This window comes from Myotis myotis, unplaced genomic scaffold, assembly GCF_014108235.1.
Source record: "Myotis myotis isolate mMyoMyo1 unplaced genomic scaffold, mMyoMyo1.p scaffold_m19_p_3, whole genome shotgun sequence".
Classification (NCBI taxonomy): domain Eukaryota; kingdom Metazoa; phylum Chordata; class Mammalia; order Chiroptera; family Vespertilionidae; genus Myotis; species Myotis myotis.
This window is the reverse complement of record NW_023416335.1, coordinates 174,934,973-175,183,829: the sequence shown is the minus strand read 5'-3', so window position 1 is coordinate 175,183,829 and position 248,857 is coordinate 174,934,973. Positions and strand designations below refer to the sequence as shown.

Sequence of the window (248,857 nt, the reverse complement as noted above, 5' to 3'; positions counted from 1 at the left end):
TGGCGGGGTGGGAAAGGCGGAAAGGTTAGCCACCCGGGCGAACGCCAGCCTGCGGGACGTGCTGGCCACCCCGAAGTTCCCAGGTCGCGCGCAAAGAGAGTTCGCGTTGAAACGTCGTGTTGAAAGCTGTTTTGCAAACTGTTCAGTTCACACCTGTGCCCAGGTTCCGGCCTGAGGTGACAGGGGAGGGTGGTCTTGCAAGCTCCCAGACTGCATTGATAGGTCTCCTACGTTTCCTAAATTTTTTTTGAAGTTGGCTTTTTGAAGCTTCTTTTTTAATCCTCTGGCGTCAGCAGAGGTTTATTTTTTCGTGCAGTTTTAATGAGTCGTTTAATAAAGCCCCATTTGATAGTCTATCCATTCACTAACTCCCACCTGCCCTCCTCAAACAGTAACCCAACCCATGAGAATCCAATTTTTCATCTCCATTTCGGCCAGAAGATGCCAAGCCTGTCCGAGTTAATGGGTTGTTAATCTCCGTGGGACCCGTGTCACTTTCCTAAAAGACTAGTCGGTGGAAAGCCAGTGACCTGGGGCTGTGCACTCCTCCCCCAGCTCCTTGTTAAGGGCGTTTCACTCATCCAGAAATAATACCACTAACTGGTGGTCTTGGGAATTGCAAAAGTAGCCAGTGGAGTGCAGACTTTCCCGTATGGAATATATAAATAAACCAGCAATCTAAACGCCTCTTGCCCCGGGAGGGGAAAAAAAGAAAAAAGAAAAATGGAAGTAACTACTCTTCTCAGATTGATAAAAGTGAAAAATGGAATTATTGTGAAATACCTTTATACTGAGAACACAACGCCAACAGGCTGGGGAGCTGGTTTAATGATAAATGGAGGGTGGGGAGAGAGGAAGGATGATTTGCCCAGAAACTTGATATTGGTCCCAAGCTACAAAAGTGTGCACATCAACCATAAAACTTAATCATCTGCTGACAAGTTTCACTGCTTTCACTGTAGTGTCAACAATATGGATTTAAATAGACACTTCTGAAAACGCCACTTTAATTCAACAGCCAATCCTTAGTATATACAACGCAAACCCACTTCTGAAACCTTCAGTTAATACTTCTTTTCTTTAGGTTCTGTAAGCTATTTTTATAACTGTATATGAAAACTGTATTTAATACCTTCAAAGGAGAAAAAACCGGACACCTCTCACTAAAATGCCAGCTCCCGAAGGGCAAAAATTTTATATTGTATTCCTTTTTGTGCATTCTAGTGCCTAACAGAGTGCACATCAAGTAATAAACTCTAAGTAATTGCTTGTAAAATAATAATTAAATGGACATTTTCAAATTTATTATAGATTTATCTCAGTTCAAAACAACTTTAGAATTTTTGCACTTAACCTAAAATGAGTTTGGAAGTTACAGTGGTCATCTCGACTGATATAAATCCTGTCCTTATAATAAATAAAACAGAATAGGCTTAACAACTTTCTGGGCTTTCGTTGGTGGCCAACTGGCCCCTGAGCATAAACTCCTAATTTCTTTTTGAAGAGAATTTTTTAAAGTTTCCTGGATTGTCTTAAGTATTTATTTGGTTTATGACAGATTCTCCAAAAGTAGTTTGAAATTAGTATATATTTTTGAAAGTATGAAAACGACAAGTACTATAATTTTTTAAAACTACAATTATTGCTTACAGGATATGCCTATATATTTTATATAAATAAAAATACATACATTTACTAGTATATACATATTAAAATGTACCTCGAATGCCTTTTCTCTTTAAAGTTTATGTAGAGAATATATATTTTGTAATCCAGGGATGGAATAGGTTCAAATGTGCAAGCAATTACAGTATTTAGAATATATCATTCAGGTAAGAAAGTACCTGAAGGCTTCAGAGCTAGCTACTGAGCAACACATCACACAAGACTTCCTCTGCTCTCAAAGTAGAGGTCAAGAAGTAATCTGGATAATATTGTAGGAAAGGTAGCAACAAAATCCCTGAAGAGAAATTTGAGTTCCTTAGCCTTTTTTTTTTCTTTTTAAACCACCTGTTATTTTCTTAACATCCAGGTGCGTTCCAAAGTTTCTTTTGTTCATTTTGTTGCTTGGACACATGGCTGGCTCTACCCAGGGCCAATAGCTCATTTATAGGCTATTTTAAAATAGTACTTAAATAGCCCAAGTGAATTTTTCATTAGAAAGGAGGAAAGGAAGTAAGGGAGGGAGAGAGAGAAGGAGGGAAAGAAAGAGGAAGGAATTTATCATATAAATTTGGATTATAGGAGATTGAATTACATCATGTTCGGGAAATATTTGAGTGTTTTTAGTGATTACAGTTTAACTCATACAGAGTTCTCAAAAATATTGAAATTGAAAATATAGTAAAAATTGAAATTGAAAATAAATTGCCAGATATTCTGGTTAAGCCAATTACTTTGCTTATAACATGTCATCCCTGCTATGGAATTATCCCTAATGTTTGAATGTTCTCATTCATTTAACAAATATTTAATGATCATAACTATGTGCCAGATAGTAAAACCATTTCAGAAGTGGAGAGGCTCAAGTCCCACCTCCCCCTTCTAATTTATTTCTATGTTATTTTATTTTATTGGCTACTTTTTCTTCTTGCAGCATTTGTTGCCTTTTGAGACGTGTTGACAGCAACTTTACAATATATTATAATATTTTTGAAACAGAGGATAAATTACATATAAAGGACTGAAAAGGACAATTCTTGCTTTGTAATGAATGTTATTATCAGCAATTTAGTAATGTTGGTAATGACAACTCAAACTAATGGTTGTTTTTTAAATGAAGGCTGATACCCTCATCAGAGGCTGGTACCAACCACATCAAAACATTTTTTGCTGAGCCCAGGAAAGAGCTGATTATTATTATTAAACATTGGGTTTGGTTTCTTAGCAGGTAATAGCTGTAAGAGTAAACCTTTCGGACCAAAACAAGAACAGTATTTTGTTACTTATTTGTTTAAATCCCTTTGAAGTTCACCTAGCAAGTGGTCAGAGCAAGTGAGATCATTTTAAACTGTAAGTTATAAAATTGGTTATGTGATCTATGCAATCCTCCAACAACCGTTAACAGCTGCGAGAAAATGGTATCTATTACTTAATCAAAATAATATTTTCAAATTTCTGAATTTAAAGACTTAAAGAACCATCACAAATTTATTCTTAGAAAAAGTAACCTCTGAATTTTAGAAATTTTAAGTCTTTTATTACTATTTTATGACATTTGAATAGCATACTTAGAAAAAAATAAAATTACTGATAACAAAAGTAATTTTATTTTAAGAAGGACCTTGACAAACTAAACTGATATCACAGGAGAGTAAACCAGAATGATGAAAGAAGTTGGAAACCACAATATAAAAGCAATAATTAAAGGAGGGCTGTGTTTTGATTGAGCAGGAGAGCAGCCTTTGACTATCTGAGGGACCATCATTAGAAGAACAAATGGGCTTATTCTTTTTTATGCTAAGGAACCAAATTAGTCTTGAAAATCACAAGAAAGTAGATACTTGCTAAATATCAGAAAAACTAAAACTATGAATAGTCCAAGGATGATGGTTCAGGAGGCAACTTCCAATCACTAATGATGATATTCACAAAACTAAAACCAAGAATTGTATTTCAATGAATTGCATCATTTACAATATAAAACTTGCTACCTCTAAACTCCTATTAAGTTCTATGAATCTATGATTCCATAGGATAAATGAATGGTACCAACAACAAACGCCTCAAATTCAAGAGAGGGATTTATCACAATGGCTGGAGAAGTTAGAAATGTTTTTTGTAAAGAAGGTGGGATTTGAGCATGGACATGAATTCATTCATTCATTCAAGAAATACTTAGTATGAACGAATTGCCAGGCTCTGATAATAAAATGATAAGAAATGCAGAAACAGTCTTTCACTAAATGTGCAAGGCAGGCAACCCAAATAATCATACAAATATCATTACAAACAGTAAGAAATAAAAGGGGGGAAAAAGGAATGTGAATCTAAACAGGTATGGCAGGGGGTCTGATCTAATCTGGAGGTAAGAGAGAGCACCTTTGAGGAAATGAAGTTAAATTATCGATTAGATGGAGATTTGGAGAGTGGAAGGAGTATTGAACCAGTGGCAACTTCAGAAACAAGTTTTTTGAGACAGCCAACTGCTTGGGGTGGTGGGAAAGGACAGAACTAGAAGAATCCCTGTTCTAATATTCTAATCATTAGTGAAGACAAGCATGCCACAGCATCAACATACTGGATTGCTATTTCTAAGAACCTTGGGTATAAAATACCCAGGAATCTAAAAGAATTTAATATTTTGCTTACAGTTAACTTTTAAAACTTTTTAATATATTTTTTTAATTTGAATTCTTTACACGAATTTTTTAAAAAATAGAATGAATTCTCACAGCTCAGATCAGCAAGTAAGAGTTATTCGTTTTGATGTGTCAGACGATATAACCATTAATAGTTTATCTAGATATACTGTTAATATAGCAGTGCTTTAGTGTTTCGGAAATGGAAATACAAAGTAAAAAGATGAAATAGAGGTAATGAATGTACCATACTGCATTTGTGGCAATGGTTAGAAAAGATAGTACTAACAGAAAATAGAACATATTGCATGCTATCTTCCTAACAGGCAAGGTTTAGTATATTAACATAATTTAAATTTCTTTGTAGGATTGAATTAAGAAACATATCCTCAGGTTTGCTGAAATTAGGGAGGGAAGGATGTTAGTACTCAATTTATTGACAACTAAAACACTACTTTAATGGAAACAATATAATCTATACTTAAACTAATAATCTACAAAATAAGATTTTGTGGAAGAGAATAGAGGGCTCTAAGACTATTTCGGGAAAAAATGCATTTTTTAAAATTTTACCTTCCATCATTTTTTTCAATTGCCCCCTGTGTTAGAGTGAATTTCATATACTAAATCATTATTTTTTTGCCCAAATTCTTGATTTGGAGAACTATAATATACCAAACATAAACATATTCCTATTAACATTTATGATAATGGATGTAAGTAATATGATCAAAAGTGAATATTATTTTTAAAGAATGTTGTAATTAAAGGATAGAATTAAAAATGTATATAAATAATTTTTTAATCCTCGAGTGAGGGAACTCAAAAGACTTAAAAGAGTAACAAACTTAACTACATAACATTTAAAAATTCATACATAGGGAAAATTACCACATAGCCAAAGGAAAAAAACTCAAACTGAAAAAAAAACCTTGCAAAATAAAGGAATAATTTCTTAATATGAGTAAAAGTATGAAAAGCTAACGCATCTAAAAGTATGTAAAGTATAGATATCTAACATAAAATATAAAAATATCTAAAAGTATAGAGGCAAAATTTATGCATCTATAAAAGCATACAGAAAGATGCTGAACTACGATTACTTATTTATAAATTTTATAATAACTATATTAGTAATTTTAATTTAAATAGAATCAACCCTACTTATCTATATTTGATTGTAAATAAATTTATTTGATAATATCCAGGTTTGATGACCATGTAGGGAAAGAAAAACTCTCATACTCTATTTGGGGAGTATAAATTATTTGTTCCATTAAGACACCAATTTAGCATTATCTATTGAAATGTAAAACTTTTTTTTGTTCCATTTCTGGGAATTTCCCCTAAGAAACATTCACACAGGTAATACATTCCAGCACTATTTGTATTGGAAACAACCCAAATGCCCATCAACAGGGAACTGGTTAAATAAATGGTGGAGCATCCATAAAATGGAATTCTATACTGCTATCACAAAGAATGAGGTTGTGAGTTGTACACTTGAAACCTGTATGGTTTTATGAACCAATGTCACCCCAATAAATTCAGTTAAAAAAAAATGAATGAGGTTGCTTTATGCATACTGACATAGGAGGATATTAACACCCTAATTGGTGGTTGAAAAGCAATTTCCAGAACAGAGGTTAAAATATTATTGCATTTGAGGCGTAAAAAGGAGTAAGTATATGTATATGTGTGTGTGTGTGTGTGTGTATATATATATATATGGAATATACCTATTTACATATATGTATGAATACATATCTATATATGTAAAAGCCAAGCGACGATGGAGCGACTGGAACAACTTCCCACGGCCCCTCCCCACCATTGGGGCAGGCCAGCTGGACCCCACCTGTGTATGAATTCGTGTACCAGGCCTCTAGTATATGCACTTGTACATGCATCAAAAGTGATTGCAAGCCATATCCCAATATTAATCACCTTTACTTCTGATGATAGAAGTGAGAAAGAAACTGGGAGAGGTGATTTTTATTTTATAAAATATTTTTCTCTGAACTTTTATGATCATCAATTACCTTTATAATACGAAATATATTAAAGTAGAAAACAGCTATTAAAACACATTAAGTACATTAGGAATACAAGCAACATTACTAAAAGAAAAAGTGTCTGTATTAGTTTCACAAATGAATTACTAAAGTTAGCTTCATGAATTCAAGATCTATACTTGTATTGGCTTTAAAGCTTCCAAAACACTATGTATGGTGCATGCATATAAATAACTATAAAACCATGCAGTCCTTAAAAGCTCTTCTTTTTTCTGCCCAGAATTCCCTTCCCTCCTTATCTCCCAATGTTTAAATCCTACCCATCCTTCAAGTCATCCTTCAAATGCCAGCTTAGGTTCAGACATAATTGTCATATATTGATTGCCAGCTCTGGATCTAGGTAGCATCACTCTATGTGCTTCCAGGTTTTATCTCTCTTCATTATTTAAAATCTTCACAATAATCCCAGTGACATAGAAGTGAGTCTTTCTCATTTACATATGAAAAAATGGGCCTTAGCAGTTATGAGGCTTATTTAGTGTCATATGTGTCATAGTAAGTGGTGGAGGTGAGAGAGGAAAGCAGGTCCCTTGAGTCCAAATTCCAGATTCATTCCACTTTACTCCTCCAAGAGCTTTTCCCTGATTTCTCAAACAGGAAGTAATATTTTCCTCCTCTTCATTCTACTGACACTTTGTCAGTGCATCTTAAGGAGCACATCAATTTCTGCTTTAAAAAAAAAAATTCTGCTTTTATTTAAGTTATTCATGTACAACCTTGTGTTTCTGAATGATAAGGAGACCTAAATCTAACAGTGTCAATTGTTGGAGGGCATGAAAATCACCCATGAATTTTTTTCCAATTTTCTCTTATTGTGGTAAAACACATAAAATGTATTATTTTAACCATTTTAAATGTACAATTCAGTGGTTTTAAGTACATTTAGAAGGTTGTGCAACCATAACCACCATCCATCTCCATAACTATTTTCACATTTTTAAATTGAAACTCTATACCCATTAAACAACAACCCCCATTCTCCCTCCCCCCAGCAACCACCCTTCTACTAGATGTCTCTATGATTTTAACTACTCTAAGTATCTCATAAAAATAGAATGGTACAGTATTTGTCATTTTGTGATTGGCTTTATTTTATTTAGCATATCCTCAAGGTTTATTCACATTGTAGCATATGTCAGAATTTTTTTCCTTTTTATGGCTAAACTATAGGCCCGGTGCACAAAAATTTGTGCACTCGGGGGGGGTCCCTAAGCCCGGCCTATGCCTTCTTGCAGTCTGGGACCCCTCAGAGGATGTCCACCTGCTGGCTTAGGCCCGCTCCCTGGGGGATCGGGCCCAAGCTGGCAGTCAGACATCCCTCTGGCAGCCCGGCAGCCCTTGGGGGATGTCCACTTACCAGCAGGGAGCAGACCTAAGCTACAATCAGACATCCTTAGTGCTGCTGAGGAGGCGGGAGAGGCTCCCACCACCACCGCTGTGCTGGCAGCCATCAGCCTGGCTTGTGGCTGAGCAGAGCTCCCCCTGTGGGAGCGCACTGACCACCAGGGGACAGCTCCTGCATTGAGCATCTGCCCCCTGGTGGTCAGTATGTGTCATAGTGACCAGTCATTCCTAGTCATTCTGCTGTTAGGGTCAATTTGCATATTACCCTTTTATTATGTAGGATAATATTCCATTATATCACATTTTGCTTCTCCATTCATCCATTGCTTTCACATTTTTGCAACTGTGAATAATGCTACTATGAACATAACTGTACAAATATCTCTTTAAGAGTTCCTTTTTCCTATTCTTTTGCATATATACCCAGAAGTAGAATTGCTTAATGATATGGTAATTATATTTTTAATTTTTTGAGGAACTACCATACTGTTTTCCACAGGAGCTATACCATTTTACCTTCCCACTCACAGTATGCAGGGTTCCAATTTCTCTACATCCTTGCCAACATTTGTTTCTTTCTGTGTTTCTTATATTAACCATTCTAATGGGTGTGAGGTGGTATCTCATTGGAGCTTTGAATTGCTTTTTGCTGAAGATTAGTGATGCTAAGCATCTTTTCATGTGCTTATTAGTATACTTGTATATCTTTGTTAGAGAAATGTCTATTCAAGTCCTTTGCCCATTTTTGAATCAGGTGTGTGTTGTTGTTTTTTTGTGGCTGAGTTTTAGGAGTTCTAAATATATCCTGGATATTAATCCCCTATCAGATATGTAATTTGCAAATATTTTCTCCCATTTTTGGTTGCCTTTTTATTCTGTTGATACTGTCTTTTGATGCAGAATATGATTTAATTTTTATGAAGTCCAATTTGCCTATTGTTCTTTTGTTTCCTGTGCCTTGCATGTTGCATCCATGATCATTGCTACACCCAATGTCATGAAGCTTTTGCCCTATGTTATCTTCTAAGAGGTTTACAGTTTTAGATCTTAAATTTCAGTCTTTGATCCATTTTGAGTTAATTTTTGTGTATGTTGTTAGGTAAGAGTCCAAAGTCATTCTTTTGTATATGGATATCCAGTTTCCCCAGTACCATTTGTGGCAAAGATTATCCTTTCCCCATTGAATGGTCTTGGCACTCTTGTCAAAATTCACTTGATCATATATGCAAGGGTTTATTTCTGCACTTTCAATTCTATTTCATTGGTCTATGTGACTGTCTTAATACCTATACCACGCTGTTTTGATTATGGTAGCTTTGTAGTAAGTTATGAAACCAGGAAGTGTAAGTCCTCCAGCTTTGTTCTTTTTGAAGTCTTTTGGTTATTTAGGATCCTTTATGATCCCATATGAATTTTAGGATGAGTTTTTCTATTTCTGTAAGAAAAAGCATCATTGGGATTTTTATGTAGATTTCACTGAAGGCCCTCGCCAGGTAGTTGAGTTGGTTAGAGCATTGTCCCGATATGCCAAGGTTGCAGGTTCAATCCCCAGTCAGGGCACATACAAGAATCAACCAATGATGACTTGAAATGACCTCTTGTGCTTTGGTGCAGGTTGATGCTGAAAAAAAAACTCAAAATAAAACAAAACACAGAGTTTGCCACACCAGTGTCTGCATTATAGGCTGCTAGATATTAGACTACAGGAAGTTACATAGATTTCCTCCGGTCAGCTGCTGTACCCCTGTGCTTTACTGGCCGTGGTCCTTTGTAGACTTGCCTTAATGATTTGTACAAAAGACTGGGAGGAGGGGAAGCCGCCATGTCTTGGTGAAACTAATGAAAATGCCTTCTGAGGCACAATGCAAAGCAAGCATTTGTTCTGTACTGTCAGAGCCCAGTTCTGCACTACGAGGAGTTTTCATAATTGTCCAGTTCATGTCATCTTTCAGATTTTATAATCTCCTCTAGATACTTACTTTGAACCACTAGGTTGTGAAATGTATTGGTTTCCTGCCATTACTGGTATTACTGTAAAATCTTGTTCATGAACAATGGATTTCTCCTTTAATTTTTTTTAATTGTTGAAGATTGTCTTTGAGTGTAAGATCTACCTTATCAGAAAAGGAGAGTTTGTAATGTTAAAAAAAATAAAGTCCTCATTCATTTTTTTTAAAAAAATCAACCAATGAATGCATAAGTAAGTGGAACAATGAATTGATCTCTCTCTCTCTCTTGATCTCTCTCTCTCTCTCTCTCTCTCTCTCTCTCTCTCTCTCTCTCTCTCTCTCAAAAGCAATTTTAAAAAATAAATACATTGCATTGAATTTGTAGATCACTTTGGGTAGTACTGACATCTTAACAACATTAAGTCTTCCAATTCATGAACATAAGACATATTTCCATTTATTTATATCTTCTTTAAATTTTTTCAGCAATATTTATTGTACAAGTAATTCACTTCATTGGTTAATTCCTAAGTATTTAATTCTTTGTGATATTATTATACATGGAATTATTTCATAATTTCTTTTTCAGTCTGTTTATTATTAGTGTGTAGAAATGCAACTAGTTCTGTGGTTTGATTTTTTTATCCTGCTACTTTGCTGAATTTATTTATTAGTTCTAATAGTTCTTTTTGTGGAATACCATCTGTGATGAGGTTCAGGACATGCTCCCCAAAATATGACACCATGGCATATTGAATATTTTAAGCTGGGGAAGGGACTTCAGGAGACCACATCAGGAATGTGGTTGAACAGGACTGATGACATATGCACCATAAAATGTGGTATTTCTTACCAGAGGAAGTGCCTTTTAAGAGAGCCCATTTTTGTTACTATCTCTGCCTGTTAGCCTGATACTTTTACAATAACAACAACAAAAATTTGTGTGTGTATTTGTATGTGTGTATGATTAGCTGATTCCTCACTCTTCTCAATTCTTTATATTAATTATCAGCATAAGAATTTCAAAATATTGTTGGGATTAGATAGGGCCTGAAATAGGCCGCTTCTATTACATAGGGATGATAGAGCTGACCCAGAGTTAGTAGAGAATACACTTAAGTGGCTTTTAATACAGCTTACAATAGTAACTATTAATAAATATCCTTATGCACATAATCCGCTCTGCGATAAGGATACACAATGTTATAAAATATACTTCCTTGCCCTTAATGGGCTTCCAGCCCCATGAGGGAGACACAACAGTTACATAAAAAGTGAATACCCAAATACTCAAAACAAAGTTATATGAGGTCTGTATTAAATGAAATATACTCACCACGATTGCTATATGAGTTCAGATGGTCTGTACCCTTCAAGAGTTTATAAGGAAACCAGATAGGTAAATAGATAATTTCAGTATAATATGATAAAATATGCAGAAGGTACTAAGGGAGCACAGAGTTGGATTATTTAGCAGCCTGATGTCCAGAGAAAGCTTGGAGAAAATGCTGCCTGAGTGGGTCTGGAAGGATGGATATGAGGTGGCAGGTGAATAAACATGGGCAGGGCTTTCCAAGCTGCAGAGCAGAGCCCTTAAGTGTACGAGTACAATAGCATGCCAGGTTGAAGTAACGTGCAGACTTATGACAGTGGCAAGTGCATGATTGGGATTTGGGGGCATAAGTCTGGTCAGGTCATGGAAGTCTGTGAGTCATGCTAATAGAGAGCTTGGACTTAGGCCGTAGGCAATGGGAGTCACTAAAAGCATGTCAGCGTGGGAGTGGCACGATCGAATTCATCTTTTTAAGTATCTAATTCTAGGTGCAGTGTGGAGGATGGATTACAAGGAAGTAAGACTTGCCCTAACTGGTTTGGCTCAGTGGATAGAGCGTCGGCCTGCGGACTGAAAGGTCCCGGGTTCGATTTCGGTGAAGGGCATGTACCTGGGTTGCGGGCACATCCCCAGTAGGAGGTGTGCAGGAGGCAGCTGATCGATGTTTCTCTCTCATCAATGTTTCTAACTATCCCTCTCCTTCCTCTCTGTAAAAAATCAATAAAATATATATTTTTTTAAAAAAAGGAAGTAAGACTGGAGGCAGGCTTATCACTTAACATTATAATGCTGTCTAGTTTAGGCAAAATATTGTGAAGGACCATAACTGGATAAGAATGAACAAGAAGAGGACAGATTTGGGAGATTTCAAGGAGAGAAGACAAGTGCCTAGTTACTGATTGAATATATAAGAAGGAGAGCACGAAGTCTAGATAAGTCCCATGTTTCTAATTTGGATGGTGATCACATGAACTGAGATTGAGAAAACTGGGAAATGAACAAGCTTAGAGAGGAAGAGGATCAGATCTAAATTGAGGAAGGGAAGGAGAAAGAGGAGAAGCTAGAGAAGGGTGAAAGATCAAGAAGTTTGAAGAAGAAATTCTTATCATTTGCAACAGCATGGATGGAACTGGAGAGCATTATGCTAAGTGAAATAAGCCAGTCGATGAAAGAAAAATACCACATGATCTCACTCATTTATGGATAATAAAGACCATTATAAACTGATGAACAAAAATAGATACAGAGGTAGAGCAACATCGAACAGACTGTCAAACTACAGCGGGAAGGCTGGGGAGGGTTGGTGGTGGTGGTGGTGGGGGGGGGGTGGTAAGAGATCAACCAAAGCGCCCTAACCGGTTTAGCTCAGTAGATAGAGTGTCAGCCTGCAGGCTGAAGGGTCCCAGGTTCGATTCCAGTCAAGGGCATGTACCTTGGTTGCAGGCACATCCCCAGTAGGGGATGTGCAAGAGGCAGCTGATCGATGTTTCTAACTCCCTATCCCTCTTCCTTCCTCTCTGTAAAAACTCAATAGAATATATTTTTAAAAAATAAAATAAAATAAAGAGATCACCCGAAGGACTTGTATGCATGCATGTAAGCATAACCAATGGACACAAGACACTGGGGAGGTGGGGGGGGGGGCGGAGTAGGGGAAGCCGCGGGAAGGTCAGGGAGGGGGGAAAAGAAAGGAGACATATGTAATACTCTTTGTAATACTTTAAGCAATAAAACAAAATTTTAAAAAAAAGTATAAAGAAAAAAAAAGTTCAAGAAGTTTGCTGTTTATATGTTCTATTACATTTTAGTGTGTGAAGAACTTGATCATACTCATAGGCTGAGACCCAGGGTTGCATTTTATGCTACATCGTAGGCACTCAATAAATATTTGTTGAGAGAATAGAAACAGTGAATTGAGGAAGCAATTGGAATAGAGAGAGCATGTCTGATAGAGTAAGGTCCTGGGGAAACAGCGAGGAGCAGAATCAGGGGCACAGGAGATGAGTTGGTCTTAAGCAGTAAGATAGCTCATCCTCTGAGACTCACGGTGAAAAATGAAGCCACATTTTCAGAAGTGGGAGAAGCTCAGATTATCTGTTGCTAGATGACCCCCCGACCCCACCCCACTGTGCACGAATTTTGTGCACTGGGGCTCAAGTAAAATATAAAACCTACCCCAGATCCATTCTACAGGGGAGGTTCTTTATGGCCCTGAGGGAGATGGGAAAATTACTCAGACCCATATAGACTAATATTATCACAAACATGCTTATCTCCTGTTTATTCTTTGAAAAATTCATTTATCTTTCCAAAAGGTCATTTGTTTTTCCATAAGTGCCTTTCCCATCCCCCCACCCAACCTATTAAGATAGTATATAAGCCCCAAATTCTAACCACTTGTTCAAGTTACTCATGACTGAGTTCTCCTGCTATATATCCAGTATGCAGGCAAATAAACTCTTTTTTCCCTCCTGTTAATCTGACTTTGTCAGTTTAATTTGCAGCTCTCATTCACACAACCTAAGAGGGTAGAGAAAAGTTTTCCTCCCCTCCCCTTTCAATGAATTGAATGAGGCCCACCCACATTATCAAAGATGGTCTCCTTTTCTTAGTCAATTAGTTATAGATGTTAACCACATCTACAAAATACCATAACAGCAACACACACTTAGATTAGTAAATCTAAGGGTACTATAGCCTAGTCAAATTGACATGTAAGACTAGCCATCACATAAGTTTAAGGAAAAATGGATAATGTAAAAAAAAAAAAATTTAAGAAAACATTATCAGGATTTGGTGATTGACTGTGTCAATGTAAAAACATCAAAACTGCCGAAACTGGTTTGGCTCAGTGGATAGAGCGTCGGCCTGCGGACTGAAGGGTCCCAGGTTCGATTCCGGTCAGGGGCATGTACCTGGGTTGCGGGCACATCCCCAGTGGGAAGTGTGCAGGAGGCAGCTGATCGATGTTTCTCTCTCATCGATGTTTCTAACTCTCTATCTCTCCCTTCCTCTCTGTAAAAAATCAATAAAATATATTTAAAAAAAGAAACAAAAACATCAAAACCTGTAAATAATTTCTATAAGATTTTATTTGAACCAAACTGACGATAATTGCTTGGCAGCAAGATCTCAAATGCTCCAGAGAATAACAGTTTTGTGTGTGTGTGTGTGTGTGTTTTAAATATTTTATTGGTTTTCTACAGAGAGGAAGGGAGAGGGATAGAGAGTCAGAAATATCGATCTGCTACCTCCTGCACACCCCCCACCGGGGTCGTGCCCACAACCAAGGCACATGCCCCTGAGCAGAATCGAACCTGGGACACCCCAGTCCGCAGGCCGACGCTCTATCCACTGAGCCAAACCGGTTAGGGCGAGAATAACAGTTTTGCAGCTTCTTTTATGCATTTGAAAATAAGGAGGGAACATGAGATTACACAAAGGTGGGAGGAAAGCAGGAGGGGGTTGGGTTACCGGAGAGTTAACAAAATCCTGTGCTCTCTGGAGAATGGGTACTTCAAAGATTTGTTAACTTAGATGAACAAAAACAACGGACAGGTCTTGCTTAAGGCAACGATAAACCCTTTACTAAAAAAGTCATGTGTCTGGGGTGTGACTATGCACCATGACCTGCCCAGTTAGGAATTTATGATCAGATCACCCTTTGAAGTTACTTTCATTGGAACCTATTTATTGTCTACAATTGTGATATGGGCGGGGGGGGGGGGGGGGGGGGATGAGAAAGAGGTTCAAGGTTTTAGGATTGGAGGCAATGGTTTGCAACTATGCATCTCACCCTTGTCCTGCCCCTAACAATGGCACACATGTTTCTAACAACTGATTGCGTTTATAGATGCAACGTGTCACAATGTAACAAAGGTCCGCATGGGCATAATCAATGACCTAAGCCCTTAGGAAAAAGTAATCCCGTTGGAAGTATTACCCTGGCTCTTATAGAAAGAGCAGTCTGTTACCCAAGATGTGAACAATCATCAGACAGGATAAGAGAAAAGAGCAAGACCTGATGTGAGAAAATTTTCCGAAACATGAGAGAATTGTCCCTTTCCGCTGGGCAGTGGCAGGCTGACTGGTTCACACGCTTACTTTAATCAGTTGGAATGTAGGCAATTAGTGTAACCGTGATCACTGGTTTACAAGCGTTCTACATGAGACATAAGATTTCTTTATCTGGGTTGGTGTTTTCCTGAGTTTCATTTCTATTTTTAGGTGTGGGTTTCTTTTAAAGTGACACATGCGGACTACTTGTAAATTACAAGCCTGGCCGTTTTGGCAACTGTCATAACGAAAACCTGAAGCCTGAAGATTAAAAACCCTGCCTGGCCAGGTTTTAAATTGAGTCTGGATGCACTTCACTTACTCTGTTAGACTGGTAACCTGTTGCCAACAGAAACTTAAAGAAGCACTCTCTGCAATTAATATGTTAACTATCATGAATGGCTTTGTTTTCTCCAGACAAGCCAACGGCACAGGCATCAGTCTTTCCTCTTGATGGACTGGTTCTGAGAAATGAAAAGCACGAGTTCATGACCAGCAAGCAGTGAAACTCGCTGCAAAATGCTTCTGGCCCCTCCAAGGTGAATTAAAACCTTGGACCTAGAAGCCGATATGGCAGACTTTATCTCATGTGTCAGCGGTAACGGGCGACACAAGCTTTGTAGCCTGTAGTCCAATCTCACTGAGCAAGCACCCCACTCTTCACAGCCCTCAGGGCCCTGGGCCTCGGGGACACCCACAGCTCCCCAGTCGTCCAGATGAGAGCTTTGTTCACTCTGGAAAAAACGTTTTCAAACCCCCACTGATTCCTCCTCATTTTCTCAGTGTGTCTATGTTCCCGCTTCCCAATGGCTAAGGTAGAGGTTGGGGAGGAAGGGAATTATTGTTTCATTCTGGTCCCTATTACACAAAGCACCAGGCACTTTATCTACTAGTACTTTCTCTCTGTACTTCCCGCTATCCCTGTGAGCTAAGCATTATTGCTTTCATTCCCGCTTTATCACTGAGCAAAGGAGCCTGAGAGAAATGACGATAGGTCTCACCGTGAGTGAGTGATGCAAATGGGACTACCCCCTGGTCCTTTGGAATCCAAATATTGCACCTTTAATGAGGCTGCATTACAAACGATTCTTTTACATGCTGAGCTGACACAGGATCATTTCCCGAGGAAGGGATGCCTCTTCTCAGTTTGTCTCACAAAGTGTGTGTGGAGTTCTGTAGCTCACCGACACAGCGGGCGTTTCTCACATTTGTTTACTTGCTACACGCAAGCGGGAATCAAGTTGGGCTTCTGAATTGTCCTTACAGTTTCCAAACGATACGACTCACCTTCCATTTTGATCTCCTTGCTGTCATGAAAGAGGGATGGGCCAGTCAGTTGGGGGATGCAGGGAGCCACAGCAGCCTGTATCACCTCCTTGTTGAAGGCGGGCTCACTGGCTCACAGGTCCTGAGCTCTAGGCTAATTCAATGGACTGCTAGTTCCCTGCCAACATCACCAAAAATGCATCCAACAGCAGCATGACTATACTGTTCTCAAAGGGATTTTATATCCATTATCTCATCCCAACTTCAAACACCGTTCTCAGAAAATTAAGTTGTGGGAAACTTTTATTTTCCCTGTCTCTCCGTGAGCTGGAACCAGGAGAGTAGTAATATAAGCCTGCTCCTGGTTAATTGCAGTTAATAAATGCGTAATTCCAGTCTGATTGTCACAGGATCCAGATTGTTTCTCAGTCTCATTTTAACATGTGAGAACATGAGCTGAAATTTATGGAATGACGGTTAATCTGTGAGAGACTCCCAAACGATGAATTCAAGGCACTTCCTAGGGCAGTGATGGCGAACCTTTTGAGCTTGGCGTGTCAGCATTTTGAAAAACCCTAACTTGACTCTGGTGCCGTGTCACATATAGAAATTTTTTGATATTTGCAACCATAGTAAAACAAAGACTTATATTTTTGATATTTATTTTATATATTTAAATGCCATTTAACAAAGAAAAATCAACCAAAAAAATGAGTTCGCGTGTCATAGGTTCGCCATCACTGTCCTAGGGTTTTTCAGAGCCCAACTTTACATTTGTGCCCACAAACAAGCTGCTTCCATCCCTCCTCCCTACTTCTGCCTAAAGGCTAAGGAGAGCTCAGAATATCTGTGATTCTCTCGTCCTCTACATCAACCCCAAGGGCCATGAAACTACATGTGTAAACACCCAGCTAGAGCTCTTTGTGAAATTTGGGGTTTCGACGACCCAGGATCTGCCATTTCTTGACTATGCAATCTTGCAAATCGCTTCACGTCTCCTGGTCACAGTTAAATGGAGATAATAACAAATCCTACCTCACAGAACTCTTATGAAGATTAAATGAGGTAATATCTGTGAAATTAAGATGCTTATTAAAGGTAACTCCTATACTTAAGTTAATTATTATTAGTTCTTTCTAAGTGATACTTTGGGGCAAGGATAAATTTTACTAGGCTGTTCCAATCACACCACTTAGGCAATCGCCTACAAACTAGAGTTGGTACATGGAGACAGAAAATTTCTCATCTGTATAGTACCTAAGAAAGACGGCAATACTTCCCAAAGGACTAAGCTATAAAATTAAAGTGCAATGGAACGAGCACAAAGATATGCTGTCACCTTTTGACAAAATTTGTTTTTATTTTTAGAGAATCAAACCCGTGACCTTTCAGTGCATGGGATGGCACTCAACCAACTGAGCCACACTAGCCAGGGCTGCTGTCACCTTTAAAGATTCTGGCTCACAGTTTAAATAAAGAAAGTAAAAAATATTAATGAAAATGAAGCATTTTTATGTCAATCAGAGGCGTGGGGTAAGGAGGGAAGACTGTTGGTCAGCAACAAAAGCACAGAGAAGAGAGAGGCAGATGTTGAGGTTGCCCACCTCAGCGCTGTCCAGAGGCGAGTGTGTCCTCTCGAGCCTTCTCTAGGGTCCTGTCTTGTACTCCCCACGCATTTTTATCCTCTTGCTCAGTTGGAATTATTCCCATTTGCATTCAAATATGCTCTAGTAACTCCCATAGTTGAATCCTCCCCTTCTTGACCTCACATTCTCTTTTGAGGTACCATCTCATTTCCCTGCCATAAACAGAGGTTTTGAAAGCACTGTCTGCATTTCCCTGACTCCACTGCCCACCTCCCATTCACTCCTGAACCCATTCCAGTCTAGCTTGCAGCCCCACCGCTCCACTGAGAGCACTCCTGATGAGGTCATCAAAGCCCTTCTGTTTGCCAAAGCCAATAAACACTTTTCAATCCTTATCCTACTGACTTCTAGGCAACTGAGACATGTGACCGGTGGCTCCTTATAACACTCTCTTTTGGAGTCTGTGACACGACACTCTCCTGGTTTTTCTGCCACTGCCTGGTGTTACCTTTGTTTCCTTCACTAACAACACATGAGCTTGTGTTCTGAGCACAGTCCCTAGTCCCTCTTCCTAGGCAGGGTCATCCATTCCTACTGCTTTCCCCCCCAGGGGATTCACAGATTTATACCACCAGCCTGGATCTTTCATATATCATATGAGACTCACATATCCAACTAGTACTGAATATCTCTACTTGGAAGTCCTACCGGCCTAACATGTTAAAAACCAACATAACTCTTTGATCTTCCGTGCCCTTTGCCTTGCAACATCTTTCTTCATTATTTCTCAGTTCAATTAATGGCACCACCAACTACCAGCAGCTCAAGCCAATAACCTGAAAGTCATTCTTAATGCCTCCCACTCTGTCACCTACCATAGCCACACCAGGCCTAGTGCCATTGTTCTTCAGGTGCCGCAGGGAAAAGAATTTCCTGAGACGCCCACGGGAGGATGGGATTTTGTGGAAAGCTTTGTTGAAGATGTGAAATTAAGGGGGTTCCCCTCTAAGGTCCCATTTCCACCTGTCTTGCCACGGAGGAAGTCCAATCTTGTCTTCAGCAGGGCTAGAATGAAGGCCCCTGCCCAGAATTACTGTTGCATATTGAAGTCCAGTCCAGCATCTGGATAGCTTAGCCTGTGTTCCCAGCTGCAGGCCATTGCGTGTAGGGTTTGCACAGCCATGGGCCATGCTACTGCTACGGCCAAACGGCTACGGTGAAATGACAGGTGAGTGCACAGTGAGTGTGGGTCACAGAGCAAGGGAAGGGAATAAGGAGAACAAGAGAGAGGGAACTCCTGTCTGGGGATTCACATAACCTTCCAAGATTTCGTACCCTTGCAGTGGTTCCACCCTTCTCATCACTCTATTGTTCCCCAGGCAAGCACCTTCCCTACATCACCCCAATTTCACTGCACATGCGCCCATCTTTGCTCAATCCCTTCTGCAGTGATCTGCAGGGAATGGACAGGTGGTTCCCTGGGGAGCGTGAAGCTGTAGCTTCCTGGTGAAGCTGTCCAGATGACCATGCCTACCATGTCTGGCCTCCCCTTTGCTCTCTCCCTATTATTAATATTAATAAATTAGCTAATTATGACGATAACACCATCAGTTCTACCTGCAACATGTATCTCACATCCAGAGTCTCCCAAGCTGTCGTCGTCTCTCCTCTGAACTACTGCATACAGCCTCCTGACTGGTCTCTCTTAGCTCTCGCGTCCTTCTTCAATTTATTCTCCTTTTTAAAAAGGTAGTTTGGAACACTAACTATGATTCTTCAGTGGCTCTCCATTGCAGTTAGGACAGACTCAAGAATCCTTATCTAGAGCCTTTGCCTATCTCTCCAGGCTGTTCTCAAGCCATTCTCTTCCCTCCTTATTATACTTCAGCCATGCTTCTCTTTTGTTTCTAGGCAACCTCCTTCTGGCTGCAGGCCCTTTGCATACACCATTTTCTTTGCATGGAATTCCCTTCCCTTCTCTTGCCTTATCATTCCTCTCCCCAATACACTTGTTTCCTGGCTGACTTGTGCTCACCTTCAGGTCTCAATTTTCTCTCCTCAAAGAGACCTTTCTTAACCTTCCCATCTAAAATCTAAAATAGGTTCCTTCATTACACCTGAAACTAATACAAAATAATATTGAATGTAAACCATAATTGAAAAAATTAACAAATAAAAAATGTTGCCCTGGCCAGTTTGGCTCAGTGGATAGAGCATTGACCTGAGGACTGAAGGGTCCCGGGTTCGATTCCGGTCAAGGGCATGTACCTTGTTTGCAGTCTTAATCCCAGGCCCTGGTCGGGGCACATGCAGGAGGCAACCAGTCGATGTGTCTCTGTCACATCAATGTCTCCCCCCCCCCCCCCCCCCCCCCCCCCCGCCAAAGTCAATGGAAAAATATCCTCAGGTGAAGATGAACAAAAAAAAAGTTAAAAAATAAATTAATAAAATAGGTTCCTCATAATTATTTCTCATAACCTTTCCTTTGTGCTATTTACTCCAATTCGCAATTATACCCTTACCAGTATATTTGTTAAATATCTTTTTTTACCGTAGACTGAAGAGCTTCGTGGAGCAGAAATCACCTGTCTTTTGTGTACACTAAATACTCATCCTTACGAAAGTGCCTGAGACATAATAGATGCTTATAAATATTTGCTGAATGATGAATAAATTAATGTCTTCCTAATAGCATATTCTACCATGGAAACAGACATCAGAGCCTGAAGCCAGTAAATATTTAAGTGTAGCTTGTGTAGATCCCCCTTGCGCGAATTCTAGATTCACCAACTACTGTTTTGATAATTTGCCTTCTCAATTCTCATTCAAGTGTCTTTAGGTCCCACAAGGGCACAATCAAGTCCAGTTGAACTTTAACACCAAAATTCCTACCTCGGTCCTGAAAGTGTCCCCCAAGTATTTCTCACTGTCCACTCTGCACCCAGTTCCCTTGCTCCTCTGGGCAGATATTATCCTTCCCAAATGGTGAAGCCCTCCAGGATCCACTTAAAGCTCCGTCTTTTCCGTCTTCACTGCGCTGCATGTATCCCTTAGGACCCTTCCTTCCCAGTGATAAAACCCAACTCAAGCCCTGGCCGGTTTGGCTCAGTGGATAGAGCGTCAGCCTGCTGACTCAAGGGTCCCAGGTTCGATTCCAGTCAAGGGCATGCGCCTTGGTTGCGGGCACATCCCCAGTGGGGAGTGTGCAGGAGGCAGCTGATTGATGTTTCTGACTCTCTATCCCTCTCCCTTCCTCTCTGTAAAAAGTCAATAAAATATATTAAAAAAAAAATAAAACCCAACTCAAACCAGTTTGAGTACAGAGGAGACCTGATTGGTGCTTGTGACCCCTGAAGGACCAGCAGTGAGCCCTGGGGGGATCTAGAAGCAGGAACCAGCCTGGCTGGCGTGGCTCAGTGGTTGAGCATGGACCATTGAAACAGGAGGTCACAGTTCAATTCCCAGTCTGGGCACATGCCTAAATTGCAGGCTCGATCCCCAGTAGGAGACATGATGGAGGCAGCGGATCAATGATTCTCTCATCATCGATGTTTCTCTCTTTCTCCCTCTCTCTTCCTCTCTGAAATCAGTAAAAATATATATTTTTAAAAATAGAAGCAGGAACCTGCAAGCTCCCTGGCTCTCACTCTCTGCACTTCATCTAGCGCCTCTCCTCCTGTACCATAATAGTCATTTCTCTACCTGCAGACTTCTTCCCATGCAGCAGGGCCAAGATTTCTTTTTTTTTTTTAATATATTTTATTGATTTTTTACAGAGAGGAAGGGAGAGGGATAGAGAGTTTGAAACATCGATGAGAGAGAAACATTGATCAGCTGCCTCCTGCACACCTCCCACTGGGGATGTGCCTGCAACCAAGGCACATGCCCTTGACTGGAATCGAACCCGGGACCCCTCAGTCCGCAGGCCAACGCTCTATCCACTGAGCCAAGCGGATCAGGGCAGGGCCAAGATTTCATGCCCGAGTTCCACATCCCAGAGAGGAAGAGCCTTCCCCTACCAGCTCTACTTAGAACCATCCAAGAGTAGAGCAGCCACATGCCCTGCGTGGGTGACATCCAGTCTTATGTAGCCAGGGGTGTGGATTCCCAGGCTTGGCGTGGTGGCGTAGACAGTCACGTGCACACAGCAGCAATGAGAAATATGTCGTTAGGTGATTCTGTTGTTGTGCGAACATCACAGAGTGCATTTATACAAACCTAGATGGCCTAGCCCAGTGGTCGGCAAACTCACTAGTCAACAGAGCCAAATATCAACAGTACTTCTTCAAAATAGACTCGCCCAGGCCGAAAACCAACTTCTGCGCACGGGCCACGAAGTTTCAATCGCACTGTACGCGCGCCCACACGTGGTATTTTGTGGAAGAGCCACACGCAAGGGGCCAAAGAGCCGCATGTGGCTCGTGAGCCACGGTTTGCCGACCACGGGCCTAGCCTACTGCACACCTAGGCTATATGGCACAGCCTATTGCTCCCAGGCTGTGAGCCTGTACAGCATGTTACTGTATAAAACAACAGGAGAGTAAATCCAGCATGAAAGAAATTATGTGGTAAATATGGAGTGTATGAGGCTGCTGCCTGTGGCATAACACAGCATGCATACTGTTTTACAGAAAACTTATTTATTTATTTTTTATTGCTTAAAGTATTACAAAGAGTATTACATATGTCTTTTTTCTCCCCCCGCCTTTGACAATCCCCTGGCCTCCCCTACCCCCCAGTGTCTTATGTCCATTGGTTATGCTTATATGCATGCATACAAGTCCTTTGGTTGATCTCTTACCCACCCCCCAGAAAACTTATTTTTTAGAGGACATTTAATTTATTAAAGCTGGGGACAATGAAGCAAGGAAGGGCCTAGGATAACAGGAGAGGGACTAGGTGGGGAAATGAGCCTCGGCTGGGCTGCTTTGGCGCAGTAAGAAGTCAGAGAAAGGGGGACCTTGGGGACAGTTCAGGGGGGTTCCCAGGATGAGCTGCTGATGCCCATTGCTGCCCTGGTTGCAAGCCTCTGGGGTCCCTTAGAGTTTAGGAGATGCCTGCCTGTCAGGGAAGAACAGTGGGAGCAGTGCTCCCAGGAGGGAGAGCACCCAAACTTTTTATAGTTAGAAAGAGTACCCTTTATATTTTAAAATACATTTTTAGTGATTTCAGAGAGGAAGGGAGAGGGAGAGATATAAACATCAATGATGAGAGAGAATCATTGATTGGAGCCTCCTGCACACCCTTCACTGGGGATCGAACCTGCAACCCAGGCCTGTGCCCTGACCAGGAATCGAACTGTGACCTCCTGGTTCATAGGTCAATACTCAACCACTGAGCCATACCAGCTGGGCAGAAAGAGTACCCTTAAAAATAACCAGAAAAGTATAGTGTAATGAATACATTTCATTCAGGGTCACTGTTGAGATAGGTATAGGGGCCGCAACAGTGGGGTTTTGCAATAGGAGAGAGAGATTGAGCTCAACTTTTGAGTCCAACCAGGAAAAGTGGGAATTTATAGCCCAACAACAGGATGAGGGCCAGTGGATAGAAAATTCCTCAGAGGACACAGCAGGGTAAGGAGGGATTTATTGGTAAACTCACCTAACAGGATTCTTGCTGAAGGCAGGCCAGGGTGATCAGACGCTCTCTGAGGGATGGTGGGGGAAGCTGAGCCCCATCAGACATTGAGGGTGGTAATCAGATACTGAGGGTAGGGGATTCTGGATAAACCTGAGTGAATCAAAGAAGGACACGGAACTCCAAAAGTCAAGGCCTTGTTTGAGAATAGAGGTCACAGGGACCCGACGCCAAGAACAGAGTCCTTACAGGAAGAACACCTTGTGAAGATGGAGGCAGAGATGGCAATGATGCATCTACCGCCAAAGAACTCGAGGGTTTCCAGTCGTCACCAGCTCAGGGGCAGGTTCATCCTCAGCACTCTCACAGGAACCAGCCCTGCTGATGCCTTGATTTCTAACTCCTCACCTCCAGAACGTGAGAAAAACAAAATTCTATTGTTTCAAGCCACCCAGTGTGTGGAACTCTGTTACAGCAGCTGAGGAAACGAATACATGACCCCTTCCCCAGCTCCAATGGCCCCTGGTCTCCTGGGCTCAGAACCAAATATAGTCCCTCAGGAAACCTCCCTATATCTTCTGACCAGTTTCTGACCGAAGCCCCCTCTCTATGAGGGTTCAAAACCTCGTCTGTGAGTCTGGAAGGACAACACCACGCCATCAGCAATGCATCTGGTCCCCTGTGCCCGTTTCTCTCCTCCCTACACAGCAACCATTGCCCCCCAAGGCACATGCCCAGGGAGAGCTCTGGCTACCACAGAACGCCTTGCCATGGGCCTCTCTGACTGGTGGGGAGAGAATTCTTTGTCTACACTGACTCAACACCTGTTAAGTTGGGCAGTGATATTTCTCATTGCAAGTCAATAATTTCGCATTCTATTTTATAGATTCCTACCTTTCAGCTTTGTTAGGGGGTTAGTATTTGTTAAGGGGGGAATGCTAATTCATATGAGATTCTGTATCTGCAAAGGTGAGAGCCAAACCTCCCGGGCCTATCTGGAGAGGGGCCGTCAGAAGGCCCGGCGACACCTGCCTCCAGGACATCACATGGTTCCTTTCCACTGCAGCGTCTTCATGGGTAAAGGGGACCCCGGTCACAGCATTCTCCCCTGCCCCTGGGCCGCACCCACGGTCCTCACTGAGAGCTAAAACTAAATGTGGCTATTTTTCTACTTTATCTCTCAAAGCTGCTCTGATTTTATTTTCTCTCTAATTACTTTTTATTCTATGGAAAGTAAAATACTCCCAGCAGATTAATGCTACTGTAACTCAGTGGTTGCTTCAAATTCCCGAGAATACATAATGTTTTTATACCACGAAGTAGTTAAGAGTGTCCGCATGCGTGCATGGATGCTTGGCTGGCTTCAAATGAGTTGCTTTTACAACGTGATAACCTTGTGCCATATGTTGGGCAAATATCTCGGCCATCACTCACAGGCAACTGACACATTAATAGATCCTCGGCCGTTCTCGCTGCGGAGACTCTGTGTTAGTGGCCTTTGTCTACCAGGGATCTGACAGAGGGGCCGGATTAGCTCACTGACACTGGGAACACGGTTGACAAGGGATTTTGTGAAAACAAAGCCAAACAAACGAGGCTGCTTCCACAGGCACCTGGCTGAATAAATTAAACTTGATTGAAGCCTCTATTATAAAGATGACAGAAAAGGAGGTAAACTATGCCTTTCCTAACGAGTTTCTTCACGACCATTTACTATTGAAAACTTGTTATTCCAGGAGAACAGCAACTTTGCGAGGCACTTTCGACTGGGTCTTTAAGGCCCTTTGCCGGGGTCTGGGTCCCCAGAGGAGCTGTGCATACTCCCTGCAGGCGTAGCCACTGGACAGCGTTGCTTCAGAGCCAGGGCTAGCAAATGAAGCCAACACTCTTTCCCCTTGGCCTGCCGTAGCCTCCGAGTGGCCACATGGGGAAGGGAAATTAAGTGTGCCCAGAAGTGCCCAGCTGGCGTGGCTCAGTGGTTCAGCATCGACCTATGAACCAGGAGGTCACAGATCTGATTCTGGTCAAGGGCACATGCCAGGGGTTGCGGGCTCAATCCCCAGTAGGGGACATGTAGGAGGCAGCCGGTCGATGATTCTCTTGCATCACTGATGTTTTTATCTCTCTCTCTCCCCCACCCCTTCCTCTCTGAAGTCAATAAAAATATAAAATAAATAAATAAATGTGCCCAGAAGAGAAAAGACTAACTCGAAGTAACAGTCTGGAAAGGACTGTGAGAAGAGAGATGACAAAATAAGTCCAGATTCTACATGAAAGAAGAAAAATATAGCAACAAGCTTGGTGTAACGAAACACTGTATCACTGAATGTAACACTATCTCTGGGTCTTTCATTTGCTCACAAGTTGGCATTACCAGCCAGCACGAGGCACTCAAACACAAAAGTACAAAGGAGAAAGGTTCCTCACTTTGTAAAGGTGACCAAGTCCAGGCTCCCATAAGCGCCCTGCGGAAAGGCGAACGTCTGCAGAGCGTGATTTTAATGGAGTCACACCTTCCAAATGGAAATTCCCACCCACCTGCCACTGTGCTCTCTTCCCACCGAGAATGCCCACCAACAGAGTCCCTCCATAAAGACAGCGATGGAGGTGAAATGTAGCTCAAACACACTGAGACTGAAGAATAGAGTTAAAATACACTGAGATCAAATTGTTACTGGGAGTGGGAGGAGTAACTGAGGTTCGCTTTCACCCGTTAGCGAATTGTAGTTGGTGAGATGTGAGATTGGCGTTTGGTTTCTGCGTGGGACCGGGGTGCCCACCCCAAATAGGAAGTGACCCATGGTCATACAAAGGAGAATAAACAAAACAAGACGAGTGCGTGGAGGCGGTGTGTGTGTCGAGAATACTTACTGAACCCTCTCCAGAAAACTATTATTCCTGCCACTTCCTAAACGGTGCAATGTTTCACCACATTATCTAAGTTTTATGGGCCCCTGTTTGCTCATTTGTAAAACTAGGGTCATAATACCAGTGTCACAAGACTTGTAATAATTAAATAAGATACACATGCAAGTGCAAACATAGGAGACACAGTATGCATTTGAAATGGAAACTTCCGCCAGGCCAGTGTTGCTCAGTGAGCACTGACCTGTGAACCAGGAGGTCGTGGTTCCATTCCTGGGCAGGGCACATGCCCAGGTTGCGAGCTCAGTCCTCAGTAGGGGGTGTGCAGGAGGCAGCCAATCAATGATTCTCTCTCATCACTGATGTTCCTATCGCTCTCTCTTCCTCTCTCTTCCTCTCCGAAATCAATAAAAATATTAAAAAGAAGAAAATGTAGCCCTAGCCAGTTTGGGTCAGTGGATCGAGCATCGGCCTGCAGACTGATAAGTGGCAGGTTCAGTTCTGGTCAAGGGCACATGCCTGAGTTGCAGGTTCAAACCCCTGTGGGGTTGTGCAGGAGGCAGCCAATCGATAATTCTCTCTCATCATTGATGGTTCTATCTCTCTCCCTCTCCCTTCCTCTCTGAAATCAATAAAAATATTTTTTTTTAAAAGAGAAGAAAATGTAAACTTCCTACCTACACTTTCCTTCAGGATAAGCTGCAATTGTGAAGCAGAACAGTTTGGGGCGGGCAATGGGGCACAGAAGGAAGGTTCTAAAGTGTGGCCAAAGCTGGAAACTGCTACCTTAGTTGATTCATAAAAGCCTTTCTTCTTATGACTTAAAATCAGTGCTGGGCCTAAATGGGGGGTTGGCAAACTTTTGTAAAAGGCCAGAGAATAAATAAATATTTATGTATTCATTTTTATTGATTTCAGAGAGGAAGGGAGAGGAGGAGAGAGATAGAAACATCGATGATGAAAGAGAATCACTGATCAGCTGCCTCCTGCATGCCCCCTACTGGGGATGGAGCCCGCAACCCAGGCATGTGCCCTGACCAGCAATCACACTGTGACCTCCCAGTTCATGGGTTGATGATGCTCAACCACTGAGCCACACCAGCCAGGCCACAGAATAAATATTTTAAGATTTGAAGTTCATACACCACTGCAACTACTCATTCCAGGAAAGCAGAAAAGCATCCACAGAAAATACATAAATGAAAGGCAGGGTTCCAATAAAACTTGTTGTTTGAACACATTTCAATTTCATACAATTTTCTTTTATTAAAAATTTTTAAAATTTATTAGAGAGAGAGAAAGAGAAGAAGCGGGAGAGAAATGTTGATCTGCTGGGGATTGAGCCTGCAACTGAGGTATGTGCCCTTGACCAGAATCGAACCCAGGACCCTTCAGTCCGTGGGCCAATGCTCTATCCACTGAGCTCAACCAGCTAGGGCAGTGGTTCTCAACCTGTGGGTCGCGACCCCTTTGGCAGTCGAACGACCCTTTCACAGGGGTCGCCTAAGACCATCCTGCATATCAGATATTTACATTATGATTCATAATAGTAGCAACATTACAGTTATGAAGTAGCAACGAAAATAATTTCATGATTGGGTCACAACATGAGGAACTGTATTTAAAGGGCCAGAAGGTTGAGAACCACTGAGCTAGGGCAAAGGAAAATTTTAAAGTGAAGATAAGAGCCATGGCCAGGTAGCTCAGTTGGCTAGAGCATCATCCCAATACACCAAATGTTGTAGGATCGACCCCTGGTAAGGGCACATACAAGAAGCAACCAATGAATGCATAAGTAAGTGGAATAACAAGTCAGTGTTTCTTTTTCTCTCACACACACACATATAAATAAAAATAATAACAATAAAAAGTGAGATAAGAAAAAAATAAATGAAAATTGCTCATAATGCTGTTGTCCAGATTATAACCACTGACATTATTATGTTTTCCAGGTTTATTCTTATCCTTTTTTAAAATATATATTTTTTAATTGATTTCAGAGAGGAAGGGAGAGGGAGAGAGAGATAGAAACATCAATGATGAGAGAGAATCATTGATCAGCTGCCTCCTGCACACCCCCTATTGGGGATGGAGCCCGCAACCCATGCATGTGCCTTGACTGGGAATCGAACAGGGGACCCTTCATTCCATAGGCCAATGCTCTATCCACTGAACCGACTAGGGTGCAGGTTTATTTTTATCTTTAAACAAAGTTAGGGTTACATTGTACATACTGTTCTGTAACCTGAATCTTCACTTATTAAAGTAATACAGGGTTTCTTGACTGACCTCTGAGATCCGGATCTTGAACTCAGGTCTCTGACTTCTATGATCCCAGGTTACCTGTCTCACACCTCATCCATAAGGGAGACTGGGCTGGCCATCTGGTCCTCTTGGCAGTGTGTTTCTTCCTGTAAAACTACAAATTGGCAGCTGGCTTGCACCTCGGTCTCTTAGGAGTTTGTTTACTATTAGCTCTCACGGTGAGCCCGAGCGATTACCTCCAAAACAGCAAAAAGGGGGTTTGGGGATCTGCAAAGCTGAGAACCTTGGACTTTATGACCTAAATAAAGCAACACAGTCCTGTTCGCGCTACCAAACACTGTCAGCCTCCTCCTCTGACATCTCTGCTTTGTTTTCTGTCAGTGCCTTACCAATTACTATACATGATGACTGGCATCTGTCAGTTTAAATGGCAAACTCTTCTGAGTGACCCTGGTGGGAGGGCAAGTTCAGACATCATGGATGGAGACTGGCTGGAAATAGATGCCCCTTTGGAGAAGTATTTGAATGGCTGACTTTTGTTTACAAAGTGCCACCTAGCCCACCATCCAAATGTTGTTTTTTATGCTTCTCCTCCCTGTTTATGCTGAGGGAGGTGGTGTGTAGACTTCAGAACCCACATTTTGATGTGCTCTTGATTCAACTGTTGTTTATAGAACGAGGGTGATTTTTTTTACACTGAGAGTTGAAGTGTTGCAATAATGGATGTTCCGCGGGTACAGAAACTTCTTTCATTGATTTCATTATCTAAAAGTGTCAACACAATGTGTTTGGCTCCTCTTCTGGTTATGTTTAACGTCAGGCACTAACACACACACACACCCTAGACCAGTGGTTCTCAACCTGTGGGTCGCGACCCCTTTGGCAGTCGAATGACCCTTTCACAGGGGTCGCCTAAGACCATCCTGCATATCAGATATTTACATTACGATTCATAACAGTAGCAACATTACAGTTACGAAGTGGCAATGAAAATAATTTTATGGTGGGTCACACATGAGAAACTGTATTTAAAGGGCCAGAAGGTTGAGAACCACTGCCCTAGAGAGGGCCTAGACCCGTGGTCGGCAAACTGTGGCTCACGAGCCACATGCGGCTCTTTGGCCCCTTGAGTGTGGCTCTTCCTAAGCCTTAGGAGTACCCTAATTAAGTTAATAACAATGTCCCTACCTATATAGTTTCAGTTTTAAAAATTTGGCTCTCAAAAGAAATTTCAATCGTTGTACTGTTGATATTTGGCTTGGTTGACTAATGAGTTTGCCAACCACTGGCGCTAGACCAACATCTGGACTGATTTGAAGAGACTACTGAAATCCATGACTTGCTATCCTACCCTCTATGGCTACTCTGGACAATGAAAACAAAGTTGGATACACTTTGCTTTTATTTTTTTTAATCTTTATTGTTGAAAGTATTACATATGTTCCCTTCTTCTCCGCATTGACCTCACCTAGCCCACCCGACAATTAATTTTTAAAGACAAGTGTTTGCTGATCTGGAAATTGAGTGATAGACGCAGGCTCTCTGAGCCTGCCTACCTGCCGGCAATGACGGTTTGTGCTGCATGTTGGCCACTGAATTTCCCTTTTATCTGTGCAGAGGCCCAGAGACCGGAATACAAACGGGAAAAACACCTTCCCACCTGGGAGTCGTGGCAGGTTCCGGCACACCCACTCCTCAGGCATGTGAGCAGCTGTTTCCAGATCATTACCCCAGAGCTGCCGAGGCTAACGATGAAAAGCCCAGGCAGCACCGCACCCTAACAGCACCCCCGACCTCCTCCTGCTCCGCCCCTGCCAAAAGCAAGCGAACAAACAAGCTAACTGGCACTTTGCCAACATTGTGGACATCAAAAATCTTCTTTTGGTTTCTATATTCCCACGGAAAAATCATAAGGATTGTTAAGGTCCCTTTTTTTATTAAGAAATTTTTTAAACTTTAAAAAAAAATTAATTGATTTTAAAGAGGAAGAGAGAAGGAGGGAGAGGGGGGGAGAGAGAGAGAGAGAGAGAGAGAGAGAGAGAGAGATCTATGTGAGAGAGAAATAGTGATTGGCTGCCTCCCATATGCACCCTGACCAGCGAGGGAACCCGAAACCTGGGTATGTGCCCTGAGCAGGAATCAAACCACGACCTTTCAGTGCATAGGATGACATGCCAATCAACTGGGCCACACCAGCCAGGGCATTCAGGTCCTTTTAGAACACATGACAAGAAGCATTTATTGGACACTTTACTACTTCTATATGCCATGCATTTTCCTATTTGTGGTTTTTTAATTTTAATCTCAGAACCACTGGGAAAACAGCTTCTAGCAGACCCAATCCAAGGTGAGGCCTGGGATGGCCAGGTAACAGGGTCAAAAATCATCAATGGGAAGACTCAAACCTGAAAGCAGATCGCTGGCCCTCACTACAGGTCTCGAGCGCAGCTGATGGGCATAACCTTCTTGGCAACAGTGAGCAGCTGAGCAGAAAGCAATTGCAGGAGGAAGGGCGGGGGGGGAAATGCTGAGAGCGCTGGAGCAAGGCAGGAGGACAGAAGCGCGCACCGTAGGGTGCAATGTGATTTGGAAGCTTTTTTTCTTAAATAGACAGAGGTGTGTTCATACCCGGGCATGTCTTTCAACCATTCATTCATCCTACTTGGGCACAATAGACAGGCTGGCAGATTGTGGCCTGGGGGTGGGGGCGGGGCGGGTGAGGGAGTAGGAGGGGAGACGGGGAAGTTGCCACCGTGGCAGTGTACAGCCGGCACAGGGAACAGAAGGGCCACCAGGAGGACACAGCTTCCCTCCCTCTAGCAAAGCCCAGGAGAGTGACCCGAGGCCGCCGGACAGTGCTGGTAACCGGTCCAGAGAGAGGTGCCGCCCAGTACCCCGGCACCCTGCTCCGGTGTCAGGGTTAGGTCAGAGAGAGCGACTGGCCTACAGGTTGAGTCATCAGAAAATGAAAGCAGCAAGACGTTCTAACACTCTGCTCTTTTTTTCTTTTTTCCAGGAACTCACAACAGTTCTGTTAGCAGGAAACAGGGTGGAGAAACACGGCAGCGGCAGTTCAAAGGCTCAAAGGTGGAAGGCTCAGTCCTGGGTGGCTCTGCCTCCACCTTTCATTCAGAAAAGCCACAGAAGTGTAGCCTGCGGGGGTGTACGGTGGGGGCGAGGAGCGGCTGCACCCACCCTCCTCCTGAGCAAAGGGCAGTGGGCCCAGTGTCTGTGTGTGGTGCGTGCCTGTGTGCACATGTGCAAGTGTGTGTGTGTGTGTGTGTGTGTGTGTGTGTGTGTGTGTGTGTGTCGGTGGAGGTGGGGGCGGGAGGCTTGCTCACGCTGGCCTGAGCCTCTTCCTGGGGTCCCAGCGTCACTAGGGACATCCCCTGTGGACACTGTGGGTGGGTCAAGGTGAGGCCAGAAGCACAGCAGGCCTTCAGTCTTGAGAAGGAACATGGTGACTTTCTTTCCTCCCTTCCCTCCTTTCCCTACAGAGCCTACCGTCTGGGGGCCGAGCTATGGACAAACTCCTAATTACAACACTCGGCAAGTGCGGGGAGGACAGGGGGGAAGACCACTGGTTCCGCAACGCAGGAGGGCGCTGAATTTGGCGTGGAGGACGGGCAGGGGGCCAGAGTGCTCCTGGTTACCTATTTCCTTGTAACAAACGACCAAGAACATAGCTGCTTCAAATAACACGTGTTTATTATCTCACGGGGGTTGGCCTAGCGTAGTGATGGCGAACCTATGACACGCGAACTCATTTTTTTGGTTGATTTTTCTTTGTTAAATGGCATTTAAATATATAAAATAAATATCAAAAATATAAGTCTTTGTTTTACTATGGTTGCAAATATCAAAAAATTTCTATATGTGACACAGCACCAGAGTTAAGTTAGGGTTTTTCAAAATGCTGACACGCCGAGCTCAAAAGGTTCGCCATCACTGGCCTAGTGGGCACCTCACTGGCCAAATGTCTTGCAACTCAGCCACAGGCTCAACTGGCGGAGGACTGATTTCAGGCCCTCAGAGGGAAGCTGACAGGATTCAGTTCGCACAGCGGTGGGCTGCAGGCCTGGCTCTGCTGCTCCCACACGGCCCGGCACAGGGCAGTTCACAGCATGGCAGCCGGCTCACCACAGAGCAAGGGAGTAAGAGAGCCCCAAGAAATAACTGTGGATGAACAGGAGCCACATGCTAACCTGACAAGCTCAGGGGAGGCCTTCGTGGCAGCCTTGCAAACTCAAGAGACCTAAAGTCACCACAAAGGATGGCCTGACATGAAAACTTTAATTAAAAAGCAGCCTATGGTGGGTAGTCATGTCCTGGGCCAGTATCTTCCCTGACAAAGATCAACTTCCATCTTTACTGAGCCTATTGTCTTTTTGCATCTAAGATAACATTCCTGTGGAATGTCTGGGTAATCTGTAACTTCCCTTTTTCCGGTCCCCTCAGGGTGCAAGCAGGGTGCCAGGGTACAGACCACAAATTCCCTCATTGTTATTGTTTTCCTGTTAATTGTTGACTGCTAACTATCCTATGCCCACCTATGTAAAAGAACCATGTGTCTATCATTTTACTTTAAAACAAATTTTTTTAAATTGATTTCAGAGAGGAAGGAAGAGGGAGAGGGAAATAGAAACATCAATGTTGAGAGAGAATCATTGATCAGGTGCCTCCTGCACACCCCACACTGGGGATCGAGCCAGCAACCTGGGCATGTGCCCTGATGGGGAATCAAACTGTGACCTCCTGGTTCATAAGTCGGCACTCAGCCACTGAGCCTTGCTGGGTGGACTATCATTTTACTTTTTATCCAATCCCAGAGGTTTCCCCACTTTGCTTTCTCCCACCTCCCTAATCTATCACCAATGGATTTCATGTAACCCACTTACTAGGTGTACCGGTTAATAATGCGGATTTTTTTCAATAGATGGAGTTATACATATCTATACTAATAAAAGGGTAATATGCTAATTAGACCGGGTCAACTGGACATCTTCCAGTCATCCGGTCCTCCTTCCGGACAAAACCATGGTGGTGGGAGCCAAGGCAGAGGTGGTTAGGGGAAATCAGGCTGGCAGGGGAGGGCGGTTAGGGGTGATCAGGAAGGCAGGCAGAGGGGTTAGGGGTGATCAGGCAGGCAGGCAGGCAGGTGAGTGGTTAGGAGCCAGTGGTCCACAGGGATCGGGCCTAAACCAGCAGTCAGACATCCCCCAAGGGGTCCCAGATCGGAGAGGGTGCAGGCTGGGCTGAGGGATACCCCCCTCCCATGCACAGATTTCATGCACTGGACCTCTAGTGTTGATATATATGCGATTTGATATGTATGCTACTTTGTTGTATTGACAACAAGCTTCAAAACTTCATATGTCAACTTTGCTGAAGGTGTTAACATCATAGATATTTTTATGCTTAAAAATGTCGAATTTCATGCCAAAAAAAGAGCATTTGCAGGAAGTTTTAATTCATTATTTTGAAGAAAAAGTTATCATATACTTCGGGAAGCTTATGATGAACATGCTCCATCTCAAGATACTTGTGAACACTGGTTTAAATGCTTTAAAAGTGATGACTTCGATGTGAAAGACAAAGAACATCCAGGTCAACTGAAGAAGTTTGAAGACCAACAATTACAAGCATTATTAGATGAATATGTGTATCAAACTCAAAAACAACTTGCAGAAAGATTAAACGTTGCTCAGCAAACAATTTCCGATCATTTACAAGCAATGGGAAAGATTTTAAAGGAAGGAAAATGGGTGCCACATCAACTGAACTTAAGACAAATGGAAACCGAAAAGTCATCAGTAAAATGTTGCTTCAACAGCATGAAAGAAAGTCTTTTTTGCATCGAATTGTGACTGGTGGTGGAAAGTGGATTTGAGAATCCCAAAGGCACAAAATCATGGTTGATCCAGGTCAACCATCAACATCGATTGCAAGGCCAAATAGCTTTGGAAAGAAGACAATGCTCTGTGTTTGGTGGGATCAGGAAGGTGTGGTGTATTATGAACTCCAAAACCAGGTGAAACCATTAATACTGATTGATACCGACAACAAATAATCAATTCGAACCACACTTTGATCATGAAACGACCAGAATGTTCCAGAAGACATGGCAAAGTAATTTTGCTTCGTGATAACACACCATCACACACTTCAAAGCCAGTTAAAGACACATTAAAAGATCTTGCCTGGGAAGTATTAACCCACCTGCTGTATTCACCAGACCTTGCTCCTTCAGATTACCACTTGTTCCGATCGATGGCACAGGCACTTTCTGAGCAGTACGTACTTCAAAACGTATGAAGAAGTGGAAAATTGGGTCTCTGAATGGTTTGCCTCAAAACAAGAAAAATTCTACTGGGATGGTATCCACAAATTACCTAAAAGATGGGGAAAATGTGTAGCTAGTGATGGACATTACTTTGAATAAAGCACTTTTGATGTTTCTCTTGAAATTATTGTGTTTTCTTTGATTACAAAATCCGCATTATTAATTGGTACACCTAGTCCATCTCCTACTTGGGTGGTAATTTATAAAAATAGGTGAAAAACCACCATTCTCTGGAGCACTGTCTCAATGCATTGAGCTTCTGCTTCCCTGCCATTGTCGACAGTTTGGCTCAAATAAACTCACAAAAATTCTTTACAGGTTTGAATGTTACTTATGTTAACAGGAGCCATAGTCTTTATGGGACCTAATGTCAGGGGCCCATCACTGCTGCCATAATCTCCCCTTCAGAGCAACATCAGGAAATCCAGCGCACACACCAGGGCATGAACACTCGGAGGCAGAAATCAATGGGGCCACCTTGGAGGCTGATGGGAGAGTGAGCAGGAGGGAGGGGAGGGGCGAGGAGGCAGGGGGGGAGGTGGAAGGGGGGGGCAGCAGTGCAGCGAGGTGTGGCTGTAATCCAGAGACTTCGCAGAGAGTGCTTCAGTGGGTGGAGATGTGCTGTGAGAGGCCAGCAGGGCCTAGTAGGTGTAAAACATTTTATTTTAAAAAATATATTTTTATTGATTTCAGAGAGGAAGGGAGAAAAGGAGAGATAGAAACAGCAATGATGAGAATCATTGATCACCTGCCTCCTGCACACTCCTCCCCACCCCCACCCCCCACTAGGGATGGAGCCTGCAACCCAGGAATCGAACCTGAGATCCATCAGTCTGCAGGCCAACACTCTATCCACTGAGCCAAACCGGCTAGGGTGCAGGTGTAAAACCTTTTAGCCCAGATTTGTGAAGGTGGGCTTTATCTGAAGGGAGAGTGAAAACTGGAGGCTAAAATTTAAGATTTGGGTTTAGAAAGATTATACTAAACCCAGGGGGGTTTGAACTATGGCAGTGACTGAAGAGGCAAAGTTATGTCTAGAGAAACAAAGAACTAGAATCCATGAGATTTAAAGACTAATTGCTCATCCCCCTCTAGAATACATGTTCAGTGAGGGCAGAGGTTGGGGGTGGGGGTGTCTCTGGCTTTAAAAGAATGAAGTGTTGTCCCCAGGTTTCTGGCTTGAGTCACTTGGCAGAGCCATTCTCTGAGATATCACACACAGAGGACCAAGGTGCCAGCGAAGGGAACCAAGGCTGGGCCCCCCAAAGCCACTTTTTGGGTTATCAATTCTAAGCTGTTCACTAAGAAACAAGACTCAGAGGGAGCCTTTGACCCTCCCCCCTTTCCTGCCCAAGAGATTTGGAGAAACCGGCTTCAGGAAGGGAATCTGAGGAAGTGGCTTCAGGGGGTAAACAGGAGGGCTTCAGGGGGTGCCATTAGCTAGGTACACACCCTCCCCCCTTGTTCCTAAGTTGCCCAGCAAGGACTTTCCTGCCCTGTGTTCTCTTCCTCAACCACCTGTGACTCACCCATTCTCACTTCTGAAATCTAACACCCCCCTTCCTTTGTCCCCCAAATGCCTTATATCCCCAGTGTCACCTCATGGTCTTTGGAATTTTCATGCTTATGTGAACTTATATGTATTAAACGTTTACTTTCTCCTGTCAATCCGTCTGTTAATTTGATCGTTAACCCAGCCAGAAGAACTTGGAAAGTGGGAGGGGGGAAAAAAGAAAACTGGAAGGAAAGTATTATTTTTTTAAAAAAAGATACTAGAAATATTTGACCTTGAGATGCTTTATGGGACATGCAAGAGTAAATACGTAGCAGGCAGTTAAAAGGTGGGGGCCTGGGGAGCTCCCCAGGGAAGCAGTGAGCGAGGCAGATTTGAGAATCAGAAGCGCCCAGGCGCCCACTGGGGACGTGGATCCTATGGCCCAGGGTCAGGACACCCTGAGCGGCAGCAGGGCTTTCAAAGACAATAAGAAGAAAGGCCAATTGTCATTCACAAAAGAAAGCCCGAAACATGCTGCCAGAGAGGAAAGCCAGGAATCATGGGAACCCAGAGGCACACGGGGAGTGAGAGCGAGGGGCTCGGACTGTCAGGTCAGGACTGGGGAGCCCAGGCAGGGGAAGCACAGGGTGGGTGGGGAGGGAGGTGGGAGAGGAATGTGTTCCAGAAATGCAAAACACCACTTCATATCTTAGCAGGCACCACTGCCACCCCCAAACTCCGTTTAAAAACAAACAGAAACACATAGACATTTAGACATCAGTTCCCCAAAGTTGGTCTTTGTAGCAGCAACTTGAGAATCACCTGGGAGGCTTTTTAAAATGCCAGTTCCAGGGTTTGTCTCAGCCCCAGTGAATCAGTCCCCTAAGAGGGAGGCAGGGAAACGGTCATGTTTCAAAAAGTCACCAAATGATTTTTTAAGGGTGATGAGGTTTTGAGTTCATTCATTGAAACCTCTAAGACCCATGGTTGCATATTTGACTTAAGTCCTTTTAGAAGAATTAAAGGGGCAGAGAACGCATAGGTTGCTGTGAGAGGCTGACTGTTCAACTTCAGACTTTAATAGGAAATGCTAAAGCAATCAAGAAAATAAACTCGCCCCACAAAGTTTAAAAACAACATCCGTAAAACACATTCTGTGTGTTTATTATGGAGGAACTGCTGTTGGCCGCAATGAGGACTATACATTTAGGTGAGAGGAAGGGGGAGTTAGCTTCGTAACTACAGCTGTCTGTCCACATCGGTGCATCAGTCACACACACACACACACACACACACACACACACACACACACACACACACCCGCACGGTCCGTGAGAGCCCAGCGCACACCTGGGAGCCGGCGCAGTTCCGGCGGGCTGGGTGAGAGTCCTCTTTGTTTCATGGCCAAGAAGAGGTCGGCCTCCCAGTCTCCTGGGGAAAGGCCCCCTCGCCCTCCCGCCTCCCCTGGCTCACGCCCCCTCGGCCTCCGCTCCCTCACCACTTCCCTTTGTCCCTGTACTTTCACTTTGATCCCCCAGCGGCCGGGAGAAGGCCCTCGGCGTCCTCAGGGACCCCTGGCCCTGTGAGCGGCACACTGCACGCAGCCTCTCCAGGACAATCCCCTGGGCTCAGGGCTCCCCCACACCCACGCTGGCAGCGACCCCCAGGGACTTACCTCTCATCTTCTGGAAATATCCTTCCAAGTTCACCCCTCACTCCTCCTGCTCCTCCAAGACTTGAAGCTGAAGTCAGCCGTTACCCCATTTCTGCCTTTTCTTGCTGTCCTTAGAGACGGGTATGCAGGTGTGTCACGTGTTGGAGAGCATTTAGTTGGCATCAGGAGATGAAAATAGGCTTAGGAAAGCCAGGGCAGCCCGCTCTCCTCCCTGCCGGGGAGGCCTCTCAGGCCGGGCTCAGGTGTTTACAACCTAGAGGCCAACTCGCCCCGCACAGGTGCTCTGGGCCCACTCCGGGGCAGAAGGGCGAGCTCCGCTGGTCTCCTGCCCGCCCTCTGGGTTCCATAGAGTGTTTCTTAAACATTAGTTCAATCTCTACCACAAAGAGAGGCCAATAAAATATCATTTTTATTCTGCCGAGATGGTAAGAAAAATAAAAAGGAAGCCTGATAATACCCAGTTGGGGCCAGTTTGCTGGGACGCAGATTCCTTTGTGAACTGCGGGGGGGGGGAGGGGGGGTTCTGAACCAAAAGCCTTACGCATGTGCCCAGCCTTCAATCCAGTAATCCCACTTCTAGGAAAACATCCTAAGGAAATGATCAGGAGATGCAGCCAGGGATTTCTGAACAAAGGGCATGCGTGGCAAAGGCAGAACTGAGACACACTGGAAGGCACTTCGCACGTGTCCCTGCCGGGGCTCGGCTCCCAGGCCGCCTGCACCTCCGTGGCAAACGGGGCAGCCAGCCACGCAGGCCTCCAGGTGGCACAGTCATTAAGCACCTACTAGGCATTGGGCACTTGGCCAGGTAAACAAGACAGGTGAGTTCCCAGCCCCGCTGGAGGAGGTACTCAGTAAAATGCAAAGCAATTTAAAAATTGTCCGCATGATGTTTTCGGGGGGGGAAGCAGGTTATACACGGTATCACACCCCCATTCTCTCATCCCCTGCCATAAGCCTTTACTAAACCTGAGTAAATTTCCCTTCCCTGGCTCTCGGGTCGACCTCTTCTTTCCTTTTCAAAAGCAGAGCCTGAGGCTCTAAGGTAACCTGATAACAGTGGAAAGAACGGGAACATGGAAATCTTCCGATTGGTTTATAGTTCCAGGAAGTCGCAGGACTTGGGGCAAATCACTTCACCTCTGGGGCTGTTTCTAATCAGAATAATGCAAGTAGGGGCTGGACCAATCCTTCCGGCCCTCTGAGCCCAACGATGACAACCATCCATAGACACCGGGGTCATAACCTGAGGCTCCAGGGAGGGGAGACTGAGCCCCTCGAGGACCTGTGTGTTACAGGACAGAACCAGGCAGGGGACGTCTGGATAGGCCTGCAGTCGTGGGGAGGGTGGGAGGCCCGCAGGCTCAGTCCCAGGCCCGCAGCTGACTTTGGGAAGCAGGCAACATTCTTCCTTCGAATTATTATTTCATATTAATCAGAACAGCTAACCATCATTGGGTGCTTCTAGGTGCAAAATATTGTGTAAGCGATTTACAGTTACCTGACTTTCTCATAGCAAAAGTATGAGCTCCATTCTGCTCTTCCCATTCTCCCTCACAGGCTTTGGGAGGCCCCTGAGGTTATGGGAAGTCACGGCCACAGGCTGTGGGACAGTCTTGATTTTACCCTTTCCCGCTGCGGGAGACAGGAAGTCACCTGAGTTCATCGAGGGTAGTCAAGGTGGTCAGGGTTTGTTGGTTACCAGCTGGGAGGCCGAGGTAACTCACCAGAGTGCAGGTGAGCAGGGTTGCAGAAGTTTATAAATGGCCTTAGAATCTCCCCGAGGCCCCAGCTTCCATTTAGAGGCCCCCTGCCCCTTGGCCTGGTTCCTGAGGTGCCCTTCCCCTTTGGGTAGGTTCTGAAAACGCCCTCTGCCCCCGCCCCTTCGTGGAGAGAGCAGTTTGCATCTCAGAGGAGCTTGGCCCTCACAGCGATTTCTGTAGGGATTTCCTGTGACCCCTTGAGATTTGTTGGTCCAAAACAATAAGGAGCCTTTGACATTAAAGCCCATTTAACTCAGGAATCTGAAAAGTCAGTTTAGTGTCAGGGTGTGTGAGCTCCCTAAAATGGGACATGAGAGTTGGTGCGTTTTTCTGGGGAGAGTGTTCATAGCTTTTCTCGGATTCTCAAAGTGGCTGACAGCTGCCCACAGGTGCAGAACATCAAGGGACCAGTCCTACTAAGGGCGAACAATGGTGCAAATCCCGTGGCAGGGGGAGGGAGGAGGAAAGAAGTGATTTCACTAACAGGAAGGGGGAGGGGAAGACTTCACAAAGAGGCCTGATTCTGAGGAAGGTGAAGAGAGGGAGCTAACATTTCTTGTGCTCTTACTCTGTGCCATCTAGACCAGCGGTTCTCAACCTGTGGGTCGTGACCCCTTTGGGGGTCGAACGACCCTTTCACAGGGGTTGCCTAAGACCATCGGAAAACACATATATAATTACATATTGTTTACAGTAGCAAAATTACAGTTATGAAGTAGCAACGAAAATAATTTTATGGTTGGGGGTCACCACAACATGAGGAACTGTATTAAAGGGTCGCGGCATTAGGAAGGTTGAGAACCACTGTTAGACAATATTTCTGAGGATTAGTTAATTCTTATAACAACCCTATTAGGTAAATAAGATTATTATTCTGGCTTTGTAGATTCATTCATTTAGTAAATATGTATTGATACATATTACTATGTATCAAGCACTGTTTCCAGAGCTGGGGATACAGTCGTTAACAAAGTAAAAAATTCGTCCTTTCCTGGAGCTTACATGCCCATGGGGAGTCAGATGAGCAGCCGGGTTCACAGAGTTAAGTGATAAGCAAGGGTCCTCAGCCAGCAAGCACGAGAGATTTGAACCCAGGCACTATAGCATCAGAAACTGTTTTTTTTTTTCTTTTTTTAAAGGAATGGATAATGACTCTAAACAATTGAAAACTAAAAATTTCTGGCCGAAGCCGGTTTGGCTCAGTGGATGGAGCGTCGGCCTGCGGACTGAAAGGTCCCGGGTTTGATTCCGGTCGGGGGCATGTACATGGGTTGCGGGCACATCCCTGGTGGGGAGTGTGCAGGAGGCAGCTGGTCGATGTTTCTCTCTCATCGATGTTTCTAACTCCCTATCTCTCTCCTTTCCTCTCTGTAAAAACTCAATAAAATATATTTAAAAAAAAAAAATTTCTGTTCAACAGCAAAAAAAAAAAAAAAAAAAAAACACCACCAAAAATTAACAGGAAAGTGAGAAAATATTTGCGTTGTATAGAGCAGACAGAAAAGCTTAAAGCATGTTTTCAAACTTCAAATATGCACATTATACTGGAGAAATGGACAAAGATTACGAAAACAATTCAGAAGAGAAAATATGAATGATCCATAAATGTTGCCAGTGGCTTCCTGAATTATCATCAAAGCATTCTGTTTATTGCTAGCACATTAAGAAGGATCATTACCTTGATGGAACTTATCAGAGGGCAAAGGGCAAAGCCTGGCTATTTACTGAGGTTTTGAAGACAAGTCTGAGGCAGGCTTTTCTAGGGGGGAGGGAGAGTTGGGTAGGATTGGGTAGGACCATAATGTAACAGTTTAGGAATAATGGACACCGCCGGGAAAGGATTTTTAAAAAGGGAGGAGTTATTATGATAATAGCATGCCATGTGGAAACCTAGAAGCTAAAAAGAAAGCTGGCTTTCTTGGAAGGAGTGTGTAACTGTGGCTGTAGTCATGTGTTTTGAAGGGATTCAGAACAAGTCTCCCCAGAAAAATGCCACTTTGGCTTGTGGACTGTTTTGAGCTAAAAAGACAATCAAAGCCCAAAAAGACTGAGGGAGAGCTTATTACCTCTCCTTTAACTACCTAAAAGAATTTGGAGAGCTGGCCTAGCCCAGATGTGGTGGGTGGGCTGGGGAAAGACCTGGAGATCAAAGTCCTCCCTCCCTCCCATCTCTCTGTCCCACTGTTCTCTCTGCACAGCATGGCAAACATTTGTTTACCAAACACTTGCTCTTCCCATCTCCCTGTGAATGGTCTTCCTTCCCTTTGAAGCCCTAGACACCTACCCCCTTCTTAGCCAGAAGGGCATATAAGCTTTTTTTGCCAGGTTGATTTAATGTGGGTCTCATATTCTTATAATTAAATTTGTTTTTCTCCTGTTAATCTGTGTTATGTTAATTTGATTATTAGACCAGTCAAAGAACGTAGAAGAGCAGAAGAAATATTTTTTCTCCCCAACAGTTTCTTCATACTAGGCATTTCATCATTGACCCGTGAACACTGTATACCTGACATAAGGAAATTTCCTGTGTGTGTGTGTGTGTGTGTGTGTAAGACAAGATTAAATGTTAGAATTTGTCAAAAAAATTTTTGCATCTATTGAGATGAACATCTGATTTGCTTTCATTTTTTTCAGTCTGCAAAATTATTGCTTGCTTTTTGAATATTAAACTAATTTTGCACCCCTTGATAAACCCAAATTAGTCATGCCATCATTTTTATCACTGAATTTGAATTGATAACATTTTGTTAAGAATTTTTGTATCTATGTTCATGAGAGTTGTTGGTCTGTATTTTTCTTTTGTTGTTGTTGCTGGTATCAGGGTAATGCTGGCTCAATGAGTTGTGAAGTATTACTTTGGTAAGGGCTGAATTGTGTCCCCTCAAAATTCATATGTTGAAGTTCTAATCTGCTAGAACCTCAGAATGCGACTGTATTTGAAGACAAGGTCTTCAAAGAAATAAGGTAGAATGAGGTCATTAGGGTGGGCCCTAATGTAATATGACTGGGGTCCTTATAAAAAGAGAAAATGAGGACACAGACAGGTACAGAGGGAAGGTCACATGAAAACAGAGAAGACGGCCACCTATAAGCCAGGAGAGAGGCCTCAGAAAAAACCAACCCCGTTGACACCTTGATCTGAGACTTCCAGCTTCCAAAATAGTGAGAACATAAATTTCTGTTGTTTAAGCCTTCAAGTGTGTGGTACTTTGTTACGGCAGCCCTAGAAAACTAACATGTACTTCATCAAAGTTTTGAGGTTGTGTAGAATTTTCATTATTTCTCCCTTAGATTTTTTTTTTTTTACGCCCTCACCCAAGGATATGTTTTTATTGATTTTAGAGAGAGAGGAAGGGTGAGGGAGGGAGAGAGAAGGAAAGAGAAACATCAATGTGAGAGAGAAACATTGATCTGTTGCCTCCCATACATGCCCTGGCCGGGGACCAACCCCACAAACTGGGTATGTGCCCTGACCAGGAACTGAACCCAAGTGCCTTCAGTGCACAGGATGACACTCCAACCAACTGAGTCACATTGGCCAGGGAGCTTCCTTAAATGTTTGATAAGATTCACCAGTAAAGATATCTGGGCCTGAAGGTTTCTTTGTGAGAAGGTTAACTACGAGATCAATTTCTTTAATAGACATAGGCTATTCAGGTTATGCATTTCTTCTTGAGTGAGCTTTGATGGTTTATATCTTTAAGAAACATCTGTCATCTAAATTGTGAAATTTATTGCCAAAAAGTTGTTCATGATATCCTCTTATTATCCTTTTAATTTTTGTAGGATCTGTATTTATGTCACCTCTGTTATTCTGGATAATTGGCAATTTGTATCTTGTTTCTTTTTTCTCTAGTTGACCTAGCTACATGTTTATCAATTTTATTGATTTTTCAGAGAACCTGGTTCACTAATTTTCTTTTTGTTTTGTTTTCTATTCCATTGATTTCTGCTCTAATCTTTATTTTTTTGTGTCTTCCTTTTTTTAGTTTCTTAAGGTAGAAGCACGGGTCATTGACTTAAGGCTTTTTTCTATCATGTGTATTCATTGTTATTAATTTCTCATTAAGAGCTCTTTTATATGCATCTCACAAATTTGGATATGCTTTGTTTTCACTCAGTTCAAAATACTTTCTGCTTTCACTTTTGATTCATTTTTTGACCCATGTGCATCGCTAATTTCCAAACATTGGAGTTTTTTCAGATATATTTTCATTGATTTCTAATTTAATTCACTTGTGTCCAGACAACATCCTGTGCATGATTTGAGTCTTTTAAAATCTACTGAGGCTTGTTTAGTGGCCCCAAATATAGCTGATCTTGGCAAACTATTCTTTGTCTACTTGGAAAAAATTGTACTCTGCTATTGTTGAGTAGAGTATCAATTAGGTCAAGTTGGTTGATTGGGTTGTTCAAGTCCTCTGTGTCGACTGGTTGCCTGTAGAGAAAGGGACGCTGAAATATCCTACTTTGAGAATCTATCTATTTCTCATTTATTCCATTGATTTTTGTTTCACGTACTTTGAAACTGCTATTTTGAATAGGATGTGAGAAATCGAGAGAAAGTTTGGAGGCCTTTAAGAACCCAAAGTGTGGCCAAAACCGGTTTGGCTCAGTGGATGGAGCGTCGGTCTGCGGACTGAAAGGTCCCAGGTTCGATTCCGGTCAAGGGCATGTACCTGGGTTGCGGGCACTTCCCCAGTAGGAGATGTGCAGGAGGCAGCTGATTGATGTTTCTCTCTCATCGATGTTTCTAACTCTATCTCTCTCCCTTTCTCTCTGTAAAAAATCAATAAAATATATTTAAAAAAAAAAAAAAAAGAACCCAAAGTGTGTGGGGGGAGGAATCCAAGTTACACAAGTTATAGATAGGTAAACAGTAGACCTCAAGATTATGTTATAGAGCAGCGGTTCTCAACCTGTGGGTCACGACCCCTTTGGCAGTCGAACGATCCTTTCACAGGGGTCGCCTAAGACCATCCTGCATATCACATATTTACATTACGATTCATAACAGTAGCAACATTACAGTTATGAAGTAGCAATGAAAATAATTTTATGGTTGGGTCACACATGAAGAACTGTATTTAAAGGGCCAGAAGGTTGAGAACCACTGTTACAGAGGCGTATAGGGCACACCTGGCCCACATGCTCGCTCTAACTGGAGTGATTTATTTTGAGGTATTGCTGCCCAGAGGTTAATAGCTCCATCTAGGTTGTGATATCTATTTCAATCAAAGTATAGTGCATCCAGGATAAAGAATCAAAGGAGTTATCAAATACATTAGGGTGAATCATTCAGACTGTTGACATTAGCCTTTGACTTACAAAAATGGCAAGGATGTTTGTTTATTATAATGTTGTTCAGAGTAGTGAGACCCTGGGAGCTATCTACATGTTTTTCATCATAGCATTGTTCAGAACAGTGAAAAATCTAAATGTCAAACAATAAATCATGCCACACCCATATGTAGAATTAAAATTGTTTTGGGAGGTTTCTTCATAACTCTCTCCCTTTGTGTCCTCATCCAGTTTTATGACAATAAATTCCATCTACAAATACTGGCAATGCCCAAATTTATATCTGAAGTCCAATTACTCACAATATCCAGATTCAGACATTCAATTTCCTGTTCACTAGTTCCACCTGGATATCTAATCAATATGTGAAATTTACAGTATCCAAACCTGAACTCCTGATCTATCTCCAAAGCCTTTTCTCCCCACATTCTTACTCATCTTGGTTCACGGAAATTCTAGCTTCAGCCTTCCAGTCGTTCAGGTCAAAACCCTCGGAGTCATTCTTTTTTAAAATTTTTAAAATTTTTTTAAAAATATATTTTTTATTGATTAAGATATTACATATGTGTCCTTATCCCCACATTATCCCCTACCCCCCGTCAGAGTCATTCTTGATTCTTCTTCCCTCATCTCTCACCTTCAATCCATCAGGAAATTTCTGGCTTTAGAATCAAAATATACTCAGAACCCGGCACCTTCCACCACCTTTATTGCTACCACTGTGGTGTTCTTTCCCTGAGGTGGCAAAAGCCTCCTGACCTTAACTGCAGTTAATCAAGATTTTCAATTAGTCAGTATTATATTTTCTTAAAATATATTTTTATAGAAAGGAAGAGGAACATAGAAACATCAATGATGAGAAAGAATCATTGATTGACTGCCTCCTGCACACCCCACACTGGGGATTGAGCCTGCAACCTGGGCATGTGCCCTGACTGGGAATTGAACCGTGACCTCCTGGTTCACAGGTCAATGCTCAACCACTGAAGCATGCCGGCTGGGCTAAAGTCAGTATTTTAAAAGGCATTGATGAAAAATTTATACATCTGGAACACATTCAAATGAACATGGCAGACAGTCTGCTCTAAACTACTGCTTCACAAAGTATGGACACATTTGCTCTATCTTATCATCTTTTCCACCTGCATTTTCTCACTCATCTCCTCTGTTTCCTCCTTAACTGAATATAAGGAACTAAACAGTTGGGCAGTTATAAATGTACTAGAGGCTTGGTGCACGAATTTGTACGGGGGTGGGGGGGGTGGTGGTGGTGGTGGTGGTGGTGGTGTCCCTTGGCTTGGCTGGTAATCAGGGTCAATCAGGGCCGAGGGAGGTTGGCCAGCGAGGGAGGGGACATGGGAAGTTGGCTGTGGGAATGCACTGACCACCAAGGGGAGTCTCCTGTGTTGAGCGTCTGCCCCCTGGTGGTCAGTGTTCATCATAGCAACCATTCGACTGGTCATTTGTCGTGTAGGCTTTCATTTTTAAAATTTTTTTAAAAAATTAAATCTTTATTGTTCAGATTATTACAGTTGTTCCTCTTTTCCCCCCTCATAGTTCCCCTCCACCCAGTTCCCACCCCCCCTCCGCCCTCACCCCCCACCCACTGTCCTCATCCATAGGTGCATGATTTTTGTCCAGTCTCTTCCCGCATCCCCCACACCCCTTTCCCCTCCAAGAATAGTCAGTCCACTCCCTTTCTATGCCCCTGATTCTATTATACTCACCAGTTTATTCTGTTCATCAAATTATTTATTCACTTGATTTTTAGATTCACTTGTTGATAGATGTATATTTGTTGTTCATAATTTGTATCTTTACCTTTTTCTTCTTCTTCCTCTTCTTAAAGGATACCTTTCAGCATTTCATATAATACTGGTTTGGTGGTGATGAACTCCTTTAGCTTTTCCTTATCTGTGAAGCTCTTTATCTGACCTTCAATTCTGAATGATACCTTTGCTGGGTAAAGTAATCTTGGTTGGAGGTTCTTGGCATTCATCACTTTGAATATTTCTTGCCACTCCCTTCTGGCCTGAAAAGTTTCTGTTGAGAAATCAGCTGACAGTTGTATGGGTACTCCCTTGTAGGTAACTGACTTTCTTTCTCTTGCTGCTTTTAAGATTCTCTCTTTGTCTTTTGCTCTTGGCATTTTAATTATGATGTGTCTTGGTGTGGTCCTCTTTGGATTCCTTTTGTTTGGGGTTCTCTGCGCTTCCTGGACTTGTAAGTCTATTTCTTTCACCAGGTAGGGGAAGTTTTCTGTCATTATTTCTTCAAATAGGTTTTCAATATTTTGCCCTCTCTCTTCTTCTGGCACCCCTAAAATTAGGATGTTGGTACACTTGAAGCTGTCCCAGAGGCTCCTTACACTATCTTCGTATTTTTGGATTCTTTATTCGTTTTGCTTTTCTGGCTGGGTGTTTTTTGCTTCTTCGTATTTCAAATCTTTGACTTGATTCTTGCGATCCTCTAGTCTGCTGTTGGAACTCTGCATAATATCCTTTATTTCAGTCAGTGTATGTTTAATTTCTAGTTGGTCCTTTTTCATAACCTCGAGGGTCTCACTAGATTTCTTGAGGGCCTTACTAAATTTATCGGTGGTTTCTAGAAAGTTCTTGAAAAACCTTAGAAGTGTGGTTTTGAACTCTATATCCAGTAGTTTGCTTTCCTCCATTTCTGTCATTTGTGACCTGTTTCTTTGTCTCCACATTTTTATGCTTCCCTGTGTTGGTAGAGTGGCTTTGTGAGCTAGGTGTCCTATAGGGCCCAGTGGCTCAGCCTCCCCAATTACCTGAGGTGGACACTCTTGGTGAACCCCCTTGTGGGCTTTGTGCACAGTCTTGTTGTAGTTAAGCCTTGATTGTTGTAGGTATCACTGGGAGGAATTGACCTCCAGGCCAATTGGCTGTGAGAATCAGCTGTGTCAACAGTGGGAGAACTTCTGTGCTGAAGACACCCTTCTGGGGCAAGACTTGCTTCAGTGGGGCTTTGGTGCTCACTGAGTCTGCCCCCTGAGTGTGTCCCTTATGGATCTGAGGAGTTGTAATTGGATGGTCCCACTCTGACCACTGGGTACACTGGCTCTTGGATCTAAGGAGGTGCTAATTTACCCAGCCGGAGCTACAAGGAGATCTGCAGGTTCCTCTTCCTTGTTTGGGGTTTGGAGGTGCCCAAATGAGGCCCAGCTGTGAAGCAATGCAAGCTGCTGTGGGGCCTTGGGACTTCTCTTGGAAGTTCTGGGTCTGTCTGGCCCAGCTGCAGTTTGTTGGGTAATTTTCAGATTGCAAAGGGCCAGGGCATTCATATGCAAAAGCCTCTGCTGCAGCCTGGGTGGGCAGGGGTCTCAGGGAATCAACAGGGCAGAGCAAGCAGCTATGGCTGATCTTCAGCCCTGCCCTAAGGGGCCCCGGGTCTCAGTGTCCCGGTAATCACTGCAAGCACCTCTGAGAGAAAGCCGCCCTCAAATTCTGAGTTCTGCCCGCTGCCAGACAGTCCAGTTTCTCCCCGTATGAGTCTTCCCAGAGACTCACTGGGAACTGGAGTTCAGAGCATTTGGGGGCTTGTGACTCCCTCCTGATTCAAAATGACAGCCGAGTCCTCAGTTGCCAGCCCTTTCCACGTGCACGCCTCTGTACCTCTGCACTTTACTTCCGCACCTCCTCTGAGTCTCAGTGTGCTTTTCTCTGTCCTTCTAGTTGTAGAAATTCCACTCAGCCAGCCTTCCTGTGGTTCTGGATGATGTCCGTTTTGTCTTTTCGTTGTATTTTTTGTGGGAGGCAGCAATTTCCGGTGTTTACCTATGCCGCCATCTTGGTTTCTCCTAATTGCATAGGCTTTAATATATATATATATATTGCCTCTCAGCTCCAAATCTATCCTTGATTGCGTGCTCTGCAACATGGAGTGAGACCCTTTTGAGGACATTTCTCCTTTTCCAGCTGGCACAACTGTGAGTGAACTGCACTGGAGAGACACTGGAGGAGGGTTTCTTTTCCTGGTTCAGCTCTGCTCCCCTCTGCAGGCTCCTGCAATGTGTAGGGCCTCACTCTGATGCTACTCAGCAGCTAACCTCATGCTGCACACCTTGGGTGGCTCTGGAGTGGGTTTTACTGGTACAGCACTTCTCCATGGACATCTTCCCTAGCACCTCCCTCCCACCCCCCAAGTGGCTTCCCAGCAAGTCCTGGGATGTGGCACCTCCCCTTGGATGCTCCTCTAGCACTTGGAGGCAGATTCCAAACAAGTGCCAGCAGTGCAGCATCTTGTAACTTCTTTGCCATCCAGTGGACCAGCATGGTAACTGCTTTAATAAAGCTGGCTCTTGGCCCGAGGGCAAGGCAACTCTTTGTTTGTCTCCCTCAGGCCTTGTGTTAGTGGCTGCTTCCCATATATGCAGTTCTTGTATTTTAAGCATCAATTTAAAAAAATTTTTTTAAAATTTATTTCAGAGAGAGGAAGGGAGAAGACAGAGATAGAAACATCAATGAGAGAGAATCATTGATCGGCTGCCCCCTGCATGCCCTAGATCGAGCCCGCAACCCGAGCATGTGCCCTTGACTGGAATCGAACCTGGGACCCTTCAGTCCACAGGCTGACACTCTATCCATACAGCCAAACCAGCTAGGGGTCAGCATTCTTTTTTATCACTTATTAGCAAGTCACTCATTATTACAATCTCATTATAATTTTGATGGTTAATTTTATGTGTCAACTTGGCTGGGCCATGGTGCCAGATATTTGGTCAAACATTATTCTGAATGTTTTTTTTTTTTTTAATATATTTTATTGATTTTTTACAGAGAGGAAGGGAGAGAGATAGAGAGTTAGAAACATCGATGAGAGAGAAACATCGATCAGCTGCCTCCTGCACACCTCCTACTGGGGATGTGCCTGCAACCCAGGTACATGCCCTTGACCGGAATCGAACCTGGGACCTTTCAGTCCGCAGGCCGACGCTCTATCCACTGAGCCAAACCGGTTTCGGCTATTCTGAATGTTTTTATAGTGTTTTCTTTTTTAATGAGGTTAATATTTATATTGGTGGACTTAGAGTACAGCAGATTACTCTCCATAATGTGTGTGGGCCTCATCCAATCCGTTGAAGGCCTTCATAAAGCAAAGACTGAGCTTCTCTGAGCAAAAAGAAATTCTGCCACCAGATTGCCTTTGGACTTGAACTGCATCTCTTCCGAGGGGTCTCCAACCTGCCTACCATGTAGATTTTGGATTCCTAAGCCTCCACAATCGCTTGAGTGATTTCCTTCAAATTAATCTCTTTATGTTTACATACATATCCTACTGGTTCTGTTTCTCTGAAGAACTCTAATACACTTGCTCTGTTAAAGTCAGTTTAAAGACTCTATAATAACGAAACAGAACAAATATCAATCCCACAGTTTTATTTGTAAAGAACAAAGCATGAAAAGTCATATTTAAATGTACTCCAAAACCTGAAAAACCCACGTCAGTTTCTCTGATATGTATGCTAAAGTGCTTGATATCACAATACTGGTCAAATTTTATATTATGTTCAGGTGGGGAGGGGGGAGTCCAGTTCTGATGCATTTTGTTAACAATACAAGGAAAAACAATATAACTTAAATGCAGAAAGGCTCATTTGTTAAAAACATACACAGGTACATTTATACAAGGTTCCAGTGTAACATAGAGGACTTTTTCCATGTGTTAAACAACTTCCGTTGATTGACAACAGGAACTGCTTACCATGCCTCTCTGTCAAGATGTGGTGTTTGGAATAAAGACTGGAGCCATACATAATACATTCAGGTAACTGAATCAAGCATTATTCCCTCCCATATAACCCAAGGATACCCTGGATTCCTTCAAATGAGGGGATTTTTTTCTTCTTCCCCAAAAGAGGGGAAATCTTTTGATGATATTTCACTCTGGTATTAGCTGCTCAATGTGGTATTTTTCTGGAGCCAGTCTCTATTTTGCCCTTGAGAGGACAGTCGGTATCTAGTAAGATTTGAAGGGATGAGGTTCTCCTTGGATTCCTCCGATCACAGTCCAACACCCTCTTCAAAAAGCTTGGAAATCAGTTTGATTCAAGAAACTTACATATAGGAATAAGGAGCCAAATAGCTTATTATTTGTTTCTGTCTTCTTTTAAGCTAAATGGAAATGTAATAAATACTTACATAAGAAATGAGGATTTCGAAAGACGCAGATGACCTGGAAACAGGATTCACTTTATAGAAAGTACAGAGGAGCTGAAGACTCTATTCTCATCCGCGAAGGTGCTAATACTGAAATCTAAACAGCGAAGGTTCAGACTGTCCTTCCAGCATGGTGAGAAGGAGCGACTGGTTTCTGTAAACCTCACAGAGAAAATACTCACAGTTCCCAAAATAAAAACCTTCTGAAAAGCCACAATGCTCGGCCGAAGGAGATTCTGTTACTAAGAGCAACACTCGCAGTGCCGTCAAATAAATATTTCCCTGGGGATCGGAGGTCCTGGTCTATTGCCTCATGTTTCGAAATAGCTTAGAGGTGTCAACATACGCTACACACCAACTGTTATGCATAGTCTCTACCCCTTTCACTGACATCTATATACAACAGGGATTTATTGCCAAAAAAGGAAATAGAAGCAATTCAGTATTTCCCTTATGTCATTCATAGAGGGTGACAGAGTTCATTAAAGTGATTTTTGAAAAAGCCATGTGAAAGTAAACACCACAGGGTTACAAAAACTTCTGAAACATGGAAAGTAAATTTTAGAGGGAAATCACAAACTTCTACAAGTTTTAGGTTTCTTAGATCCAAGCCTTGCCCCCAGTGGAAAGAGGAGGGGGAGGGCTGGGAGACCCTCTTTTCTTCTTGGTGGCCTGTTTTCCACCACCTAGACCCCACTTTAACTCATGGACACTGTACCTCAGTCACTTTTAAGGTGCTACTGAGCCTGGAGCGGGCACAGCTGTAGGGCCTCACACTGGTGTAATGCTACTGGGTCACAAAGGTTGAAGTTAGGAGTTGCAGGACACTTGAAAAAAAATGTTTTAAGAGGTGATATTTTTGGCAATTTAATTTTAAAACAATATATTTTTAAGCTACTATGCAAAAATACTAATTATGGTTCCAGACATTAATTATAACTTATTTTGAAGGAGAAAAGTCAATTACAAAACTGATTTTTATTTACTTTAACTTTGAGGTGTGATTATAAAGCAATATACTGATTTTAAAAATAAACAGAAAGGATAGCTTTAAATGGATATGGTCCTTGCAAGTCAGCTTGTGAGGCTATGTACATTTATTCTCAAGATTCTGCCATTGTCCTGCTCAAAATAACTTGGTATTGGCTCAAAGACAATTATAAGCCACATAAGAACTAAACTGTATTTCTTTAGAGTTTTGTTTCTTTTTCTTTAGTTTTCAAAATTGATTTCAAAGAGAAAGGGAGAGAGGGAGAGCGAGCGAGAGAGAAACATCAATGATGAATCATTGATTGGCTGCCTCCTGCATGCCCCACACTTGGGATCAAGCCCAAAACCTGGGCATGTGCCCTGCCCGGAATCAAACCATGATCTCATGGTTCATAGGTCTACACTCAACCCTGAGCCACGCCGACTGGGCTAGAGGTGTGTTTCTTATGTGACAAACTCTGCTCGCATCCTTTTTATTCATCAACTTGGATCCTATGGGCTGCAGGCCTTTCAAGCAGCTCTCCAGGGGCCCCCCCGTGTCTGGAGAACTGGCTGTCTCCCTGAATTCAGACAGATGGGCTCCCAAGATGACCACTTTCAAGGGCCTAGTATTGTAGGGGCCCGTCCCTCTTTTTTGACATGCGTCATTGCACTGCTCTAGTCCTACTTCACAGAGCAGGACAGAACTTTAGGTAGAACTCCTTTGGGGCGTCCCCTTTTGAAGTAATGGTTTTATTCACAGACCCCAAATCCAATGTTCTCCCCATTTTCACAACAACTTGTGAACAATTTAAAATGAATATTAATCCCTATAAATGAGTATCAGACATGAATATGAATCCTAGTTCCTATCTGTGTGAGTGCATAAAGGTCCAAGGGTGGAGAGACTACTCAGATGAACGCCCCGAGGTCAGTCTCATGCAGCCTGGTGTAATTAAAAATCGTGAATCCTGGACCCTGGGTCGTTGCTGACCAGCTGTGGGAGTATGTAATCTCTTTAATCCCTAAGTGTTCCCATCTATAAAATGAGACGGCTGTACTAGATGACTCAATCAGCTATGACGCCTCCCTGGTTGCCCCAAGTGCGTGAGAAGCATGACCTCATGGGAAAGGGAGGGGGAACAGCCCCCGGCCCCCCCCTCCCCCCCCATCAGCGTATGGCTTCTGATCCCAGAAACGCAGTCTGAGCCTGGTGTCAGCAGGTTAAGGATGTCTCCCATTGAAGAATTTCCTTGTCCCTGAACAGCCACGCCACCAGACACGTTAGCCTCAGGCAAGCGAATCTCTGGGCCCCAAGTCACACAGAACCATCTCCTTAACCCCTTTCCATGAGTTTCTAGATGCTTCAACCCCCCTTTCCTCCCCGAGACCTGAGCCACATATCACAGGGGGTGGGCCTCGCTGCCTGGCCGCACACACACCGTGTTTATAAAGGGAGGGAGGCGCTTGTTTCATTGGCTTCTTCCTCCAGGAAGTAAGGGAGACAACACTGTAGGCTCCAGCCCGGGACCCTCAGATCAAAGGGTCCTGCGGGCCACGGCTTCGCGTTTCAGCCACAACTGGGAATACAACCCCCAGCTCTGCTGAGCACGTTCACAGCCAGCAACGTGCAGGCGCTCGTTAGAGCAACAGGACCTGCTGAGGGAGACCGAAGGTGCCGAGCTCACACCACGCTTATTTGACTGCCTGATAGAATCCCCAACTGGAAAGTGACGCACAACATTCGGTCTTTCAACACGGCTGCCTCTGGTGTTGTGAGCGTTTTGCCCCTCTGTGCTGCACCGGCTTTCTACCTGCTCTGGGCCAGTTGTTTCATGTTATCACCCCTCTTACAAAGGAACAGAAAACTTGCCCTGAAACACCCAGAAAGGGACCATTCTTTCTCCTTCTGTTATTTGCATTATCTTGGTCAACAAATACTTTCACAAAAACATTCCAAGCCACACCGAGCCCTCCTCCTTTTCAGACATTCCTTCCATTTCCTGAGAGGGGGCTGGGCACGCGGGAGGGGAGGGGGCGACGGGAGCCAAACAAAGACGGGCGGACGGGGTCCCTCCCTCCGAGGTGAGGGGCCACTGCCGGCTCCGAGGGCCCAATAAAAAGCACAGGATCAACCGCCTGCTCGCAGTTGTTATGACTGTGACATCTGCCCAAAGTACCTCCAATAACATGAATAAAAATGCTAGGAATGAAGTCAGTCTAGGCTAATCTTTCCACAGAGCAAAGAAGTCATAATCCCACCATTTAACACACTTCTTAGGGCTTTGTGTGCTGACTACCCAGTTAAGCCAAGCTCCTAGGGTTCAGTATTTAAAGTATTTGAATTATATCTCCATCTTGTGCCTAAGGGGGAAAAAATAACCTGCCCAAAAGAATGGGAAAGTGACTCAATTCATATGTATGAAACCATTTGCAACTTAAAAGATACAAGTGCAGCCTGGCTGGTGTGGCTCAGTGGTTGAGCATCGACCCATGAACCAGAAGGTTGCCGGTTTGACTCCCAGGCAGGGGGCTGGATCCCCAGTGTGTGTGTGGGTGTGTGTGTAGTGGGGGGGGGGGGGAGGGGGAGGTGTCAGGACGACCCATACAGTAGGCAGAGCTGTTTACATTCATTATACAAAGAGTCAGACCCCAGGATGGATGGCCACACCCTGCAATGCCTCTGGGCTCCACTGTGATACCTGGAGGCAAGGAAGCCGACTGGCTGCACTGTACGTACACACGTACTGGCTTCTTCCTGACTAGCACCGCTCTTCCCCAAAGCTCTCAATGTTTTTAAGCTACTTATTTTAAATCACAGGAATATTCAATCTAGGAAAAGTATCTTATTAGAGTAATATAATTTCTTAAAGAAGATAGCATATTTACACACATCTAACACATGAAAATACTCTATTTTATACTAAATTCCTGGTTCAAATGAACTACAATACAGCATTTTGCCTTGTCTGCAGCGTGAGGATTTTCAAGTCGGGGCATTCGGTGCACGGCCCCTGCAGTGACTCACGACCGCGCCAGACAAGTCCAAATCGGTCCCGTAGACGGGGGAGGTGAGGGAGCCAGGGGTCTGGACTGAGCGTTTCTACCAGGGGTTACACGTCCACGCCTTTGATGAGAGATCCCTCCAAGACGATGGTGAAGTCCTGAATGGTCTGCAGAATGCGGATGAGGGAGTTGACGGTCATGCGGTCCCGCAGGAGGGCGCTCTCTTCGTACATTCGGGTGATGGCAGGACACTCGGCTAACAGCGGGATCCACTGCGGGAGCAGGCGATCCCTGCAGGCCCAAACAGAAACAGGCCCTGAGTGTGGCTGGCCTTGTGGCAGAACGCAGCACAGGCTGGAGCTCTCACCGGGAGGGTGTGGCCCGTGGGGCATATCCAGCCAAGCCCCGAGGTCAGCTGAGAGGAAACTCAAGCCAAGAAGCTGGATCTGTTCTGGTGAAAGAGCCGCAGGAGCGAGACAGTGTAGGCTGACGGGAAGACCCATCAGAGTTTAAGAGGAGGCCATTTTGGCCATGAGGGTTTCCACACATTAAGGAAATCCTCCATTCCGATTCTGCCACTTTTAGAAAGAGGCAGAATGTAATTTTATGTTTTCTTTTTTATAGCGGTGTTAGACATCCGTGGCAAGGCATGCCAAAGTAGATGGACCTTTTGGGAGGAAAGACTACATTAAATAGTAGGGATTTGCTTGTTTTTGTTTTGTTTTATAACTTATACAACATAATAAGGTAAGGAACAAAATCAAAGCAGAGCATTAAGTAGATTTTTATAAACCAAAGGAGAGGTTGCATTGGCCTAATAAATGAGAATAGTGAAGAGATAAAAGGAGATAAAGATCGTGTTCAAAAGGAACTTTAAAAGCTCAGCTGAACATGGGCCCCTTTTGTTAAGAAGAAATTCAGAACTTAGTTCTATAAGCCAGTTGAAGTCTCAGGCTACAGTGTTTCCTGATTAAACTCGACACTAATCACCTGTCACTAGGTACCAACGACATCCTTACTAAGCACCTCCCAAGGCCTTTCATGACAAGGACAGCCCTAACTAGACCATCCTGCACCTCTCCTTGGGCCTCCAGGTGTTTATGTTTTAAACTATGTTTTATTGATTTTTAGAGAGAGAGGAAGGGAGAGGTATAGAGAGATACAAACAGCGACGAAAGAAAAACATCGTCCATCAGCTGGCTCCTGCACCCTCCTACTGGGGATAGAGCCCGAAACCTGGCAAGTGCCCCAACTGGGAATGGAACCAGGAACCTCTTGGTTAATGGTGCAATGCTCAACCACTGAGTCACACCAGCCGAGCAGGACTCCAGGGGTTTAGAAGAAAGCACACACTGCACACACAAAGCTTCTAAAGGTCTCTGTGTTTCATTTCTTACAATTACATGTTTTAAAATGTATAACTCTATACAGCTCATATGTGCCATTTTCAAGAAATAAAGGGGTAGGAAACTGTCTTAAAGAGAAGACTATATAGCAGTGATGGCGAACCTCTGACACGCATGTCAGAGGTGACACGCGAACTCATTTTTTGGTTGATTTTTCTTTGTTAAATGGCATTTAAATATATAAAATAAATATCAAAAATATAAGTCTTTGTTTTACTATGGTTGCAAATATCAAAATATTTCTATATGTGACACGGCACCAGAGTTAAGTTAGGGTTTTTCAAAATGCTGACACGCTGAGCTCAAAAGGTTTGCCATCACTGCTATATAGTAAGAATTTGCAATGTTATTAAATTTAATATGGTGGTGTATATACACTATACAAGCTCTAGACAGTACATGTATATGTGTGTGTCAGTGTGTCTATCTACCAACCTACCTGTAACTATTTACCTATCTTTGGATACTATTCACCTGTAACTATTTACCTATCTTTGGATACTCGCTACCTGTAACTATTGACCTATCTTTGTAATGTGTAATGTTGAGAGCCTGGGCTCTGGAGTGAGATGACGTGAATCTTGGCTTCACCTCTTTCTAACTGTGTGAACTTGGGAAAGTCTGCTATCTGTGTTTCATCTATTTTCTCATCTACACAATGGGATACTGGCTGCTACTTCAAGTACTGGTGGTGGTGAACAGCAGGAGGATTCAATGAGATAATGTATGTAAAGTATACTTAGCACAGTGCTTTACCTAACACATGGCAAGTACCCAAGAAACAGTACTCTCATCATGAACCTTGGAATGAAAGAGACTCACGGGAGAGCTTTGGAAGGGGCATGGCCTGGTTTAACCCTTCCTGGACCCTTGTTCGACATGTAACAGAGACAGGGAAAGTCAAGAACTGGCTTCATACCGTGTTCCAAGGCAAACTAGAATCTGGAACTTGCCGTCCTTCCCGATGCTCCTGGGTGCAGTGTTAATAGCATTGACGTAATGGCAGAAGGTTTTGCAGGAGGGTTTCTGAATAAGGACATCATCTTCGTTGTCTAGAATCTGGTCAGTGGTTTCAAAATAAGCGACGGCTTTCTCTGGGGAAGGAAGTCAGAATCACATCACAATACACATCAGCACTTTGTCATAGAAAGACGAATCCACTAGGTTTACCTGGAAACACTAATGGTGCTTTGCATTAGAGCCAGTCCTGGAACCCAAATCATCATTTTACCATTGGTTTCACAATGAAGTCTAGAGGTCCATGTTTCAGGAATGTGCTCCCGGGAGTTTATTTTCTAATCTAGACTGCATTCTGGAAGGCTGGGAAAAGCTACTCTCTTTGGAAGAGCTGCTTGAAATGGAAATTGGCAAGAAGAAAAATAAAAACAGACTCCTCTATTGACTGGAACCTTCCAGGAGTAAGCAGCAAAGACATGGTAGCCGCTGGGATGGGGGCCCCGGTTCCAGCTGTAGAATGCCAGGCTTACACTGCAACACAATTCTGAAATGGAACTGAGCCAGTGAACTGGAGAAAGAGGCATGTGTACACATAGCAGAAGCAGGAGCCATATTCCAGGCATTCTAGAAGGGAAAGAAAAAAATCACTCCTAAGGGCCTAATCTGTCAACTTTCCTTTCTTTGTCCAAAAATTCTAAATTAGATGAAATCAACTAGGCCTTATGTACAAAACACGAATGATTAATCACCCTTTTAAAGAAACTGGGAATTCTAGAAGAGCTGCATACCAAAATAAAGACGACCAAGCTCAGCAAGCTGGAGCAGACACTGCAGGGGACTGTGCCCGAGAAAGGTTCCCCTCTGTAAGGTCCCGCTGATAGCTACAGGAGGGCTGGGTGACTAAGGGGGTGCATTTTAAATGTAAATGAGGTCAATTTGAATTTAAATGGGCACCTGTGTCGAGTGGCTACCATATTGGACAGCCCAGAGCTAGTATCATCCTTTTCAAACACGTCACTCCTTATATCCAAACCTTCCAAATAACTTCCATTTCATTCAGGATAAAGACCAAGGTCCTTCCAAAGGCCTGGAAGCCCTTCACAACCTGTCTCTTGTAGTAAATACCTCTTCCCCCCAAATCCTTTCTTTCCCCTCACTGCTCAGCCCGATCCCCCTACAATTCCACAGGATGGCCAGGCGCACCCCTGCCTCGCACCCCTGCCTCGGGGCGCCTGCCCGGGCCCTTCCCTCAGCTGAGTGCCCCCCTCCCAGGATGCACAGGGCTCACTTCCGCACTCCCTGAAAGTCTTTGTTCAAATGTCACCTTGTCAGCAAAGCCTATAACCGCCCATTTACACTCCATTTCCTCTTACTTTGTTCTATTTTTTCCAGACAACGATCACCAAACATAACAGATGAATTGCATATTTATTATGTTGCTTTGTATTATTTGTCCTCCCTGCCCCCACCAGAATGTAAGTTTATCAACCACAGGAATTTTCATGTTTTGTTAGTTATATCTTTTGGTTGTTAATCCTCACCTGAGGATATTTTTTCCATTGATTTTTAGAGAGTGGAAGGGAGGGGGAGAGACAGTGAGAGAGAGAGGAACATCATGTGAGAGAGACATACTGATTGGTTGCCTCCCGCAGGCACCCTGACCCAGGCCCCGATTGAGTCTGCAATCAATGTGCGGCAATCGAACCCAAGACCCTTCAGTCCACGGGCCGGTGCTCTAACCACTAAGCAAGACTGGCTAGGGCTAGTTATATCTTGACATATATATATATATATCTTGAGCATCTAGAATAGCGTCTGGAATATGGTGGGCACTATAAATATTTGTTGACTGAATGAAAAGAAAGGACAGTGCTTATTTGATATATTTTTTTTAAAAAAATATACTCCCTTAAAATGAGCCCTTATTACGCCCAATTCCTGGATCTTTGCGTTTTCTAAGAAGCATCTCAATGACCTTACACTGGCATCCACCTGCTTGAATTTACCTATGAAGTCCCAGATGAAGACGTTCTTGTGAAAGATGCGGGCAGACTTGAAGCCGTGGTGGAAAACCTGTTCCAGCGCTGCCACCAGGCCGCTCTCTCCGCACAGCAGCACCGTGAGGCTTCCTCTCTGCGGACACAACACAGTGCCAAACAGTGACCTGCTGTGCCTACACTTAGGAACCACGCCAGGGAGACAGGAGCCGAGGCGTGGGGCACGTTGCTGCAGCCATCAGAAAGCCGACGAATGAAAATTAAAGCACTTGGTATCGCCTTATGGATCGTGCATAAAAGCGGCTTTAAAATCCTCCTGTACTAAGTTTCATAGCTCATCATACCTCTTTTTCAGGTTTGTGGAAATGCTTCACAATGTTGTTCACAGCCTCTCCAATTCCTTCCTGGATCTGTCCGGCATTGGGCTCTGAAAAACAATAAACAGTGGCCGAATTCTCAGGCAAGGGGAATACACCGAAGCGCTATGGGATAGCAACTGCGACCACCTATGCAGGAAGCACTTCGCCAGCGCAGGCTGGCTTTGCCGGGGGCTCCACCGGACCTGCCCCGGGCCAGTGAGAGGCATCTTGGCACAATGGAAAAGAATCCAAGAGACCCTTACATTCAAATCCCAGCCTTACCGCGTGTCATCTAAAACCTTGGTCAAATGTCTTCAATCTAACAGGGAAAGTACACAACATACACTTATCGCATGCATGGGTCACTGGGAATGAGCTGTTAGGTGTAAATCGCCTGGCACAGTGATTTACTCTGAGGAGTGGAACAGGGGAGACCCACAGCTCATCCCTCAGGAACCCCACCCCGTACCCCACCTTCCTCCACGCTCCTTCGTGGGCACAGACCGAGGCTTCTGAGGTTCTTAAGGCTAACTTGGAATTTGTGTTTTTTTGCTGTTGTGTTTAAAGGAAAGGGGAGATGCCAGGTATACTGGGCGCCCTGCCAGAACTCCTTCCCTTCCTGGCTACTCACTCTACCCGGGCACCGCTTCATCCCTGGGCCAGCACTTGCTCTTCAGGCCCCGAGGGAGGGGGAGGGCGAGCTTGGTGGGCTGTGTGAGTGGCATCTAAACTGCCTTTGCCTCTCAAACCCCAGGAATGGAAAAAATAAAGAAGTGATAAACAGGTTTCATCCAGGGATAGAAGTCAGTAACAAGAGAAAAATGATGGATTTGGTATTTTCTTGTGGTAAATTAACTACTATATTGATTTTACATGTCACACCATAAAGGACAAACCATTCATTCTAGTTTTTAAGAATCTCTAAATTCATTTTGTAGGTAACAACAAGTAAGTTTTTTCTACACCAATGAATAAAAATGGTTAAAATGGGAACTTCTTATGACGGAAGCACTGATGTTGTGGCTTCTTCAGCTCTTAGGAGTCTTTTCACTTTTACCATTCTCTGAATATTTTTTCTTCTAAACATGAAGGTCTATTTTGAAAGCTTTTATCCATTCCAAAAGAGCCCTGCACTGACCAGCAGTATAGTAAAACTGATTTAAAACTTGGAGTTCTGCCTGGCCAGTGTGGGTTAGTAGGTTGAGCACCGTCCCAAGCATTAAGAGGTCACAAGTTCGATTTCCGGTCAGGGCACATGCCCAGGTTGCAGCCTTGATCTCCAGTAGGGGGTGTGCAGGAGTGAAACAATCCATGTTTCGCTCTCATCGATATTTTTCTCTCTCTCTCTCTTCCTCTCCCTTCCTCCCTCTCTCTCTAAAAAACCAAAAATCATTAAGAAAATATTTAAAAAAAATATTATTCTCCATTAAAAAACAAAACAAAACAAAATACTTTGAGTCCGCTAAACATCACCTTGCACACACAGTGAGAAAATACTAAGTGACCCATCTCTGGGTTTCAGGTTATTTAAGATTTTATGCTCACTGAGTAAGAAAAGAAAATATAACCAAAAGTGGGGGACAAGGCTTCTCACAGCAGTACTACCCCTGGAACTGCACTCATTCAGAAGCTGTAATAATTTGGATAGACTGAGGCAAAATCTATTTTAAAATTTTAAATCGCATAATTAAGGTGTTGCATATAACAAATTCAGCAAATTTAAGTGTGCTACTTGGCAAGCTTTGATAGGTGTATAGTCATGTAACCACCACCATTATCATAATATAGAAAATTTCTGTCAACCCAGAAAGTTCCCCTGTGCCCCCATTGAGTCAATCCTGTTCCCCAGCTCTCAACCCCTGGCAACTGCCGACCTGCCTTCTATCATTCTTACATTGCCTTTTCCAAAATTTAATGAAAATGGAATCATATACTAGTAGTACCTAGTCCTCTATGTCTGGTTTCTTCCACTCCACAGAATATTTTGGAGATTCATCCATGCTGTTAGATGTATCAATAGTTTGTTTACTTTAACATATTGCCGAAAAGTATTCCCCTGAATAGATATACCACAACCTGCTTATCCATTATCCAACTACAGATATTGGGGTTGTTTCCATTTTGGCTACTGTGAATAAAGCTGCTATGAACATCTGACTGCAAGTCTTAGTGTCAATATATATATATACTCATTTCTCTTGGTTAAATATCTAGGAGGTTTTGGGGGCAAGCATATGGTAAGTGTATGAATCTATTAGTATGTATATAAAAGGCTAAGTGATCATCGACCGCCTGACTGTCTGACCAGTAGCTATGATGTGCAATGACCACCAGGGGGCAGATGCTCAACACTGGAGCTGCCGAGAACCCGAGAACCACCCTCTTGCAATCCGGGACCCCTCAGGGGATGTTGGAGAGCCAGTTTCGGCCCGATCCCCGCAGGCCAGGCTGAGGGACCCCCACCTGCTGGAGGGACCCCGCTCACTCCGCAGACACCCTTCAAGCTGCAGTGCTGCCCCAGGTGCAGCCGGCCAGGGAGGGACTGCGGGAGGTTGGCTCCAGGGAATGTCCAGCCTATCTTGCTCAGTCTGGCCCCTCTGGCCACCTTCTAATTAATTTCCTTTCAATGTGCATGAATCTGTGCACCAGGCCACTAGTATCTTTATAAGAAACTGAACTGTTTTTCCTTCTACATTCCCACAAGCAGTGTATGAGCACTGCACTGTTCTCCATCTTTAGCAATATTTGCTATTATCAGTCTTTTAAATTTTATTGATTCTGGTGGGTGCATGGTGTAAATTTTACTTCTGACTACAGAAAGCATTTATGAGTCAGGGAAGTAATTTAAGAAATAAGGAGGGGGGGTCTTTAGAAATCATTCTAATCATGAATACTATCTAAGGCAGCGGTTCTCAACCTGTGGGTCGCGACCCCTGAAAATACATCCTGCATATCAGATATTTACGATTCATAACAGTAGCAAAATTACAGTTATGAGGTAGCGACGAAAATAATTTTATGGTTGGGGGTCACCACAACATGAGGAACTATATTAAAGGGTCGCGGCATTAGGAAGGTTGAGAACCACTGATAAGGAAACTGCTTTGTTAGTAAACTAAGGGCTTCTCAGTTACTTTTGTTATTCTACTATGGTTATTGTCTGTAACTAAAATGAAACTACCTCACTGATAAACTTCTGTAATTTTTTCACTAAGTCACACTGCCTTAGTTTTCTGTGGCTCCAGTGATAGATAACCACAAGCTGGGTGGCTTACAACAATAGAAATGTATTCTCTCACAGTCTTGGAGGCCAAGGTGCCCGCAGTGTATGTTGCCTTCCAGGCTCTGTGGAAGAAGGTGCCCTTGCCCCGCCAAGCCTCTGGTGGCTGCTGGCAGTCCATGGCTGTGGCTGCATCACTCCAGTTTCTGCTTCCATCTTTACACCGTCGTCTTCTCTGTGTGTGTGATTTCCCTCTGCCTCCCACTTGTAAGAATACATGTGATAGCTTTTAGGGCCCCCCTCGATAAATCCAGGATAATCTCTCTATCTCAAAATCCTTAACTTAATTACATCTTTTCCCAAAGAAAGCAACATTTACAGATTCTAGGCATTAGATCTGATATCCTGGGAGACGTTATTCAGCCTACTAAAGACCACATTAGTATAAATTAGGAGTTTACTGTACTAGTAAAAATGACAGGTGAACACAGTATGCCACCCACAAAACTCACTCCTTTACAGTATCTTGTTTCATCACTTATATGAAGCTGGAGGGTAGGGACAGGGGTTTTTAGAATTTCTCTTAGAATAAAGGGCTCTATGTAACTAAATGTGGCTATGTCGGAGTATTGTAATACCAAACAATTTTGTATTCCTCTTTTAGGTTTCAGGCAAAATATTACTTATTCATTTTTCCATAGCTTAATTGAAACAGAGAATGCATTTTTACTGAGTTTTAACATCCGAATTCTCCAGGCTTTTAATTATTTGTAATGTCTTGCCTTATTTTTTCTTCCTTTTTTTCTCTCCCCACTTTTCTGAAGCCCCTTCTCCCAAGTTAATTTTCCTCAGCATTCTTCTTTGTAACCTCCCTGCCACGATTCATTAATGTGAGAGTTTTCTGTGAAATGGCTACATGACGCCTGCACCATCTGCGACAGACTGAGAAATACAAGACCAACTTACTGGTGGCTTTTCCCGTCAGTGAAGTGATGCTCAGCCTCCTGGCCGTGGTGGGCGACTTCTGCTGGGGGGGCGTCCGGCACTGCTTCGCCAGGTCCTCATCTGCCACGGGCGCCATCAGCTCTCCAATGAGGATCCGCTCCAGGCTCCCGTCATCAACGCCTTTCCCCAGCCACCGCCCGCACGGGAACCTAGCCGGACGAAAACCAACCAACCACAGAACACCACCTTCTGCATCACCAGTATTTCATTTACTCGTTTTAATCAGAATTTAAAAAATAGCACCATGAGTAAAGCCCACCATTTTAGTGCCTGTGGGTTGTTTAATTATGAAAAATTTCAAACACAGAAAAATAGAGAAAATAACAGTATAACAAACACCTGTATTTTTATCACCTAGACTTATCATTTTTTGTTGAAGCATTTTAAAAGTAAGTTACATACACTAGGACATGTAAAACACTTCAGTATAAATCTCTAAATAATAAAGACGTTTTCTCTCTCATATAGCCATAGGTTATTATCACACCCAACTGAATTAAAATAATTCTTTTTTTAAAATTTGAGATTTAAAAAAATTCATTTCAGAGAAAGAGGAGGGAAGAGAGAGAAACATCAATTTTGATCAACTGCCTGCTGCATGCTCCCTACTGGGGATTAAGCCCACAACCCAGGCATGTGCCCTGACTGGAAATCAAACCAGCGATCTCTTGGTGCATGGGTCAATGCTCAACTATTGAGCCATACAGGCCAGGCTAAAATAACTCTTAGAATAGTCTCAAACTATGAGTATCGGAGATAAGTTACAGAAGAAAAGAGAATGTTCACAGAAAGGGGTGCTGGCTGGAACTAGCGGAGTCCGAGAGATCCTGTCCTCACACTGAAATTATTTTAAGCTTGTTTCTTTCTTCCTTTCTTATCAGAGTTACAGCAATCGTTTTCAACACAACAATCAACACTTGTGAACTAAGCATTAGCAGTGAACAAAATGTGTTTTTGTAAAGTATTTTTTGGGGGCAAGTTTGTATCAAACCAAACCAAAACAACCCCAAATAACTAAACTAAGATACAGGGGGCAGAGGGAAAGCTTTAGAAAGAAACAGTTCTTAAACCTTTTCTTGTCTAGCAAGTCTCGCAACAGGAACTCTGAGTTCCTAAGGACGTGTACTCACCGGTATGTGTGTCCCGTGATTTCATTTCTGACCATGACACAATCCACTAGCCACTTGGCTAACAGTCCCGAGTTGTCGTGACCAATCTGCACAGTGGTCAGCTTCCCCAGGTTCTGGCACTGTGGGGACAGGAGCACAGGTTACTCAGCGCCCGTCCCATCCCACTTCCTCTGGGCTTTCGCTGTGGTGCTGTGGTTCCACCTCCCTCCGCTGCACAGGGCCCACCCTGCCAGTGTGCTCTGCTCTGCACTGGAGAAGCACAGTCACCGCCAATACATCCCCTCTCATGATACAGGAGACGGGTGGACTTTGCCTAATGAAGGGACTGCACAGGGTGCTAGACTCGCGACGTAAGCAGTGGAAGCAGACACTGGAGAAGGAAATTTATTTCTAACCGGGGAACCTAGAAACACCACACAGACAGTGATGTGTGCCTTAAAGGATGAGAAGAGTTTCAAGAAGTGGAAAAAGGGTGCTATTAGGTTCAGTTACAGAGAGGTCAGAAACACACCTATAGATAGAAAAAGAAAGAAATCACTGACCCAGCTATTTTTGTTCCAAATAAAATACTCAGGCAGAACTGACCTTAAACCTCATCTACTAGAGATCTTCAAAGCTATTGTTAAAAAACAACAACAAGACAGCATAGCTATCAACATCTTTCCTGGCCCTTTGTGGACAAGTACAAAAGAAAGTGATCATAACAGGAATGGTAAAAATACATGTCACTTAAATGCTGACTTTTAAATTCTGATAAGAGATCACAGACCCCACTGCCAATGTGCAGTTGGGACTATCAGGGCTGAGTTCTTAGGCCCCTGACTTTGTATTGCAGTGAGAAGGCAACACAGTGACTCAGGTGAGGGGGATGGCACCTTAAATTAGCTGTGGCTGCTGAGATGGAAGGAACCAGACAGACGTGAGAGTGTTTGGAAGCAGCATTGATGGGACGTACGGTGTAGTTATGTTCCATTCTTGGTAGTCAAAGAAAAGCTAAGGGTTTTAATCTTTTATATACAGACTAGTGGCCTGGTGCACGGATTCATGCACTGGTGGGGTCCCTCTGCCTGGCCTGTACCCTCTCGCAATCTGGGACCCCTCAGGGGATGTTGGACTGCTTGTTTCTGCCCGATCCCCACATGCCAGGCTGAGGGACCCCACCAGTGCAAGAATCTGTGCACTGGGCCAGTTTTGGCTCGATCCCCAAAGGCCACGAATCCATGCCACCAGACCTCTAGTATGCATGTAAGATCTTTGGTTAATCTCTTCCTGCCCTCTCCCTCACCATTCCCTTTGAGCTTCATCATTCTGTTCCATGTTTCCATGCCTGTGTTGAGCATCTGCCCCCTGGTGGTCAGTGCGCATCATAGTTATCAGTCGAATGGTTGCTTAGGCTTTTATATATATATAGATGGCTGTGAGTTCACTGGGTAGATAGGGCCCAAATGGGATTCTGTGTGGAGAGAGCTATTCCTGGGCCGCAAGGAACATGAGAACAGGGCGCTCAGTTAGTACCACTTCCTTTCAGAGCAGGCACTGGCTTCCTCCAGCATGCCGGGCCCTACCTGCCTGTGAGCTCACACACGCGGGAATACTTCCCCAAGCCAGACCTGAATGAGGACACTGAAAGGTATTTTCACAAAATCACTTTATAAATGTCACCACGTAGTCTGCAAGCCATGAACAGGGACGCAGTTCTCCTGTCCCTGTGGCCAGGGTCAGGTGGGAGCGTCTGCCGTGAGGACGAGGACTGCTGTGGGGAAAGCACTGAGTGCTAAGGCTCAGGGTCCTGAAGCAGGACTGGAAAAGGCCCCAGTGCACCGTCACAGGTAGGAAAGCAGAGCTTAACAATGAAACTTACAACCAAGATCCAAAAGAAATTAGCATGTTTCCGACAACTTGCCCACAGCTACATGACCACAGAAGTGATCCTGCATGCCTGACTGCGCCTGTGTATTATCTGACTCCAGGAAAATGAAAAGGCGAAACTGAAATCCTTGTGTGGAATCACATATGACGCTTTCTGCTGGGACCGACCTCAAAGGTCATTTCGAGGAGGTTTTTGGGGATCTGCATCACTCCCGTGTCTCCCAGCTCTCCCGACACACAGATCCAGGGGTTCGAGGTGATGATCGCGTTGCTCAGCTTCTTGATGGGGATGATCACCGACCTATACGGAATCACTGGAGGAAAATGCTGAAATTAGTTAAAAATTACAATACAACTCTCCTGATAACAAAACAAACATGCATTAAGAACGCTGTTGGCTTTCACAGATAAGTCACTTAAATATGTGTTTAAAAATATGTTTTATTCATTTTTAGAGAGAGAAAGGGAGAGAGAAACATTGATTGGCTGCCTCCTGAACACCTCACACTGGGGATCGAGCCCGCAACCCAGGCACGTGCCCTGATGGGAGTCGATCTGCCGACCTATTGGTGCATGGGAGGACGCTCAACCAACTGAGCCGCACCGGCCAGGGCCACAGATAATTCACTTTTTATGATCTATCAAGATGTACTTAGACAAAAAGATGAGATCATAACCCCTCCTAGTTTAGAAAAATGAGGTCTAGTTTGTAAGACCTAAGTCCTGATACCTGAGGTGGTTTCCCCAGCATATACACCACCATGTGCGCATGGCATGCATATCACCTTGGCGATATACATCCCCGTGCATTTATAAACAATCTCAGGCATTAGCACCAGAATACTTGAGGACATGAACACTAACAGTGCTGTAAAGTGTTTTCATTGCTTTAACGCTTTTATTAATTTTGTTTCAAAACCGAGTACACATGAGCACGGCTCCTGTCTGGTTTCATATGAAAAAGGGGCTGGATGACTTCTTGGCTAGCATCCCTGTTGCTGACCGTCTTGGGCAGTGCTTTAAGGCATGGCACTTCCGAACGTCCCCATCCCAATTTTACAGCTCAATATGCAAAGCCGAGAAAAATGAACAACGGCACCGCCACTCTGGACACAGCGTAAGGTCTTTAAACGACAACTTGGAAAGCTATGAAGGTGACTCACGACTCACGGAGGGGCCTCAGGAAAAGAATCAAGACGTGGAAACAGCTGGGAAACCTTGTCTTCTGAAGGCTCTTCAAAGGCACACCACTAGGTGTCACTGTCCCACCACTGTCTTTTGCTCAAATGTGGGAACACAATAAGTCAAACATTACCACGCCCCCTCCATTTTCCTTTAAAAAATGGGGGCGGCTCAAACAGTAGCACATCCTTATCCTTCAGAGCCATACGTTGTTGTTGTCCCCCCCCCACCCGCTCCTAAAGCAGGGTAGAATCCATATCTTTTGTTGTAATTCTTGGGATTTCTGCTCACTCGGTTACCAGAGGGCGTATGAGAAGCCCTCCCTGAAAGATGTACCGGGAAGGAGAGAAACACTGACTGGGCCAGATGCCCAGGTGCCGCCTCCCCATACGGGCTCAGGGTTCAGTGCATTCTGAGGGGAGGAACATGAATGGGACAAACGGTTCGTTTCCCTGATTTTACACAGACCACGTTCTTCACGTGGAGCGGATCACCTCCCCGTCTGTCTGCCTATTTTGGCCGAAGGAGAGGAAATGCTAGGGGAAAGGCCCTACTTGCATGTTTTAGTCATCACAAGAATCAAGTCGTTTTTGGAACTGAAAGCAGAAGAGGTTAGCGCGAGACTATTTTGGGCGCCAGAGGTTTCTCTAATTTCTTTCACTGACAGGATTAGAAGAGCTGCAGAAAAGGGCCTGCAGAGGGCCCGCAGATGCACCACAGTGATTTCATCAAGTGTAAAAAGTAACATTATTTAAACTCAGAATATTTCTTTCATGAAGTATCTCAGTTCCTCAAATTGAAAGACTTTCTTAGCTAAAGAGGAATCTGCAGATATAAGGAGGACTCTAGGAGTCCTATTTCTTCTCTTTCAAAATTGTATATAACATTTTAGCTTTTCATTCCTGCAACAACCTAATAACCCAATGAATGAATAGCAGCTTCCCAGATAGGTTGGCTCAATAACCATTTCAACTCCAGTGCTCCTTGTCTGCCTCTACCAGAGACTAGAAAAACCAAAAACCTACAGGATTCTGGCCAGTGGAATGCTAGTGATGTTTATGGTGACTGCTTGGAAAATTATGTTTTCCGAGCACAGATTCTGACGCTTTTTCCTTGGCATTTCTTCCTTCTTCCTGCTGGAAGGTGGACTGAGAATAGCCATCCTGTGACCAGGAGATGATGAGCACACACTGAGGATTGTCTAAGAGGAGAGGGACCAAGAGCCCATGTCCACGCCCTGGCCGGTGGTGCCAAGTGGTTAGAGCTTTGGCCTGAGGACCAAGGGGTCGCGGGTTTGATTCCTCGTCAAGGGGACGTACCTCGGTTGAAGGTTTGCTCCTGGCTCCAGACAGGGCATGTGCAGGAGGCAACCAATCGATGTGTCTCTCTCACATCAATGTTTCTCTCTTTTCCTTCCTTTCTATCTCCCTCCCCTCTTCTCCCCTTCCACTCTTTCTAAAAATCAATGGAAAAAATATTCTCAGGTGAGGATTGGGAAAAAAAAAAAGAGCCATGTCCATGATGGCACTATGGACTGCCTACTACAAGACTTCTTGTTATGCAAGAAAAATAAAACTACTAATTTGTTTAAACCACTGTTTTGCAAGTTTCTGAAACTTGCAGCTGAACCTAACTCCAAACTGATACAAGTAAAAAGTCTATAAACTAGGAAAGGGGACCCACAGCTCGTAAGAATCGGCAATGGTGAAGAGAATATACGCTTTAATTCAGCTTATCCAAACCCATCAGCATCTCCTCCCTCCACAACCTACACTCCCAAGCAAGATCCTGAAGTCTTTCGGAATCACCACAGAGTAACGATGTTCAGGTAGAAAAGTTTATTTTTATCACCTACTGATTCTTTGAGTTTATGGGTTTTGGATAAGATCTAGAAATATATCCCTTTTCATGTCCATCCCACTCCTGTTGCAGACTGAGTTTCCTGGGAGGCAGACCCTGAGTCGGAAATCAGCACCAGAATGTTGCTTCTGGGATCAACGTGAGAGAAGAAAGCAGGCCTGGTGGAGGGAGAGCTGAGCTGTGAGCTGTCGTGATGACGCCAGATGGCCAGATGGCTAGTTCTGGAACAGCCTCTGACCATCAGAGCAGGCTGGCCCTGGCAGGAGGTGCGGCCCTCCCTCCCCACAGGGCCGAGAGCTGAGAACCCTTCATTCCTAAAGGAGAGGGGTGCGGGAGGGGGCGTCACAGTGCCCACCTCGGTGTACTAGGGTATGTCTCACTTTAAAAAATATGAACCCTATTCCATTCATCGCCCGAGCAACTCTTCACTGAACAGCGGCTCCCCAGACTTACTGATGGTGGTGAAGACACTGGTGAAACAGAAGTAGTCCACAGCGTTGAGGGAGAGGAGATGGTAGAGAAACTGTTCTCTTTCTTCTTCGCAACACAGAAAGGCATAGCGCTTATAGAGCTTCCTAGGAAAGAGCAGGACAAGCACCCAATAGTGTAGGCTATTTCTCATCATGTCCTCCATGAGGAGTAAACACCTCTGCTTAGACAAACCGGGTAGAAATTCTACTCTGGAAAGAACAGACAATTCTCAAAAATGAACATGTAGACAGTTAACATTTTTAACCTAATCAGTAATTCAATGCGGGGGGGGGGGGGGGGGGGGGACAAACCACAAATCCATTTTGTCTACGAAACTAATAGAGATCAGAACGTGCTGACCAGTGCTAACGAGGTGGGGGGCAATGAATAGCTAGCTATTCCGACAGACAGTGGGACTGAGAGTTTCAGGAAAGCAGTTTGTTGGTAACACTTCTTTTAAACCAGTCAAACCCTCTGACTCATTAATTTTACAAGAGGAGCCGTCCTGTAACCATAGGTGATCGGCATATACTGTAGGCTGTCCAGGAGGAGGGGCAAAGAGCCTGCGTCCAGGATGGCACGGGGGACCGCCTAGCCCTGGACTCCTCGTTACGTAAGAAAAACAAAACTACAGTTTGTCAACTTTTGCACTGTGCTTTGTAAGCACACAGGTCCTAGACACCGAAAGACCTCAATCTGTCTCACCTGGTAAGTGGCTGGTTAGACAGCAACTGCTTGAGATGCTGGGACAGGAGCTTCTTCTCTAGAGACAGCCTTATCCACGCCCGAGCTCGTCCGACATCAGTCTTGATCTCACTCATGTTCTGAATGTGCCTAGGGAACAGCAGCAACAGAAAAGATGTAGATCCTAAGAACTGGAGAAGAACCCAGGGTTGCAGCACTCTGCACAGGAAAGTTCATGTATACTTAAATGAAGCAACAGGTAAGACACAGTTTATGTTGATTAAACCTTCAAAGGTTCTATCTTAGTTATGAATCTAGCCCCACATCAGGATTACCCTTAAAACACAAGCAAACAGGCTACATCTTAAGACAAACAAAGCATTTGAAACCCATTCACCCTTTAATGTTTCATTATGTTCTTTCAGCTTCACAGATAAACTGGCACTTGGTTATTCCTGACTCTCAGGAAAATAAACTAAACAGGCTGACATTCAGGTTTTTATCCAAAATAATTATTCTATAGCTTAACAAAGTATCTGCCGCAAATTTAATCCACTGAATTATTTGCAGCAGCCCTAGACAACACATGGGAAAGATGAAACCTTACTTCCTATGGCATCAGCAGACACGCTGTACTGCATTGATAAATTCAACATTTAAAAAATTTGCAAGACTTGAAAAGCTGTGTGGCTACAAAGAAACACTGTGTGGTCACACGCCAGTTGAATGTAACATACATGTGGAAATTGGTATTCATGTAGAAGTCAACGCTAACCCCATAGGGCTGTGTTTATCTTCCTAAATGATTTTCCTCCTAAGGGGACAAAGGACAGGGAGGATGGACAAGCCTATGGGAGGGGCGATTGTAAAACCACCACAGTGAGTCACTGAGGTCTTTGTGCTTCTGATCCGCCTTTGATTTTTTTTTTTAATCTAGAATGACTCATCCTAGCTGTAATAAATATTGCAACGAAACCTTTTGTCTGATGATTCTAAGCTTTCAGAATAAGGACTAAAGCCTTATCTTGCCACGCACACACATTTCTCTGTTTTCCTCCCTCTCGCTCAGTCCTTGGATCTGAACATTTAGGCCCTCGATCCTAAGTGCTGACTGATAATCAAACACTCTTGATAAACAAGACGTAAAGCATTACATGACAGCACACAGACACACTAACCAGGTGGCATGCAGACAGTGTGAATGAGATTTATGACGCACTTATTTTTAAAGGGCTAATACCATGATGTCTGGTCATGAGGGAGAAAGCTGGGGACAAGCAGCCCCCCCTGGAGCCTGGTTCTTATTGGTGGTGGCGGCGGCAGTGCTGAGCCCTGACAGCCCCGGGGTGAGCTCCTGAAACAGCACGGGCTGTCCCTCAACCCTACCGACATGCCCCAAAGGATGGCACGGCTGACCTGGGGAGATGCTCAGGCGTTTACCACTTAACTTTCGACAGTATTTACATGGAACCCCGGGAGTGCCGAGCGGGCTCTGAGCTCCCATGATCCAAGAATACCAAGTTAATTCAAAATGAATTCACTGAAAATGAATCTATATGGAGGTTGATAAGTACTTAATGTTTCCCTACATACCCTTCCTACTCTAAAACAGTAAACTCTACTGAAATTAGTGTTACGCTGGCCTTAAACAGGTACCTGCCGACATGGTGAAGAATGACAAAGTGGAAAATAATTATAATTTGAAAAACAATCTGTGCTTAAGGAAAATGGGGAGAACTGCAGCACATAAAACGAAGCGCATTTTATTTAGGTGGCAATCAGCATTCCCATCATAAAAGCATTTGTGCTGGTGTTTTTGGTGGGAGGGATTTGTCACAGCAGTGGCTCCTGCGATGCCGCATTCCATTACTTGCTTCCCTCTGTGATTCTATTCATGTCTGAATCCCAGCTTCTGGAGCGCTTCCCTTGACCGTGACAGCCTCCAACGACCTCTCTAATTTATGAAATTCTGTAGTCTAAGCTACATGTATCGTGCACTGCCTACTACTTTGATCATCTTCTCTTGGCTTATGTTTTTCTCATCTTGCCAAGTTCCCTGAGGACAAGCAAGGAGCCCAATACCTCTGAGTAGCTTTGCATCCTTCTTTGTACCCTATAAGGCCCAGCACATATTAGGAGCTGAAAAAAAAATACCACAAGACAGCTCTGTTGCTTTGTATATCACTATCTAATTGTATGCTTAGACATGTATATGTGTTGTGTTATTCAACTTTAATCCAAATCTATTCAATGTTTTTCTGTGTGGCTATACCTTTTTTATTAAATCTTCCACTGAGGATATGTGGTATGTGATTTTTTTAAAAATTGATTTTATAGAGAGGAAGGGAGGAAAAGACACACACACACACACACACACACACACACACACACACACAGCGCGAGAGCGAGAACGAGAGCGAGTGCAAGAGATCTGTTGCCTCCCATACTCACCCCCAACTGGGGATGCAAACCTGCAACCTGGGTATGTGCCCTGACCGGGAATGGAACCCACAACCTGCAACCTGGGTATGTGCCCTGAACGGGAATGGAACCCACAACCTGCAACCTGGGTATGTGCCCTGACCGGGAATGGAACCCACAACCTGCAACCTGGGTATGTGCCCTGACTGGGAATGGAACCCACAACCTTTCAGGATACGAAATGACTCTCAAACCAACTAAGCCACACTGGCCGGGGCATGTAGTCATACCATTTTAATGTCTTTTTAGTTGGAATAATTTATTATAGATAGTTATAATGGCATTCAGCATAATATCATACAAGTATTATTTCTAAAACAGAGCCATTACTTCACAGAAAAGCATACATGGTGTGGTTTAAATAACTTATCTACTTGATTTAGTTTTTAACCTTGATACAAAGCTTTCTAACTTAAAGAAGTTGTTATGTACTTTGTCTTATCTGATCATCACAATAACCAGCGAGAGGGAGAACATCATTATTTCACTGTAAAGATGAGAAAACTGAGTGACCCACCCAAGGTCACAGAGACCACAAGTGTTATTCTAGAGGCGCCACCCGTTTTCATCCAATCACTTCTTTCGGGCAGCCTCATTCCTGGAGAAGCTTCCCTTCCACAGACCCAGGAGGCACAACTCCGGGGGCCACCATGACCCACGGCACCACGCTCCTAACCCCTCAGCCACAACTGACTGGATCAGAGGCACATGCCTGACCTAAGCTGAGCCAATCAGATTTCCTCTCAGCAACTGAGAATTAGTACCAAGTGAGTTCTCACTGAATGCCAAAAATAAGACAGGATGTTAAAGCCAGGGCTTGGGCGAGCATGTGCACCATACAGCCGGAAGGGAAGGGAGAGAACGGGAGAAGCAGAGAGGATCTGCGTCCTGTGAGACAGAGAGTGACCTATAACAAGACTGCTTCCATTCCAGCTGCAATTCTTGCTCTTGGATTCTGGAAGATACCAGTTCGAATGAGCTTCTTATTGTGCGTCCTGGGCTCCTTACAGCTGCTAAGTAATCTGGTGCCAAGACTCTGTTTCCCCAAACTGAATGATTTCTAAGATTGACAGCACCTAAATAAATGTCATCTACATTTCCTGGTGCTTATTTTACTGCATGAATAGCGAACCCCAGTAATGTTTATTAGAGAAATAAAAGAATCAGCCAATTTTAGAATAAGCTCATATCCTGTACAGTCATAAAAATTCCTCAAAATAGTCCTTCCCAGGGGTAACAAAATCAATCATGACTACTCAGTTTTAGTGCTGAATAAAACCAGATGCTCATTAGCACACGTGTACACATTATTTATAAAAAGATAAAGTCACTTGCCAATTTACCCTTAAGTAACTTATCCCCGTCTTTATATGTAAAATAGATTATTTCTAGGATTTACTCACATCCTGTTCATTTGTTTACCTATTCAGAATATCTATATTTGGATTATAGTATTCACAATCTCCTAGATCATACAATGTTCTACTATGCCCAGCATCATTAATTATATTTTGTCATTAAGAACATAAGGCCCAACAGCTAGATGATATGCACAGAGCTATTTTGGGAAAAAACTGGTAATAATGGTAACACCACGATAATCCTCCTCTTCTCCATGTAGATAATCAGTCCAGTTATTTGCTCTCCCCAGCCTTTCTCATTCAAACAAAAAGTCTTTCTACAAGTGACAATTGGTGATATTTGGCAACTCTGAAAGTCTTGGGAAGTGGTCTGAGATACTAAGACAAAGGGGCTCCTTACAGCTGCTAAGCAGTCCAGTGCCAAGACTCTCGACATCTGTGAGAACCCAAAGTCCCTAAACTACCAATGTATTTGCCTCAAGAGAGAAACTTGAGAAGATGAGGTAAGGACAGAGGCATGTGCCCAACAGAGAGCATGGGCTCAGAGAGATATACTACCCACGGCTTAGATAATACACTTTTCCTTCAATTGTCCAGATTTAAAGAAATCAGAATTTAGAATATTACTTGGATGTTCTTCTTGGATCTATTACAGCAACTACTTAGGTAGCAATTATGGACTTACATGAAGTACTAACCCAGAATTTGAAAATAGGGAAATAAGCTGGTCCACTGAGAGCTAAATTCTAAAGTAAACATATCACGAATAAGAACAACAATAAATAAAAAGGCAGAATGGAGCAGAGAAACGAGAGACACACGGGCAGTGCTTCTGCAGGGCTTTTCTGAGATGACATCGGTTCCATGAGCACCAGGATCACTATTTTGAAGAGGGAAGATCAGGCTTCCACATCTCTGCTCCTGAGCACAATGCCTTCTGACTTTAATCTAGATTCCCCCCCGAGCCTACCCATATCAGTGAAAGAATATCAAGTCATCGGTTAAGGAAATAATAAATTGGCTTCATAGACAACTGGACAGGAGTGGATCCCGCCCATTATTTCGCCGTATCTCTTAGATGTCTGAAGTAAGCCTGTTGGGTTACCCAGAGTCAGTGCCTGAGAGTCTAATTACATTTTGGTTTACTAATGAGTTGGTATCCGAGCTTATAAAGCTGAAGACTCTAGCTCAGCCGCGGGCAAACTACGGCCTGTTTGAAATGAATAAAACTAAAAAAAAAAAGACCGTACCCTTTTATGTAATGATGTTTACTTTGAATTTATATTAGTTCACACAAACACTCCATCCATGCTTTTGTTCCGGCCCTCCGGTCCAGTTTAAGAACCCATTGTGGCCCTCGAGTCAAAAAGTTTGCCCACCCCTGCTCTAGCTTAACATTTAAAGACCTATGGCTATGTATGGCATAAGAAACCGGGAAGTCATACCCATTAGGACAGCTATTGTCCAAACAAACAAACAAACAAACAAACAAACAAAACAGAAAATAACTAGTGCTGGTGAGGATGTGGAGAAACTTAACACTTGCGCATTGCATGTGGGAATGTAAATGGTGCAGTCACTGTGGAAAAGAGTACGATGGTTCCTTAAAAAATTAAACATAGAGTTACTATATGACCAAGCAATTCCACTTCTGGGTATATACAGAAAAGAACTGAGAGCAGGGACTCAAATACACATGTTCATAGCAGCATTATTCACAACAGCCAAAAGGTGGAAACAACTCAAATGTCTATTGATGAATAAATAAATGGATAACAAAATGTGGTTTGCACATACAATGGAATATTATTCAGCCTTAAAAAAGGAAGAAAATTCTGATATATGCTATAGATGAACCGCAATAACATTATGCTAAGTGAAATTAAACAAATGCAAAAGGTATGACTCTACTTACATGAGGTACCTAGAAGAGTCAAATTCATAGACACATAAAATAGAGTAGTGGCTTGTGGGGGAGGGAGAATACTGTTTACATGAGTACAGAGTTTCAGTCTGGGCTGACAAAAAAGTTCTGGAGATGGTCAGTGGTGATGGTTGCACAACAATGCAAATGTATTCAGTGCTACCGACTGACAAGTAAAAACTAGAGGCCCAGTGCATGAAATTCGTGCATGGGAAGGGGGTCCCTCAGCCTGGCCTGCAACCTCTCCAATCTGGGACCCCTCAGGGGATGTCTGACTGCCTCTCGCAACCCAGGACCGCTGGCTCCTAACTGCTTGCCTGCCTGCCTCCCTGATTGCCCCTAACCGCTCTGCCTGCCTGCCTGATCGCCCCTAACTGCTCCCTTACTGCCCTGATTGTCCCTAACTGCTCCCCTGCTGGCCTGATCGCCCCTAATCGCCTCTGCCTCACCCCGCACCTGAGCCCCAGGCTTCCCTCCTTCTGGCCAGCCGCAGGCACCCAGGACCCGGGCTGGCTACACCTGGGCTGGCCGCAGCTGTAAGGGACCATGGGCCCGTGACTTTGCCTGGGCTGCAGCGGCAGGCACCCAGGACCGCAGGGCAGGCGGCTTGTCCCTCTCCCAGGCCACAGGCATAGGCGCAGCACTGGTGCCCGGGACCACGGGGCGGGCGGCTTGTCCCTCTCCCAGGCCACAGGCATAGGCGCAGCGCTGGCACCCGGGACCGCGGGGTGGGCGGCTTGTCCCTCTCCCAGGCCACAGGCATAGGCGCAGCGCTGGCACCCAGGACCACAAGGCAGGCGGCTTGTCCCTCTCCCAGGCCACAGGCATAGGTGCAGCGCTGGTGCCTGGGACCACAGGGTGGGCGGCTTTTCCCTCTCCCGGGCCGCAGCCTGACTGGTCCCCATTCCTCTCTCCTCAGTGTTGAGTATCTGAGCCATTATGGCATGATGACAATTTGCATATTAGCTCTTTATTATATAGGATGGTTAAAATGGTAAATTTTATGATGTGTGTGTGTGTGTATTAAAACTTTTTAAAAAGCCATAGAAAAACATAAACGGTAGAATCTAGGTGATGGGTATATGGATGTGTTTACTATAAAATCTTTTGACTTTGCTGTATTTAAAATTTTCTGTAATAAAACGTTAGGGAAGTCAGCTTGTCTTTTCTGGGCAACGCCTTTCCACCTTACTAAGCACCTTTTGGAAGTAATCAATCAATCAAGGTTTTATTAAAAGCATCTATCATTTGCCCAAAACATCACTTTAGGATACTTAGGGGGGAAGTCTCTCAGATATTTTTATATGACAAAGTCTGAAAATTAAAAGCCAAAGTACCCTTAAGTGGGAAGTCACAGGACATCAATAACCAATATTGATTATCCAAGGTTATACTGGAGTGGGTGGGGGTGGGGGGGCCTCAACCCAGCCTGTGCCCTCTCGCAATCTGGGGCCCCTCGAGGGACATCCCTCTCACAATCTGGGAGGCTGCATGTACCAGTGACCATACTTTTCATACAGATGAAAGGCATCTTGCTGTTGTATGGGCAGCTACATTTTTTTGCCCTGATTATAAAAAGTAGTAGATAACATGATCCTTCTGAGGCAGTAGTACCATTTTCCCCATCTTATGGGTGGAAAAACTGAAGCAGAGAGAAGTTAAATAAATGGCTTTGTCACACAGTTATGTCAGAATCAGGGCTCACCACAAAATGTGCAAGCCAGAGTCCATGCATGTCATCGCTGCATCATCCTGTTTTTTCAGTGTTAGAGTAGCCTTGCCGGGTTTTAATTTTTAAATCTAAGAGACTGTTCCCAATATATAGGGTAGGGTCCTGAGGCCTGGCCAGTGATCAAGGCCAATCTGTGGGGTGACTGGCGGGGCAATTGGGGGTGGGGAGGACCCCCTGCTGGCACCCGTCTTGGCTGGTGGCCTAGCACCACCCACTTGCTGGCCCTGACTGGGGACAACTCCTGCGTTAAGCATCTGCCCCATGGTGGTCAGTGTGCATCATAGCAACCAGGCATTCCACTGATCAGTCGCTTTGCATATTAGGGTTTTGTTATATAGGATTATATTTAGCCTGATGTACACCCATAGACTATTGCTAGCCAGGGCAAGTGATCTAGACGTTATTGTAAGATCACCATATATCCAGGGGGAGGATAGAGTAGGGCAAGCACAGAAATATGGGCACCATGATGTAATCCAGGTGAGAAATTTTAGGGGCTTAGACTAGAGAGGTCACTGTTCATTGATCTAACAGTCAATGGAATAAGTGAGCAGTAGTTACAACTACTCCTCTTATGCTGGCCATCAAAAGGAATCATAAGCCACACGAGGACAACTACATGTCATCTACCAAGGAATATAACAGTTAAGTTATAAGTACATGAACTTACTCAGATTACAAAAACCAACATTTACTGAGCTCTTACTATGAGCCAAGTACTTCTTGAAACTTTTTACAGTAATAGACTATAGACCAGTGATGGCGAAACTATGACACGCATGTCAGAGGTGACACGCCAACTTATTTTTTTGGTTGATTTTTCTTTGTTAAATGGCATTTAAATATATAAAATAAATATCAAAAATATAAATCTTTGTTCTACTATGGTTGCAAATACCAAAAATTTCTATATGTGGCATAGCACCAGAGTTAAGTCAGGGTTTTTCAAAATGCTGACACGCCGAGCTCAAAAGGTTTGCCATCACTGCTATAGACTAATTCACTTACAATGCTATAAGATAGATAACTTTTTGAATCTCTATTTGAGGGATGGGAAATTGAGGCACAGAGAAGTTACAAAAATTGCTTGGGGTCACACAGCTAGTAAGTGGTGAAGCCAGGATGTTTTACCACTCTACTATGCTGCCACTCATTACAGTTATGCTTTTCAGTCACAAGTATCTGACAAACCAAATAAACATCCTATTAATATTACTAAAGCAATAAAGTTACAAGTGTTATAAATGTTATAATATTCACTTTAAGCCCACATATTTTTAAGAGTTGAGTAAGTATTGTACCTAAAATGTTTAAAAGAAAAAAACCTCTGCCTCCCTCATTCAATACATCTTCTTAGACACACTGATGCCTTCTAATGATTTCTAAGGCCAGTAACTGCAAGTGGTAACTCTCAGATTTGCATTTGCTTCAAATTAAATCTGCTTGGCAACATTTTTTCTGCCAAGTAACTTGTCCTTATTTGCAGATTTTTTTTTTTTGAACTTTACTTGTGGGTAGCAAGTATTTAAGGAGGTTTAAAAAAGCTGAACAAAAGAAATTGTAAAATAATTTACGGCTACTTTAAAACTCTTTTCAGTTGTGTTTCCCCTTCGAATTTAATGTCAGGAAAATACAATAGTGTGAAGGTAAAATAAACAAGGTTATAAAAATGTGTTTTTTGAGAATACATAAGCCAAAAATAAACACAGCCAAAATCATTTGAGCAATTTAAGTGAAAGCCATAATATTTCAAAGCTACCACCACTTGCTAGCACATCCAACACATACCTCATGTCTTGGATAAGGGAGACCCTGAGAGTTGGCAACATAACTCCTGAGTCAGATTTTCTTCTTTCTGGTCCCAGGGCAACTACGTAGAAAAATATCAGCAAAGGATTAGAAACGTAACAGTAAGAAAAAAAATCTATATGATTCACATTCTATAAATAAATACTTTAAAATTACTTTTGAAGAACAAATTTTGAAGACAAATGATCAAATTGTTGTCCCTTTATTAATACAGTAAACTGGCTGTATTCTTTCCAGTTCATCTGGGGCTGCGTTTGTAAATTTAAAATGAATTATAAAAGCCCACTTAGCAAATAATGTAATGTGTGCAAATTCTGGCCATAATGGCCAGTCATTTTCTAAAGTTATTCATTCTAATTGAACTGGATAATTACATGAAAGCAATATCTATAAATTAAGCTACTGAGCATGTGAATTATCTCTGGGCTCATGCATTGCAATCACACAATCTCCCTATATACCAGGATTTCAGATTGCATTGTTGCTTTATAACAGTGATGGCGAACCTATGACACCTCTGACACGCAAACTCATTTTTTTGGTTGATTTTTCTTTGTTAAATGGCATTTAAATAGATAAAATAAATATCAAAAATATAAGTCTTTGTTTTACTATGGTTGCAAATATCAAAATATTTCTATATGTGACATGGCACCAGAGTTAAGTTAGGGTTTTTCAAAATGCTGACACGCTGAGCTCAAAAGGTTCGCCATCACTGCTTTATAACGTTGATGAGATGCCATAGGAACCTAGCTCTTGTTTATATCAATTAGCCTGTGGTAAAACGGGGTTCATTATGTGTCATTTCACTTCAAGATGCAGAACCTACCAATGACATTAAGTGAGGACTTACTGTACTCTGAAAGAGTGTTTAAAAGGAAAATCTGAGAGTTTGGGCTCTCGAGGATGGTAAATTTCTACTTTCAAGTTCAGAATCCAAACTACAGTATGCATACTATGCAAAATCTTAATGAACATAGAAGTAAAATGGTCATGAGTCTCTTCTGAAACCTGAACAGCTTACATTGATAAAAGAAGGGAAAATTATTCTATTATACAGCAATGTCTAAAGCAATCAATTATTTGCTAATGTATTATAGCGGGAGGGCTCAGTCTCACTGTAAGTGAGATGCTGTTGAGTTTTGTACTCTTCCTTTATTTCTATTTCCCATCTGCAAGTGAAAACAAAATTGCAACACCACATTTAGCAAATACCATGACCAAACATGGGTTTGAACTGCATAGGTCCACTTATACATGTAGTTTTTCCAATAAATATATTGGAAACATTTTTGGAGTTTTTCTTATTCCTTTTTAAAATTTTTTATTTTATTTTATTTATATATTTGTATTGATTTCAGAGGGGAAGAGAGAGGGAGAGATAGAAACATCAATGATGAGAGAGAATCAGGGATTGGCTGCCTCCTGCATGCCCCCTACTGGGGATCGAGCCCACAACCTGAGCATGTGCTCTTGACCAGAATTAAACCCAGGACCCTTCAGTCCCCAGGCCGACATTCTATCCATACTGAGCAAGGTGGCTGGAGGGAGACACGACAACAAAGGCATCATGCCTGTGCAGCAGAGGACACACGGCAGACTTAAAGAGGAGCCTGACATTTCAAACAGCATCCACAGTAAGAGCAGCCACAGGCCTGGCGTGTTCTGGGAATCCCACTCTGGGACCCTATATTCCAGGCACCCCTCTCTGACCAATGTTCCCTAAACATGCGATGTGCTCTTCACACTTCCCTGCAGTCTGTTCAAGTCTTTGGCTTATCCTCTAGCATTCTGTATCTCTGTATCTTGCTGCTTGTTTACAGCCTATTTGTTACTTGAGAACAGTACAGATTAATGGTTAAGAACAAGGCTTTTTCAAACCCTACAGAAAACGTAACAGCTCACTGACTTTGGGTAAGTGTTTAAACTCTCTATGGTCTGTCTCCTCATCTGCAAATTAGGAACAGCAACAGTATCTACCTTATTCAAATAGATGTACAGCACTTAGAATAGTGCCTGTCACAAACTAAGTCCTCCATAAATAAACTTCAGCTTAATTCTGCCTCTGTGTGAAAGCCTTCCTGAATATTCTCTCTCCCCTAGGTACACTCTTAGATATCATTCCCTCTCTTCAACAGGACCTGTGAAACTGAACATCTACCATAAACAAACCACAATTTAACATTTCTGCTACTCCCATGAAACTATATGCTTCTTAAGGCTTGGTCAGATCCTATTCTTAGAATAGCCAGAGGGCCTAGCAGAGGTCCTGCACAACATACACACTCAACAAATACTCACTGAGGAAGAGGAGATTATTTAGGGCCAGATGGCAGAACCTTAAAAAACAAGTTAGAAATTTACAGAAATCCTAGGAAGGGAGGAGGGGTTTTGAAAAGACATGCTATGCTCCTGAGTACCTTTTTGTTATTAGCTAGAGTGATTGTGTAAAAGAAACGAGAGAGATGAGGTAGGAGTGATGCCAAAGGCCAATGCGTAGCAACCAGGGAGAATAAAGAGGAGAAAGGTGCAGTCGTAAAACACAGGACTTAATAATGATCAGATGTAAAGGGCAAGGAAGACTCAAGAGTCAAAAACAATATTAAATATGGATATAAAATACATATTATCCTAATTATAGCTTTCCTTTGAATTTTTTAATTGTAATTTTGCAGATGAAGAAACTGAGGCTCAACTAAGAAACCTACCCAATCATACACATTCATTAAAAGGGGAAGAGTGTTCTAGGGCATGTCCGGTGGGCTTCTGTTACATTGTAGACCAGGGGTCCTCAAACTTTTTAAACAGGGGGCCAGCTCACTGTCCCTCAGACCGTTGCAGGGCCGGACTACAGTTTAAAAAAAAAAACTATGAACAAATTCCTATGCACACTGCACATATATTATTTTGAAGTAAAAAAACAAAACGGGAACAAATACAATATTTGTATTTGCATGTGGCCCGCGGGCCGTAGTTTGAGGACCCCTGTTGTAGACTTTCCAGCTTCTAAGCTTGACTGTAAGCTGATGCCATTAAGTAAATTGGAGAGCGAGCCTGGTAGGGACTGGAGGGAGAGGTGCTGAAATAATGAGTTTGGTTTAGGACACCTTGGTCTGAGGTTCCAAGGGGCCATAAAAAATGGATGTCTAGGTGGCACAGACTGAAAGGTGTCAGAGGGAAGGTGGGTGGGGTGGGCCAGATGGAAAAAGGTGAAGAGCCAAAGAGCATATATGCCTAAGCCATGGACACAGACAATGTGGTGAGGGCCAGAGGGAAGGAAGGGCAGGGTCTGGGCGGAGGGGGGCAAAGGGAGGAAAATGGGGGGCCTCTGTAACAAAATGTCAACAGTAACATCCTCCAGATGTGTAGGAACTAGGGCTGGAGAAAGAGATCTGTGAATAATCTGCTAATGGGGTAGCTGGATGATGACACTGCAGTAGGCAATGGTAGTTGTTATGGTTTGAATGATGTCTCCTGAGAAAATACTGAAATCTAACTGCCAATACCTACGAATCTGACATTACTTGGCAACAGGGTCTTTGTAGAGGACCCAGTTAAGATGAGGTCATCAGGATGGGCCCTAATCCAATGTGACTAGTGTCCTTATAAAGAGGGGAAATTCAGATGCAGACAGAGTCATGTGTGGAGAAGAGGTGTGAAGACACAGGGAGAATACCGTCTACTGCCATGCAGTTCGTCTAAAGTTTAGACCAGTGGTCGGCAAACTCATTAGTCAACAGAGCCAAATATCAACAGTACAACGATTGAAATTTCTCTTGAGAGCCAAATTTTTTAAACTTAAACTATATAGGTAGGTACATTGTTATTAACTTAACTAGGGGCCCGGTGCACGAAATTCGTGCACTGGGTGTGTGTGTGTGTGGGGGGGGGGGGTGTCCCTCAGCCCAGCCTGCCCCCTCTCACATACTGGGAGCCCTCAGGCGTTGACCTCCATCACCCTCCAATCGCAGGATCGGCCCCTTGCCCAGGCCTGACACCTCTGACAGAGGCATCAGGCCTGGGCAGGGGACCCTCATTTCCCCCCATCACTGGTTCTGCCCCCAGACCCCCAGACCCCTCCGATTGCTGGCTCTGCCCCTTGCCCAGGCCTGATGCCTCGGCCAGAGGCGTAGACCCCCATCACCCTCCGATCGCCTGATCGGCCCCTTGCCCAGGCCTGACGCCTCTGCCAGAGGTGTCAGGCTTGGACAGGGGACCCCCATCTCCCCCCGATCACTGGCTCTGACCCCTGCCCAGGCCTGAGGCCTCTGGCCCAGGAATCATGCCTGGGCAGGGGACCCCCATCTCCCTCTGATCGCTTACTCCACCCCCCGCCCAAGCCTGACGCCTCTGACCCAGGCTTCAGGCCTGGGCAAGGGGACCATTATATCCCCCCAATCCCCGGCTCCGCCCCCCACCCAGGCCTGATGCCTCGGCCAGAGGAGTTGACCCTCATCACCCTCCGATCACCAATCACTGGATCGGCCCCTTGACCAGGCCTGAGGCCTCCGGCAGAGGTGTCAGGCCTGGGCAGGGGACCCCCAGCTCCCCGCGGTTGCAGGCTCCACCCTTGCCCAGGCCTAACGCCTCTGGCCTAGGGGTCCGGCCCGGGCAGCGGGGACCCGCAGCTGCAGTGGCCCCGCGATCATGGGCTTCGCTTTAGGCCCAGGCAAGGGACCCCTAGCTCCTGGGACTGCCAGCTTCCACCGTGCCCAGCTCCCATCCCTGGCTCCACCCCTACTTCCTGCTATCACTGGCCAGGGCGGAAAAGGCACCTGATTCTCCGATCATGGCTGGGGGGCAGGGCAAAGGCGGCCCCAGGGCCGCCTTTGCCCTGCCCCCCCAGCTCTTAGCTCCCCTCTGGGTTTCCGATCACTGTCAGTGGCAGGGGGCTTCTTCCTGCTTTCCCTTTCGCCTCCCTGCATTGTGCCTACATATGCAAATTAACCACCATCTTGTTGGCAGTTAATTTGCATATAGCCCTGATTAGCCAATGAAAAGGGTAGCGCCGTACGCCAATTACCATTTTTCTCTTTTATTAGTGTAGATTAGAGTACTCCTAAGCTGGCCTTTGCTAAAAACGTCCTCAGTCTGATTGAGGTACATTCGCTGAGGTCGACCCCTTCCAACTCGCCCATCCACACTCGTCTTGTATTCTTGTTTCGTCTATCTCCTTTCCAAAAACCGACTTCTGCGCATGGGCCACGAAGTTTCAATCGCACTGTACGTGCGAGCCCGCACGTGGTATTTTGTGGAAGAGCCACACTCAAGGGGCCAAAGAGCCGCATGTGGCTCACGAGCCGCGGTTTGCCGACCACTGGTTTAGACCATCAGAAGCTAGGAGCGAGGTGTGGGCCAGAGTCTCCTTCAGAACCCTCAGAAGGACCGCCCTCCCGCCGGCACCTGGAGTTTGGATTTCTAGCCTTAGAATTGTGACACAATAAATTTCTGTTGTGTGAGCGGACTAGCTTGTGGTACTTTATTACAGCAGCCCCAGGAAACCAATACAATAGCTTATTCGGGACTTTGGAGGAAACAGTTTAGAAGCCTGTGAGTAGAAGGCAGATGGGAGTTAACCCTTTGTATGCCATAAGCGTCTATAGACGCAAGCGGCGGACCTTCCCCACACGCCACGCACGTCTACAGCGGCAAAAAAAAGAGAAAGCAATATTACACTTGGTGATTTCCAGTTACAGGTAATCAGGCAATTAATTCAAAAACGTAAATTAGCACGACCTGAGAAAAGAAAACGTTATGCCACTGACTTGCCATCCAGATTATATGAACGACATTTTGGGGGGAATATCCACTGATTGGGAAAACAAAAACAAAAACTTATGTGGAAAAGGTGTTTTTGGTATGCTCGTCTACTAGTATTGGTACAAAACAGCGAAAAGAAACCAAACACTTTTGTAAACAATGTAATGTTCTGTTACGTGTTGTACCGTGTTTCGAACTTTATCATACACTGAGGCAATTTTAATTTTTTAAATAATAACTAAGTGTAAATAATATTTTTTTTCAACTATGTATGTGCTATGTAAAAATAATTAAAAATGTTCTTTGGAAGAATTTAAAAAAAAGTTTTTCCTAAGTGGCAGCCCTGACCAACTTTAAAATCATTTTTTTTCATGAGAATTTTCAACGGAAAATATTTAAGAACACCTGAATTGTAATATATTTATTTTTTTATAATATTCATTGCAAATTGATTTTTTAAATTAAATTCAAAATATTGTGGCGTGTGGGGATGGTTTCCATTTTGGACGTGTGGCAGTTAACTAGTTAAGAAGTGAAGCCACACTTTAAATCTAGAGACCTAAAATCTAAGGTTTCCATGGAGTCTACTCCAGAAGAGAAATGTATAAACTACTTAAATGTATACCTCTATACTATTTCTTACTTCAATATACTTAAATGCAGTAGGCTACCCTCTCCTTCAGGAAAACCCTCGCGGGTTAATACTTAGCCACAGGAACTCCCTTTGTGTATCTGCCTGAATCAGTGCTACTGCACAGGCAGCACCTTTGCAGAGACTATGCATTATTTTTACAGAACCATCTACAGTTTACCAGGAGGCAAGTAATTAACAGAAAACTTTTGATGAAGATGGGCTAGATCTAGAATAACCACTTAAAAGGAGTATCTCTACCCCTTTCTGCATCCTACCCTACCCCTTGTCAATTCACTGAAAAATCCATGTAAAACCCTGTCCGGGCATGCAACAGACTGACGTATTTCAGAGGAATGGGGGTCAGGAAGAGATTACTCAAAGAACTTATATGCATATATGCATAGCCCATGGACAGATAATAATACTGGGAAGACCTGGGGAGGGGGCAGGAGTGGAGTAGAGTGGGTCAATGTGGGAGGGAAAGGAAGATACCTGTAATACTTTCAACAATAAAGATAAATAAATAAATAAATAAATAAATAAATAAATAAATAAAAACCCTGGCTGGTGTGCTCAGTGGTTAAAACATCGATCAGCCTGTGCAACCACAGGGTCATGCGTTTGATTCCCAGTCAAGGGCATGTACCTGGGTTGGAGGCTCAATCCCGGACTCAGTTGGGGCACATGCAGGAGGCAACCAATCAATGTGTCTTTCTCACACTGATGGTTCTCTCCCCTCCATCCCGCCCTCCTTTCCACTCTCTAAAAATCAATGGAAAAAATACCCTGTGAAGATGAACAAAAAATAAAATAAATATAAAATAAAAATCATTTACAGTTTAGTGCAACCTTGTTTGAAGATGCAAGCCTGCGTCTAAGCTGGCCAACATTTTTAAAAGTAGAAACTTTTGGGCGATGTGTCAAGAATAGTCCCCTTTCTTAGGACCAGCTGCATTCTGAGATCCTTTATCCGTAAAATGACTTCAAACTACTCTGTACAGGGACACAGACAAAACCTAACTAGGTCAAAATCAAGACTGTATGAAAGACATGGAGGAAACTCAAATGGACATTACTAAGTGCAAGAAGTCAATGTGAAAAGGCTATATATGGTGACATTATATTATATACTAATGACATTCTGGACAAGATAAAACTATGGAAACAGTAAAAAGGTCCGTTGCCAGGGGTTGAGTGAAACTACTCTGAGTGACAGTATAAGGGCGGCTACATGTCATTATGTATTTGTTTAAACTCATAGTTCAATGCCAAGAGTGAAATCTAATGTAAGCTACGAACTTTGGGTGATGATGTATAGGTTCACCAATTGTAAGAAATGTACCAATTTGGTGGGAGATGCTGATAATGGGAGAGGCTATTTATTTTGTGTGTGTGTGTGTGGGGGGGGGCCTGTGGGGAGGACAGAGGGTAGATGGGAAATCTCTGTACTATCTGCTCAATGTTGCTGTGAACCAAAAGCTGCTCGAAAATATAGTCTACTAAAAAATATTACGAAAGTCAACCCTGCTATGGTCCTCTTGTTAAGACAAACCTTTTCCATTCTTCTGCAGCTCTTAAAATGTCTCTGACTCCTGTATAGTGCTGCTTTTGAAGGAGTAATGATCTATCATCTAGGCTCATCCTGGCTGAATGTTAAGAGCAGTGTTTAGCCCTGGCCAGGTAGCTCAGTTGGTTAGAGCATTGTCCCAATACGCTAAGGTTTTGGGTTCGATCCCTGATCAGGGCACATACAAGAATCAACCAATGAATGCATAAATAAGTGGAACAACAAATCAATGTCTCTCTCTTTCTCTTTCTCCCTTTCCTCTCTCAAATCAACCAATAAATAAGATTTTAAAAAGAAACCTGTAGAGAATAAAAAAAAAAAATAAGAGCAGTGTTTAAACCCATTGTGACTCTATAAGGAGTTGGAGGATCTTTCCTTAATCTGAAAATGCATTAATTACGAAGCTTAATAGTTGTCAAACAAAAAGTATTTTTTGAAAAACCAAACCAAACCAAATAAAACACCCGGATTTAAAAGCAGACAAGTCAATGAACTGCTCATTTCTGTACAATCAGGACACACTGTTTCTCAATAATGTAATATTTCATTTTTAAACTGATGTGTTTATATCTATTTCACACTGTCATATTTTTAAATCCTAACTTCATGGGCTGAATCATCAAAAGTGTTAGAACAATATTTATAAAATCCATTCCTCCAAACAGACAATAATTTGATTTCAAAAGCTGCATGGCTCATATTTATCTTCTTAAGGGTCTGTAACATTTTTAGCTGATGTTCATCTGTGCTTCATTAGCCCTTCAGCACCTGACAGTGCAGCACAGTGACTGCACGGGGCTCTGACACTTGGCATTTCTTAGCGTTGACTTCAGAGTTTTGCTGGTCCCACGACTGACTGACTGAAGGCCACTAGAAACAGCTGGGTCTCTGGTCTCCAGCTCAACCGCCCAACATTTGACCCGCCAACACCACGAAGCTACCAGTGTTGCCCAGCAGCTGTTGTCTAACAGCTGGACAGTCTCACATGCCTCACTTGGCACAAGAGGCAAAGGCTTCTATCTCCCAGACTTAACTGAGCTTGGCTTTCCAGCATTTCATCCTAAAAATGGCTATTTTGGCCCTAGACGGCTTGGCTCAGTGGATAGAACGTCAGCCTGCGGACTGAGGGGTCCCAGGTTCGATTCTGGCCAAGGGCACATGCCTGGGTTGCGGACTCGATCCCTAGTAGGGGGCGTCAGGAGGCAGCCGATCAATGATTCTCTCTCATCATTGATGTTTCTATCTCTCTCTCCTTCTCCCTTCCTCTCTGAAATCAATAAAAAGAAATATATTTAAAAAATATATATTTTGCCCCCTAGGAATTTATTTTTTCTAATTAGGGTAAGCTACTTTAATTATGATCTTATGGGCTGAAAAGCTACATTTTCTATGAACAGAGGTAAGTGTTACAGAGTATATGCCAATGCATTTTTACTTTTGCAACAGAAAAAAGGGGCAAAGGGAGATGGACACTAGAGAATGCTCTTAAAGTGGACCCCAGTCTTTATAAATATAGTTACATTTGGGTCTTTAGAATCATAACATTCTTTTTAAAGAGGCTCCAGGGGAATGCAGTATCAAAATCATATTCCTAGCCGGGCCAATGTGGCTCAGTGGCTGAGCGTTGACCCATGAACCAAGAGGTCATATTTCAATTCCCCATCAGGGCACGTGTCCATGTTTTCGGACACAATCCCCAGTAAGGGGTGTGTAGGAGGCAGCCGATGATTCTCTCTCATCATTGATTTGTACTTCTTTCTCCCTCTCCCTTCCTCTCTCTGAAATCAATAAAAACATATTACTAAAATTTTAAAAAATCATGTATCTATCTGTTTCATTGGCTACATTTAAAAACTACGTTTCCAACAATAAGCACCACATTTAGGGTAGTACTGTGCTCTCGCAGCAGCGAGGGGAATAAAAATAGAGCGCTTCAATCGTATTTGCAAGGCTTTATTTCTTTTTTATTTTTCTTTTCTTTCTTTTTCTTTTTCTTTTTTCTTTCCTTTCTTTCTTTTCTTTTCTTTTCTTTTTTTTTTTTTAGCATTGTACACAAGGCTTTATTTCTTAAGCTGGAGGTTGGCTCATGAATTAAAAAAATTTTTTATACTTCTGAATGTCTAAAAAAATCTGTAATTTTAGAAAAGTTTTCCAAATTCAGTATAAAACATTCTATCTCTACTAGGCTTTCCACTGTTCTACATTTTGTGAAACAGATGGCTATTTTACATAAAGAAAAGCAAGTGCCTTGTTGTGAAAAATAACCCAGTTATCTAGGAATCCTACATAACTCTAATTAGCTAAAGAAGTATGACACGTCTAACAATGATGTTCTGTTATAAACTGACGAAGAAATATCACTCCTGAAGATTTTGGAGATATATGTGCACATTGTTTCCCCTGAAAAACGAATGATGGTTATAAAACTTTTCTTTCAGAAAAAAATCACCCTAATACTGTTGAGAGTAAGGTATTCAGTAAATCTTCACTTAACATTGGTAAATTCTTAGAAACTGTGACTTGAAGCAAAATGATGTCTGACAAAACCCATGTTACCATTAAGAAAACAAGTAAGATGGTTTTCCAATCTGCTTATTCTAGTTCAGGGTCACAGGTGGCTGAAGCCTAGCCTGGCAGAACAGGGGTACGGTGGGAGCCCACCTTAAACAGGATGCCTCGCTGTCGCAGGGCACACTCACACCCACACTGACGCACACTGGGACAACTTAGATGCAACAATTCACCTCACGCACACACCTTTGGGATGTGGGAGGAAACCAGTCCTGGAGACTACTCCACAGAGACAATGGCCAAGGCCAGGAACTGATGTTTTCTTCATCAACATTGTAACGAAACAACTTTGAAAAAATGACATTATTTGAGAACACTGCTGCACTTGTGTGATCCTTTACATGTGTTATCTTATTTGATCAACATTACAGTCTTGGCATAGATACTATTATTTTTTCTGTCTTGTGAATGAGGAAGCTGAGGATCAGAAAGGCTTCATAGCTAGTAAACAATACTGCTCCTTCTACTTCACCCCACTACTGACAAGATGGGGCTAGTTTTGGTGGAGAGAGAGGTAGAGACAAAGCTACATGGTCCTGATTCTTCATGTGGTCCCATGCTGCCTCTTCTGTAGAAACAACCAATGAACTCTCACCTGGTGATTCTGCAAGGTGCTCTTGTTTCTCTTCTCTGTCCTGAAACTGAATTAAATGCGACCACAAAGCCGACTTCCCCTGAAAGTACAAAGGATATAAAATTTTTCATTTTGTAAGAAATAACTCATAAAATAATTTCTCATCAAAACCATTCACGTTGAAACAACCATTGTGAAGTATGGCGCCCCAAGTTCATCCATTCCTTGTCACGTGTAACGAGGGTCATTCTTTGCCTCACTGAGAACACTGGCAACAGCTGGGAACGGCAGCTACTACGCAAGAGGCCAGAAGTGGAGGCACACAGATCGCTGACCCCGGCTTGGCTGTTCCTTAGTTGTATGTGTTTAGGACTGTCTATACTAGCCACACCAGAAACCAGGGAATTAAGAGGCTCTAAGCAGCACCTGGTTTTTTTGCACATCCATATGCAAAATATGTTTCAACATATGGAATGGCAACCAGGGAAGAAAGTTGGGACAAGAGGAGAAAGAGAAAGGGGGAAGAAGAAAAGAAATATGCACCCAACAGAAACAAAACAGCACAAAACCAGAAAGGGACAGGAGAGAGACAAAAGCAAAGAAACCATCTTAATCTTTTTTTTAAATTTTCCATCCTGAATAACTAGATAACTTAACATGGAAAGAAGTGCTAATTCTGGCTGACTGACGTCTTTGCTGGACAGTGACAGCGGCCCTGAGTGGAATCCACGGGGGTAGAGCCTCTGCAGAGAGTGGGCTGCTTCATCCTTTCCTGTTTACCAGGAAAGAGCCCGACCGCCTCCTAATCACGGGTTACGTTTTCTTTTTCTGGAATCGAAACGCCCGTGGTGCGTTTCTAGTCATCCTGTGACAAGGAGACAGACCCTTTCATTATGATGGTGTCCTTTTCTCCTTGCTCCGTTTCCTCACAGGGCTTCTAACGGCCATGTCACCGGGGCACGGACGCAGTTACCTGCTTGACCAGCAAGCCGTGGCTCCATATCCTCTCCAGAAGGTCACAGAGGCTGGCGATCAAGGTGTTCTCCTCCAAGCCGGTGATGTTCGCTTCTCCGTGGCCCAGCTCCACTGCTTCGTGGCCCATCTTCTCCACCAGCATGCGTTTGGTCTGAAAACATCACGTGTGGCCACAAGTGTTATTCCAGCAGCGAGGCCAGAGCCCAACCAGTCCGCCACCGGATCAGGAGACCTGGGTCCCTGCGTTATACTTCTAATTGCAGATTTTTAGTCACCTTGGGAAAAGTGTCTTAATCTCTGTGGTCAACTCACTGGAGTAATATTATGCATACTTTTACTATTTTGTCAGAGAAACAGAGGGTCACTAAAGGGATATTTTGAAATGATTTCAAAGTACCCCCATGCAAACATGTTAATGTTTATGCATAACACTCTTCAGATTACTAACTTAACACTGAGGAATTACAACAGACTTAGAAAATGCCCTATCAGAAGCTAAAACCCCATCCTGCCACCACAGCTCACCCACTGCCCCACACCTTAGCAAACGAACAGTGTCTGCACATAGTTCTGATTGCACTGAGGCAGAAGCCACAAGACAAACCGTAACTCTCTAATTATGAGTGCACTAGGTCTCTTTTTCTCCTTCCTCCTTTTCTGTTTCATTTCTTGCGTGCTCATGAGCATGCACCAGAAAACGGAAAGGAAATGGAAATCAGGTTCAGGTACGTTGATTTACAGCAGTATTAGCTGCTCTTATAAAATGGAAAGTGAGGGGGAATCCAGTTCCTTTAGGCAGGGACCTTGTCTGATTCAGCACTGACTGCGGATGCTAAAAATAGGGCATTTATTGCATACACACAGAGAAGGTCCTGGAGAAATGACTGACAGATGAATGAATAAAATTACTGGTTAAAATGTTCTGAGGTTTGCCAATCTGTATTGCTACCTCTGGTAAACACAGATATCAGAGAGGAGACTGGTGTGTAATATACACAAGCCCACAACACAGCTAGCATCTTCTAATGGGTCTACTCACACATGAATGGACACAGATAAGGTTCCAACAGACGCACATACAGACACACACACATAAATGTGCAGTCTTTTGCATAAAATGACAACATCCCTGACACAACTTCTGACTGGCTTAATATCCATTCATGTCAGAGAGGAAGACAGCCATGGCTGGAAAGGTGACAAAACTGTGCAGGGCTCCCAAGTCACTGGTTCTATGGGCCATGGAGGCTCATGACCTCACGAGAAAGCACACGAGGTCTAGGCCCCAGGACAAGTTTTCTTCTAGGGAAGCTACGGGCTCAAACGGGGTGACCGCTGCTCATCATAGCCCCACACGTCGAGCAACCGCGAAAGCACACCGTGTCCTCGCATCTGTAATACGTACCTTCATTCTACATTCCTTTAATAAGCCTTCCACAAATTTCCAGTTGGTCTGTGCAATCACGGCAGGAGAGAGGTCTGACAATTTGGGTTGCCTCAGGTTTTTTCCTAAACTTCGTGCCTCTTGCATATATTTCTAAAAATTAAAGAGCATTTTTAACGCATAAACATCAGATATTCTTCTGACCTATTTAACCTTGAATAAAAGCAAGCGTGGGAACAACGGAAGTGTACACGTGCAACAGCAATTCAAGTTTCAGTGTGCCAAAAGGTAGACCTCTGTGCTCCCACCAACCATTAGCCCCTGTGAAAACAGGGGGACAGAAACCCCATCAGGTTAAAATGCATTCAAATGGGATGGAATTTCATCTAGTTCGGTCGCTTCATTGGAAAGACCCGAGGTTGTGATTAGTCAGGAGCACGGCTGGAATGGAAAAACTGGGTGTCTGGGTTACAGTCCAGGTTCTGCAGGAACCCAGTGATTCTCCGGTCACTGGTTTCCCACACCTGTCCCCGCAGATCACGTGGCTCTCGGGCACTGCTCCCAGCCAACCCTTTCCTCCAATCAAGTCACAGCAGGAGCTCTAGAATCTGGGGGCAACTGATTTTATGACCTCAGGCGTTCTGTTTATTCATAAGATGGGCCTAAAACAGGCCCACCTCCCTCACAAGAAAGGCTCGGAGACACTGAAATGTGGTCCACATGCAGGAGGCCGCTCGTTTCTGTGACAGGCTTGTCCTGTGCCTTCTTCCATCATCAAGAGAAAGCGGAAACGTCGCAATACTTGTGATGGCTCAGAGAGTAGCTGAGAACCCCAGGCCACTGAGCTTGAGCTTTGGTTAGTAAATTCCCAGAAAAAAATAAAATAAAATCACTACATGTGATGTGTGCGGGACGCCTGCTGGCTCTTTCTATGCCACCTGCAAAAGCTCACTCAGGTACCTTATGTTTGCTTCAGGACCACAGGACAGAATCCCCCAAACTCCAAGTATCGTAGGACCGTATTTAGAGAATAACTACTCTAAATTATATAGTAAAACTAGCAGTTTGTTGGAGAAGGAGAGAGATTGCTAGCCAGCGCATCCTCCCACAGACACATATGTGAAATCTATCTTACTATCTTAAGGGCAGAATTTGAAATTGTAAGCGAAGATGTGTAAAATCCTTTGCATTCTTTAAATGAAAGGGAGTTTGTACATTTAATGTATTTCTCCTCCAGAAGAAAAATAATCTGATAAATCTGTTATAAATTGTTTTAAAAAATCCCACTGATTAGGGATTCAACGGACTAGTTTACCTGCTATTTCCCGACTCTCCTGATGAAATGCCACATTAATGAAATGACCTGCTTCTTTTCCAGTGCAACCATTTTAAGTACAGGTTTAAAAATCAAATGAACTCCACAAGCATTAAGTTCCCGTAAACTTGTGTATACCTCTTTCTGCTTCAAACCATTTTTAGAGGGAAAGCTGAGAATGAGAGACAACTATCACCACTAGGGAACTAAGTGTTAACAGGTCTATTGAAATATTCTGAAGGTCAGTTTTCAAAGAAATAAAAGCAGAAAATAAAGTGTTAGAAAAACTAACCTGAGATAGAGGCAGGGATCCCATGTGAGAATTTTATCTGCAATTCCTATTATTTCAGGTTGCACTAATGTTATTTGGAATATTACAAATCAGAGATAGGAGACTAGTAAAAATAAATGTTATCTGGTGAGGTTCTGCTTCTCCCCCATCCTCAGTTCCTCTGCCTGTAGGGCTTGTGCAAATGCAGAGAGAACCACTACAAGACTCAATTCTCAAGAAGAGTTAAATATCAAACTTGGCTTAGGAAGAAACACTGCCTGCAAGAAAAGGAGTGAGGAGCATGGTCAGGCAAGAGGGTAGGAAGAAAAAATAATTGGATTAATAATTAAGCACCGTTTAAAATTTGTGTTCTCTTATATAAATGAAAAGTTAGAATAGGGCTGTCCTTTGAGTGGCCATAAATTCTGAGCACCCAGCACTGTACCCATGGGGTGGGGACAGTTATCAGCCAGCAGGGAGCCCCACGAGGCTACGTGTAAAGTCTCCTGAGGATCTCTGTTGGAGGCACAGGGCCAGCGACATCCCATGGGCATGCACAGAAAGGAGGCTAACGGTGGCACAGGTCCTTCCTCACAGCAAGAAGAGAGGTGGCCTCTGTATACTGTACAAATCAAGTGATGAGAAAAATGTGATTTGCTTTTGGAAGACAAGGTGTATTTTAAGATGAAAATGGAGGAAAAAGACAAACTTTTACAAGGAATGTTTTTATACTACTACTAGAAGCCCGGTGCACGAAATTTGTGCATGGGTGTGTGTGTGTGTGTGTGTGTGTGTGTGTGTCCCTCAGCCCAGCCTGCACCTTCTCCAATCTGGGACCCCTCGAGGGATGTCTGACTGCCCGTTTAGTCGGACATCCTTCTCACAATCCAGGACTGTTGGCTCCCAACCACTCGCCTGCCTGCCTGATTGCCCCAACCGCTTCTGCCTCCCAGACTGATTACCCCCTAACCACTCCTTGCCAGCATGATCGACACCTAACTGCTCCCCTGCTGGCCCGATTGCCCCTAACTTCCCTCCCCTGCTGGCCTGGTCACCCCTAACTGCCCTCCCCTGCCGACCTGGTCACCTCTAACTGACCTCCCCTGCAGGCCTGATCACCCACAACTGCCCTCCCCTGCTGGCCATCTTGTGGTGGCCATCTTTGACCACATGGCGGGGCATCTTGTGTGTTGGAGTGACGGCCAATTTGCATATTACCTCTTTATTATATGGGATAGCCTATTTCACTGCGGTGGGAAGTCACCTCAGATTTCTTCTGAGAGTTCTAAGATGCCCTTCTTCATTTCTGCCAAAAGCAACGGACCACTAGGAACTACCTATGAACATACATCCTGCTCATTAGTAACCATCGAACCAACCACTCTTCAGTACAGGCTCTCCCCGAGTGTTCTAATAAACAGCCTGGCACTGAGCTTGTGAAGAGAAGAACACTGTAAAGTTGGGTAAATTTATGCTAATGTCATAATAGGACAAAATACAACTAAGAGTCCTCTTGCCCTGAGGGCGGCTGTTTCGTGCCACCTGGCATGCAGGGTTACGGTAAGAGGACCTGCCTGGAAGTCAGGAGTCCTGGGCTGCAGGCCCGGCGCTGCCTTTGTGCATCCATCTAACTTTGGACAAGTCGCTTGGACTTCAGTTACATCCTGTCAAGTTAGACAAGATGACCTCAAAGGTTTCTCTTAGTACTAAGATTCTATCTTGATGACCAGATTTTATGACCACATTAAATATAGACCAGAAAGGGTAAATTAAAATGCTGTGGAGATTAAACCTAACCAAAAAGCTGATTAAAAATAAATCACTTGTGCAAAATGCTTAAATAAAAGGGAGTCTAAATATTTAATATAGTTCCCTTTGGAAGAAAAATAATTTGCTAAATCTGTTCTCCATCCTCCCTCCCAATCACACTGATTAGGGACTTGAAGAATCAGTTTTACCTGCCAACAGTACGGAATACTCGTGTTAGCACACACCACCACGAAAAGGTGCCAAACACAAGAGGCAGTGAAATGCAGAATGGAGAGGCTGCGCGTTCATGTCTCGGGGTGATGTGGGGCATGCTAGAGCTCTGTGCACTCACGCAGTGGGTCATTCAAGGAACACCAAAGACAAGAGTTGGGAACATCTGCAAAGTACTTTCAGGTTAAGGACATACCAGGCAGCACTCAGAGAAGGATTTTTTGGGAAGTCGTGCAGGAGGAGGTGGGCCCTGATCCCACTCCCAGAATGCCATGGAGTTCTGACAGACCAAAAGTTCCCCGGAAGGCTAAGAGGATGGAGAATGCCAAAGACAAAAAAAAAAAGGATATGGGAGAAAGAGACAAGCAAAACAAGCATGCATACGATAAAGTCAGAGCAAAAGAAAAAGGAGAGAGAAAGTACAGTAGCACAAAGAAAAGCACTAGATAAATTCAGTTCTTAAGAAAATGTTTAAAATCATATAGGCATGAACAAAAAAACAATATATATTTAAAATGATGTTTTCTGCTTTATTTTTACACATTTGAGTTTAGACTATAGTTAACAGATTTTCTGATTGCATTTTTTTCTTTTGATCTCAAGAAATAATCAACTTATTTAAAATTACTCAAACATAGAATTATGGTTTTATTTTCAAGTAGTACAAATAAAGCATAGGATCTTAATTTTAAAATAACTTAAAAAAACTTTTAAAATGGTGTCAGCAACACAAAGACAAAGAACAGGCAGATACATCTTTACTTACTATATTTAAATTATGCTTAAAATAATATCTATGCTTCTTATAAATTTTTTTCCCTACAAGAGATATACTGACGGGGGGCGGGGGAGGTTGGGGTTAATGGGGGGATGAGGACACATTTGTAATACCTTAACTAATAATAATAAAAAATAAAAATAAATAAAATAAAAACAACAACAACAAAAAGAGATATACTGACCAAAAATTTATCTTAAACTTGGCCTTGTAATTGTGATACACAAGGAGTCTTGTATTCGAGCCTTTTTTAAATGTACTAAAATTACAAAAATGGGAAAAAAAGGTGTTGTCTGCTCTAAGTCAGTACAAAAGGATTACTATTTAAAATATAACTGAACTGGTTTTTGTGTGTTTTTTTTAAAGAATGGGAAAGACCCTATACAATGACACCTGCTGGGCTGAGTGAGCCTCGCTGGTGGCTCTGCATCAAGCATCCCAGGAAGGCAGCCCACATACCTCCTTCAAGTCGTTGTCCAGGCCCATGTGCTCGGAATGCTGGCGGAGGCGGTCTTTCCTGCGCTGCGTGGTGGCGCTCCGACTTACCCAGCGACTGAGAAATAGAATCCACAGGTGAAAACAAACCCAAGCAATGCAGTCACTTCACTTTAAAAACAGAAAGAATGAACTGTCCAAAACAAAAGACCGACAATACTTACTTTTCTTTTTAAAATACACGACAGCTTTACTGAGATATAACTTAAATACCATACAATCACCCATTTAAAGCATGTAGTTAAGTGGTGTTTAGTATATGCAAAGAGATATGTAATCATCACCACAATCAAGACTTTTGTAAAAAATGTGTAGTTATCTCCTCTGTAATGACCTTCTCCTTTCCATCTTGCCCACCCAACACAACTCCAAACCCTGAGTGAATAATATTACCCTCTCACTTCCTTATTCTCATACTCATGTAGGTTAGTTTTTTATTTCATTCATGGCTACCCACGAATCACTTTACCTGCCCTTTGCCAAGACTCCCAAACCCCCTCAAAAGACTATTTCCACACCTTTCACTTTATTCTCAAGTACCTCCACACAACTGAAGACCCACCTTGCCTCCTTCCCCACGCACTCTATTTAGTGATGCACGCACAGACACCTCATCTTTCTTCTAATCCCGAAGTATGAAACATACTGGCCATGCCTCACAACTATTTGTTCCACCTATATCCCTGACCAGTTCTCTCTTGCCTTCTTCAGCCTGCTCTATGAATCACTGCCTTTGCTGCCAACCCTATTTTTCTCCCCCACCTGAATATTTCCTTGCAGCTTACAAGCATGCTGATCCTCTATAGTTATGTTGAAGTCTCTTTCTTCACTCTTCTTATGTAAAAACACTTTATAAGTTTAGATGTGAGGCCTTTATTTACCTCTGGCTCTTCAGTTCATCTCAAATCAGCTTCTTCCCATGAAAATGCTCCTGATGGAGCCAGATACCCCCACCTGCCATATGCAATGGCTATTATTCATTCCATTCTTAGCTTACTCAAACTCTCTGCTACATTTACTACTGCTGATCACTCCTTTTACCTTAAAACCCCAGCTATTTTCAACTGCCCCAGTGTTTCCAATGGAAAGCTCTCTCACATCTGAGCCTTTGTCCATGCGGTGTTCTCCCAACGTCTATTCATCTTCCAGATAGCTTAGAAGGCACACGGAAAGTGTTCTATGATTCTTCCAAATCTAAATTCTACCCCTCTTATATTCCCCAATTGTAGTTCCTACCAGTGTGTTATTCTTACTTATCTTTCCTCTCTACTATAAACTCTTGAAGGGCTTGTATCATGTCTATCAGCCATTTTACTGGCAGATCTACTATGTCACCTGCCCCTTCTATAAATACACCTTAAATAAATAATCACAGATGCAACCTAACATTTAGTTTTACAGATGTTCATCATAGTACATATGCAGTGTGTTTCCTTTATTCCGAGACACATTTTGGCTTTTACATGTTCCTGAAACTAGGATATACCTTTCTCTCCAAAAGCATGCTGAATGCATACTTTTTGAAAAAGCTTTTGAGTTAATCGCAGATCTTACACCCAACAGTTAGAATTAATTAAATGTGTTCAAAACACCCTAACATTCAACAATAGGAGGTACTATGGAAGAGTGTCCCTGATACAATAATGAATTAAAAAAGCAAGGCACAACATTCTACAAACAATATTCTAATTTTGTAAAAAAGAAAAAAGTGTGAACATGCACATATGTGTGCACACACACCAGGATCCATGCAATGGAAAAACACCACCAAATGTTAACATATCATGATGATGGCGTTATGGGTGGTTTTAAAATTTACCCTATTGCTTTCCAGTAAAATTTTGAATGAATGTGTATCATTTTATATTAAACTATTTTTAAAAATTTCCCAGGTTTGACTATGTACTCATCAAACCATTCTAAGAATATTTACTCTTGAGTATATCCTTGACAGCAGAGATACCCACAATTTAAACTGAACTTATAGCCCTGGCCGGTTTGGCTCAGTGGATAGAGCATTGGCCTGTAGACTGAAGAGTCCCAGGTTCAATTCCAGTCAAGGGCATATGCCCGGGTTGTGGGCTCAATCCCCAGGAGGGGGAGTGCAGGAGGCAGCTAATCAATGATTCTCTCTCATCATTAATGTTCCTATCTCTCCCTTACCTTTCCTCTCTGAAATAAATAAAAATATATTAAAATGAACTTATATTTTAGCCATTCAGGAAAAGTCATATTGCATTTCTGACAACTTATTACTTTTAATTATTTTATTAATAAAGTATCCAATTTACAAAAAAACTTAAAATGAGAAAGCTGCTTCTTTTGTTTCTTTTAAAATACTTTATGCATGCCTTTGGTTTCAAGCTTCTCAATCATCTCATTTCAGTATGCTAGAGGAACACTAAATAATTATAAGAAAAATGGTAGCAAGAAAGGTAGCTTCTCTTAATATATATATATTTTTTAAAAAAATATAGGTAGGTTTATATCAGGGGAAAAAATGTGCAAAGATCTAGTGATAGATCTCTGAAGGGGAATCCTTGGAAATCTCCCCAAGCAAAGGATCAATGTAAGACTGTAAAAAGAATACAAAGAAAATTGAGGAACCCTAGCTGGTTTGGCTCAGTGGATAGAGCATAGGCCTACAGACTGAAAGGTCCCAGGTTTGATTCCGGTCAAGGGCACATACTGGGGTTATGGGCTCGATCCCCAGTGGGAGGCATGCAGGAGGCAGCCGATCAATGATTCTCTCCCTTTCTCTCTGAAATCAATAAAAAAACATATTATACTAAAAAAAGAAAGAAAATTGAGGAAACTGAAAAGATCCAGAAAAAACATAGTAAGACTCTGACAAAGATTTTTTGCTTGACCAAACGACAATCCGTGCACTTCCCTGTAAAATCCAGTTTTAGTAAGAACCCTGCCGAGTCAGCTGAGGAGGAGCTCCCACCCTCAGGGTACAGGAGCTCTTTTCTGATTGTGTTCCTCATCCTTCACATTCCCTGGGTGATGCCCAATCACCTGGCCAGCCTTCAGCAGGAATCCGGTTAGGACAACTGAGTCTGAATCCCTCCTTACCCCTAATGTTTCCTCTTAGTAACTGTCCATCTCTGCTCCTTGGCTATAAATCCCTCCTTGCCCATCACGTGTCTGGAGCTGAGGCCAATCTCTCTTCCCCACTGCGATACCCCACTGTGGTGGTCCCTACACCTTCCACCATGGTCTCTTGAATAAAGTCTGTCTTACCATCTTCAAAAAGTGTCATGAATATTTTTCTTTAACAACTCTGGAGCGGAGTATAAACATCAGCTGATAAAAACTTTATACAATAAAGGGAAAGAGTAAAATATAAGTAACAAAAAAATGTGTAGCCCTAGTCAGTTGCTCAGGGGTTAGAGCGAAGGCCCTGAGGACGGAAGGGCCCGAGGCTTTGATTCCAGGCCAAGGGGACATACCTCGGTAGCAGGCTCAATCAAGGTGCACGCGGGAGGCAACCAATCCATGTCTCTCTCAGATCAATGTTTCTCTCTCTCTCTCTCTCTCTCTCTCTCTCTCTGTGTGTCCCTCCTCCCTCCCTTTCATCTCTCACTAAAAAAAAATCAATGGAAAAATATCCTCGGGTGAGGATTAAAAAAAAAAAAAAGACGGGTATAGATTTTTGACCTGGAGGCCCTGAAAACAGCCCTGTAGAAAAAAAAAATAACAGTGTAAGATCGTAAAATCTGTTCAGTGTTTTAAGAAATTAAGGCTACTAGGTAGGGTGGTTTCAGTAAAAATCTAAAATGGAATCATGACAGCTAAATAAACCTATATAATAAAAGCCTAATATGCAAACTGTCCCCTTGGGTGGTCTTTCGACCGGGAGACCAGGAGTTTGACCACTTGCTATAACGTATGTTGACTACCAGGGGGTGGTGTGGAACATGGCGGGCGTCGGCGACACGCTGCAACCTCACCAGCTACCTGAGGGCAGGAATGATGGGGACGGAGGTGCAGTGAGAATGCAGGGTGTCTGCCGAGCTTGCTCTCACTCCCCCTGCTACCCTCCTGCAGGACACCAGCGCTTCCATGCTGGGGAAGCCCCCATGCTGAGGTGCCGGGGCGCCTGCAAGGAGCCCGCCCCACACCCATGCGGCCTCTTCTGGGTGAGTCGAGCTGCAGCCGCCAGGATCGCAGGGGCCAGTAGGGCTTCCCGTGGGTTTACACAGGAGCCGGTCTGTGAGGCTGGCCAGGAGAGAATGCGCTGCCCGCCTGGCTTCTGTGCAGCGACACTGGGTGGCCCAGAGGCCCACGCTGCGTCCCAGCTCACAGCGTCCGGCTGCACTCACCGCATCGCTGCGTGGCATCGCGGGCGCTGTGACTCAGGTGGAGGGGGGCACGCAGGGGCCCGGGGGCCCAGGGCCTGGGACCTGCCCTTCCATGCCAGACACTTGTGCTTCGATCACCGGCCAGGCCTAAGGCCTGCACTCATGCACAAATTTCGTGCACCAAGCCTCTAGTTAATATAATAAAAAGAGGGGTAGAATATAAAGAGCAGAACGTTCCCCTTGGCAGACAAAGTAGAAAAGACTTTAGGTAAAGAAAAGGATAAATATTAACTTACATAATATAACTAGCATCTTATTATACACTCTATGGGACAAAAATGCCCTATTTAATTTTATTTTCAAAACAGGTAAATGAACACCTGCTTTAAAAAATTACTATAAAATCCACACATTCCTGATCTGGTTAAGTAATTAATTTATTCTTTGCATTATTAAACCTTATTTACTAAGCATAATTTTACCAAAGATAATATTTGCTGAATCACTAAGGATTGCTTATTTGCTTTTGCCTTGTAAGCAGCATATTAAATTCTCGCTAACAGTTGATCAACCATTTACATGGGCATGGTTATAAATCCCTTTACCCTGAAATTAGTTCTGAGATATTTTTTCTTTCAGACTACAGTCTCTTTGAAAAGACAATGCTTGGGCTCTGTGTGGAAATGGGAAACCTTGAGATTATATATAAGATTATAAGCAAAAAATATGGCAGTAAGGTTTAAAAACTGAAATCTTTCCTCCTGAGAGCTCCCTCCTTCCCTTCCCTGCTTTATTTTTTCATCATAAGTCTTATCACTGCCTGGCAGGTTATTTGTTTTACATATTAAGTTTCTTTGTTTCTTTTCTCCTACTTGAAAGCAGGGATTTGGGTTGTTTTGCTTATTGCTAGGCGTTCAGTATACAAGACAGTGCCTTACATTTAGGAGGGGTTCCATAAATATTTGCCAAATGAATGAATGAGCAATCTAATGCTATCAAAAGGAAATAAAACTATTAAAATTAAAAGTCTCCCTGTATCAAAGTGATTTAAACAGGATATTTTATAAATAAGAACAGTGAATAAATTGATGACTCATCTGTTCTGGATGGAAAATTCTCACCCATTTCTGAAAAATAGAACATTATATCTAATACCCTGACCTGGAAAGTTTGAACTCCCAATAGTCAGCATCTCTGAGAACATGCATTTCAAGTTCAGTGTTTATGAAAGTAGGGGCAGCTCTAATGGAGGGTAAAACCCTGTCAATTAACTGAACACATTGCAGCTTCTTTTCCTTTAAGAGTCTAATATTTATCATTATAAATCTCTACCCCTTACAAATCTGTCAAAAAATTTGGAAATGCTCATCACTACTTTATTAAAAGCATCCTGGGAAATAAAGAGTTAAGTACCAAAAATTCTGCAACATATAGAGTGCAGCAGATCATCTGAAAGGTAGAAACGTCATACTGTTATCACAATTAGCTGGTATATTAATATTAATAATAGAAAAAGAGCAAAAGGGAGGCAAGGCATTATAAGCACGGTCAGCTGGGCAGCTTCACCAGGAAGCTACACTTCACGCCTGGTCCATTCCCTGCAAACCACCGGGGGGGAGGGGTCCAACAAAGGGGGAAATGGGCACATGCACAGTGAAGTCAGTGTGACGCAGGGAAAGTGCTACCCTGTCATCCCAATGCAAGCCCACAAAAACTTGGGAATACAGAATCCCTAGACCAGTGATGGCGAACCTTTTGATCTCGGCGTGTCAGCATTTTGAAAAACCCTAACTTAACTCTGGTGCCGTGTCACATATAGAAATTTTTTGATATTTGCAACCATTGTAAAACAAAGACTTATATTTTTGATAGCTATTTTATATATTTAAATGCCATTTAACAAAGAAAAATCAACCAAAAAAATGAGTTTGCGTGTCATAGGTTCGCCATCACTGCCCTAGACAAAGAGGTCTCTCTCTGTTGTTCTGCTCTTGCTCTGCTCCTGCTCCCTTGCATTCTCTTGCTCCGTGACTCACCCGCTATGTGGTCTTAAGTAGCTGCATGGCCCCTGGCCATGTGGACCCCCCATGCAATAGACTGCAGCTGGGAACACAAGTCAAGCTAACCAGATGCTGGACTGGACTTAAATATGGAACAGAAACTCTGGGCAGTGGCCTTCATTCTTGCTCTAAAGACAAGGCTGGACTTTTTCCATGGCAAGATGGAGGGAGAAGGGACCTTAGAAGGGAACCTCCTTAATTTTACATCAATAAAGCTTTTCACAATACCTCATCCTCCTGTGCAAGAATCCCACTTCCACCAGACACAAAGGGCACCCCACTGATAATACTCTTAGGCCATCTCTTAAGAACCTTCATATTACTTATTTCAAGTAGGCCACTTAGGCCAAAAGGCCTAATTCCACCTCTTTTGTATGGCCCTCACTGATTCTACACTTGCCTTCTGAAAACTTAGGCAGCTCAATGCCACGCCCACGTTGTGTTTACTTCAGTCTTCTAGCCCATTTCTTTGCCACAGCCTGGCTTCTTTCCCCCTTTTCTCTGACTCTCTTTAATTAGATCACAGGTGTAAAATGGTATTTTCAGATGAGAAGAGAGGAAAGTGATTCCAATTTGTCCAAAGTTCCTAAGCTGGTTAGTGGTAAAGAATGAAGTAAGTTCCAGAACTGCTGATTTCCCAAAGTTCTTTCAAACTTACTGTATTCCCCATTAATAACCTTCTTTGCATCTTTTCTTGTAAAACCCTTCTTTATCATGCACTTGCTAAAACACTTGTATTCACCTAAAACCAAGGACTCCCCTAAACCCAAGTAACTGAGCCCATTTTTAACCATATTCAGATACTTTCTGGGAAAAAAATCATCTTTCATAAAGAATGACAGGATTTATCTTTCTTTTTGCTTGTTTTGCAATTTTTGCACTCAACACTTAAAAAATATAAAGATGACGGTATGGGTTGAATTGTGTCCCCCAAACAGATATGTTGAAGTTTTAGCTCCAATACCTGTGAATGTGACCTTATTTAAAAATAGGGTCTCTGCAGATGTAATCAAGTTAAAGTCATTAGAGCAAGCCCTAAACCAACAAGACCAATGTGCTTATACAAAGAGGAAAGTTTGGACACATACACAGAGAGATGACAGTCATGTAAACAGGAAGACAGAGACTGGAGTTTTGCTACTAGAAGCCAAGGAGTGGGGCCACCAGAATTTGGAAGAGGCAAAGGAGGATCCTCCCCTAAAAGCCTTGCCAATACCTTGATTTTGGATTTCCCTCTTCCAGAACTGTAAAAGAATCAATTTCTGTTGTTGTTAATTAAAAAAAAAATTATTATTGATTTCAGAGAGGAAGGGAGAGGGAGAGAGAGATAGAAACATCAATGATGAGAGAGAATCATTGATCAGCTGCCTCCTCCACGCCCTCTACTGGAGATCGAGCCTGCAACCCAGGCATGTGCCCTACCCAGGCATCGAACTGCGATCTCCTGGTTCAGAGATTGATGCTCAACCACTGAGCCATGCCGGCTGGGCAAGTTTCTGTTGTTTTAAGTCACCAAGTTTGTAGTATTTTGTGACAGCAATCCTAGGAAACTAATACAGATAGTAAAATGACACAGATAACGAAAGTACAACTTTTGTAATTCCATTAGACAGATTAGCATTATCGTTAAACACAGTCAGTTAAAGAAAAGCTATTCCCAAGTGCACATTACCTAAAAAAGAAAAATCTCTAGTCTTTGGATTCTTTTACATGAGCAAATTAAAAGTCAAACCCTATCTCAAATGAATTAATTTGTTCTTTGAAAAGGGTAATCAGATTGGTAAAATGTTTAATGGCTAAGCGTTACTCCATTAGAGTTGCAGAGCACACACCCTTCATTCATTCCTCAACCAACTACTCAAGTAAAGAATGTGCTTACTTGTTATTAGTTGGCCCTGTTGCCAAGACATCGGACTGTAACTTTGGAAAGAACCCTTGCTCATATTTGCCTTGACCAATTTTCATATCAAGTAGATGTGGATGGATTGCAGTGTGATCCATTTTCATCAGCCGCTGCTCAACTGACTGGGCTACAAAAGAAATTTGTAACAAATTAGAGACATTGGCTAAGCTGTAAAAAATAATTCTTCCTCCATTCATGCACCTACAAGGAACTCATTCTTTCTGACATTCTAAAACAGATTTTTACTAAAGCTTTTCAATATCAGTATAAGTACAAAAAGGATAATCTTAAGTAAATGCTGGATAATTAATTTCCACAATATTTCTACCTTTGTCAAAAGTAGGGCAGTGGGGATGAAACATCATTACAAGTTTCCCGTAAGTGGGAAATTCAACATTCTTAATGGATGGCAAATATTTCCCTTGAGCTGAAAGACAAGTAAAGAGAAGGGAACAGCAAGCACAGAAGCCTTATATTAACTGTATTTCTTTGTACAAAGACCCATTAAATAGTCGTGGTTCTTTTTGTAAAAGCAAGGAATTTGTAAAACAAGGAGCTATGTGAAGTTTATTATTTTTAGTAACAGTCACATTCTCATTAGTAGGAGTCTTAGGAGTGTTTATTAGATCAAGGGGGTAATGCAGAGACAAATAAAACAAGCAGGCATTTAGAAAATGTCCAGAGGATAAAAAACCTGACCTTTTAAAGAATGGGACAGAGTTAAAAGGCAGGAATTACTCAATGTTCCTATTTTAAAACCATTGAAAGTTAGAGACCCAAGAAAAAATGAATTATGTCTTTGGTTAAAAAAAAAAAAAGAAAAAATCTGGCCCTGGCCGGTTTGGCTCAGAGGATTGAACGTCAGCCTGCAGACCTAAGGGTCCCGAGTTCGATTCGGATCAAGGGCACATGCCTGGGTTGGGGGCTCGATCCCCAGTTGGGAGCGTGCAGGAGGCAGTCAATCAATGAGTCTCTCTCATTGATGTTTCTACCTTTCCCTCTCCCTCTCCCTTCTTCTCTGAAATCAATAGAAAGATATTTTTAAAAAATCACAGTCTTTAAAAAAATATCTGGTCTTAAATGTTGTCATTAACTGAATTTTCAAGAGGAAATGTAGAAAATCAAGGCTATGTCTCCAATCCTCTGCCTAGAAATTACTAAAACAGGAGAACGAGCGGGGACTGTGGTTGTGTGATAAATAACAGAAAACACTGCGGAACTGCTAACATTGGGATTATTCTGCTTCTTTGAATACCACAGATTTCGTACTGCCAGTTATTGCCCAAACAGTCTAAAAAAATTCTTTTTTGGGTGGGAAGGGGTCTGCCCATGACGCGCTGCTCTTGTGAGAAGAACACGCTTAACACCATCTTATGTGAGATCAGTGCTTCACCCAGACCAGATGTTTGTGTCTGACGATAATAGTGTTAAGGTAAGCTCTGAGGAAGCTACTATTACCTTCTATGACATAAACTTCAAAATGTTAAGCTTCCCTAATTTTTCTCCATAGAAATTTATCCAAAATTTTTTTGAACTTCATTTTATTTTTAATGTATAACTTGTAACTTATCTTGAAACATAGTCCCTATGTTCTATGCTGGGCAAAAAGGATGCCAGGTTTCGTTAAAAAATATTTTTTTATCATTGATTTCAGAGATGAAGGGAGAGGGGGAGAGAGAGAGATAGAAACATCAATGATGAGAATCATCGATTGGCTGCCTCCTGCATGCTCCCTGCATGTGCCCATGACTGGAATTGAACCTGGGACTCCTCAGTCTGCAGGCCGAGGCTCTATCCACTGAGCCAAACCAGCGGATGCCATGTTTTAATGTGAAATGATATTTAATTATCAACAATGACCCCTGGCACTCCACAGCCCTATTTATGCTCCCAATACTTCCTAATATTTATAAAGCACAATTAACAGATGGTTTAGGCAAAATAATGCTTAGATTCATGGCATGAAGTTCCTGCCAATTTTATGTTCCATGAAATACTACAAAATTCCATCTCTGCCAACTAGTGCCTCTGTCCTCGTGAAAGGAAAATGAGCTTCCGTTTTTTTCCATTGGATTTAAATGACAGAGAAATCCATCTGATACTGAGTTATTCTCCTTTAGCTAGGAATCTTTTTGAAACATAAAAATCGTAATTCACAATGAACTATTCTCAGGTTTACATGTAAGGATGCCATAGGGAACATAATGCAAAGCTACTTTTCAGTGATTATGCCACCAGTGAATACTGAACATTCAGAGATGATTAAATGCCTGCTTTAAGAGATCAGGGCTGTTATAATTTCAAGGGTTTGTGCCAATATCCAGTTTCTGTGATTGGTAAGGGAAAAGAAAACTGCATTACGATCAACTTGTTGCCTTTCTGCACAGAAATCATGAGGTTCTGGTGCCACAATGTCAACAGCGGAAAACCTCTGCCTAAATAATTCACCTGCAAATCAAAATCCTTTTTAGTTAAGAGGCAAAAGAGAGACAACAAAAGGCAAAAACAGTACACAATAAAAATCCAATGTTGACAACAAAATCCCAACCTTCACAGCTCATGCTGGAGGAGGGGGAGACAATTTCATCTGTAAAAGAAACAACCGCGCCCTCTTTGAGGAATGGCCAGTCACAGCCAGCTGCCTCCTTCTACTTTTTAAAAAAGTCTTTGATAAATTAAATTCCTGGGAGACTACTGACTGCGTTAGCTGAATCTCATTTTCATATGTGTTAAATCTATCATGGTACATTTTCAAGAGTATTATATAATTTCTGTCATGATAGTGGGAGTATCAAATTCTCTGAGAGGCTGAAAGAAAATCTATGTTAATTGAAAAGATTCCTGGAAGGACACAAAGGAATCGGTGCTGAGCTCCATTAAAAAAATTCTGTCAGAAAGGGAAGAGTGAAGTTGGCTCAAAAAGGCAGTATCCTCTTCGGATGGCCTTTAAAGCACTGGAAGTCAGACTAGACTGCGAAAAGGCGGAGACCATTCGTTCATTCTGCCCCTCATTTTCTAGAGACACAGCAGTGCTGCTGCTTCCTGAAGGCTCCAAGGGTCAGCCCTCAAGGACAATGTTGCAGCCAGTTCTACAGAGACCCATACGGTCACATGAGACAGTATTTACATCCTTCTCTCCTCTACGGTCACATGAGACAGTATTTACATCCTTCTCTCCTCTACGGTCACATGAGACAGTATTTACATCCTTCTCTCCTCTACGGTCACATGAGACATTATTTACATCCTTCTCTCCTCTACGGTCACATGAGACATTATTTACATCCTTCTCTCTGTAAATATGCAACGACAGCCTCACAACTCCTTGACTCTGATCTACTTACATAAAGTGAGAAAGGCAAGTAACAGAAGCAGAGCAAAGACACTGCACATTTGCTACCTCCTTTTCCTCCAGACGAAAAACTGCTTTCAAATAGCTCCTACATTTGCAGAAATATTAAATCAAAGGAGGGGGCACTCAGGTGATAAATATGTTTACTTGGCAAACATATTTACAGAGTTAGGAACCAGGGATGAATGCATAAAATTGGGTGGATCGGTACATTTTACGTGTTTCTTTATTAAATGTGTAGCTCACATCATAGTGAGGCTTCAGGGGCTAGAAGAGCCGTGGGCAAACTACGGCCCGCGGGCCGAATCCGGCCCGTTTGAAATGAACAAAACTATTGAAAAAAAAGACCGTACCCTTTTATGTAATGATGTTTACTTTGAATTTATATTAGTTCACACAAACACTCCATCCATACTTTTGTTCCGGCCCTCCGGTCCAGTTTAAGTACCCATTGTGGCCCTCCAGTCAAAAAGTTTGCCCACCCCTGGGCTAGAATCACTCTCACTTGGGTTCAAATCACGACTCCACCAATCACAAACTACACAATCACAAGCAAGTGGCTTGACTGCTCAGTTTTCTCAACTGTGTAATAAGGGTAGTTATAAAACAAAAGTAAATGTGCCTACAACCCCCCCTCATCATTAAGATCATATGCAAAAGGGCATGTAAAACACACTATAAAATGTTCAGCACATAGTCAGTAGTCAGTAAACACTATTAATATGACTGTTTATTCTGTAGACTACTATATTACACTGGCCCCAAACTCATAATTCTTGGAGGGGGAAACTGGTGTCAGGGTTAGGAAACCGCTAATTTGAATATAAGAATCCAGAGATGTAATTTCTATTAAAAAAAGCCATTGTAATTAATGGCACCACGAAACTAAATATACAGTCATAGTTATGTAAATTAGGCAACATCTCAGATTTACTATTTTAAATGAGTACTTATCTTTTCCTGGATAAAGAGAAAAGAGGCCAGAAGTAAAAAAAACAACATAAACAGCAAGACAGAAATTAACATTTTTTTCCATTAAGGTGATAAAGAAAACACGATAAAAAGCATAGCAACCTTGTAATCATACACCATTCAATTTACTGTTTTTCCTCTTCTAAGAGAAATGGAATGTCAAGTAGGAATGGGATGGACATAAACTCACAGAAACAGAAGGGAACAAAACTAAAGAAAGTACCTCTTACAAGGACGAGCCATAAAGTCTAAAACTGACAATATTTTGGCTTATAAGGCCAACAATGTATACAAAATAACCATGGATTTTAAGTTAATTTTAAAAGGCATGGCAAACGTACCTGCTTCTTTTAAAGTGCTGCATTTCTGATATATGGATGTCCTCAAGGTGGGTGCCCTTACATTATACAGTCCTATCTTCTCAATCCGAGAGTCAAAGACCCTAAGCAAAGGATCTTTCTCCTCCCACTGAGACATAATTTTGTTATCAATAAAGGTGGCAAACATCTGTGTTTCAATGAAGCGTGAAAGAAATGGCAGGTGTGGCTCAGGCTGGTCACACAGAAAGGAAGCCTGTAATGAGATAATTAAAAAATTATTAGGGCAAAGAGACCCACCTCAATACAACAAAAATATCTGTTGCTAAGGTCATTCTTTTTTTTTTTTTTTAAATATATTTTTTTATTGACTTTCCACAGAGAGGAAGGGAGAGAGACAGAGAGCTAGAAACATTGATGAGAGAGAAACATCGATCAGCTGCCTCCTGCACATCTCCCACTGGGGATATGCCCACAACCAAGGTACATGCCCTTGACCGGAATCGAACCTGGGACCTTTCAGTCCGCAGGCCAACGCTCTACCCACTGAGCCAAACCGGTTTCGGCAAAGGGCTTCTTTTTTTAAAAAATCTTTATTGTTGATAGTATTACAGATGTCCCCCTTTTTTCCACCATTGCCCCCCTACCTGGTTCCTGCCCCGCCCCAGGCCTTCACCACCCTACTGTCTGTGTCCATAGGTAATTCATAGATGCATATGTTCTTTGGTTAATCTCTTCCCGGCCCCTCTTCTTCCCTCAGATTCATAAGTCTGTTCCATGTTTCTGTGCCTGTGGTTCTGTTTTACTCATCAGTTTATTTTGTCCATTAGGTTCCTTATTTGTTTATTTTGATTTCTTTTCAAATCTTGTAACACACAAAACTGACAAAATTAAAAATTCACTTTGCCTTCCTTTCTTTCTAATTTCATGGAATTTCAGTCACTTAGGTCTTTATCTCTGATCCTACCTTTCAAACCTGATTTACATTCTGATCCTCATGACCATCATGTAGGAAATAAGAGCATCATTAGTAAAAGATGATAGCTCAGTTGCTACAGGATCATCCATCTTCCTCTTCACTGACCATCAAATTTGACCCCTTCCCCCAGTGAGCTATAATGTCTTCTGCTATTTCTAGCCTACGCAATATACCTTCAAGTCATAAGGCATTGAAGTGATTAACTGATACCATAATGATATATACACAATAACCTTAACTAAAAACAACATGGAGTTTGTCTTTATGGGTGAAATCTTTTTGTTCTTCTTCAAGTGGATGTTTTTCTAGGCCCCAACTCTGTCAGAGACTGATGGGTGAGTATTAATCAAGATCAGACTCCTCCTGGACCTGTGCTGACCGAATAGTCTGGGCCTTAACAACTGAAAAAAGCATTCTCTAAAAAACCATCCGAAACCCACCAAGCCTTCGGGAAACGTGCACAACACGCTCCTGTTACCGGTTTGTCTGCTGCACAGAATGGCCAGTACATTGTAATCAGCTTTTAATTCACAGTGTTCATTTTTTTTTTCCCTGTGGTTCTTCAGGTCTGTGTGTCTAGAAATCCTAGCTGCAGTTTGGTACCAGCTGAAATTTGAGGATGAATGACTACTTCAGCTGCTGGGTTGGTTTGACTTCTCGCTCTTCAGAGCAGATTCAAACAGATTCGAGGATGGGAGGGTAAGTTCCGATGTAAGAGTACTCTCCTGAATACTCATCGGCTTCTTTCTAACACGTTTCTCATTCTGAAACTTAGGGAGCCTTTTAAAAACTTCCTTACAGAAACCCACTTACTTAACTTAAGTACTTCCATAGTTCAGTTATATTTACACATCCAAATAGCCAGAAAAGGGTTCACAGTAGTCTCTAGAAATCAGTTCATCTTCTTAAAACAGTGGTTCTCAACCTTCTGGCCCTTTAAATACAGTTCCTCATGTTGTGACCCAACCATAAAATTATTTTCGTTGCTACTTCATAATTGTAATGTTGCTACTGTTATGAATCGTAATGTAAATATCTGATATGCAGGATGGTCTTAGGCAACCCCTGTGAAAGGGTCGTTCGACCGCCAAAGGGGTCGCGACCCACAGGTTGAGAACCGCTACCTTAAAAAGTTATTTCACAGATAAACAGCAAGATTACGTTTTATAGAGCAAAAAGCCTCCCCCCACCCCCCAAATAGGCCAAATGTCTGGCTTTGATATTCAGACCCTCAAGGACCACAACATTTAAGGTCCACAAAGACTTATCTTGCACCACTAGTATGTGACAGTCCTGTAAATTCTCCTACTGGAAAATTAGATGATTACAAGCCTTCAGGAATCCAACATGAAACTTTCATTTCTCTAGGGGTTATATAAAAAGAATTCCATTTATAGTTTCAAGCTACATAAAGATTAAGGAGGAAGAAAGTACCAGTGCCCGATTTAGATAAGAATTTGAATTACCCCAAGCATCATGACTGTACACAGCAGTTCCAAGCTGAATAGGAAAAAAATGTGGAAAAATGGTTAAGCTTAATGAGAAAGGAACCTAAGAGCACAGATACATTTGAAGAAGTGAAGGCTTCTTAAATTATTTAAGAAGTTTTCTCAAACATAAAGGGCACCAGAACTTAGCTGTTCATCATAGTTTATATCCTCCACCTGAAAAAAAAATCTGATGAAATCAGAAAATAATCTTTTATACTACCCACTCTTACAGAATTTTAAAATTAACATTTATCTGTCAGATGCTCCAAGATTGTAGATTAGGCTCTTAGAATGGGTTAGCCCCTTTAAGGGGTCTTTCACAACAAAAGGATACCATTTAGCGAAAAGCCATAATTCATTCTAATAGCAATATCATGCCCCAGCTACCACAGAGGCAGGAGACGGAACTACACCCTGGTGACCTGAAAGAGTTAATGCCCCTCCCTTAAGTGCTTTTGTCCTGGGGGAGAGGGGGGGGGCGGGGAGTGCCCGATGGATATGTCAAAAAAAACCTGGCAGAATAATCTGGAGTAAACCTTAGCAAGACTTCAACGCCAGCAGGACAATCAAAAGCTGGTGGTACTTTCTGTTTTCCTTTCTCCAAAACTGAAACAGAACCTTAGGCTTATAGTCATAAAACCTAATTCATTTCTCTTTCTCTCTTTTGATCCTCGAATGAGATAAAAATTAGGCCTCTGAAACTAAACTGTTTGTTACCTTTAACATGGACAAATCATAACTTCATTATATTGGAGACAAAATATAAAAACAGGGTTTATTAGAAAAGGAATAGGCCTTATTTAACTACACCTGATCCTAACTAAAATAAGAGTCAATGAAACTCTTACAAGATCAGATAGTGTTAACAGATTTCAAAAACCTGTGAAATCTGAGTTTCTATAATTCAAAAATTTCAAGTACAGAACATTTAAAAATGAAATGAAAGGCAATTTAATACAAAATTCAATAGCCGGCTTAATGAGCTACTTGATTTGCTTTCCTGTGTAATTGTTTTATCTAGTGTAAAATACTGGTAAAGAAAAGTTCTTAAGGACAGGGAGAGAGGAAAATAAAAAAATCTGTGTTTAAAATAAGTTAGCAAAATCAAGTAAGATAGCCCACTAAGAACCATAAAAGGAAACGATGGCTCTTTTTACTTTGTCAAAGTTCTGCATCTGTTCCCGGTTGGTGAGCCAGGATTCCATGTCCTGGGCACTCTGAATCACAAACGACTCGTAGTCGGCAAACATCTGGGTAAAGCGGTTAGCAAACACCTCTCGGAGCTGTACGTTGAGCTGGTAGTCCCTTAGCTCTGCCTCTTCACACTGCAGCTTCGAATCTTTTTCTTTTTCACCCAGAGAGGCAGAGAGGTCCATTTTTTCCACGGTCACACCGGTCCGCGTGGCCAGAGCCTGGAGCCGGGCTATGGTTTCGTTGCCCTTCAGGAACTCATACATGCTGATGCTATTCGTGGAGATGTTGCCATTCTTTTTGTCATTGACCAAGTCTTTCAGAACCAGATTCTTCAATTTGGTGGCACTCTCACTGCAGGGCAGGCTGCCCTCAGGAGGGATCCCAAACTGAAGAAGAACTTCTGAGAGTTCCTGGATAAAATCCACTTTATTGGGGAACTGTGGAAATTCTTCAGGCAACTCGATAAAATGGTTGTCAATATCCACAAAACACAAGTTAGCCTAAAAGAAGGGGGGAAAATGGTTTTAGAATAAAGGAATTTTAAGTTCTAAAATAGCCTTGCCAATTATTAGAAACAAAATCACAAATTACACAGCCTTTTATGTTAACCTTCTCATGGTTAAGGACTTTTAATTCTTTAAAAGGAAATCTGTGTTGCCAGCAGTTTACCTTTATGTGAGTGTTCTATACCATATGTAATAGAAACACATAATTTTCCTGGGTCTCATCAATTTATTATAATCAAGACATGCTTCTGTAATACACGGCATCCATTAGGTATTCACAAGTGAGTAAAGGTGCACAGACTGATAGTAAGTACTTTACAAATCGAAGGCACTGGGTGTGCTCACTGAATGAGCTTGAACTTTCTATGCCATTCCACTGCTCTAACACCATTTGTAATTTAGAAATAACAACAACTGCTAAAATTTAGCAGCTACAGTACTCCCTCCCGCCCTGAAAAAAATGGGATAAAATTGGCAATCCAAATTCACAGCAAACCCACACATTTTTACTTTATCCCAAATTAGCTTCAACCTCTTGGACAACAAAACCATTTCAGAAGTTATTAGATAAGAACAGGAGGCAGAGGGAGGTGGCAGAAGCAGTTCTTAAGAGAACAATAAACGATTAACCTTTGGATAATTAAGAGCTGACTCAGGATCCTGACATTTCTGAGTTGGGGAAAAGAGGAGATAGTAATCAGAGGAAATGTTTTTATGAGTTTGCTTCTACTCTAGGTTCTCAATAAAAAAACTTTTAAATATTTTTCAAGTACACATGGAACATTCAAGGAGCCAAGCACTGCATAAAATTTTGATTATCTCTCAGGTACTTGATTATAAGTAGACTCCAAAATGGAATTTTACTTTTACTCTTCAGACCCTCTTAATCTGAACAAGGTTGTGAGTATAAAGGAAGACCGAAACCCTAGTCTGGGGAGGGAAGGGGCACATAAAACTGATTCTGACTGCATTAGGGGCTGAACACAGGGCATAGGGTGCAAGTCAACAAACAGAAGAGGAAGCTTCATCTGTGTTTCCCCATCTCCCTCCCCAGACCCCCCCTCACCCCGCCCCAGGTCGGCCAGGGGAGAATTCACATGGTCCTCTGGTCCTGAATGCCGAGGAAAGGTGAAATGAGGAGAGCCAACAGTTGGATCTCTGTTTTTCTCTTCGTGTTAGATATTGATGAGCAAGAAGTATAGCAAAGTTCCAAATCAAGCTCAATACAAACTCAAGATATCCCCCACCTAAAAACAGAGAACCAACAGTAACTTCTTCAAGTGTGGTGTAACCTTCGAATCTAACCCATTAGTTCTGCAGATGAGGAAACTGAGGCCCAAAAAGGTGGTTGACTTCCTGACACCTGTCTCAGATATGCATTCTCTAAGGGCCTGGTGGTTTAAGGGATTTTTCCCTACATCTTTCCTCTTCTCCAATGTCAACAGTTTTCTCTAAATGAAGTAGAGCTTGAGTCACACATCTTGCTGAAGACAGTAGTGCTGTTGACAGCTTTCTTTAAAACCACATCTTTACATGTATTTTAGTCTCTAGAAAGCAGGCTATATTGAAAAGCTTACAGGGAGAAAGTAGGTCACCCTAATTCAAATGGATGATTCAATATCTTTAAAATGGAAGAAAAAATCCACTAACTTGCTAATCTAAATGTTAACCAGCAACCTCGCACCACTTACATCTTGTACTGCTTCCATTTAATGCCTTCCTGCTATCCTTTTTTATCCCTCACCTTCTCCTAGGAAAAGAAAAAGTGATGCATTTTGGGAAATTTTAAAGCTTGTAATGCTCATGTCATCACTGCTGAGCTGAAAGTGTGTGGCAAGGTGGGTGTTCCAGCACCACGGCTACTGGCCTGGCTCTGTGTTCCCATGAGACTCTCTGTGAATGGAGAGAAGAGCCCAAGCTGGGGCTTTGATTATCACAGAGCAGAGATGGGAAATGGGAACTTTTGTTATAAAAATGTATTGAAGCGCCCTGGCTGGTTTGGCTCAGTGGACAGAGTGTCAGCCTGCGGACTGAAGGGTCCCGGGTTCGATTCCGGTCAAGGGCACATGCCTGGGTTGCAGGCTTGATCCCCAGTAGGGGGCATACAGGGGGCAGGAGATTGGTGATTTTCATCATTGATGTTTCTATCTTTCTCTCCTCCCTTCCTCTCTGAATCAATAAATATATATATTTTTAAAAAGTGAGGTGTCATCCTATGCAATTATTCCTCAGTGCTATATCCTTCCACCATCATCCCCACCCCAGAAAAACACAATACAACAAATGGCTCCCTGTACCCATCATTTGGAATCATGGGGAAAGTGAGTGGGTGGTTAATTCTAAGGCTATGTAGTTACATCAGTCAACTAACAACTAAAGTCATACGTTCTTAAAATAACCATTTCGTAAACATTTTCACAACTATTCTAAGAAGCCTTGTTATTTTTAGTTATTATTTTATTTTACAGTTTTCAGAAAAAGGTGGGGGGTGGTTAGTGTATTAACCAGTAAGTACTTTTTTAAATGGCTATTTTTATACCTATTTCCTCCCGAAATTATGTGAAGTACATTATTTCATCTCATTGTAAAATGATACCAGAGCAAAGTGATATACTTTCTTCTGAAAGCCATGTACTAATTTATACTTTCTATACAGAAGCACTGCTATTGTCACAGCTGATGCAAGTAATTTCATATTATTCTACTCTATGAATAGATAGGCATGTATATTTATTGAATAGTGTTGATTTAATGAATAAAAAAATTAGAAAATCACAGATATTACTGTAAAACTTACAAAATTTTTTAAGTTTATCTTTAGAGTGAAAGGATACACACAGAGACAGAAAGATTTCCCAACTACATCAAGGCAGTATTTTTTTAAAAATATATCTTTATTGACTTCAAAGAGGAAGGGAGAGGGAGACAGAAACATCAATGATGAGAGAGAATCACTGATTGGCTGCCTCCTGCACGCCCGTTACTGGGGATCGAGCCTACAACCTGGCATGTGCCCTTAACCAGAATCGAACCCGGGATCCTTCAGCCCACAGGCCGACACTCTATCCACTAAGCCAAACCAACTAAGGGGGTAGTATCTTAAAATCCTCAACAATTATTACTCATGCAAAAAATGGAATGATAATATTTACATATAAACAAAGGATCTCATAAAATATCATCTGAGTAACATACAAATAGACCAGATACTCAAGAAACTAAAACAGGTCACTGTTTAAGACTTTAAAACAAAATTCACTTGGCCAATCTATTTCTCTTTCCTTGAAAATTTAAAGGAGTTACGTCTTTAAGCCATCACGGTACTGAGATCAGCTTAATAAAGGAGAAGACAAGAGCATTCAGGTAACAAAAAAAAGAGGCATGATAAGGAGGAAAAGCAGAAAGCATACACGGAAGCTTAAAAGACCAACTGCGTGTTTTATATGATCTGAATCATGCTTACTTTCCCAGGAACAGAAATGCTAATTTTGGTAGGAAAATGTTCATTATAATAAAGTAAGCAATGGATGATTACAGGAATCAATACTGAGTATGATGGCTGCAGCTTAGTGTGTTATTTTTAAATTCACTTATTAAAATGAGACATTCTATGGGAAATAAGAAAAAAAAGTGAAGCACAGCACGAAAGATTCATTAAGAAAGGTGCTAATTAAATAGATAATAACGTAATTAACCATTTTATGTTTTTTAATAGGCCATGGCATTCATATCGATATTTCATTTCAAAGGCTTAACACTGTAATTCTGAGGACCCTAAACAACAGCTAAAAACCAGATTTAAAATGCTTTCAAAAGTTCCTGTTTACTTTCTCCTTAAACAACATTTGAAAATATAACCCACAGAAAGCACAGTAACCTCAAGGGGCCTAAAAACTAGGGGTTAGAATTCTTATCTCTACCACCTAGCTAAGCTGACATTTAGAAAAAGTTGATAACTAGCCTTAGGCCAGAAAACAACGAATACTAAAGTATTTGATATTCCCATTATCCCCAGCTTGCTGAAAGATGTTACTTTTCATTTGATGGAGGTCAAGAATCAAATTCGCCTCGTTTAATACAATGATTTCAAAGGATGTTAAAATTGGGCTGCATTGTTTTAGAAACAAAATGTATAATGTGAATGGGGAAAAGGGAAGAAAATGTCATTAGAATAATATAGCAATTAAGTAACATTACTATTGTTCCATCTTCACAAATTTATATGCCATCGTCCTGCTTTGCACCAGGTTCAATTAACTACTGTCACAGTAACCACCAGGAGTCAGGACCTGCAGTCACTAGCTCTGCCCGAAACCTACTTGGGAGATTCAGAACAGAGACAGGGTTTGGACAATGGCAATACTATCTAAGGGAAGTATCCCTGACCTAAATCAACAAACAGCAAATGCTTCATCATTCATGGTAACTTTTACCTCTTGAGGAAGTTCTAATTTAGAACGGTCAGTTCCTTCTTTTGACTGAAGACCCATCAGATAAGGGACAGGAGCATCAAGAAAATGTAGCAGAGAAGCAGGGAGGATGGGCACATACACATGCTGCCACTGAAATGGGAACAAGAGTGTGGTGATGCCTTCCGCCACCGTCATCAGGCGTTGGTAATCTGCACAGAACAAGGAAAAACGGAGGGGAAGATTCCAAGTAAAAACACAGTCACGGCATTGAGCTCGAAAATACCAATTTCCAAAAAAATTCTTGTGCTAATAAATAAAAGCTTTCTTTATGACCAGACAGAAAATAGGTCATTTCTACCCCACCGTCATTAAAGAGTTAAATGGTTTCATTTGAATGGTTGTAAGAGAGGATGGGTAGGTGGGAAACATCATCATACTCTTTGCTTCTGAAATCACCGGTATGTGAATTTACTTAAAATGTGGAGGAAACAAGAACTAAGTAAACTGCTCTTGGCACTTCTCCCATTAAAATTGTACCAGAATATAGCTATTGATCACTTCTTGTATACATGTACATCTATACAATCGCCAAATTCAGAGGCTTTTATTTCTTGTATATATAATTATCCAGATTACATTTTTATTAAACTTCATTTTGTAAGTACAAGAAATCAACAGATATATGCATTCATAGTCACACTTTCTATATTTCACCCCCAACTATAGAACTATCAAATCTGGGGACAAAGTGAAAAGTTATCAGAAAATTAAAGGTTGGTTTTTTATTTTATTTTATTGTGTTTTGTTTACATGAACTAATTTATCAAAACTAAAAACTGTCTACAATATTAAAGGATCCTTTCTCCCTAGTTCTGAGATATAGCTGACATATAACTCTATTAGTTTTATAAGTACATGGTGATTTGATGTGAGTATATATTGCAAAATGATTATCATAAGTTTAGTTAATATCACCTCACATAATTACAAATAAACTATCCTTTTAAACCACTCTGTCATCGATGCTTTATAAAGCTTTATTAAAATGCAAGGTTAAAGACAAAGAGAATCCTAAAAACAGCAAGAGAAAAGCAGTTACCTACAAGGGAGTTCCCATAAGACTGTTACCTGATTTCTCAACAGAAACTATGCAGGCCAGAAGGAAGTGGCACGAAATATTCAAAGTGATGAGAAGCAAAGACCTATAACCAAGATTACTCTATCCAACAAAGCTATCATTTTGAATTGAAGGATAGATAAAGAGCTTCCCAGATAAGAAAAAGGTAAAGGAGTTCATCATCACCAACCCAGTATTATATGAAATATTAAAAGGTCTTCTTTAAGAAGAAGAAGAAAAAAGAACAGTAAAATGGCAACAGATATCTACCTATCAACAATTGAACCTGAAACACAACATAAATGAACAAGCAGACTAGAAACAGACTCACAGAGAGAAAACTGACAGTTGCCAGATGGGATGGGGGTGGGAGGGATGGGTAAAAGGGGTGAAGGGATAAGAACTACAAATCTGTAGTTACAGAATGGTCATGGTGAAATAAAGTATAGGGAATATAGTCAATAATATTGTAGTAAATGTGTATGGTGTTAGATGGGTATGAGATTTATTGGGATGATCATTTAATAAGTTATACAATGTCTAATCACTGGGGTGTACACCTGAAACTAATATAATATTGTATGTCAACTGCAATTGAAAAATAAAAAAATGATTTAAAAAAAGATATACTTAGTAATCATTTATTCTGTCAATGCTCTTCAGTCAAAAACCCCAAGAACACCTCTGTGTTTGAGTAGTTGGATTTATGTATTACTCATTGCAGAGCGGAAGGACTCACACCCTGGAGAACTGCAGGATGTCTTAGTAAGAGGTGTAGAGACACCTCTTATAGGATCTGGGCTTTGCTGGGTAATTTTGGCCTGGGTCTAGGAAGTAGTAGAGACTTGCTTTGACTTGGATGCTGTCAGAAGTCAGGACAATTCTATCACTGGGCATCTAGTAACTCTGATCTATGGGAAGGGAGACTGAAGTGGGGGACAGAGCTGTGACTGGTAAGGAAATGAAGGAGCAGTTACTAATTTAGCAAGAGAGGAGGGTGCTTGGTATTTTGTGGGTTTTTTGCACAGTGGCCTTGTTTAAAGTGGATGTTCTTATGGGACCATTCATGTTCCGTAGGAGCACATGGCTTAGTTGTGAGCATCTGATCAGTTTGCAGTAACAGTGAGGCCTACCGTGAGAGCTACATCAGTTCCTGGATGTCAGGCACTGCTTTTTTATTTCTTTCTTGATTCTATGTCAGACACAGTGAAAGGCTCTGGGTTTAAAACAGTCAGCTCCTGTACCAGTGACCTATTTATTGCCTCTCAGCTCCAAGTTCACTCAGTACACGGCCTATGACAATGGGCCTGTACGCATTTCTTCTACAGTGAGCACATGCTGCGTCTCAGCAGTAGAGGGCACTGCAGGAGGAAGGGGTTTCTTCTCGGTTCAGAGTGCAGTGTTGTGTTTGTTCTTGCTCCTGTTGCATGTTGATCAGTAGTGCCGACATGTGAGGTACACAGCTGGTGGCACACTTCCCCAGCCACATGCCCGAAGTAGGCTGTCTCAGAGATGGGCCAGTGGTCACCTTCACATGACTCTCCGTACACGAATACTGCACACTCAGCTCTCACATCCACAGTGGCGCCCTGACACCACTGTATGCCTGCCTGTTCCCCACCCACAGCTCACTGGTACCTGGGAGATGGTTTTCTACTTGCTCGACGTTTGAGGACCAGCTCAGGCCTAGGCAACCCACTGACCTTCTCCACCATCTAACGACCTGCAACCACTCCTTCTTCAACGAGGAATGAACCTCAGTCTTGGGAAGTGGAGCCTCCCCTTCCAACTTTGTCATTCCTAAGGTACCCACCGTTTAGTGTTTCCTTCAAGTCTTTATAGTTGCTTTCCTAGTTAGTATAGCTTAATAATTCTTCATACTACACTCCTTTGTTTAAATTATTGTGTGGTTTAATCTGTCTACTGATTGGACTTAGGCTGAAAGGCAGAGGATTTTAAGCAGTTGAATCAAACCCCTAACAGCGTGGCAGCTACTTTATTTACGGCTGATGGAAAAAATGTTCAATGTCATAGAAAACACAAATTTTTAAATAATGGAAACTAGCACCCGGGGCTATTTTCTTGCTTTGACTATGAAAAATTTACACATGGGAAGTGAAAATCAATTTTCCCCTCTTGTACTAGACACTGAGAGACTGGTATACAGTATATGATTTATTGTTCCTTCACCAGACAGTAGATCCTCTTGCATAAAGCTAGGACCCAAAGAGAATAAAAACCTCAGGGAAAAGAGATCAAGACAGGAAAAACAAACAAACAAAATGATACGACACATACACAAAAGACCCTGTACCGCCCAGGAAAGCTGTCTGCCCTGCCTTGGCTCTGGGAGGAAAAGAAAAAGAGTCTGCCTGAGAATTCCTCCTATCTCCTGGCCAGCTTTCAAGCATGTTTGGAACCCAAACTTATGCTACCGGCATATCCCAAAGAAACACTAAGCTGAAATTTTTAATTTCAAGGAAACTCGCGTTGCCAGTGAACTCAGCTGCCCGGTGAGAGAAAAAACTGAAAGCCTCCATGGAGGAATGTATCCTCGATACACAACCCGTCAAATACTGGAACTTATCTGAGCAAGAATATAACATATGCATGCTTTACGCATAAGAAAATTAAAGGAAGCACTAAGGACTAAAGGCTGTTTATAGGGCCGCGGAGATTAAAATGTCAAAGGAAGGGTTAAGTGCAAATTAGATCCAGGCAACAAAGAGAATCACCTGGGAGACAGATATGGGGAAATCACCCAGGATGCAGCACAGAGACAGAGGCAGAAAAAGAGGCTGAGAGATATGGGAGGCGGAGCAAGACAGATTTCCATGTTTTATTCGTGTTTTAAAAGATTTCTTTTTAAAAGAGGAATGGAAGCAATGTTTAGAAAAATGGTTGAGAATTTTCCAAAACTTGAGTTGATGCAGTACCCACCGCTAACTCTGGGACGGTCACAGACGGCTCGCTCCGATCCAGACACACAGCAGGTGATCCCTGAGGGAACAGCCAGCCTGGTGGACGGGATGAAAGCTACTGCAAAGTCTGTTTATCCTGAGAAGGGGGACTGCCAACTTCCCCTACAAATGCCAAGTGCAACACCCTGGAGGAAGCAGTTGATATGATTCATACGTAAGCTGTATGGAATTGGCTTTATGATAATTAGGATATTCACCCACTGAATATGCTCATTATTCGGGTCATGATAAATAGTGCAACGGCACCCGTGTAACTTTACTGCCACAAAATAGGTCAGATTTGCTGTCTCAGCTTCCCCTCATGAATCTTACCGATGCTAATAAAAACATTAGATTATTTAACAAGAAAATGCCAAGAGGCAGGGGAGAGAGTTCAGGGACCCATCCCCAGCAGAGTGGAAATGTTTAAACAGTTATTAAGAAATCAGGTGAATAAAGCAAACATTGATAGGAGCAAATCAAAGAGGAAAAAGTGAAGCGTCAAGAAACTCATCCCAGCAGGGTGGAAATCTTTAGAGGGTTAAGAAATTGGATGAGCCGTGGCCGGATGGCTCAGTTGGTTGGAGCGTCGTCCTGTACACCACATGGTTCTTGTTTCAACTCCAGTCAGGGCACATACCTAGGTTGCAGGTTTGATCCATGGTTGGGGCATATATGGGAGGTAATTGATCATTGTTTCTCTCTCACATCAATGTTTCTCTCTCTCTCCCTTCCTTTCTCTCTAAAATCAATAAACATCCTTGGGTGAGGATTAAAAAATAAAAATAAAAAAAGAAATGGGATGAATAAAACAAACACTGATGTGGTTGAAACAAAGGTCTTAATAGACTCATAGAGCACTACTATAGGGTGTCCCAAAATTCACGCAAGAAGTAATTTTGATAGAAAACACAGGTTTATAATTAAAAATTGTAAATTTTTTATTGATTCATAAAGCATACAGTATAGGGTTATGTATGGAATAGCACATCGGGTAAATGGCCTCCACAGCTTTGCTGGCACATACGCAAAGCCGTGGTCTTCATTGGTCTTCATTGTCCCTGCTCCTGGGCCATAATTGGTACTTGGTAATGCTTATCAAATTGAAGGGATTGAAATCAAAGGGCAACAGATATTAGAATCTGATTCAATAAACCAAGTAAAATTAGGCTTTTATTTTTGTTGTTGTTGTTGTTAATGCTCACGCAAAATTCAAATCTTGCGTGAATTTTGGGACACCCTATATATAAGATTGGGTAGACCAATGGGAACCCTACAGATCCCCCTGCATTAAAGGTCCCAAGCAAGTTTAGTCTAAATTTGGAGAAATTTTAAACATAGGGAAGGCAAAGATTCTAACGAGAAACCAGACCTGGAATGGCCTGGGGCAACAACCAGAGAGAGTAATCAAAATAGTGACTGACAAAAGGATCAGGGTCTCTTAGCTCAACCCCCTGCTGGGAACTTAAAAGCCAAATGCATAAAGCGGGTAAAATAGTGGGAGGGGGTGGGGGGCGAGGAGAACAATAGTGGGTAAAATAGTGGGAGGCAGGGAGCTTTGAGATATTTCTGGGACTCCCCGCATGCACTACGCTACCAAATCCTTTGGTGAAGTAACGCAGGCTACAATTACTTTACTAGAATATAAAAATGTTAAGGTTGATAGGATTAAGGTGGAAGTTTAGGTGAAAACTGGAATGTTTAAACAGCGTCTATGGGAATGTTTTATGGGAATGGATATTATGTCTAAATGGGAACGCTTCCCCCGGAGGTAGAACAGAGGCATGTAAATCACCCTTCGAGCAACGTTCATTGGACATGCTAAATGGAAATAAGACTGCCTGGGCTGCAGATATAGGAAAGAAGCTGGGGTGTTGGTACAAACTGTTCAGTAGCCCCATGCGGAGCACACACTGGGACGTATGGCAACAGCCTGTGAGCACCTCCCAGTGACAACTTTAGGGATGTTGGACGAAAGATTTGTCATTTGAGAGGCAATTACTAGCTTGCTATTGAACATTAATCTAAACTATCCCTATGACTGAGAGACATAACATAATCTTGGAACCTGAATAACCATGATGTCAAGAAAAACACTTCAATGAGGGAAGGCAATGCTCAGAAGAGTTCCATAATAAAATGGAAATGGTTTATATTGGAATCCTGTCACAAGAAGCATGCGAGGAGCTACAACCAGGAGCCGCCTTCCCCACAGGACTAACTCTGGACCTGAGTGACGAGCTGCTAGATTCCATCATCACGTGGACAGTGCCTTATAAACACCTCTCAAATGACCAACAGAGAGCTGCTTGGTTGATGAATGACAGTTCCAAGCTGAATGAACAACACCCTGGTTGGAAGGCCACCACTGTGATCAAGGAAGGTAAAATCACATCAGCTCAGTGGGCTGACGTGCATGCTGTTTTCCTAGAAGTGATGGAAGAACTCAGCAATGGTAAAAGCACATATGTTTGGGGTTTTGGTTTTTTTTTTACTGACTCATGGGCAATGGAAAACTGGACTTTAAAAGGATGCCTTATAAGGCACAGCCATATGGGAATCATCCTGGCACGTTACAGTTGGACATGTTGATGCCCCTCCCAGGTTCTGGAGGTGACTGGAACTACCAAGTGCACCTTCTGAAGTGGCCACCTGGATCCATGAAATGAGTAGACATGGGGGGCTACAGCAATGCAGAGATGAGTTGAATCTGGACATATTCCTCTTACACCCTCTGAGGCACAAAATGCCAAAACAGGAACTGTTTTGTCTACCAACAAGAGACGGAGACTACAGATGGCTCCGAGGAAGATTCCTGGGGGTGGGGGAGACCCCCCCCCCCCCATGACTGACAAGAGTATTATATTGGATGGATGGCGGCAGCCCTGGGGGTGGTGGGGGCTATAAATGAGTCCTAACAGGAATAGACACTCATTCTGGATTTAGCTTTGCATTCTCGGTGGTAGATGCAAATGCTCAAAATACTGTGAGAGGATTGAAACAGAAGATACTCTACCAATTTAGGCTGGTGAGTTACATTTCTTCAGAGCAAGAGACAGACTGCACTTCACAGCACATAGCATTCAACAGCAGGCAAAGAGGTATCACATCAAATGGACATGCCATGTTGCTCATCATCCTCAGAGCCAGGTTTAATAGAGAACTGGACCAGCCAACTGAAACCCACTGTCTTAAAAGGGTGGAGATAAAGGCATGAAGAGCTGACTCACACGCTTTCGTGTGTATGCTCATACTCAACATAAAGGGGCTTAATGGCGGGTCCCCACTAGATAGATTCCTCTGTTTTTCTGGTGCATCTGGGGAAGGGGGATAGAGGGATGCTGGTATAATGACTATGGTTTTTGTCTTCCTCCCTATATTGCCTCAACTTTCTTTTTCCTACCTGATGCAGGCCCAGGACTACAAGTGTCAGAAGCAAAGATGATTCCAAAGCAAGAACTACTTTCTTTTTTTAAAAATTGATTTCAGAGAGGAAGGGAGAGGGAGAGAGAGAAACATCAATGATGAGAGAGAATCATTGATCGGCTGCCTCCTGCACACCCCACACTGGGGATCAAGCCCGCAACCTGGGCATGTGCCCTTGGCTGGACTTGAACCTGGGACCCTTCAGTCCGCAGGTTGACGCTCTATCCACTGAGCCAAACCAGCGAGGGCAAGAAGTACTTTTGTAACTCTACTTTTAAACCTTTATGTCAGAATTCCTCAGAGCCTGCCTGACTGGTCCTGACTTCACCTCATCTGGCAAAACGGGGGTTAACATTGAATGCAGCTGTATGGCCTAGTGGTAAAAACAGCCCACTAATTCTGTACCCATGTAACTTTACCCTATATGAACGGTAGTAAACCATACAGACACTGAATTGGTACTTAACATCTTCCAAAAAGACCAGTTTACAGACAAGTTTTCTCAAGTAGTCATGGGACAAATAATTCTAACCTTACATAAACTCTTCTCTATTTTACCTTCCAGAGAAAAATAAACACTTTCCAACTCTTTCTATGAAGTCAGAATCACCTTAATACCAAAAACAAGACAAGATAGTACAAGCAATGAAAATTATAAACCAAATCATTAAAAAACACAGATGCAAAAATTCTAATAAAATATTATCCAATTAAATCAAGCATATATTAAAAAGGTAATAATATATCATGACAAAGTCAGATTTATTATAGGAATGTAAGGATGGAATATAGATTTTTCACCTTACTAAATGATTAAAAAGAGAAAAAAATGATCATCTTGATACACAAAGAGTATTCAATAAAATATAACACATGTCACAATATTTAAAAACTTTGAAGAAACTAGAAATACAAGGAATTTCTTTAACCTGTTATGAGGTTATTTACTAAAAACATTACAGCAAATGTTACACTTCATAGTGAAACATTAGAAGCATCCTTTTTAAAATCAGGAAAAGACAAAAATGTCTGCTGCTATCAATTCCATTCTATACTGTACTGGAGGGCCTAGTTAGTACTGTAAGGCAAGAAAAAGAAATAAATGTGACAAAGATTGGAATAGAAGCAACAAAGCTGTCATTATTTGCACATTATAATCTACTTTACTTTATAAAACTTTACTGACAGACTTTAAAGAAGATCCTTATAAATGGAGGCATATAACATTTTCATGGAAGGGGAGACTCAATACTGTAAATGTTAACTGTCCCCAAACTGAATTCAATGCATTCAATAAAAAGATGGTGGTGAAGAGAATTGTCCTATCAGATGCCAAGACTTACTGTAAAGCTATGGTCATTTAGCACTGAGAGAGAAAGACTAGCAGAATAAACGTCAAGGCTAGAAATACGCTCTCATGTACAGGAACTTCCACGTCTGATGGAAGATCGGAGGGAGGAAGAATGTCTGCTCGCCCATAACTAGTTATGGATATTTCTAAAGTATTAAAATTGATCTTTTCCTCACTAAACAAAAATCAACTTCTTATACAGAGATTAAGGCCTTAAATACTAAGTGTAACTTTAAAACATTTTTTTAAAAAATAGACTATTTTTATGATCTCAAAATTAGAGGACTTCTTAAATAAGGCAAAGTTAAGTCATGAGCTCAAAAAATCGATAAATTTGAACTCATAAATATTAAGAGCATCTTAATTCATGAAACAGCCCCTAAAGGAAAATTAAGAGCCACAAATTGGAAAAAAATATAATGTGTTACACATAAATTGACAAAGGATTAGTTTCTTGAATATGTACAAAAAATTATTTAAAAATGTCTTAATATTAAGATCCCTTTATCATCACAGAATAAAGCTAATAGTATAAAAATATTGGCCAAAGCTGATCATACTCTGCTGCTTTTAAAATACAGATCATAGGAACCCACTTTCTGCCATCAAAATATCAATTGTGGCCCTGGCCGGTTTGGCTCAGTGGATAGAGCGTCAGCCTGCGGACTCAAGGGTCCCGGGTTCGGTTCCGGTCAGGGGCATGTACCTTGGTTGCAGGCACATCCCCGGTGGGGGGGTGTGCAGGGGACAGCTGATAGATGTTTCTCTCTCATTGATGTTTCTGGCTCTCTATTCCTTTCCCTTCCTCTCTGTAAAAAATCAATAAAATATATTTTTTAAAAAATTAAAATATCAATTGTGCCCTGGCCAGTGTGGCTCAGTTGGTTGAACAACATCCTATGCACAAGAAGGTCACCAGTTCAATTCTTGGTCAGGGCACATATCCAGGTTGTGGGTTCGATTACTGGTCCAGGTGCATGCAGTAGGCAACCAGTCGATGTTTCTCTTTCACATCAATGTTTCTCTCTCTTCCTCTCCCTTCTTCTCTTTCTAAAAATCAATAAGAACTTATTTTTGCCCTAGCTGGTTTAGCTCAGTGGGTAGAGCGTCAACCTGTGGACTGAAAGTTCCTGGATTCAATTCTGGTCAAGGGTATATGCCCAGGTTGCAGGCTCTGTCCCCAGTAGGTGGCGTGCAGAAGGCAGCCAATCAATGATTCTCATCATTGATGTTGCCATCTCTCTCTCCCTCTCCCTTCCTCTCTGAAATCAATAAAAATATATATTAAAAAACAAACAAACAAACCTATTTTTAAAAATGTATCAATTGTGCTTTTATGATTTATAAACTCCATAACCAATAAGCTATGGTGTTCAGTTCAGTATGGTCAGCAACTTGTGATTAGAAAACTCTCCCCTTTTTCTAGAAACCTCAAGTAGCTTCTACTTCCTGACAAGGTTAAATTCACGCCCAACTTACAGGAGGGAGGGGAGTGGAAAAGAGGGCTGTGTAGGCACCCAGGCAGGCAGTGCAGTACGGGCTGTGGGTAACTGCTTCTTTCCATTGTGAAGAGTCAAAGGAGGGAAGCAAGGCCCAAAGATGTTCCTGAGACTTTAATTACTGGTATCAAAAGTTAGACCCTGGTGTTTAGATTCCCCTACCTTTTATTCCCCCACTGTTCCTTTGAAAAGAGAACCATACTCCAGTCTTCCCTGTCTTGCTCCAGGTACTTCCAGGTTGCAGAAGAAAGTGCTCTCTTCTGATCGGGGGTCCCAGAAAAGAGCTTTAACCTCCTGGGTGCGTGCTTTCTCCACCTAAAATCTCCAGCTAGTTACCACAGCAAAGTGACTGTGATGCACACGCTCTCTAAGTAACAGTCTGAATCTTTGAAATGGGCTGTGACCAGAATTTCAAATCAGTCTAGAAAGACAATTTCATCACTGAAATGCATCTACTTTGATTCCCTTTGCAGTTTCGTGGTAATATTTCAGCACCTGCAATGTTTTAAAATTTCATGGCACAGCTTTATCCGCGAAGAAGAAATGAAGTATCAGATGTTATTAAAACCCCCTTAACACAGTCAGGAAGAATGAAGGAGGGCACCAGAGCACAAATCAACATAATGACTCTTTTATTTCATTCGTTTAAATGAAATGTCTTTCTCTAATGGGAGAGACATTGTCAATATTAAAATGAGCATTTACACGGAGCTTTCATTTTATACTCTGTAATTACTTAGCATGCTATCTACACTACAGACCTGCAGAATGTGTTTATAATTTAAAAATAACTTATTGAGACAGAGAAGGCAAGGTTAGGTGCAGTGCCCAACACAGTGAACATGGTGGTTAAGTGCCCTGCAGAAAGGCTGGTCCGAGACCCATTTCTAGCTGCACCACATTATGTAACAGCTTGGATCCCTGAGCCTCCTCCTTGATAAAAGATGGATAACAGTACTAATTCACTGTTGAGAGGATTAAAGGTAGAGAATAAAACCAAAACGAACAAGGCATCTTTATAGTACAATTCCTAACATACAGTGATTGCAGCGAATGATTATAAAATTATTGTATGAGACTTTTTTTGTATGACACTCTTAAAAAAATATATATGTATATTTCTACAATCTCAAGAGTCACTCTTGTTCTAAACATAAGATCAAGTTACCAAAAAATATTCATTTGAGTACAAAAACATGCTCATAAGTAATCATTCTTCATCTGAAACTGAAATAAATAGGTGGACATTAGTCAACTATAACTTTTCAACAGACTCCATAAATCAGATGGGATAAGGTAGTCAGAGCAGAAAGAAGAGCACTCCGGACAGACCACAAGCAATGAGAGATACAGTGCTACTAAAAACAGGAGCTGTGATAACGGAAGGTTTTTTTCTTTAAAAAAAAAGCATGACAGCCCTGCCGGCATGGCTCAGTGATTGAGCATTGACCTATGAGCCAGGAAGTCATGGGGTTTGATTCCCAGTTAGGGTATATGCCTGGGTTTCGGGTTCAATCCCCAGTGAGGGGCGTGCAAGAGGCACTCAATCAATGATTCTCATCATTGATGTTTCTATCTCTCTCTCTCCCTCTTCCTTCCTCTCTGAAATCAACAAAAATATATTTTAAAGAAAAAAGCATGACATTTAGTATAAGAGAACATTTATTAGGTTCTCAACCCTGAAATAAAGGCCTTAACTTTTTAACAAAGTTATACCAGGTACTTTAAATGCAGTAATATATTAGACCCTCACAATTTAAGATATGCATAATTCAGAAAGGATTAGGTAGGACTAATAAAACTAATAATGACAACAGCATTGACTGTCATAGAGTGAGCCAATTATGCTCAAACTATTTTGTACAGGTTTTCTTATTTAGCCTTCACAATAAATCAGTGAGGAGAAGAAAAAACAAATAGTCACCCCCCATAAAAGTAAACTTAACACTCAGGAAGATTACGTAACTTGTCCATGGTTACAGTAAGTGACAGAGCAGAGATTTGAACCCAGGGCTGTTATGACTTCAAAAACCAATATTCTTTCTAACCAGAACATTAGGACACTGAACTATATGACCTTGAAAATGACCTGTATACCTAGGACCTAAAATTCTCTTTTCTAATGGGTTACGACTACACTTGAGCATATTAAGCTCCAAGCCCCTGCCCCTCCAGCAACTCTCTAATCCTTAGTCCCTTCAGGGAATAAAGCAAGAAAGGAAGAAACAGAAAGGAAGGGAGAATCACTTCAGGTTAAATCTTTCAGACACAAAGGGGTGATCCTAGGTTATGGTGAGCACGAAGAAGGCGAGAGCGCGAGGAAAGGGAAGAGCGCGGACTGGCTATTGGAGAAGAGCTCCCTGACAACAGCACTGAGACGCTGGGACACATTATCGAAGAACATTACGTAGGATAAGCTGAAGAAATACAACCCCGAGGAAGGCTGTCAACACGAAAATCGTGTCAACAGACACACAAGATGGGGAAGGACCAAGATAGCCTGCTTGGCTCCGCCTCTCACTTATCATCTGAAACAGAAAAGAAAAACCGGAACGCGGCAAAACGAGCCTGACAGCAGCAGTCAGGAGGCTGCACTTCCGTTCTGCCTGAACACAAGTTAGCAAAACGCAAACCCAAATATCGGGGCCACATTCCTCAGAGGGCTCATCAGTGCACAGGTCCCATTTTACGCTCTCCTTCCATTCATTCCCCATTAAGACACAGCATCTCCGTTTCCTCTGCAAATCCCTATGCATACCGGCAAAAGAAAATGAAACCCACGTTGTGTTAGTTTCTTAAGTGTGTGTTGGGAGAACTCTGAGTGAAAAACATCACCCAGGTACCAGTAACTTCGTTCTGGGATCAAGAACAAAACAAAAAGCCCCCACATAACTCTGGTGGAATTGTCAGACCCAGGAAAGTACAGAGTTTCACAGCCGTACCCCTTCTCTCACCACATGGAATCACCCACAGGCAAAGACCCACAGCTGACTGCCTTAGGACAGCCACCCTCAACCCGGTGCCGAAAGAGTATTTAACAGATGCAATACCTGACTCTTTGGTCAGGAGCAATGACCTCTTTCCCTGACCAGTGGTTCTCAGCCTTCTGGCCCTTTAAGTACAGTTCCTCATGTTGTGACCCAACCATAAAATTATTTTCGTTGCTACTTCATAACTGTCATGTTGCTACTGTTATGAATCGTCATGTAAATATCTGCTATGCAGGATGGTCTTAGGTGACCCCTGTGAAAGGGTCGTTCGACCGCCAAAGGGGTTGCAACCCACAGGTTGAGAACCGCTGCCTTAGACTGTCAAATAAAAAACAATAGTAACAACAGCCAATACAACAATAACTGTCCTGTGTGAATAAATCAAAATTATACCTATTTTTTTGTCAGATCGGCAAAAAAAAAATTTTTTTGTTGTGCCACACAATTTTAATAAATATTTTATGTGCCACGAGGTGAAAAGGCTGAAAACCGCTGCCCTCGGGAGCTGCAGAGTCCTAACAATTTCGTTTCTCCCTTTCTACTGTCAGCTGAGTTGTGACGTGAGCCTTTACTAATCTGTAAAAAATGAAAAGTCTACATGTTCCTGGTAGTAACAGGACTCTCTGACTTTCATTATGAAAAGGAATGTTTCTTTTAGGATAATTATGTATTATCAGGACAGAGGGGGAGAGGGGGGACTTCCCATGAAAAAATAGGCTCAAGTCAGCCAAGTTACTGCTTTTGTATTCTTTCCTGCTATTCTCTACAGCACTGCCACCCTAAAGAGATGGAAAGTCTTGGCCTCTGGTCCCACCGACACCTGTTCCTTTTACACAAAACAGAAAAGACTTCTGACCATGTGTTATTCGGTTCTAACAATACAACCCCATGGAAACACAGCAATTGGGAGCATGAGTACTTGTTTCCGGGAGACTCAGAGTCTAGGCAAGACCTACCTTGTGAGTAGAGAAGGATCTGCATCTCTAGAAGGACGCAGGTGAACAGCTGCACCAGGTTCTCCAACCCCAGGAGCTCGAAGGCCTCTCGCAGAGGGTAATCGGAGAGGGGGAGTTCATTGGGCCCAGGCCTCTGGCATATGACAGGTTCATAAACACCATAAAATTTCAGCGATCTCCCTGGCGGTGGGAGGGGTACCTCATAGAGAATATTATGGATGTAGCTCTCCAGCGGCAAGGGTGGTGGCTGCTGCGAGGTAACTGCTCTGTAGAGCTGGAGGAGGAAGTTCTTGCAGGCCTGCATGAAAGGCAGTGGTGTGATCAAACATATGCTTTTGGAAACATACAGGGTGTCTCTGCTGATGTCATAGGAGTTGTATCGCTGGAGTTTCAAAAGAGAAGTTGTGTCCCCCTCGTCAATGCTGCTGGCCAGCGAGTCCATGCTGCAGGAGGAGGAGGCGTAGACGCTGCTGTAATGCTCGGCGTTGTGCATCTGGTAGAGCGTCTGCATAGCTGTGCAGATCTGCTTACTTGTAACTTCTTCATAAAAAGTGAGAACAAAACCGTAGGTGCGAGAACCATCTTCCCGCGTGATTATAAACGAGTGGAACTGAGGGTCTCTGTTGTCAGTCTGTGTTCTGAAAGACAGCCCTTTCGGCATGCACAACTGTGGAGGAAGAGGGGAAGCATCAGAATGCAGTGCGCGAATAACTTCAAACCAGAAAAAGACAATGTTCGAGAACCCCTATCCCATCTTGTGACCTTCAGCAAATCATGTAACTTGGTGGTTCTCAACCTTGGCTGAACATTAGAATCACCTGGGAATCTTTTTTAAATCCTGATTTCTGGGCCTCGTCCTCCGGAAATTCTGTTTCTTTGTTATGGAGTGGGGCCACAACATTAGTAACAAAGAAACAGAATTTCTGGAGGATGAGGCCCAGAAATCAGGATTTAAAAAAGATTCCCAGGTGATTCTAATGTGCAGCCAAGGCTGAGAACCACTGATGTAACTTCTCTGAGCCAGTTTCTTTATCTAGAACATTTGCTACATCTGTGACTTGAAGACAAAATACTCAAGGGCACTTTACAGATATTTAATATTTAAGTACTATTTTTAGAGTAGTGATGATAAGGTTTCAAAGAAATAAGGAAATAGATGAAGGCTCACTTGATAAATATGGAATAATAAGTTATTTTATCTATTTTGAACAATATGACACTTCATCCTTGAAAAATACACTTTGAAAGTGGAATGATTTTTGATTTACTGAAGCTGAAGGGGAGAAACCAGACATTTCAGATTATTTCCAGTAGAGATTGTGCTCTGGGTCTTGGGAACTACTCAGGATTCAGTCAAATTTGGGAATAAATTACCTGAGGAGTTAAAGATGTTATATTTAAGATACTTAAAATGCACAAGAAATTAGAACTGAGTCTTTAAAATTCTTCTAAAAATATTTTAAGTAAAAGAAATGAAACAAATTATAGAAAATTTGAAATACACTAAGAAAAACAGAACTTATAATTCAACTACCCAAATAGAATCATTAATTTTTATATATTCCTTTTTACTTTTATATTTCAATATGCTTTCTGCATAGAAATAATTTTATCATACATTTTTACATTATATTTTTCTTTCCTTTTTTCAGGCTTGATCACTGATGTGGGTAAAAGTGAGAAGTTCCCCCAAAGCCATCCCCACATTACCAAGAAAACACAATTTGCCTGAAAAGTTACCTGTACTTTGGTCAAACTGTCAACAAACACTTGCTAACTGCCTTTATGAGCGAGGCCCTAGATGGTGACAGGATGGTGAGAGAGACAGACACAAGTCAGTACCTGCTCCTGTGGAGCTTCTAGTCCAGTAAGAATGACAGATGATTTAAAAAAACATAAACAATAAAGTATGAAAAGTACTATAACAGGGTCAACACAGGCTGTTATGAAAAAAAAAAAAACAGCAGAAGGACATAAATGAGAAAAGGGGTAGAGGAGGAAGAAAGAAGAAAAAGGAAGAAGAAGAAGAAGGAGGAGGAAGAGGAGAAGGGGCGGAGGGGGAAGGGGAGGGGGAGGGGGAGGAGAAGAAGAAAAACCAGGCAGAAACCTAAGCATAAGTACAGGTGTTAGTGAGATAAGGAGGCAGAAAGGACAACAGGTGCAAAAGCTCGGAAGACAGAAGACAAGACAGAAGACGGGGGTCTGAGGAACGGAAAGTCATTGTGGGTGGGGAACAGGATGCAAGGTGAGGGGAGGGGAGAGAGGACGCAGGAGAAATAATTAGGGGCTGGGCCATGAAGGGCTTTGGTGAGTCACATTAGAAGTCTGGAGAGGGCAACGGAAGCCTCTGAAGGTTTATAGCAGGAGGGGGACAGAATTAGATGTGCCTCTGGGCTCATCAACCTTCCTGCTCGGAAAGGCAGCGGTTTTCAAAGGGGTCCCAAGGAGGCGGCAAGAACGCCTCAGAACCTTGGGGTCATCTCTGACTTCTCTCTCGCTCACACCATTATCCAGTCCATTAACAAGGACCACTAATGCTACCTTCAAAAATATATTCAGAAACGAACTAGCTCGTTCTATCTTCACTCTTACTACTCTAAGTCACATCTTCTCTTGCCTGGTGACTATTTAACATTCTGCTAACCTGTCTCCTGCTTTTGCCTTTGTCCCCCATAATCTAGTCCCCATATGTAGCTAAAGTGATCCTTAAAAATGTTACATTTTGTCACACTTCTCAAAACCCTCCAATGGCCTCTCATCTCGCTAAAAACTGAAATCCTGCCCCACATGACTTGGCCCCAGCAACTTCTCTGCCTTCATCGCCCACTGCTCTCTAGCTCACCTACTCTGCTCCAGCAACACTAGCCAGATTGCTGTTCTGTGACACACCCAGCCTGCTTTTGCCAAAATTTGCTATTCCCTCTGGCTGCAATCTTCTTCCCCTAGGTATCCACATGGTTTGTCCCTGTAGCAGATTGTATTTCTAAAAACGGCTCTCAATTTTTTCTAGTTCCACATGCTCTTCCAGAACCTTGCCACTCTCCCAGCAAGTCTGGGTGGGCCGTTGAGAGTGCCAACATCAAGGACCCACCGACGTTTTTTTGTAAAGATTCAGATGAATATTTTAGGGTCTTCAGGCCACATGGACTTTGTTACAATGACTCTACCACTGTAGTGTGAAAGCAGCTGTTGGCAAGATGAAGGAATGGGTAAGACTTTGAGAAGGGCAACCCTGCCAAACCCTATCTAAACTGTTGATTTATAAGCAAAATAATAATCCTGTTTTAAATCAACAAACTACAGCCTTTTGGCCTGTAAGTAAAATGTTACTGGAACACCATCACACTCATCCAGTCCAGCACTCTCTACGGCTGCTTCTGCACGACCATCTCTCTCTCCCTCTCTCTTTCTCTCTGAAATCAATAAAATAAATATATATATATACATACATACACACACATTTTTTTTTTTTAAAGATTGTAGGAAGAATGATTTGAAACACTCTAGGCCCAGGCTAAACTAAAGCTTGTTTAGCATAATGCATGGCACATTTGTTGAATGAATAAATTAATGAACAAGAAAACAAACAAAGACAATAGCTGGGGAGAACAGGACCAGACCGACTTCATCTCCTGATTCAGTCTGTAGTTATCTTTTTACCTCAAGTAGGCCATAAAGAAACATAGTGACCTCTAAAGTCAACGTAAAGATTTAATTTAATCAATAGGCTTTCCTGACACCAGAAACCACAAAATTACAGCTTGAACTGTTCCTGAACAACTGCCAAATATTCCCTTAAGGGTTTGTAGCTTTCTTGAGCACACAGTCAAACATTTATAGAGAAAGCTTGCCAGAAGTTGTGCTCAAAGTAAAGAATGACTTTTTTATGCTACATATAACAGATGTTAAGAATTCTTAAATTCTCTTCCTACAAATAAAAAAAAAGTAAGAATTATATTTCTAATCTGAGAACCATGAACTGGAAAATGCTATTGCTTTTTCATTTTTAAAAGTAAGAATTGTTGCTCGGCCGGCTCGATCCCCAGTGGGAAATTGGGGGGGAAGTGAGGGGGGGAGGAGCTAGCCGATCAATGACTCTCTCTCATCATTGATGTTTCCATCTCTCTCTCCCTCTCCCTTCCTCTCTGAAATCAATAAACAAAATATTTTTTAAGTAAGAATTATTATATGAATTGTCAGGTTTCTTTATTGAAATTTTTAACTTATTTATTGATGAGAGAGAGAGAGAGAGAGAGAGAGAGAGAGAGAGAGAGAGAGAGATTGAATAAGTCATTATTCCACTTATTTATGCATTCATTGGCTGATTCCTATACCTGCCCTGACCGGGAATGGAACCTACAACCTTAATGCATTGGGAGAATGCTCCAATCAACTGAACTACCCAGCCAGGACATCAGGTTTATGTTTCAGAAAATCTGAGATAGAAATCAAGATACTCACTATGGCATTCAACAATCTCTTGTTACTCCCTAATATTGATATATACTAACAATACCCCCTGCCCCACACCACTCTCTCACAATAAAACAACTATTGCCCAGATTGCCAGTGGAAATCAAAATTAATTTAGCAAAAATGGGCTCACAATGTTGTGTACATCTCCTGGTTTGATTGACCAAATGTCCTTATTGTCCCTCTGGACTCTTTAGGAAGTTTGGCTAGAATTTTAGTAATTCCTCTTTCTCTTTTCCATCATTCTATGATTCCTATGCCCTCTCTCTTATTACCCAAATAAAAGAGAAAATTACTCAGAAAACTCTGAAAGAGTTGGTCAGTTTGCTTTGCTTCCTACTTTCCTCCTCTTCCTCCTTCCTTTAATATTATTTTATAACATGTATTGCATTAGACCTTAATAACTGAAAGACAAGTATAAAAATAATTCCTACCTCAGGGAGCTCACAGTCTAACAGGAAAAAAAGGCATAGTGTAAACCAACAGTTACAAAATGATGTGATCAGTGCTGCTATGGAGTATGTTCAAGATTTATAGAAATAGAGAAGAGAAAACACCTAACTATGGCTTAAGGGATGGTTTTGCACTAGAGATGACATCTGAATAGACAAGGATGGGGAAGGGAAGTATTGTAAGCAAGTAAACGTTCCTTCATTTACTCAGTGATGTGAATCCCTGCAAAGTGAGGGACACAGCAATGAATGAAAGTGTTCCTGGCCTAGTGGTGAGATGCAGAGTTATAGTAGGAGACATAAAGTTGACAACTAACTACATAATAATTAACTGCAGTTGGGATAAGTGCTACAAAAGGTACAAGGTGCTAAGGGAACCTGACTGAATGTTGGGAAGGTGGTGGAAGGTGGTCTAAAATGGCTTTTTTGAGGGAATCACATTTAAGTTGAAGTCTGAGGGGTCAATAAGAATTTACTATGTGAAGAAGAGCTTTTGAGAGAACCAACAGCTTAGGCGGAAGCTACAGTGTGAGGAACGGAAAGGACAGGAGCAGGAGTCCAGGTAAGAGAGCTTGGAGGTTTGGACTATGATGGGTGTGTAGAAACAGAGAGAGGTAGATACATAACTGACTGCCTAGGAGGGAGGGTGAAAAAGTGAGAGCTTTCAAGGATGATACTAGATTTCTGACTTAAGTAACTAGGGAGATGGTTGGACTGACCAAGGTTGGTGGGAAGATTGTGAATTCAGTTTGGATGTGCTGAGTTTGAGATGGCAGTATGATAGTATTGCTGTGATGTTAAGAAAACAAGTGAGCTACCCCAGTAATGACTGGATTAGAATCCCATTCTTATGAGTTTACTGTGAGACACAAGCTTAAACTTGGGTTAAAACGAGTGCTTACTTTCATTCGAATGTCAAACCTATTAATGTAACTAAGGGTTATCCATTTCAAATCCTTGCTGAGTCTGTAAAGCATATATAGTGCCCTTTTCTTTTTGAATCTTGTAAGATAGGCATCTGAATAGGTTTTTTTCCAGCCAATCCTTTACTCTTTGCTCATTATTCCATTCCACCCTTCTTCGTTATTAAAGTAAATAATAAATTGTAAACTTAGAGCTTTACAGATTGTAAACTTAGAACTTTATAATAGTTGTTACACTTTTATTGCCAGAAATATCACACATCAGATGTTTCATTTAGGATATACAAAACAGAATCTTTATACTTCATATAACTTGCTTCAAAGGTATTGACCATATTTTCTTCCTAACAATTTCCAGGTTCACTACATTTTTTAAAAATATGTTTTTATTGGTTTTAGAGTGAGAGGAAGGAAGAGGGACAGGGAGAGAAAAAGAGAAAATGGGAGAGGAAGGCAAGAGAGGGAAAGAGAGAGAGAGGGACAGGGAAAGAAATCAATGTGAGAGAGACACATGGAGTGGCTGCCTCCTGCACCCACTCTTACCAGGGATTGAGCCCACAATCTGGGCTTGTGTCCCGATTGGGAACTGAACCAGCGACCTTTTGGTGCACGGGACTACTCTCAACCAACAGAGTCACACATTCTCAAGGATAAGATCTATCTACTAGAACACTGCATAAACAATCTGGATGCCAGTACAGAGGGCTGAGAGAGATCTGAAACGGGGGGAAAGGCAGGAAAACTTCAACTCTTTTTGCAATGCTTTAAGAGGAAAGGTATGGACCGGAAGCAAATTGTCAATGTTGACATGAGTTCATTCTGGGTGGTGCATATAAGATTGTTGTATTGTTCTCTGTTTTATGATACTTCCATTCCCCGCCTCCCCCATAAAAATTTCTGAATTAACAACCAAAAGATATATAAAAAGCAATTAATTCAGAAACAATTTCACCTGTCACTTATATCTATTTTCTATTATATTTGCATTGCACTCATACACGTGGAATTTTTTTATTTAACGAAGTTCACTGCTTTGGGGTACTTAATTTCTGTGTGAAATTAACCTTATTTCAAAGCACCACTGTTGCTTGTTAGAGGAATGACGGATACTACAGAAGGCGGTGACTCACTCCTTGGAGTGGGATTTTGCTAAAGGCAAGGACAAAGCTCTAGACACAGACAATAGTGTGTGTGTCTGGGAGGGAGGGAGGCCTGGAGGTGGGAGGAGTGGTGTGGAAGGGGTCAATGGGGGGGGGGGGGCGGGGAGGGAAAACATCTGTAATACTTTCAACAATAAAGATAAATCTTACAAACAGAACAAAGCTTTATACCTTTTGGTGGGAATAAATTATAGCTTCATACAAATGCACTTACTAATAAATCAAAGAGGAAATTAAGGGCAGTAAATCTATGACCCAAATGCAGACTAGTTTAATGGGATGCTTTTCAGAGATTTTCAAGGAGTGCCAGCAAATCCCTTTAGATTTGCAGCAATGAACAAAATGCTGTGTGGTGCTTAACCATCAAAATACACACGTATGTGTTTATTCTTCAGAGGGAAACTTGCTGCTTACACAAAATAACCTCAGAGGCAAGGAGAGAGGAAAATAGCAAAGACAGAGTAAGGAAATGAATAATTAATTTAAAATTCATTTTTTGCAGATAGAAGCAAAAGCCATTCAAATGATTAAAAGAAAACACACACACACACACACATCAGTGTGATATTTGGTTCCAATAAAATAAATTGAAAAAAATCCTTGAGTGGTTCCAAATGACTGTAGGTTTATATTGTAGTTAAGACCCTAGTTCTGGACACCATTCTAATTTCTCACAGAGTAATTTATACTTTGAAATATCTTACTAATTTAAGCGGATCAAGTGTTATAATCCTTTTACATTCTTGTCCATTTTCCTATTGCTTTATTTTGACACTCTTTTCTTTACTATTTTCCCATTAATTTGCTGGCATAAGCAGCTGATAAATTGTTTTTTTTGTCACTGCTGCTTGTTGGCTATTTTAGTCAGAAACTTGTCTGTAATTCTCCAACTCCCAGAAATACAACAACTGTGTTCTACTTTATATCTATAGTTTTGTCTTCACCAAACAGGAGGCTGGGCTCCGCATTACTAACTTCCAGTAAAATGGCATCTCTGGTTATTTTGGTATTGGGTGACAGTTTAGAGAAATAACTGCACTGGATTCTGTGAAGACTTAAAGTGCCAGGAGGCTTAGGCATCTGTCCTTAGAAAATTACCACGTTAACTCCCTGCTTGGTACAAGCCCCAGACTGGAATGGGTTCACTGTGATATAGAAATACCACAAAGGTCCAATGTGACCCATATCATCTTAGTGCAGGTCAAAACTAAGTTGCATAGTTTTTCTTTGGGGGAGACAACATGGGGGGGTAGGGAGTGAGCTGGAGGGAAAAATGATCTGGATTTAAGCTCTGAGACTCCCTGCATAACTCTGGACAAGTAACTAAACCTCTGCAAAATATGAGTTAGGGTCCTCACTGGGTACATGCAAGCATGTATGTGAAAGTCACATACATGAAGTGTCTAGCAGGCATCTACTAAACATTAACTTCCTTCCCTTATAGTAACAGGGTCTTTTGGCTCTACCTTTAAAATAGTAAAAAAACAAAGACAAAATAACCCATACCGATTAGTGTCTCAGTCCACCGTTAATCATTTCGGTGCCTGTCATGCCTGATCTCTGATTTGCTCACTTTGGAGCCCCCTGATTTTTATAATCACAGAGTTCAAGGGGGTCTAAAATATTATCCAGGCTTCTAAGCAGGACCCTCCCTAATTTCACAGATATATCACTTTTAATCCATTCAAATGATTAAAAGAAAACACACACACACACACATCAGTGTGATATTTGGTTCCAAATGACTGTGGGTTTATATTGTAGTTAAGACCCTAGTTCTGGAAACCATTCTAATTTCTCACAAAATAATTTATACTTTGAAATATCTTACTAACTTAAGGGGATCAAGTGTTATAAGCTATTTACATTCTTATCCATTTTTCCATTGCTTTATTTTGACACTCTTTTCTTTACTATTTTCCCATTAATTTGCAGATTCCTAAGTGATCTGCAAACTTTGACCTACTTAGTTAGGTCCAAGAATCTCTAAAGGGACTTAAAATCACCACTGGTAATGCACGACATTCATTCAAAGTCCTTACAAACAAATTCCTACTGTCTGAATGATGCACTGAAGGGCCTTTCGCTCTTTACTCTGTGACTATGGTACATTACAGGCCTATCATACAACATTCCCTGAAATATGAGAACTGTAACCATATTCCTTCCATCAGGATTCTTTCCAGGAAAACAAAGTATTTTCACTGTTTATCAAAGCCATCTATGTGTTAGTTAATACAAACTCACAACACAGCTTAATAGTAGGAAAAGAAAATGGTTTGGAGGGTCCGCTGCATATAATTATTTGCTATGGGGACCCTAGACAAGTTACTGAAACTCTCTGAGTTTAATTTTTTACATCTATAAATGAGTATATTATCATATAAAAATGTATATTTAAAGAATTAAATAATGCCCTAGCTGGTTTTTCCCAGTGGTTAGAGCACCAGCCCTTGGACTGACAGGTCCCGGGTTCAATTCCAGTCAAGGGCATGTACCTCAGTTGCAGGCTCAATCCCCGACGATGGTCAGGGCACAGGCGTGATACAACCAATCGATGTGAGAAAGACATCTTACATCAATGTTTCTCTCTCTCTGTTTCTCCCCCTCCCTTCCCTCACTCTAAAAAAAAATAAAATAAAATAAGATAAATTGAAAAATATCCTTGAGTGAGGACTAACATACATACATACATACATACATACATAAAATAATGTAAGACATTCAAAATAGTCACTATTGTCATCTCAGTAAAATAAAAAGGCTAAAAAGGAAAAGAAACATACATACCATATTCACTGCATCTTGATCAAAAGGGTTCCACTCTATATTCTGAGGATAGTGGGCCAGAACCTTGGATTTGAATGTTCTTCTCAAAGGACTCTGGTCAAAATTTTCACCTATATCAAATAACAATTAGTTAACATCTAGAATTTCCTCAAAAGCATGCCATAGCTTTAGTTTTATTTTGTAGCCATACTGACTGATGATGCTGAAATCTAATTCAATTTCTACTTCTAACAGTCTGCACCGTAAAATTCTCAATGGACAAATGAAAAAACAACAACCAACCACCTGTAATGAAAGGTCTGCATTGAAGACTTTAGATTCTGAATTTTAAAATCCTGGCTAGACAACTGATACTAAAAGTCAGATATGATATAATCCTTGCCGTAACCTAATTATTGTCCTCACTGCAATATGTAGTGATAAAAATATCTATTTGGAAACATTTAATTCATTAAAGAAACATCCTGAATTAAGCTGATCATACCTCTTACAATCCTGAAATTTTGTACATGGACAGACCCAATGCTATAGTACTCAAAAAAGGCAATGGGCTTAAATTTCCACAAAATTCTCTGGTAAACGTGACTGCATCTCCAGGCTTTTACAAGAATTAACAGAATTAGAAACATCATTACTGAGTTGTCTAGCTTAGTAGACAAAACACACTGAATACACTAAACCCTGAAAAGAAACAATCTATTCTAAGCCAAATTCATCACCTGTCAAAAATCTGGAAAGAAAAGTAGACTAGTCTTTGATTGTTATATATAAGAAAATTTAATAATAGCTGTCAGCTCAGTTTTTCGATCAAATTAAATCCCATGAGACCTGTTACCTACAAATGCCTTAGTTTCATAAACTATTTTAATGTGGATGGATCTTTAATTCTCAATGTCAAAAAGCTGATACTGAGAAAGTAGAAGACCTTGGAGTAACATTATTTTTTCTCCTGTGTTTTCTGTACTTTTAAAGTTTACTTTTTAAGCGCAAAACATGAGCTGTTATATCAAAAGATAAATGCCAGTTACCAGTATTTGTACCAGTAAAAATATCATAAAGCAACTTATGAGTCACACTTGGACATGTAGTCAGACTCCGTTTCCATTTTTCATAAAAATATTAAGATATGAATATTAAAACACCTTTTAGTGCAAGACAGATCCCAGAAGGAGAAAAAGCACACTCTAAAACAAACATGTCAAACTCACCACAACAAATATTTTTGCAGCCCATTCAATATAATGGTATGTAAGAAATGTTTTAATAAAAATTTCGTAACTTAGTTTTTACAATATCCTGTTATACATAATTATTAATAACAAACTACAATGTTCGCTAATGACTAGATTACTATAATAGTGTTGCATTCATTTCCCTTACACGCCTTACGCACAGGCGCACCATTTCTCTCCACTAATACTAGCAGCGAATATTTTAGCAGCCGATGGCCACGTCATTAGTCTTGGACTGACTTGTTTGGTGTGTGCTACAGGAAATATTTCGCTTTCAGAGAACAAGAAAAATAGGTTTATTTGCGTTACGCTTATTAATTTGTGCAGTTATTCAGTGTCTGGTAAGTTAATGTTCAAGAAAAAATATTAATTTTTATTAAAATGTTCTATTATCTTATGTTAACGACTACTCATTTATTTCAGCCCTTTGTATTCAGCATGTCTCTATCAAAATAAACCTACGTTTCTATGAAAATTGAAGCTTTTGTTTTTTTTGCGGCCCACATAAACTTAAACCTTGTTTATTTGGCCCGTGTTACCCTTTGAGTTTGACATGCTTGCTCTAAAATCTTCCTGGAGATTGCAATATAGTATCCAAGAGCTTTTTTGAATAAAGGCACATAATTTAAATAGACTTGCTGCAAGTAACCTACTGTTTCTAATTTGAACCCTTGGCTAATGATCATTTTCCTTTGGGTTTGTTCCTCTTACTTATTTAGGCCAGCATTTCATCTTCCTACCCCATGTTTCCATCTTTTAAGAGATGGAGTAGAGAGTTTTCACTTCAAGAAGACAAAGGTCAAAGGCATCCCTAAGGCAAGTTACCCATTTTTGCACCATGCTTCTAAGGGTCTGTAAACATCAAAAAGTCCACGGGAAATAGTCCATGAGTCAATGTGTCTGAAGAAAAGAGTTAGGGCTCAGAATGGTTTATTTCGGGAGGATGAATGCCATCTTTAAGCTAATACTACATTCTAGATTAGTCACTTCTTCATTTTAAAAAAAAGGTTACTTTTTACTTCACCTCAAGTCAGAGAAAAAAATAAAACAGACACTTTCTCCTGGTTCTAAAGGTGTATCTGCTGACTGTGCTATTGACACAGCAACAGGATAGCCTCAGAAATATACAGCCACCAAGAAACGCTCTCCTTCGCCCACCCTCAAATTCCCAAAATGCTTGTTTTTATTATCCGTGAATGTAAATAAAATATGAAACACTGTGGGGCATAAGAAACAGCACATTCGCAGGACAGAACTCCTTGAAACACTTACCTTTTAATGATTCCTGCCCGAGTTCAGTTAAAATAGTAACATTATCCTCATTCATATATGAAGTTATTAATGGGACAAAAGATAAATCAGAAAAGTCACGACAGTGCCATTTTCAATATAATTGTTCTGCTCACTAAGGAACACCACACCCTCTTGAGGCCCAATTAATCACCAGAAGAGAGAGAAGGAAAACCACCTCCAGAGAGAAAAAATTTCACAAAAACAAAACCCAAAAAACTCATGAAACAGAAACCCAAATCTAACAAAAGAAAAACAGAATCATCGCCATCATCATCACGACCACCACCACCACCACCACCACCACCACCACCACCACCTCTCATTAGATTGCCCAAAAGGGGGTGGGGACAATAGGAAAGATCATTGCTATATAAACAGCTGTCTTGGCAAATATTATTTTGAAGGAAATTAGGGGAATAAACAACTACGGAGAAATTCTGGTGACACTGTTAAGGATTTAGAAATGAGTGGGTTCAGCTATTCCTACTAGTACCAGTCAGAGAAGCAAACCTGGAGATGCCTTTTGGAGATGTGAGATAGGGGAATAACCTTATCTTCCCATTTGGAGCCCAGGTTTCAATAAACCTCTAACTTAGAATCTATTACTAGGACTTAGCAGGAGAAATGAGTCAGTCTAAGAATTTGGATTCCCAGGAACTAGAAATTATATGTAAGCATCCTTGACTTAACTTAAAATCCACCTTCAAACATTATCCTGAAATGAACAAGGATTGTAAATTTGTGCAAATATTAATACCCCCCACTACAACTACATAAAGACTTAATTTCAAGTAATCTCCTCCTAAACCTAGCTGCAATTAAGCTTTTCCCCCTAAAAAATAGGACATATCTGCCAAGAGAGCTTACAGGCTCATGAATAATTTTTTTCAAGGTTTGAAGCAAAGGCAATCTTCAAAAAAAAATTAAGATGCAGAAGAAAGAATAGAAATACAAAACAATACCTATTTTTTGCCTGAGCAAAACTGAATAAACAAACAATTACGATGGGCTTGGGTGAATTAAAATAATGATTTCTAACACCTCCACTTTTTATTTTTACCTGAGGTCGTATTTGCAGCATCTTGGCTCCTGCCATGACGATCTGCTTCTAGCCATTGGTACAAAACTACATAATGTAACAGAAACAAAAAAGCTTTATGAACAAACAAAAAAGCAAAAAATTTGACTGTGAAGAATGGAAAATGAAAATAAAAAAATTAAACAAAAGCAATCAACATGAAACATCAACATCAATGGAATATAATGTCACACTAATAGTATGCAGCTTATAAGCTAGTAATAAGAAAGGAAAGAGAATAGGTAATTATATTTTACTAGAGGCCCGATGACAAAATTTGTCCAAGGGCCTTGGTCCCAGCCCCCGCCCACTGCCGCCGTGAGCCTCTGCGGCCTCTGCCGCCTCTGCCTCGGCCCCCGCCTGCTGTGGCTTTGTTCGGAAGGATGTCCGGTCTAATTAGCATATTACGCTTTTATTATTATAGATTGTTATAAGTGAAATGCTATTTAAACATCTATAACTGTTATTCAAATGGGGAAAAGCACACATTCTTTTCTTAATGGTAATTTGAAGAGAAATATCAGGAGAAAGCTTATGTTTCTACTACAAGCCCGGTGCATGAATTTGTACATGGGTGGGGTCCAGCCAGCCTGCCCTGATTGGGGTGATCAGGCTGGGCCAGCCGGCGGGGTGGGGGGAGAGGGGCTGTGGGCAGTTAGCTGGCTGGCTCCGGCCCCGATCAGGGTGGGGGGGGCCAATCGGGGGTGAAACCGGCTGGGGGGAGGGGCCACGGGCAGTTGGCCAGCCGGCTCCGCCCCCTGGTCGAATTCCCAGTCGAACTCCTGGTCGAGGGGACAATTTGCATATTAACCTTTTATTATATAGGACTAGAGGCCCGGTGCATGAATTCGTGCACAGGTGGGGTCCGGCCAGCACACCCAGATTGGGGCCGAGCAGGCCGTGGGGAGGGGACGCGGGAGGTTGGTGGGCCGCCCTCACCCCCTGGTCGAATGGTCAAACTCCTGGTCCAGGGGACAATCTGCATATTACCCTTTTATTATGTAGGATAGTCAGAGATAACAAAATATGATAGTATGACTAAGTTAAAAATTATATCCCAACCTCTACACACCTATCAGAATGGCTGCAGTCCAAAAAACTGACTCGCTGACAAGTATACAAGTGACAGAACTCTCATAAATTGCTGGTGAAAATGCAAAATGGTACTCAGCCACTTTGGAAGACAGTTTGGCAGCTTCTTACAAGGCTAAACATAGTCTCATCATATGATCCTACAGCCTCAGTATAATCTGGAGAAAAACATCAAATTCCAAGAGGAGAAATCTACAATCTACCTCATGAATACTTGTCAAAACTGTCATGATTATCAAAGACAAGGCAAGTCTGGGAAACTGTCATAGCCAAGAGGAGTCTCGGAGACATGACGACTGACTGAGTGCGGCACATTGGCTGGGATCCTCCAACACAGAAAGGACACTAAGTAAACACTAAGGAAATCTGAACAGAGTACAGACCTTAGTTAATACTGTATCAAAATCGATTAATTAATTGTAACACACGCATCATACTGCTAGAAGATGCTAACGACAGGGAAAACTACATGTGTGGACGAGGGGTGAGGGGTGTAGGAAATATGTACTATCTCCGTTTTTCTGTAAATCTAAGACTGCTCTGGAAATCACATCTGTTTTAAAAATTACATTCTAACACTTCAGGTAAGGACAGAAACATATAAGTATATTCGATATTATAAGAAGTCTACCTTCTGTAAATCACTATGCAAGCATAAGCTGAAGTTTGCTCTGTACCAAGATTCCACTTTAATCAACTCTCCTCATAAGCACTTTCTATGAAGAAGTGACAACTTTGGGAGGAAAGTTTACTAGAGTGAGGACCAGGCTATGAAAGAATCCACACCAGAGCTCGATAACTGAGCGGCGCTAAAGAGTGTGAGGGCAGGATTGGGGGGGTGAGAGGACATTGGGGGGATAAGGACACATTTGTAATATCTTAATTAATAAAGGGAAAATAAATTAAAACAAAAACAAAAACAAAAAACCCTTCTGGACGCCAGGCTGATGCAGCTCAGCGGTGCAGCGGCGACCCAGGAGGCCACTCACTGGTTGATTCCCAGTCAGGGCACATGCCGGGGCTGCAGGCTCAGTCCCCTGTGAGGGGCGTGCAGGAGGCAGCTGATCGATGATGTTTCTCTCTCATCGATATTTCTCTCTTTAGCCCTCTCCCTTCCTCTCTAAAAAAAAAAAAAATCAATGAAAACGTGTTTAAAAAAACTGAGGGGGGGCGGGCTGGAAGGGGTCAATGGGGGGAGGGGGACACATAATACTTTCAACCATTAAGATTAAAAAAAAACAACAAAGAAAAAAAACCTTCTGGATGTTTTTATGGGTTACCTAAATGTCTACAGCTTTTAGTCATCTTTGCTGAGATGTCAGTCTCCTTTAAAGAGTCCAACAATGCAGGGTCCTCAAGGCTGGGGGAAGCTGCCTACGGGCTCCGGAACTGACGGAGTAAAGAAAAGACTAAAAGCACCCTGAAGTCACCAAGGAGGTTATTTGGATCCTTAGGGACAGTCAACTGACCTCCACCATCAGGGACAGAGGCCCAAAGCAGACAGACCTGGGAACAGCCCCACACATCCCCCGTGTGACGTCCCTGGCTGAGGGGGCCCTGTGGCACACAAAGTCATCTCCTCCAGGACTCTGCACTCCTCTGGGAGGCAAACAACTGGTACTGGTACTGGCATGAAAGAATTCAAGAAGCACCGCACTCATTAAATATACAGTACAGGTGTTTCCTCTTTCTAGTTTGCAGGAATAATGACTACTCGTTAGAGGAGAGCGGAGTAGTATTAGAACATGACACAAAAATCTCCCCATTTGGCCCCAGCTGGTTTGGCTTACTAATAGTGGATAGAGTGTCCACCTGTGGACGGCAGGGTCCCAGGTTCGATTCCAGTCAAGGGCACATGCCCCGGTTGCGGGCTCAATCCTCAATGTGCGGTGTGCAGGAGGCAGCCAATCAATGATTCTCTCTTATCATCGATGCTTTTATTTCTCTCCCTTTCCCTTTCTCTCTGAAATCAATTAAAAAATATTTTTTAAAAAATCTCCCCGTTTGGAAAAGCAAGCATCACTCTCACAAAAATGAGACATAAAGTAGGGAAAATAACCCACTAACCGGTCTAACAGAACAGGCTCTCATCTGAAACCCACTGGGCCCTGTTAAGGGGAAAACTCCTGGCTGTGTTCAGGGTATCACTAGGAATATTACCATTCGTTCCAATTACTTCAAAGAGCCCTTGTTTCTGATTTCATCAGAGAAAAAGAAAAAAGAATAATAATGAAAGTTGTTCCAGGTCCATCTGCTCTGACCAGTGATACAGAGAATTGTAAGCAATGACGTTCGAATGCCGAGCATACCCCTCTCCTCACTGTGGCTGGGAGCATGAGATCTGGCCTTTTGGTGGCTCCATGCTTCCTCTCAACTGGCACTGGGAGTGGGACCCGACCCCAGCTCCCAGCTCCTAGCTCCTAGCCGCTGCTGAGGGTTTCTATAGCCTGTGCGTGAGGCCGCAGGTAGAGAGGGATCTGTGAGATGAGTGAACTTGGAGCTGCTTCTCAGTCAGGCGGCCCTGCTACAGATTTCTTCACTTACCTCCTCTCCGAGCCTTCTCACCCCTAGGGCCCCAGTGAGTTCCACCACAGACTTCTGCCGCCGTGCTTCTCTACAAAGAAAGGTCAAGTCTCACGATATTTCCCTACCTGCCTGTCCCTGAAGGATACCACAGAAGCCTAGATGTTTTCTAAAAAGTTTGCTGATAGAAAGAAAAAGAAAATAGATGGGAAGTTTTAAAAGGTAATTAATCTCTTCTGCCCTGTCCCTTTTTCATTTTGCTCCTTTTCTCTCTAAAAGGGAAGTTAAAACACATACAAAACAACACACACACACACACACACACACACACACGTAATAAGGGGTGGACAAAATATTCAGAGTGAAAATGTTTCCCCAGCACTTTGATAAAGGCGAGGGGAGGAAATGGAGAGCTCTGGATGCTGCCCATGAAGTCCATGCTGAGGGGGAAGGGAGAGGATGTGGTGGTGAGGTAACTCTTCTCCTTTGTATGTCTACCCACACAGGTTTGCAAACACTCAGCCTGAACTGGCATGAGCTGGAGTTGGGAGACAAAATACTGAACAGCAGTGAGTCCTCTAAGACAGATTGACTAGGGAAAGAGAAATGGGGAGGCATGCGGAAGGTTACAGGTTGGAAACTAAAATGAAGGGGCATGACTGTGCATTCACCTGTACATGAGTCGTCCTTATATCACAGTGGGCTGTCCTCTTCCAAGCAGATCCCCCCAGAGGCACACTTATCATTTATTCTGATGATTCTGGCACTATTTTTTAAATATATTTTATTGATTTTTTTTACAGAGAGGAAGGGAGAGGGACAGTTAGAAACATCGATGAGAGAGAAACATCAATCAGCTGCCTCCTGCACACCTCCTACTGGGGATGTGCCCACAAACAAGGTACATGCCCTTGACCGGAATCGAACCTGGGACCTTTCAGTCCGCAGGCCAACTCTCTATCCACTGAGCCAAACCAATTAGGGCTTCTGGCACTATTTAACTCATCGCTGAGCAGGCAGCATGGAAGTAGAGGCCTGATAATCACCATCCCAGCTAACACATAGAGTTTACTATATGGCATTGTTATTCCACGTGCTCTACATATATCAGCTCATTCCATCATCATAATTATTTGATGAAATAGGTACTATTATTGTCCTCAGATACAGAAACGGAGGCACAATAAGTTTAACTAATTTATCCAATGGTAGACAACTAGAAAATTCAAACCTAAGCAATCTGACTCCAGAATTTGTGCTCTTAATTCTACATATGAGGTCATCTTGGGAAAAGATATTTCAGGCAGAGGGAGAAGCAAGTGCAGAATCCCTGAGGCAGAGATGAGCTTGTCATGGTTGAGAAGCAGCAAGAGGCAAGCGCAGAAGATGTCAGAGAGGCGGCCAGGAGTCAGATAAACAGGCGCCTTGGAATGGTGATAACTTTAGATTTTATGCTAAGTATTATGGGAAATAACTGCAGCGTTTTAAATAGAGAAGGGAATTTGTTTTAGAGGGATCACCCTGGCAGCTGAGAGAACAGACTGTAGTGGGTCAAAGTGAAATAAAAAGACCTACCAGGAGGCTTCTGCAATAATGCAGGCAAGAGATGATGGCAGAATGGATTAGGGAAATAGAGTTAGGGTGGTGGGAAGTAGGAAGATTCTAAATAATTCTGAAGGCATAAAAGATATGTTTGCTGACAGATTAGATGCGAGAGAAAGGAGTTGTCAAGAAGGATATCATGATACTACAATGTTCGGTCTGAGCACCTGGAAGAAGTGTAGCTATTTACTGAAAAGAGCAACAAAGGAGAAGGTGGGGGTTTTGGATTTTGGCGGGGGACGGGGGGGGGGGGGGGTGTCAGAGGGTTAGAATGCGAATTCATTTTGAATATGTTAGGTCTAAGATACCTATTAGATATTCAAGTGAAATTTTTGAGTAAGCATTTAGATATATGAATTTAAAATTCAGGGGGGAGCCCTGGCTGGTGTGGCTCAGTTGGTTGGGCATCGTCCCATGCACCAAGATGTTGCTGGTCCGATTCCTGGCCAAGGGCACATGCCCAGGTTGCAGGCTTGATCCCAAGTAGGGGACATGCAGGAGGCAGCCAATCGATGTTGCACTCTCACACCAATGTTTCTATCTCTCTCACCCTTCCTTTCTCTCTAAAAATCAATAAACTATTCTTTACAAAATAAAATTCAGGGGGAAAGCCAGAAATTCAGGGGTGAATATCAAACAGATGGTATTTAACATCACAGGGTTGGATAAGATCACCTAGGAAATGAATATAGATGAAGACAGCAAGGCCAGGGTTAGAGCTCTAGGGAACTCACGTAACAGTAAGAGGTTGGGGAGGGGATGAGGAACTGGCAAAAAGGTAAATGAGAAAAAGCAGCCAGTAAGAAGGAGAAAAAAGAAATGAAAAAACAAACAGAAGCACGGCTATCATGGAAGCCAAGTAAAGAAAATGTTTTAACAAGGAGGAAGCTGATAATACGAAAAGAGGTTTCTGTGGAGTGGTGGGGTGAAAACCTGTGTGGAGTTGTCCAAGAAAGAACAAGAGAGGAACTAGAGGCAGAAAGTACAAACAACTCTTCCAAGGGGTTCTGCTGGGAAGACGAGAACTGGAGGATGACACTGGAGGAGAATACGGGTGGAGGGAGGGGTTCTGGGTTTGTTTTTTAAAGATAGGAGATAGTAACTCATTCAAGTAAATTTCCTGCGTGCCTACAGTGTGCCAGGAGCTCAGGACAAAGACCGTCCAATTCTAATTAGGCACCATGCATCCTACCACCAAGCACACAACAGTGGATTATTTAATTGCAACAATCACCTCACCACAGTCTTCTCATAAGGAGAAAGAAACAAAGCAAGTGTTTTGCTCCTAATCCGTGCCTGTCATACTGTCAGTGTAGGTAGCTAGATATTAACGAAGGAGAGAAGTAAAGGGAACCAAACAGTATTCAGCATAATAAACTGGGGAAGGGAATCGGACAATTAGCCTGCTTGCTTCACTAGGAAATTGCAGCTTCACACGCTCCCCAGGACATCCTCCATCCTGGGAACCTAACCCTCCATAGCCAGCAGGAAGGACCATTATGGGGAGGAATAAAAACAGCAGGAGAGAGGCCTCTGCTGGGCGCATGGGCAGTAGGAGCCAAGATGGTGCAGGGGGCGGGGGTAGTGGTGGGAGGGGGGTCTCCTACTCTGAGGCATGCACAATAGGAACTAAGACATGCCCACAGAGGCCTGTCTAACCTCGAAAAAAGATAGGATTGGATAAGGGACACAGCCCCCACCCCTCCCAAGATTTAGGAAATAAATTGGTTAAGGGCAGTCCCAGCGCCAGCCTGGGGAAGATTAGGAAGTTGATGGGTTGGTTTGAAAGGATGCCTGGTTCTTCCCAAGCCTGAGACAACATAACCCAAGTTTCAGAAGGTATTCTCTTGAAAGGGGGAGAAAACGGGAGATATCCGTAACACCATGAACAATAACAAATACATTAAAAAAAAAGAGAGAAAGTGTTCTCTCTTCCTCTGGTTTGTGCCATTTTCTTTCCCTAGTGTTAGAAATAAGGTGAGCCCCCCAAGTCAGGGATCCTGGTAGAACACAGAACATACTCGTGAGCCGACAGCAAGGCCAACATCTTTACTTCTAGGTAGAAGGGTGCGCACACATGGTCCGGAAGCCGGAGCACGGAGCAGGTGGACTGCTTGAGGATTTATAGCCCCTGACACACGTGACCTGTCCCTTGCTCTTGATTGGAGCCCAGGCGCACAGTCTTTCGTGATTGGCTAATTCAAAGGGAGGGAATGGCCTTTGCTGTTGCAGAATGGTGGCCCCAGGGGAGCTGCAAGCCATGTGGCCAACATGGCAGCTGCCAAGTCACGCAGTCCAAAATGGCCCTGTCTATACTGTTCTTTGACAGAAAAGATGACTGTTTATTCTCACAACAGCAGTCATGTGCCCCTAGCAGCTGTCAGGACTGGGCACAGGGCACAGGCACCGGCTGGGGCGAGACAGAAGCTAAGCCAGCTGGGTGAGGACAGGGAGAGACGGGACTGAATGAGCCAATGGTGCAACGCACCTGGGCACTGGCCCTGTTTCCGGGCCTGAGGAAGACAAGGCTGAGCTTTTTCAGAGCAGAAGGAGCTAAACTCAGGATAGCGCTTTGGTTCACTTCACCTTCAATAAGCCTTCCCACTACTCCACACCCTCCCTTACCTGGTCTCCAGAATGTTTTCCTTGCGACTCGGTGAGAGAGCCCCATTTCCACTGGCAATAATACTATCCCTTTTATAATAAAATAAGAAACAAACTTTTAAAGTTATTGAAGTATTGTAACTGGCATCATGAAACTCTCTACAGTGGTTCTCAACCTGTGGGTCGCGACCCCTTTGGGGGTTGAACGACCCTTTCACAGGGATCGCCTAAGACCATCCTGCATATCAGATATTTACATTACGATTCATACAGTAGCAACATTACAGTTATGAAGTAGCAACGAAAATAATTTTATTGTTGGGTCACAACATGAGGAACTGTATTTAAAGGGCCAGAAGGTTGAGAACCACTGCTCTAAGAGGAAAGGTTCCATAACTTTCTAGGTTAATACTCAAATAAATACCAGGTGTTCATCAGTGCTTAATAGGTGATTTACATTACTCTGAAGAATATATAAGTGATTTTTAAATAATAATTATAGCCAAGAAAGCAAGGTTCTAGTTCTGGTTGAATATCTGGGGTCTAGTAGCATAGGACAAATCACAATTTCTTGAAGGTTCCCTCACATATAAAATATGAATATTTCATTACTATAATAACAATGCATTATTAGTAATATTAGATATCTATCTTATGAGATTCACTTATCCAATTATTTGTGTGAAAGCATATAATATTACTATTCATGTTGCACTTTGTGATATGTAAAACAAATCTCCCCTATTGCTAAAGGTCTTATTCCCTGCCAAAGAGACTCCCAGAGGGACACCTGTTGCCTTTCAGGAACAAAGGAAAGTCACCTACACATAAAATATTTATATCTGACAAGTTATACTATAGAGCTAGACTTCTAAGATGATTCAAATTGAAACTTTTCTGCTGCATGACTCAAAGAAGCAGCTATTTGCACACAAGTTAAAACAGACCTTTTCCTCCATTTCCATTCATTACTTTTCGCTGACAATACTCTCTCACACACACATACAAAAAATTTACTGAGGGAGTCAGAAACACAAGCAACTCAATTTAGTTCACACAGGGGTACCAATCAATATGTTTCCTCTTACCCTCTTTTAAAAAATCCTACTTTAGAAATCAACAAAGTTCTCTAAAAGAAAGATATAAATTACAAGGCAGGGAAGGGGTGCATTTATTTCACTAACATGGTCTATGCCAGTGGTCGGCAAACTCATTAGTCAACAGAGCCAAATATCAACAGTACAACGATTGAAATTTCTTTTGAGAGCCAAATTTTTTAAACTTAAACTATATAGGTAGGTACATTGTTATTAACTTAATTAGGGTACTCCTAAGGCTTAGGAAGAGCCACACTCAAGGGGCCAAAGAGCCACATGTGGCTTGTGAACCGCAGTTTGCCGACCACGGGTCTATGCAATTTTATTCTAACAGCAAAATAGGGCAAAATAATGTTAGTAACAAGATTCACTGGGAAGAAAACCTTCCTTTAAGAGATCACTCAAGGGGAACTGAGAAGGAATTACAATCTGTGCACCCTCACACAACTCTACCAAGTTCGGGGTCAACATCTTCAAGGTCCAGACCGAGAGACTGAAACTCAAGAGAGGCTGAGGAATTCGCCCAAAGTCACACCACTGGGAAGCAGCAGAAATGTGAAGAAACCAGGACCAGCTGCCTCAAAGCCCCATCTCCTCACCCCTGGACTGCTGCCCACAGGACACAGCACAGCAGCCATAGGGGATCTCTCTCAATTACAGAGCTGACTAAACCCCACGCCCTTGCAGGCGTGAGGTCAAACGCCCAGACACCTCCACATCCACTCATGGAACCAGATTAACCTCTCCAGGAGCACTGAGCAGTGGAGGGTATAATTCAAAGTAAAAATAACTCAAAAGCATAAAGCTCAGAACTGACATCCTATCTAATAAAAGAGAAACATGGTAATTAGCCGTACCTCCGCTACCCTTCCCACTGGCTAATCAGGGCGATATGCAAATTAACTGCCAGCCAAGATGGCGGCCAGCAGCCAGGCAGCTTGAAGCGAACATGAGTCTTGCTTGCTTCAGTGACAGAGGACTCCAACGTTCCCCGCCTGCCGCTGCCGGCCTCTGAGCTTGCAGTTTGAAACATTTTAACAAATATAGAAGCTAAAAAAAACCCCAGGACCAGCTTTCAGCTAGCCGGGATCTCAGAGCTGGAGTCAGAGCTGGAGTTATACATTGTTTTGATTATCTACTTTCAGCAGCGGAGGCCTAATAGCTGGAGCCTCAGAGCTAAAGCTGGCCCAGAATTTAAAAAAAAAAAAAAAAAAAAGGAGAGGTTGGGAGCTTCCGTCACCCGCCAGCCTGAAAACAGCCCTCAGCCCCTCACCCAGACTGGCCAGGCACCCCAGTGGGAACCCCCACCCTGAAGGGTGTGTGACCAGCTGCAAACAGCCCTCAGCCCCTCACCCAGGCTGGCCAGGCACCCCAGTGGGGACCCCCACCCTGAAGGGTGTGTGACCAGCTGCAAACAGCCCTCAGCCCCTCACCCAGGGTGGCCAGGCACCCCAGTGGAGACCCCCACCCTGATCCAGAACACCCTTCAGGGCAAACCAGCCAGACCCACCCATGCACCAGGCCTCTATCCTATATAGTAAAAGGGTAATATGCCTCCCAGCACCGGGATCAGCGGAGCCGAGAGGCCTCCCGGCATCGGGATCAGCGTGACAGGGGGCAGCGCCCAAACCCCGATTGCCCTGAGACTCTGTGTGTGACAGGGGGCAGCGCCCCAACCGCCCCCCCCCCCCCCACGGGCCCTGCTGTGTGTGTGACAGGGTGTGGCGCCCCAACCGCCCCCCCCCCCCACGGGCCCTGCTCTGTGTGTGACAGGGTAGAGCCATAACCTCCCCATCGGCCCTGCCCTGAGTGTGAGAGTGGTGGCGTCCCAACCCCCTTATTGGCCCTGCTCTGTGGGTGATAGAGGGCGGCGCCCCAACCCCCTGATCCGCCCTGCTCTGTGTGTGACGGGGGGGCGGTGCCCCAAGTCCCCTATCGGCCCTACTCTCTAAGTGACAGGGGGGAGCTCCTCACCCGCCTGATGGGCCCTGCTCTGTGCATGACAGGGGGCAGCGCCCCAACCCCCGGATTGGCCCTGCTCTGTGCGTGACGGGGTGGCGCCGCAACCTCCCCATCGACCCTGCCTTGAGTGTGACAGAGGGCGGTGCCCCAACCCCCCAATCGGCCCTACCCTGAGCGTGACTGGGGGTGGCATCGCAACCTCCCGATCCGCCCTGCTCTGTGCATGACAGGGGGCGGCGCCCCAACTCCCCAATCGGCCCTGCTCTGAGCCCGACCAGGGGCTGCACCTAGGGATTGGGACTGCCCTCTGCCACCCGGGAGCAGGCCTAAGCCAGCAGGGCGTTATCTCCCGAGGAGTCTCAGACTGTGAGAGGGCACAGGCCAGGCTGAGGGGCCCCCCCTCCCCCCTGAGTGCACAAATTTTTGTGCACCGGGCCTCTAGCATATAATAAAAGCAGAAGAGCTTCTAAGAAAAAAAATCTATAGACCATTTTCAGCTCCCACTCTACTTGGCCTTTCTACACTCAAATCCCCTTTTTCCTTGTGTTCTGTGACACAGTCTCTTCAAGTTATCGTATGTCAATGACCACTGCAATAGTCTCTGCAGTGGTACGTGTTTATCTTATTCCTTTGTTGGACAAAGGTATTATGAGATGGTTACCCTGGTGGGTAAAGGGTACTGTCTGCCTCTCTTGAAGGAGGTGGACACTCCCACTGTTAATCATCTTGAGAACATACAGCTTATGACATGAGAGATGGAACCTGGACCAACATGAAGGCACTCTTTCCTGTCTCTAGCCCTTACTCCTCTGAGCCTAGACAACAGGCATATGCACTCCAGACATGCTTCACCACTCCCCGCACTTGTGGGAGGAAAAGAACCTCTGCCGTGTGCAGGCAGATCCTGGCTTCAGCAAAGAGGCAAGCCTGCCCGTGGGAACGAACTCAACTTTGTAAAGGGCCCCAAATGGCCAACTGATTCTGTGAGCAGCGAAAGCAGCCACATACATAGTCTCCTAAACTGGTTATGTTACTTTCCATTTAAGATTTCCTCCTGTTAATCTGGAAGAACTCTGTGAAGTCTTACACTCTCAGCTGTAAGAAGTGAGAGGCCAGCACAGTGGAGAGAGGGCTCTACTCCCCAAAACCAGCACAGTGTAGCAGCAATGACTGGTGAGATTCCCAAGTGGTAACAAGATCTGGGGTTGGAAAGTCCAGCTGCCCGTATCCAAGCTGTTATTTCCTCTTTTCCACTAATTCGTATGGACTGAGCAGTTATTAAGGGAGCTTGCTGTTACCTCCATGGGTTCTTTTTCTACTGCTCCCCTTATATCTGTGTTCCACTGGGCTCTGTCTGCTCATTTTTTCTTACTCTACGCACTCCAACAGCCTCCACTACCCACCTATACAAATGACTTTCCAATATATACCCTAGCCTGATCAGTCATCTCCCCAGGTCAACATTTCCAAGTGCCTATTGCAAATATTTATCACAAACTGTTAAAAGTCAAGGTACCCTAAACTGAACTCTTTATGTGTTCCTGAGGCTACCTCTTTTTCCTCTATTCCTTGTGCCAATTAATAATACCAAGATCCACCTGAATTAAAATTTGGAATTTACTCTCTCTTCTCTTGAAAAAGGCTGAGGAAAATAAAATGGAATGGGAGAAGTCTCTTCTAGCATACAAAGTGTTTTCTGTAATGAGGAGGGTTCAGTATTCTCCAATGTGGAGAATGAGCCTTAGCTTTTCTGCTCCTGGAGTGTAAATGTAGAATGACTAAGCCATATGTGACCTTGGATAAACGACTCAGTCTTTTTGTGTTTCCCAGGAGGGAAATGGCAGTGATGAGTAAAGTTATGTCATAAAAATGTGTCATAAATAGTGTAAAGGTTTTATCAAAATCCTCCTCCAAATGTCAGGAAAAGTGAGCACAACAGCAAGCGTGTTTAACAGCATTCTTGATTTCCAGAGTTAGCTCTCCACTTGCTGGCATCCCTTTTTCTTTCTTTTTCTTTTTTTTAAAAATATATTTTATTGATTTTTCACAGAGAGGAAGGGAGAGAGATAGAGAGAGTTAGAAACATCGATGAGAGAGAAACATCGATCAGCTGCCTCCTGCACACCTCCCACTGGGAATGTGCCCGCAACCCAGGTACATGCCCTTCACCGGAATCGAACCCGGGACCTCTCAGTCCACAGGCCGACGCTCTATCCACTGAGCCAAACCGGTTTCGGCTGGCATCCCTTTTTCATTAACCAGCACCCACACCGAACTTCTCAGTCATATGAATCTATTACTAGGTGCTGGGTTGTGGTTGGAAGAAATGCCCTGTAGTTACTAATGTAAGACAACATAAGCAGTATTTCCAATAAACACTATAAAAGCCAGAAAAAAAATATTTGTTCATACATGTGGGGGCATGAGGGTGTCTGAATAGAAGGTAACGCTGAATTAAATACGATACACACATCATTATATCCCAAAGCCCACAGTTTACGATAGGGTTAACTCTTGGTGATGTATATGCTGGGGGTGTTGACACATGTATAATGGCATGTATCCACCATTACAGTATGGTACAGAACACACTCACTGCCCTAAAAATCTTCTGTGCTCTGCCTAGTCATCCCTCCTCGCCCTCTCACTCCTGGCAACCACTTATCTTTTTATTGTCTCCATAGTTTTGCCTTTCCCAAAGAGTCATATGGTTGGAATCATACAGTATAAAGTCGTTTCAGGTTGCCTTCTTTTATTTAGTAGTATACATTTAAGGTTCCTCCATGTCTTTTGGTGGATTATAGCTCATTTCTCTTTAGCACCAAAAAACGATATCCCATTGTCTAGATGTGCCACGGTTTACTTATCCATTCACCTACTGAAGGTTACCTTGGCTGCTTCCAAATTTGGCCATATGAATGCTGCTGCTAGAAACATCTCTGTGTAGGTATTTGTGTGGATATATGTTTTCAAATCCTCTGGATAAATATCAAGCAGTATGACTGAGGGGTTGTACAGTGTGTTTCGTTTTGTAAGAAACTGTCACACTGTCTTCCAAAGTGGCTGCAGCACTTTGCTTCCCACTGGCAATGAATGAGAGTCCTTAAATGTTTACTAATTTACTTAAATAATATATTTATGTTGTCAGCCTCAGTGACAGTGGCTGTCATCATTACAGCTACTTTTTGAGTCATTAACACATGACTATATTGATTATAAAGGGTTATAAATAATAGTTATAATATTATATAATACTAGAGGTCCAGTGCACTAATTCGTGCATGGGTGGGGTCCAGCCGGCCCGCCCTGATTGGGCTGATCTGGCCGGGCCAGCTGGGGGGAGGGGCCTCGGGTGGCTGGCCAGCCAGCCCCACCCCCTGGCTGAACTCCCGGTCGAGGGAACAATTTGCATATTAGCCTTTTATTATATAGGATATATAAACTCAGGAATGACATATCTATATATTTACCTAAGTGACAGCAAAAATGGTCTAATCTGCAGGATACAGAATGGGTTTTCTTAATTAAGAATCACAAATTCGCCCTAACCGGTATGGCTCAGTGGATAGAGTGTCAGCCTGTGGACTAGGGGTCCTGGGTTCGATTCCGGTCAGGGGCATATACCTTGGTTGCGGGCACATCCCCAGTAGGGAGTGTGCAAGAGGCAGCTGATCAATGTTTCTCTCTCATTGATGTTTCTAGCTCTCTATCCCTCTCCCTTCCTCTCTGTAAAAAAATCAATAAAATATTATTTAAAAAAATAAAAATAAAAATCATCATTCTCCCCTTTAAAAAAAAAAAAAGAATCACAAATTCTTTGACTCACCATAGGCAGAGTTCTTAGAGACCAGAGAGGGAATCACTTCCAACACCCCACCTGGCAATTTCTCTAGCTCAGAGTAGTATAACCATTCACCGTGGCTCACGTCACAATGCTAGAGTCACTCTGACTACTCCTTCCCTCCTACTCCCCACATCTAATCAGTCACTTCATCCTACTGATTTACCCATTTTTCTTAAATCTATCCAACCCTCTCCATTCCCACTGGCACTGTACTAGCCCAATCCAATCTCATCTCTCATCTGAATTATTACAAATGTCATCACCTTTTAACTGCCTCCAGGCTTATTCCTGCCAATTCCTACTCCATAAAGTAGCCAAGAAATCTTTCTAAATACAAATCTGATGTTACTCTCCTTCAAAACCCTTCAATAGTGCTTCATTATCCTAAGGATAAATCTCAAATTCCTTAGCATAGCTTCAGAATGTTTCACAATCTAACTGCTATGCCTTAGCCCTTCCCGTGGAATTTTCCATATCCTTTGTATTCTGTGTTCCAGCCATGCAGAAATCACTAGCTGTTCACCATATGTACTAAGCTCTCTCAAATTAGCCTACTTTTACATATGCTGTTCTTTCCACCATAAACATTTCTTCTAGCATTGCCGCACCCCTTTGCTTCCATCCCACCTGCAAATTCTTGGCCATCCTTCAGATCTAAGCTTATCGTCATTTCTTCTGAAAAGCTTACTGCTCTATGAGGGTAAGCGTAATATCTTGTTCACTACTGAACCCCAGAGCCTACACAGTACCTAGTAAATAAATATAAATTCAAGGACCATTTACTAAGTAAATGAACAAGTATGAACACAGGCTAGTTGAAAGAGCACGTGATTATTCCTGACTGTGTAAACATTTTTATCTGACGTGTACAAATTCTAGGATAATACTTCTATAGTGGTATGAAGGTCGTCTACTGGTAATAAGCATTTAAGATTTGCAATTATAATTATACTGAAATTCTAAATTAAGATTATCATTACTATTATTGTAAAAATATTTGTTTCTTTTACAATATGATATAGAAATAGCTGAGAAATAAAAAAGGAAGATGCATTATGAATTTGTTCTCCTGCAAGTCCATTCCAGATACGTATTATTTTTCAGATATACTTATATAGTGGATAAATTTTATTGCATAAATGTTTGTTAAATTATACTTTTGTGAGAGAGAATGTAAGAAGTCAAATTATTTTATGAATTTGTTTCAATTTTTTTCTTGTGGTAAAACACACATAACATAAAATTTACAATCTTAACCATTTTTAAGTGTACAATTCAGTGGTATTAAATTCATTCATAATGTGCAACCATCACCACCATTCATCTCCATAACTCTTTTCATCTTGTAAAACTGAAACCCTGTACCCACTAAACAAAAACTCCCATTCCTCTCTCCCCCTACCCTCTGGCAACCACCATTCTACTGTTTTTCTGATTTTGAGTACCTTACAGAAGGAGAATTATATTGTGTCTTTTTGTGACTGGCTTATTTCACTTAGCATAATGTTCTCAAAGCGTACCCACATTGTAGCATTTTTAAAATTTTTCTTCCTTCTTAAAGCTGAATAATATTTTTTTAAAAATATATTTTATTGATTTTTTACAGAGAGGAAGGGAGAGGGATAGAGAGCTAGAAACATCCATGAGAGAGAAACATCCATCAGCTGCCTCCCGCACACCCCCCACTGGGGATGTGCCCACAACCAAGGTACATGCCCTTGACCGGAATCGAACCCGGGACCCTTCAGTCCACAGGCCGATGCTCTATCCACTGAGCCAAACCGGTCAGGGCAATAATATTTCATTGTAGTATAAACCACACTATGCTTATCCATTCACCTATCAGTGGATACCGGGGTTGCTTCCATGTGATGAATATTATGAATAATGCTGCTATGAACACTGGTATGCAAATATATCTTCAAGAATCTGCTTTCAATTCTTCTGGGTATATACCCAGAAGTGGAATTGCTGGATCACATGGTAATTCTATTTATAATTTTTTTGAGGAACCACCATACTGTTTTCCACAGCAACTGTACCATTTTACATTCCAACCAGCAGTGCACAGGGTTCCAATTTTTCCACAGCCTCACCAACATTTGTTGTTTTCTATTCTTTTAATAGTATCCATTGGTGTGTGGTGCTTTTAGGATGAGTTTGAAAGGCCTTTCCATTTTGTATGAATGAATGAACAAACATCCAACAATTTCAGACTTTGTTCAATCCTATAAAAATAATCAGTAAACTGTGATTTAGAAAACTATGTTACATAGAAATACTTTTTTCACTAAGATTAAACTTATATATTCACTAGAACACAGTATTACTGGTGGTGAATGGACTGTTCAAAATTCTATACTGTCAACCAACAAATACATTCAGTTCCTGCTATGAGCTTAACCAAGCATATTAGGAATACAGGAAAATGATTAGTAATGATTTTTCCTCATTGCTTATAGAAGAAATTCTTGGGAAGGCAATAATTCAAGCTGGCAAAGAGACAATTATATCACAAAATAGAAGCTACACAGTATTTTTTAAATAATTTAAATATATGCATTAAAACCATTCTTTCAGAAAAATAAAGCTTATGCTTACTTTTCACGTAGAAACATGAGTGTGAAACTAGGTGAGCAGGTTAGCCTTATTTCCTGTGCAGAGTTTCTGAACTTGCTTCTTTTGCTGATAGTACCTAAAATATGTCATTTATTTATATTCATTTCCTACAATGATGTACAACATAATTTCTGTGTCAGAAAAATGTTGGGCCCAAGCCATAAAGAAGCTTTGGCCTTTTTTATCTTGCCCACTCCTTCATTAATTTGATCTTTCATTATGGATGATCTTAGTCACTGGTCAGTTCTTTGGTTGCAGAAAAATACACTATTTGTGTGTCCTTCAAGAGCCCAATAAAATAAGTGATTGCCACTACTATTTGCCTACTCAAGAGCTGGCTATGGATTTGTATATTACTTCATTTCTTTCCTTTGTGTCCGGTGGAACTCATGCTTCTCTGTGTCTGTCTGACACTGTCTTCTCTGTATTTGCTTTTCTTTCCTCCTTTCCTTTCCTACCTCTCCTTCTTACCCTCAGTTATTTACTTTGCCCCTGCAGGCTGGTGGAGTGGAGGGGGTGAGGATGGAGCGCCTTCCCTCAATCCAGCTTTGCTTGCGCTGGTGGGGTCAGAGCCTGGCTTCCCAGGGGAGATCTGTGGGCAGGCTCTGCAGTGGGAGTACTGAGAAGAGAGGTAGGGAAAGGAAGCCTGGTAACTGAAGCTTAGGGAGTCAGACCTCTTAGGTCAGGTTCTCTCATTACAGAGTTCATTTTACCTTCTCTTGTACATTGGAAGTCTCTCTACCAGAGATCACTGTATAAATGCAGAAAATCCGATTCAAATATTTTAGAAAATAACACTGCATAAATGAATGATTGATAACATAGTAAACTTAGATAATCTTTAAAACACTATGCTGCCTGGCCAGCGTGGCTCAGTGGTTGAGCAGTTGCTGGGGTCCAACCCCAGCAGGTCCAGGGGTCCCCAAAGGTGTGGACGGAGTTGGCGAAGAAGGAAGGACACGGAGACAGTGTTCAGTTGATCAGCAGCCTAGCCAGGATCTCTTGCCAGGATCTCCAGCCAAGTTCTGGTCTGGATCTCCAGCGAAGTTCTGGTTAGGATCTCCAGCCAGGTTCTGTGTCCATGTTCTCTTGCTAGGTTCTCCAGGTTCTCCAGTCAGGTTCTGTAGCCATGTTCCCTCGCTAGGTTCTCCAGCCAGGTTCTGTCCAGGTTCTCCAGCCAGGTTCAGTCACCAGGTTCTAGTCAGGTTCTCTTGCCAATTTCTGTAGTCAGGTTCAGTCCAGGATCTTTTGCCATGTTCTCTCGCTAGGTTCTGTCTCTAGGTTCTGAGGCCAGTTTCTGTCCAGGATCTTTTTCCATGTTCTCTCCAGCGAAATTCTTCTGTCTCTAGAGAACGTTCTGTGTAGGTTCTGTGTCTAGGTTCTGTCTCTCTTGGTTCTGTCTTCTAAGTTCTGTGTTGTTACATCTGTATTTATACCAGTTGATTCCAATCCTATCAATCTCTATTCCAAAGGTTAGGGCGTTTCTTATCTCCATTCCAGGGAGTAAAGATTATGTAGCTTAAGCATGATTGTTCGTAGTTAAAGTGATTAATTACCCGCCTGGCACTTAGTTAAGAGGTTTTATTCCCTCCCTAACTTCAGGGGAAAATCCCTACCTGGGGAAACAACCTTTCTCAGAGACCTTGGTTAAAACACATAGTGCCAAGAAGGTGAGCAAACATATTAAGAACAGTATGCCATATATGCCAGGTCCCTTGAAACAGCAAGGATGGATTGGCTCCCGGCAAGCAGTGACCTATAAACCAGGAGGTCATGGTTTGATTCCCGGTTAGGGCACATGCCCGGGCTGTGGGCTCAATCCCAGTGTGAGGCATGCAGGAGGCAGCCGATCGATGATTCTCTCTCATCACTGATTTTTTTTTTTAATCTCTCTCTCTCCCTCTCCTTCTCCCTTCCTCTCTGAAATCAATAAAAAAAAAATTTTTTTTAAGATTATGCAGTCCATCCTCCTCCTCCATTTACAGCAAGCAAATCTTTCAAGTTTTAATCAAGCTTTTAGTACAGTATTCTACCCTCCCTTCTCAAACTAACTTAAAATCGCCTGAATTCCACACTCACCGCATCATAATCAACCAGCATAGCTAGTTTTTCCCCCCATCCGTTTTGCTTCATGCTGTGCTAATTTAACCTTGCCTTGGTAAACAAGAAAATGGACCACGCTGACAGACTCTAGCTGCAGCAACTGCAGCTGGCCTGTGTGCAAACCAATTTTGCTCACTCTTTATCCTGGCAGGGAACCCTGCCCTAGAATTGGTTTGGGACTAATCAGCATTAAACCTGTGTCAGAACGGTTGCTGAAAGCAGGCACAGAGCAAGGCCGGGTAATGAGGCTGTTTCAGAAAGGGATTGGGACGAACGCAGCTGCTGTGTACAAACCTAGGCATTTTGCTCATGACAAACGGGCCCAGCGTCTTCTCTGTGTCTTGGCATTTCTCTGGAAATGACTTGGAAAGAGGACTGGAGAGAAAAGAGATGCACCAAATTTGCTTCTGAGATGATGGGGGCTTGGTGACTTGCCAGAAAATGTTACTTACTTCAGATGGTAGCAAATGGGAAAGAAAGAAATGCATCCTTCGCCACTCTCTGTATGGCTTTCCTTTGGGTATCTGCTGAATTAGATGGCATGATTTTCTACAGGAAAATCTGAGGTACAAAAAAATGGGAGATGTGCCTAACAGGATCCAGAGTAGATGTAAACAACTCTAACTTTGTCTAAAAACTTTGTTAAATAATAAATTCTTCAACATCAAATGATCAAATACTGGAGTGGTTTTGTTGTTGTTGTTGTGTGTGTTTTTTTCACTCACCTGCTGGATTCCGTCTACAACTTTCAGTGTTTCACACTCATTTTGTATAGAACTTGAATGAGAATGAAGTATACTCAATCTTTCAATCCCATTGGCTAGACCCGTGGTCGGCAAACTGCGGCTTGCGAGCCACATGCGGCTTTTTGGCCCCTTGAGTGTGGCTCTTCCTAAGCTTTAGGAATACCCTAATTAAGTTAATAACAATGTACCTGCCTATATAGTTTAAGTTTAAAAAATTTGGCTCTCAAAAGAAATTTCAATCGTTGTACTGTTGATATTTGGCTCTGTTGACTGAGTTTGCCGACCACTGGGCTAGACAAACTTTGTTGAATAACTTCACAAGTACCCACCAAAGAAGGCCACAAGGCTTCCCTACATGCCATCAGATCTGTGGGGCTGGTATGGCAGTCAAAAGAGTACAGCCCATTTTGTCTGATCACAGGATTCTTGAAATAATTGCTTTTTGTAAGTCTGCTCATACAGTTCTCATTAAATGACTAGCAAGTCAGTAACTGTAACAAATGTGCATGTAGAGATTGAGGTTTTATATAATCACTTTATCAAGATACATTTCATATACCTTAACATTCACCCTTTTAAAGTACACAATTCCGTGGTTTTTAATATATTCAGAGTAGTGCAACCATCACCACTATCCAATTTTAGAACATTTGTTCACCCCAAAAAGAAACCCTGTACCCATCAGTAGACAGAATGTTTGATACAGCAGCTATCTCTATCTGCTAGGAGTGCTAGCTACCTTGTACAGTCATTTCTTGGTCTTTGTCAACTGGAACATGCCCCCCACCAAAAAAAAAAAAAAAAAAAAAAATAGAGCATTCAGACAACACCTACAAAGTCTCAAAAATGTTTTCCAAATAAATTTTTTTCTCTAGTTCAATCTTATCCATGTAGCAGCTTGGGAAGATTCATTGCAAAAATAATTTATTTGCCGAAACCGGTTTGGCTCAGTGGATAGAGCGTCGGCTTGTGGACTGAAAGGTCCCAGGTTCGATTCCGGTCAGGGGCATGTACCTGGGTTGCGGGCACATCCCCAGCTGATCGATGTTCCTCTCTCATCGATGTTTCTAACTCTCTATCTCTCTCACTTCCTCTCTGTAAAAAATCAATAAAATATATTAAAAAAAATAATAATTTATTTGCAGAAAGGTAAATTAACATTATCCAACTTACGGATTTCAGAACACATCGTGAACTCATCTGCAAAAGCCAGTTTCTTGCAGATATTCTGTATTGAGGCTCTTATTAATAAAATTAGCTATAAGGTCCTATCAAACTTTTCGACCTTGTTTCCCAAAGATATGAAAACACAATTTGGCATTATTGCAGTTTCAATTTTGAATTATTGCAGACACCTATTACAAATGAAAATGAAATACTTTTTAGTCAAACAGGCAGCACAACACTAGGCAGGTAATTGTAGTGAAATGAATTTACTCAAAACCACAGAAATATAATGTGAGCTATATATGTAATTTAAAATTTTCTACTAGCCACATTTTTAAAATAGTAAAAAGAAACTGGAAAATTAACTGTAATAATATATTGTATTGAACCCAATGTATCCAAAATATTGCTTCAACTTGTATCAATATACAAAAATTGTACTGAGATACTAACTCTTTGAAATCTGGTATTTTACAGCACAACTCATTTTGGAATAATCAAGTTTCAAGTGCTCAATAGCCACATGGGGCTAAGTGGCTCCAATACTGAGCAACACAGTCTCAGATTACTGAAGTTCCTCTTTCAATTCATCATAAAGAGTTGCCTTGGTTTAGGTACTTATCATCTCTTGTCCAAATTATTCCAATGACTCTTAACCAGTCTCCTTGTCAACCCAGCCTCTCTACTGCTGCCAAAATCATCTTCTTAAAATGCTAATGTGCTAGTTTGATCATTACAATGCCCTGCATAAAAGTCTTCGATGGTTCTTTACGGCATCCAAATTCCTTAGCTTGTAATATAAAACTTGCATTTGGCCTTTGACTACCTCTCCAGTTCTACTCCCTACTTTCCCTGTTCTCACCCATGTTGGCTATAGTAAGTTACTTGCTGTCATATGCTTACCCCTTTCTGCCTTTACAAGTGTTTTCCCACATTTTAAGACATCCTCCCCTCAATCCTTGCCAACATCACAAACATCGGCTCCTACTTCAGCGTTACATTCTCTGTGACACTTTCCCCATTTCCCGCCAGGGCGAGTTAGATGCGCCCCTCTAACCTTCCTTTTATAGCATCTATCACATTTTCCAGTAGAGTCCAATTTTCTGAGGGTTTGGCTCTAACGTGATGAGGTCAGGCTAAAATCAGACTCGAATTACTTTTGGAAATTTCTTACAAGAGCATGGATATATTGGGAACGAAAATGTGCTGTAGCTTGCAGTCCTAAATGAATCTTCCTCTGGGAACTGGGCAGATCTCCATTTCACAGGTAAGACAAATGTCAAAGAAGTTATGACTGGTATGAAATTTTAATTAGTAAGGTTGCTAACATTATTTTTAGTGTTAGTCTATCCCATAATCACTCCTTTTCCAACTCTCCCCCCACCCCTCCAAATCACTGGGATACTACTATCTAAGGAGGTTATTTTCTCTTTAATCTTCTTGCTTCTATTCAGTCCCATTCTCATTATTAAGATGAATGTTGTAATGATCAATTCTTCTGGACAGAGTATTTCTTTTTCCTCCCTCACCCATCCTTCCAACCTTCTTTAGGTCAAGGAGGGTGGTAGCTAATTCTTGAGACGGTTGTAGGTGTGGGAGGGAGAGTAGAGCAAAAATTTTTTAAGCATCTTGAAGTCTCTAATAACGTACTGTATCTGTTCAGTTCTTACCTGACCCCAGCAAAGCAACAATGACAAAAACATCTAAATGCCTTTCTATCTGGGAGGGAAGGGACGGGCAGGGATTGCATGCAGCCTGCAATGTCCAGTTTACTGAGAGTGACCTCAGCCCTTAGGACAACTTGTGCGTCAGTCATTCTGCAGGTGTGGAAAAGGACCAGCAGAGGCTAATGAATGGCCACAGTCTCTGCTCGCAGGAAAATGGCTGTTCCTAGGTTTGTGAAAGTCCCAAGCCTTGGGGTATAAAGGACCAGTTTAATAGATCCCCTGAGGATGCTTACTAACCATAGAAGAAGAGGAAAGGTAAAATACAATTTTACCTATTTTTGCAATTTTGGAGGACTTAGGAATCTGGCAGGAGGCAAGAGGGAGGTTGCTTAGGCCATCCTGCTGCTGACCGACATACACACTTACGTGGGGATGCAGTGGCCCCCGTGTGCCATTCCACCAAACACACGTTCTTTCTGAGTCAATGTTTGGACATCTTATTAGTCTGTTTTGCAATAATTTTATTTTTCTTCATTCCTGTGAAAATAAACTCTTTCTTTAAAAGTATATGAGGAGCCCTGGCCAGGTGGCTCAGTTGGTTGGGATATCATCCCATGCACCAAAAGGATGTGGGTTCAATCCCCAGTCAGGGGACCTATGAGAAGCAACCGATCGATGTTTCTCTCTCACTCTCAAATCTCCTCAGATGAGGATGAAAAAAAAGTTGTACAAATTGTGAATGTACTAAATTTACACTTTAAGATGGTCTATGGTTAACTTTATGTTTATGTAACTTTTGGCCTCAATTTTTAAAAATAAAAAGTATATGATGAAAAAAATACTCCAGGATCACAAAGGCCATCATATTTTCCTTCACTGTGTGCACATGACTCGTTTGGTCCTAAAATGTTGCCCAGGAATAGATCTGAATCCTAAGACTACTGTGATGGGCTCTGGGAGAAGAGATTATAATGTCAGAATATTTAGCTCCTAGGATGTGATTAAGCTCATTTTGTTCATCAGTAAAGTGGCATCATAACATTCTTTCCAGCATATTAAAGGAAATGAATCCTAATTAACATCTATAATAGCTCAGTAAGCCTCCTTGTTGTCTTTTAAGTGGAAACTACTGAGCCTTTTTTTAATCTCCAATTTTGTATCGTGTCTTCAAAATACTAGTGACAGAATGTATGTGATAAGGAATAAACAAATGCATGGAATAAAAAAAGAGTTGGAAAGATGCTTAGCCATAAACACAGGGCTAACTTTTAAACTATCTACTTTTAATGAACTTATCTTTTATTAGGAAATTCTAAGCATCTATTCCCCTATGGTAAAATGTCACAAAAAAAGGGACACCAAAAATTCTTCCTTCCCCTGTATGTGGCCAGATGCCTCTTCCACCAAGAGGAGGGGTCTATTTTCCTCCCCTTGAATCTGAGCTGGTCCAGAAACTTGCTTTAACCAGGAGAGAGAGACAGAAGTGTCACTGCCAGTTCTAGGCCTGGGCCTTACGAGTCCGGGCAGCTCCTGTTTTTTCTTAGAATCCAGCCACCATTTAAAGAAGCTTTGGCTGAACTATTAAGTAATAATGAGAAGACATGGAGAAGTGGAGAGAGGCCTGTCTGGCCCCTAGTCATTACGGCCGCCCCAGTCAAGTGAGAAAAGCTTTCCTGGACATCTAGCCACATTAGTGACCCCTGTGAACACCACGTGAAGCAGAGTGACTGCCTAGCCAACCCAGGAAACTCTAAGACATAATCAATCACTGGTATTTTAAGCCACTATGGAGTAGTTTGTTACACAGCAATAGGTAACTGGTAAATCCCACGTACCCCCTGATTTTTTTTCTACAACCCTAGATCTAGAGTTGGAATTACATTTCTGCCAATTACAAACTGACCAATCACTCTGATCTCCAAAAAATCTTGAAACCTCTAAACTGAGTATTTTTCTAATTTTCAAAATCAAAAGTCCTTATATCTGACCAAGGATTTGTCACCAGAATAAAAAAAATTCCTATAAATCAATAATAAAAAAGACAAACAACCCATTTTTTAATGGACAAAAGATCTGAACAAGAGAATCAATATGACATATACAAATAACCAATAAGCAAATGAAAAGGTACTTAACATCATTAGTCATCAGGTAAAATACAAATTAAAACCACATGAGACACCACCTCACACCCACTAGACTGATCAAAATTAAAAAGACTTACAATACCAAGTGTTGGTGAGGATATGGACCAACTGGAACTCTTATACATTGTTGGTGGGAGTGTAAAATGGTAAAACCATTTAGGACACTGTCGGGCAGTTTCTTATAAAATTAAACATGTATCTAACTCATAACATCTACAACTCTCCTTAGAAAGCATATATGTAAAAACTGATTTGTACAAGAATGGCAGCTTTATTCATAATAGCAAAAAACTGGAAAGCCAAATGTCCACCAAAAAGCAAAAGGATATACAAATATTTGTGGTACATTCATTCAATGGAACACAACTGAGTAATAAAAAGCAATAAACTACTGGTGCACACTACGACACAGATGAACTTGAGTAATATTTTGAGTGAAAGAAGCCACAATATTCCATATGAAGGTTAAGAACTAATCTATGGTTCTCTCAGCTAGAACCACCATCTCCCAGTAATTTGTCAAAATGACCAACACAGAGGGAACATACCTGCTCTACGTTCTCTAGGCCTTTTAGAAAACACAGGATTGTTCCTTGGACCACATACATGTGAATCAATAAGAAAGGTGATATTGTCGCTATCAAGGGAATGGGCACTATTCAAAAAGAAAAGCCCTAGCTGGTTTGGCTCAGTGGATAGAGCATGGGCCTGCAGGCTGAAGGGTCCCGTGTTCGATTCCGGTCAAGGTACCTTGGTTGCAGGCTCGATCCCTAGCCCTGGTTCAGGGCGTGGGCAGGAAGCAAACAATCGATGTATCTCTCTCACATCGGTGTTTCTCTCTTTGTGTCTCTCTCTATCTCCCTTCCACTCTCTCTGAAAATCAATGGGAAAATATCCTCGGGTAAGGATTAACAAAAAAGACAAGAAAGGACTCACAAATGTTACCATGGCAAAACTGGAAGAAGTCCACCTGAAGAAAGCAAAGGAAGTACATAAGCAAGTACAATATAAATGTAGTTTTTTGGAAATTAGGCAAAGAGGAAAATCATTTTTATAGCTATGTATCATATATTTGGGATAAATAAACAGTGCAACCTTGGTATTTGAACCAAAATACTTTTGATTTATGAACATTTTGTAAAACAAAAAAATAATTCCTCAAATGGGTGCTTAGTTTTTAAGGACTCGAGAAATTTTCCAGCCTTTTAACAAATTTTTATTGAATAACTTATAATAATAAGATATTCTGCCAAGTGCTATGACAGATATGAGGCAGCAAAGACTCAAAAGTCCATACCTCTACAGTACTATATCATAGTTATATTTCACAGACTTATTCATTATAATATGCATATTCATAACATATCATAAGCAGGAGTGTAAGGGCTACTGCACTCAACAAACTCAATAGTACTGTCAGCAATCTAATGCCAGATTAATTCACGCAACCATCTGTACCACTAATGAATGAAGCAGACAATTAGAACTTTTCAAAATCTATCTGATTTTCAAACACCAACCCATCAAAAGTACTGGACTATAAGGATGCCATTAAAAAAAAATCTTTTACTGTAATAAGATACAGTATCTGTTTTCCACCAAACTTGAAAATTAAATGGGGAGGTTAAGAAATTTTATTTCGGTTTAAGGCCATAGAACCTATATAATTTATATGACAAATGATTAAGAATATTAAGGCTGTGGAAGACTGAAATAAAAGGTTACTATTCACAGGATCTAGATTAAAATTAATTTTAGAATTTGTCTAGACATCTCAGACAAAAACTTGTATTTTTACATCCCTAAAATAATTAAACTTCTGTTCCAGTGACTCATGAAATAACACATTCTATTTTTTAATGGTCTTAATAACTTTTAAAAAATTGTAAAGATGCAATCTGCTTTCCTAGAACACACTCTCTATTCCCTGTTCAACTCTACAGCTGAATGAGGTCCACATTCTCTTCTATATGACCAGGCCTCAAATTTTCAAAATTGGCTGATTTTCTCTTCTAAGGAACCATACTCTATTCATTTTACCATTTCTCAAAAACCAGTAAAGAACCTTCACTACGCTGTTCTATATTCCCTGGATTCAATAATTTTTTAAAATGCAATGAGCCCCTGTCTGACAGGCATTAATATTCTGCATCACAGGTACTAGAGATGCAGCAGTGAATAAAACATACGTGTTCTCTGCCTCACAGAATTAACATTTAGGGGATGTGCTCCAGTTCATCGATGTGTATCTTAAAATCTATCACCCCAGCCCAGCCGGTGTGGCTCAGTGGTTGAGCTTCAATTCATGAACTAGGTAGTCACCGTACAATTTCCGGTCAGGACAAATGCCTGAATTGTGGGCTCAAGCCCCTATAGGGGGCGTGCAGGAGGCAGTTGATTGATGATTTGCTCTCATCATTGATGCTTTAACTCTCCCTCTCACCTTCTTCTCTCTAAAATCAATAAAAATATTAACAAAACAAAACACAAATTTTTTTTTTTTAAAAAAACCTATCACCACAGTTCAGCACAATATGAATATAATGGAATTATTCTGAACAATGCACACAACTAATGCAACCTAGGAATCACACTAAACATTTTTTGGACAGCCTGGTCATATTACTAAGTTATACTGAGCTTGCAGTCAATTCATTTTTTTATAGGGAATATATAATTATATGCCAAGCATATACTAGGACTAACCATGCATATAACAACAGAGTATACCCCTGACCTCAAGGACTATGAAACCCTAAAAGTAGACAATTACATAACACTGAGGTAATTGTCATACAAGAGCTATCTACAGAGTGGGCAGAGAACACAGTGGAAGGGTACTTAACTTGGAATATATAGTAGACGCTTTCCTAAGCAATCTCTTTAATAACCTGGACTGAACTAATGTTTCCTTTTTCTCCTGTAAAACACAATGGCTGGTACCCATCGTTGGCCGGAAATGGTCATGGCCAGTAGCACTTCTACTTCCACTACCTGAAATAGCTTGCTATAGACCTATTCCCAACCTCGTTATGCAGTTGTACATGACACTGAATTTATAATTTAATTAAGTAGACCTATGAAATATGATTGTGGAAAGAGTTGCAATTTCTATGAAAATGAAGCTGAATTGTATAGAGATAGACAAGTTGCTAAAAAAATAAAACAGCTGTCCAGTTAGAAATAGAAAGCAAAAATTAGGGTAGAAAATCATAAAAATCTAAAAGGCTTTTACACTCAGGTTTCTTTGGAATTGCTTTACATTCTCACTCCACTGTAAAGAAATGGAAACTAAAACAATAGAAGATTTCATTACATGTGGAGTTTATATAAGAAACATCATAAATATTATAGTAAGCAGATCTTTATTCAAAGGAAAAGCCTTGGTCCTAAAACAAAAGATTTATGAAACAGAGATATGTATGTATGTTTTAAGAGAAAATGTTTAAAATATGCATGTAACTTTTCTTTATAGTTTATCAGACTTTTTAATTTATTGGTACCAAATACAGTGGAAATAAAGGACTTCACCTACAACCGTCCCCAAAAGAGAAACAAGGATGCCAAGAGGAATTCCGGGCTGCTGCTGTAAGGGGAGATTGAGGATTAAAAATTAAGTCTGAAGAGGTGAAAATCCATAAAATCAGCAACAGTATGAACAAAGTAGACCTGCTTTGTTTACCAAACCCTGAAATGCTGGGATAAAGCCTCTAACTAGACTTTCTTATTGGTACAAAACCATCCCCATGAATAAATGAGCTCCATGAAAGGCCAGGAGCTTGTCTGTTTTTGCTCACTGGTCCACACCTCTGACTAATGGGCCTGGAATGCCTGGAATGAAGTAAGCCCTCAGTAATTCTTATTTAAGGTTGAATGGATCTATCAAATGAGCTAGCTACAACACACTCTGACATTTACAAAAGAAGGAATATCCATGAAATTTGAGCAATGTAAGCTTCAGATAAGCAAAGGACAGTGTGAGCTGGCGCATCAAAAAATAAACATAAGGGCCAGACAATGTTCCAGCGTCCTCTCTCACTCCCTTCCTCTGGGGACTCTACTCTCTAGTTTTACTGATTGTCTCACCATTTCTCAGGCCTCCCTGTTCTCTTAGGCTGAAGTGTCCCCTTCCCTTTCCTTTTCTTCACATTTTAAAATTCTATGCCTCAAAAGAAGTTACACAATGGGACATGAAAAGATGCTCAACATCATCAGTCATCAGGGAAATGCAAATCAAAACCACAATGAGCCCTGGCTGGGTAGCTCAGTTGGTTGAGCGTCATCCCGTGCAATGAAAGGTGGCTGGTTCGATTCCCCACCAGGGCACATGTCCAGGTTGTGGGTTTGGTCCTAATCTGATGTGTGTGGGGGCAACCAATCAATGTTTCTCTCTCACACAGAAGTTTCTTCTTCTCTCCCTCTCTCTCGAAAATCAATGAAAAATCATATTTTTAAAAAAACTACACAGTGAGGCCCTAGCTGGATAGCTCAGTTGGTTAGAGTATCGTCCAGATATACCATGGTTGCAGGTTCGATCACAGGCCAGGGCACATACAAGAATCAACCAATGAATGCATAAATAAGCAGAACAGCAAAAATCAATGTTTCTCTCTCTCTCAAAATCAATAAATTTAAAATAAAATAAAAACGAGAAACCACTTCATAACTCACTAGAATTATTCTGAAATGAAAACAAAAACAAAACAAAACAAAAAAAGCCCAGTAACTAATGTTGGCTAGGATTCGAAGAAACCGGAACTGGAATCCTCATACATTGTCCAATAGTATAGCTGCCCTGGAAAACAGTCTGACAATTCCTCAATACAGCAACTCCACTTCCAAACTTCAATACCTGAGTACTGAAAATATATCCACACAAAAACTTATACAGGAATATTTATAGTAGCATTACTCCTAATATCCAAAAACTAGAAACACCCATATGTCCATCACCTAATGAATGGAAAAACCAAAATGTACTATTTTCATACAATGGAATTATATACGGCAATAAAACAGAATAAAGAACCATATGTACTACAACATGCATGAACTTTAAAAATATTAAGCTAAGCGAAAGAAGTCACACAAATATTGCCTGATTCCATTTATATGAAATGTCCAGAATAGGCAAATCCATAGATAGAAGATTTGTAGCCCGGCCAGCATGGCTCAGTGGTTGAACATCGACCTATAAACCAAAAAGTCACGGTTCGATTCCCATGCTAGGGTTGCGGGTTCAGTCCTCAGTGGGGGGCGTGCAGGAGGCAGCCGATCAGTGATTCTCTCTCATCATTGATATTTCTACCTCTCTCACTCTCTCTCTTCCTTCCTCTCTGAAATCAATAAAAATATATTTTAAAAAAAGAAAGATTTGTAGTCACCAGGGACTGAGGGGAGGAGAGAATAGGGGGTCAACACAGGCACAGGGTTTCTTTTATAGGATGATGAGAATGTTCTTAAAGTTGATTGTGGTGGGGGTTTCACAACTCTGTGAATATATTAAAAGCCACTGAAATTGTTTGCTTTAAATGGTATGTTTCGTATGTGTAGGGTATGTAAACTATATCTCAATTAAGCTGTTTTTAAAAGTTCTGCACATACTTTAAGGTAAGTTCAAATGTGATCCTCCCTCATTTTTCACCTCCCCCGTTTCTCACCTAACACAGTCAAGATGAATAATTTCCTCTATGCTGTCAAACCAGCTGTTACTACACTGTTACATATTATCAATACTATATTTGGACCCATGCTACTGAATGGTAAAAAAAATTTTATTCTTCCTTACATCCATATTCCCATTAACCTAACAGCAGTGCATTACAGACAGTAGGTCCTCAACATATCTTTATTGAATCACAGAATTAATTACCCTCAGAGACTGATATAGGCAAATAAAATGAAATCAAATTTATTTTATAAAATTTACCTATGAAAAGGACACAAATGATTAATAGTTATTCTAGGATTCATCTCTTTAAGTGGTAACATAGATAGGATTGAGAAGTTCTGACGGCAGGAGAGAATGGACTAGACGTACTACTGTGCATCTAACCCCGGAAATATGTCAGATCCTATAATCTTCTTGTCTAAAGTTCAACCGTGTGTAACTGCACAGAAATTGCCTTTTCTCCGTTTTTGTTTTTTGTTAATCCTCACCCAAGGATATTTTTTCATTGATTTTTACAGAGAGTGGAAGGGAGGGGGAGAGACAGAGAGAGGAACATCGATGTGTGAGAGAGAGAGAGAGAGAGAGAGAGAGAGAGAGAGAGAGAGAGAGACATCAATCAGGGTTTCTTTTTTTTTGTCCGTTTATTTTTTGCTGTTTTTTTTTTTTTAATCTATTTTTATTGATTTCAGAGAGGAAGGGGAGAGGGAGAGAGATGGAAACATCAATGATGAGAGGGAATCACTGACTGGCTGCTTCCTGCACGCCCCCTATTGGGGATGGAGCCTGCAACCCAGGCATGTGCCCTAGACCGGAATCGAACCCAGAACCCTTCAGTCCACAGGCTGACGCTCTGTCCACTGAGCCAAACCAGCAGGGCTGTTTTTCTTTTTTAAGCAGACTCTAGGCTAGTGTACCAAAATGTTATCAATAGGTGAATCTGGCAGGAAAGCTTATGACTGTTTATTACACTATTCTTTGAAAATTTCTGAATATTTGATATTTTTCAAAATAAGAAATTGTAGAAACAGAACATTTCTAAAAAGTATATACTGAGGTTGTGGGACAGGGCAAAGGTAGAAGTAGACAACTGTGGAAACTGTAATCTAGGCGAGAGAGGATAGTCACTCTGACCAGGGTGGGTGAAACAGTATAGGAACTTGGGCCTGGTGATGGAAAAATATCGAGTGCCCAGGAAGCCAAGTTAAGACCTGATGGCTAGAAGGATCACAAAAATGTCACCAACCTTCCCTCCCTACTCAAAAATGCAGAGGTAGCTGGTTTTATCGCTCTTCTAACTGCTTCCTAAACGACTAACCCGCAAGCACAGCTGATCAGGATCTGACTGCTATGGGGCCTCCCTAGGGTAGTGGGATGAGCAGTCCCATCTTGCCCCCAGGTGCAACACAGTTACCAGGGAACGCAGCTGGAGAAGGAAGCCACCCTACTCTGAAATGGAAATTCCTGCAAGCCTGCCTTTTTCAAAACGCCCACCCTTTCAAGTAAGCCCACTTTGCCCCCAGCTGATAAAAGCAGCCAAGCAGAGCCAGCCCCCAAATCAGTTCAGAGGACCTTCCTTTCCTCTGTGCTGCCTCCCTTGTGCTCAAGCACAAGCTTAATAAAATCTGTCTGGCTATTTCTCTGGGGTTTCCTCTCAATTTCTACCTTAGGGAACCCAAGAATCCCAATGCCAGTAACAGTCGCAGCAGAGTTAGTGAGATGTAGTGGATTCAGGATATATAACAAAAATTGAGGCAAACATTACTAATAGACTAAACATGGAGTGTGACAGAAAGAGAGGAATCAGGAATAATGCCAAGGCTTTTGCGAGGTGGACTATCAACTGAAAAGGGGATGATTCTGGGGAGAAGTAACAGGAATCCAGTTTAGAACATACTGATTTTGAGATGCTAATTCAAAATAGAGCTGTTAAGAAGGCCGTTAGTTACCCACTGAAGTCTAGATTTCAGGAGAAAGGTCTGGCCTAGAGACATAAATTTATCACTCATCAGTAGAGTGCTGATGTTGGATTACATTAAAGTCATGACACTGGTTAGATCACCAAAGGCAAAGACGGTGTCAGGAGCCTATGAAATCACAAGGTGGTGGGCATCAGGGCAGAGAAGAATAAGAGAAAATTTTATAACCTCCGACATCCCAAGGCTGGATAGACCAGCATTTCTTTAAGGAACTGCACGCAGACCCTGAAAGAAGCCCAGACTACTGAAAGGTCTTGAAATATCTGGTTCCCCCACATTTTAAAAGATATACAGCTAGTCAAAGGGCAAATCCAGAATCCCTGAGATGGGGGATTTAGGGGAACCTAGATTCCACTTAAGCATTCCACAACAGCATTCAAGACCCACAAAAATAATCAAACAACCATCATTTAAGGAAATGCCCCCCCCACACACAAATTACATGTTTTTTTTAAAGAATTTCTATTACATTTTTTAAGTAAAGACAAGTAATAAAAACAGATATAGCTATATTTGCATTATCAGTAGCCACTATTTTGAATTCTGCACCCTCCAAAATCATCTAGTACAACTGTCCCTCCTTTGCTTTATCATTTCTTACAGAGGATCTAGAACTTTTGTGTTATATAAACTAAACATTACAGCACTGTACTTCAATTCTAACGAAACTGAACACAATGGGACACATTACCTAAATGGAAACGGACTAATAATTATCTAAGAAGGAGCAGCAGTTTTTACAAACAATAAATGGATAAGTTTCAGGATATTCGTGAAAAGTCTGAAACTGTATACATTTTGAATGCACATACATATTTCTAGAACAAAAGTTCACATATTACACTCTCAATGGACCAATGATCTCAACATAGTTTAAACCCTGAGGTTTAAAAATTAACATTGCTAGAGACCTGAAAATCCAAATAAACCACAAACAAAATGTCAGAATTGAAAAATTTTTAATTTAAAAGTGGAATACGCTTTTACTGCTTTCAAAGCAATTACATTGGCAGTAAGAGGGGAAATTTGTCAAGTTCAAGTTATAAGTTCAGAAGATAAAAGTTCTCTAATGAGAACTTGCTTCAAAGAATTTTCTTAACAGAATAAGTACATTTATTCCTGAAAGCTTTAAACCTTAGAGAAACACAAGCCTGGGACCTTAAATTTAAGTTGCTACTTTCAGTTACCAGTGAGGTTAGGAGCTAATTCCCCCTGCTTCATCATTTTATTCCAGGCATTGAAAAGAAAAAGCTTTTAAATGAAAGAAATGTGTAAAACTGAGGAAGGTCCTCAGTTAAATTGGTAAAACATGAACGGGAAGAAAAGGCAGCAATAGGCTTAATCATTATTTTCAACTTGGTTCAGCTTATTCAGTATTCAAAGAAATTCACGCTTTCCTGAATTTAAAAAGCTCCGAATACACTTAACAGCAGACATAAAGGTTGCCTGAAAGCAGCGATTCTCAACCTGTGGGTCGAGAACAATGAAAATGCATCCTGCATATCAGATATTTACATTACGATTCATAACAGTAGCAAAATTACAGTTATGAAGTAGCAACGAAAATAATTTTATGGTTGGGGGTCACCACAACATGAGCAACTGTATTAAAGGGTCACAGCATTGGGAAGGTTGAAAACCACTGCCTTAAAGTCTCTTCAGTTCTACACCCTATACCAGATACTTGTATTCTTACTATGTGGTAAGAACTGTTCTTAGCACATTTGTATTAATTCACTTAATCCATGTGTGGGCAAGTATATTTTTTGTTTTGTCCTTAAGGACTACAGTCAACTTGTCCTTAAAGTCTATGATGTTTGCAAGACTTGAGCTCCCTGGACTGACAAGAATAAGTGGTATCATATCCCCATTATTCCTAAAGGGTCACTTTGGGTTTGATTCAGAAGTGTGACTTCCATTAGAGCGTTCAGAGTCCAGAATCCTGGCATCAGAGCTAGCCCAGGTCTGGACTGCAGGTTTTATTGTGGTTCTGTTCAATTTGGGATTGCACCTCTTTCCAGGATAAATATAAGAGTATCATTCCATTCAAAATGTTCTCAAATATTAGATGGACCCGGCAACTAACTTGGTCTCTCCAGCAGAAAAAATGACTTCCAATCTCTATTCTACTCACCATAATGGACAACCTGGTCCTGGCCTAAAAGTAAATCAAAGCTGAAAGAGACTTCGGGACTACCCATTTGGGGACTATGAAGATCTTCACCCAGACCTGACAGAGAATCATTTCACTCAGGTAATATTTATAAAAGAATGTATAATAATGAAAAGTACTTATTTATAATTTTCAACGGGGGTGGGGGGACAGGGAACACCACAGGATAAAAGAATATATAAAATAGGCGAAAAACCACATACAGCCACACTAAAAACTGAAAGAAAAAATAGCGGAATTTTTTGGGGGGGGCGGGGCCATTCTGTTTTATTTCAACTCTCAAACAATATAAAGAGGTGAGAACTTCTAATGCTGAACCATGCAAGTAATAATAAAGAAAAAGATAAAATACTAACAACAAAAAGACAACCATTTAAAAGTTTTTCATATTTCACAGCAGTACTAACAAGTGTTTCTGGACAACTGCTTCCAACAACAGGAGTCTGAATGTACCCTTAACACAGGGGTTCTCAACCTGTGGGTCGCGACCCCTTTGGGGGTTGAACGACCCTTTCACAGGGGTCGCCTAAGACCATCCTGCATAGCAGATATTTACATTATGATTCATAACAGTAGCAACATTACAGTTATGAAGTAGCAACAAAAATAATTTTATGGTTGGGTCACAACATGAGGAACTGTATTTAAAGGGCCAAAAGGTTGAGAACCACTGCCTTAACGGAAGAACCAGCACGTTTCCCCTGGTAATTCACACTTAGTCATTGCATACCACATGCTACACTCACCAGACTTCGGTAAACCACATCTTAAAATGTGTAACAAGGCGCCCGGCTGGTGTGGCTCAGTGCTTGAGTGTCAACCTATGAACCAGGAGATCGCACTTCGATTTCCAGTCAGAGCACATGCCCAGGATGAGGGCTCATCCCCAGTGGGGGGCATGGAGGGGGCCACCGGTCAATGATTCTCTCTCATCACTGATGTTTCTATCTTTCTCTCCCTTCCTCTCTGAAATCAATAAAACTGCATTTTTTAAAAATGTGTAACAAAGTACTGTGCATGATCACAACAAAACTAAAACCCAAGGAGTGTGGCAGGAAAGTAAACTCCAACACTTCCAGTAAGACATCAGGGAAGCACCGCTGCTGGGCCCTTCCTTTTACCAGTTTAAAGAAAAATTCTGATTTACATTATTCAGCAAACTCAATATTCAGAAGCTTAAACAGAAGGCTCAAGTTCAAAGTTATAATACAGGCCACTTCTTTTTTTTTTCTTGGTAAATGTTTTACATAAAACATGAAATCAAGTTATACTTCACTTAAAAACGGAATATTTCAATAGTAAAAATATGTTTATATTTCTCTTTTTTTTAAAGACATTTAATAACAATACAAGAAGACTGGATTTAACTCCACACCCCCCGTCCTGCCCTCCCCCCTGGCACAGATATGTCAAGGCAAGGCTCCCGGAGAGGCATGTCCACCTGGCTGTGGGCTGGGGACTCAGGTGAACACACTCCATTCCTGGCTGGGTCAACAGAAAGGCTTCTCTCAGTGATTTTTACTGTAATAACACCAAGTTTACATTAAATAATACTGGAATATGGTGTAATACTGAAATTGTAGGCAGAATAACTTTGCCTGAAGTTCATAATACCTATGATAATACTGATACTGAAAAACCAATGTATTGGGAAATTGAACTCAATCCTCCCCATGAAGTCATTTCTATGGAAACTAACTGGCCAGAAGAAAATTAGAGCTTCTAGATAATGCAATAGTAGAGAGTCTTAATTCTTCTGGCCAAACGTATCATAAGGTACAAATGACAGTGGATGAAGGAGGAAAACATAATTAGCTTAATAAAAAATTATGATAATACATGGAAAGGGTTTTTCAGTTGGCTGGGATGCTTGTTCCCCTTAGACTTTTCCTTGTCCAGTACTAGACATTTTCTGTTCCTAATCGGTGTTATTGGTTTAGTATAGTTACTTTTGTTCCTGATATGTAAATGATATAATAGATGCAGAAAAACAAAACTTGACATACAGCAAAAAGACTCGGATCATGATGGCTCAAAAACTAGAAATGATCCAGAATACTTTTTAACAAGGACATATAGGATCTGACTGCCTCCCATTTACCTGCCCTTTTTGAATAATAATCATTCGATCTTAAATGCCATCTAAGGTTATGGTCTTGCCCCACCCCCAGTGGTCCACCTGTTCAGCAAGACATGCTGCCACTGAGACATCCTAGGAATGAGCCTTCCTAGCACCGTGGGACTCCATTATCCAACCAAAAGGTTGGTCATCAATGCATCCTTTGGATTGATATATGACCAAAAGGGGGATGTGTGGACGAAAGGGGCCACATGCTAACCTGACAAGCTCAGGGGAGGCCTGCATGGCAGTCTTGCAAACTCAGAGACCTAAAGTAACCACAAAGGATGGTCTGAAATTAAACTTTAACTAAAAGCAGTTATGGTGGGCAGTTACGTCCCAGGCCAGTATCTTCACTGACAAGGTCAACCTTTACCTTACCTGAGCCTATCTGTCTTTTTGCATCTATGTATGATAACAAACCCTTAAAGTGTCTGGGTAACTTGTAACTTCCCTTTTTCTGGAGCTCCTGGGGCACAGCCAAATGTGCTGGGTGCCAGGACAGATACCACAAATTCCTTCATTATCAATTGTCCCTGCACCCACATAAATATGTGTCCATCATTTTACTTTTTATCCAAGCCCAGGGGCTTCCCCACTTTGCTTTCTCCCACCTCCTTAATCTATCACCAATGAATTTCATGTAACCCACCTACGTCCCTCCTTTGACTGCAATGTATAAATACAGATGTAACCCACCATTCTCTGGAGCATTATCTCAATTCGTTGAGGTTCTGCTTCCTGGCATATGTAGACAGTTTGGCTCAAATAAACTCACAAAAATTTTTTTTAAAAAAAGAAAGAAAGAAAGGCTTCTCTCTCATGTTCACTGAGCGACCTGCATCCCGAAACAGACTCTCAGCGCCACATTGATGAACAGGCCTGTGTCCACCATACCTGGGGTCATTTTGATAGCTGTATTCACTTCACTCCCGTTTGTGGATAAAATTCCCACTATCCCTCACCAGGGGACCTGCCTTGTTGCCGCCCTTCTAAGTTCAACCATACCCCAAACTTCTGAGTCCCAGCGCGGCTCACTGGGACATAAGCCATGGCGATGACCTCCCTAGGGATTCCCTTGTGCCACTGACCCCCAAGGTTCTTTGAAACTTTCCTAAGTCAGCAATCGCGATGAGGGGCTGGCACAGCCCGTCACAGTCTCCTCCTGGGTCAGGTGGCCCCCACCACCCGTGATGAGATGGAGGTCAGCACCTACTTCATCAGCACCATCGAGGGTGAGCTGATGGGCCTGGAAGGAGGTGGGAACACAGAGGCGGTTCTGGTCCTCCTGCTTCACTCTTTGGGCTATTCAGGCGCAGCATGGGCACTTGCAGAGCCACTTCCAATTCCCAGCACTTGGTTATTCCTCACGTGACTCTCCACCCTCCCCCAGCCCCCACGGTGGACTCCTGGCCCTGAACATCGTGGAGGGACTGGGCAGACGACCTTTGGACATTGTGGAGGGGCCGGGACGATGTTGCTGGATTTCCTAAAGCTGGTGCTTGATTGCACCAGCGCTGTGAATCCCTGACTGCGCGGCCGCACAGGGAGCCCAGGAAACCCCAAATGTTCCCACCCCCTCCAGACACCGCGCCACGCCGCCCACCTGCTACCCCCACCTGTGGGGCAGTGGGGCCAGGACCTGCCTGTAGCAGCGGTTCTCAACCTGTAGGTCGCAACCCCTGAAAATACATCCTGCATATCAGATATTTACATTACGATTCATAACAGTAGCAAAATTACAGTTATGAAGTAGCAACGAAAATAATTTTATGGTTGGGGGTCACCACAACATGAGGAACTGTAGTAAAGGGTCGCGGCATTAGGAAGGTTGAGAACCACTGCTAGAGGGTACTGCATCCCAATGCCTGGCTCCAGCCTCAGCTGAATCTCCAGCCTCAGTAGTGGTCCTGCCCTGGATTCTCCGGAAGTCTGGTCGTCACCCACAGGACTGGTGCCCACCGAAGAGAGTGAAATATTGACAATGGTTGTGGCTGAGGATTATGCTTCTAAAATGTTTTCTCTTTATTTTCTATTTTTCTAAATAACCTGGCATTCATCTGTGCTTTTAATGTGTTATTCTCAAATTATGAACTATACACATGACCTGCATAATTAATCTAGATAGGTTAGCTTTATATTTGAGCATATTTGTTTATCCCATATCAAAATGCTACTCCTAAATAGGATGTCATTCTATAACCATTTTCTGATCATTTTCCCCAAATCCTTACTAAAACAAAGCTCTCTGAGCTACATTCTTTCTCCACTTTGTTTTCAATTCCTTCCCTGAAAAAATACATATTTAGTTGGAATCAAATTTTTATTTCATAGAGTGTAAAATCATCACTCTGGATTTTAAAACAGCACTATAACCCTACATCTAAAAGACCCCTGGAGCAGTGGGAAATATTTGTTGTATATGCATTTCCTATACCCTATTTTAAGTATTTTCATCCTATTAAAAAAGTTCATCCTAGGGTACATATTTCCTATACCCTAGGTTAAGTATTTTCATCTCAAATGTAATATTTGATTGATACATTCAGCAACCAAAATCTATTGTGAGTTTACAGTTTGCAAAGTGAATTTCCAAAAATATCTCACTAACACATTCACATTTAGTTGGCATAGACACATGTGCAATGTTTAACGGAAACAACCCGCCTAAGTCTCACACATGGAGCAGGGCGTCTCTGAGTTCCTCTCTTTCCAGCAAATGTGCTCCATCAGCCATTATGCTTTTTTTCCTTCAAAGCGTTTCTCTCAGGCCACTGCCACCTGGCTCCCTATTAGACAAGTTAGCATTGAGAAACCACTTCTGAAGGAGGGGGGGAAGAGGGGGAGGGAGAGAGAGAGAGAGAAAATATGTATGTAAATACCTCAGTCTGTGGCCCTGGCAGTTTCACATTTATTTCTGTGTTTTATATTTCTTTTTTAAAACATATTTTCAAATATAAGGATAGGAAATAAGGGAAACGTATAATGAACTCCTACGTACCCATCACTCTGCAACAATTATCAGTATTTTGTAATTTTCATTTTAACTATTCCTCTCCTAACTTTTTAAGGAAGACAGTGAGTGCTGGAATATTTTCAAACAAATCTTAGACATGACCAGAAAACAATTTCTCACTAGCAAACTTAAAAGTTGTAAAATTGCTTGTCTTCTTACACTTAATGATATTTAAAAAAAAAAAAATAAGTTAAGATATTGAACATAATATCTAGGATAGCTTAAGTTAGAATCAGACTTTCAGAGCTAGAAGGAAACCCAGATATCATCTACTTCCTTGCTATTCTAATTGCGACACCAGGGCCAGCAGCATCGGCATTACCCAGAAGCCTGTGAGAAATGCAGAATCTCAGGCCCAGCCCAGACCTACTGAACCAGACTCTGCATTTTAACAGGATCCCCAGGCCATGGCATGTTCATTAAGGTGTGCAAAGCACAGCTGAGAAAACTGAGGCCTAAAGAGGTCAAGCAGCTCTCCCAGTAACAGTAAAACCCAGAATATCTGAGAACAGGTTTTTCCCTTACACGACACACTGCCTCTCAACAAACCTAATTCCCATCACAAGGCCCTCTTAGGCTCTCACGTCTTTCTGGAAGCTAATTCAATTAACAGGTGAATTTCCCATATGACAACTTTTTTTAATTCATGAGAGCCTGACATTTTTCCAAATACTATATTACATGCTGAGCAGACCTGTAAATAAATCAAACCCTTCCTTCTTTGGGTAAAAGGACAGACCTTTTCAGCAAGGGGACCTTCAAGAGGGCCCATTTAATTAATTAATGGCTATGTATTTTTTTCAAAGGTCAGTACGATAGACTCCATATGCAGAGAATATATCGTTGGGTGCAGCTGAAAACTTGGGCCTTTTAACACAGGATCAATAAACACTATACTGAAAGCCAAGCTCATTTTCTAATTGTGGCTTCAGTAAGAAAATTCAGAAATGAATTAAAATGTACCACTGCTCCCATCAGCAATGATAACCAATTCTTGTTACACTAAAAGGGCACTGCCTTTTTTTCTTATTTTTAAAAAAGAAATTATGAGTTTTTAAAGGGAAACTATAAATGAAACCTAAGATTATTAAAATTCATGTAAGAGGCTTCCACTCTTATTTTCAGAAGAGAACTTAATGACACCTGGGAATTACAGAAACGTTGCAGAACACTATTAAGAAACCTACTGTTTATAGACTAGAGATTCAGAATCTTGCGGTGGGTGTGTTTTCTTAACAAAGTACGCAGTGGAGGGTTTTTAAAAAATGTCAAAACAGCCAGAACTGGTTTGGCTCAGTGGATAGAGTGTCGGCCTGCGGACTCAAGGGTCCCGGGTTCGATTCCGGTCAGGGGCATGTGCCTTGGTTGCGGGCACATCCCCAGTGGGGGGCGTGCAGGAGGCAGCTGATTGATGTTTCTCTCTCATCGATGTTTCTGGCTCTCTATCCCTCTCTCTTCCTCTCTGTGAAAATCAATAAAATATATTTTTAAAAAAATAAAAAATGTCAAAACAAGTAATAGTCCTTCAAGAATACTGGTAGAAGCACAGGCACAGCTTTTATGGAGGACAGTTTGGCAAAATGCAGTAAAAAATAAAGTAGTCCTGGCTAGGTGGCTAAACTGATTGAAGCATTGTCTCGTGTGCCAAAAGGTTGCTGGTTCGATGCCTGGTGGAGGGTGTGTATGAGTGGCAACCTATCAATTTTCTTTCATATACTGATGTGTGTGTCTTTCTCCCTCCTTCTTTTCTTTTTCCCTCCCTCCTTCATTTCCCCTCTCTAAAATCAGTAAAACACATCCTTTGTTGAGGATTAAAAATAATAATGAAATAAAATAAAATAATAAAAATAAAGTAAAATAAAATAAAATAGGCATGCTGCTTGACTCAGTAGTTCCTCCTTAGAAATGTGACCCTAAAGAAATAAATTTCAAATGTGTGCAAGGATTTTCCTACTAGAAAGTTCTGTGCAATACTGTTTATAATAAAAAGGTTAAAAATAACCTAAGATTGTAAAGGAAGACAATATGTAAACAATGAAGGGTGGACTATAAAATAAATGATGTTCTACTATTAAAAAGATAATGCCAAAACTGGTTTGGCTCAGTGGATAGAGCGTCGGCCTGCGGACTGAAGGGTCCCAGGTTCGATTCCGGTCAGGGGCATGTACCTGGGTTGCGGGCACATCCCCAGTAGGAGATGTGCAGGAGGCAGCTCATCGATGTTTCTAACTCTCTATCTCTCTCCCTTCCTCTCTGTAAAAAATCAATAAAATATGTTTAAAAAAAAAAAAAGATAACACACATCTAAAATGAAATCATCTCAAAACTATATTTAGGTTTAGAAGTTTAAGACAGTATTTGTATATACTGAAATCATATTATAATTATTGTGATTTAAGTTAAAATATTTAAATAATATATTTTCAAGTTACTTATTACATATTAAATAAATAAGTTACCTATAATATGTTGTATCTTTACGTATATACTAGAGGCCCGGTGCACAAAATTCGTGCACTGGGGGAGGGGGGGGGTGTGTCCCTCACCCCGGCCCGCACCCTCTCGCAGCCTGGGAGCTCCATAATTGATAGCCCCGCAGAGGGAGGCCCCGCCCACCCACTGCAGCCTGCTGGTGTGTGGCCTGGGCCTCCCTCTACAGGGCGCTCATGGAGCCTCCCAATTGATTGCCCCACTGGCCAGTGGACTAGGCCTCCCTCTGCGGGGCAATCATGGGGCGATGGTGGGGACCCCCACCAATTGCATCACACTCACCTTGGCTGGGCTGGCACCAGTGGGTGTCATAGTGTGGTGGTCCAAACAGTCATTCCACTGTTCGGCCGTTTGGTCAATTTGCATATTATGCTTTTATTATTATAGATAATAGAGAGATGATGTCCATTAAAATGCATCAGTAGTTACATCTCAACACTTGGGTTGCTGTTCATTTTTACTTCTTTTTTGTTTTTTAATATATATTTTATTGATTTTTTACAGCAAGGAAGGGAGAGGGATAGAGAGTTAGAAACATCGATGAGAGAGAAGCATCGATCAGCTACCGCCTGCACACCCCACACTGGGGACGTGCCCGCAACCATGGTACATGCCCTTGACCGGAATCGAACCCGGGACCCTTCAGTCCCCAGGCTGACGCTCCATCCAGTGAGCCAAACTGGCTACGGCCATTTTTACTTTTTATGTTTTCCTGTACTGCTTGAATTCTCCACAAAATCACATGATATATTTACAATCATTTTAAAAATACAATTATGTTATTTTTTAAAATAAAAGTAGAAGTACAAATTCAAGGCTTAGGCAGAATAAGGAAGTTTAGTAATGGGGAAAAAAAATTATGAAAGCGAAAAAATCTACCACCTACGACATTTCAGGTATTTAGGGAAAAGGAGAAATGAGAAAAAGAGCTGAAAGGGTGGGAACAATCTGTAATTTGTTAAAACCAGAGAGATGCTCACCACTTCTGCCACATCAAAAGCAGTGCAGGGGGAAGCTGCTCTTACGTCTACCAACCCCCAAACAATACCAACCACATAGACTAGACTTAGGAGCTCACTGTCACGATAATCTAGCTCTCGCCATACTGAACACAGAGCCCATTTTAAAGTAATGGGGAAGTATGTCACAGAGCACAACATTTTACTGTTCTTTTCAGTAATTCCTCATAGAGGACTTTTCTAAATTTTCTTATATGTCATGTTCCGATATGGATCAAAGCTCCCCTGCCTCCTTTCTTTCTCTTGGGCTTAGAGCTGAAGGCAACTGCACTGGTGACACTTCACAGTAACATGAGCTCTCAGTTTCCCCACCGAAGATTACTGCAGTGAAAACGAAAAACAGCAAACTACAAAAACTGAACCCCAGGTTTCTAATATATGAAGACTTATAGACCTCTGGGGTCCAAAGACTTTTCCCTGAACTCCTAAAATTTAGATGTGAGATCCAAATAACTTACTTTTCTAGTCTTTTAATTTGTACCAAATGTCACAACTTTTATTTACAAGGTTTACTCTGACTTACAAATAAAATTGGGGCTCTCATTAAAACTTGTCTGAACCCAGAGACCCAAGATGGCAGCATAGGTAAATGAGGGTACTCGCCACCTTCCACAACCACATCAAAATTATAACTAAAATACAGAACAACCATCATTCAGAACCACCTGAAATTGGGCTGAATGGAAGTCCTACAACTAGAGGAGTAAAAAAGAAAGCATACTGAGACTGGTAGGAGGGGCAGAGGCGTGGAATGGGTTGGTCCAACACCCGTGTGTGGCGTTGTTTTAATCAGGAGGGATATCTAAGCTATGGAGGCCTCCCGTGAGGAGTAAGGGGTCCCAGCCCTATACCAGACCCTCAACCCAGGGTTCCAGAACTGGGAAGAGACATCCCCATAACTTTGGGGTGTAAAAACCAGTGGGGATTGTGGCCGAGTGACACAGAGGCTGCTGGAGACCAAGGCAATTCCTCTTAAAGGGCCAGTGCACAAACTTACATGGACTCAATCCCTCTGAGCTCTAGCATTGAGGCAGGAGCTTGGGGGGACAGGATCTAGATTGTCTGGCATCAGAGCAAGAACTTGGGGGCAGCTTTCTCCCAGATAGGGGTGCTTTCAGGGATCATTGTTCCTATGCTAAGACCTCCTCCTTGGCAGAGCTGACTGGCAGCCATATTTGAGTTTCCATCAGCCTGGTTCAAACTGTTTGCTCCACCTTAGTGATTCCCTGAGACCCCACCCCACCCAACTTGCAGCCCCACCCAACTTGCAGCCCCACCTAAGCTGTTTGCAGCAGCTTCTCCATTAGAATGGCCTGTCCTGGCTCAGGCTTCAGACTTTCCTAAAATCTCTCAAACAAGCAGCAGCTGGAGTAAGCATGCCCCATACTTATCAATATCAGGCCCAATATCCGGCACTAGCAGCAGCCTGTCTTGCTTCACAGCTTGGCCTAGCTTGACATTTCCATGCTCAAAACAAATAGCAGCCACCTGCAAATCAGTCTTTAGCTCCTGCCAGGTGGCCCCAGGCAGTGACAGAGTCCCCAGAAGCAGTGCACCTGGGGTACAGCTTCAGACCACACCAGATTACAACTCTACATATCCACAAGTGACACCCTCAAGGGGAAGACTCAGTGAGCACCAAAGCCCCACTGATGCAAGACACCATAGTGGTATCTCCTCCACAGCAGTTCTCCCACTGTAGTCACAGCTGGTCTTCACAGCCAATTGGCCTGTAAGTCAATTCCTCCCAGTGACGCCAACAGCAATCAAGGCTCAACTACAACAAGACTGTGTACATAACCCACACAGGGGAGCACCTAGAATGCCCAGCTCAGGTGACTGAGGAGGCTGAGCCACTGGGCCCTACAGGACACCTACTACACTCTATGAATTCCAGGAGACATAGCAGCTCTACTTAAAACACAGAAACAACACAGGGAAGCAGCCAAAATGCAAAGACAAAGAAATATGTCACAAATGAAAGAGAAATCTTCTAAAAAAGAACTAAATGAAATGAAAGTAAACAAACTCTTAGATACAGAGTTCAAAACAATGGTTATAAGGATGTTCAAGGATCTTAATGAGAGCTTTAAGGGACTTAGTGAGAATTTCAAGGATTTTAGTGAGAATTTCAAAGACATGAAAAAGGACCAGTCAGAAATTAAGCATACACTAAATGAAATAAAGAATAATTTACAGGAATTCAACAGTAGAGGATTCTGAGAATCAAATTAACTATTTGGAATATAAAGAAGCAAAAAACACCCAACCGGAAGAGCAAAAAGAAAAAAAGAATTCAAAATATGAAGATATTGTAAGGAGCCTCTGAGACAACTTCAAGTGTACCAACATTCACATTATGTGGGTGCCAGAAGGAGAAGAGAGAGAGCAAGATATTGAAAACCTATTTGAAGAAATAATGACAGAAAATTTCCCCTACCTGGTGACAGAAATAGGCTTACAAGTCCAGGAAGTGCAATGTCCCAAACAAGAGGAACTCAAAGAGGCCCACACCAAGACACATCATAATTAAAATGCCAAAGGTTAAAGACAAAGAGAGAATCTTAAAAGCAGCAAGAGAAAAGCAGTTAGTTACCTATAAGGGAGCACCCAGAGGATTGTTAGCTGATTTCTCAACAGAAACTTTGCAGGGAATGACAATAAATATTCAAAGTGATGAATAGCAAGGACCTCTTATCAAGATTACTCTACCCAGCAAAGCTATCATTTAGAATTGAAGGTTAGATAAAGAACTTCACAGACAAGAATAAGCTAAAGGAGTTCATCACCACCAAACCAGTATTACTAGTAGATGAAATGTTGAAGCATATTCTTTAACAGGAGGAAGAAGAAAAAGAGGAGGAGGAAGAACAACAAAAGTATGAGCAATAAAATGGCAATAAATACATATCTATCAATAATTGAATCTAAAAACCAAAATAAATAATTAAAGACACTAATGAACAAAATAAACTGATGAATAAAATAAAACCAGAGGTATGGAAACATGGAATAGACTGACAAATCTCAGAGGGAAGGGGAGAGGGAAGGGAAGAAATTAATCAAAGAACTTATATGCATACTAGAGGCCCAATGAACGAAATTTGTGCAAGAGTAGGCCTTCCTTCCTCCGGCTGCCGGCACCGGCTTCCCTCTGGCACCCAGAATCTGGGCTTCCCTCTGGCCACCGGCAGGCACCTGAGACTGGGCTTCCCTTGATGCCCCGGCTTTGTCCAGAAGGTCGTCCGGAAGTACGTCTGGTCTAATTAGCATATTATGCTTTTATTATTATAGATATGCACTACCTATGGACACAGACAATAGGGCAGTGAAGACCTGGGGCAGGGCAGGAATCGGGTGGAGGGGAGCAATGGGGGGGAAAAAAGGTAGACATCTGTAATACTCTCAACAATAAAGAATATTTTTTAAATTAAAATTAATAAAACTTCTCTGAACCCAATACTCCATCAATAAAACAAGATAACTACTCATACTGATGGAGAAAAATACATTTTGCAGAGTACTCTAAATCAACTCACTGCCTCTAAAGAATTGGCTTAATTATAGCAGTAAAATCCAAACACAAATCAATCTAATAACTAGGAATTGACTACGCATCCATTTAGCAATTGGAAGTTTATTTTAGTATTTGAAACTCTAGTTCTTCAAAATGGAAACCTCATAAATACAGTCTGATATTGATTTTTTTTTATTAACAAATGCAACTAACACAATTTCATCCCTCCTAAGGAGTGATTTAAGACTCTTCGGATTGCCAATTTATTCAGCATTATTGAAGCATTATCTGTATGGAGAGGAGAAAAGTATGGATGTCCTTTCAAATATTAGTCATTCAATCACCAAATGCACCTTAATTCAATAGTAAATGCCACTTGAAACAAAAGCTTTAACCACAGGTGAAAAATGAAAAGCAAACTTTCTACCATCCCAGCATTGATAATCCTTATTACTGAAGGAAGGGGGGGAAAATCAGTCTCCAACCTATTTTAGGCAAACTTTTCCATTAGTAGAGGAAATTAACTGATAACAAATGAAGCTACTCTCCATAAGTTACTTTCCCTCAACATATCAAATTCAAAGACAAGTCTAGGAATTGGGGACACAGCATGGAAGAAGAGAAGAGAAAGGAGGTCATACTCTCCTAAACCACATTACAGCTCAGAATCAGCTCCATTAATCTAATTGAAAGTACCAGCAAGGATTTTCCATCAACTAGATAAGCTACCTCCTATCATTCATTATGATGTATTGCTTACGCATATAATGTTGCTAAAACACAAATATTTTGGAATTATCTCAGGCAATGAGAGAAAAAAAAAACACACAAAAAAAATATTTTAAAGCCTAGTATGTTCAACAACTAGTCATTTTCAAAATTCATAATATTAATATATTATTAGCAGTAAGAATATCTTTCTGCCTATATTTTGTTTCAATGTTCAGCTTAATAAAAGGGAAATGGAAATGTAAGACTCTGATAGTACTTACTAATACCTGTTTAGCAAATATATACTTGAAGTTTAATCAAGGAATTAAGCACTTCAAGCCCTGGCCAGATAGCTCAGTGGGTTAGAGTGTTGTTCTGATATGCAAGGTTGAGGGTTGGATCCCTAGTCAGAGCACATACAAGGCTCAACCAATGCTGGCAGGTATGGCTCAGTGGTTGAACATGGACCCATGAACCAGGAGCTCAGGGTTTGATTTCCGGTCAGGGCACATGCCGGGTTGTGGGCTCAATCCCCAGTAGGGGGCGTCAGGAAGTAGCCAATCAGTGATTTTCTCTCATCATTGATGTTTCTCTCTCTCCCTCTCTCTTCCTCTCTCTGAGATCAATAAAACTATATAAAAAAAGGAATCAACCAATGAATGCATAAATAAGTGGAACAACAAAAATCGATGTTTCTTTCTCTCGTCTATAAATTTTTAAAAAATGTTAATTTAAAAAAAGAAAAAGAACTTCAATGAAATAGTGAAGGAACAAAATCAAGAGATGTGAATCCACCAGGAAAAGGGCCAGGTGTGTGATCACTCTGATCTTGAGTTTACTACCAAATGAAAAATTCTAAGAATTATATAAGGGAAGGAAAAGGGGAAGAAAAGAGATACTCTGAGTGTTGCTGCCCTCCTTCTTTAGTATTTTCCTTACAAAATACTCATAATGTTTCCTCTAAAATGTGTTAAATGTCTTTATTGACCAGTCTGTAGAGTATTTATGAGCCATATTTGGCCCTTTTCCTCTTCTCCATCTACATTCTCTCCCTTGGTGATCTTATCCAGTCTTAAGAACTTAAAAAATGTCTGATTTTTAATTCCTGCTGTCTTTTCTCCTAACTCCAAAGTCATACATCTAATCACTTTTTTTTAATCTTTATTGTTTAAAGTATTACATAGGTCCTCCTTTTCCCCCCCATTAACCTCTTCCAGCCCACTCCTATCCTTGCCCCTCCTCCCCAGGCCCTCACCATCCCACTGTCTGTGTTCACAGGTTATGCATATAAGCATACAAGTTCACTGGTTGATCTCTTCCCACCCACCTTCCCCTATCTTGTCTCTGAAGTTCAACAGTCTGTTCATGCTTCTATGACTCTGGGTCTATTTTTGATCATCAGTTTATTTGGTTCATTAGATTCCACTATCTAGTCACTTTCTTTACTATGATATCTACTAGGCACCTCAAACTCAGCATGTCCAAAACTGAATTCTACACCACCCTCCCTCCAACCTGTCTTCCCTATTGAAACTGACACAACTCCATTTGTAGTTGTGCTCAATTCCAATCCCCCCACCTTGCTCTCACATTCCACATTTGGTAATAAAATCCTATTGCTTCAATTTTCCAAATATATCCAGAAACTGATCATATCTCACTGTCCATTCTGAGTTGCCACAATCTCTGACCTAGATTACTGCAAGCTTCCTTACGGATCTCCCTGCTTCTACCCTTTTACCCTACCAATTTAGTCTTCACACAGCTGCCAAATGACCCTTGTAGAGCTAAGTCAGCGGTCTCGCCTCTGTTCAAACCCTGAAATGGCTCCCCATCTCCCTCAGAGTCAAAACCAAAACCCTTTCAATACTACAAGGCCCTTTTATGATCTGGCCCCTGTGACTCTTCTGCCCTCCCCTGGGGTTATTCTCCGCTGCGCCACCCCACCCCTTTCCCCCTTAGGGTTTAAGTCATCAGACTACCACGGATGCCCCACTGAAGGCTTTTGTCCAGTCTGTTCTCTTAGCCTGGAAGGCACTTATCCTGAATATCTACTTGGCTAACTTTCCTACTTCCTTTAAACCTTTGTTCCAAGACCACTTTCTCTATCCACTCTATTTAAAATTTAGTAACAGCCCCTTCCTTCACCACAAAAACAGAAAAGAAAACCCATCTCATCTAGCAAAGACTAGAAGAAATTACTAGAACTAGAGGGAATATATTCCCATAAGAAAGTGGAATAGGAAATTAGCTGAAACCTTTTGTCAAGACCGCAGTAATGTTTAGGGACTTGAAAAGAGAATTCTATGTGCAAAGGATAAAATAAAGAGATCAGTTACCAAAAAGGAACTATATTCATAGACCTCACCTGGGTAACAAATATACAGTTGTTACACACTAATATAAGAGTCTCAGGGGGAAAAAAATACACAAAACAAAACAATGTAAAGCATAGCAAAGCATTTCCTTACCCACATTAGGCAAAAGAGAAACAGCAAGGAAATATATCCCAATTCCAGGTATACGCAAATAAACAATTTCTGCTCCATATATCTGTCCCAGTTTATCTCTAAGAAAAGAGGCTTACCTGACATTATGCTATTTTAAAATCAAGAACAAAACAAAAACAAAAAAAATCATCATTTTGAAATCTGATTAGCCAATATCTAACTTCCTACATTTATAGCTTCAGTTTTCAAAAAAGGATACCTAAAACTCCGATTTGTTTAGGAAAAGTTAAAGAGACAAACAGAAAAAGTTGCCATTTCAAAGGGGAATGAAAAATCAACAATTTATTCGAACATGTAATGGAGTGTCTCATATTGGTCAGGCCTATGATAGGACCTGATAGGACCTCCAGAGTGTAGTGACTGCAGTCAAACTGAGTCACAAATATCAAACACATAGGCGCTTTCTTTTTCTTTTCAATATACTTATCAGCTATATTGATAATGGCTACATATTCTGGAAGTTTTCCTGTTCAAACTCTATACCATGAGCATCTATTATGTGCGTGGCTGAGAGGTTAGAAAGGTGAACAATAGGTTATATTTATTGTTTCCTATGTACCCCAGATACTGCATATTCTCTCATTTATCAATCCAGCAACTTCACAAGTTAAATGCATCCCTCCTTCAGAGATGATAAGCTAAGGCTTAGAAAGTTTAAAAGGCAAAACTGGAAAGTGGCAGATTTAATCTGAGGCACTTTTTTCCCCCTATGTATTTCTTTATTGATTTCAGAGAGGAAGGGAGAGGGAGAGATAGAGAATCATTGATTGGCTGCCTCCTGCACATCCCGAGCCCGCAACCCAGGCATGTGCCCTTGGCCAGAATTGAGCCCGGGACCCTTCAGTCCGCAGGCCAATGCTCTATCCACTGAGCAATACCAGCCAGAGCAATCTGAGGCACTTTAGAAACTCCAGAACCCTGCTCTTAACTACTATGCTAAATGGTTTTGTTCAAGTAACTTCAAGTCTAGAGGACAGAGAGAGGTGCTTAGAAATAATGTTAATACACAGAGCCAGCCCCACCTCCTTAGTACCCAAAAGTCTACCTGATAAATAAAAATGGTAAATTAAATACCCACAGGTAAAAAGTGCACACATTTTCTATTACAGAATTACTCCCCAAAGGGCAGATTTAATTTTCAATAAATAAATGGCTTGTGGTGTATGATCTAGATAATGATAGCGATTTTATAAGAAGAAACTGATCATATCTCACTGTCCATTCTGAGTTGCCACAATCTCTGACCTAGCAACTGATGGACCAATTCCCAGCTCCTTCCTTTCTACTCTAAAAAAGCTGCTCTGTAATACCTTAATTTAATTACTTCAGTGACAAGACTTCTAATTCCGTCCAACTCGTCTCTTCCTAATACATGGGGACAGTCAGGTGATGTGTAGTACAGCACAAAACTAAATACCACTGTAAGCATTTACCTAGAAAGTGTGTGTGTGTGTGTGCGCGTGTGTGTGTTTTGTGTTTTGTTTTGTTTTGTTTACAAATTCAGAATACTTATCTAGAAAAGGCTTCCTTCTGCCTCTGAGTAAAACTCCTTTTTGCACATTAGCCACACAAAGCTTCCTAAGACAGATGGGCAGCCTGCAAGGCCTTCAAATCCTTTGTTTAAAAGGTGGCAAATACAGTCAGCCAGGTTTCTGGGAAGCACTGACCCCAATAAAGCCATTATGTTTCTTCATCTTGTAAAACCAGAGCAGACAAAGGAGCCAAAAGCTAAAAGAAGAGGAACCAAAGGAAGATCAGACTTACACATTAAAATCCGTATCATAAAAATCTGTGACACAAACCGGCCCTACTCTTCCAATACTACTGTGACAATGTAAGACTGCAAAAAAGGAAAAACTGACCCCACTCTGTTTTTAAAATCTTAATCTATCATTCAGTTACGGAAAAAAAAAAAATCTCGGCAGTTGGTATGAACACAAACTGCCAACCTCCTTTTAAAAAAAAAGAGGGTTCTCTTCCCAAGTGAACAGGGAGCTAATGAAAGAGAATCAGATTTGAACACTGAAGACATTCCTAACGGTGCAAAGTTTCTTCTCAAATATAAAGTGGGAATAACTAGGTGAATCTCAAATTACTATTCAGTGAAAAAGCGGTCTCATGAGCTTCTACCTAAATTTACCACCAATTTTCAGAACTCCTGGTTCTGAATGCTAAATAATAATCCTAGTATCTATGATCTGAAGTAAAGAAGTTAATTTTAAAATATAAAAGGATCATTTATGATCTCCCTTGATCTACATATTAAATGATTTCAAGAAATCTCTGAGAAAATAGAAAGAAACTCGTACCTTTTAGTTAATTTTATAAATAAAAAATTTTAAGTTTACTAATCTTATGCTCTCTAAATCAAAAATAAAATTTCTTTAATGAAAATGAAGGGTACTGCTTAATGATCAGAGGAATTCGTAATTCAGAGATGTTTAAAGTATTATAGTTACTTTTTAAAAATATATATTTTATTGATTTTTTACAGAGAGGAAGGGAGAGGGATAGAGTTAGAAACATCGATGAGAGAGAAACATCGATCAGCTGCCTCCTGCACACTCCCCAGTGGGGATGTGCCCGCAACCAAGGTACATGCCCTTGACCGGAATCGAACCTGGGACCCTTCAGTCCACAGGCCGGCGCTCTATCCACTGAGCCAAACCAGTTAGGGCTATTATAGTTACTTTTAAAGCATAATGAACTATAGTGGGATGGATTACTTCAGCCATTGCTAGTTCTCAAATCTTATACTGATTTGCCCCATCCCTTAGTTTGCAAGAGAATTTCTGAGTATGCACAAACTTTTCCTGGTCTTTTCTTTATTGATTACATCCACAGACACAAGGAAGCAAAACAAGGACAACCCACTGCAACTCCAGAATGGCTACCGGACAACGAGAGTATGTGAGGATCTAATGGAAACAAGGCAGGGGCTGTTGGAGCCCATGAATATTTATTTCAGCAGAATAATGAAAAAGTGTGCCAGATGGGTTCGCTTGCAGCTGGCTAACAACTAAATTTCTGACCAAAGCCAAAAGCTTCCTTACATAATTTATCAAGCACTTTTCAGTTCATTCTTCTTTTATTCATTTTCCTTTTTCAAAGAGCAACATCACCCTAACTTCTCTTACAAAGTGGGACTTTTATTTTTAAAAAACGTTTTTAAAAGAAAAAGAACACCTGTGTGCCCGATACTGCTGAGTCTGAAGCATGAATCCAGGTGTTAATACTGAAGCAAAAATGGACAAAGGAAGTGCTACAAATGCCTAACCACTCTTTTTAAACAAAGTAGTTTAAAATAAACACTAATTGCCAAGGGTTAGCAACAGCACAAATACAAATCAACTCTGCTTATGAAGGCCCACCCTTCCCACAGCACACTGGTCTCTGCCTACCTCTGCACTCATCTGCCAACTTCCTACCCAATATTCCAGACATGAGTTCACCTGTATTCTCGAGTTCTATCAGCAATGAAAATAATAATCATGTAACACTTCGGAGCACTACTATGTGCAGGCACTGTTCTAGGCATTTGGCCAGCAAATCCCAAGAGGAGTTAGAGTTCTAACATTATTAGGTAAAGAGCCTTTAAGTAACGTGCCCAAAGCAGCCCAGCTTCAGAGCCTGCACTCACACTCTGACACTGCCTCTCTAAAACACATCTGTGTTATTCATTCAAGTGCAGATTGCATCAAAACCCTGCACACTACCAGAGTTTGGGTATATTCTATTTAAAATCATTGCTAAAGATTATAAGTCCTAAATCAGAGGTTTAAAAGCTTTAACACTGCACCCCCACCGGGTGGCTCAGCTGGTTGGAGCACGGATCCATGCACCAAAAGGCTGCGGACTCAATTCGCAGGGTCAGGGCACATAACTAGGTTGCAGGTTCAATTTCCAGTCAGGGAATATAATAACTAGGTTGCAAGCTCAATCCCCATATAAGAGGCAACCGATCAATGTTTCTCTTTCACATCAATGTTTCTCTCTTTCTTTCTCTCTCTCCTTCTCTCTCTCTCTCTCTCTCTCTCTCTCTCTCTCTCTCTCTCTCTCTCAATCTCTCTCTCTCTCTCAAATTAATAAAAACATATCCTTGGGTGAGAATTAAAAAAAAAAGGCTTTAACATTGCCAAAATCAGCATGGTGGCCAGCCTCCAGGATGGCTCTCAGTGATCCCTGCCTCCTGGTCGTCACAGCCTTGTGGAGTGCCTTCTCACAGTGTACCAGGGTTGGTCTATGTGACCAATAGCACAAAGCATGAATGATGCCATGTCACTTCTGATATTAGGTTATTTGAAAATATGGCTCCCCTCTACCATACCCTGTTCACTTGCTCTGAGGAAAGCCAGCAGCTATGTCATTAGGACATACAGATGACCTATGGGGAGACACAAGGGCTAAGGAACAGAGGCTGCTAACAAACATACAAGTGAGTTTGGAAGTGATTCTTTAGACATGGATGGGCCAGACTCTGAGATGACTGCAACCTCATGAAAGACTGAGACAGAACTACTCAGCTAAGCTGCTCCTGGATTCCTGACTCTTAAGAAGTATGCAGGATAATAAATGCTTACTTTGAGTGCTGTATTTTAAGATAATCTGTTCCAAAGGAATAGCAAACTAATACAATCAAGCAGCCCTATTGACAAGCTTGTTTGTAACAATGGCGTTAAAAGAAAGAGCCTTCTGATTTCAGGAGTAGCTTTTTGAGGTAGCCCACAGCTTGGTGTGGTCTTGGCGTACGTGACCAGGACCAACAAGTACAGCCCATCCACCTCACCTTCAGATAGGTGCAGAATAGATCTCGGACCCAGGTGTGGTTTTACGAGCAAGTAACTATGAGGATAGAGGTCTGTATCATTGTTTTTTTTTAATCTTTGTTTTTTTAAAAGGAATAAAAATCCATTGACTGTTTTTTGTTTTGTTTTGTTTTAATACATTTTTTATTGATTTCAGAGAAGGAGAGAGAGATAGAAACATCAATGATGAGAGAAAATCATTGATCAGCTGCCTTGTGCATATCACCTACTGGGGATTGAGCCCGAAACCTGGGCATGCGCCCTTGAATGGAATGGAACCCGGGACCCTTCAGGCCTCAGGCTGATGCTCTATCCACTGAGCCAAACCCGCTAGGGCTATATCATTGGTTTTGATGAGTACATGAACCTCATATTAGATGATGCAGCAGTGATGCACTGTAAAAAAAAGTCAAGAAAAGAACTAGGTTCGATCATGCTAAAAGGAGATACTACTCTGGAGCACAGTAGGTCCAACAAGAAATGACCAATAAATGAGAAACTGCTGAGAAGCAATACAGTTTGTGTTTTTTAGGTGTCCTTTGCTGGAAGCATAGTTCTTAAACATTTATTCATATTGCTTTGATTACCCTTATACTATTATCAGGTGATAATAAATGTGTGGGATTGTTTTTATTAAAGAAAAGAAAAAGCCTTCTAAGATTTCTAAATTTCCAAGTTGGAATAACATTCATGCTTTTAATAACTTACTTTCTCAAAATCTATGTTAATATAACTTTAAAAATGTTAAAGGCACACATAAGGCCCTGGCCAGGAGGCTCAGTTGGTTAGAACGTCATCCAGATATGTCAAGATTACAGGTTCGATCTCTGGTCAGGGCACATACAAGAATCAACCAACATTCGATTCCGGTCAAGGGCATGTACCTGGGTTGCGGGCACGGCCCCAGTGGGGGATGTGCAGGAGGCAGCTGATCAATGTTTCTAACTCTCTATCTCTTTCCCTTCCTCTCTGTGGAAAAATCAATAAAATATATTTGCCGAAACCGGTTTGGCTCAGTGGATAGAGCGTCGGCCTGCGGACTGAAAGGTCCCAGGTTCGATTCCGGTCAAGGGCATGTACCTGGGTTGTGGGCACATCCCCAGTGGGAGATGTGCAGGAGGCAGCTGATTGATGTTTCTCTCTCATCGATGTTTCTAACTCTCTATCTCTCTCCCTTTCTCTCTGTAAAAAATCAATAAAATATATTTAAAAAAAAAAAAAAAAAAGAATCAACCAACAGATGCACAGATGGGTGGAACAACACATCGATGTTTCTCTCTCCCTCTTCCTCTCTCTGAAAAAATCCAATAAAATTTTTTTTGGAAGAATTTCTTTAAAGCACACATATGACTTCTTTTTTAAAAAATATATTTTATTGATCTTTTACTGAGAGGAAGAGAAAGGGATAGAGAGTTAGAAACATCGAATGAAGAGAAACATCGGCCCTAACCGGTTTGGCTCAGTGGATAGAGCATCAGCCTGCGGACTCAAGGGTCCCGGGTTCGATTCCAGTCAAGGGCATGTGCCTTGGTTGCAGGCACATCCCCAGTGGGGCTGTGCAGGAGGCAGCTGATCGATGTTTCTGGCTCTCTGTCCCTCTCCCTTCCTCTCTGTGAAAAATCAATACAATATATTTAAAAAAAAAAAAAAAAGAGAGAGAGAAACATTGATCAGCTGCCTCCTGCATACCCCTTACTAGGGATGTGCCTGCAACCAAGGTACATACATGCCCTTGACCGGAATTGAACCTGGGACCCTTCAGTCTGCAGGCCGACACTCTATCCACTGAGCCAAACCAGTTAGGGCCTTACTTCTTGATTTAATTACTGCATGTGGTTAATAAGCCTAAGACATTTCATATTGTTTATTCAATACAAAGTTAATGAAATGACACAAAATCTGGAATTTATTTCAAAACAATTCTGTAGTGATAGGTAAGGGTGAGGATAGAGTAAGGAGAATTGGCCTTGAGTTGATAATTAGTTGACTGGCCACAGGAGGGCTCATACACTATTCTCTCTTCTTTATGTAAGTGTAAAGTTTTCCATATCAAAAGGTATTTGTTGCTGGGAGCTGGTCCACCCTTGCTGCTTGACACAGGCGCTGCAGGGAAGAAACATCTGCACAGCTTATGTTTCAAGGGACCTGGCGTATATGACATATGTTCACTCCCCCTCTTAAGCGCTATGTGTTTTAACCAGGACCACCTCCCCGAGAAAGGCTGTTTCCCCAGGTTAGGGGTTAACAGGACTAAGGAATAGAATAAATCAGTAAATCCCCCTAGTGTTACAGAAATACCATGTACTACTTATGAAGAACTTGGACTAAGACTGTTGGCAATAAATTTGGGACTTGTTGGGCTCACATCCCCAGGGGTCTGCCCACCAGGGAAAGCACCAAAGCCTATACCCCTGGAGGGAAGGCAAGCAGCGAGGCTGGGAGGACATAACCTTTACTGGGTAGGAGAATCTCCTTCAGTCACTTCCTTGTAGCTTATCAGTAGAGCAATAGAATCGTGCTTAGAATAGCCTTTATAATGAAACACAGAGATTAACCTAGACAGGATTAAAATCAACAGAACTAGATAGAGACAGGATTATGGAAATGAAACTAGGAACTGTAGAAGGTTTCCCGAAACATACCATGATGTAATTATAGAGGCATGCTTATGGGATCAAATAGTATAAATATAGATGTAATAGGACTATAAAGGGAGAACCCAACCATGCTGATCACCTGAATACTGCCTCCGTGTCCTTCCTTCTTCGCCGACTCCGTCCCCACCTTTGGGAACCCCTGGACCTGCTGGGGCTGGACCCCAACAATTTGTCTTTTTAAAATTTTCTAAGCAGACAAAATAAAACATATACACTGGATAATTTCCTACTCTCCCATCAAAACTTCCACTTAGCATAGTAAGACTCCATTAAGTCAAGGGGATATCACATAATTTATAAAAATGTACCTTACCAAAGAAAAAGGTTAATTAAACCAAAACATGTGTTCTGTATTCCTTTAGATAATAAAGTATGTGTGTTTTTTAAGTAAAACTCTTATTAATGCAACATGTACAGTTGCCCTTGTGGATGATTTTCAACTATTAAAAGAAAGGATTATATCTTCTGAGTCTGGGGAAAGTGACTAGACATTTTTAACTACCTTTCATATCTTCAGAAAATGATACCACATGAATGTGTTATCTATTTTAAAAATAATGAATAAAATTAGCCTTCAGTACAAAAAGGACACAACCCCAGGGTATTGTCTTTGAACGTGTAAAGGAGAGTTCCAGCAACACTTGAAATGTCATCCAAGTGCCTAAGGCTTAATCAAATCAACTGTGTTAACAAGGATGAAGCTGATGTTTACGGAGCAACTACATCCGCACTACTGTGCATTACCAGCCAGTTGATTTACACAGGTGTCAGGTGGTACCAGATAACTTGAACATTCTCGGTGGGAATGCCCAGAACCCAGTGCAAGCACCAGCACACGTTCAAACTGGTTAGACAGTTGTCTGCTGTACAAACTCCAAAATGTTAAAGAGCATATGGTTCACTGCATCACAGATGATGCATTCTAAATACACCTCCAGAGCCTGCCACAAAAACAATTGTGCATTTTAACTACAAAAGGAGGCACTGCAGAAAAAAAAGGTAATCTATTTGCTAATTAATGTCCAACAAATTATCCTAACTCAAAAATAAATCTCAGCTTGTGTCCAGGGCAGTTTTTATATTTTTCTTAATGATGACATTTTTCTTAATTATGGTATTTTTATACTTTATGTTTAAAAACACAGATTTAAATTGATATGCACACACAAAATACTAGTAAATTAACATGCATACATTCTTGGTTCCCTTCAAAAAGGAAGAGAGGGAGGGAAGAAAGGAAGGAGGAAGGGAGGGAGGGAAGGGTAGGAAGGTGGGAGGGAGGAAGGATTATGTCTACAAATAGAGATAAGTGTGACATTATGGAAAAAATATAGAGCTGTGCATCTAAAGCCTTGAATTCAAGTTGTAGCTCCACTACTTCTTGTACACACATCCTTTGATATAGTTGATCACTACTACCATGATAAGATGTGGAGAAAATGGGTTTACCAGCACCATCAATGCCACAAATTCAAAATTAACCTAACCACCCATCCTCTGAAATTAATTCCCTCCTGTGTTTTTTCCTTGTATGAGTGACACTACCATATCCCTGTTGCCTTGCCCATGATCTCAGTCATTGTGTCTCATCTCCTCTTTAAACTCACATACAATAAAGTTGTCAAGTTCATCTAATGTCCATCTTATCTCGTATATCCATCCTCTCTTCTCTACTTCCATGGCCACTGTTCAGGCCCTTCCCCTCTAATTTGTTTTACAGAACAATATCCTAATTGGTTTCCCCACTTCTAGTCTCTTCCCAATTTGATCCCAGTCCACACCCCTCACCCAGAGGGATATTGCTAATGCACAGCTGTGAGCATGCCATCTGCTGTTCAAAACCTTTGAGGACTCCTTTCTGTCTTTCGAGGGGCCCTCTTCATAGTGTAACCTTCAGGCGAATTGCTTCCCAGCAGCCACTTCCTTCCCTTTTCCATTGTGAGGCAGTCCTGTAGTTGTTATCACAAACTGGTCTCTCAACAGTCACTTAATCCCATCTTCCTTGCCACATTAATGGTTCAAGGATGGGCCCCAGGGAAGTGTGACCCTAAAGTGGCCGAATCATAACAATGACCCAGATTTTTGTTTCCTGGCATGAGTGGGGAGTGGATGAGGACGGTGTCATGTGCAAATGTGACTCCTCAACTACTGCTACCACTGTGTTACCTGACGGAAGCCAACCTGAAGAGGAAGCCAACACTGGGACAGTGTTTTAAAAAAATAATGTGTCTCAAGTACTAAAGACTTAATTTTTATCCCTCAAACACGTGAGGTAGACAACTCCATTTTATTTATTCATTCACTCTTTCTGTCAACAATTACAGAGGTCTTTCCAGATGTCTATATACTAACTAAATCAGTGGCAAAGACTTGGACAAAAAAAAATCTTACTGGGTTTCTTGGGTAGTTGCTCAGCTCATTTAACCACAACACCTCAGTAAAATAAATGGCCATTCTGCCCAGCCGGCGTGGCTCAGGGGCTGAGCATGCATCTATGAGCCAGGTGGTCATGTTTCGATTCCTGGTCAGGCCACATGCCCGGGTTGTGGGCTCAATCCCAGTATGGGGTATGCAGGAGGCAGACTATCAATGATTCTCTCTCATCATTGGTGTTTCTCTCTCTCTCTCTCTCTTTCCCTCTCCTCTCCTCTCTGAAATCAATAAACATATATTTTTAAATATATAAATTTTTTAAAATGGTCATTCTGGCTTCTAATGACCAGAAATCTAAACTTGTTTTTATTTATTTATTTTTAAGATTTTCGAATTGATTTTTAGAGAGAGAGGAAAAGAGAGAGAGAGTAAGAAACATCGATGTGACAGCGCAACTCCGGCTGCCTCCTGCACGCCCCTACTGGAGATGGAGCCCCAACCTCTCGGTGCACAGGATGACGTCCTACCAACTGAGCCACATGGACCAGGGCGGGGCTTGTTTTTATTTTAAATTCCTCCCCTTTGGGATAATAGGTGACTGTTGTTTTCTTTAATGCAACCCTGCATGGTCCAGATTTTCAACTAAGCCCATATTAGTTTCATAATTTAAAAACCACAATTTTTTTTAAAAGCAGTTATTGAATTTTATCTATCCTCACTCCTGGTGGAATATTCAGTAGCAGGAACGTGCCATGTAAACCAAAATCCTAAAGCTTCACTATTATAAATCCTTCTGACGGTGTATACAACAGACATTCTTCAGAAAGTCTTACTAAAAGTTCTGAAACAGAGCCAATGCTTAGTTTTCTAGATAAACTTGAAGGCAATATGCAAAAAAAAAAAGATACATAATCTACAAACCCTCGTTTTGACACTAATATTTCCCTTTCCCAAAAATAAATAAATAATAAACCATTAAAAAAAAACCAAAAAAAAAAACACCACTCATATAAATTACTAACAAGTAGCAAATTAGTTCATTTCCTATTGTCTGTCTCTGGTTCCCGTCCTACCCTATTTTAGGCATCTGATAAGGTATCTAAAAAACTGTTTGCTATAAGATCAGCAGGTTAAAATGTTGATTCTCTTTGCAAACGGTATTCGGTTTGCTGCTCTGGCATGACACCTTTTGAACCCAGATTTTAACTTCTCATACCTGCAGAGACAACAATGGGGAATAAACAGTTAGGTCTCTCTGAGCTCCCTTATCCTAGAAGCTCTAATTTTTAGCCTCTCCTTAAATAAGCAAAGTTACTTTAGATGTTTTACTCCAAAGGAAAAATATATCTAGACATACACACCCACAAAACTTGGAAGCTCCTGTTAGAAAATATATAAATACTTTGGACAGTATTAATAAAAAATTTAGAGAATAAAATTTACAAAAAGTCATGCCCACCATTAAATCTGAATGTTCTCCTCAATTCTAAGAACATCTTTTAAGGAAGCTTAAAGCTTTTATGTGGCTGTGTAAGGAAACCTGGGCAGACTGGAGAAAAACTCAACGGCCCATAATCTCATCACAAAGCAGTGGGGTCAAAAGGTAGAGGTCAGGGAACAGGGTGCAAAATAGTTCCCACACTTGAGAGGAGACTATATCTCATTATTTCAGGAGACATTCAAAAACTATTCAGTTGTGTTTACTAAAATAATACAACCATTTACACTCGCCTTTATGCCCCAAAGCAAATCTAAATTTTACCCCCCAAAAATTTCTTTTTAAGAGCAAGTATTTAAGAACTTTCTTTCTTTCCCCTACATTTGAAGAAAAAACAAAACAAAATAAAACAAAGAGAGACCTATCTCTCTCAGGCACACACACCAATGTTTCTGCTGTCCCTCAAAGCCTGCCTTTCAACAAAATAGACTGATCTATTCAACAGAGTTCAATGGGGCACAGAAATAAATACTAAATGTGCATACATGTCAACACGCATCTCACATCAAGGCCTCTTCCCCCCAGTGATTCAACAAATTCAGTCTACTGCTTGGCCTTATGGCCACAGTCAAGAAAGCTAAATTCTTACTCCTGCTTAGAGATTTCATTCCAGGGAAGAGTGAAGGCAATTTTGTTAAACTTTCAGTAGGCACAACATTTGTGCAGGGGACTCTATAATGACTCCTCTAGTGGGCAATTAAATCTGTGAGGACTCCACGGTCTAGGACCTTTATATGGATATCTCTGGGCCATTTCTCCTGGTCTAACCATAAAACGCTGTTTGCCAACTAAAGAGAAAATGAACAAATGGGACTACATCAAAATAAAAAGCTTCTGCACAGCAAAAGAAACCATCAACAAAACAACAAGAAAGCCCACTGCATGGGAAAACATATTTGCCAATGTTGTATCTGATAAGGGCCTAATCTCCAAAATTTATAGGGAACTCATACAACTTAACAAAAAGAAGATAAACAATCCAATCAAAAAATGGGCAAAGGATCTCTAAATAGACACCTTTCAAAAGAGGACATTCAGAAAGCCAAGAGACATATGAAAACATGCTCAAAGTCACTAATCATCCGAGAGATGCAAATCAAAACAAAAATGAGGTACCATCTCACACCTGTCAGACTGGCTATCATCAACAAATCAACAAACGACAAGTGCTGGAGAGGATGTGAAGAAAAAGGAACACTCGTGCACTGCTGGTGGGAATGCAGACTGGTGCAGCCACTATGGAAGACAGTATGGAGTTTCCTCAAAAAACTAAAAATGGAACTCCCATTTGACCCTGTGATCCCACTTCTAGGAATATATCCCAAGAAACCAGAAACACCAATCAGAAAGGATATATGCACCCCTATGTTCATAGCAGCACAATTCACCATAGCTAAGATCTGGAAACAGCCTAAGTGCCCATCAGTAGATGAATGGATTAGAAAACTTAGAAAACTGTGGTACATCTATACGATGGAATACTATGCTGCTGTAAAAAAGAAGGAACTCTTACCATTTGCAAAGGCATGGATGGAACTGGAGAGCATTATGCTAAGTGAAATAAGCCAGTCAATGAAGGAAAAATACCACATGATCTCACTTATTTATGGATAATAAAGACCATTATAAACTTATGAACAATAATAGATCCAGAGGCAGAGCTGCCTCAAACAGATTGTCAATCTGCAGCAGGAAGGCCGGGAGGGTCGGGGGGCAGGAGGGAGGGGGGTATGAGATCAACCGAAGGACTCGTATGCATGCATATAAGCATAACCAATGGACATAAGACACTGGGGGGGTAGGGGAGGCCAGGGGATTGTCAAGGGCGGGGGGGAAAAAAAGGACACATATGTAATACCCTTTGTAATACTTTAAGCAATAAAATAAAATAAAATAAAACGCTCTTTGCCAAGTAGAAGAGAGGGCGAGAGAGACTGACAGGTCAGGAAAAGAGGATGTTAGAATAACAAGTGTGGTTTTAATGTTTGGTTTTCCACCACCTTCCACGCATCCACCTTTGAACACTCCCCCCACTAGCCTCTTCCACCAGAGACAGGAGTTTTACAAGTGGTTCCCAGTGAATGAGACCTGTCGGCCCCTCACTATGAGGAATACACAAGATTTTACATTCAAGCACATGCAGCTTTCAAGTATTTATTTAAAATCAGACCGTAGCCAGGGCTGCCAATGGAAAAATAAGCACTGCCAGACAGGAGTGAGAACAACTAAACAAAATAGCCTATTTTGGCATAATCACCTCAGTGGTACCAACGCTTGTGTTTTAATAACCTGTGGAAATCACAGTCATTGTTCTCGTGAACAATGGCACAAAGCAAATGAAGTCAAGTACCACAGCTCATTTCCCTGGAGCCGAGCCACAATATTTTGAAATCCAGACAAAAGTTTATTTAAAAAAACAAAAAAAACAAAAGAATACACTTGAGACAGTAGATGGGAAACCTTTTTAAACAATCTGTTATCTTTCTACCCCAGCCATTGAAATTTCCTTAAACTGAAGAGACACAACCCCAGAAAAATCAAACAAAACACTGTGGTCCGGGAAGCTTTAAACCTACTGCCAGTCCTAAATTCCTACTGCTCGCACTGTTCTTATGACAGTCCATGGCTCATCCTTATGGAATTCCAGTTGATAGGCTGGGGCTGAGTCTTATGACAGGGAGGACATTCAGTTCGCGATGCTCGGCCCCCTCAAAACAACTCATATCTCCTCTGCCTTGAGGGAAACAATCCCTCCTTGCTATTTGAGTCCCAATCTACAGAAAACAAAAAAATAAGTGATATAAATTTAATATATTGGGAGAGTATTGCCGCTCTAGAGCGGAATGTCCCTGTTTTCTCAAAAGGAAGGAAACTGAAGGGATATTAGAAACAGAACGTATGAAACCTGAAAAGCTATGAGAAATAAGACGCTCTTCCCAGTTTCTGCTGGGGATGAAGGGAACTGGAGACTCAATTAAACATTAGAATCTCTTCACTATGAGGTTTTAATAACACTGGAAATTTTTGCCAAAAGATTATTTCTTCTACAGGTTTCCATAGAAAAGAGGCGATCAAAAGAGCAGGTAGGAGGTGGCTTCATGAGGACTAAGGTAAAAACAGGGGTGATCTTTGAAAAAGGAATTAGGGAGAAAAAGGTATAAAAGCCTGGTCTGAGCAAACTTGTGTCGGGCTGTACTGAGGAATGAAGACCTTCAGAAGCTTAATCTTCGTATCACTTCTACACTAATGTTTCTTCAAACTATAGAGTAATTTTCTGTGCTACTTAAATGACAGTAAAAGTGTGCTGTACTAGGAAAGAGGAAACCAGGCAGGGCAAGAAAACATGATCTTCAAAGCAGAAACCTGGATTCTCCAGGCACAGGCAGGAGAAAATTACACAAACAAGTGTATTTACATCACCAGGCCTCTGAGATCTAAAAACAGACTACTTACAAATACCTTTGCCTTGCCCTAGCTGATGTGGCTCAGTTGGTTGAAGCATAGTCCAGTACATGGAAACGTCGTGGGTTCAATTCCCAGCCACGGCACATACCTAGGTTGTGGGTTCAGTCCAGGCTGGGACATTCACAAGAGGCAACCCACTGATGTTTCTCTCTCACATCAATGTGTCTTTCTCATTCTCTCTCTTTCCCTTTCTCTCTCTTTCTCTCTGTACCCCGCCCCTTCCTCTCTCTAAAATCAGTAAACATATATAGGAGTGAGGATAAAAAATAAATAAGAAAAATAAATAGTAAGTTTAAAACAATAAAATCTACTTAAAAAAAATCTTTAAACTGGGTTTCACAGTGTAAAACCTAGAGGTCCACACCGTATCTAAGTTTTAGCATGCTCATCCTCACAGCTCTAAAATTCTACCCCATATTTTTATTGCACTTTCTAGTTTACAAGCTCTTGCCAAGACATCATCACATTTTATAATTGAGAAACAGTATCTAGGAACAGTCTAGATAAGCATTAGTGTTAAAAAAAAAAAAACAAACACACCCCTACCCCCCATGTATGTCCTCAAATAATGAACAATTTTTAAAAAACAACATGTAGGGTAGGGAAGCATATGGACTACTTTTGCAGTGATATTCCTAATAAAATATGAACATGTGAAAACTACTCATAGTTCATCAGTAACAATAGCTTAGCAGTAGCCTTAACAAAACAGACTTCCCGTTATGTATGGGCTATCCACAATTACTGGTGTGGTGCATATAATGCCACCTCTCTTTCATACATATATCCAATGTAATAAAGAGTTAATATCCTAATTAGACCAGAAGGCAGAACAACCTTTCAGATGACCTTCCAGAACAACCAGTTGGGGGGTGGGGGGAGCTACTCTTGCATGAATTCTGTGTGTGTGTGTGTGTGTGTGTGTGTGTGTGTGTGTGTGTTTATATCTATACTAGAGGCCCGATGCATGAAATTCATGCAAGAGTAGGCCTTTGCAGCACCGGCTCCCTCCCGGCCCTGGCTGCCTTGTGGCCCTGTCCCCACCCACTGGTCATTCGGAAGGTCGTTCTGCTGTCTGGTCTTATTAGTATATTAGCTCTTTATTATATAGGATATATATATATATAAAATTGTTTTCAGAGAGAGAAAGGTAGAGAGAGAGATAAAAACATCATCAATGAGAGACAATCATTGATTGGCTGCCTCCTGCATGCCCCTTACTGGGTTATTGAGCCCACAACCCGGGCATGTGTCCTGACTGGGAATCGAACCATGACCTCCTGGTTCATGGGTCAATGCTCAACCACTGAGCCACACCAGCTGGGCAGCACCTCTTTCTTTTTCAGCCAATAAAAGCACATAGGAATGGGACTGAGTGAGAGTGACATCATTAATGGGAAGACCTTGAATCCATTCCACTTATTTAAAAATGTGTATCATTTACAACCTCAGTCTTCAACTATTATTAATAATTACTTGTGACCCAGCTCATAAATGGCAGGCCCACTACTGTGTCACCACCACCCAGCAGTTGAGGACAGCTGGTCTGGAGTGCCTGGAGGAGCAGCAGGGAAGGGCCATTATGGAGTCAGCTTGGAATGCAGTACCAGCTTTGGCCTTTATTGTCTCTGTGAGTTTGGGCAACACCTAACTGAACCTCAGCCTTCTCATCTTTAAAATGGAGAAAATAAGACCTTCAAATTATTGTAAGGATTAAAGATAATGTTTATAAATCACCAACCACAACCGATGACACAATAAATGTTCGCTACTTACACAGCTTCATCATGTAAGGGTGATTTCCTGGAGCTACCTCCAACTAAACAGTGCTAATACATAACTTGGAAAGTCATTTAAAAAAAGCATTATTTCGGCCCTAGCCAGTTTGGCTCAGTGGGTAGAGTGTCGCCCTGAGGACTGAAAACTGAAAAATCCCCGGTTCAATTCCAGCCAAGGGCACATGCCCAGATTGCAGGCTCGATCCCCAATAGGGGGCATGCAGGAGGCAGCTGATCAATGATTCTCTCTCATCATTGATGTTTCTATCTCTCTCTCCCTCTCCCTTCCTCTCTGAAATCAGTAAAAATAACAGTATTTCAAAAACAGCTTTCTGGTCCTGGCCAGTCTGGCTCAAAGGACAGAGCATCAGACTGCAGACCAAAGGGTCCTGGGTTCGAGTCTAGTCCAGGGCATGTACCTCGGTTGCAGTCTCCTCTCCAGCCCAGGCCCTCTTCAGGGCATGTGCAGGAGGCAACCAATTGATGTGTTTCTCTCACACCAATGTTTCTCTCTCTTCCACTCTCTCTAAAATCAATGGGAAAATATCCTCGGGTGAGGATTAAAAAAATATTTTTTTTTTTTTTAAGAAAAATAGCTTTCTGTACCAGTGATGTATACAAGAAAAATAAAAGTATTAATTCAAGAAGTCCATGTGAATTAAAATAGTTACAGTATTAATTTAGGATAGTTAATAAATGTCATGGGTTCTTGGGAAAGGTGCAGGGATGTCTGAGAAAACAAATGTCTCATGTTCTTCTATCCTCTGGGTGTGCTGTCCCAGCAGCATATAAAATACGTCTACTTTTATTCCTAAAATTTGCAGTTCTTATCTCCTGACACTCAGCCAACCATCTTTGCATTTTGTTTGAAAAATAATGTGGAAAAAGGTAGTCTCATACTAAAAATTTTTGGAATCTCTGGCTAAAAGGTCATTAGATGGTGTCATCTTAAAAAGCCAAGCCTAAGGCGGAACAGAACATTACACAAGATACAATGAAGGCAACATATAAATGGAAAAACACACATAAAGAATTAAACTTTACAGAAACAAAGAGAACTACACTGGCCAACCATGCCCCAAACGGAGGCAGATGCCCATGAAGACGGAAACTGTGAATGCAATTTCTTCAGATATTCCTCTAGAACCACAAATGAATCTCTGAGTGCTCTTTAACACAAACACTTCCTGAAATTCCATAAACACTACCCGCTATTTATGTGCTCATCCCTTGGCACTAGTTTATAAATAAATAAAACATGCTATTTGCTTTAAAAATATCAAAGCTTTGCTGATACCTACATGCTTGCTTGCATAAAGCTGATAAAGAAAAAAAGGTTATTAATTTTATCACAGCTTATTTCAAGAGAGAAGGCATAGGCTCATAAATATCACAGACAGACTTTTAGTAGCTCACCACAAAGCTGTTATATACCTTTTTAAAAAGTTAATCGTTCATCCACACTTTTGTTTTTTCATGAATCTCAAGCTTTTCATTTTTAGAGATTAAAAAACCCACACATAAACATAGTAACTTGTATTGTCAATAGCAAAAGGAAAAGTTATATTTTTGTCCATTTCAAATTATCTCATTCATTTAGCCAAACAATCTATTTGAGCCCCTATTATGGGCCAGGCACTATTTGGGTCTTTAAGATGAGACCATCTAATGACCTTTTAGCCAGAGATTCCAAAAATTTTCAGAATGAGACTATCTTTTCCACATTATTTTTCACTGGGTACAATGTTAAACAAAAGAGACAAAGGTCCTGCCCTTTAGGATCCAACAATCCATGGGGGAGATTGACATTAAAAAGCAAAAGTAAAGAAATGCATTTATAATATATTGTCAGGTACCAGACCAGTAAGTGCTATGAAGCAGGGTGACTGGCAAGAATGGGGCAGGCAGGGAAAGGAAGGGCATTATACAGGAGGGTCTGGGACGGTCACTCTGAGGAGGATGCAGGGACCTGAATATGGAGAAGACAAACCCGCAAAGATATAGGGCTGCACTGTCCAACGGGGCAGCCAGGAGCCTAGTCACATGTGGCTCCTGAACACCTGAAATGTGGCTAGTCCAAACTGAGATATGCTGGATTTTTAAGATTTAGTAAGAAAAATAAAATGAAGTATCTCATTAATAATTTTTATTGATTAAATGTTGATATAGTATCCTAGATGCATAAGTAAATCACTAAAATTAATATCATCTGTTTCTTTTTACCTTTTTAGATGTGGCTACCAGAAAATTTTAAATTGCAAATTTATCTCATATTTTACAGATGCTGGTCTAGGAAAAGAGGATTCCAGGGAGAAAAAAAGAAGACGAACAGGCCATGAGACAGGAAGCAGCTTGATGTGTGTAAGGACCTATAAGAAAGCCAACGTAGCTGGAGAGTGATCCAGTCAGAAAAGGTTGGAAAGGTAGGCAGAGACCAGGTCATGAAGAGCTTTGTAAGCCAGAGTGTTGACTAAATATTTGTGCATTTGTGCTTCCCTCCCTCCCCCCACCCCCAATTCATATGTTGAAACGTAATCCCCAATGTGATGGTATTCAGAGGTGGGGCCTTTGGGTGGGGCCGTTGGGAGGTGCTTAGGGTGGCGCCCTCACAAATGGGATTTGCGCCCTTATACAAGAAACCCCAGAGATCACCCTCACTCCTCCCACACAGAAAGGCTATCTATGAACCAGGAAGAGGGACCTTCCCAGACAACGGATCTGTGGGGACCTTGATCTTAAACTTCCCAGGCTCCAGAACAGTCAGAAATAAATTTCTGTTGTTTATAAGCCACCCAATCTATGGGTGGCAGGCAGCCCGAACAAAGATGCAGAGTAAAGTTCGAATCTTAATCTAAATACAAAGGAAGCTACTGAAGTATTTTAAGTAGAAAAAAGTTATTCTAAGATCTCATCAACTATTTTGTGGAGGACTGGCAGTATCATCCATACTCCTAGAATATAGACTTCTAGAGATTATTTAATGTGGTAATTTCAAACAGGGGCCCCAGGGGCCCCAAGAGTCAATGTAGGTAATAATTGAGAGTCCATGAACTGATATTAACATTTTTTAAAATGTTTTCATTGATTATTTTTTATTTTATTTTTTTTAGAGAGAGGAGGGGAGAGGAATAGAAAGATAGAAACATCATTGATCAGCTGCCTCCTACACACCCCCTAATGGGGATCGAGCCCGCAACCCGGGCATGTGCCCTGACTGGGAATTGAGCCATGACCTCCTGGTTCATAAGTTGACGTTCAACCACTGAACCACACTGATCTGGTCACGCTGGTACATTTAGTTTTTTCATTCAAAAACAATTGCAGGCCACTGGAAGAGAGGTGTGGTATGTTTGGAATTCAGTACTCTCATTTAACCCCTTAGAGACAAGAAAATACTGAGGCCCACAGCTGTGCTAAGTGCCCAGCCAGGTCTGTGTGTCCAGCTTGGACTACTGTACTCACTGCCCTGCTAGCTATGGTTCCACAAGCAATCATACATTCCCTCTAAAAACTACCAACTTATCTAAGGACAAGTAACAATTCATGCTAAGAAAAGATAGATGAGAAAACCCAGTAAGAAGAATAAAGAGGTTAAAATAAATTGAAAGTGGTATTTGTATTTACTGGTATGTACCTTACATTTATACAGTAATATCTTATCTTTATAAATATTCATAAAAACCAAAGTAATGTCGAATACAACTCTTCTAATTTTCTGATGAATAAGTAAAGGGGTGCATGCAAGATATATTATTAGTGCTGGTCTTTTTCTACATATTTTTATTGATTTTAGAGAGAGAGGAAAGGAGAGGTGTGAATGCCACATCCATTTGCGGCTAGGGTTCAGGATCTGGAAAAGGGGCCGTGCACAAACGAATACACTAGACAAGAAATATGAATTTAGAAGGCAAGGGGGGGGCAGGTGGAAAACCTTTCTCTAGTGGAGAGGCTCCCCGAAGCCCTGGCCCTGTTAGCTTTTATTCAATTTTAGAATACACATCTTGCCCTCAGTTAGGCAGGCAATCTGGTAGCAGACAGACTATCTTAAAGGTCAGTAAATATTAGTAAAGATTTACTTTGAGACTATTAGGTCAGGAAATTGCTTGAGCCATCATTATCTTGACAGAACAATCGGTGCATAGCTTTAGCCCTTGCTAAGGCTCAAGGTCCATCAGCCTTCCAAAGTTCCCTGTTGCACTTTCATGGTAGTGTTGACAATGGATAGCTTCCAGCAGAGAGGGAGACAGAGAAACATTGATTGGCTGCTTCCTATATGCCCTCTACTGGGGAGGGAGCCTGGTAACCTAGGCATGTGCCCTGACCAGGAATCAAACTGGCTACCTTTTAGTGCCTGGGATGATGCCCAACCAGCTGAATGTGCACACCAGCCAGGGCCATTAGTGCTGGTCTTAAGAGGAGACAAGTGAGGTCAGGTCATAGTCTCCCTCTTAACTATCTCTCCTGTATAGAGGAGTTGAAAGATAACCTCATTTGATTATAAGGTTATCCAATGTATATTCTTACAGAGGCAGCAACTGTAGCAGTTATGGGCACGATGGATGGATCACAACAAAAAATTTGCAGTCCAGGTCTCTCATTTATTATATGAACCTGGGTGAAATACTTAAACTCCCAAGCTTCAGTTTCCTCATCTGTTAAACAAATAAAATAGTGCCACCTTCTATGGGTGTTTTCAAGATTAAATGAGGTAATAGCTACCAAACATTTAGCTCAGTGCTTGGCATGTAGAAAGCACCAAGTAAATGTTAGTTATTTTATTATTGCTATTTCACTGCAGATTCTTACAGACTGGCGACTCGCCAATATACCCCACAAATTGGCACACCATAAGCATTTTACACTGAATAATTAATCCTAAGTATAATGGCTAGTTATAGCTTTACCGAAAACATTAGGTCATTATCCATCAAAAATGTTAAGGATCTGGACATATGGCACTTGTTTCCTAAAGTACCTTATGTAGGAACTGTCTCTATCCTCCAGTAAATTATAAAAGAGGAAAATGTTTTCTTCTGAATGGATCTTCATGGAAATTATGACTACCAATGCAGTGTATTCTAGACATTTATTTTTATTACTCCAAGAGTGTCTGTGACCAGCAGTGGAAATACAAGCAATGTCAGAACAGTCTGCCATCACACCTTAGCAGCAGATATTACTTGCACTCTTCCAGCTTCCTTTCTCTCTCCCCATCCTCTATCTTACCCTTCCTCTATTTTCTCCTCCTCTAAAGACACTGCCCCCCCCCCCCCAACCCTTCCTCTCCCTATCATCTCATCTTCTCTGGTCTTTTCTGTATCAACAAATGGAGCAGAGGCCTGAGCCCTGGGGTTATCACAGGGAGTTTAGCTGTACTCACTTTGGTCCAATCTTCTATAATAATAAAAGCATAATATGCTAGTTTGACCAGATGTCCAACCAAACATACTTCCAGATGAAGCCAGGGCTTCGAGGGAAGTCTGGGTCCCGGGTGCCAGAGGGAAACCAGTGCTGGCAGCTGGGAGAAGGAAGGCCTACTCTTGCAAGAATTTCATGCATCGGGCCTCTAGTTTCACCATAACGAGTTTTATTCCCAGTGGATTTTAAAAATCAAGCAATCACTAGACCACAGCAACTAGACTTGAATTTTCTTTGGCCTCATTAGAATAGAGGCTGATGTTTGCATTACTCCTCCAAACCCCAATTACTAGGCCAGGCCTTCCAAACTCCCAAACATAATCTATTTGGGCCCAAGGATGTCAACAAAGCTAACAACTGAGGCATTACCTATGGTGGTCAGATCTGGGCCGCTCCTACCCCAGCCGGGCCTGTACACCTGGCCATCATTTTTAGAAAACAATCTTGACTATGACATTCAGTCTGGAATAAGGGTAAGCCTGAAATTCTTGCTCAAATCCAAACTCATCTTTTTTCTGAGCTGATATAAAATAACTATGGAGCATAGTGTAGTAGAACAAGTGGGCTCCACTCTGGTGTCTGCTGCTGGTCATGTGATCTCTGAGAAGGCCCTTAACTTCTCAGCCTTGGTTTCTTCAATGCATAATGATACTCCATCAGTCTCAACTATATTGTGTATCTGAATTTAGACCATGGTCTCCACTGTCTCTAAGCTCTTCTGGAAACCACACCCACGATCACCAAAGCTAAAAATAAATAGACAGAGGCACCAAGGAAGAGAGCTAAACAAAGGCCTGTGGCAGGAATCCCACCCACCAGACTTCAATATCCGCAGGACTGAATCCAGGCTACCATGGGAATGCTTTAAGAGTATTTTCGTCACCACACAATTTGTTGACTCATATGTAAAATTTATATTCATTCACTTATTAAACACTGTGTACTATGTATAAGGCACTATGAAAATGAGAGGCAAAGACCCTTTCCTCTTGAAGACTTGCATATTTATGTTACCTAAACAAAAGTCTAATTATATCCATTTTTCCACTGCCTAAAAGATTTGTTGCTGTAAATCAAGCCACGTAAATTCCCATAGTTAGGTCTTAGAGGAGATGAGCCATAAAAGAAAATTTCAGAATGACACCTGCCTTCCTTCACATCAACCAATTCCAACAATATACTCCTATTTACCCTTTCTTCTGTAGGCAGTAAAGAATCAGTGTGAGCCTGGAAAGTGTTGCCAAGTGTTTAGCGTGTGGGCCCCATGTGCGGAAGGGTCGTGAGTTCGAGTCCCAGTCATGGGCACATACCTGGGTTGCAGGTTATCTACCAGGAAAATTTCTAGGTCCTCCATTAAAAAATATTTTAATTTACATATTCAAATTATGTTCAGCTGTTAAAAGACCTATTTGAAATTAAAGAAATCTTTTCCATTGTTGGTAAAGCTGGGCTTTATTGGGAGGAATATCTAAAACACAATTAAAAGTCCTGATAACTTTATTGATCTTAGTCTATTTTAATAGGTCTTAGTCTATTTTATTTTTATTATTATTTCATCATATGGTTTGTGTCCTGAATTTCCTTTTAAATATTTTTATTAATTTTTTTAGAGAGAGGAAGGGAGAGGGAGATAGAGAAACATCAGCTGCCTCTTGCAAGCCTACTACCAGGGCTCAAGCCTGAAACCCAGGCATGTACCCTGACCTGGAATCAAATCCGAAACCTTTCTGTGCATGGAACAGTGACCAACCAACTGAGCCGCATCACCCAGGGCTGTCCTTAATTTCATTTCAATGTCCCACCACCTGAGGAGTATAAATTCTAGCAACATGCATACATTAAGAAAAAGTCCACAAAGCAATTGGTACAATTTATGTTTAAAAGTAGTTAATTAAGACCTTCTACAGGCAGAGTAACAACTTGCTAAAAAAGAGTCTGATAAAAATAGATCAGTTCCAAAAAAGTAAAATAGAAACTGTCATTAACTCTGAAATTAAAGCAGCAAAACAGAAACAACCTCCTGGCTAATTTGCCTAACTCACTAGCCCTGTTTCCTCATCCCCAGTTGCAGTTCTGTGGAAACAGTCAAGATTGTTAATTGGGAACATGATACTACATTCTCCTGCTTTCCTCTCATCTCACTGGGCACACTTCTTACTCTCCTCAGTAATGTCCCCTCTTCATCCTCCCTGCCTCTAAATGCTGGCTTGTCACCAGAACTCAATCCTTAAGCCTCTTTTCTTTTCTACTCTCACTCCCTGGGTGATGTTACCCAATATCATGGCTTTATATCGAAATACTAGTGGCCCAGTGCACAAAATTTGTGCACGGGACGGGGGGGGGGGTCCCTCAGCCTGGCCTGCACCCTCTCCAATCTGGGACACCCTCGGGTAATGTCTGACTGCCAGTTTAGGCTCAATCGCTGTGGGATCTGGCCTAAACCGGCAGTTGGACATCCCTCTTGCAATCTGGGACCTCTGGCTCCTAACCGCTCACCTGCCTGCCTACCCAATCACCCCTAACCACTCTACCTGCCGGCCTGCTCATCCCCAACTGCCTCCCCTGCTGGCCTTCTCGCCCCCAACTGTCCCCCCCACCCCCCACCAGCCTCATGGCCCCCAACTGCCCTCCCTGGCTGGTCTCCCGGAAGGTCTCCTGGTCGAATAGCATATTACCCTTTTATTAGTATGGATAAATTTAGACCCCTGAAAGATGTCTTTGCCTGCTTGATTATCTCCATTTGAAGGTGCTGTTTCCTCTGCCTATAATACTGTTTTCCAAGAAAATCCCTGTGGCTTGCTTCCTTGAATCCTTCAAGGGTTCTTGTCAAATGCCAAGTTATCAGTAAGGCCTTCTGTACCACCTTATTTAAAATTGCAACCCCACCAACCCCAACATTCTGCTGGCACTGGCCTAGTCTTGTATCTCTGCTTTATTTTTCCTCATAGCAAGCATTAACATCTGGCAAACTATATATTTTCATTATTTTATACACTAGAATGTAAGCACTATAATGGCAAGGACTTTTGGCTGCTTTGTTCACAGCTGTCTCCCATACCTAGGACACACCTAGAAAAAAATCTACACCTAAAGGCTTTCAAAATCCTTTCATTCAACTATTTGTTGATACTGCAATGTTATCAGGCAAAATTGTTACTTCAAAACACCAAGCATTATAAGGAACAGAAATCTTTTTTTTTTTAATATATTTTATTGATTTTTTATAGAGAGGAAGGGAGAGAGATAGTCAGAAACATCGATGAGAGAGAAACATCGACCAGCCGCCTCCTGCACATCCCCCACTGGGGATGTGCCCGCAACCCAGGTACATGCCCTTGACCGGAATCGAACCTGGGACCTTTCAGTCCACACAGGCTGACGCTCTATCCACTGAGCCAAACCGGTTTCGGCAAGGAACAGAAATCTTAATCACCCACACTTATGCATAGTGTTGCAAAAGCAAAAGCCAGTTTGTGTCTGAAAATGAATTAAAATTATTTTTTTACTGTTTAATTTTGTGGAAGTCTTAGCACTATGCCTAAAGAGTCCCGAGCCACACCTACAGGTGTTGTTTTAGCTTTACTAGGCATACAGACTTGAGACAGAGGAAGAAAAAAAATTACAGGCTTTTTCCTTTTACCAGTCACCACTGACAGAAGGCCTCCAAGTGACCTTGTGCCACAAACGTTTAGTATGTTTAGGGAAGAAGGGATTCTAGAAAATAAAATAATCCTTCCACTAATCCCAAAAGAGGAATCTCTCCAAATACCTCTGCAGACATTTTTTTCTAACTTTGTATCCCTGAACAAAGACATTTTTAGTATGTACCTGAAATCTTGGTTGAAGAAAAAACATGATTACCTAATTATACATACAGAAAAACGGTACTCATCCTCTTTAAAAAAAAAAAAAAAAATTAACTAAAACTAAACAAGAGTGTTTGTTGAAAACGTTTTGCTGTGAAAATGACTTTAAAAAATGCTCACTTAGCTAAGACGTGGGTTGACGGGTACTGTATCTTAAGGCTGAACAGTTTTGTTTACTATTGTTTATTATTTAGTGTATTATTATTCCTGGCTCCCACCCACCCAAAAAGAAAAACAGAACACACACACACACACACACACACACACACACACACACACACGCACACACCGCGCGCAACACATTGGAATGCAATATCCAACGGAAGCTGCTCGAAAGGCTATGACCTAAGTGTTTAACATTGACACAGATAAAGTTCAGGCGGTAGATGTCACTTGTCTCATCCATTAAAAAAAAAAAAAAAATCAAGCTTCAGATCCAAGAAAGCAAGCAGAAAGAGGCGTGAAAAATGAAGTCAGTCACCTCTCCCCGGCCTCCTCTCGACACTGCGCACCGGTTACCCCCCTCCCCACCCACCCACCCACCAACCATCCATCCTTTAAGGGCGCCTTTTCCCAGCGTCAGTTCCCCAGCTCAGCCCCGCACTGCGCCATCCAATGAGTCAAGAGGCGGCACCGGAGCCCGTTCCAGGGAAACCCAGGCGGCAGCACACGGTGCGCCCGGCACAGGGGGAAACATCCAACTCCTGAAACTCGGGAGCGGGATGCGCAGTGTCAACAGAGCGTCGTGCCGGCCCCGAGCGTTCAAAGGTCCTCGCCAGCTCCGTGACTGCCAAATCGACAGGACTGCAGAAGGTGGCTGGCCGTCATCGCGGAACCGGGAACGTTCTGGGAGGAAGTCCAACCAGCCTCCCGCCGGCGCTCGCCCGGAGCCCAGCCAGCTCCCACGCCCCCTCCCCCAGGGGGGCCGAGCGCCGCGTCACGTGCCGGGGCTGAAACTTCGCGGCCGGGCACGGAGGGTGGGAGGGGGAGACGCGGGATCGCAGCGAGGCCAGGGAGTCGCCGTGCCCGGTGACTCACTGGCAGCCTCCGCTGGCAGCTGCGGGCAAAGGGACCGGCGTGCGGGTACGAGCCGTGCCCTCCCGGCCACCTTCGCCCCGGCCTGGCCCCCACTCCCGTTATTAATCACCCCGCGCCCCGCAGACAAGCCCGCGGGCTCAGGAACACACCCCGCACGCGAAATAAATAACCATGTCAGTAAATCGCCGCCCGAGCGCCCGTCCGGCCGGGGAGCGGGAGCTGCCGGCATCTGACTTTGTCTGGAGCCCGCACCCCGCCTCCCGCGCGTCCCCCGCGGCGCCGCCACCGCCTGGCCTTACCCGCCAGCTCGTCGGGCTCCAGCCCGCTGTCCGCGTCGATCCCGCACAGCACGAAGTAGTGCGCGAAGCGGCAGGCAGCCGGGGAGGAGCCCGGGCCGGGCGCTGCGCCGCTCCCGCTCATCCCGGCCCCGCTGCGCCCGCCGCCGCCGCTCGTAGGCTCGCTGCCGCTCCGCTGCGGTCTCCGCGCGCCTGTCCTAGGGCGAGACCGGCGCGCCCATGACCGCGCAGCCGCCGCTCGTCACCGCAGCCTCGCTCCTCTCGGGGCGCCGGAGCAGCGCCGGGTCAGTCCCGATGCCGCTGCCGGAGCCGCTGCCGGTCCGGGTGGGGGAGGGGCGCGCAGGGGGAGTGTCCGCGGGAGAGGCTCGCTCCGCTGCAGCCGCGCTGGCCCGCCGGGAGCCCGGCGTCTGGCGCCCGTAGGTCAGCTGAGCGGCGCTCCCGCGGTGGGAGCGCGAGGAGGGCGGGCGCCCGGGCCGGCGCGTGGGGTTGGCGGAGGGAGACGGGGGAGGGCGCGCGCGAGGAGCACGCGTTTGGGCCGTGCGCGCACGCGCCCCGCGGGCTCCGGGAAAGCGCAGGGCGCGGGCGGGGTGCGTGCTGCCAGCCGGGCTTGCGGCGCGGGGGGCGACCACACACACACCACACACACACACACTAGCGCCTCCTGCGCTCCGCCAACCAACAGCGTAGGTTAGCCCGAGCGCGGGATCCTGCCTTCTCATTTTTTAATGCAGCTTTGGGCAAGGTGAGGAGCCACGCTGAGATCATTGCCCCACAATGGTCTGGACCATCAGCATCTTTGAAACTGTGACATGGGCAGATGCCTATCTCAAGTTAAGATCCTCGTCCTGAATCCCCCTCACCCTCATTCGCAAGCCATCCTTCCTCAGGGAATTGGTGAAGCTCTGCGGGAGGTTGGGGCGGGGGGCGGGGGGGGGGGGCCGGGAGCGGAAATCTCAATAGCCGCAAAGCATTGAGACTTCCCAAAGAACTACAATTGCCAACTTCTCTTCCCCGCCCCCGCCCCCGCCCCCGCCCCCTATTCCCTAACCTGTCCTGCCATTTTCCAGGTCAGTGTAGAATAGCCTAGGCGCTCCAGTTTCCCTGCTCTGCACTCATTTCATATTATCAGCTCTCACTGCAGGTACAATGGGAGACTGATAAGGCAACAGGAATTCGACCCTGAACTCCGCTCCTCACGCGGCCATGGCTTTCTATCTTGCTCTTTCCTCTAATTATCCATTCTTCAGAAGGAGCTCGTCAACCAGTTCTTACTCTTTAAAAGGTGAAAAACTGAATGGATATCATCTCCACATTGTCATCTCTTTCAGGATTTGGGTGTAAGGTGGGGTGGGGTCGGGTGGGGTGGGGGTACCATGAACACACAAGCAAACCTTCCAGGGAAGTGGACTGAGAACAAACCTCAATTATTTGACTGAATAATGTTCTTCCTGAAAGATACCATCATTTACTGTAGCTTCTATCCTCATTTCTCTCTCTTCAATTCGAAATGTAAGAAAAATCAGGAAATCAGGGTGAGCCAGCCTGGATAATTGACCTTTATCTTCTGTTGCACTCTGCCCTTTCCCTTCAAAACACCTGTAATGACTTTTCCTGTGTGTCTTCTTAGCTGGGTTGTAAGCCTCACAGAGCAGGAGTCATGCTCCCTGCTTCCTCATGTTTCTAATAGCTAGCAGAGCCCTGGTCCCACATCGCCCCTCAACTTGTATTTATTGAATGAATGGTAGAAGGGTGGTTATCTAGGTAGTACCATGCTACTAGGAAAATACACAAACTTTAATATCTGTAACATATTAATGAACACGTGTAATTGGTTATGCAATTACTGCTTTTCCTCATATAGAGGGCACTAAAATGTATAAAGCAAATTCACTAATAAGAAGGGGAGGGAGTGCCCTGGTCAGGTAACTCAGTTGGTTAGAGCATTGTCCGGATACACCAAGGTTGCAGGTTTGATCCCTGGTCAGGGCACAAAAAGGATCAACCAATGAATGGATAACTAAATGGAACAACAAAACGATGTTTCTCTCTTCCTTCCTCTCTCTCTAAAATCAGCAAATAAAAAAGAAATAAAAGAAAAAGAAGGGGAGCCCTAGCTGGTTTGGCTTAGTGGTTAGAGCATCAGCCCACAGACTGAAGGGTCTCAAGTTCGATTTCCATCAAGGGCATGTACCTGAGTTGCAGACTCCATCCCCAGCCCTGGCTTGAGGCTTGTACAGGAGACAACCAATTGATGTGTCCCTCTCACATCAATACTTCTCTCTGCGTGTCTCTCCCCTTCCCTTCCACTCTCTAAAAAAAAATCAATGGAAAAAATATCCTCGGGTGAGGATTAACACACAAAAAAGGGGATTGAAGAAGAAGGGGAGGGAGTGATGGAGGTATATGTGTTTCTCCTATTTTTGTTATAGCTTCTTACAGAATGTTTGTTAAATTCTAGACTAGTCAAACAAAGAACAACAAAAAACTAATTTGCTGTTTTCACTAGCCAAGAGATATGTTACTTTTTGTTCATTTGAAAAGTAACTGCCGAAACCGGTTTGGCTCAGTGGATAGAGCATCGGCCTGCGGACTGAAGGGTCCCGGGTTCGATTCCGGTCGGGGGCATGTGCCTGGGTTGCGGGCATATCCCCAGTGGGAGATGTGCAGGAGGCAGCTGATCGATGTTTCTCTCTCATCGATGTTTCTAACTCTCTCTCTCCCTTCCTCTCTGTAAAAAATCAATAAAATATATTTAAAAAAAAAAAAGAAAACTGATTTATGAGCTTGAAAGCCCTACATTACTGTTTTTAAGATGATGAACTAGAATGAAGCCCAAACAAACAATGTATTAAAATATGACCTATAAATCTCATTAAAATAGACAAAATCTTTCCTAAAGATTTCAAGAAGACAGTCACACATTGCAGAATTCCACACTAATTTGAAAATATCTGCGTACGTTTCTAATTATCACTTCAAAATAACACTGTGTAGGTATAATCTGCAGTAAACTGCAATGAACAGTTGAAAGAATGATCAAGAATTAACTACACATCATTGCACACATGTTTTCCTCCAAAATAATGACAGAGATAAATTAGTGTAGTGAACACAAATGGCTTGAAATAAATCCCCCAAAATATGTAAATTGTATTGAGGAGGAGAGAGATCATATCCTGTTCCCACATTAAGACAACCCTTGTCAACCCCAGTCTTCAGCTCCACCATGCCGTCCACACATGCACACAAACAGGAGAAAAGGGGTTGCTAAAATAACTCTTTAGAGCCCCAGACATTCATGGGACCACACTTTCCTTGTAGTCAGCCACCTGAAGCCACCAGATTAGCAGTGCTATCAATTTCTACTCTTGGTTTCCCATAGGCAGCGGCTGATGGTAGAGCTCAGCTAGTCCAGGTGTAAGTCATGCCCTCCATCTGCGGTTTTACTGCAGTCCTTCAAGGGTAGCAGATCGCTGCTCAGATGCTTGGAGCGTTGTCTTGCATTCGGCTGTTGCTCCTTGTGCATTTGCTGCCTGAATTGAATTGAGAATTTATTGCAGTGGAGGCAATAATCCCAACTCTAACCTCTGCATAACACAAAACGTGCCAAATAATCACAATTCCAATTGAAGAAAATCTTGAGTGATATTTTCTTCCGCCAGGGTTTTAACTTTCTGGGAAAATCTTATCTCAATAAAGTTATTTGGAAAATCAATAATCATATTCCCTTATCATAGTTTCAGAAAAAGGGTCAGTTTATGCCAAGAAGAGTTTGGTACAAAACAGATGACTCACAATTTCACATAAATCTGTTTCTACCTTATACAATAAATCCAACATTATCTCCAAAAAAAATCTCCTGTATAAGTCATTGTGTTATGCTTTGAGCACCTAAAACTAATAAGATATGATCCCTCTTCTTCAGGAATTTGTAGTCTAGTAGGACGGAAAATGCTTTTCAGAAATAATTAAAATACCAAAAAGAGATGATAAAAATAAAATGTGGTATATTCCACATGACAAGTTCAGAAAGTGATATGGGATTTAGTGAGCAGAGACATCAAATCTTGTTAAGAAATCCAGTTAAATATTATGAAAGTGCTAATATTTGTGATGGGCCTTACAAGAGAAATAAGATTTTGTCAGGTAGATATAGGAAGGAAGACATTCCAGGCACAGAAATGACTGGGGTATAAAAAGTGTGTAGAGAACAATAGTTCAGTTGGAGCCAGATCATGAAGAGCCTTGAATGCCAAATAAATAGGGTTGACTCATTTTCTTATACTCTTGCTAGAGGCCTGGTGCATGAAATTCGTGCACAGGGGAGGGGTCCCCTCAACCCAGCCTGTACCCTCTCATAATCTGGGACCCCTTGGGGGATGTCCGATTGCCAGTTTAGGCCTGATGTGGGATCAAGCCTAAACTGGCAGTCGGACATCTTTCTCACAATCTGGGACCACTGGCTCCCAACCGCTCACCTGCCTGCCTGCCTCATCACCCCTAACCACTCGCCTGCCTGCCTCATCACCCCTAACCGCTCTGCCTGCCTGCCTGATCACCCCTAACCACTTGCCTGCCTGCCTGCCTGATCGCCCCTAACCACTCTGCCTGCCTTCCTGATCGCCCCTAACCACTCGCCTGCCTGTCTGCCTGCCTGCCTCATCACCCCTAACCACTCACCTGTCTGCCTGATCGCACCTAACCACTTGCCTGCCTGCCTGATCACCCCTAACCACCTCTGCCTCAGCCCCCGCCACCACAGGACATCTGGAATGTCCTTTGGCTGTCCAATCTAATTAGCATATTACCATTTTATTATTATAGACTAGAGGCCCGTGCACAAAAATTTGTGCACTCGGGGGGGGGGGGGGAGAGGGGGGTCCCTCAGCCCGGCCTGTGCCCTCTCGCAGTCTGGGACCCCTCGGGAGATAACGACCTGCTGGCTTAGGCCTGCTCCCGGGTGGCAGAGGGCAGGCCCAATCCCTAGGTGCAGCCCCTGGTCGGGCTCAGAGCAGGGCCGATTGGGGAGTTGGGGCGCCGCCCCCTGTCATGCACAGAGCAGGGCAGATTGGGAGGTTGCGATGCCACCCTCAGTCACGCTCAGGGTAGGGCCGATTGGGGGGTTGGGGCACCGCCCCGTCACACTCAAGGCAGGTTCGATGGGGAGGTTGCGGCACCACCCCCTGTCACGCACAGAGCAGGGCCCATCAGGGGGGTTGGGGCTCTGTACCCTGTCACGCACAGAGCAGGGTCAATCAAGGCATTGGGGAGCTCCCCCCTGTCATGCACAGAGCAGGGCCGATCAGGGGGTTGAGGAGCTCCCCCCTGTCACTCACAGAGTAGGGCCGATAGGGGAGTTGGCGCACCGCCCCCTGTCACACTCAGGGCAGGGCAGATCAGGGGGTTGGGGCGCCGCCACTGTCACACTCAGGGCAGGGCCGATGGGGACGTTATGGCTCTACCCCATCACACACAGAGCAGGGCCCGTGGGGGGGGGGGGGGGCACCACCCTCTATCACCCACAGAGCATGGCCGATCAGGTGGTTGGGGCGGCGCCACTCTCACACTCAGGGCAGGGCCGATGGGGAGGTTATGGCTCTACCCTGTCAGGCTCTACCCCGTCACACACAGAGCAGGGCCCATGGGGTGGGGGCATTGGGGCGCCACACCCTGTCACACACAGAGCCGCAGGGCGATCAGGGGGTTGGGGAGCTTCCCCCTATCAGGCATAGAGCAGGGCTGATCAGGGGGTTGGGGCTCCTTCCCCTGTCACGAACAGAGCAGGGCGGATAGGGAGTTTGTGGCCCCGCCCCCTGTCATACACAGAGCCGCAGGGCGATCAGGGGGTTTGGGCGCTGCCCCCTGTCATGCTGATCCCGGTGCTGGGAGGCCTCGCAGCTCCGCTGATCCTGGTGCTGGGAGACATATTACCCTTTTACTATATAGGATAGAGGCCTGGTGCATGGGTGGGGTTGGCTGGTTTGCCCTGAAGGGTGTCCTGGATCATGGTGGGGGTCCCCACTGGGGTGCCTGGCCAGCCTGGGTGAGGGGATGATGGCTGTTTGCAGCTGGTCACACACCCTTCAGGGTGGGGGTCCCCACTGGGGTGCCTGGCCAGTCTGGGTGAGGGGCTGAGGGCTGTTTTCAGGCCGACTGAAGCTCCCAACTGCTCCTCTTTTTCTTTTTCTTTTTTATTCTGGGCCAGCTTTAGCTCTGGCTCCAGCTCTGAGGCTTCTGCTGCTGAAAGAAGGTATCTGATTTGTTTCGGTTCTATAATCGAAACACTGTATAACTCCAGCTCTAAGATCCCAGCCTTGCTGAAAGCAGGTTTCTGGGGTTTTGTTTAGCTTCTATATTCATTACAATGTTTCTTAAACTGCAGGCTCAGAGGCCGGCAAAGCAGGCGGGGAGTGTTGGTTTCCTCCGTCACTGAAGCAAGCAAGCCTCGTGTTAGTTTCAAGCTGCCTGGCTGCCGGCCACCATCTTGGCTGGCAGTTAATTTGCATATCTCGCTGATTAGCCAATGTGAAGGGTAGCAGTCGTACTCCAATTACCATGTTTCTCTTCTATTAGATAGGATACCTACCTTGCTGGTACCTGGAAAGCTAGTCTTAGCTAGCTTTGAGTGTGTTTAACACAGAATATTTGAGATCAACTAAGCCAGCCCTTCATTTTACAAATAAATATCTAAGTCTCACAGAACTTTGGTGACACACACGTTAGTAAACCAGGAGCAAAGCATAAATGACTGGATAATAGGACATCTTAAAGGCCCTTTCAATTCTAATATCTATAAACCTACGAAATCTCTTTACTTGGCTTGACTAATCTTTCCCCTATATGCTGCTTATAGCTTCAGAGATTCATTTTGGATTTGATTTTTTTCTTTGTATAATGAAAAAATTTCAAATATAAAAAAGACTAAAATAACAAGCACCTACATACCCATCACCTAATTTTAATATTAACATTTTGCCATTTTTGTTTTATCTATTTGTTTTTTACTTAAGTATTTGAAAGTAAATAAGGCGTAACATGCATCAACATTTTTTAAAACAATGTTTAAAAACTGTCAAAAAAACTTCTTTTTCTCCTATTGGTAGATTGTATTTTGTGTTCAAAACTCTTAATATTACAATGTTTGCAATACATATATCTGACAAGAAATTTTTCTACAGAGTATTTAAAGAACTCTTACAACTCAATAAGACAACCCCATTTTTAAATGGGCAAAATATTTGAACAAACACTTCACAAATGAAAATTTTCAAATGGCCAAGAAGCACAGGAAACGATGCCCAACATCAGTCACTGTCAACAGATAAAGATCAGGGATGACTAAATCACATCAGGGATGACAAAATCACCAAAGGATACCACTTCCTGTGCTCCAGGATGGCTGGAATTTAGACCGACAGTATCAAGTGTTGGGGAAGATGTATATATTGCTAGTTGGAATGCAGTGATACAACTTGGAAAGCAATTCGGTAGTGTCTTATAAAGTTACCGTATGTCCAGGCAAATTCCACTCGTATGCTTTTTCCCAAGAGAAATTGAAACATATGACCATGAAAAGACTTGTTCCCACAAATGTTCATAGCAGTTTTGTTCATAATCCCAAGCCAGAAGTCACCTATGCTAGTTATCAAGTTATTGTCTCGCAGATTCAAATCCACCTTTCTTTGCCCTGCTTTGTGACGCCGGAGCTAGAGCCTGTAAGCATGTCTTCTCTGCCCACTGGCACAATGTCAGGCCTTGTCAGATTGAGGATCCTGCAGGAACGCTACAAGGTGATATCAGCAGGAAGGCATTTCCCTTCTGGGTTCCAGTCCTCCCATATTTTTACTCAGCCCAGGGACTAACATTTGGTAGCACTCTCCTCCACAGCCCTCACTGGCCAGTTCCAGCCACAATCTCAGGCCTTGTTCTCCGGCCCCACACCACCGCCCCCCAACCCCCCACCCCCACCCCCCGCCCTAGGCTGCTACCAGAGACCAGCTCCAAGCTGCCCGTATTACCTGGGAACCCTGGGCCAACTATGGGCCAGGTCCAGCCTGTATCCTTTGGCAAGTTTCTTCATCACAGACAAGCAGCTGTGCATTCCTGTGGCAGCCACGCTCTTTTCAAAGAGGTCTGCACCAAAGCCCGTGAGGGGCAGGGCATCTCCCCTAAGTCCTTGGCTCCTTCAGAGTTCACTCTCCCTCATCCTACTTGCTACTTCTAGGTCCTCTTTTACCCCTTAAGTCATTAACCACCTTTCACTAATTACTGATTCTATTAAATTTTCCTGTTCAAATGAATGGTTTCTGTCTCCTGATATATAACCTAGATGTCCATCCCCAGGTCAACGAATAAATTTTTATGCGTATGCCCTAGAATACTACTCAGCAGTAAAGAAGAATGAACTTCTGATACATTCAACCAGGTGATGACTGTGTCAAAAAATATGCTGAACAAGAAGATGCTGGATGCAAGAGTCCATAGTGTGTTATTCCATTTATGTGAAGTTCCAGAGCAGGCAGAAAGCAGAGCAGTGGCAGCCTGGGGCTGCGGAGGGGTAGGGAATCGACTACGAAAGTGAACTCTCTGGAGTAGGAAAAAATGTAATGTCTTAATTATGGTGGTGATATCACAGGTACTCACATTTGTCAAAACCCATTCAATTACGTTCATAGAATGGGTGCATTTTAATATCTGTACATTATAGCTCAATGAAATCTACTTAGAAAGAAAAAAAAGCAAAAATTATGTCAATTTTTAATGGCATTTTATGTTTCAAAACTTTATAATTCCTAAAATTCTACTCATTTTGGTTGATTGACAGAACAGATTCAAATTCTTATTTTAAAAAGCTTGTTGCATCTTCGTTTTCTCAGCTGGCATGTTTTGAGGCAGTTTGGTCTGCGTGCAAGGTCACACTGCCTGGGTTCCAAGCTCTCTTCTTACCCATAAGACCACCTGCTTAATGTGACTAAGCTCTAAGCTCCTTATTTGTACAATGGGGATCACACTAGGGCAGTGGTCTGCAAACCGCGGCTCTCGAGCCACATGCGGCTCTTTGGCCCCTTGAGTGTGGCTCTTCCACAATATACCACGTGCGGGCGCGCACATACAGTGCGATTGAAACTTCGTGGCCCATACACAGAAGTCGGTTTTCGGAAAGGAAATAGACGAAACAAGTATACAAGACGAATGTGGATGGGAGAGTTGGAAGGGGTCGACCTCAGCGAATGTACCTCAATCAGATTGAGGACGTTTTTAGCAAAGGCCAGTTTAGGAGTACCCTAATTAAGTTAACAACAATGTACCTACCTATATAGTTTAAGTTTAAAAAATTTGGCTCTCAAAAGAAATTTCAATCATTGTACTTGTTGATATTTGGCTCTGTTGACTAATGAGTTTGCCGACCACTGCACTAGGGTCATTGTGAAGTTCAAAGGAAACAGTACAGATAATGTGCTCAGCATAGTGCCTGGCATACAGCAAGCATAGAATACATGAAAGGTATTGAGCTAACTAGTTTAACATACAAAATCTCATTATTTGACTCTTAGCAGAAATTATGGGATCAGAAAACCAGTGCTTGGATATTACTATAAATATTTGAAATTCTTAATGAAAATTCCAAAAGGTCCATGCTTCTTATGTAGCACCTCAGAATACAGCAGGGCATGGTCAATTATAATCAGACAGGGCCAGTGGGGCTATCAAACCCTAGCCCTGGACCCACTCAATACAGTGTGATAGACTGGGAAGTGGGGGTGAGGATAACCCAGAATGTGTGCTGGTGCCAATAGCAGAGGTTATATTTGGGGGTCAAACTTGGCATCCAAGGTGGGCCACAATCTCTAGAAGGTATCTAGACGTCCTCAAAAGGGGTCATAAGATTTATTTGTTGCAAAAGGTGGCAGAAGAGAGGATGTAATGCAGGTAGCCTTCAGAAGGCTGGGCAAAGGGTCAGCCTCAGGAAGTCATAGGAGTCACAGCTTCCACAGTTGGATTAAAAAGTGAAGGGTTGCCCTGACCAGTTTGGCTCAGTGGATAGAGCCTCGGCCTGCGGACCGAAGGGTCCCAGGTTCGATTCCAGTCAAGGGCATGTACCTTGGTTGCAGGCATATCCCCAGTGCGGGGGGGGTGCAGGAGGCAGCTGATCGATGTTCCTCTCTCATCGATGTTTCTAACTCTTCCTCTCCCTTCCTCGCTGTAAAAAATCAATAAAATATATTTTTTAAAAAAAGAGTGAATGGTTGTGCCTGGCCAGTGTGGCTTAGTGATTGAGATTTGACCCATGAACCAGGAGGTCATAGTGGTTGAGTGTTGACCCATGAACCAGGAGGTCATGGTTCAATTTCCAGTCAGGGCACATGCCTGGGTTGTGAGCTTGATCCCCAGTAGCGGGTGTGCAGGAGGCAATTGATCAATGATTCTCTCTCATTGATGTTTCTATCTCTCTCTCCCTCTCCCTCCCTCACTCTGAAATTACTTTGTTTTTTAAGTGAAGGAGTGAATTGTGTCCTCCCAAAAGATATGCCCCAGACCTAATTCCTGGCACTTGTGAATGTAACCTTATTTGGAAATAGGGTCTTTGCTGATATAATAAAGTTAAATATCTCAAAATGAGGTCCTCTAGATTTAGGATGGGCCCTAAACCAAATCCTAGTGTCCTGATAAGAGAAAAAGAGATTTGAGATACAGAGACACACAGAGGGGAAGGTCATGAGAAGACAGAGGCAGAGATTGGAGTGATGTTCCTACAAGCCAAGGATTGCCAAGAGTTGCCTGCAGACACCAGACGCTAGGAGAGAGTCACGGAATGGAGTCTCCCGCACGGCCCCCAGAAGGAACCAACCCTGCGGACACCTGGATTTTGATCTTCTGGCCTCCAGAACTAAGAAAATACCTTTCTGTTCTTTTAAGCCACCAGGTTTGTGGTAATTTGTTGTCCCAGCCCTGGGAAACTGACACAGAGGGAAACTGGTCAGGGCCCGGTCTGAGAAAGGAACTGGAGACCTAGGTAGGTTATCAAAGTTGGACCCAAGATACGTAAGGCTCAGGGGCTCAGGGCTCATCAAAGGAGTGTGATGTTTGCATATAAGATAGGATCGAATGTCAGTAACCTAGGCACAATGACAAATTCTAAATAGGAAACACAGGGACTAGATTTGGTAGAAGATCTAGATTTGAAGCAGGAAATGGGGCAAGGAGAGGCCTGGAAAATCATATTCAGGTCATCCATGTATGGGAAGGAAAAGCCCTAAAGAGGCCCAAACCTGAAACAGTGTAGTGTTGGGTTTTAAAAGGCCAATAAGCCATTTCTTCTCTCTATCCTAAGTGAGAGCCAGTTCAGAAATAAAACAGGACACCAAGAGATGGGGGTCAAAATACAGACTCTGCTAATAAAGCTGATTAGAGGAGAGAAATTATTTCAGTGGACGTAACGATTTGCTTCATTACTCCACGTCTCTCCAACCCTTTCTCCCTTACGCCAGCCCCAGCACAACACACAGAAAGGGATATTTGAGGCTGCAGAACATCCATGTTTGTCTTATATTGCTGTCCCATACAAGCTCCAGGTCCAAGGAAAACAGCTGAATCTTCAGTGCTTGCAAACTTTAATAAGAGTAGCTTCATCCATGGAGAAATGAGGACCTTGAATGTCAGACTTTGCCATCCACAGTCAAGGAAGGAGTAAGAGGTGAAGGAGGGGCCCAGTGCTGCAGTAGGGGGAGTCCCTCTGTATGGAAGCACGAGGCAGGAAGAAAGGAAGTCCCGCCCTAAGAGGCAGTGGTTTAATCTGAATCAATTCCCACCTCCTTCATTGTGAAGCATATATGTTGTTTGACATTGGCCTTACTCCTTGCTCTAGGGTGAAGCTTTGGGAACCTATGTCCCTTGTAAGAGTTAATTGATTTAGGGGTGGACAGTTGTCCTAGACTGGTCTAATTAGTGTGAGGCTCAGGAATTTTGTATTATGCTTGGAGGAAGAAACACCCTCTTCCTACATTGGATATAAACAAGGAAATATATGGTCCTGTGAATTGTTGGTAGCCCTAGAAGGAAAGCCCAGCCAAGAATGAAGTCAACGTGTAGAACAGGACAGAGCCAAGAGAAACTCTAAAAAGCAGATTATATCATAAACTCTGACCAAGTCACACAAGAAGCCTGCTGATATCTAGAATTTGTCAGTTAATGTGAGCCAATACATTCCATTTATTGTTTCAGCCAGTTGGAGTTATCTTTTTTTTTACTTGATACTGAAAGTACACCTCTAGTTTAAGGAGGTTGAACTCTAAATTCCCTTTCATATAACAGGAAAGAAATCTAAATTCTAAATCTAAAAGGAAAGAAATATATAATTCCATATTCTAGAAAAAAAATCCCAGAGCTATCTCTTTTTAAGGAGATAACAATGACAGGCCACTAGGGCCTCAGGCAGCTAAGGCACACTGGCTGGGCAATACTGCATCTTTAGACCTTAGCCACATGGCAGAATTTGAACCTGAATTCAATTTTAGAAAAATTAATATCAGATTCCAACAATCTTTAAAGAATTTCTAACACCTCCTTTAAATCACAGAAATCCTATTCATTTATTCTCTCCCACTCTGATTCAGAGGCACTTGTCATTAGTCTTACACAAGTTAGTATTGCAGTGCTAATTAATTCGGGTGTGTAAACCTCTTCTTCCCAGCTTGTGCAGCTGAGAGCTCCTGGAAGTCAGAATCTGTTTCCCTCTTCCTTTACATTCACACATCACGCGGTTTACTTTCTCAGAAAATTGATCGAGTAAATGAATCCCTCCGCTTCCTCAACAAAGAGCTTTCATTTAAACTAAAATTAGAGCACAGATCCTCTGTGCTTTTCAGGCATAATCGATAATACCATTCATGAGGCAATTATTTTAAGTTTAGCCATTTAGATGTAATCCCAATATTAAATTAGGCTTGAACTCGTCAAAGGAAATTTTAGGATACTTATTCATCTTAGCTCGCTTCTAAGCAACTATCTCCCAAGTTTATATGATCATTCATTATTTAACAATTCTTATTGTATGCCTGCAATATCCCTCTTTTGGGGGAGCAATTTCAGCTTACATAGTAATTTTTGGAATATACTATGGAAAGTACCTTTTATGTTTTAGAGAAACTATGGACTCTCTCTTTTTTGTTTAAAGAATTCTTCTCCTATGACTATTTCCTTGAACTTCAGAGTCTAACAATAATTAAAGGTAGTAAAAAAAAAAAAATGCCGGGAGAAAAGCCAATTTAATTGTACTATGCCACATAATTGTTTCTAAATTCCAGCTTGCCCATTGTGATTTTTTTTTTTTTTTGGAGAGGGGGCAGGAAAAAAATTAATATCAGACTCCAACAATCGTCAAACAAGTAAAAATTGTAATCTGGTGGGTGCCTATTTAAAGTAACAGAATCCAAGGCAACACAAGAGGCTTAAATTTAGATGTGCATGTTATTAACTAAGTGTAGGAAAGCACATTATCTAGTAGTGAAGAGCCAGGAGCATGGAACAACCATGTTAAATTTATACTCCCATTTCTTCAAGGTTTGAGATGGATAAAATAACTATGATTCTCTGTATTTAGCTGCTCTGCCCTTAACTTTAGTTAAGTTTAACTCTTTATCACTTCACAAAATTGTTGACACTCTGGGCTTATAAAACACCAAACTTCTTGTCTCAGTTCAGGCTGCTATAGACCATAGACTAGGTGGCTTAAACAATAGAAATTTACTTCTCACATTTCTGAAGGCTGAAAAGTCCACGACCAAGGGGCCCAGAGATGGGGTGTCTGGTGAGGGCTCTCTTCCTGGTTTGCAGCCAGCCAACCTCTTCTTATGTCCTCACATGGGGCACAAGGTAGGAAGCAGTGAAAAAATTTTTAATAGATACAGTGTGTCCTCCCACATTTTAACAGCTGACAGCTATAGATTCTATTACATTATGAAAAGAAAATGTATTTTAATAAACACTGTTTTCAAAGTGCGTATGCATTTTTTTCAGATACCCTGTAATATATATAATTTATAGCTAGAAATGTTAAATATGGTAGGACCACCTCTTCAACATTGTTGGGTAAAAAGTGAATTCTGGAGACTCTTCTAAGGCAAATATGGTCAGATTATAATAAAGAACTAAGCCAATAATAGAATTAAGGTTTTACGCCTGATCCCCAAAAAATAAATTACTAAAAATGGAAAGCTTGCTCAGTTAATATCTGAACTAGACACTAAAATGTCTGTCTTATCTAGAAATGCACTTTCAAATGTTACCACAGGCAGGCAGTAGCTACATAAAGGTAGCAATTAATGTGACAGCAGTTGAGTGTTGAGACCAAATCAGGGGTAATTATTTACTCTCATTGCTATAATTAGAAATACATGAGGCACACAGAAGCTACTATAAAGGAGGTTATAGATAAATACACACTACTATTTATATTCATCTTGAAATGGACAATTTCACAAAATCCTTTTAAAAAATTAAATAGCCCTGGTTGGTGTGTCAGTGATTAGAGCATCAGCGCTCACACTGAAGGGTCTCGGGTTCAATTTCCAGTCAAGGTCATGTACCTGTGTTGCAGATTTGATTCCCCACCCCTGGTCAGGATGTGTGTGGGAGGCAACCAATAGATCTCTCTCTCTCTCCCTCTCCCTCCCTCCCTCCCATCCACTCTCTCTAAAAAATAATATCAATGGAAAAAATATCCTCAGGTGAGGATTAACAAAAACAAAACAAAAAAAACCTAAAGCAAATGAAATATGAAAAACAATTTATAGCATTGTATCCTGTGCATGCTTTTCTGAACAGCAGCCATAGTCTCCAAACATTGGATAAATATTGAACTCTTTTCTTAAACTTTTGTTACTAAAATTTCCAAACATACAGAAAGTGGAAAGAATAGATTAATGAGTACCCATGCATCTGTTACCTGGATTCAACATTTAGCAACATATGGCCAATCTTGTTTCATTTATAACTCTACTAGAGGCCTGGTGCACGAAATTCATGCACAGGTAGGGTCCCTAGGCCCAACCAGCCATCAAGACTGCTCGGGGCCTTCTGGCTGCCAGCTGGGGCCTTCCTTTGTTCCGTGCCACCCCCTGGTGGTCAAGACACGTCACAGCAAGCAATCGAATTCCTGGTCTCCTGGTCGAACTTCTGAGGGGACACTTTGCATATTAGCTTTTATATATATAGATTGTGTCCACCCCTCCTTCACACTACATTATTTAAAATAAACTGTCAGATATTATATCATTTCACCAGAAAATATTGTAGTTTAATTATTTCCATGTACTATTTTGTGTTGAAAGTATGTTAAAATGAATATACCTTTTTTTTTTAAATCCTCACCCAAGAATACTAGTATGTTTTTTTGTTTTGTTTTGTTGATTTTAGAGAAAGAGGAAGGGCGGGGGGGGGGGGGGGAGGGGGCGAGAGAGAAACATCAATGTGAGAAAGAAACATTGATTAGCTGCCTCCTTCCTGTAGGCACCCCGACCGGGAATCAAACCCACAGCCCTTCGGTGTACAGGGTGAGCTCCAACCAACTGAGCCACATCAGCCAAGGCTAAAACAAATGTATCTTATAAATCACATTCCCATATTTGATAGATTGGTTGGTTGACTGATTGTATCCAAGGACTAGAAATGAAGCAAGTTAATTGTTTGCAAGATAAGAAACAGAGCAAAACTGAAATCCAAACCTCTCTGCTTTTGAAAATAATTTCTCTGAATCCAGGATGGACAGAGAACTGTTTTGATATCCTCTTTCCTAATGCCAGGGCTCACTTTCAGCTGGTGTGTACTGCTCTTGTTGCACTGAGTGTGAAAATAGTAAAATTCTTCGTAAACGGTGGGAACTGGTGCTCCCACCCACCTTCTTCCCCCCCCAAACCCTGGCTGCTCTGGCCCTGGGCTACAGGAGGCCTGGGCTCTGGTGGGCAACTTTGCTGGCACTTTGGTGGGTGCTGCTTGGTGCCCGTTTGGTCCCCTCACCCTGGCTGGCCAGCCTGCCATCTCACAAATAACCATGTGGCTACTGTGGGAACTGTGGCCTCCACAAGATTCCAAAGTTGATTGCTAAATATTTTAAGTAACACTTTTACCCAATCTCTTCATTATTTCCTCTTGTTTGGGAATTTAGGTGAATTTAATTTAGGGCTACTGAGATGAATGGGGACTTCAGTCAGGCCTGGTTTAGACCAGAATCCATTGCCAGTGTTCTAGGCAAACTGTAAGAGGAAATACTAATAATATCCAACTCAAAAGAAATAACACCTAACTCATTGCATGGTGGAGAGATGGAATGAGATCGTCTTTCAATGTCTAAATGTCTGCATTTCCGGTGCAGAACTTGATTTTCTCTACCAATTCTCCTCTTCGCACAGTTCTTCCCCTAACAGCTCATGACACCGCCATTCACACTTGCTGAGGCCCCGAACCAGAAGTCATTCTTGCCGAAACCGGTTTGGCTCAGTGGATAGAGCGTCGGCCTGTGGACTGAAAGGTCCCAGGTTCGATTCCGGTCAAGGGCATGTACCTGGGTTGTGGGCACATCCCCAGTGGGAGATGTGCAGGAGGCAACTGATCGATGTTTCTCTCTCATCGATGTTTCTAACTCTCTATCTCTCTCCCTTCCTCTCTGTAAAATATCAATAAAATATATTAAAAAAAAACAAAAACAAAAAATACCTCTCCTCAAATCACTCATTAAAAAAAAAGAAAAAAAAGAAGAAGTCATTCTTGTTTTTTCTTTCCCTTATCACTAACATCCAACCCCCCAGCAAAGGGGACAACATTCAAATATATCTTAAATCCAACCACTTTGTACCACCGCCTAGTTTAGCAATCCCCAAACGTTTTGGTTTTAGGATCCCTTTACACTCTTTGAAACTATTGTAGATGCCAAAGACCTTTTTTTATGTGGGTTACATTAATATTTATCATTAGTATTAAAAACCAGAGTGGAAACAAATTTAAAATATTTATTTTTTTTAAATATTTTATTGATTTTTTTACTGAGAGGAACGGAGAGGAATATAGAGTTAGAAACATTGATCAGATGCCTCCTGCACACTCCCCACTGGGGATGTTGCCCGCAACCAAGGTACATGCCCTTGACTGGAATCGAATCTGGGACCCTTCAGTCCGCAGGCCAACGCTCTATCCACTGAGCCAAACCAGTTAGGGCTAAAATATTTATTTATTCATTAAAAAATAATAAGTCCACAGCATATTAATATAAATAATACATGTGTTTTAAAGTAACCATATTCCATATTTTCCCCAAAACATTTAGTGGGAAGAATGGCATTGCTTTCTTTTCTTTCCTTTTCTTTTTATTTTTGCTGATCTCTTTAATGTCTGGCTTTAAAAAAAAAAAAAAGGTTAGATTTTAGTAACTACTTCTGCATTCAATCTGCTGCAGTATCACATATCATGTAGCCTCTGGGCAGCTCTACTGTATACTCATGAAAGAATGAGAATAAGGAAGGCAAATAAGGTCCTAGTGTAATTAGGAACATAGTTTTGACCATGCAGACCCACTAGAATGTCTCAGGGGTTCCCAGGAATCCCTAAGCCACAATTTTTAACATTTTGTAAAAACTGAGATATCATTTACATACCAAAAACTTTATCCTTTTAAGATCAAAATCACCATCACCTAATTCCAGAACATTTTCATCACTCCATTACCAGTCATTACCCATCCCCCTCAAACCAGCCCCTGGTAACCACGAATCAATTTTCTTATTTTACGGAGTTGCCAATTCTGGACACTCCATAAAAACGGAACCATACAAGATGTGGTCTTTTCTGTCTGGATTCTTTCACTTAGCATAATATTTTCAAAATTCATCCATGGTGTAGCATGTATCAGTACTTCATTTGTGGTATGGCTGAATAATATTCCATCGTATGGATATATCACATTTTATTTATTCATCAGTTGATGGACGTTTGGGCTGTTTTTGCCTTTTGGCTATTATCAGTGAAGTCGCTGTGAACATGAGTGTACAATTGTGTGGACATACGTTTTCAATTCTCTTGGGTATACAGCTAGGGGTAGAACTGCAGGGCCATATGACTGCTCCATGTTTCACTCTGAAGAACCACCACGCTGGCAAGTCCACACTGAGAACCACGTCCCCAGTCTGAGCCATTCTCACTTACTTCCTGGACTATTGCCTAACTAATGTCCCTGACGGGTGAGAACTTCCCACCAGGGTGGCCTGCTGCCCCTGTAGTTTTTATTCCACACCTTCCAGAACCATCTTTTTAAGAGCTCCCATTCTCACTCTATTTCGTAAAACACCCTGATGGCTTCCCATGACCCACAGAATGAAATCCAAACACCACCATGGCCCACACATGACCGAGTGCCTGCCAACCTCTGTGCCTGCATTTCCTCACCACCCTACCCCTCACACCCTATGGTCCACCCGGCTTCTGCTTTTCAGACATGCCAAGCCCCTCCCACCTTAGAGCCTTTTAACTTGTCAGCTATGTCTGGAATTTGCTGCCTTCTAATCCTGGGTTGGGTGGCTGGCTCCTTCTAGAATCTAGATCATTCAGATCTCAACTTGAATGGAACATCCTTAGAAGGGCCTTTCTTGACCCCCTGACCTAAAATAGCCGCTTGCATCAAGCGCTCTTTAACTAGCTGTATTTTATTCAGAGTAAGCATTGTTTACTTATTTGCCTAATCGTTAACTTTCAGCACATATCCAGTTCCTAGAACAGGCGCACAGTAGATATTCAATACATATTTTGGAACGAGTGCATTAAAAGAAGGCAAAGTCTCCCTGTGCTCCAGTGTTCTGTTGCTGCATTACACACTATCTAACCCAAAACAGTGATTTAAAACAACTGGTTATTTGGCCTGGGCCTTCTCCCTCTCTGCATGACCCCTGCATGGTCTCCACAGCAAGGCAGCTGCATGTCTTACATGGCAGCAAAGGGCTTCCAAGAGAAAAAAGTAGAAGCTACTGTCCTTTCAAGACGTGAGCCTGGAATAAGCACAGCATCACTTCTACCATATTCTATTGGTCAACAGACCCAGCCCAGATTCAAGGGACTACACAGGGCGGCGGGGGGGGGGGGGGGGGGGGCATGAAGACCAACAGGAGTGTTCCACGGGGATGAGTCCCCCAGGAGGCAACCAGTGAAATCGACAAGCACACCATGCAAAGCTCAATACATTTTACCTATTGTTATCCTGACTGTCTGGTAGCTGGAGAGGGAGGAAATCCTCTAAAGGTTTTGGCTGTGTTGCAAATTATGGAACTCTTTTCTAGTGTAGAGTGATATGAACAAGGTCAGAGAAAGCTTATGAATTATTTTGAGTATTGGACTGTTTGCTGCAACTTGATCAAACAGCGTACACATAGATATGGCAGTATTTTATTAAAGACTCTTTGTGGAAGAGCAGAAAAACAAACTCAGATCAAAAGCTGAAATAAATGTTACCGAGCTAATAAATAAAAAAAGACTCTTTGTGGCGATATCTAATGGAATTCTAATGGCATGCTAACCCAGGGAGCACAGTCTAGGGCAGTGATGGTGAACCTATGACACACGAACTCATTTTTTGGTTGATTTTTCTTTGTTAAATGGCATTTAAATATATAAAATAAATATCAAAAATATAAGTCTTTGTTTTACTATGGTTGCAAATATCAAAAAATTTCTATATGTGACACGGCACCAGAGTTAAGTTAGGGTTTTTCAAAATGCTGACACGCCCAGCTCAAAAGGTTCGCCATCATTGGTCTAGTGGTCAAGTACAGAACTCTGGGGCCTGATTGCTTGGGTTCAAGTCCTGACTAGGCTGCTTACTAGCTGGTGATATTACACAAGTTTCTTGAATTCTTTGTGCTCCCATCTCCTTATCTGGAAAATGAGACTGGTGATAATAGTACCTGTGAATGAGAATTAAGTTTGTTAATACCTACAAAGTACAGGAAAGGCCACATAATGAGTGGTATGTAAGCATTTGTTAAATAAAACACTAATTTCAAGGGGGGGAATATGGAAACATTAATTCTTTTTAAAAAAATTGATTTTAGAGAGGAAGGGAGAGGGAGAGAGAGAGAGATAGAAACATCAATGATGAGAGAGAATCATTGATTGGCTGCCTCCTATAGGCTGCACACTGGGGATCAAGCCCGAAATTGGGCCTATGCCCTGACCAGGAAATGAACCATGACCTCCTGATTTATGAGTTGACGCCCAACTACTGAGCCACTCTGGCTGGGCAGAAACAGTAATTCTAATAACATCAGTGGTTGCATTTATAAACCAGTAGATAGACTCTTTTTTTTTTTTTTTTTTAACGTGCCAAAAGGCAATTGAACTAAATCAAAATAGTTTACCAGACATTATCTAAACCCTTCCCTCCTCCAGGTTTTCTCCAATCATTAATTGTATAAACACAACCAGTGGTCATGCCAAATAGCTCTTTTTTAAAAATTTGTTTCTGCAATTATTTAATCAGAATTTAAGACTTTGAGCTTTATTGCACTTTCTTTCACCTTCCTTAATAACTTTTTAAAACTCCTGCAAAAAAAAAAAAAAAAAAAGACACAATAATGACTAACAAGTTAAGGTAATATTAGAAAGCAATGCTGTTCAAAGGTTGGGTTTGATGGTGAAGGGCTGAAGGTCACCCATAGCGAGGAGCGTCATAGTCCCACGAGGGCTGGTCCTTGGTCCTTGGGACCCAGGTTAAATTGAAGGCTATTCCAGGAATTCTGCTTGCTGTTTAATTAGGATAGGCTATTCCAGCCTCCACAGCCTCTTCACCTACAGAACAGAGTCCCCAGGCAAATGGAGGCTGTGAACAGGGGGCCTAGAGTTCGTCTAGTTCTCACCGCAGCATTCTAGGCTAAATTCCCAGGCCAAATGGCCAAAGACAATTTTAGAAACCATGGATAAGATGGACTCATGTTGAAAAAGATTAAAATATCACCTTATGTTTCCTAAAGTTTTTTCAGTGTTATATCGTGAACTGCCTTAGGCACAGAGAAAGACTAATACAACAATTATTGTTTCCATGAAAATCAACATTCCAAAGACGAGGGGGTCAAAGCAGAAGGTGAATTATGGATGAGAAGATCTGTGGACCCTCTGACCTGGCAGTCTGTCCGAATCTGAGTGAATTATAGAAAGAACTAGGGTCCCCTTTGTCTTCCCTGTGCTTCTTCAGTACATGTTCTCGCCAGGTTCTGAGCACTGACAAAGCTTCAATTCTCTTACTTTTGTCTAATTTTCACTTTTTTGTGTGTGGAGCTCTAACAATAAAGGGGGAAATGGAAGGCATTCATAGTCTTACCACTTTAATGCAATTATCTTCATTTCTGTATATTTCCTTCCAGACTTTGTCCAGATGCAGGCAGGTTTTCAGGTAATTATCATCAGAGTGCACATCCTTTTAAATTTTACCTTTTCTTCTTTTATAGCAACATTTGTTCCTATTGCTCCATAATCTTCTTAATTACTGTGGCTTCATATTTCTAGTTGGAACGTATGTGTTATTATGTGGTAATTTACTTGGTCATTTATCTATTAGTAGACATGTAGGTTGTTTCCACTTTTTTTGTCGGTGGTGTTACAAAAATTGTAATGAACTCTCTGTGTGTATACCTTCTTTGGCATTATTTCCATGCCATAAATTCCTGAGGAAAAGATTATGGGCTGTGGCAGATTATATGTTCTAAAGATGACCATAACAACTTCTCTTCCACTCTCATTGCTCTTCTGCAACGCGACCTTTACACTTCCCCTTGAACCTGGGTGAGCTCTGTGACTGATCTGACCCATAGTGTATGGCCATAGTCACTGTTTCAGGTAGAACCTTTAACTGGCCTGGTAGCATCTATTTCTTGCTTCAAGAAAGCACTGCTATCCTGAGACCGCGGTGCTGTGAGAAACCCCAACCACACGAAGAAGCCCTGAGTTCTGAAGCCTCAGGTGGAGAAGAAGAAAGTACCAGGAGCTCTGAGATACCAGACATGTAAGCAAGGTGCCACCTGGAAGTGTATCCTCTAGACCTGGCTGCCCACATGAAGCCAGGTGGACAAACGGCCCAGTGCAGCCCTCCCAACATTCCTTAGCCACAAAACCGCATGCAAAATAAACTTATTAAACCACCAGGTTTTGTGATAGTTACCCAGTAATAAGGATTTGAAACATGGGTCAAAAATGAAAAATTTCCCCAAAATGCTGGCAAAAGCAATTCTAATGGGATTGAACCATTTCGTACCATTTGCAGTGTCTTAAAAGTCTATGCTTTTCGAGATGCAAGCCTTATAAGGACCGTGCTTTCTGTACTGTTTCTAAGTTTCTTCATTTCAGAGAGATCAATAGCATCCAACTCCTTGGAGGGATTTTTATTTTGCCTCTCTTCTGAGAAGATAATGACTCACTTTGGAAGTCCTCCACCAACTTTTTTTAATGCTCATTGTCTCTACTTTGCTTCCTTCTTCCTTCTTGCTCCCGCCAAACTTTAAGCTCTGCTCATCTTCAGACAGAAGTACTATCTACTACTCACCTACTTTGAACTGAAACGCATGAAGCTCTTTGAACTCACTTGAAGAAAGGAACAAAGAAGGACTGAAATGTGTGTGGATACCTGCGTGGTACATTAAAAACAGATGCTTGTGAGGAGGAGGAAATTTGCCTCTCCCCTCCTAGGCTCTTCCAGCTGGTCTAATAATCAAATTGACAGGTGACAGATTAACCAGAGAAAAGAATCAAAGTTAACTACATGTGCGTGTACTGGAACCCCATGTACATGAGAGGATCAGAGACACAAAGGTAGCATGAAGTGCATATGATAGTCTGAGCTAAGGGTGAGGGAAGTTGCCTTGAGGTTTCAGAGAGGAGGGTCATTCACAGGTTGGTGTAATTGGAAGTGTGCCCTGCCCTACAGATAGGTCATAAAAGTTATTTCTACTGATAACTCTTATTATGGG

At 42.2% G+C, this 248,857-nt stretch overlaps 1 protein-coding gene and 1 pseudogene across 7 annotated transcripts; both read right to left on the bottom strand.

Annotated features, from left to right (window-relative positions):
• Positions 1-50,579: 50,579 nt before the first annotated feature.
• DENND5B (DENN domain containing 5B) lies at positions 50,580-226,342 on the bottom strand. Of its 7 annotated transcripts, XM_036298012.1 has the most exons (24): positions 225,867-226,322; positions 148,277-148,342; positions 144,692-144,801; positions 134,894-135,560; positions 120,616-120,803; positions 115,640-116,176; positions 112,038-112,269; positions 109,734-109,820; positions 107,349-107,499; positions 99,067-99,160; positions 98,026-98,136; positions 94,285-94,416; positions 92,878-93,030; positions 91,926-92,004; positions 80,778-80,859; positions 71,513-71,641; positions 70,790-70,911; positions 67,463-67,608; positions 65,426-65,544; positions 64,257-64,444; positions 60,056-60,138; positions 59,721-59,847; positions 57,677-57,851; positions 50,580-55,642 (listed from the first exon to the last, which is right to left on the bottom strand). In XM_036298012.1, the coding sequence occupies exons 1-24, from the start codon at positions 225,985-225,987 to the stop codon at positions 55,459-55,461; spliced, it is 4,083 nt and encodes a 1,360-aa protein (XP_036153905.1). In that variant the 5' UTR covers positions 225,988-226,322; the 3' UTR covers positions 50,580-55,458. The 7 variants fall into 7 exon arrangements, with proteins under 7 accessions (XP_036153905.1, XP_036153906.1, XP_036153908.1 ...); XM_036298013.1 differs by lacking the exon at positions 148,277-148,342 and having other exon boundaries at positions 225,867-226,321; XM_036298015.1 differs by lacking the exon at positions 98,026-98,136 and having other exon boundaries at positions 225,867-226,320.
• On the bottom strand, positions 186,219-189,684 carry LOC118650119 (annotated as a pseudogene).
• Positions 226,343-248,857: the final 22,515 nt, after the last annotated feature.

What these genes read in the sequence shown, in the direction of transcription:
- DENND5B (XM_036298012.1), bottom strand. Translation starts at nt 225,987, where the DNA reads ATGAGCGGGAGCGGCGCAGCGCCCGGCCCGGGCTCCTCCCCGGCTGCC. An exon ending in TGCTGCAAATACGACCTCAG is followed by an intron (nt 144,802 to 148,276) that starts GTAAAAATAAAA and finishes TATTTGATATAG; the next exon opens with GTGAAAATTTTGACCAGAGT. An exon ending in ACAGGGCCAACTAATAACAA is followed by an intron (nt 99,161 to 107,348) that starts GTAAGCACATTC and finishes TCTATTTCTCAG; the next exon opens with TCGCTGGGTAAGTCGGAGCG.